Genomic DNA, 288,358 nt, shown 5'->3' on the forward strand with positions numbered 1-288,358 from the left:
TTTTCTACTCTGAATAGCACTGCCATGAATATTCCTGTATGTGTCTTCTGGAGCACATGTGCAAGAAATCCTCTAGGAAATTCCCAGAATTCAGGAGTAAATTACGTGACTGCAATATTGTTACAAATTGTTCTCCAAAGTGGTTGTTTACTATTTTACCAGGTTTGTCTAAGATATATCCCTTCCAGTACTTGGTTTTTAAGACTTCTTAATTTTTACAATCCAATGAGTAGAAAATGGTGTCTCATTGGCCTTGATTTGCATTTTCCTGATTACTGCTGGGACTGAGCTTCTTTTCTTATGTTTATTGATCATTCATGTTTCCTCTTCTGTGAAATTCCTATTTTGTTTTTATTGCCTAGTGTTCAGTTAAGTTACCTTTTCCCCCCTTATTGATTTGTAGGAGTTCTTGCATTATTCCAAATAATTATAAATGCTGCAATAGGTTCTCTCAGTTTATGGCTTATCTCCTCACTTTCCATATGATGTCTTTTATTGAACATTCTTAATTTTAACGCAGCCAAATTTATCAATCTTTTATGATTACTGCTGTGTGTATCCTGTTGAAGAGATTCTTCCCTCCTAAGTTCACAAAGGTCCTATATTCTCTTCAAAACTTTATAATTTATAATTTTACCTCTAAAGTTTATCTTTATATGGCATAAGGTAGGGATCCAATATAGATGACCAATTGTCCCAGCACTGTTTCCCCAGTGATCTGCAATACACATTTTGTCATAAACCAAGGGTTCAAACATGCAAAGACTGTTTCCAGGGTCTCTATTTTGTCAATTTTCTATCTCTGTATTAACACCAACTTGTCTCCATTACTATAAATTCACAGTAAGTCTTGATATCTGATACAGCAAATTGCCTTCTTCCTCCTCCCCCCCCTCTTCCTTCTTCTTTTTCTTCTCCAGGAGATTCTCAGCTATTCCTGGATCTGTATTCTTCACATAAATATTTAACTCAGTTTGTTAGGCACTATTAAAAGGGAAAGTTATTTTTCATGGAATACTTTTTAAATTTTGCCTGGAACTCATGTATTAGAAATAAAAAATAACTCAAAAAAATCTTATGCCTGCCTAGTGTGTCAAGTTCAAACTGTACTTCATGCCCTTCATTCAAGGCCCACTATAATCTAATCAGTTTTTTCCATCCTATTTTCCTATTACCCATTACTTCCAAATATGAAACTACATCTTAAGTAGGCAGTTTTCCTATAGGTTCCTCATATATACCATATTCGGCCTACTTATACCCCCTCATTTCTTTGCTCATATTATTCCCTTATAGTCATCCACCTATTCTTCAAACCTGTTTCCATATCTTTTTTCTACTTCCCTAAAATTACTAATGTACTTAAAGTCAGAGTTTGGCTCTTATTAGTTTTAAATTTTACTTTGTGATAGTCTAGCATCCACAATTAAAGGATGATCTCCCTAGGGGCAAGTATGGGCTGGAAAAGAGTTGAATAAATATTTTTGATTGATTGGCTCTTCTCAATGTTAAGTGGATTTTAGACTACTCACTGTTGCCGACCTTTGGGTCCAATCACAATAAGGCCTTTTAGTTTGGATATGTTGGCTTTCTTTTGCACTTGCTCTAAGTGAGTAATTACGATTAGTGAACTATAGGAGAAAGCCAGTGCTTAATGGAATTTATTTGCAAGGGACTTTTACAACATAACTTGAAAATACCTTCAAAAGCAGAGACAGTCTAATAACATGTTCTTGTGGTGGTTTACAATGTATCTGTGTAGTTTCCATCTGAAGAGACGATAAAGAAACGAATGTGTGAGCCATAATTAAATCCATTAGGCACAGTGTGAGAAATAATGTTTAAACAACAGTTTAGCAGCTGCAACACCCATACTCTTCAAAATGTTTTTTCAATGCTTGAAATAGATATAGTTGATAATTTATTGTTCCTGTCTTACTTCTCAATTAAAATAATAAAATATAAAAATCATTATTGCTTGATACATTCAATTTATAAAAGACAACTGATGTTAGTGTAAAGGCCCAAACTAACCTGCAGTGTGAAAATTACCAAAGGCATATGGTATAAATGAGCTGAAACAAAACTAACAACCATGGCACTTTAAAATATCTAAAAAAGACTAAAAAGAAGAAGAGCAGGAAATCGTTCAGAAAACATGTTCAATACACGGTCACTTTTTGTCTTCTTTTTTTATTAAAGGATATTCTTTTGTATTAAACTTTACGTATTAACCAAGTTATTTGTTGTTATGAACCTTACACTCCTGAGGATAAGAGTCAGCCACTTTTCAATTAATAAGTTGAAAGTATGGCACATCAGGATTTACATAGGTCATCCAATTTCAGAATTTAACAAGGTTTTCAAAGGATTGTTATGCTTTACACTAAAGATTCGGTTTAAATGTTATTTAAATAAGAGTTTCTGATTAGGAAAATGGTCTATGACCAAGTTCTATTGTCACTATATTCTAAGGGAAATTTAAGTCAAATTATTTAAAAATAGTTTTAAATGTGAAAACAATTTGCCGTTTTAGGTCATACAATAAGATGTGGCAGAAGTAAGAAAAGAAAGCAAATAATTGAATTGATTATCCTTCAAGTTCCAAGCTGAACTCCAAATGTCAGTAGTCACTCAAACTACCCAGCCAGCCAGAGAATGCTGATCTAGCTTTTCAACAAGGTATTTTTAGTTAAAAAAAAACTAAATGAGACTTTGAAAAAGGGATCTGAAAACAGCCATATGCAACCAAATTGCAACATGTCAGGCATTTTAAAAGGGTTATCTTCTTATAAAAATACTGTTCTGAAGAGTATAATCCAATATTAGAAAGCAAACCATTAATGCATCATTCTTTTTCATAACTTTATTGAAGTACAACTGATGCACAATAAACCACACATATTTAAAGTGTACAAATTGATGAGTTTGGGCCTATGTATATTCCAGTGAAGCCTTCACCACAACCAAGTTGTTGAACATTTCTATCACTTTCCCAAGTTTCCTCATGTCCTTTTTAATCCAGCTGTCTCTCCATACCCTTTCTCCCCCAGCACCCATCTCCAGGCAACCACTGATCCACCTTCTCAAGTAGTTAAGTATGCATTTTCCAGAATTTATATAAATGGAATTATACAGGTTGTACCCTTTTTTGTCTGCTTCTTTCATTCAGCATTATTAAGATTTATTCATACTATTATATCAATAATTCATTCCATTTTATTGCTAAGAAGTATTCTATTGTATAGATATAGCAAATTTGGTTTATCCACTCACGTTTTGGTGGACATTTGAGTTGTTTCTAGCTTTGGGATATTATAAACAAAGCTGCTAGGAATATCTGTATATAAGTCTTCATGTGGATATATGCTCTATTTGTGTCGGGTAAGTATCTGGAGCAGAAGAGTTAGATTGTCCAGTAAATGAATCTTTAACTGGAATGTGCTAGAACTTTTTCCAAATGTAAACTTACTATTTTACATTCCCACCAACAGTATGTGAGAGTTCCAGTGGATCCCCGTCGTCACTAACACTTGGTGTGGTCAATCTTTTTCATTGTGGCTGTTTTTGTGGCTGTGTAGCGGTATATTGTTGTGGGGTTTTTTTTTGGCATTTCCCTAATGACTAAAGATGTTGAAGATTTTCATGTTATTTTTCAATGGTACCTCTTCTTTGGTGAAGTTTTTAGTCAAATCCTTTGCCCATTTTAAAACTGAGTTCTTTGTTTTCTTATTAACGGGTTGTAAGTGTTCTTTACATAGTTTAGATACAAATTCTTATCAGACATGTTCTCTCCCAGTCTGTAAATTGCCTTTTCATTTTCTTAACTGTGTTTTGCAAACAGCTGTTTTAATTTTGATGAAGTACAATTTATCGACTTTTTCTTTTATAGTTTTATAGTGATTTTCTGTGTCCTATTTAAGAAATCTTTGCCCAACTCAAGATCACAAAGATTTTCTCCAATGTTTTCTTTCCACAAGTTTCACAGTTTTAAATTTTGCATTTAGGTATAAGATCCATTTTGATTTAATTTTTGTAGATGCGTAAGGTATAAAGTGATGTTCATTTCTTTGCAAAACGATTGCTAATCATTAGAGCACAACTGCTGTAAAGATGATCTATTTCTCATTGAATTGCCTTGGCACCTTTTTTGAAAATCAAATGATCATATCTATCTATGCCTATTTCTGAACTTTCTGTTTTGTTCAATGGATCTATACATCTATCTTTACACCAGTACCACACTGTCTTGATCACTGTAGCTTTCTAATAAGTCTTGAAATCAGGTAGTGTAAGTTTAATCTTTTTCAAAACTGTTTTGGCTATTCTAGACACTCTATTTCCATATACATTTTAGAATCAAGTTGTCAGTTTCAACAAGAGTCTCCTGGGATTTTGATTGGGATTGCATTGGATATAGATCAATCTGGGGAGAATAGATATTTTAACAATATTGAGTCTTCCAAACCACGAACATAGTATCTCTCACCATTTATGTTTTCCTTTCATTAGTTTTTTGTATTTGCCTGCATAAGAGATCTTGCATATATTTTATTAGATTTATATTTAAATATTCATGTTTTTTGTGCTATTATAACTTGTACTTTTTCAATTTCCAGTCATTAGTTGCTAATATACAGAAATAAAATTCATTTCTGTATATTGACCTTGCACACTGCAACTCTGCTAAATTCACACATTAGTTCTAGTTACTTTTTTGTATATTTTGGGGGATTTTCTCCATAGATAATCATGCTGTCTGTGATTGGAGACAGTTTTATAATTCCTTTCCAATCTGTATACTTTTGTTTCTTTTTCAGTTGCACTGATAAGACCTCCAGTATGATATGAATAAAAGCAGTGAGTTTGGACAACATAGCCTTGTTCCCATGAGGAAAGCAGTGTCTTTTACCACTAGTTATGATGTTAGCTGTAGAGTTTTTGTAGATGCCTTTTATCAGATTGAAAAAGTTGTTTTTTATTCCTAATTTGATGAGAATTTTTACCATAAATGCTGATTTTGTCATGTTTTTTCTGCATCTATTGAGATAAACGTATGGTTTTTCTTCTTTAGTCTGTTTCTTCTCTAATTCACTGTTTACGTTGATTTTTAAATGTTGAACCAACTGTGCATTCCCAGGATAATGACCTCTTGGTCATAATGTATTATCCTTTTATATAATCCTGGATTCAATTAAATATTTTGCTGAGGATTTTTGTATCTATGTTCATGAGGAATATTTGTGTGCAGTTTCCGTGTGCTGTCTTTGTCTGGTTTGGATATCAGGATAATGCTAGCTTCAAATAATGAGTTGGAAAGTACTCCCTCCTCTTTTATTTTCTGGAAGAGTCTGTGTAGAACTGGAATTATTCCTTCCTTAAATGTTGGGTAGATTGTGCCAGTGATGGCGTCTGGGGCTGGAGTTTACTTCGCTGATTCTTAACTACACATTATATGTCTTTAAGTGATTCACAACTATTCAGGTTATCCATTTCTTCTTAAGTGAGCTTCAGCAGTTACTGTTTTTCAAAGAATTTGTCTGTCATCTAAGTTGTCAATTTCATGGGCTAAAGTTGTTGTAATAGTTCCCATTGTACTTTTAATGTCTGTAGGATCTTAGTGATATCCTCTCTTTCGTTCCTGATACTGGTAATGTATGTCTTCTTTCTCTCTCTCTCTCTCTTCTTAATGTGTCTGGCTAGAGGTTTGTCAATTTTGTTCACTTTTTCAAAACACCAGCTTTTGGTTTCACTGATTTTCTCTATTGCTTTTCTTCTCAATTTCATTCATTTCTTCTTTCTTTTGTTTGCTTTGGGTTTAATCTGCTCTTCTATCTCTATCTCTAGATTCTTTTTTTTTTTAAGATTTTATTTTTCCTACTTCTCCCAAATCCCCCCAGTACATAGTTGTGTATTTTTAGTTGTGGGTTCTTCTAGTTGTGGCATGTGGGATGCCATCTCAGCATGGCTTGAGGAGCAGCGCCATGTCCGTGTCCAGGATTCGAACTGGCAAAACCCTGGGCCTCCGAAGCAGAGCACACGAACTTAACCACTCGGCCATGGGACTGGCCCCTATCTCTAGATTCTTAATGAGGAAGATTATTTCATTCTTCTTTTCTAATATAAGCATTTATTGCTATAAATTTGCCTTTAAGTGTTATGTTAGGTGCATCCCACACATTTCTATATGTTTTGTTTTCACTTCCATTAAGTCAAAATATTTTATAATTTCTTTTGTTCCTTCCTCTTTGACTCACGGGTAAATTAGAATTGTTTTGTTTTATTTCCAAATATTTGGGAGTTTCCACATATCTTTTTGTTATTGAGTTCCATTTAATTCTGTTATGGTAAGAGAACATATTTTATATAATTTCAGTTATTTTAAATGTGTTGATATAGGTTTTATGGCCCAGAATATGGTCTATCTTGGTAATTGGGCTTTCTCAGTGATCCCACCCATCTTCTAGTGACAGGATATCTTTATGGCCTAGGGCCAGGATGGCTTCCTGTCCTCACCCAGGAATAGAGAGTTTTTCCATTTCCTCTCCTGCAGTCATAATGAACCTTCATCTGAGGACAACAAGGTTTGCTACTCTCTCTCAATGGCTTATGGTGCTTGTTCCGCAGGGAAGGAGGGTCAGGCAGGGCTTTGTGTTTTTCTCAAAGCAGCAGCTGCTCTCCTTCTCCAGGCCTGTGCCACTAAGGAAGGCTTTCTTTCTCCAGTCCCCTGCCCCATGCTCAATTCTTCTCTTAGGTACCCAGTGAGATCCACAGAGAAAAGCCTGTGAGTGCAAACTCCCCTTCTTTTAGCAGCTTCAAGTGGTTCTAGATTCTCCTGTTATCCCACACTCAACTTTCAGCAATTTATTAAAAATTTTCACTGGATTTTTCTTACCTGTTTGTAGGGAGCTTAACATCTCCTTCTTCCGTGTTCTGCCAAAGGTAAGGAAATGCTTGCATCCCATCTCTCCTTGGAGGGGTCTATCTTTCCTTACATTTCAGCCTACTTGGTTGCACTGTAACTTAGGTTCTCTCATGGGTTTAAGAAAAGCTATGATATTTTAGATCATACATTTTTTTCTTGTAAGAGTGGGTATGATGCTCTTTCTAGTCTTCTCCATCTGAGTAAAACTGAAACTCTCCAGTAGTTTGTGGTTGTTTTGAACTTCATAAGCTGGCCCTAAAATTTATATGGAAATGCAAAAAAATCAAGAATAGCCAAAACATTCTCGAAGAACAACAAAGTGATGATAAACAAGATAGGGAGTTATTGGCGCAAAGACCAACATATAAACCAATGGAATAGAATAGAAAGTCCAGAAACAGACCCATAGAAACAGACCCATTTAATTTACAACAAAGGTGGTACTGCAGAATAGTGGAGGAAGACAGTCTCAGTGGTACTGTGACAATTAGACACCCACAAGGGGAAAAAAATGAAACAAAGCCTGCCTCACCTACTAACCAAAAAACAATTCCAGGTGGATTGTAGAACTAAATGAAAAAGGCAAAACAATTCAATAACTTCTACAAGTTAATGCAGGATAGTATCTTCATGACCTTAGGGTACTGCACAAAAATCAATAATCGTAAAGGAAAAGAATGATAAATTTGAATACATTAAAATTAAAATCATTTGTTTATCAAGACTCCCTTAAGAGAGTGAAAGAGAAGTCAGAGTGGGAAAGATATCCGTAACATCTAGAACTGACAAGGGTTCATATCAAGAATTTATAAAGCACTCCGACAACACAATAGAAAAATGGGCAAGAGATCTGACTGGGCACTACACAAAAAAGGAAATATAACTAACCAATAAATGTATGTCAAGGTGCTCAGCTTCAATTGTAATCAGGGAAATGCAAGTTAAAGCCACAATGAGATACCACTAAACAACTACCAGTAATCCCACTCCCAGAAATAACCCAGAAATTCAAGCACATGAACACCAAGAAAATATGTACAAGAATGTTCAGAGCAGCATTAATTGTAATAGTAAAACACTGAGCCAATCCAGAAATCCATCTACAATGCAATGGGTAAGTTGTGTATATTCAAACAATGGAATATTCTACAGCAAAGAACATGAACAAATCACAGCTACATTCAACAATAGACACAGGTCTCAGAAACATAATATGGAGCAAAAGCAGCCAATATAGAGCAAAATAAATGTAACTGATATAGAGTCAAATACTGTATAATTATATTTAATATAAATTTCAAAAAATAAGCAAAACCATAATGTTTATGGGTACAGGCTTAGATGTTAAAACATCACTATGTGGTTAACTTTGTAAGAGAAGGAGAGATTAGTGATTGCGAAGGAAAATACAGGGGCTTCTGGGACGCTGGCAGTGTTCTACTTCCTAACCTGGTTGGCAGTTAGACGGGGGTTCACTTTGTACATATTTGACTGTTTACTTATGTCTTCTGTGCTTTACTGTATATGTAGTATACTTCATAATAATTTTCCCCCACAACCCCCACCAAAAAAGCTTCTGGCCATTGGTGAACATACTTTTTACTCAAGGTGCTTCAAATGGAGTGGTGGAACTACCTGAACTCTAATAAACTCTTCAGTTCCAACTTTCTAGGATTCTAGAAAGACATTTTGTGTTTTCCTGGAGTGTGGTGGGGGGATTCTTTCCCTCTTTGGAACTGAGAGACACAGAACTCAGATATGGTAAAAGAAAAAAAAATTAGCTTTATTACCGACAAAAAGCTAGATTAGAGGATATGTGACCACAATGGGCTACCAAGTACCCTATTGCTAAATTAGGTGGACTTGCCCACTCAGATTCGAGGCAGAGATGGACAACTTAGGTAGGCAGACCATTCTAGCCTGCCTCAGAAAGCTCTGGAACTGGCTGAAATCAAGAAACATGGATGGGAAGAGATTTACCCACAAGATGAGTCACTCCTCCTTCCCTGGAATGGAGTGAGGGAGGGAGCTTGCCTTTCCCTCCTGGAGAGTGGAATGGAAATTCTCTGCACTCTATGACAATGTAAAGAATACAGAACAAATATTACCCCTAACAACCAGCAGATGAGCTGTGCTTGATGGTCTATCTTTGAAGTCAGCTCTTTGAAGCTTAGCAAAGGCTACCATAGGCAAAATTTTAGAATAAGCTTCATTCTTGCTCTTACAGCTACTTTCCCTTCCTCCACTTCTGAACCTGCGTATTTACTCCAAACACCTTTTCAGTGGCTTTTCTGGAAGCATGTGCAGAGACTAGTAGGTGAGGAAAAGGAGAAGGGAGCAGGTGATTACATATGTGGGTCTTCTCCAAGTCATGCATTTATGAGTAAAGAGTATCTTGCCCATTTCTCCATGAGATGTACTAAATTATGGCATGCAACTTTGCCTCTGGAGCTTATTTAAATCATTCTTTTTCCAGGTGAAGTTAAACTTGGTTCAAGCACTTGCTTTTTGGTATTTAGAAGTACTCAATGATTATACATATTGGCCTCCTCCCCAAAAGACAATAAAAACACAAATATGTATCTATAACTTAAAGTCACCACTTCCTTCTCAGAGTGATGAAGGATGATTACCGTGTGTCCACAAATACTTTTCTTCATGATTTTAATTAGTATGGATAATTTGGTCCACGAAATTTCAGTTCAGACACAGCAGCAAATGTCTGTTTTACTGAATTAAGCTTTTATTTTTATTTTGAGGTACTTGTAGATTCACATGCAGTTGTAAGAAGCAATACAGAGATTCCATTGTGCCCTTTATTCAATTTTCTCCAACAGTAACATCTTGCAAAACTATAACACAATATCGCAACCAAGATACTGACATCAATACACTCATGAAATAGAACATTTCCACCATACCAAGGATCCCTTATGTTCTCCTTTTATAGCCACACACAATTCCCTTCCCCAGAATCCCTGGAAATTACTAATCTGTTCTCCATTTCTATAGTTTTGTCATTTTAAGAATGTTATATAAATGGAATCATACGGCACATAACCTTTTGGAATTGGCCTTCTCATTCAGAATAATTCTCCAGAATTCACCCAGGTTCTTGCATGTATCTATAGCTCATTCTTTTTTATTGCTAAGTAGTATTCCATGGTATGGATATACCAGTTTGTTTAACCATTCACCCATTCAAAAACTCTGGGTTGTTTCTGGCTGTTACAAATAAAGCTGCTACACACATTCATGGACAGTTTTTTATGTGCACACAAGTGTGTGAAAACACATTTATGACGACATGTAACTCTTTGCCTGATTTTCTGCCTGCTTAACTACAGAGCAAAGGACATCAAAGCATTTGCCAAAGGTCATAGACCACTTCCTTATAACTAAGGATTAACTAATGACTCTTAGTAATTGCAGCTTTACAACTATCTTGCTACCTGACCTTGGGAAGCCCTTGAATCTCTCTGAGCCTCAACTAGACAAGATATGTGTTTTCAAAGTGTATTATTTGAAACATGAACTTCATAAAATGCTCCTAAAACAGGTGGGGGGGGGGGGAACAGGGAGGAAGGAGTTCTTGGTCAAACAAGTTTGAGGAAATGCTGAATATCATATTCTTCTTTTGAAACAAACAAATGTGCTTTGGTGTACAAAAGGAGGGATCCAGTATCCAACTGCCCAAGTTCAAATTCCAGCTCCACCACTGCTAGAATAGTAACCCTCAGCAAGACACTTAACATTCCTATACCTCAGTTTCCTCGTCTATAAAACTGAGGTAACAATGGTACCTCACTCATATGAATGGAAGATTAACTATAGGGACACAAGAAAACACTTGATAAATATTAGCTATTATTATTATGCCATCAGAATCAGAATCATCAAAATCATTATGATCTTGTTAAAAATACACATGTCCAAGCCCCACCCTTGGAGATTCAGATTCATTAAGTCCAGGATAGAATCTGGTCCAGATGAAGTAAAGGTTTATCAATATTAAGAATGTATCTGGGTCAGCATGGCCACCAGGACCAGCAAGAGACAGGAGACCTGAGAGATTTGGCTGTGACCTGCACTGGACAGCTTACTGATAGTAGAATTAATCCCTAAAGAGATTGAAGCAGGTTTCAGGATGGCAGAAGAGGAGTCCCTGAGAATCTCAAAGGACTTGTAGGAGCTGCAGGGTAAGCTGTTTTTGCTGATAGAATCCATCCAGAATAACTCGGAGGTCAGTTTCCAATCAGTACATACAATGGAAAAATCCCAAAATAACACTAGCTTAAACACCTCAGAAAGTTATTTCTCTTTCAAGCAGAAGAAATGTGGAAGTAGGTCAGGAATCTTTCTAGCTTACTACCCTGTCATATCTAAGTTGTGATCTTCAAACTCATTGTCCAAGACGGCTGCTAGAGTACCTGCCATTGTATCCACATTCCAGGCAACAGAATAGAGGAGAGAGGGAAGAAAGACTTGCAAGCCACCTCCAACTTAAGGAGACTTCCTGGAGGTCACACACACAACACTTCCAGTTGCATGACCAGCCCTAGCGGCAAATGCAATTCTTTAGCTCGATATAAAGAGCAGACTCTCAGTCTGTGCCACATATATCTTCCTTTTTTAGTTTTGTTGTTAATTTTGGCTTATTCGTTACCCTGAAAATGAGGGGCCAAAGCCTATTTTAAGATTTGAATCCAATGTTCCTCCAGAAAGGTAGTGTCCAATAGAAATATGATGTAAGCCACATAGGTAATTTAAAATTTTCTAGTAGCCACATTTAAAAAGTAAAAAGCAGGGACCAGCCCCAGGGCCAAGTGGTTAAAGTTCTGTGTACTCTACTTCAGCAGCGCCGGTTCATGGGTTCAGATCCCAGGTGCAGACCTATTCCGCTCGTCAGCCATGCTGTGGAGGTATCCCACATACAAAAAACAGAGGAAGATTGGCATAGGTGTCAGCTCAGGGCTAATCTTCCTCAAGTGAAAAAAGAGGAGGATTGGCAATGGATGTTAGCTCAGGGCAAATCTTCCTCATAAAAAAAAATAAAAAGTAAAAGGCAGGTGAAATTAATTTTAATAATGTATTTAACTTAATAATCTAAAATATTATTTCAATATGTAATCATTATAAAAAATCATTAATGAAAAAAGTTACTGAGATGTTTTACATTCTTTTTTGTACCAAGTCTTTGAAAATCCTGTGTGTATTCTACGCTTACAGTACTCTTCAATGCCACCCAGCCACTTCTCAGGTCTTCAGCAGCCACTCAATGGTGAAGGGACTTGAACTAGTATATTCCGCTTTAACTTGCATATTTCTCTTTATTGCTTTCTTCTCCACGCCTTTCAGCATTTTGTCAGAGAAAAAATAACAGCTGTCAGAGATACTATTATTAACATTTCATTGACTGTCCTTCTACACTTTTTGCCTATGCAATATATCCCTAAAAATACATATTATAGATAACAAAAACAAAAAAAAAGAGAAAAACAAATGTGTCCAAGGTAGCAAGAGAGGTGGGATTTAACCCCAGACCAAACCGCCTGAGGGAGAGACGTCACACTTACATCCACACACAAATTTAGTAAATCCTTTAAAAGACCAACTCTGTAGTCCTGCAAAAAGAGCACGGTTCTCTCCTGAATTACAGCTGGGCTGGTAAGAGAAACTCGAGCTTCCTCAAGGGGCACTTCAATAAAATAAAATGCAGTTCTGTGGAGCTGGTACACATCAACTTTCAAAAAAGCTCCTAAATGTAGTAGTTAGCATTGATATATAAAAATTTTATTTGTGAGCTGTTGCTCAGCAAATCAAATGTGAAAAGGACATTATTTCCTCAGAAACACAAGAAGACAACCATGATTGCTCTCTGCTCTGTAGGCTTCACACCACACCGCTGTCTCCAAAGGTCTCCTCCTGTCAAGCCTCAGGCAGACTGCAGGACGCTGGGGGATGGTCTGGAGGTGAGGGCAATCTTTTCACCACTTCTGCAGCAATCCTCAGATAAGCTTTGGCCTAGAAAAGAAAAGACTCGTTCGCTCTGTATTTCTCCCCAGGAGACATCACAGGACTCGTGTGCTGCTTGCCATAGCTGTGCGCTGAATCTAACAGTGGAGGCTCAGTGAGATGATGCAGTTCAGCAGTGAGAAGACTGCTGTGCACATTGCAGGTGAGGCAGGGCAGAGAAGATGTGAGATTTGGAAGGTGACTTTCTGAAAAAATATTTAGTACCAGCAACTAGTTTTTCAAACTCTAATTCCTATGTCAGCAAACTAGCGCCCAATCTAGCTGTAGAAAAACTACACCTTCTTCTGACAAATTGATATCCTGAGTTCGATACTGCCAAAACGTCTTTACCATAAGAGCTGCTAGTCATTTTAAAGAGGACTATTTATTAACACCCTATGGTTTCTCTTTCAAAAGCATTTTCTTCCTTCTCAGAATGGCATCCAGCACTAGCACCGAACACCTACAGCTTCCTTCACCTGGTGGAGTCTGGGGACCACGCAAGTTTCTGGGATCAGTCGTTGACTCTTCATCTCTGGGACCCCCAGTGCAGCAGACACCAAGAGCAGCTCCCAAGCCTCCGAGTGGGCCACAGCTAACCCAACGTCTGCACGGGCCAGGCAGAACAACGGTCATGACATTTGCATTTTAAGAGTTTTAAACAACTGTAATGCAAATATTACTTATTTCCCCTATCTCATCTATAAAAAGTAATTGTAAGACACAATAGTAAGATTTTCTAAAACCACTACTGTATACATTTATACACTTAGAGTTGTGCATATACTACTACTACTACTACTACTGATAACAGCTAAAATTTACTTGAGTTCTAAAGGTTTGCCAAGTATTACTTCACTTCTTCTCACAGCTACCCTAAGGGGTAAAGTCTGTCAGTATGCCCTCTTTACAGACGAACAAACCAAGCCCCAGAAAGGCGAAGAGTGTTGTCTGAAGCCCTACAGCTAGTAGGAGACGGAGGGGCGTTGAGCCTGGCTGCCCAGTCCCGACTGTGCAGGGGAAAAGGACTGTTTGAGGTCTGCCTACCCTGCCATGACCAAGTGCTTGAAGCGTGTTTCCCACATCTTCATTTTGAAAAACTATGTTTGGGCCTTAACAGCTGAACTATTACCAGCTTTCTTTTACCAGAAAAGTGTTAAAATTTCACTTGAGTCCATTTTCTTAAAAAGAACAGCTCTTAAATCATTTATAGGCCCCTCTTTCTTTATTGAGCACCTACGACACCAAGCACTTTAAGTAATGCCACTTCTGTAAAACAAGCATCATCAATGCAACGTGGACAAAGAAACTGGGAGTCACTCGCTCAAGGTCACAGAGTCCGCAGGCTGGAAGACACTCAAACTGCGTCCCCCTGACCCCAAAGCCCAGCTCCTTCTACTATATCACATATTAAACAGTAAATCCAAAATACAAGTCATTCTAATCGTAACGCTTTGTCTCAAAATGGTTTCACTCTCTTCTACAGTCCTTCACAGAAACAGTAGTTTTTCTTTAAAAATGGAAATAGCATGTACTTTATGAAGAAATATTTCTCTTAAATCTAATGTGCTGATTTTCACCCACCATCTTTGTAAATACCTTTTATCTCCTAGTAGCTTATCTAGGTATTTAAGCCTAATATTTTGGGGTGAAAAGTTAAAGTTCACTAAGGAAAGCTGAGACAAGGTCATCATTCTATAATCTTTTAGTTCTTGTGTTAAATTAGAGACATACAGCTATCAGACTACACAAAAATACTAAATGACTGCAGAATAATCAAATTTGCTGCATTTAACTTTTGCTTTTTAATGGACTATTTCCAAGCTTAAACTTTCAGTCTATCACACTCAAAGCAATGGTTAGATTGTCATTTGCTGAGAAACCACTAAAAGTGCTTAGTTTAACAGTTTCAATTCCTACAAAATTGTTGAGATTGAATTTTTTCAGCCAATGAAGTATCATTTCAACAAATATGTTTTCGTTCTTCTTGTGTGCAAGGCATTGTTTTGGGAAATCTGTGGGATGTAATGATATAAAACGGAAGGAAAATAGCCCACTGGTGAAGAGTGGGGCCCTGAAGTCAGACAGGCATGGTTTAAAATCTTAGCTCTATTACTTATCAGCTGTGAGGCCTTTGGCAAGTTACTTAACACTTCTGGGCCCAGTTTCCATAACTGCAAAATGGTTATACTAATAGTACCTACCTCAAAAGGTTTGGGGGAGTGTTAAGTAAGAATAAAGTATGTGAAGTGCTGGCACAAAAGAAGTAAATAATAAATATTAGTGGCTGCTATTATTATTATTGTGTCCTCAAGTAATGTGCAATTTCAGTGAAAAGGTCATACAAATTAACTTTTGGGCACTTCTCCCACCTGAGGGATAAGTAAATTAAATGTCTCCCTTTTGTTTAGCCCATAACTAGCAAAAAGGCAACACACACACATCACATGTAAAAATTATGATTCGGATTTCTCAAACTATGAATACTCTCCTCTTTCATCAGCTCAACTCTACACAGACTAACCCTCTCTCCTATTCAAGATCGTTTCCTGGGCCATCTAGAGGCACAGATAATACAGCTGGAGCCTACTTGTCTGCTTTGTCATTAACAAGGAAAAGGAAATGGACGGCAATGAAAGTGCAAGAAGTTTTATGGAGAGATTTTTTCCTTTGTTTTTAAAGATTTGAAGTTCGAATTTATCATACACAGTCATTTCATATTAAGGCTATGAGGTAATAATTTAGAAATTAAAAGATAATAAAGTTTCCACTTATATTTGAAAGTCTTTACCAGGAATATCTTATAGCACACTTTTCTGTATGCCAATATTAAGATTTTTGATAAAAAGGATGAAACCACAAAATTATCAGTCAATCATGGGTCCATTATTTGTGTCCTGGACTCAATCAAAAGCAAAAGGTAGACAGAGTTGAATTAACAATTATAATCACACAAACATGAGGAAAAGCTACTGAATTTAAGAGTTCTAAGTCCTGAGCGTCTGCTTTCTTGCCTTTCCTCCGGTGGATTCTCCGGCTATTTTGCCCTATTTCTATTTGGGGTTTCCATTCCTCCCCTTTGCTAAGGGTGCACATGTGCAAAAGGTTTGGCCCAGTGGCCACGCAGGCAGCAGCTTGCTGGCGCGTTTTAACTGGGACTGTGATCCGTCCCAACTTTCCCTACGACGCCTCACATTCGGCACAATTCATACCTTTAAACAATCACTGTCTCTTCAGTATTTGCCTCTTCTGAAAGTTAAACGTGACTGGGAGCATTAAATCCCTAATGCCTAATTTTAAAAGATTTTATGGGTAGAGAATGACAGTCCTGGAAACTGGTGTTGGGAGGAGGGAGTGATGGAAGATGGAGAAGAGAAGGTGGAGTGAGAAAAAGCTAAAAACTGGAAAAAACAAAAAACTAAAGATGCAACTTGAACTGATTAATGATTCTGCCTGTAGGTCGACCCCTAAAAGCAAACAACAAAAAGTGTCAATCTAAGGAGTTAATGACTAACAAAAAATTTTATAGGTTCTGTCCCACTAACTTTTGCAGAAGTTTATCATGTTGGCAAGTAAACACCCCCTTCATTCTCTAGACGAAGACATGCATGCAGAAGGGGCATTAAGCTCCCATGAATACAAGAGAAGCTGTCGACAGGGCTGGGACCAGCTCCTGAGGCCACAGCTCCACTTGAGCTCACAGGGAAAGGCAAGGGGGTCATCAGGAGGGGAGGCTCATCACAAGCACAGCCAGGAAGATCCCGATTCCACGACTCAAGAACAACTTCCTCACATGCAGGACTTAACACCTTTAATGTTGAAGCTGAGAGCTCTGCTCTCACCTCATGATCCAAATTCTGCTACTCTGATTTTTAAATGCCATCAAAGAGTGACATTTACTTGATGCTATGTAAGGAGAAGGGCACAAAGAGACTCAACCTTTTGATAAAGGGAAGAGGAAAGACATTTAGTGCCACTACATCTCATATAGGAAATTTCAGAAGGTAATAAATACTCACAGTTGTATTCTACTTGGCATTTTTCAAAGTATTTTCACATCGTCATCTCATTTAATCCTGCTCATTATGACATCAATTTACAGATGGAGAGAAAGGTTCAGAGACATCAGGGAATTTGCCTAAGGTCACTATTAGAAAGTGGCAGTCTTGGTAATGAAACCCCAAGCTGATACAGATTTATGCTTTTCCTTCCACAAAGAGACCCCTTTGAAAACCTGATAAAGCTGTTGTCCAATTCCCCAGAAAAAGACACATTCATACATCTGGATATAACTTCAGGGGATTCTCAGGTTAAGATCCCCTATGTTAGGCCCTGCTGTTGTGCATGCCAATGGGACCTGAGGGGCAGAGTTTGCTCACTCTCTTCTCTAGATGTCTGTGACAGGAAAAGCAGGTGAACTGAAAGCTAGCCTCAATATACACAACAGACAGACGCTCAACTAATCGTGTAGTTAATTTTGAAGGCAAGCAGGTACTGTGTTGGCAAGAGATTGTATGGACTATGGTGTCAGAGCAGGTGTGGACATGGCCTCTAGTATTATCTTGGACAAGTTCCTTACTGTAAATAAGGAACAGACTTGTCTTTTAATGACATCTTATCATTTATTAGTTGTGTAACCCTAGGAAAATTATTTAATTTCTTGAACCTCAGTTTCTTCATGTGCAAAACGGGAACTATTTACATCTTGCATTAAGTTGTTGGGAGCATAGAAATTATGTAAACAAAATGCCTAACAGCGTCTCGCTTACTTTAATTGCTATTATGCTTAGGAAGATGATTAATAATGATGAACGTCTGCAATCTAAGAGTAGGAAATAATAACATCTATGAAAACAAAATAAATATAAAGCACCATTTTTTTTCCTTTTCATGACCATGTCTAAATCTTAAAACTGTTCAGAAGTCTTCATATTTAAGGTTGACGATGTGGTATGTGAGATTCTCACCATTTTTGCAGAGACCGCACCAAATCAATCCGAGCGCAAACCACAAAAGGTTAAGTTGTTCACATTCTCATACATGTCACTTAGCAACAGTAAAATAGGTCTAATGTTTATACAAATGTAAATGAGATTAAAAGAATATCACTCCCAAAACTCCACGAGCACTGCTGTTTAGAGTTTAAAATTATATTATCTTTTGACGGTTGCTATATGTTCTCCTTTATATGACATTCCTTTAACTTCCTTGAAATGTTCCTTGCTTCTGGAGAATCTCAAAGAAAAAAAGCAATAATGGACAGGTGGGAAAAAAATATTAAAAAATCTAAAATCATAATTGAAATAAACTAGTAAGTAATTATTCTTACTCATAAGGAATCAGCATAGAGTGTCTTTATTCTTGGGAGGAATTTAACAGTGTGTAATTAAGAAAAAACAATTTTCATACAACTTTTCATTCACTGCATAAAGTCAAGTCCAGCTATGGTGGTTAGGATTGCCAGACTTTAATCATGAGTAATAAAGGATTATGTTTTTTGCTTATCTGAAGAATTTCTAAGACAAGACTGAAAAGGAATTTTGACATTTAATACCTAAAAGGTAGAGAAAAGTAAAACAATGATAAATGCTACACTATATTTACTCAGAGATCATACTCCCAGCAACTCAAGCACCTATGCCATAGGTGCAGACTCTTAAGAACGCGAAAGAACCTCTGGGCCCCTGGAAGAGAGAGCTCAAAATGAACCTGCTCTACTCCTCCAAGATTCCTAACTGTCGACGTACTCTGACTTTACTCACAGCTCTAACCGAGCTTGGCTCTTTTATTGTCCAGTCCACGCAAGATTAGAGGAAGCAAACTAGAATGAAAGGGGTAGTGGTTACAAATGGACTAAATAACAGTACTGTAAAGTTACACCCATTAACTAAGGGGGAAAAAAAGGAAAACTATTAGAAGATTGATTGGGGCTGTTCAGCAAAGGAGCACAAAAACTACACCAAAACTGACGTCTCAGATGATGGCTTAGTTTCTAACTCTAACAGCAAGTGCTACGTAGGAAAGAAGAGACATATATGATTAATTTTATTTCTATTTAAAAAGAGCAAAATAAAAGACTTTATGCTTAAAGTCGTAAAGCTTTAGCAACCTTGAAAGTCTATCAACTGTATTCCCAAAGATGTCGGCTAATAACACACTACTAGTTTTGCCACCTTACCTCCCCAGTCATATTTATTAAAATAAATGCAATGAAAATCCCACCTCTAATGGATTATACAATTTGCCTACATCCAATTCAATACTTTCTTAGATTGGTTCCCTTCTCCCAACAATCAGCTGAACTTCTAATACTGAAATATAATAACCTTGGGCAGTTAGATATTGCTACCCAGCAAGATAAGAACTTTACAAACTCTCATTGTTTGTGTTCTTCATGAGAAAACTGGCTGGGTAATGATTCTTTGTAGGTGAACTTGTTCAGTTGATAAATCAGAGCCAGCACTGGTATATCTACCATATAAAATAGTTACTTAAAGATGCTTTGGATAAGTTAACTAATCTTTGTTTAATATACACATTGCAAACAGATAAACTTGATCTTCTCAACTTTCTTTCTATATACCAAAAAGTATATATTCTGTAAAAAGAAATAAAAATACACATTTACAAATATAACTTACCTCATCACTTTCAGGCTGTGAAAACACAATCGGCTGGCCTGTATCTGAAGCTTCCCTTATATTCAGATGCAAAGGAACATCTCCTAAAAGAGCCCACCAGATAGCCATTAGCACTACAAAAGTTTATACAGGCATTTGGAATTTCGGTATTTGAACTTCAGAAAGAAACAATATCTAATAAACTAAACTGATTCAAATCAACTTGAGTTATGACTATCCTCAAATTGCTAAATCTCTAAAAAAGGAATTTCAAATGAAAATTAGGAGCACAATATTCCATTTGAGGGTAGCACAGCGATTGCATATGCATAGATGAAAGCTATGTGGCAGTCAATGAAGGGATAAGGCCTCTGATTTATTCTTTGCTGGAGGTCTTCCAGCAAGAAATGGCTTGGAAGACATTTGTAAATTATTTCTCCCTATAATATCTGATATAGACACATCATATCACACAATAAGAGGAAATTGAAGAGGAAAGGATGAGGAGGCAAAGTAGTAAAAAAAAAAAAGTACAACAAAATAATCTTCCCAATGTTGGCAGATGAGTGAGCTAAGAGAACCGTTAAAAAGTAGGCCAGACCTATTATCTCAACTACCTGCCTCTTTATCAGATAGAATTATTTTTTTATTATATATTAATCTATATAGCATTATATATAATTTGTGAGCTTGATGAAATCTCAGGAAATATACAAGAACCTCCAAGAAACAGACCTGAGGTCAGAGAGGCTGTGTGCCTTTCCTGAGAATATATTACTATCAGGTGGTAGAATGTAGGGGGGAAATGCTATGATCCATCATCCAATTGACTCCACCATCACAAAGGAAGCCTTTCATAAGGCTGAGATTTAAAATGCAGTAAATGGAGTCTTAAGTAGAAGAGTTGATTTGTCATGGTACTCAGCATTCTTAGAACCACTCCAAATCCATGCAAAGGTAATTGAAACATGTGCATGTGTGTGTTATATAAATAAGTCATTTAGCAACATGAGAGGCAATGTAAATAATGCAGAGGTATATGTTACAAAACTACAAACCTACTACAATTTATAGTATGAAGCACATGGAGGAACAGATATATTTCATGCTTCCCTTGTCAGCACATTTTGAGATCTTAACCAACTCTTTAAGTCTTTCCTAAATGTTCAATAACTAAACAACAAAATACATGAATTTCAGTAGCCATTTAAAGATTAGCTTTTCAGTACATTTGATGTCTGTTCTATAGATAAGCATAAGACTGCAGAAACTGTCACGGGGCAGGCAGGGGGAAAAATGTTATAGAAAACTCTTAGAAATCATAAAGTTTTTTCTCTTATGAACTGCCATAATAGTAAGGAATCCTGAATGCTTTCATTTCTATCGCAATAATGGAAGAAAAAAAAGTAAATCCTTCTCCTTTATATAGCCACCCACCGACATCGCTTCTGCCCTCCAAAGACTCACAATCCTACACAGAAGAGTAGAAGAAGAAAGAGGAAAACCTTGGTAGAAAATAGGTGGCCTAGTGAGAGTGGTAATGAGCTAACAGTTGTACACAGAGAAGGATAAAAAGGAATAAAAGTATGGAGAGCGAGTGAGGTGCAGCCCGGCCTTGGAAAGTATCTTGGAGGGGCTAGGTCTGAAGGCAGCGAGAACATGTTTCAGAGACAAAAGTTAAAGGGGTTTCTGTGAGATGATCTGAGGCCTTAACTACTATGCATAAACTGTCCGTGTAGGTAAATATGGATAAAGTTCTGAAGAGCCATTTTACCAAAAAATCATTCAAAAGAGCCCAATGGGTGAAAATAACTTAAGAGGCAGCCAGGGAGTCAGTAAAGGAGAATAAGGGTTCCTGGGAGGTTCAACCAGTCAGGAGGCCACAGCTGGGAGAGCTGCTTCCCTGATCTCAGTTCCTCATTCCCAGTAACAACCCCTTTTTGTTATTGGGGCCCCTCTCCCATTCATGGGAGATCCCCCTCGGCCCCCTGACTGCACTAAAAGGAGGAGATGTACCCCGAGTTCCCATAACACTGTTAGCTATAGCAGTCTACAGCACTATTCTGTTTTTGTGATCAGTAATCACTGTTTCTGATACATTTTTAGGGTAACTATACATTTGTGAGCTGTTGGTTAAAATGTAACTTCCATATGTGAGAATGTTTCTCTAGGAGCTATGTTTCAAATTCTAAATAACTGACTTACAAAATTGTACCACCCATTTAGAAATTAGGGAATTATAATATTGTCAGCATAATTCAATAATGCCATTATAATTACACATTTACTTTATTATATAAGTGAATGTCAATCTGTGATGTTACTATGCAGATTTGGTAAATTGAACTTTCTAGGTTAGTTAAATGAAAAACAGTTGCAGAATATAATTAGTGGCTCTAATTATAGCAATGTATCAAAATATATCATTAGTATTCACCTAGTATTCTGTTGGCTGCTATACTACAAATGCATAACAATAATATTTTTAACATTAACTTTTAGAAACTTAATTATAATAAAGAATGTTTTGAAATTCCTTGATCTCTAAGGGATCTTAATTGTTAACTACCTAAAACTAATAATTCACTCTATGCCTCCCTTATTCAGCATCTAACATCTGCCTTTGCCCAGAACAGAAACTCATTCATAAGTAAAACATTAAAACATGTTTCCTAAAAAGTCCATTAAGTTGCTTGTGGGTTTTTAAAAAAATCATGTTTTATCCAAAATCTGTGTTTTGCTCACTTAACATATGATGTTACTTCTTCTCAAAACATTAATTAATCCTTCAATTCAGTAACGTGAACAGTATATACAACATAAATTTCAGATAAGCACGACAAACATATAGATGAAGATTACAGAAATATTGTCTTTCTAGAGCAGAAGGACTGATAAATTCAGAACTGATCAGGAAGGCATTTTTCCATATGTAACGAGAAATGACACTTCCAAAGGTTGCCACAACATACTGAACGGGTATTTTCATGTATCTGTTTATACTGAGAGATGTGTTCCCACTTTAGCAAACAAACTGATGACTACTATTTAAAACAGAAGCTTCAAATCTCAGTACTCACCACAAAACTCTCTTCTCAAATTCAAGTTATAAGAAGTTTTTATCTATGACAGAGGTTGTCATAATTGGCAGAACAAAACTCCTATTCAAAAAGTCTTCCACTAATGAAGCATTACAAAAAGCCAAAGAAAGGACAGCACACACAACTGCGCTATACTACCTTAATTTAGAACATAAGGCAGAAACAATTCATCATTTTCTGAAACACTCTTCATCACCATGCCTTATCCCCACTTTCCCTTCTGCCATTTCCTCTGCCAAAGAATATCCTACGGTCTTACCGAGAACATCAAGATCAAGGGTCCGTGCCAGTCTCCTTGCACCATCAGCACCAAAAATATGAGTTTTGTGTCTACATTTTGGACACTGGAAAACACTCATATTTTGGACAAGGCCCAGAACCTAGAATAAAAAAAACACATTGAAATCAAAACAAAATTAAACCAAATCTCAATCCATTATTTCAACAAGTTTTCACCGAGTGCCTATTAGGTTCTAGTGATACAATGATGAACAAGTTATGGTCTCTGCTCTCAAGGAACTCACAAGGTGGTAGGAGAGCAAGACCCATGTAATTAACTTTAATAATGCGATCAATGCTAAAGAAATATAAATGACAGGGATCAAAAATTCTGTCTGGGAAGAATAAGAGGAATCTCTGAGTGGCTCATAGAGAACTGTTTCTTCAGGCTGAGGATAAGACGGGTGAGGCCTACAGCAGGAATTCTAGGCAAAAGGAAGGGCACAAGCCAAGACAGAGAAATATAAGTGTGCAGCCTATTGGGGCTGCAACCTAGTGGGGGGTCAAGGGAAAAGCTGATTTGGTAAGGAAGGTCAGGGTCAGACGGTAAGATGCTAAATGCCATCCATGTGTTTGAGATAATAGAAAACCCCAAAAGGTGTTAAAGTCGAGAAGATGGTATCAAAGAGGTGGTGTTACACACTCATATCTATGTTTTAAAAATTTAACTCTGATGGCAATATGGGAAGAATAAGCGGGGGAAAAAACCAGAAAAATAAGTAGTTAAGAGGCTAACTGTGAGAAGGCCTCATAGTAAATAACAGCTAACATATAGTGAATGTGTGCTATATGCCAGGCACTGGGGTAAGTGCTTTAAGTGCATGGACTTATTTACTCCCCACAAGAACTTTATGAGATGGGTATTTTATCATCCCCATTCTATAGGTGAGAAAACTGACACAGCTATAGCAAAAGACTGAGACTCAGCTCTTAGCAGAATGTTGTCATTTGAAACAAAAATTTAGAGTCTTATAGAAAGTGTCCATCTCTTTCTGAGTTTCCCCAACTTCTGGCACAAAATAGATACTTCATAAACATTTTTTGAATAAATAGACAGACTTGGCAAATATACAGTCATGTACCACGTAACAATGTTTCAGTCAACATTGTATCACATACACGATGGTGGGCCCATGAGATTAGTATCATATAACCTAGGTGTGCAGTAGGCTATGCCATCTAGGTTCGTGTAACTCTACTCCGACAGCCACACAATGACGAAATCACCTAACGACGCACTTCTCAGAATTATTCCCACCATTAAGTGATGCACAACTATAATCCTTATTCATGCTCCTTTCAATCCTACCTTCTTACTGACGGGAAGCAGTGGTTCTCTTCTAGAATAAAAATGGGGAACACAACTATCAGAGGCTTAGAGATAACAATGTCTGTATCATCCTATCCATTTCACCAATAAGATTATTATTATAGGAGTTAATTCTATTAGAATATTTTGCATTTTAAATGAAGAATAGCACTGACAGCCCACACGGAAACATACAGACAAGAAGGTGATCAAATTTGTTATTCTTTCTGAAAAGAGAAACGGAAAAGACCGAAGTTTTCCACAACACACATAAATGAAGACAAACAGTGAGGGACATAAATTTGTAGCTAAGCATTTTCCAAGCATCTAATATACGCCCTTTTGCTGATGCGAAGTATCACAAAAAATAAATCACACTGTGTTTTGGTAATTCAGTGCCGTCTCCAGAAAGCTATAAGAAAACACAGCTGAATATTACACAGCTTATTTGTTTATTCATCATCTCTATATAACACACTTATTGCTTGGTCAGTTTTACTGCCATTTATGTTAAATGTGATATATTCTTTGACTGTAGGGCTTTCAACTTAAACATAAAAATATCACTCGAGAAACAGGAAAAAGAAAAACACTTAAATAATGTTAAAATCTAGATGAGGGTTATCCCAATCCAGAGAGAATGGGAAAAGCATTCCTACTTGGAATCTCAGACTCCCTAAGACACAGAGAGGCATGAAGCAAGAGTGTACGTTCAGTTTGTGTGATTAACTTTTTATCATCAAATTGTTTTCTATGGACTGTATAAATGTCTCAGGCACGTTCTCTAGATAGACTACAAAATGTCACAGACATAAAACCACAACCAAACTCAATATTTAATGAGCTCCTATTATATGCAGTCACTGGGCTACACAAGGAGCAGCTCACAGTGGTGAGCAAAACAGACTCGATCCTGCCCCCTTGGAGCCTGTGCGCTAACTGAAGAAATAGACTGAACAAATAATAGTGCAAAAATCTCCTTAAACACTGGACCAGCTTCTCTGAAAGCAAAGTACAGAGCACTATGAGAGTGGAGAACAGACAAGACTCTAACTACCCTGGGCGTCACAGAGGATTTCCTTGAGGAAATATTTACCTAAAAGTTAAAGAATAAGCAGGTAAAAACAAGGAGAAAGGGAGGAAAAACACTCAAGACAGAAGCAGGGAGCACATGTCTCCTTCAAGGAATGGCAAGGCCAGCGTGGTGCAGGTGCGGTGTGAATGGCACGAGGTGAGGCTGGAAAGGTAGCTTGTGGCCACGTTAGGTGTCTGGGTTATGTAATGAGGGCAAAGAGAAGCCATTAAAAGGTTTTCAGCAAGAGAGATCACTATGCCTTTACTTGTACTAACCTCATATCTTAGGACTGTAGGGTTTTAAAAAGAAAATGGAATAGAAAAAACTAAAAGGACTTGTCTTTATGTGTTTATTTTCTTAGACAAACACAAATCCATGGCTGTGTTCTCTGAAATCAGTAATTTCAGCAGTGACAGTTTTTAGTGCTGTCTGAAATATTTCCAGTTCTCCTTCTGGGCACAAGATTAGGATTTTTCTTCTCTGCAATTAGGTGAGGACATGTAACTTTTTTTGGACAATGAAATGTGAGCAGAAGTGACAGGTGTCACACCTAGGCAGAAGATTTAAGGGCTAATTCCCCATTATCTTTTCCTCTGTCCCTGTGACCAGCAAGCTTCCAGAAAGTGGCTGCTCCATCAGTCTGGGTGCCAGAGTAAGAACAATGCAGATGAGCACTGAAGCCAAACCATAATGGACATGTAGCATGCGAGAAACAAACTGATGCTGTTTTCAGCCACTGAAATTTGAGGGCTGTTAACACACATAACCCAGCCCATCCTGGCTGATATAGGGGTATAGGAAGAAAATATTAGAATTGCTATTTCTGTTTTATTATTTCCTTTTTAATTCCAATTTTGTTTTATAATGAAAATAACATATTAAAGCAGTAGTGCATATATAGTATACATATACTATATATATATACACACACACATATATACATATATAGGCTCAAACCTCATTTACTGATAAGGATGTACACTCAAAAAAAAAGATAAATGCCCTAATACTGCTTCCTAGATTATCTTGAATAAACTAATTCCACTTAACTCTAGAATTCTTATCTTAAGAACTTCCCACATATAAACCACTTCGCTTTAAAAAAAGTTGTAATGGAAAGAGCTCAGAACAGAATTATATATGAAAGTCACTGATTTACAATGGAGACGGCACAGCATTGCATGTTAATTGGCTATCTATATGGAAAATAAGGAAGCTTAACCCCCTATCTCACACAATTAATTAATTCTGGATGGATTACAGAGCTAAATGTGAAAGTTAAAACAAAAATACTTTTAGAGAGAAAACAGGAGAATATACTTATAACCTTAGAGGCGGGCAAAGATTTTTCTAGCAGGACACAAAGAAGCACTAAACATAAAATTTTTTTTGTTAAATTGGACTACACTAAAATTAATAACTTAATCAGAAGACATAATTAAGAGAGTGGAATGGCAAGCTAGAGAGAAGAGATAGTATCCATAATACACATACATGACAGGAACTTTTATCCGGAATACAAAGGCAAGAAACTTAACAGGCACTCCATAGGATATCCAAAGACCAGCAAAAATGAGAAAAAGTGTTCAACTTCATTTGTCATCAAAGAAATGCAAATTAGAACCATAATGAGATACCACACATCTGTGCTTAAGACCTGATTAGAACAGATAAATGTCCATATGACTACAACAACAACAACCATGACAAAACCAAAAAATACCAAGTGGTGAGCACATGGAGTAACTAAAACTCACAGCTTCAGTTGAGTGTAAACTGGCACAACCATTTTAGAAAACTGCTTGGTAGTTATCTACTTAAACTGATAAATGCTTATTCTACAGCACAGCAATTAAACTCAGTTAACAGAAATGTGAACATAGCATTCACTAAAAGATATGCACAAAAATGTTCACACGTAGCACTAATTATCCAAAAATGGAAAACTACCTAAATGCCCAACAACAATAAAATGGACAGATGAATTGTGGTATATTCACATGATGGAACGCTATAGAGCAATGAGAATAAAAGAACCATAGCTACATTCAATAGTATGAGTGACTCTCTCAAACATAATTTTAAGCAAAACAAGCCACACGAAAGTATATACTTATTATTTCATTTATATAAAGTTCAAAAACAGGCAAAACTAATCTATAGTGTTATAATTTGGGTTCTGCTCTGGGGGTAGCAACCGGGAGACGGCACAAAGCAGGAGCTTCTGGGATACTGGTAACGTTCTGCTTCGTGAATACAAATAATGGGGGTGTTTACTTTGTAAAAGTTCATCGAGCTATACACTTAGAATTTGTGCCCTTTTGTGTAGGCATATCATACTTCAATAAAATGTTTGCTTTAAAAAATGGTGGTCATGTAAAGAACGGCTAATAAAGCAATAAGAAAAAATAACAAAAACGGTGGTTGTTGGGCATCTTGTCAACCTGCACACAAAAACCACCATCTGCTTTAAATAGAAAATATTCTATAAAAACAGAGAAGTAGCAAAACAATTACGATGAGGCCCTTGGGAGGAACAATCCCATATTATTTCCACCTCATACCCCAAGGAAAGCTCTGAAATAAAAGTCTAAATCTAGAGAAGGTCTGAAATAGTGGGGTTCTAGACCTGCATGGTCTAATTAGGTAGCCACTAGTCACATGTGGCTACGAGCATTTGAAATGCGGCTAATCTGAACTGAGATGTGCTGTAAGTGTAAAATACAAACTGGATATCAAAGATTTAGTATGAGTAAAAGAATGTAAAATACGTCTAAAATTCTTTTAGGCTTACAGGCTATTCTTTAAGCCTTTTAAGATTTTTTATTGAAGTGTATCATGAAAACACACAAAAAGTACCCAGATCATAAGTGTATCACCAAATGGACTTATCATAAAGTATGCCCATGTTACCATGACCTTGTTAAGAACTAAAACATTGCCAGCACTAGAAGTCTCCTTGTACACCCTCCAAAAAATGCTCCCAAAGGTATAAACTAACCTGATTTCTAATACCATAAATTAATTTTGTCTAGTTTTGAACCTGATACAAACGGAATCATGCAATACATTCTTTTGTGTCTGTGTGATTCACCAGCTAAACCATGCACGTATGTAGTTTGTGTCCATTGAGTCCTAAGATTCCATGACAATATCAAAATGACTCATTCTCATTTGTGTGTTTCCAGATTTGGGCTATTATAAATAATGCTTCTATGAATGTTTTTATACTGTCCTTTTTTTTGGCTAGATATTAGAATATACATATTTAACTTTAGCAAAAAATGCCCAGGTTTTCCAATGAAGTTCTACCAATTTACACTCACACTAGCAATGTATGAGAATTCCAGCTGTGCCACAGCTTCAGCAACATTGGGTATCATTGGTTTTTTTTCATCTTAGCAAGTGTGGTGAGTGTGTAGTCGTCTCACTGTGCCAGACTGTTCAATTGTCAATCTGTTTAGACTGGGAACTATATTTCCTAGAATCCTCTTCCCTGTACGGCTCCTCATTAACGTTCACCAAAAGTAAAGTGGTGCAAGACGTGGGAGATGGAAGAGAAGCTCTAGGCATCACACTCTACAGGTTTCCTTTGGTTAGAGGTGGTGAAAGCAAGACGAGAGGTGCAGGTGCATTCCAGTCTGTCCTCATTCTTCCTGACTCTGCCCCACTCTCCTTTGCACTGTGGTTTTAATTTGCATGGCCATAATTATCAATGAAGTTGAGCATATTTTTACCTGTTTATTGGTCATTTTATACTTTCTGCAGTGTCTGTTGGGGTCTCTTGTCTACTTTTTCCATGGATTATATGTTTTTTCTTATTGAACTGCAAAAGGTCCTAGTATTTTTTCATACAATTCCTTTGTTGGTTGATTCTCAATTTTTATATTGATTTTATGTTGAAATGATAATATACTGAGCTAAGTATATTATTAAAATTAACTTCATCCCTTTTTTTTTCCTACTCTTAAAAAATGGCTACTTTTTAAAATATGGCTACTAAAAACTTTAAAATTACATATGTGGCTTGCATTATATCTCTATTGGACAGTGCTAATGTAGACAATTAATGTAGACTACAGAACTTATTTTGGTAGCTCCCCTACTTAATGTTTTTTAAGGTCATAATGATGCACAAAGACATTTATCAGGGTCTGTATTTTATGAATATTTTAAAAAATTGAACAGAAATGAAACATTTACTTTCAAGACTATGCAGGAAAGATAAACAAGTAAGTTTCTTTGCTTTTAGTTTAAATGACATCCATTGAGTGTGAAAACACTCATGTGGTTATCTCATCCTGTTCGGAAGCTCATACGAGTTATATATATATATATATATATATGCACACACATATATATTTAATTTAATAAGAGAAAATTCCTCATTAAGATATGCAGACTATGTGGCAGATAACTTTTTCAAAACGTGGATTAGTTGGAAGAAAATTTATAAGAGAGCCTTGAGTATTAAAAAGATGAGAAAACACTGCCATAGTTCATTTAAGAGAAGTCCTCTATTATCAATGAGTTTTGAACAGGGGCAACTAATATAATAAGGAAGAACATTAGACTATCCATATTATAATTTTCATAAAAAATTCTTCTTTTAAATAGGAAAGAATTCACGTCCATATGACCATCCTCTACCCCCACACTCCCAAAAGGTCTTATATGATGTGAACACTTCATATGTGTTAAGCTGTTTGTGTTTATTGTAGAGCTATTTTGTATATCCTTTGATAGCAGAAGCATTAGAAAACAGACGCTTTGCCATAGCTTAATTTACATAATGCCACTGAGATGCAGCTGTAAGCATGCTCCATCATTTTTTAATGTCTCGTCAAAGTATAAGATCCTTTTTTCTTTTTACTTCAGCTAGTTTTACTGGAAGAAAGCAAATGCTACATGCTGGCCTAACATCAGCCACCACAAACCTTTCAGATGTTATTCTTACGTTATTCCAATCCATCACTGGCTCAGAAGGGTACTTCTTTTATTAACTTTTAAAAAATTGACTCTCTTGAAATATCAACATTGTTCTGAAATATTGGATTTTTGTGTCTAAATGTATTGAATTAAGCAGGCTCAAAAGGCCCCAATTTTAATTTCTTCTTGGCATTTTAAACCCAGATTCAGGTAAGTAACAAGCAAGATTTTCAGGCTACTATATAATCCAATTTCTCAAGGTTAAAATCAGGTTAAGTTCTTGCTGGTTGGAGCCTATCACAAGGATTAAAAGCTATGATTTAAGAAAAAGTGAGGAGGAAAAACTCACTGTTAAATAGAGAATGAATAATAATAACTGAAATAGATTAGATTCATAAGTGCTTTTCAGTTCTCCAATAGCCCTGAACCAGTTTTTGGTATAATCCTTGAAGCATGTATACAGATATTATAATTTTAAAAAATGGGATGGGTGTTCTTATGTAAATTATTTAATCTTCTGTACCACAATTTTCTCATCTGCAAAATGGAGAAAATAATGTTATCTAGATCCTCACAGGGTTGTGGTGAGGGTTAGATAAGTTCAATTCATGTGAATCATATAGAACAGCACTCTAGTATAAAGCTTACCTGGACTTCTGAGAGATTCTGGGAAAACATACAAACAAGCATATATCTTCGGTCTCTGAGATGTAATCAAGATCAAGATGCAGAATGCTACCCAGCCTTATAAAGGTTATCACCGAAGAAAAGTCATTTTTCTAAAAATGGAAAAATTACCCAACTGTGAAGAAGGAAGCCACATGTGCTATGTCATGTGCAAACCTGTTAATATGTGTTCCAAGAAAGAATTCAAACAGGACTTTGCAAGGTCTCCAAAGCCAATAATGAAAGATTCTTTAAATACCTCAAAGGTATTAAACTTTCCTGAGAATCACGTGAGACTACTTGATGATCACAGAGGAAAAACTATGCTCAAGGATGAAAAGGAGATAATAAATGTGTCCTTTGCCTCTATTTTCACAGAAGAGTACCTATTTCTAAATTGTTTTTAAGGTAGGTAGGCTCAAGGTGTTACATAAAATAGGACTTTTGGGGTCCAATAGAACCTAGCTGCTGAAAAAGCTCCAAGACACGTATCATAAACATACGAGTTTTGAAGGTATTCAAGGGTGAAGGTGTGGAACTCCTGTTCCAAATGAATAACACACTACCATAAATGGTTACTCTGCCAGAAAAATAATAAACCACAATCCTGATCCTCATCACTAAGAACAACTGGGAGGGTGTTTGGTAATGAAAATGGAAAACAACGGAAAATGAAAGGAAAACACTGATAAGAATCATCTAGTTTAGGTTCTAAGATCATCTAATTCTCTTTTAGAAGACAATACAATCGTTAACTCTTACAAATAAATATTTTAAAGTTTCAGGCCACAATAGGATTTTTTTCCTTTGTTTTTTGTTTTTAAACAGTAGGAAAAGCAAACCAGAGGAAAAGCAAGATTTCTATCCCTCTTTTATAAAATAAACAACTATTTGCAAGGCTGAAATAGAGAATTTTCAGAATTATTTATGGGGGGAAAAACATAAGTTCAGTCACCAGCATTAGGCTTTAATCTATATTTGTTGCCAGTGAACTGTAGCATAGACAGCAAGCTATTCACCAAAATCCATGGTGTCATCTTCCCTGGCATACAGCTAACTTCCATTTCTTGACTCCCTGAGAAACATGACATGTGATCATGTGACTGAGTTCTTCTAGTGGAATGTGAGTAGAAGTATGTGTGCCTGGTCCATGAAAATCTCCATGTACATGCCTCTGTGCTGTCTTTCCCTTCTGGTTGGCTCAAATGAGGATGGCCCCAACGGTGGCCTTAGAAGTCACATTTGAAAATGGCAGAGGCTCCAACAGTCTAAATGACTTCATGGAAGAAGGTCGTCCTGCTTACTGTTCATCTGCTAGTACTGTTACATGAGCAAGAAACAAACTTCTATTGTATTTGCATCATTATGAATTCTGAGGTCTATTCGTGATAGTAATTAGTCTATATTAACGCAAATTTTAAATAATGCAGAATTTTAGACTCTAAATAACTTTAGCAACTTAATAAATCTATATGATGAGAACAGTTTAGGCTCAACTAAAATACTCAAAGAATAAGGAAATCTTAAAGACATTATTCATCTAAATTTTCAAAAATTTCTTGTTATAATTCTTTGTGAGCAAATAAAGGGACTAGTCAAAATACCTAGGCCAAATACCTATGAATTAAAAATTTATCTGTTTCACGATAACATTCTAAAAGTAATTATAATAAGCAACATTAATTATATGACATTATAATGACACCAATCGGGTGTTTAGATTGTGCCAGTGTCTAGACTACGCCAGGGCTGTCCCAAGCCCTTTACGTGCATTATCTCACTTATTTCTCACCTCAACTCTCTGAGGGAAGTACTATAATTCCCATATTATGAATGAGAAAATGGAGGCACAGATTAAGTAACTCGCTCAGGTCATACAGCTACAAAGTGACAGCCATGGGACTTGAACTCTAGCAATCAGAGTCTTGAGCTCACTCTCTTCACAAATATGAAAAAATGCCTCTGTAGCAGTACCTTATTGCATAAAAAAATATAATTTCTAAAGTAAGTTAATTTGTAACCATAAAAGAGGTTATATACTTAAAGAATATAGCTCTCTCAGTGCCAAAAAAAACATTTGTGTATAGGAGGCTACAAACACACAGATAAACAATAAATCTGGCTCTGTGAGGAGAAAGGATGGTCACATACATCATGTGATGTGAATTGTGCTAAAAAGGTCAACATCAAATAATTTTCTCCACCAGTCTCTTCCTTGCCAACAGGTTTAAATCACAACCCTCACAGAGAACAAGGGCAGGGATTCGCGACTGAGAATCTAACCTCTTATTTCTAGTTCTCTGTCACCTGAGCAAAAAGCAGCTCCTGGCAGATTTATTAATGGCAGCACAACTCTCAAAATCCCTTTGATTTCCTCCTCCTTTTTTTCTAAGCCCACACCCTATGTAATCAATTGCCACGCCTGTCAATTCCTCCCTCAAAATGTCAGTTCCATTTACCCCCCTTTCCATTTTCACTGGCATTATTCTAGATCAGACCCTTACTCTCAATCACCTACACCAGGGTTTTCCCAACTTATTAAAACTGCCTTTTATGATAAGTGAAATATTTTTCATCTTGATCCAATACAAGTGCACACGTGTTACGCGTTATAACTAAGACCAAATGTTTATGAAATAAGACTTCCTCTTCCTAAGAGCAATTTACTCTGATACTGTTTAAAACCTTTGGTTACGTCGCTCGCTGTACTGACTTCCTGACTCACCGGTGGGTCACAGCCTGCAGTGGGGATAAATTTGACCACTGCAAATGCTTCCTTTCTGCCTCCACTCTCCTGGCTCCTGTCCTTTCCATTTATTTTCACCAGATTAAATACTTTCAAAGCTCCATTCTAATTATGTCTATTTCCTATCCAGCATTCTTTATGGACAACTTTAAAAGTCTGAAGAACAGGGGCCGGCCCGGTGGTGCAGCGGTTAAGTTCACACATTCCACTTCAGCAGCCCAGGGTTCATCAGTTTGGATCCCAGGTGTGGACATATGCACCACTTGTCAAGCCATGCTGCAGCAGGCATCCCACATATAAAGTAGAGGAAGATGGGCACGGATGTTAGCTCAGGGCCAGACTTCCTCAGCAAAAAGAAGAGGATTAGCAGCAGATCTTAGCTCAGGGCTAATCCTCCTCAAAAAAAAAGAAAAAAATCTCAAGAACAAACTTCTTAGCCCAGTGTTTAAAGCCCTACCAAACCTGGGCCTAGCATAGACATACCCAAACATATTACTTCAACTATAGACAAACTGAACAACCCTGAACACAACTTGTGATTTCCTGATTCTTTTCAGATTAAATTCTGCCCCTCCCCACTCCCTTGATACGCCTATGAATTTCAGACTCCGCTCATTCATTCAGTTTACGTTTAGTGAGCAGCTATATGTTCTAGGTACAGAGGGAGGTAAGTGGTTCCTGCACCCAGAGCTTACAATATGGCCCTAATACATGTGAAAGTACTGACAAATGCGGAAACAGTTACAAAAGGAGAAACAGAGTGTTACTGCATCACACAAGAAAGAGTTCACCTAGTTAAGAGAGTCAGGGCAAGTCTCCCAGAGAGCGAGCCATTTAATCTAAGTACTGAAAAACAAAAAGGAGCTACCAGGTGAAAAATGAGGGTAAAGGGTTCTCAGGGCTGGGGGCGGGGCAGTAACAGCACGCTGAGGACCATGAAGACAGAAACTGTGGAAATCGCAAAGAAGTGCAAGACAACCAGTTTGACCGTGGCAGAGAATGCAAGGCAGAGTGGCCTGTGAGCTGGGGACAAGGGGAAGAGCAGATTGTGGGTGGCATTATATCCCAGGTCAAATGTCAGGATAAGGCGTGCTTATCATTTGCCTGCTATCCGCCAGGTAACTGAGCATTTAAGGATCTTTGAGGCATGTCTTCTTGCCCCCCAGGAACTCACGTTCTTCTGTGGAGACTGATAGGTAAACCTGCAGGAGGATAAGAGCCAAGCCAGATATGTTCAAATAGCTCAGAAAAAGAATTATTAACCTTTTCTGGCAGTTTGGGAAAAGCTTCCTAGAGGAAGTAATGCTTGAGCAGGGATTTGAAAAATAAATATGAGTTCCCAGGCTGACAACGGCTTATCAGGCAAGGGACCAGCAGGTGCAAAATTACAGGGACATGAAAAAAATCATGGCTTTTCTAAGAAAGTCCTGCTTGATAGCCCAGAGAAGAAAGTGTTCTTATGTTCCTCAGAATTTAGGGCCCCTGCACTACAATGGAGTCAGTCTACAGGATGAGAAGAGACTTGAAGAAAAAGACTTCATCCTCCTTTTTCTTTCTTTAAATCACCAATGGAGCTTACTTTAAATCACCAATGGAGCTTACTTTAAATCACCAATGGAGCTTACTTATCACGGTATTTTGCTTATAGAAGGCACTCAACATCAGTATATATGTATTTGTAGAATAAATAAACTAGTAACTGTTTATTGGATTAAAATTAACTAAGTGATCTCTTATGTACAAAGCAATAAGAGAGGAAATAAACTTTAGTATACTTTCGGGAGCTGGGAAGGGGACTACCTAAGAAGGAAGGGCTGGACAGTGGAATCCCCGTGACTGCAGAAGTTCCCCTGGAAGGGGAAGGGCTCCAAACTGAGGTGCCCGGGCCTCCTTTGTAGAAAAAGCCCACCAAAAATGGGTGAGAATGACACAACACATAAAATACTCACCACTAATAATACATAAGATTGAAAATCTTAAATTACTTTTTTAAAAATAGTCTATCTACAAATACTGAGATAATCAAGGATTTGGCAGAGCTGACATCATTTCAGGCAGAGAACAGAGAATTTAACAGTTCACCTCTTCTTCTCCTTCCCGGATCTGAGCCCTGAGTTTAAGCAATCATTTAAATTAACTTCAAAATGTTCTTGTAGACATTACTAAACTCTGTCCATACCAATGAATTCCAATGACGTCATTGTTTCCATGGTAACTAATGCATTTCAAAAGGGGAAAAAAACAGAGAGCAAGACTAAAAACCAGGAGAAAAATGAAATAAAGTGGCATAAACAAAGCATAAAATTTCTCCTTTGCATTTATGGAACACTTTCTGACTTCAAATGCTTTACCATTACTTAGATTTCAAGGCTCGTAAGTGCTAGAAGGATCTCAGAGGTCATCAAACCCACATCCCACTCATAGCCAGGATTCCCTTTACAATGCACCGTGCTTGTCCAACTGCTTACAGAGCTCATTGCTGGAAAGTTCTCACTCATTTACGTGCAAAGATTACTAAGCATCTATCTTATTCTATACGTTTAAGAGATGATTAAGATATTTTACCTCCTTTCAAAGTTTTTGCTGTTTACAGGGCAAATAATGAAAAGTTAGTGGTGAAAAAAAGAGGGCTCTAATAAAGACACAGGATGATGTCAAAAAAGCGAACATGGAGGGATTATGTATTTCCAATGACATTCATTTCCACTCCGTTTCAGCCCCACACACCCAGGACCAACCACGTCCTGGACCCTGTCATGACCCAGAACTGCTCCAACTCTGCAAACAAACTCCAGCATTAATTTTCTGATCACAAACAGCTCTTTCCCTCCCTAACTAATCCTGCACTAATCCTATGAGCCTTATGAAGCCCAAGATCCTCCACTTGGAATACTGCCTCACAATACTTCCTTGCTGATATCCTCAACTTTTATCCTTCAGTGGTATCCACCTAGCAATAGCCTAACCTGGACTTAGTGACCATCCCTCTTCCCCACTGTTACGTTCCACAACGCTTCTCTGTCCCACCTTCTCTGTCCCAGAGTTGGAGAAAAATCCGTGAGAGCAGTTATGAGATTGTTTGCCTCTTGACTTAGAGGGCAGTAAGGCTCAAGTGCTGCCCTATAAGTCATAATATTTAAAAAAGCCCCTTAAAAGCCCTATAACGGAAGTGACAATAACATAAGGAATGAAAGGTACAGATGCTGCATTTGGCAACTATGGTCATTAGACCCCCAACTAGCAAAGTGCACGCAGGGCCTTCCCCACAGCCACAGCTACCCCAAGTGACAGCATCAGTTGAAATGGTCCCTTGGTGGACAAAATGATAATTTACAGGGAGAAAATGTTCTGGCTTCTGCTCTTTTTAAAACTTTTCCCTCGAAGTTTTCATGATATTTTTGATGAGCTGGACATGTGCCTCCACCCTCATCTTATGGGATGAGAAGTTAAGCATTCGCTTACATGCTGATGGAATGGCTATCGTCCCGACCTTCAAGGGGCAGTAACAGATCATTAGCCCTGGTATCTAATTTCTGCCAGAAAGAAGGATTATGGATTACATGTTCCCATAATCTTTGGTAGATAGCCCTGTCTCTAACTTTTTCCTGATTTATATTTTAAAATCCATATAAGTAGCTTTATTTTGTTGTCTGGGTAGGCACATCTAGTTGCATCTAGTTTATCTCGGAGGGCACAACAGGAAGTCACACTGATCAAACTAAGTGCTTTATGGGGAGAGTTACCTGTCTGAGGCGGGCATTTGGTTACCATGGCTTTAAAAGTTTTCCAAGCTAAAATTCACAACATGGAACACCACGGGGATTTTGTCACTCTTAATCTACATGTGAAAGCTGGCCCTAGAACACCTTCTGATCACGATTTTACCCCCGCTCATGAGAATACCCTCAGATCAGCCGGAGGGTAAGCACACAGGCCTCATCCTCACCAGGCTCCTCAATTCTCATAGAAGCAGGCTGCTCCGATCCACAGCTCCCGGCTTGCTAGTGCACACACCTCTGCACTAACAGGCAAGGGAGAAGAGGTGCTTGTCCAAGAGGATCGTCTCAACTCCACTACTCCACTATCGTGTACTTTCCAGGAGCTCCTGGGAGAAAACCCCTGGTGAAAGCTCCCCTGAGAGTGCATTCATTCTAACACATCATTGGACCTTATACTATGTCACAGTCTCACTGAAGAATTGAACAAGAGCTATGAATTCTCTCCACATCAAAGCAAACGCAAAGTGAACATACACAATCTGGGAGGGGGGGAGCACAGGTGGCAGAGAATCAGGGAGAGAGAATCATGAGATTCCCCTCCAGCTAATCCATGAGCTGACGTCTAAAAAGCTCTGCTGTATGAACTCTAAAATCTGTCCCCAAATTAAGCCAGGGCCCTGGAGAGCCATGTAGATGGAAGCACCATGTTGGCTTTGCGCTGAAACACTTGTTCCAAACCGTACTCTGGTACAAGTCCCCTTGCTTTTGCTGAGGCACACTAGGAAAAAGGACCCTCTATTTATGGTAAAGAAGGTGATGAGAGTGTGTGCATTATATACAGAGTTTCTTTCTTCTGAGAACTGAAGGGGGACTTATGCCTCCCTAGTCTCAGTTCTGCTCTCTTGAGCAACAAGCTCAAGGGGCTCAAGCATTCACTGTAAATGCTTACAGGCACGTGGACTTTTCGAAACATCTCAGCACCCTTGTGTGCATCCATCAGTGCAATGTCCTGGGGCGTGGAGACAATCACAGCACCTAATGAAAGAACACAAAACAAAAGGACAGCAAAATGAGGGCATCATTTCATTCTTTATGGACAAATTACTTCCAAAATTATGTTGCTTATGTGCTAAAAGGGTCTACTACGTTAACTATTTAGGTAATTGGTATAAATTTTACATACATGAATGGGAAAGATGAGGAAATGCCTACTTTGCTCTTGCCTATTTTTGGCTCCTCACTGCTAAAATTACAGCTGACTGACCAGTGATTCAAGATCACAGCCCTATCATCAGAACCTGCTTTCCCATTCAGACAACATGCTAGTGAGAAGATGCACAAGGCAGACCTTACTTTTAAGAAGCTAACAGTCTACTTGGGGAGACCAAAAAATTAAAGACTACAACATGAAGTGCTAAGAATTATAATAGAGGTATGCATTGGGTGTTACTTATAAAGGAGGAATGAAGGAAAGAGAACTAATTCAACCTAGGGGAGAGGATGGCGAAGGTGATAATGGGGATGGGATGAGAAAGCAGGAGATAAGGAGAAGCAATAGGGGAAAATTTCCAGACAGAGGTGATTCCTAAGCTGAGTCCTGAAAGTTTGTATTATAGAAAAGTCACTAGTGTGGAACACACTGTGGAGAAAAGTTTGGTGGAGGTAAAACTATGGGCTGTGTCAAAAATTCAGATGCAAAACAGTGGTGGCCTGAACTAAGGCAGCACGGAAAGTAGGTGGCGAGGGAAGCCTTCCTGGCTGTCCACTGTTACCCTGCAGAAACCAGATGGTTCTATGATGTAGTGTTTTGAGAGAAAGTGCAGGGCAATTTTTTCTTTAAGTGGAAACACGAGAGGCCTGGTTATGATTTGCAGAGTCTGTGAATTTCTTAAATTTTGTGGTTTCTTCTAGATAATAACCTGAAAAATAATTGACATAAACATATTCTATATCACCTGGATGGCTATCATCTTATAACTAAATACACACTGCCAAGACATTGCAGAGCCCCAAACCATCAAACTGACACCAAGTGGCAGTGCTTCATCACAGCTAATGAAAACAGAGGTGGGATTAACAACAAACAACCGATTGCACCAAGTGAAGGTCAAATGATACTACAAAGTATGGTCTGAAGGGATATTTTAAAGGAATCAGAACAGAGAAAATTGGCAGCAGAACCAAGTTATCACAAAGCACATGGCCATACGGGCTGCTAACCTGAAAAGAACTGCGCCACAGGAGTTAGCTACAAATTGATCTTGCAATCAGTATTTTCACTTGAGCAAAAATTTCATCCCTCACATTAAATTTATATTATTAATTTGAATTTTACTGATTATGTAAGTTTTGCTTCTTTTAATTCATAAGTTTTGTTTTTTAAAGATTGGCACCTGAGCTATCAATTGCTGCAATTTTTTTTTTTTTTTTTTGCTTTTTCTCCCCAAATCCCCCCCAGTTCATAGTTGTATATTTTTAGTTGTGGGTCCTTCTAGTTGTGGCATGTGGGACGCCACCTCAGCGTAGACTGACAAGCAGTGTCATGTCCACACCCAGGATCCTAACCAGTGAAACCCTGGGCCGCTGAAGCGGAGCACGCAAACTTAACCACTCGGCCACAGGGCCGGCCCTAATTCATAATTTTTTAAAGTTCTTTTTGAATTATGTAAGAGCTATGAGCTTAAGGGATTTATGTTTACACCTAGTTAAGTTGTCTTATAATAAAAATAAGTCAACATAGGGTATGGGATAGATTATTTTTCCTATAGAAGGAAGGTCCATTCATGACTCAAGTTTGAGAAACACTAGCTTTGGAATTCAAACAGAATCAGAAATTAAATTTTTACTCCATAGCCAACTACCTGTGTGACTAGAGTAATAACTTAATCTCTCTGAGATTCAGTTTCTTCATCTACAAAATGGTATAGTAATACGTAGGTCACAGTGAGAAATAATTAGATCAACTCATGTCCATAAGACACTTGACATGAAGCCTGGACACAATGTAAACATTCAATAAATGGTAGCTGCTGTTGTTGTTAATATCATCATCATCTTTATTATTGTTATTAATGAAATGTCTTAGAAGTTGCTGGGAAGGTCATTTTCATATTTGCCACCAGGCAGTTCATGCTACTTTTCAAACTGTTCCCTGCATCACTATATCCTTCTATTTTGATGTACTCTGCCCAAGAAACCAAAAACAGTTCTCTTTCCTCTCTTTTAAAGATTGATGGAAATCACATCTCTGCAAAAATTATACTCAACTCTACTCCATACATCCAATATATTTCCACAATTTGCCACCTTCTAGATTCTATTATCAATCTATTTCACTGTTTTTTCATCTCCAAGCATTTGGAAGGGATCTAATTCCAGTTTTGCCCCCATCTAGCTATGTGACTAATCTTGGGGACACAACTCAGAATCACTCTAGGTCTCAGTTTCCTTAGCTGTAAAATTAACGCATGGACTACATAGCCTCCAAGGTCTCAGCTAAATCTCTGATTATATGATTTAGCATTCCCTCTTAACTGCAACTTCCAAACCACCCCTGTTCAACCTGACTGCCTCAGTAAACTCATTTAAATGAATGGGAAGTGCTACCTCCTGCAAGAACTATGGCCTCAGTCTCAGAGCCATTCTCTTTGCATGTCAACAAAACTCCCTTGGCTATTCCTCCAAATTCTCTCCTTAACTATATACTAGTATACAGCGGGTTTTCTATTGCATTAGCCCTAAAAAGTATCTTTAGCTTTCATATGATATAAACATTTTATTGTTTTAAATACTCTTTGTCTACTATTTGCATTACCACTACACAATATAGCTTCATGGACAGTTATGATTTTTCTCATTTTTTAATCAAAATTAATGACACAAGGCCTTGCACAAAATAGGCACTTAACAAAGGATTGGTGCTTTAAACAATTTTCCTGTATTTTCAAATCATCCATCCTAGACTACTGCTGCATGAACTCTTAGTTGGCAACTCCTTGAACTAGGAGTCAAGAGCTCTGGATTCTGGTTTTGTTCACTATGGTAATATGCTATACAACCTTGAATAGCTCACTAAATCTCAACACATCTCAATTAACGTCTCTATAAAATAAACCTGTTTCCATTGGTCCTATTTAATTTAAAGAGCTGTTCCATTAAAAAAAAAGGATGTAAAAGTGTTATAAAAATTTTCAGCTACAAAATTATGTTTATAGCTATAAGATCCTAAAGACAGCGATTAAATGACTTGGGGTTCTCTGTATTTAACCCTAACACAGTATCACAAATAAGCATCCATGCCATCTGAGTTTCTTGGTAGAATAATCTAAATAGCACAATTCTCAAATCAATTAAAAACAACTTTTTCACAAGGACAACAACCATCTTCCATGTCCTATCAAATGCTCACAAAACATGGAAACATTCCCTTGGAACCACCAGTTTCATTTATAAGATTTTTTGGCACAAGGTATTTTTTGCTGAAATATATGTTCTTAACTAATGAATAAGTCCTTAATCACAATGCAATCAGTCTCTAGGACACTGCTCTGAGAAAAAAATTTCTAGCTGTTCATAAAGAATACAAAAACATAACTGGCCCACACATAAATCACTACCTCTTTTCCTGTACCAAATTTTAGCATAACTTTTAAGTAACCATTTCAGACAGCCCTACAATCATCTTTAGAATTTGTGATAAGGAAATAAAGCAAAGAAAAAACAAACAAAACCTCCAGTAAAATTAAATTTAACCATTAATCAATCTGTGCATCACAACCCAGATTTTTGAATTTTAAAGGAATTATGTCCATTTTTTCTTGTTAATATATCTCAACTTAAAATATGGTCTCCAAACCTGATATTACATTTTATCTTTTGGTTCTTGGCTTTCTCCTTAATATATTTTAATTTTTCTCAGGGATCATGGAACATGAACCAATAAAACTAGCCTAGATTTTTTCCCCTTTATACCATCACTGATGATGTCACTTCAATTTTGTGATGGAAGGTTTGTTAGAAAACTTGTGCTCCCTCTACTGACCATAAGGAATGTCAGTAGCAACAAAGAGAATGTTTATTTTGCAATAAACAGAATTATCTTCCGGAGGTATAAACACAGTATCATAAAACACCTATCTCAAGAACCCTTTGGAGAATTTTCTACTCATTTTCTAGGGTAAATATCTAAGTCCAAACAAATAATATTGTTCAAATGCTATTTCCCAAGTTGCAATCTTTTTAAAAGGCTTTTTATCAGCTGAGATTCTCTATAAAAGGTTAACTGTCTGGCAGATTCTGGAAAATACGTAAACATCCTAAAAAATAATTATTTAGAGTATTGTCTTAATTGCTAATTCTCTTGAGTATTAAGAGGAAAATCTATTTATAACTGCATATCTGAATTTGGATCAGAGTTCAGAGTAGTTAAACATTTCAAACTGATTGTTCCAGATGTTAGGCTGATCATAATTACACCAGTGTGGAACTACTCAACTATGTCATTCTAGGTCTCCAGGGCATAAATTGTATCTAGTTCCCAAGCTTGATTGAGAACTTCAGTGTTGGAACCTAATAAATATGTGCAACAAAATCTGTTTAATCAGACTAGGAAGAGTAATTCTATACCTTACAACTCTTGAGCACATCAATGTAAACTCAACTAAGACTTAAAAGAACAAATTAACTGCTATTCTTAATGTTCACAGCGCTTTCATATTTAGTTCTGCTGATTCTCCCTGATTTATTTAAAGATACTTGCAGCAAAAGGATACAATCATTCAACTTCTGCTAGCTTAACATAAATAACATCAAACATACAATTGTTTATTAACCATAAAGTAGACTGGCTTCAGTATTCTTTTGGTTCTCCCATCTTTCTCTTCTACAACCCCCGAACTTCCTGAATTACAAACACCACTTGCTGTAAAATCAAGGAATGCCCACCAATATTAGTATCAGATTAAGTACAACATGATTAAAAAGGTAAATTCACCTCAAATGAAGTCACAGACTGTGTTTGAATAGGAAATATAAATAATTATTTCCTGAATCACTGTTTTGGACTCTATGCTCCATTCCAACAGAATAGAGAATTGACTATAGTCAGAAAGTGGATGTATTTTATTAATTTAAAGATCAATCATTATTTTGCCCACTTTAGAAATGACTTTTGTTACAGGAAATTAAGTCAACTGCTGCCAAAAAGAATTATAAAACAAAATAATTAGTGGAAATCACAGTATTTCAAAGTCACTGGTAAGAGACAGCATGTGCACTATGAAAGTTTAATTAAGAATTCAAGTTCATCAAAGGAATCTGGATGCATATCTGCTGTTTAGGGACAAAGATCAGCTCTTCAATAACAGAGTCAACAGGTAATGGGCTTCCAATCACCTCACCTCAATGATGTTAACAAAACATTCACCAGGGCTATCTGCACTGCGTTCACCGAGGAATCACTGGGCACAAGTGAGGCTTTCAGAGATTTTTAAGAGTCGAGGCTGGAACCAAACAGCTCTCTCATGCTCACACTGGCTCTCTTTTGTGCTCTCTCTCTCTCTCTCTCTCATTCTCATCCTCCCCCAACTGCTGATGTCTCCAGTAAAGTTAAGATATAATTCTCTCTTCTTTTCAGTCTTGAATCCATCTTTTTTTTTTTTTTTTTGAGGAAGTATTAGCCCTGAGGTAACATCTGTGGCCAATCCTCCTCTTTTTGCTGAGGGAGACTGGCCCTGAGCTAACATCTGTGCCCATCTTCCTCTACTTTATATGTGGGACGCCTGCCACAGCATGGCTTGCCAAGTGGTGCCATGTCTGCACCCAGGATCTGAACCGGTGAACCCCGGGCCATCGACACAGTACGTGTGAACTTAACCGCTGCGCCACCGGGCCAGCCCCTTGAATCCATCTTTATGCTGATCAGCAAACACCTCGGGGAACCTACCTGTTGTATAGATAACGTTTCTACAACTCAGAAAGCGCTTTTGCTCTTCTGTGAGCGTCTGTTCATGTTGGACTCTTAGATTTGGTATTTTGCATTTCAAATTCTGTTAGATGTGCATATAGCTCAGCCTGCCCATGTTTGCAATGAGCCACCACCAAAGGCTATTTGTTTAATAATGGAACACATTGCTTTTTATACACGGTCTTTCTCTAATATAAACTCCAGAGAGGAGACTTGCTACTCCTCGACTGCCCTAACTTTATTTAACCAGGTATATTTCAGGAAATAGAGACTGAAACTTTAAATGGAAAAGCTCTGCTCCATTCCCAAATACTGTCATACTTAAGATATGAAGAAATTCTTCAGAGTTATACTTCAGATTCTGATCAAATTTCTGATATCTATGAGCAAGTGCAAAAATTTTTAAATGATAGGTTGTGAGACTTGTACTTTTTCTACATACAAATGTTTAATGTATTTAAAAGTAGTTTTTAATAGGAATATGACTACCCCTTGACCATTATACTATTCACTGAATTTTAAGACATTAAGGATTTCAGCTGTCAGGCATATCACAAAGGAAGTACTCAGAAATGAACCATCTCAGAAGCTTTACCTCCAAACACAGGCTAGATGATGAAGGAATTCAAACATTAGATAAGTTGGTTTAGACAGAGTGATTCTGAAAGCTGACTATATAAGAATCACTTGGGAAAGCTTTTAAAATCCTAGGTCTTCCCACGTGATAGTTCAGAAGGTGTTAATTCTCAGGCTATTTCTTTGAAATGTTAACTTATACACCGTAACTTCTACCTATAATATATGTTGACCCAAATAAATGCAAGAGCCCTAAAAAATTTATTTCTTCTTAAATTTAGATTGGAAACACTGTTGTTCATTAACTAATAGTACCATATTTAGTTTTATTATTTGATTCCCAATCTAACAAGGACTGAAGTTTCAGACTGAACACCAGATATGCCCTAAAACATAAAACCCTGGAATACAGTTTTTAGACTTTAACACTTGGCTACAATTTGTATAACAATAAAACAAATTTATTTTGGAAAGAATTTTTATAACTTGATGAATAAAACAATAATTCTCTTCTACATCATGTAATTCTTGCCAAATATCCATTAATTATAACTCTGCCAACACTAGAATGGAAAGACCGCACCTGGAAGAAGTTCAAAACTGACTGTCTCCTTTAAAGTTCCATTCTGCAAATCGAAAACATAAATGAAGACTTAAGATCTCTGAATACCAGGAAAAGCTATGACCAAAAGTCTTCCACCTTAAGGTACAAGCATATTTCTAGCTTTATAGTTTGAGGTCCTTAGAAATTGCAAAATTGTAGGGGAAACACAGCCATAAAATCCATAGTCACCAAATATTTTTCTTTGAGTTTTCAACGGTTTTCCAAAGGATCAGTATTGGATGCCTTTAAAGAATTACTCCTAAATTTGAAAACAATTAGGAAGGGAAAAATATAGTACTTGAAAAAATAAAAGATTTTATTTAGTTTACCTAAGTGAAACCACTATGTTCCTTCTGCTTTGAAAGAGTAAATACATTAAGGAAACAATTTCAAGTGATGGCCTATGGTCGTTCACTTCTTTAACAACGGCAACAATAAGCTTCTGATCCTCCAAACCCCAAGAGGTGTTCATATATAAAAACTACTGTCTAAATTGGCAGTGAAAGAGTGTTTTTGTAAAAGAGATCATTGATTACACCAAGCAAACTACTAGTGGAGGGGAAAACACTAGTGTGGACTTGTACAGCTTTTTCTCAAGAATCTTTGATGAGTGAATAGGAGTTCAGCTACTGCAGCAAGAGACCCAATGCCCTTTACAAGCAATAAATGCCATTCACTTTAAACAATGATTGAAATATTAAAATGGCTTAATTTAAAATTCCAACCTCATCTCAATTAAATGAATGAGAGGCAGAAAGGCCTCTGGCTTTCCTTCTACCTATAGGGTCCAGACAGGAAGGGTCCTAAACAGGAAGAAAGGGTACCACCTCGCTTTCATAATGTAATAATATCAGTCTGCTAGTGCAGCTTCTCTGGACCCCATGGATATTCAGCATATTATCTAGCTGACTACTCTGCCATATACAGTGGCTCCTCCCCCTCTAGGAGAAAGAAATCAAAACGGCCCACACTAGGACTATCTGGCTGTTTTCTGTGCCACTTCTGCCCTTCCCTGGAAGAAAAAGAGAGAGAATAAAGAAGGGACCATGATGGCTCCCCTCTCAACTGCTCAGTCTTTGTCCCTTCTATTATAAGAATAATTTCCAAAAGTTTCATTCCTGTATCAATCTTTACTTAATAAAGTAAAAGGAAACCTTTTTTCATAACTCTATCCTATCAAAATAAACTCTTCTATCTGCTACTCCCCACTACATAAAATATACTTATATCACTGATAATCTGCAATATAAACATTTTGTTCATAAATTTGATGACAGTACAATTTTGCCTTGTGATAGGGCGTGTTTTCTCTGATTTGACTGTACTACTGGTATCTGTATTAGCTCGCAAACTTTCAGAGGGCAGAAATCTTTGCTTTGTATTTCATCTATTGCAGCCCACTAATTCATGAGTATAACAACCATGAGGAAGAGAAGCTGTTCTGGTTATTTTCCCTTTGCTGCATTCCACTCTCTGCCCCCCTCAAGCTCTGCTTCATTCTCCGCCCCTCTCTGTCCTAATCAGTGCCCAAGCAGCTGACCTCTGTGGACCTGAGTTTCCTTACCAAAAGGGATTCCAATAAGGATCTGCCACTAGGAGGTACCAACAGGATGTGAGACTGCGGGAGGAGAAAGAGGTTGGAGCATTATCACCTACCTCATACACTGCTCCCTCCCTGCCTAGCAGGAGTTCTGGCCTTGGCTGTGTTCCTCTGTGGCCTCAGCTCCAACATGCAGCCCCTCTTCCATGGCTCTAGCAGTTGCCAGGTTCCACTGACACAGTTCACTCCCTTGCCCCTTCAGGCAGAGGGACAGTAACAACTTCCTACTGTCACTAGTCTCTGGGTACTTCACCATCTCTTGTTGATTTCCTCAATACTGTCCACACCTCTGAACTAGCCCCTTCATTAAACCCTGTTCTGTTAATTCCTTTTAAGGTATGTCATCTGTTTCCTGCCAGGACTCTGACTAATATAGCATCTTAGTATAAATAATAAAACTCTCCAGCCTCTTCAAAAAGAAAATATGCTTCACATATTTCATGTGAAGCATAAACCCTTCACCTAACTTAAAGAGTTAAAATCAAATTAAGATAGTCCTCAGATAGTCATTATAAAGAACCTCAGTTGAAGCAAAGGAAGAAAGAAAAATATTTTAGGTAACATCTATTAGAATTCAAATACTAGCACAGTGTATATATTTTCAAAATTTTCAAGGAATTTATAATGTTCCTCAAAGAAATACTAATCCTCTTCTATTATGGAAGAGCAGTTAAGTGTTCAATAATACCCAAGAGTTCATCACTATGCATTAAAAAACAACCCAGAAGTCAACCCTGGAATTTATCCAATTCAGTATATGGCAACAACTAATTTACAAGCTAACGAAACAACAAGCAAAAGCCCAGCAAACTGTATCACACACAAAAAAGGGAGTAAGAAAAATAATAAAACCAATACTGACAACTTTGCCTTTTCCCCTTGGCAAGTTCAACAAGACCAGAGCAAATCCAAAGACTATAATTGGTTATTTTCCATCTTTATCCTGTCTCCTTTCCCTCGAGCAATTGCTACAACTATAGGTATTTGCAGTATGTAATGATTCAGTAGTCCATGTAAGCTCAAATTTAAATCATTAGCCACTAACACTGCTGTCAATACATTTATCACTGTTATTGCTACACAATGCTTTTAACACAGAGGATGACTATCTTTTTCTTTAAAGTTTCTTCTTATAATGAGCTTGTCATCCATCCTATGGAACAAAATGGAACACACAAAAAGAGGTGCTAATTAGCATTCAGAAAGAGGATCTTTTTGCTTGTACAGGTCTGCCTCCATGAATTTTCCAAAAGGATATCTCTTTCTAAGTATAAAATTTAATTTCATTCTCAATATGGCTTGGAGAAATGCAAAGTTGATACAAAGGCTCTTTCTAATTCACAACAATTCACCACCACCACCACCCAAAAAAAACTCTTTTAAAGTGTTCAAGTAGTTTCTAAAAATACCATACATTTAGAAGGAACTCTCACATTCATTAACTCATTTGATCCTTATAAGTCTGTGGAGTAGGCAGGTGTTCCACAGGTAAGGGAAAAGAGTCACAGAGGGAGTTAGTACCTTGCTAAACAAGCATGAAAGTAAGTAAGAGAATTGATTATTATCTTACAGTGAAGCAATGCTAGTGATTCTCACTAGTACTTTAATACAGAGCCTGCAAGTAACCCAACAGCAAGCGCCCACATGCACACTACTATCCCAGACACCAACACAAAGTTAATACTATAAGGTATATTATAGAGGACAGAAAAAAGGAGAGCACAAATAAATCCCTAAAATGAAAGGATTTTCCTCTCAAAAAAGAGAGCGAAATAAAATGTATGTTTTTAATAAATGCTTTCTTTAACTTATACATAGAAAAACACCCAGGTGAAAGCAGTCGGAGTGGGAAAAGTCACAGGAATAAGTTAGCAGGATGGTAAGAAAGATAAGGAGGCACAAATCTGTTCACATAAACAGTGACAACTAGTCAACTAGCTTTGTCATTTATTCAATCAATATTAATTGCATAAGTCATTGCCCAAGGTACTCGAAGAAACACTATGATGAATAGGAAAAATTCTTGCATTCAAGCAGCTTACAGGCCAGTTGGGAAGATAATACAGACAGACAGATAAAACATTCATTGATTCAAGATTTCCTGAGTGGTTACAGGAAGGTACTAAGTTTGGCACTGTGAGAAATACAAAGATGAATGAAACAGAGTCTTAGCCCTCCAGGGAGTAAGAGTCTGGTAGCAAAGATGACACAGTTATGCGGGTTTTGACTGGAGAACATAAGAAGTGCTACAGGAGTGGTCCAAATAAAAGGCTATATGAATTCCAAAGGGGGAGAAGTGATTCCCAACTGCGGGTTTGGTGAAAATGGCAAGCAGACATTTGAAATAAAGGAGATGCAGGTTTTGAGTACTCACTGATTGGGGAGGACAGACATTCTAAGTGAGGGTCAAATGTACGTAAAGACAGGGACTCTGGAAAGTAAAGGGAGGAAAGAGGGGACACTGAGTACATGAGGTTTTTTAGGAGGGATCCCAAGTTATGTGAAGGAGTTTAACGGGAAGGAGAGGGAAGTCAAAGCACAGGCGGACTCAGATGGGAGCCTAAAGGGTTTATGTGCTTTCTGGGATATGAGCCATAACAAAAGATAGAACATAGAGTATCTTAGAAGAGTTCTCAAGTCAATGATAAGAGGAAAGGAAAATTAGGTTCATAGAGAACAGTAATTCAGTTAGGCTTAAAAAGGCAGACATGATTCTCACAGGCTGGTCCAGGGTATATAAATTGATGAAAGTCATGATTCAAGCCAGGCCAGCAACTCTTTGGTTGGTCCTCTTCCCTCTAAATCCTGGGAGATGCCTCACTTTTCCTATTTTCTGAGATACGCTAGGTGTGAAACGACACTGGCCTGAATAAAATCAAACCTCAGGAACTAAGCCTTTAATAAACACACAGACACACACAGACACAATATATGTACCGCTTCCCCCAAATCCTCCTCGCATCCTGACAGCTGCAATTCTGTACTGAGAACCAGTGTGCCTAGAAACTAGCCAGATAGCCAAGACTAGTAATGATCAGCCCAAAGATAATATTGGTCTTTCCAAGAATCATTTAGGGTTCTACCCCTAAAGGCCAAAGGAGACTGCTTCTAGACTGCCTCCAGACATTCCCCAGAATGCATGAGTTAAATAGGCCCAAAGCAATCTCTGAGTCAAAAAAATATATATTGAATATAGTACACATCAATATAGACCATTGAATGGATACTCATCAAATAGGGGTGCACAGATTTAGGCATATTCATAGACAAATTTATTTTTATCATAGATCACCTAGATTAGAATAATTTCAACCTAAATGAGTTTGAATGGATTAGAACTAAACTTAGAAAGTCAATGAGTCAAACACTGTTGGGTTTTGTATTAAGGCAGCTTGGTGTAGAGGTTAAGAGCATGAGCCTTAAACTCAATCGGAACTGACATGACCCTCAGTTACGACCCACTGTAACTATGTGACCTTGGGAAAGTTACTTAACCTTTCAAAGATTGCAGAAAATAGGGATAACACCTGTGATAATTAATATAAAATTAATATATGGAAGACTATCACTAAATGGCAGTTTATTAAAAACAGGCAATCATCATGGTACCAATTTATATAGAAGTGTACTGTCCCTAAAGAATCAGTGCTTTCTATTTACTTTTTTAAATTATAAAAATATACATGTTCATTATAGAAAATTTAGAAAATACTGATAAGCAATCATTTTACTTTCATAGTCCAGAAGTAAATAAGTTTGTGTATTTTCAAAAGCATCTTTAGTACCTGGCCCTATGTTCTTTCAATGGATCAGACTTGAAAAGTGAAATATATAAGTGTCTATAAGAGGATTATAGAACACTAGAAGTTTCATTTTCAGATTTCTTGCCCTTAGGCCAAGAAAAAGCAAAGCAAACAAGGTGTGGTGCTCTCTTGAACGCTCTACATCGTGTCATATTTATCCTTTAAGGCTCGGCTCCAGGAAGTGTTTTACCATTCCCCTCAAACCCGTGATCTCTTCTTCCTTTGATCCCCACATCATGGGTTCAGATCTCTCATCCAGCACTTCTCACACTCCGCATTCTTCTCACCCAGGCTTTTTTCGGACCAGCCACTCCCTGCCTTTCCCTGCTCTACCTTCTGGAGCTGGGCTTTTAACCTGAGGACTATGAACCTCCTAAATTATACATAAAAATAGTGTTTCTGCAGGCATAAATACATTTCGTGGAGAGAATCCACATATTCATCAAATCCTCAGAAAAGGTCTGAGACTCAAAAAAGGTACAGAACTGTAGTCTGGCGAAAAGATCTGTGCATTTACTATCCTCGGATTCTCTACAGTGCTTCTGCCTTAGCATCCACCTTAAATGGATAAACACCTGTTCATTTAAAATTTTATTAATAAATCACAAAATCAAAGTTAGGTTCTGGTTCAATAAATCTTTTAAAATATATTTTCCTCATCCTCCATTCCCTCATCTTAATATAAAAAGCACTATTTCTGAAAGGAGAATGGTGGTTACCAGGGGCCAGGGGAGGAGGGAATTGAGAGTTATTATTTAATGGGTACAGAGTTTCAGTTTGGGAAGGTGAGAAAGTTCTGGAGATGGATGGTGAGGATGGCTGCACAACAATGTGAATGTACTTAATGCTGCTGAACTGTTATGTATATTTTACCACAATAAAAAAAATATTACTTTTTATTCTCATATAATATTAATTACCTATTACATGGCAGACTCTTCATAAGAGGAAAGGAATAAAGAAATAGACCAGTTAAATTTTAGGATATAAGAAAGAAATCCTCCAAGGAGAAGAAAATCTTAACTCCAATCTACACATTGTTGGGTTGAGTACAAGCACAAATCAAAAGAGGGCGATATAACCACAAACCCTATCCAAACAGAGGGGCTGCTATCTGAGTAAACAAAGGTAAGTTGCTTGGGGACATCAGTTTATTTGTGTGAAGTAAATTAAACTTTTTCAAGGTGCCAAGTCACAACTCAAGGAATAAATGGTAATTTAGCCCAACTTTATCAATGCATTATCCACATGAATAATGTAAGCATCTTGGAAGCCTGCAATAGGCATTTCAAGGTGTGAGGAGCACATTTTATTCAATAACATTTAGTGAGTATTGCTAACATTTAGAAACGTAAAAGTCCCAAAACTACTTAAAAAAAGAAAAAGCAGGCTATATAGTACACTGATTACAAAAAGGAAGAATTATTTTCCTATGTTACTTCCCTTTTTTTTCCCTTACCAAAAAGTTTCAGACTCTTTGAAGGTTACAAATATATTTAAACATCAAAAACACTCATATGAGGGGCCAACTTGGTGGCACAGCAGTTAAGTTTGCACGTTCGACTTTGGCAGCCCAGGGTTCGCCGGTTCGGATCCCAGGTGCGGACCTACGCACCACCTGTCAAGCCATGCTGTGGCAGGCGTCCCACATATAAAGTAGAGGAAGATGGGCACAGATGTTAGCTCAGGGTCAGTCTTCCTCAGCAAAAAAGGGGAAGACTGGTGGCAGATGTTAGCTCAGGGCTACTCTTCCTCAAAAAAAACAAATTCATATTAATGATGCTATATCAATATTTCAAAACAAGGTATATATCTTATCAAAAAGGTAGATTCTAAACCTTGTGATGATTAAATGTCAGTGATATCTCTTAGTTACTTACTACCAATGAATAACTGATTTGCAAAACATTACAAAATTCCATTATTTTCCCCAAATTCCTTATATTTAAGAGAGATTTACAAATATTTCTCCAGTGGAACCTAGGAAAAATCCTTATAAACAGATTCAACATAAAAGCTAACTAATAATATTTGAGTTCCAAATCATAAAAAAAGATATCCACTACCATATTGAAGTATTGTATATTTGATGTAAGCTAATATGCTTATTGATCTCTTGACTTTAATGTAAAACAATTAGCAGAATATAAAATTTTCCCATAGTAGTATTTACCAAAAAGCCAAATTTTCCTAACATTTACTCTTATTTAGTATTTACTCAATAAACATTTACTGAGTGCCTGCCATATATCAGGCACTAGGCTGTAACTGCTGGACAGCTGTGACCCAAACAGTCATGTTCTATCTAGATAATTCTTAAATGCTACTGCTTTTCTAGAACTCAGATTTACATCACCATCTTTTCAAACTGTCTTTAGTTTTTGTAAACATACTAGTTCTGGTAACATTTTGAAAAATTCAACTTATGAATCTGATCTCTAAAGGGAAATTTATAAATGATTGTTTTCTCAGACATAAAAATGTTTGCCTCTCGTGGAGTCTGTTTTTCTGTATGGCGATAGCAAAACATCAAAGACAGCACAAATTACCTTAAACTTTAAGATTTACCTGAAATGGGAATATTCTGTGAGACTGATAACTGCACATCTCCAGTTCCTGGTGGCATGTCAACAACTAAATAGTCCAGTTGACCCCAATCTACCTGAAAACCAAGATGACACAAACATCATTGTGTAACAACTGCAGTGAACAGTGACGTAAACAAAAATAAATTATGAAGAACAAATCCAACAGGTCACACTTGAGCCATGACTAAGTGCCAGGGCTGTGCTGAGGGCTAAGGATAAAGGGAGGAATAAGAGACAGTCCCAGCCTCTAGCAGACCTTCTCTGAACGATGAGGCTAAATTTCCAAATGCACCAGCCACCCACCCGCACACACACTCACAGTGAACCCATTTCACAATGGGCTTCCATTCAGGACTAATCATTATTTTCACCGGGAATAGCCCATATTTTACCTAAAAAGGCCTCAGCTTTTTGTCCTTTGGGTTTTTTGGTACAGCATTTCCCACAGGAGATCCTAATATAATTTTTCAGTTTATTATTTTTCCTTCAGGAAACACACTAATAATGAAAACCAATACTTAATAATAAGAAAATGTTAGAACTATAACTAGAGTTTCAATACAATTAACATTTTGATATTTCTTTTCAGGCATTTTTCTAAGTATCCATACCTAGAAAATTCAGCTATCTAACCAACTCCTTAATGCTCAGCCTCGATTTAGATGGGTCTCAAGGGTACCTCAGACGGTTCCTCCCTCTGAGCCCCCAGTCTCCAGGAAAGGCTCCAGAACCCTCTCAGCTGCCTAAGGCAGAAACTTGAAATGAAACTTAACTCTTTCCCTTCCCTCACTATCCCAGTCACTTATTCTGCCTTCTAAAAATCTCCCGAAAGTATCCACTTGTCTCTTTCCCCACTGCCGAGAACCCAACAAAGGCCACAACTATCTATCACCAAAGCCTCCTAACCAATCTCTCTGCTCCGGTGTTGCCCATCCAGTCCAATTCTAACACCGCTGAAAAATGGTCCATCTAAAATGCAAGTCTCATAATGCCACTTTTTTGTTTAAAACTCTTTTATTGCTTTTTATAAAGTCTGAGCTTAAGCTCCAGAACATTCTGCCTGGTCTTCTTCACTTGCTAACTTCTCCTCATTCTTCAGATCCCAGCTTGAAATGTACTTCCCCTAACTTCCAGTAGATTAGATATTGTGTTCCTACTATGCACTACTATCTCTTAAGCATTCATTCATTCATTCACCCAACAAATGTTTATTGAGACCTATTATATATTAGGCATTGAGCTAGGTTTTGATAATTAAATGGTATCATGGTCCCCCAGCCTCACAGAACTTATAATATAGAGGGAGACAGGTATTAAGCACATAATGAAATAACCTGTGCAAAGGAAGGAAATTATTAAGAGTGAGAAACTGAAAGAAGATCAACATAGCCAGAGGGGGGGGGGGGGGGGGGGGGGGGGGTGGCCCTCATTTACTGCTGTTTCATGATCTGTCTTCTCATGAAACTGTATCTGAGTTAGAACACCTAGCACAGAATGGACACACAGGAGATGCTTAATAAGTTGTCTTTCAAGAAATGAATGAATAAATGAACACATGCAAAGATTCAAGGTGTTTTTTTAACCTAAGTGGAAATCAACCGTGTATATAATTCCATATCCTGCTTCTTAAAACTTAATAATGTGAAATAACCCTTTTCCATACAATCATATATTTTTTAAAATTAAAGTTTAGATGATGCTGGGTCAAATGGATTCATTCATGTATATACAAATTTATTCAACAGGTATTTATTGAGAATTGATTAGGTGTGAGGTACTGTTCCAAGTGACGGAGATGGAACAGTGAACAAAACAAAGTCCCAGCCCCCACAGAGCTAACATTTTAGTGAGGGAGACAGGCAGAAAAACAGATAGAAAGACAAATCAGAGAGCAAAAAGTGCGATGAAGAAAACAAGTATCAGAGTCAGCCCAGTGGCATAGTGGTTGAGTGTACATGCTCCCCTTCAGCAGCCCAGGGTTCTTGAGTTCGGATCCCAGGTGTGGACCTACACACCACTCATCAAGCCATGCTGTGATGGTGTCCCACACACAAAAAAAGAAGGAAGACTGGCCTGGATGTTAGCCCAGCAACAATCTTCCTCAAGCAAAAAACAAGAGGAAGATTGGCAACAGATGTTAGCTCAGGGCCAATCTTCCTCACCAAAAAAAAAAGGGAAAACAAGTATCCCCACCATACAAAATTATTTGGTTCCTGATTTGGATATTCAGATCAAAGAGCAAGCGATATTTTTAAAATCTCTTCAATTCCTGAATTTCAGAGAGCAAGTAGCGAGAGTCCAGACAACAAAAGGTTTATCAAAGAATTGCTTTGAATCTCTTGGTTCCCAAGGTCAGATGGTGAGAATACTTGAAGAACAGGGAAAAAGAATAGACTAGTGGGAGGTGCTACTTCAGACAGGGTGGTCAAGCCCTGAGGGAAGTGAGAAGAGAAGTGAGCAGTTGTCTAAGGAGAGCATTCCAGGCACAAGAGGCAGCAAATGCTAAGGCCCTATGATAGGACATGCTTGGCACACTCAAGGACTAGTTGGGGAGGCAGCACAGACTTTCTAAAATAGCACCCCCAACCATCAATCTCTCTCCTCTCACTGTTTTTCTTCAAAACATTTACCAGTATCTGACACTACATATTGACTTGTCTTTTAGGAATTCTATATTTCTCAAACACAAGTCCTTGATACTGATTTAATGACACATTTTAAGAGAACAATGAAATGAACATAAAGTAGTTCATTTTCAATATAGGGTTCCTTGGTTTGGAAAATACTTACTCCAAAGTTACCCAGGTCCACTATCTACATGAAATATCTACAGAAAAGATAAAGGATACTTTCCATTTTATTCCCTCTGCACTGAGACTCCTAGCACTGGCAGAGTGACAAGTTTCTTTGTTTCAGAGAACATCAAATGACTGGTGCCAACAATTTATCATTATTGTTCCTTGGCATTTAATCATATTTATCATGTTGGCTCCAATTTCTCATTTCTTTAAGGAGAACTGCTATTAAGGTTCCAAGGAACTAAAAATACTTCACTGTTAAGGCAATTAATTTCAAATTATCTTAAATTGAATTTAAACTATCTGAAAAAAAGAACCTGGCCCAGCACCTCCCTCACTCACAGCAGGCACCCACAAAGGCTTGCTGACTTGAACTGAGCTGGACTGAAATCAGTATCTGAGTTTCGGTTTTGTAGCATTCACCAATACTAACATTGAAATATAGTGGCTGCCAGGAAGTTCTAGTTCTTTTGTAAAAGAGTCGTTAAAGCATTGATTTTAGAATGATTTGGGGATTCTCTAGATTATACTTAGTGTTTGTTTACTTGTATAAATTAAGTGTAACTACATGTAGGGAAATAAGTAGTATCAAAACACCCAGGTATCTCATTTAGTAAAATCCAGGGGCAGATCCAGATTTTGTGTGGTCTGAAGCATATCCAATTTGAGTGGTCCTAAGAATATAAAATCTTGAGAAAGAAGAACAAAGCTGTAGGCATCACGCGCCCTGATTTTAAGCTCTATTTCAAAGCTACAGTAATTAAAACAGGATGGTATTGGCCTAAAAACAGAAACATAAATCAATGGAACAGAACAGAGAGCCCAGAAACAAACTCATGCATATATGGTCAATTACTTTATGACAAAGGACCCAAGAATATACAATGGGAAAAGGACAGTCTCTTCAATAAATGGTGTTGGAAAAACTGAACAGCCATATGCAAAAAGATGAAACTCGATTACTACCCTACACTATACACAAAAATTAACTCAAAATGGATTAAAGACTTGAACATAAGACCAGAAACCATAAAACTCCTAGAAGAAAACATAGGCAGTAAGCTCTTTAACATAGATCTTAGCAATGGTTTTTCAAATCTGACACCAAAAACAAAAGTAACAAAAGCAAAAATAAATAAGTGGGACTACACCATACTAAAAAGCTTCTGCACAGCAAAGGAAACCAACAACAAAATAAAAAGGCAACCTACTGAATGGGAGAAAATATTTGCAAATCATGTATCTGATAAGAGACTAATATCCAACATATATAAAGAACTTATATAACTCAATAGCAAAAAAACAAATAATCCCATTAAAAAATGGGCAGAAGATCTGAATACACCTTTTTTTAGAGAAGACCCAGGCAAACAGGTACATGAAAAGATGCTCAACATCATTAATCATCAGGGAAACGCAAATAAAAACTACAATGAGATATCATGTCAGAATGGCTATTATGAAAAAGACAACAAACAACAAATGTTGGCAAGGATGTGGAGAAAAGAGAACCCTTGTACACTGTTAGTGGGAATGTAATTTGGTGTAGCCACTACGAAAACAGTACAGAAATTTCTCAAAAAACTAAAAATACAACTACCATATGATCCAGCAATTCTACTTTCGGGTATCTATACAAAGAAAATGAAAACACTGACCCAAAAATACACAGGCACCCCCATGTTCATTGTAGCATATTTACAATAGCCAAATATGGAAACAACTGAAGTGTACATCAATGGATGAATGGATAAACAAATTGTGGTAAATACATACAATGGAATATTATCCAGTCATAAAAAAGAATGAAATCTTGCCATTTGAGACATTATGGATGAACCTCGAGAGCATTATGCTAAGTGAAATAAGTCAGACAGAGAAAGACAAACATTATATGAGCTCTCTTATGTGTGGAAACATAAAATTAAAAAAAAAAAGCAAGGTCATAAATACAGAGAACAGATTGGTGGTTGCCAGAGGCAGAGGGTAGGGGGTAAGAGAAACGGGTGACGGGGGTATAAATTTATTAAAAAGCAAAAAATTTGAAAAAAATCTAACTGTGTTACAGATGGATGGCATAACTTCACTGAAGGGAATGGGGAAAAAAATTTACCTAAGTAACTTAGGAAATGAGTAGAGACATGAGACTGAGGACTAAAGAACTATACATAAGCAATGTACTGTAGTTAATAAAGTTGTTCACCATGAGAGTACAGGTTAACAATTCTGATACCACTATACACATATACTGGGATTAAGGGGAAAAAGAAGGAAGCTGATCAAAGCAGCAGCAATCAGGCCTCACTCCAGAGGATACTGGGAGCACAAGTGCAAATAGGCTGAGTTGTTGAAAAGAAAGGGCCCATAGATGCATCCCATTTTTGGCTTCTCAGCTGGCTCAAGCAGTTTACCACAGTCAGCCTCCAAGGATAGTAGTTTCCATCATCAGCACTACACACGCCACATTTAAGTATCACAGGGTCAACAGATGCTTCTCCAAGCAAAGGTAGAGCGTTCCAGCCATCACAGGTCTGCTAGCAAGGCCAAAGTGAACCAGGTGAAAATGACATGAGCAGGGGTGGACCCTGGGCCCTGTGAAGTCAGGGAGGAAAATCACCACCAACAAAGAGGCAGAGCTGTAGTCTGCTGGAGCCAAAGTAGTAGCCAAAAAGAACTAAACTGCTATAGACAAGAAAATTGCAACTAAAGAACAAATAGAGAAATCATGAAGTAGGAGAAATGGGACAAAATCTAGATTAATTTAAAAGTGGCTGTGTCCAGACAGCCCATTCAGATGGTGCTTGGAACATTCCATAAGTGATAGGGCAAATTCTTAAACTAAGTTGGGCTGGGCCAGACATTGCCTCTTTCCTTCCTATCTGCTCTTAATTACTGACTGAATAGTTGGCTTTGATTCTTATGCCTACGTGACTCAAAAATTAGTAGATCTCAAGGCAGTGTCCTTGTGTCTGACTCTGGCCATACATCTGTTGCTATTTCTATCCTATACTTAACTTCTGCCATGTCCCTGATTTCCTGGTTCTCCAACCCCAGTTAGGCATAGCCATAACCTAATAGCAGCAGAACAGTACTTCTGCTTTGCTCAGAATCCCTCACATGAAACTATGCCACTATTGGCATAGAAGATGCAGCTAACCTTGTCTCAGACCCGTGGACAAATCTGTCAGGCAAATTACTCCTAGGATTTTTGATTCAACTAACTTCCAGGATTTGAATGGGTCTTCAAGCTCTAAGAATTCTAGGGTAATTATTTTTATACATAACTATCTCCCCAACTTCAATGTAAGCTCCCTCTCAGAAGAGACCACTCTTTATGTATCTCTGGACTCCCTCTCCACATCCAATCCCCTCCACAATGCCTAACCACCGTTCAATCAATACCCACTGAGTGATTCTAGGAGTCAAGTTGCCCCTTACGATTTTATTATACTACTAAAATTAAACATTTTGCCATGTGAGGCACCTTTTGTATACAATATAAATCTAAAAACAACAGAAAGTGGGGGCTGGCCCCGTGGCCGAGTGGTTAAGTTCGCGCGCTCCGCTGCAGGTTCGAATCCTGGGCGCGGACATGGCACTGCTCATCAGGCCACGCTGAGGCAGCATCCCACATGCCACAACTAGAAGAACCCACAACGAAGAATACACAACTATGCACCGGGGGGCTTTGGGGAGAAAAAGGAAAAAATAAAATCTTTAAAAAAAAAAAAAAATACCATTTTAAAAAAAAAAAAAAAAAAAACAACAGAAAGTGTTTTTCTTCAAGTCTGACCCATAGTTTTTGCTCTGTCCAGTGCCCTATTATAAAACCATGTCACATTTTATTTTGGTTTCAAGAACAAAATTGTTACAAAGGTGAAATTATTTAAATATAAATACCACAATAAAAATCTGAATAACAAAAAGATTTCTAGTTGAGTTGACAGCCTACTGACTTGTGGAAATAAATGATACAACAAAATATAATAAACTTATCCTTGGGATTGTTTCGATAAGAGCTGACCCGGTTATAAAATGAGAACACATTATTCAAGTTACAACAATGATATGTGTCCTTCCCTACTATTTTCATTTTTTCAGATGATAAAAGTTCTCCAATCCATTTTCAAATGCCTTCCTTTCTATAGAAAAAGTAGGGGGAGGGAGGGAACTACTTGAATAAATCCCTCCAAAGGCACTACCAGCCCAAGTGACAGTAGAAACGTCTGAGAGAGAAAAGAAGAGAAACTTTACTCTTTATGTTTCCCTTTATCATCATTTCCCATTTCCTTGTTGTTCTAGCAGAGGTATATAGAGCAGACTGGCACTGACAACCTGGAGACAGCATCAATTCACAGAGGACTTCTTATCCAATGTTGACACATGGGTCAATCTTTGGTAACTCGGTACCTAGTTTCTGAAATGATATTTAAAAGATTATCCAATTTCCAGGCTAGCCCACAGATGCCCGTGTAAATCCACAGTACAGCTGAAACTAAAACCTCACAATACAAAAATAATGATGCTACCACAAAGGTAAGAGTATTTCAGTTAATTATGGGAACATCTTTCTAAGGTCTCTAGAGTCCTGCGTTAGGCCAACTGCTTACACGTACAGCTGTTCACAACCTAGGAAGTAGATGTTAGTGAAGGACACGATTGCTACCAAAAAGACCTAAAATAAAAAATAAAAACTCTCCCTATATTACTACAGCCTGAGGCTTCAGATTTTTTTTTTCAGTAGGAGTAACAAATCACTTTATTAACCAAATCTGGAACAGTTTATAAAATCTATTTAGATGTGTAGTACTCTCTTTAATAAGGAAAACTCTAATAATCTTTTTAAAAAATCCTTAGAAAAAATATTGTATTTGGGAGGATTCAAGGTCCTGAAGGGACAGGATCATAGGTGCCATAGAAGCCTCATGGAGCCCAGTGAGAGAATTCACAGCCACTGTCCAGTGGTTTTGGTGGTTCTTAAGGACATTATAGAACTTGAAGGACACTATTGCTCCAGGAGGCCAGTCTACCCAATGTACTACGTGCTAGGGACAATCTGCAGAACTGGCCTCGTGGAGTTTATTTCTTTAGTTCTAGTTACCTGCCATCTGGGGTCCTGCTTTTGAGCCTTAGGGTCCATCAGGTAGAACTGGGCTAGTGAATAGAAGAGGTGGGGGCCGGTCTGTGGGTAACAGGTAGAGGAGAGCAGAAGAAAATGAATAGTTATTGAGAGCCTATTGTAAGGTAGGCACTAAATACTTTTTACATACATGATTATGTAACACTGTAAAACAGACATTACAATTTCTCTTTTACAGATAAGAATATTGAGGATTAAAGAAATTAAGAAAGTTGCCCAAAGTCAGGCTGCTGGTGAGTGATGGAGCTGGGATGTGAATCCCGGTCTGCGCGACTCAGGCCATGTTACCAGTCTCCCACAGAATGGAGTATGGCACCCCTCTTCTCCAAGCCTGAGAGTTCTGCTCGCACAACCTCTTACCCCAAGAACGTATGAGCTTTACTGTATTACTTTTTCAGTGTATGATAAAATAGATACATGAAAGAGAGTCTGTAGCCTACAGAAAATTATTTACTTAGATAATAGAAGAATTATTATAGTTTCCTTTATTTCTTTTTCCTTTTGTGGTTAATTATAATGAGTTTCTTTTATTTCTGAGTACTTTTTTATGTGACGTCATAGTATTCTCTCCTTACATGATCCTTGAAGAGTCTTTTATATAATAAAGCAAGGGTCCTAGTAACCATGGAAATATTGAATGTAAATTTCCTGACTTTGTGCTGTTAAAGAATATTCTAGCTTTCAACAGTCAACCATTAAATTCTGGTTTTGTTTTAAATCAATAAGCATCCTTCTACCAACCATCTACACAAGAAAATTACATGGAGTAATTGTTTAATCAAAGCAAATAACCTATAAAGACTAAGAACAGGAAATAAATACAGATTTTTTTAAATACCTACAGCTTTTGAACATGATAATTTTGAAACCAGCTCAGTAGACTTTAGTTTAAAAATTTAAAGATCTAAATCATATCAAATAGGAAACCAACTGTGAGAATTTGCAGCTCCATATGCAGTTATATTTTAAGTATGAGCTATTATAATGCAGCTTTTGGATTTTAAATTCTGATTCAGACATTAATTACTATGGTTTTTTTTTTAAAAAGCACCGGAAAGGGAGAGTTCAGCAAAACTCAAGACTATAAATCTAGCTGGGTATACACAAGAATCCAGATATCTATTCAACAAATAGAGTTTTAGTCTGGGAAACTGGCATATCTAAATTCTAATCATTTTTGTCACTAATTAGTTATATGACCATGGGTCAGTCAATAAACCTCTCTGGACCTCAGTCTTCTCATCTGTAGAAAAAGTGTTGTGGGGGCAGGCCCAGTGGCGCAGTGGTTAAGTTTGCGTGTTCCGCTTCATCGGCCTGGGGTTCGCTGGTTTGGATCCCAGGTGTGGACCTACACACCACTCAGCAGGTCATGCTGTGATGGCATCCCACATACAAAATAGAGGAGGACTCGCACAGACGTTAGCTCAGGCACAACCTTCCTCACTAAAAAACATAAATAAACTGCTTTAGATTAGATGATCACTAAGGTCCCTTCCAACTACTTAAAAGAAGAAAGTGTGACTATGATCTGTTTGTGTAAATTGAAAAATATTTGTGAGAGATTTGCTTAGAGGAAAATGTGACTAAAAGGTATTTTTGTCTGAAAGCACCAAAATGACAAAACAAGTTGGTTTCTTTGTTTTTTTTTTTTAAAGGGAACACATTATTTAAGTACAAGAAAGCTAAAAGGTACTTGGTGCGTTTAAGAAATTTATTTTATAGAATGATCATATTTCCTTTGGAAAATTTAGCTGAATTTTGCAAAGAACTCAGATTTAAATTTGTACTGAACTGCAATCTACTCTGGCTGCCATCCTAAAATACCTCAGTCTGGCTCATATAGGGATTAATGTGTTATACTGATATAAAATGTCATAATTCACCAAATAGATGCGTTCCTGAAAAGTCACTGAGGCATTGCCACTGAGGTGAGGAGTGTGGAGAGGATGCAGTCACAAACCCTGAAAGGTTGCGAGGCCTCAGCCAACTTCCCAATTAATACAAAACTCCTTTCTGTGAACATTCACAACAGAGGCTCACTCAGCCAACAGAAAGCTCACACCATTCCAACGCTTACTACACAAACACAAATTTTGGATCAATAAAAGGATGGAAGAAAATCGTCACTTAACAATCATTCCCATTTTTTCTTTTCTCACTTGTGAGCTTGGTTTACTTCTGACTATTACTCAGACTACATAACTTCAGATATGCTCTGTTTGTCTTTAGTTGCTAGGAGAACTGCTATTTATAACACCGCCCCCTTTTTTTAATATGAATAAGCATCTACTAAACTACAAGACTTTAACTTGAGACTGTAGAAATATATTTGAGTTTTTAAAAAGATAAAAAGGGTTATATCTGTAGCATAATTTTTCTACACTGCTGTATTTTCAATAAGGAAAGCAATCTTCAAAGTTTCAATAACAGACATAAGGGTTGTGTGGAAGTGTCAATGAACAGGTTAACCAGAAAGTCAGATATTGAGATTTTATTATGAATTCATTGTTTGAACCCAGCTAAGCACTTAACTTTTCTGTGCTTGTTTCCTCATCTTACAATGGTATAAACAGAGAATTTCAGATCTAGAAAAGACCCTAGAGATTTGCCCAATGTCCTTATTTTACAGTTATAGAAACTGAAACTCAGAAATCAAATTATTTGCCCAAAACTTACTCTGCAAAATAGGAACAATAAAAACAACCTTTGTTTGCTTTATACAGTTTTTTCTCTCAAGAGGAAATGAGATCATGGATTTTAATAATTAAGTAGTAGCATTACACTGAAAAAAGCTACTCTAAAGAGAAGCTTATCACATCATGCAAGTCAAAACTAAAATTTCTCTCAACAAGCATCCTATGTTTATTCTTCCAACCAAATGCTAAGAAAATATTTGTCCATGTCTGAGGTCACCACATTCCAAAATGATCTGAACAAGTAATTTTAAAATATCTTTACCATATGCCTAGATGATATAAGCAGAGTTAAGTTGCTATTTTTGCAAATTAAAAGGAAATTTCTCATAAGTAAAACTAAGCATGAAAACATTTGGTCAAAATACAATTTTAAAATATGTAAATGACTAGAAATAAGGTCTAAGAAAAGAAGATAAGAAGTCATATCTGTTGTTTGAAATATATTAATTAAATTTCTACATTTGAGTGACCCTGTTGCCCCTGTTAAGCAGAGCTGCCACGTACAAAGCTGAAGAGAAAACAACAAATTTACTGTCATAAGTGACTTCCTCATGAGAATGAAATAATGCAGCAGCTTTCGGCTATAACTACTTTTAACACAAAGGATTTTGAGAAAGATTAAAGAATACACACATGAGCACAGAGATGGAGATGATACAGATATAGGTAGGAAACAGGTTTGAGGATTGGGGAAAAATAAACACATAAAACAACCGAATTCCCATCTCATCAACTTCAGCATTTTCCAACTTCTTAAACTACATAATTACTTCAGAAGCACCCAAAAGACATTTAAGAAACCTGAGATCACTAAATTGCAAAGAAATAGGAAAATGGACTGAATTTTACGCATCTCATTAAAAGACCATTAAACGAGCAGATGTTCCTTTGTTCTCACTTAAGCACATTGGTCATTATATCCAGGCTTGTTCACAATAATCTTGTACCCTGATGAGCAAGTGAATATGGCAATGTATCTAGAAGTTGTTCTTGCCTAAATAGGTTTCCGGTATCTTCATATTTACCTTAATATTATGGATCACATATTAATAGGCATGCTTAAAGCCAGTGGATAAATAAGTGGATACAGAGGATAATCATTATGGAATTTAACCCTAACTCAGAAATTAATACCAACATTTACATGTGCCAAGCACTGTCCTAGACACTAGGGATACAGCAATGAACAAGATACTTGAAGTCCCTGCCCTCATGAAGCACAGACAGGAAGACCATAAGCAAAACAATTAGTACAGCACTTGTGATCTTGATGAAAGTCATCTTTATAGAGCTCAGTTTTCTATCTATAAAACTGGAAAACTAATATTACTTAGGTAAATATCATCATATCCTTCTCAAACAAAAACTATGCCAAAAACCATAAATCAATAAGACTAGTACTCCAATTTTCCCTGATCTATCCCTGCCTCCAGTGGCACATCCACAACAGAACATAGGCCAGAGCAGGGGGTGTAAGCCAGGCTATGAAATAGAAGAAAGATAACTAGATCATGGTGAGACTCAACACAAACCTGCGTTCTATATAGAAACTAACTCTAGTTAGTAAGCTATGGTTTCTCAAATAAGATGATGATAAATATACGCTATGTGGAACATATTTTCTCTGCCTTTGTTTCAAGACCAATGTCCAGATAAGCCATTTTTATATCAAATATCATGGCTGTCAGTTTAAAAATCTTTGTTATCAATTAGTCTAATGTTAACCAGATTATGAATTTCTTTCTTTCTTTCTCTTTTTTTTGGTAAGGAAGATCAGCCCTGAGCTAACATCTGTTGCCAATCTTCCTCTTTTTGCTTGAGGAAGATGGTCTCTGAGCTAACATCTGTGCCAATCTTCCTTTACTTTGTATACAGGACGCCACCACAGCATGGCTTGATGAGCAGTGCCCAGGTCTGCGCCCAGGACCCAAACCCGCGAACCCCGGGCTGCCAAAGCAAAGCGCGTAAACTTAACCACTACACCACCAGCCAGCCCCCAGATTATGAATTTCAAGTCACATTTTAACATGAGAATTCTTTATTCTCTTCCAGTTGAAGAAATGATTTTATTTGATATGATGAATGTATACTTTTGCAAAATTGCATCAAAATAGGCATATGGTCTGTAGTTTCATTACTGTATTTAAAACAGCAAACTAGCTATGAATGAAGAAATAAAGTTAAAGGTTGAAGTTCTGACCAAGCTACTTGGTCACTAGAAAGCAAGACTATCTGGATGTAAGGTATTAACTCCTTGACTCAAGTATACTCTTAGTAATTCTGAAATATTAATCTACAGGACAATAAATCAGAGTAAAGAAATACATTCAGATTCCCGACATAAAATTTAAGTTAGCTAATGGCCTGAATCAATCAATATGCCCCCCTCCCAATTCTCCAATCAATGACACACAAAAAAATAGAAACGGGGGGAAAAAAAGACCTACATTGAGAAAACTAAGGCTAAAACTGGGGCACAAACCAAAAATTGGAATAAACGTGTGCTAACAATAGAGCCACATTGCCGTCTTCCTATTACAGAGTGAATCTCTCTTGTAAGGACAGAGGTCGAGTCTTACTCATTCTTTTATCTTCAGGCCAAGCAGTACCAGGTACATATGGACCCAATAAATGTCTTATTTTGTTGAAAACACAGAAATAATCAAAAGAGCCCTTCCACATCCTCCCACCACCAAAGCTACTAACGTTCTGGCACCACAGCCCACATTCTTTCCATATAATGTACTGCCTTTCAATAACAGTTACCTCCATCCCCACTGTCCCATTCCACTTCCATCATCTTCCAAAAAAGAAGTAGAAGCATAGTCATTTCTTACACAGACTCTTGATGAAAGCTCAGAGTATAACATTTTCGTGCTTTTGTGAAGAGGAGCTACACAAGCGATCTTAGAAGAAAACTCAGGAATGACTGGTTAACGTTCCTCAGTTAGGCTCTTTCAATCAGCAGTCATCTTAAGCTTGTGATAGATATTTGGCCAAACATTAAAACCTAAGCTCAGCAGCAATGTCTGTGAATCAGTCATGTGCTCTAAAATCAGATGTTCAAATGCAAAACGGTTTGTTGTAAAGATAAAAGCCTGACTGCTATTCTTGACTTCATGGAGGGCTACTCCACACCCATTAGCAGCGTGAGCCACAGAAGTCCCTATACGTAGGATAAATACGTCTCCCCAAAACTGGATCTGGATGCATTTAAACTGCCAAATAATTGTGACAGCAAAGTTCTGCACATGAAACTTTCATCAATACTCCTAAATTTGTCTTCTGCTTTTCATAACAATTGAGATCACAGAAATATGAAGCACCTAAAATCAATACTGACAGTTACTGGGTATTGCAGGCCCTGGGTTCTACACTAGGAGGTACTATAGGCATGATCACCATAGGGGAACCAGACTTGCCTACTGATGGCCGTCAAACTGAAGGAAAAACCAAATACCCATGAAGCTACAAGTAAAGCATCTGGCTCTCTCAAGAACTACTCATTTTAGGGTTTTTTAATACTCAATTTCATAAGTCTGCCACATCTTAAAACCATTGAGAGCTCAGAAGTAAGAAATCAACTTGCTGAGATGATTCAGCAGTATTATCCTTGCCCAAAGGTCAATGCATAACACATATGCTCCAATACAGCTAAAAAGATTTTTTAAAGATACCCTCACTCTGGATTTTGAAAACACAGGGCCTCTGTCCTCTTCCCAAAAAACTATCTGTCGCAACAATTCAATTTCATTATGGGTAATTATAGCATGTCTAAACTTTCTGATATATTTCTGTTAAAAAAAAACTTAGGAAACTGGTTCCCCAAGAATATACTATGGGGAAAGGATAGTCTCTTCAGCAAAAGGTATTGGGAAAGCTGGACAGCCACACGCAAAAAAAATGAACTTGGACCCATATCTTATACCATACACAAAAATAAACTCAAAATGGATTAAAGAATTGAAAGTAGACCTGAAATTGTAAAACTCCTAGAAGAAAACAGAGGGTAAGCTCCTTAACACTGGTCTTGGCAATGATATTCTGAATTTAACACTAAAAGCAAAGGAAACCAAAGCAAAAACAAACAAGTGGGACTACATCAAATTAAAAAAGCTTCTGCTCAGCAAAGGAAACCATTAACAAAATGAAAAGGCAACCGACTGAGTGGGGGAAAAAAAATCTGCAAATCATATATCTGATAAGGGGTTAAAATCCAAAATATACAAAGAACTCACATAACTGAATAGCAAAAAACAAAAAAATCTGATTTAAAAAGGGACAGAGGAGCCAAAAAGACATTTTTCCAAAGAAGACATAAATGACCAACAGGTACAAGAAAAAGTGCTCAGTATCACTCACTAATCATCAGGGAAATGCAAATCAAAACCACAGCGAGACACCATCTCACACCTGTAACAATGTCTATCATCAAAAAGACAACAATAACAAGTGTTGGCGAGGATGTGGAGAAGGGAAACCCTTGTGCACTGGTGGTGGGAATGTACATCTGTGCAGCCACTCCAGAAAACCGTATGGAGGTTCCTTAAGAAATTAAAAATAGAACTACTGTATGATCCAGCAACCCTACTTCTGGGTATACATCCAAAGAAAATGAAAACAGGGTATTGAAGAGATATCTGCACTCCCATGTTTATTGTGGCATTATTCACAATAGCCAAAATATGAAAACAACCTAAGTGTCTGTTAGCAGATGAACGGATAAAGAAGATGTGCTATATATACACATATACATACACACACACACAAACACACACACTGCAATGTTGCTGAGCCATGAGAAAGAAAGAAATGCTGCCATTTGCAACAAGAAGGATGGACCTTGAGGGTATTACGCTAAGTAAATAACCCATATAGACAAAGACAAATACTGCATGGTATTATTTTTTTGTGGAATTTTTTTAAAAAGTCAAACTCACATAAAAACAGAGTAGAAAACTGGTTGTCAGGGGCTGGGAAGAGGGAGAAATAAGGAGAGGTTGTTAAAAGAGTACAAACTTTCAGCTGTATGATGAATAGGTCTAAGGATCTATTGTAAAACGTGGTAATCATAATTGATAACACTGTACTGTATAATTGAAATTTGCTAAGAGAGTAGAGAAGGAAGGAAGGAGGGAAGGGAGGGAGGGAGGGAAGAAAGAAGGAAGGAAAGGAGAAAGGGAAGAAGGAAGGGAGTGGGGAGGGAGGAGGGAAGGAAGGAAGGAAAGAAAAAAACTGGTTCTCAAGAAACGTAGTATAATGTAAAAGCACCTAGGAAAACATCAAATTCACAAACACAAAATTTGGTTCACTTAGCCCACAGACATATATACATGCACACTCATAATCCATGCTTTATTAAATTCTTTAATAAACACAGAAATTGTGTATCCAAAAACAGTGCTATCTCATATACAAAGAAGCTCAGTGCAACATTTTTTAAGTAAAGAAAACGTGACTCAAACTTGAATGTCCTTTAATGGGAGAATAACTAAATAAATTATCATCAGTCAACAAACTGGAGGAATTGCTGTGAACTCAAAGGTGGAACTGGGGCCCAGCATCCTCTCCTCACCAGGCCAGGCCCATACCCACCCTATTCCTCTTGGTTGAGACGGGCTCAGCCAAGAGCATCCCAGTCACTCCACTGCGACCCCCACTGCACAACAAGCAGCTGGCTCGAGTGGCAGATCCCCAGTCACTTGGTGTAGGCACTCTGCACACTCCCACTCAGGTGTAAACCACGCAGCCCAACCAACCTGCAGAGGAGCAGCTGGAAGGTCCTAACGAGGGCCAGGACTCAGATCTCCTCTCCTACCCTTGGCATTGCACGGATACCTATGAAGACGAGCAGCAGAGACCCCTCAAACCCCTCAGGAAACAGCTGAGTGAAGTATTTGAGACTGAAACCCCCAAATCAAATCTGTTCTGCCTGGAGAGGTACCTTCATCTGAATTGGACTTGCCTCTGGCACCCAGTTATTCTTTGAGGACCAGATGCCACCTTGGAGCTAGACTGAGCTACCCTCCAAGCAAGTGTTTTCCAAGGAGGAAACAGGACCGCTCACAGAAACCCCTATAACCAGCCAGGGCTCAGACAAGCCCTTGAGAGACCCTGAGACTCCCTGATCTTCGAGTTCTAAGCAAAGTAGATGAAAACCAAATGTATAAAGTAAAAGCACCTAGGAAACCAAATGGCAAGGTACTAGGGAGATCTCCCCTCACCATCTTGCAGGATGACAGCTCCCTCGGGACCCTGACACCACAATAGGGTAAGTGGCCTTCTCCCCTGAGTGAAAATGTTAGGGAACTAAAGGAAGGGGGCATTCTGGGAACTGGACAACTTCTAAAAACTGGAAGACAAGCACAGAAGCAAGCCCAGGACCACGACAAGGAAAACTAGCACTTTCCCTGGGTAGAGAACTAGGCCATGCTGGCCCCAGCAGTGGGTTCACCTGGGGCCTAGCACTTTTGTGTCCTCTCATCCCTTCTTCCCCTGGGAGACTGAGGAAAGGTTGTTTTCTCTGACTCCCCCTAAACTAAAATAGACTATAAATGTGTGGACATATATGTAACTTAAAACCTCATCCTAAAGGCAATACCAAAAGAGAAGTTTCAAAAGTGAAACTACCAAAGTCCACATTCCTGGAATAAAGAAGTATACTATGCTATGTTCATCTCTATATTATTCGCTACAGTCTCGAAGCTAGTGTTTTCCACAGGATGAGCCAAAATAAACCTCTACTGAATAGAGAAATAAATGAAGAAATGAGCAAAAGAACAAACAAGCAAATCCAGTTAGAATAAAATATGTCTTGGCAAAGAGCCAAATCTGAAGAAGTTTCTAGATCTGTAGCATTTAATAGGAGAGAGTGGAGAAGAGAAGCCGCTAGTGGCATGTTTCTGGTGGAAAGGCCATGATCTAAGACTCCCAGATACCATACATGGAGGACAATGAAGGGAACCACCTCGGCCATGGCAACATGAGCCCAACTCTGCAGCCCATATTGCATCGTGAAGGGAAAGCTGCTCAAGGACACAAGGAGGAGGGAATCCACCAGCCTTTGCATCATATATGTATCTCTAATAACAAATATGAGGATGAAAGTTATTTCATCAGTGAAACACATCATTTTATTTAATAACTATGGTGAACAAATTCCCTAAGCAGTTATTTTGAATGACAACACTTACTTAGAGATATATATTGTTTGTTTGTTTATAAAAAGTATATTGTTTTCTATAGTTTTTTTAAAGAGGTCTCATAATTTTACAATCTCATCTCGTCTATGCATTTATCTATAAAGTATTTCCCAGTTCCTTCCTGATGAAAATATAATTATAAGGGTTTCATTATTATTCATGTGAGCCAAGAAACATTTGCCAAATTTTCATATCACACATAAACACATATCACAACACTTAACCTCTACTTATCTAGATATAAAAAATAGCTTTTAGATAAGATGTGACATTAATTACCCAAAATACAAATATTTTTAAATAAATACTAAGAGAAAATATGACATTTTGTGAATTTTTAAAAATCTTTCTGAAGCTTTGCTCAGAGCTAATTCTCCTACACATGAGCCTTTGAAAACATTAATAACGAAAATGCCAGTGGAATTTTAAGTACTTTCACTAGGCAACAATTGTATATACTGTTGATATTCCAAATGTAAAAGATTAACAATATTGATAGAATTCAACAGCTTCACAAACATTTAATTGATTCACTCTACAAACATTTATTGAGGACCAACCATATTTGCCAGGTATTTGTCTGAAGTGCTGGGAATTTAAAAGGGAACATGATAGGCAAGATCTTACCACCATCCACATGGAGCGTACATTCTAAAGGGCAGAAACCGTCAATAAACAAATAAATATAAAAGAAAAGTCAAATCATGATAAGTGTTCTGAGGAAAATAAAACAAGATGAGATGATTGTCACAGCCATTCCTCTGGGGTGACATTAAAATGAGACCTGAAAAAAAAATAAAAATAAAATAAGACCTGAATGTCAAGAGGGGAGAGACACTAAAGATCTGGGGAAAGAGGGTTCCAGAGAGAGAACAACAAGTTCAAGGACCCTAAGTTGGGAATGAAGTTGGAGCATCTGAGGAAAAGGAAGAAATACATGTACTCTGAGCAAGGGTGAGCATGGCAGAGATGAGGTAAGCAGAGGTCAAATTAGGTAGAACATGCTAAAATAAAGAGTTTGGATTATCATCTAAGCTTTTTGTTTTAAATGTAATTACAGGAAATTTAAACATATATGGGAAAAAAGAAAAGAGCAAATTGGATACCTATATGTGAATCATCTAGTTTCAACAATTATCAATTCATGGCCAGTCTTGCTTAATCTGTACTTTTACTCATTCCCATCTACCCCTCAGACATCATATCATTTCATCTATACACATTTAGTACATTATCTCTAAGAGATAAGAACACTTCTTGAATATAACAACTATCAATATTACCATCATTATACCATTATTTTCAGTAATAATTTATTATAATCATCAACTATCTAGCCTATGTTCAAATTTCTCTGTGTGTAATTTTTTTAAAAGCTTATTGGTTCAAATCAGAATCCAAATAAGGTCCAGATATTGGATTAATAAGATTCTTGGTCATTTTAATCTATAGATTATCGTTCCTTCATTTTTTTTCTTGCAATTTATTTGTTGAAAAGACTAGGTTATTTGTCCTACAGGATTTTCCACATTCTGGATTTCCGACGCATCCTTATAGTGGCATTTAACAAGCAGCTCTGTTTCCTGTATTTCATATAAATTGGTAGTTAGAGCTAGAGGTTTAATCAGAATCAGGTTCAAATTTCTAGCAAGACTACTCCATAATTTATCTTACGTACTCTAATCAGGAGGTAGATAACGTATGGAATTCTCTCTATATACATATATATTAGCAGTCAGTGATAATTACTGCCTTAGATCTATTATAATATTTCACTAGGGGTCACAAAATGCTGATACTATAATTCTATTATTCCTTCTTTATTTATCAGCTGAAATACTTCTGTAAAGAAAAAATTTCCTTCATCAACTATGTGGTTAACAGTATGGAAAAATAGAATAAATACTTGATTCTACTTATTTTCAAGTTTTCCAAACAATAAATTGGTTGCCTAGCACACTGGAAGGTTTTCAGCATGAAAGTTTTTAAAGAACATCCTGAATATCATTTGAAGAATAGAATGATACATAAAAAAGCATGAATAAAAGCAGAGATAACACTTAGGAAGCTCTTGCAGTATTCTAAATAAATGATGATGGGTTGTACTAGGATGGTAGAGAAGATGAAGAGAAGTAGACAGATTTAAGATATATTTGGGGGGCCAGCCCTGTGGCTGAGGGGTTAGTTCACGTGCTCCGCTTTGGCAGCCCAGGGTTTCGTTAGTTCGGATCCTGGGCATGGACCTAGCACCACTCACCAAGCCATGCTGAGGTGGTATCCCACACAGCACAACCAGAAGGACCTACAACTAGAATATACAACTATGTACTGGGGGCTTTGGGGAGAAAAAGGAGAAGAACAGAAGATTGGCAACAGGTGTTAACTCAGGCGCCAATCTTTAAAAAAGAAAACAAAAAGACATATTTGGAATGTAAAGTCTAGAGGACTTGCTGATAGACTACATATATCGGGTAAGAGAAAGAAAGAAATCAAGAATGAGTCCTAGATTTTTGGCCTGAACAACTTGGTTTATGGGAAACACTAAAAGAGAAGCAGATTCAGGAAACAAAATCATCTAGGTAATGATATGGATGAAATTAAATCAGTACTTGCCAAATCTCTATTACTGGTTTTCTTTTTCTTTATTCTGATTGAAAATAATTAAAAATTTCAGCAAGTACAAATAAAATAGTTTTACAATATTTTTCTATAAACAATGCTTTTTGATGAAATAACAACACCGAATAAGATAATCTTTTTTTCCTCAGATAATTTTCTCATCTTTCCTCCCATATATATTAACAAAGGATATGCTGGGTTAAAAATTTTAAAGGATTGTAATAAATATTATTTTAACCAAGATTGATTATCAATCTGCCATATCAGCTAATAGATCACCACAAATACAAGGGATTTACAAACAGCTAAGATAGAAAAAAAGGAGAAACAGAGCTCAAAAACTTTAACCAGTTAATTAGTATTAGCCAATTAATCTCGGGGGAAGATAGGAACTCCAATTCATTGTTTAGAAGCTAATTTTCCATTCTCCCATTTCTAAATGAGTACTAATAATTCACATTGTTCTGTTGAGTTTCCCTTGTCTCTCCCTACAAAGTAAGAGGGAAAATAGGGGCAATTTAAGAGAGAAGGGAAAGAAGAGAGTCTAACCACAACATATCATCAACAGCAACAAAAATAATTAACACTACTTTCTAAATGACGAGATTTCTAAAGATATATTACCTAAATTTTCATACAGGAAAGGAATATCAGATTTGTCACAAATAATTTCTGCATATAAAAAAAATTTTAGAATGCTACCCTATTTTGATAATATACATTTACAGAATACCTGAACTTTTGAGATAAAAATGACAAGTGAATCAATTCTGTGTAAGGAATCATTCATATATGTATGATACTTACGGATAACAGTTGAACAAGTGCTACTGATCTCCATTAGTCTTATAACAATACTTACGTGTAAATATAGCTCATTTAATAGCAACTGGGTTCCGGGTATCCTTTTTTCATTACGCAAACAGCCCCTGTTAATTACACTCTACTGAACTACTCAGAAGAAGTAAAAGAAACAGTTCTGCCAGCTAAAAAATAAACTACAAAGTTAGAAAATATGATAAGCACAAAGATAATTCCAAAAATTACAAATGCAGATCAAATATCTCAATAATTAGAAAGAGAGGTATCCTAGACCTACAGGGAACTGTTGAAAGAAAGGAGTCTGAGCTCATTCACAAAGCTTAAAAACTAGTATTCCTGAAGAATACAAAAGAAAAGACTCCATAATATCTTCAACATAACATGTACATTAAAATATATAAAATAATTTTATCCCACGTATTGTTATAAAATATCTTGAATTCTGAGATATAATTCTTTAAGTACTACATTTTATCCTACTTTTAAATGCTTTTCTTAATTATTTTTCAAGAAACATAATTAAATTCTTTGTGCTTCTGCGTATTTTTCTTACTCAGAATCACCGTGAATGTTTTAATACAAATCAATTCCATCAAACATTTAATAGATAACAAAATGTATTCTGAATATCAATTATTCAAAAATGCATAGTCAGAAGATTTTTAAAGTGCTTGTTTAAACACAGAATGTACAGCTCTCAGACAATTTATCTAGTCACATTATCTGTCATACAAAATAGGTCCTTTATATTCACGTATATGACACAAGGCTGCCAGACTCTTACTTAGCCTTAAATTCCTTCGCTGATCAACCTTCTCCACCTAAAAGATCACATTTTTTTCCTCATTTCCACTTCATTCCCACTGCCTCTCTCTTCATAAAATTTTCCCTGTTTCTTCTTTTTCATTCTCCCTATCTAGATGCTAGCCTTCCCCAAAACAAGTAAGTTTGTTTCTTCATCAGTCTTTTAATACATTAGCCTTAACCTGGCCAAGGTGAGAAACACAGAGCTGTGGCCTAGCCTGACAAGAACAAGGAACGTGTTTTCATTCCTTTAACCTCTCTGATTGCTAACTCTTTGACTTCCTCTCAAAAATATTCTGCTTATCCTACACTCAACCATAAGAATTAACGTAATACAGTTTCTAAGGGGTTGGTTAGAATGTCACCCTAATTACTTTAAATGAGTAGAGAAATGCAGACTCAGAATTTCAAAGGCTTATCTGATGCTGGGAAAACTGTTCTGGCCGCTTTAGGTTGATTCGTACCGGGACAAGAATGTATGACCACAAGATACATGCTTTCTAAGCAAACCAGACATTTCATCAACAAATCAGGATAGTCACTCACTAGAAGTATTTAAGAATATTGAATCGTATAGTGAATTCGAAATTGAAACAAAGGAGCTGACTGATAGAGAATATCACCAGAACCGTAGTAAGGAATATGTAGACTAACCTGCTTCCAAGAGCCATATAAAACATCCATCAACTAATTACTTAGGCCACAGGCCACTCTAGAGAATCACCAAAAATGTCACTCTCCAAATCTCCTTTTAGAAGGCATTAATACCTTCTGTTTTTACTTTATTCAATATATTTTCACAATAGCTTATAATTTCCAAACACAGACATTAAATTGTATCAATTATACTTCAAAGTATCAATTTCTTGATGACACTTAGAGAGATATTACTGTAATCAGTAAAATATGTGCAAATTAGATTTTAGGATGGGAAGGCATACAATTCTCACTTAAAGAATGCAGTCTTATTAAATTTAAGACAATGATTTTTCTTCCTTTTCTTTCTTCTACCTTTTTCCCCTTCTTAATGTCAAAGCAATGAAGGGAGGTTATCAACCATTGGAAGATCCTGGAGCAATCAGAAAGAAATGGAATTATGAAAATAAACAAAAATAGAGCTTTGAATAGGAAAAGGAACAAGGAATTGAGAACTGGTGCAGATTCGTACGAAAGTGTTGAAGGGGGTGGGGGAAACTAAGAATTTCCTGCCATGCTAACTCTTGCCGCTTTGGGCATTGTAAGGAACAGTATCACAGAGGCACTTGAGGAGTCTGGGTTCTTTCATTTGTTAACTGCTGTGACACACTAGATAACAGTTTCTATTCTCAGGAAAACTTCACCCTTATTTCTATATGGATTCTCACGCAAAAATTCTCTCCCAGTTCCTCAAAGGTGTTCTCTCTCTAAACTTTGCAGACCCAGGCAAAAGAATGCCTTCCTCATCTAGGAAATCTTTGGGTCAAAAACAGCAGCAATAAGAGCCCAGATGAAAACAGTTACCATAAATTCAAAATGGCACCAATCTGGACAACATGTAATTTCCTCCAGGTATATTCAGCACAGCCAGCCCTAACGGTCTAGTGGTTAAGATTCAGTGCTCTCACTGCCACGGTCCAGTTCATTTCCCAATCAAGGAACCACACCACCCATCTGCTGACTGTTATACTACGGCGACTTATGGTTGCCTTAATGCTGAAAGCTATACCACTGGTATTTCAAATATCAGCAGGGTCACCCATGGTGGACAGGTTTCAGTGGAGCTTCCAGACTAAGCAGACTGGGAAGAAGGACCTGGTCACCCACTAATGAAAAACTGGCTGTAAAAACCCTATGAATAGCAGTGGAGCACTGTCTGGTAGAGTGCCAGAAGGTGAGAGGATGGCGCAAGAAGCCCACTCAGGGTTCCACCCTGCTGTACACAGGATCACTAGGAGTCAGAATTGACTCAATGGCACTAACAACAAATATTCAGCAATCCAATCATGGAAACGGAGAAGGTAAACTGCAATTCTGATACAGGGATGGGCATCTGGAAGATGAGGACAATGGTGAGAAGGTCGTATAAAGGGTGATAATGAACTTCAGGTTCAGCAAAGAAGGACATACTATAAGTAGGGGACTGATGGACTGAGAGAAAGTAAAAATGTCAGGATCTAGAGGTCTCAATGAGGTTAAACAGAGCAAGGTCCGTTAAGTGAGACAGTGAGAAAGCTAGATGGTTAAAGTCAAAGTAGGACCCTGAAACGTAAGATTTAGAGGTAGGAAAGTTCTAATGATAACAAAATCTAGGGTGAGATTATGGGAACGGACTGCTGGAAGTGGACAGAATCAAAATAAAATTTACAGAAGTTGAGATGGAAGAATTAAAAGAGATGACCCAGGATGACAGCACAAGTTTGGAAAGACTGTAAGCCAAAGCTCTTGATAAGTATCAAGGACTGGTCTAAATCCTTGGTGGTACTTACTATGTGGTTCAATAGCATCCCCGGGGAGCTTGTTAAGAATGCAGACTCTAGGGCCCCACCACAGGTCTACTGAATCAGAATTTGCATTTTAACAACAACTCCAGGTGAGCCAAGTTTGAGAGCTTAATAGATATAGGTATATAGCTAATAGATAAAAGAAAAGACAAAGGTGGGATGTGGATGGTCCCATGGCACGAGCTTTGAAAGAGAAGTGGATTTTTTTTTATTCAACGGTTAAAGAACATTGGTTTCATAGTGCCAGTGGAGAATTAGGCAAATTCTAACAGTGCCTCTGGAGAAGTTAGAATAAATAAGGACCACAACTATTCTTTTAATATTTTTATATGGTTTTCCTATCAACTTTCTTTACATTTCTTCAGGCTTATCTTCTGTCTTAGGATTGCTTTTGTTTATTTGTTTTTTGTGTGTGTTTTGAGTTTTTTTCTTTTTGGTTTTTATGTTTTTATTTTAGGTTGCCTCCTATTTCTCCTATAAAGATAGGGGATATTTTAAAAATCAATTCAAACAATATTCATATATATATACACACACATATACTCATGCTCATGTACATCCCATTCTCTAACCTAATTTTCTGACCAACAGATTATTTTCAAAAACTCTACATATGTCTATCCAATCCTGTCAACATATCAGCCCCATGTATAATAGAAATCCTCTTTACCTAGCCTCCAAAATCTTGAGACTGAATATAAATGATCACATATTATATAAGACTTTTCCCCCATTTTCTCCCTGAAACCCTACTTTATGGGACAGGGAATGAATACATCTATTTAACAAAACACAATTTTGAAGAATATCTATTCAGAAATCACTACTAGAAAGACTCCAATGAAACAGAAAAATTGGAAAGGTTAGTTCATTTTAGAGACATTTCTTCACACTCAACTAAGAAATGCCTTCATTGCTACCAGAGATGTTGGAATCTGAAGCTGATTCCTCTCCTCAGACATGAGGTGACACATTCTTGCCTGGGACTCTCTGGACTATCACTGTCTTTTGGGGAGGACAACAATGTATGGAGAGAGAATATTTAAATCTATTCCTCAAAGTACCCGGGAGCCTACGAAATAACAAAGCATAAAATAAAGACAGGAGTGGGAAGAGGAACTGTTGAGGGCCCCGACTCCAATCACCGGAATCCGAGATGCAGGCTCACAAAGTTTAGCCTGTAACAAAGCAAAGCTCACATGACAAAAGCACTGATCGCGGCTCTGTAAAGTTGTAGCCTCTGCTGAAGAAATTCCCAGTGATTCTCTTACCTCAGACCTCTAAATAACTTGACTTTCAAATTATTTTCTTTCCTCAGTAATTGACAGAGCTCCCACTGCATTTGTGATATAGCCTGAAGGTAAAACAAGTCAAAGTAATTTAGGTGAAACTAAACATATTAAACATCTTGTTCAGAATATGTGAGTTATAACATAAGTAGTGACAGCTATTTTTAAAGTTGGTTATTGAAAACTTAAAAGCACCCAAATTCTCAAGTGTTATATTTGAATATAATGGTAGTCATGCAGAATTTGTAGAAAGCAAGCACTGAACCAATACTTTTATTTCTTAAGTAAAAAGTGAGATTGCAAATGAAAAATGAAGAGCATTTTCAAAGAAAGAATAAATAAATCAAACAAAAAAAGTCAGAGATGGAAGGCTTATGGATTCAAATTGCCTACACTCTTCTGTAGAAGGGAAGAAGTGATTCAACTATAAGTTCAACTAGCATGAAGAGAATAATTTAATCATCATTGCAGTGAGTGCTGAGTATATCCTAATGAAAAGGTGTCTAAGTGGGAGGCTTATAGAGACTACTGTCAAAGACTAGAGTAGTGATCATACATATGGTGACTTGATTTACAATCAAGGAGCCATTGTAATTAAGTGTTGGAACAACTGGATATCCATATGGAAAATATAATTAGCTTTTATCCTTATTTCACACTATTTACAAAATTTTTTGAGAGGAATCATAGACCTGAATGTGAAAGGTGAAATAATCAAGCTTCTAGAAGAAAATATATGGAATATTTTTGTGCATAGGGTAGGGAAAGACTTCTTAAATAATACACATAAATTTAAAAGAAAAAAATTTGATAAACTGAACTTAGTTAAAACAAAGAACATTTTATATAAAAAAGACACCATTAAGGGAGTAAAAATACAAGCCACAGATTAAGAGAAGATATTCACAACACTCTGGCAAAGGGCTCATATGTAAAACATACAATGAATTCCTACAAATCAATAAGAAAAAGACAGTGCAATTTAAAAATGAACAAAAACATAACAGGCACTTCACAAGGAAGGACATCCAAACAGCCAATAAGCATTACTCAACAGGGAAATGCATACTAAAACCACAACGAGATACCACAACATACCCAACAGAATCTCAAAGAGAGAGACCATACCAAGTGTTGACAAGGATGTGGAACAACTAGAGCTCCCCTATAGTAACTGTTGAAGATGAAATTGGAACAACCACTCTATAAAACTTCTGGGCAGAAAAAAATAAAACTAAATACGCACTTACTCCAAAACCCAGCAATCCCACTTCTAGGTATATACCAAAAAGAAATGAATGCATCTGTATACCATAAAGCATGTACATAAATGTTTATAGTAGAGTTACTCATAATAGCCCCAAACTAGAAACAACCAAACATCAACAGGACAAAGGATACAGTGTAGTATATAATGTAACAGAACACTATACAGCAACAAAAAAGAACAAACCAAGGAGGGACCAAGATGGTAACACAGGAGACCCCTGAATTTCCCTCCTCCCGTGGACAGACTGAAGGTACGGCCACATGAAAAAACAATTTCCTCTAACTGAAATCCAGAAACTAGCTGGATGACTCCTACACATTAGGTGAATGAGAAAATACCCATATTGAAATGGGTAGGAAAGGCTGAGACACACTCTCAGAATAAACTCTACCCCCAGCACAGTGCCATATGATTGGGAAAGAATTGCCAACTCCCAGCTTCTCTCTGAGGAGCAAAGTGAACTGCACATCTAGTGCCCTACCTTTTGCAACTGCTACACAAAGGACGGACCCCCAGATCATCTGATTCTGATAACCATTGGGCTTGCATTCACACATCACAGAGGATGTGTGATCCTCATGCTCATCCTCACCCATCACAAACATAGCAAAGAATTAGTTCTCATAGGTATGCATCTGAGCACTTGCAACAGCTATCCCCCCAGGCCACAGTGTAGAGGGAACAGGCAAAAACACCCAACTCCCAGTCTTTCATTGGAAGGGGTTTGACTGCATACTTTACAAGTTGCTGCCTGAGGGTTCAGCCTCTAATTAGCACAGATCTAGAGGCTAGCTGAGGTCTTCCTCGGAACCTGGGAAAGCCAGTGGGCACTTCCCCTAACTTCTCCCTCCACCTCAACTGAACAGTAAAACCAGGTCACCTACATCTCTCTGGAAGGAGCCTGTACATATGTCTAGTGTCCCAGCTCTTACAGCTGCCACCTGGAGGACAAGCCCGCAAAACAGCCAACAGGGCTTGCAACCATAATCCCATAGGGGGGCTCTTTATAGAGAACAAATAAGTAGGGTTTTTTGCGTTGTTTTTGGTTCTTGTTTTTTTGTTTGTTTTGGTGAGGAAGATTCACCCTGAGCTAACATCCATGCCTATCTTCCTCTATTTTGTATGTGGGATGCCTCCACAGCATGACTGATGAGTGGATTAGGTCTGCACCCAGGATCCCAATCTGTGAACCTGGGCTACTGAAGAAGAGCATGCAGAACTTTAACCACTTGGCCACAGGGCCAGCCCCTAAATAGGTAGTTTTTAAACAGGTTCAGAAACACCTCTCCATCCTTACCCCACTCCCCACCCCCCACAGCTATACATCCAGGCTCAGCAAAGAGAAAGCAGGCAGAAATGCCCATCTCCCAGTTTCTCCCTGGAAGAGGCTTAAGTACATACTTTCCCAGCTGATGCCTGAGGGGCCAGCTTCTAATGAGCCTCCAGCTAGGTGCCGACTGTGATCCTCCCCTTTGGGACACTCATGGATGTTGGCACATCCTCAACTACTAGAAGCCACTAAAAACAAAGAAAATCAGTTTGGAAAATCACAAAAGTTTGAGAAACACCCAGGAGTTTGGGCTGGGCTGATTGATGAGGTTCATCCCCTACACAAGACCAATTTGTCGAGACTGGAAGATGTGGCTGTTTTATCTAATGCACAGAAACCAACACAAAAAGGTAAGGAAAATGAAAAACTAGGAAATGTGTTCCAAAGAAAAGAAGAAGATAAATCTTCAGAAAATGATCTTAAAGAAACTGAGAAAAGTGATTCACTCAATAGAAAGTTCAAAATAATGGTCATAAACATGCTAACTAGGGTCAATGCATGATCAAAGTAAGAATTTAAAAAAGAGATAGAAAATATTAACAAGTGCCAAACAGATCACAGACCTGAAGAATACAATAACTAACTGAAAAATTAAATACAGGGGTTCAACAACAGACCAGATCAAGTGAAACAAAGGATCAACAAACTCGAAGACAGGGCAGTGGAATTCATCCAATCAGAGTAGCAAAAACGAAAAAAGAATGGGGGCCATCCCAGTATGCAGCGGTTAAGTTCACACGTTCTGCTTCAGCAGTCTTGGTTTGTCAGTTTGAATCCCGGTGCAAACCTACACACTGCTTGTCAAGCCACGCCGTGGCAGGCGTCCCACATATAAAGTGGAGGAAGACGAACATGGATGTTAGCTCAGGGTCAGTCTTCCTCAGAAAAAAGAGGAGGACCGGTGGCAGATGTTAGCTCAGGGCTAATCCTCCTCAAAAAAAAAAAAAGAAAGAAAGAAAAAGTGAAGATAGCTTAAGCAACTTATAGGAAACCATAAAATGACCAACATATGCATTATAAGATCCCAGAAAGAGAAGAGAAAGAGAAAGGAGCAGAAAGCTATGCAAAGAAATAATGGCTGAAAACCTCTCTAACCTGGGGAAAGAAACAGATGTCCAAATCCAGGAATCCCAAAGAGTACCAAAGTGACCCACACAAAGATGCATTACAATTACATTGTCAAAAGTTACAGACAGAGAATCATGAAGGCATCAAGAGAAAAGCAACTTGTTAGGTACAAGGGAACCCCCATGAGACTAAGAATGGATTTTTCAGAAGAAACTTTAAGGGCCAGAAGGGAGTGGGATGATATATTCAAAGTAGCGAAGAAAAAAACTGCTGACCAAGACTACTCTACCCAGCAAAGTTGTCCTTAAGAATGGAAATAGAGATAAAGAGTCTTCCAGGCAAACAAAAGCTGAAGGAGCTCATCACTACTAGACCAGTCTTACAAGAAATGTTTAAGGGAGTTCTTCAAGCTGAAATGAAAGGACAATAATTAGTAACATGAAAATCTATGAAAGTAGAAATCTCACTGGTAAAGGTAAATATACAGTTAAATTCAGAATACTCTAATATTGTAATAATGGTGGATAAATCACTTACAACTCTAGTATAAAGATTAAAAGACAAAAGTATTAAAAATTAACTATTACTACAGTAATTTGTTAATGGATATACAATATAAAGAGATGTAAATTGTGACATCAAAACCATAAAATGTGAGGGAGTGTAAAAATATAGAGTTTTTGCATGCATTTTGAAGTTAAGTAATCAGCTTACAATAGACTTATCAATATGTTTTATGAAAGCCTCATGGTAATCACAAAGCAAAAACCTAAAGTAAGTACACAAAAGAAAAAGAGAAAGGAATGTAAGCATACCACTACAGAAAATCATCAAATCACAAAGGAAGAGAAGAAAGAAACAAAGGAATTACAAAACAGCCAGAAAATAACTTACAAAACAGAAATAAGTGCATATCTATCAATAATTACTTTGCCTATAAATGGACTAAATTCTCCAATCAAAAGACATAGAGTGGCTGAGTGCATAAAAAAACAAGATCCAGCTATATGCTGGGTACAAGAGGCTCACTTTGGCTTTAAGGACACACAAAGACTGAGAGTGAAGGGATGGGAAGAGACACTCAATAAAAATGAAGACCAAAAGAAAGCAGGGGCAGCTATACTTATATCAGACAAATAGACTTGAAGCCAAAAACTGTAACAAGAGAAAAAGAAGATCAGTATATAATGATAAAGGGGTCAATTCATCAAGAGGTTATAACAACTATAAATATTCATGCACACTACATTGAAGCACCTAAATACATAAAGCAAATATTAACAAATCTGAAGGGATAAATAGAGAGGAATAAAATAATAGTAGGGGACTTCAGTATCTCTCTTTCAACAATGGATAGATCATCTAGACAGAAAATCAGTAAGAAAACATTGCGCTTAAACTACACGTTAGACCAGATGGACCTGACATATACAAAACATTCCATCTAACAGGAGCAGAACACAGATTCTTCTCTAGCATACATATAACATTCTCCAGGATAGATCATATGTTAGGCCACCAAACAAGTCTTAATAAATTTAAGAAGAATGAACGGGTCGGCCCTACAGCCAAGTGGTTAAGTTTGCATGCTCTGCTTCAGTGGCCCAGGGTTTTGCCAGTTCGAATCCTGGGCACAGACATGGATGGCACTGCTCATCAAACCATGGTGAGGCGGCATCCCACATGCCACAACTAGAAGGACCCACAACTAAAAATACACAACTATGTATCAGGGGGCTTTGGGAGAAAAAGGAAAAATAAAATCTTTAAAAAAAAAAAGAAGAAGAAGACTGAAATCATGTCAAGTATCTTTTCCAAACACTAGGGTATAAAACTACAAATCAATTATAAGAGGAAAACTAGAAAATTCACAAATATGAGATTAAACAATATACTTCTGAACAACCAATGGGTCTAAGACAAAATCAAAAGGGAAAGCAAAAAATATTTTGAAACAAATGAAAATGGAAACAAACATATCAAAACATAGGGTTCAGAAAAAGCAGTTCTAAGAGGGAAGTTTACAATAATAAATAACTACAGTAAGCAAAAGAAAGGTGTCAAATAAACAATCTAACTTTATACCTCAAGAAACTGGGGGAAAAAAAGAACAAACTAAGTCCAAAGATAGCAGAAGGAAGGAAATAACAAAGACCAGAGTAGAAATAAATGAAATAGAGACTAGAAAGACAACACAAAAGATCAATGAAACTAACAGATAGTTTTTTGAAAAGATAGAAGTGGCTAAGCAAAAAAGAGAGAACACTCAAATAAATAAAATCGGAAATGAAGAGAAGATATTACAACTGATAACAGAAAAAATAAGGATCATAAGAAATAACTATGAACAATTATATGCCAACATTAGACAAACTAGAACAAATGGATAAATTCCTAGAAATATACAACCTACCAAGACTGAATCTTGAAGAAAAAGAAAATCCAATCAGACCAATTACTAGTAAGAAGATTGAAACAGTAATCTAAATCTCCCAACAAAAAAAATTCCAGGACCAGATGGCTTCACTGGTGAATTCTACCAAACATTTAAAGAAGAATTATTACCAACACTTCTCAAACTCTTTTAAAAAATAAAAGAAGAGGGAACACTTCCAAACTCATTTCACAAGGTCAGCATTACCCTGACACCAAAACCAGACGAGGACACTACACACAAAAAATTTACAAGGACAATATCCCTGATGAACATAGATGCAAAAGTCAACAAAATATTAGCAAACCAAATTCAACAGTACATTAAAAGGATCATACACCATGATCAAGTCAAATTTATTCCTAGACGTAAGGATGGTTAAACATATGCAAATAAATCAATGTGATACACCACATTCTTTACTTGTCTTTAGCAGGAGTGTTGGTCCAAATTTCCTAGACTGCCATTATACAAAGAGAGTCTTGTTTGTTCTAAATCATTAAATCTCTGCAAACTGGGAATAGAAGTAAATGTCCTTAACTTGCTAAAAGGATCTACTAGAAACGTAAAGCAAACACCACACTTAATAGTGAAAGAGGAGAAACATCACTATCAATATCATAAAAGAGACATGGATGCCTACTATCACTGTTACTATTTAAAGTTCAACTGGAGATGCTAGACAATGCAATAAGAAAAGTAAAACAATTAAGAAATGCAAACACTACAAAAGAAAGGACCACCTACCTAGAAATTGTAATGAAAAGCTATTAGAATAAATAACATTGTTAAGATGGCCAAGTACAAGAAAAATATACAAAAATCAAGTTCCTAAACAATAGCAATTACTAATTAAAATATATATATAAGCAAAAAGATTCCATTAATGTGGAAATAGAGTTTAGGTGCAACCTATGTAACATGATGTTTTAATCTTTACATTCCAATAAACATAAAACATCTGCACATTTAAATATAGGTTTTTGTGTTATGGATCATTTATATAAGGGTAAGCCTTCGAAATATTATTAAACTTGACCAAAATAAATCAGTGCTATTTTACTTTTGTTTGTTTTTTTGGTGAGGAAGACTGGCCCTGAGCTAAGATCTATTGCCAATCTTCCTCTTTTTTTCCTTGAGGAAGACAGTCACTGAGCTAACATCTGTACCAATCTCTCTATCTCCCTCTATTTTGTATGTGGGATGCCACCACAGCATGGGTTGATGAGCAGTGTTTAGGTCCACTCCTGGAATCCAAACCAGCAAACTCTGGGCCACTGAAGCAGAGCACACAAACTTAACCACTAGGCCACTGGGCCAGCCCCAGTGCTATTTTACTTTTTTTTTTACTTGCATATTATCTAAATCCCTTACTAGATTATACAAGAGGTTTGGAACTGTGCCTATCTCATTCATCATTATATATTCTGCATATAGGTCCTGGTACATAGGAGGTAGGATATACATATTTGTTGAATAATTATAGGTGAATGAGCTCATTCGACTTCTGATCCTTAAATTCCTTAATGCTTTTAATTTTGTATAAAGTTCTACATGAATGTTCACCTTACATATAGGTAATTCATTTCATAAGAGGACACCAAAATCTTAGGTTCAGAATCAGATAATAAATAATAACTTAGGCTTTCAAGTGGTTTTAAAAGCAATTTGAAAGAATGATATCATAGAAGCATCTACTGAAAGCAACAATAACATCTCACAAAAAAGAGGGAGGGACAGGGGGCCAGCCTGGTGGCACAGTGGTTAAGTTCGCATGTTCCGCTTCTCAGTAGCCCAGGGTTCGCTGGTTCAGATCCCGGGTGCAGACATGGCACCGCTTGGTACACCATGCTGTGGTAGGCGTCCCACAAATAAAGTAGAGGAAGATGGGCATGATGTTAGCTCAGGACCAGGCTTCCTCAGCAAAAATAGGAGGACTGGCAGTAGTTAGCTCAGGGCTAATCTTCCTTAAAAAAAAAAAAAAAGGAGGGAGGGACAGAAATCAACCAGGTTAGTGATTGCAAAGTAATACCATTCAAGGAGGGAGAAGCAGAGTAAGAACTCCAGCTCTTGATCACTAAACAGTTATTCACCTTCTCACCCATTTAACTATCTCTAGAATCTTATTATAGCTGATTCTTTTCAAGTTTCTCTGTTCATAGTGGATCTGATTTCCTGTGGGCTTTATAAAGACACTTTCATGTTCTAAGGTGGTTCTAACAAAATACTTAATGCATCTACTTGGTAAATACTTTTCAAAGAAAACTATCAAAAATTTTACAGCACAACACAGGAAAGAAACAAACCCATTTAAGTGGCTGTCACTTTCCATTTCCTCACTTGGGTTTATGGGAAATAAATAAATATCAAGTAAAAGGCACCTGAATACACTAAAAATATGAGTGTTTTAAATGCTGTGACACAAAGTAGTCAAAAAGACTCGCTTCAATTTTTCCCTCTATAATATCACAAAATTTGGATTTCAGCTGACAACTTCTATACTAGCTTTCAGCCCAAAGCAATTTAGAAACAGACAAGTCAGAAACTCCTTAAAAATAAAGGAGGGTTTATAATGGAAATGCTGACAGATGCTTCTTTATAATAATGCCTGGTGAGACTACTATATTTTAGAAATGACTACATCATAATATGTATACAAGTGTTGTATATTAAAATGCAACAATGTCTAAGCTTATAATTAAATCAGGACCATGAATAGTTGAGTAAAATAGGTTATAAAGAAAGAGTGATGCGACAAAAAAATATACTAAGTTAAAATACAATGCACGCAAGGATTTAATAGAACTTGCCATTTAGAAGATTTAAACAAGAGTAAATATCAACATAAATACTAGGGAGAGAAGTCAAGACGTACAAACTCAGTAAAGTCTAAAAATAATTGACTTTCAAAGTGACTGGTATATACCCACAATTACTTATGAAACTATATCCATCATGAGACGATCATACCCCTAGACAAAAACCAAAATATAAATTTAAAAATATATATATATATAACTTAACAAAAAAAAAGAAAAACACCTTAGTATTCCTGCTTCTAGAATCTTTGATCAGATGCAGCTTCTGCTGCTGCTACCTTTGCTGCTGTTACACCCCATGCTATCTTTGTCTTTGATGGTTACAAGCCATCATTTCCATCAACCCCTGCCTTTGAACTCTCCACACTTGTACTGTAACATATAATGGTTGTCAAAGCAATTTACGGCTAAAAACCCAGCATAAACAATTCTACCACCATCAAAGAAATATGGTAAGCCTTCCTTTACTGAAGAGCTAAAACTAAAGAATCAACTTCGTGTTTCAAAGGAAAGTAGAAACCCAGGAACATTACATAGACAACTTCTTCATTACAAAAGTATACACAGGCATCAACATACATCTCATACCACTGCATAATTCATCTTGAAACAAATAATTTACAATGAGCTTTCTTAAATGACATCATTTTCTCTAGTTACATCTAATGAAAATACTGGATTTATCCACTTGCATAGGTGTGTCCTAGTGGGTTATTCACTAACTCAGTGGTTCTCAACAAGGGACAATTTGCTCCCCAAGGGACATTTGGCAATATCCAGAGACATTTTTCATTGTCACGAATGAGAGGAGAGGGGCTACTGGCATCTGATGAGTATTTAGCAGCCAGAGATGCTGGTAAAAATCCTACAATGTACAAGACAGCCCCTCCCAAAACAATCAACTAACCCAAAATATTGATGGCACAGCTGTTGAGAAATCCTCCACTAACTCCTTTGTTTTCTTACCAAGCAGCAATTCCCCATAGTTTACCTTATCTTTAACCCAAATAAACACTCAAATCATCAACCAAAATCAGAAGTGAACCTAAGGCAAAGAGGAGGAGTGAAGTATGCAGATGACCTCCAAGAACAACTGACATTCATTCACTCAACAAATGTAACAGGCACAGTCCTAGGCAGTGAGGATACCATGGCACTCAAGAAACACGAGATCTCTGCTTTCACATGGCTGGCATTCTAGCAATTCTCTAGTTGAAGAAATCTTCAAACTAAATTAAAAAACCTTCGATACTGACACATCCTGGAAAACTGATGTAGCTATGCACAAACAGTTCCCACTGATAGAGCATTCATTCTATTTCTGGAAATGTCTTTACTTTAATGAGCCAAAATAACCTTCCCTGTAGTTTTCACCCTCTGATCACAGTTCTGCTCTCCTGAGTCACAAAGCACAAATCCCTGTTCCACAGGACAGCTCCGCACACATTTGAAGACAGCTGTCCTGCATCTCTGAATTTTGCCTCCTAAAGACTAAAACGATTCCACCAGTGCCTGACAGCTCTTCATGAGACACAGTACTTCAGACTGGAAGGAAATGAGTAAAAATACTAAGGTTTTGTAAGAATTTAGGCTATTAATTAGTAATTGCTAACTTTTCTTGAACAATTCTTCTCGGACCTACAATATTCATTCAAATAAGAAAGAATAAAACATTTACTAACTCCTGTGTACAAAGCAATATAGTTGACACTTTAGATGCATTATCACACTTAATCATCACAACAGTCCAATGAAGTAGATAATATTATCTTGACTAGACATGAAGAAATCAGGTTCAGAAAGGTTAAAGGAATTTTTCCAAGATCATATTCTTTTCCTAAGCCCATTCTCCTTTAACTATACCATGTTATCTGAAAATGGTGCCAGTTTTCACATTTTAATTCAATCACTGAGCTTCCATTATTTCCATGAACCAGTTTTACAACAAAGCTGAATCTTGGAGTGGTTAACACTTGCATAAAGAAGAAATTTGCTCTAATGAAAAAGCATTCTAACATGAAGTGCCTTTTAGTAATAATATACATATTCTTGTCCTAGCTACACGACTCTCCATATAGATACACTGAATTCTGTTTGATTAACAAATTCTATTTAATACATGCTCTCACAAGTTGCTATCTATTAAGAAAACAATCTGATTAAGAAAGACAACATACATTTGAAATTTATATAGTATTAGCTATATTGGAATAACACACAATGCCAAAAATTCTTAAAACTCATTCATGGGAGACAGGCAATATAATAAAATGGCAGGGATTAATATTACAGACTAGATTTCTAGCACTGAACAGCCTCTTAACCTCTCTGGGCCTCTGTGTTCAAACCTAAAATCGGAGAAAATAATAGAACCTGTCTCACAGGGTTGTTGGAAAACTGTAAAAGGCTCTTAATTGATCTCCCTCCTTCCATTCTTCTCACCCCTTCCTTCTCACTCCACCTACTTCTATTCTCTACACAAGTCGCCGAATTGATTCTTTTAAGACAAAAATCAGATCATGCCACTCTACTGCTCAAAAACCTCCAATGGCCTTCATCATATATGAGGTGAAATCCAAAATCCAAACCCTTACCAGAGCCTCTAACATCGTAGCTGATCTAGTCCCAGGCTTCCTTGCTCACTTTGCACTTGTTCCCTCCACTCTGAATCTTCTTCCTTCAAATACCTGGATGGTTCACTCTCTCTCCTTCCATTCAAGTCTGCTTTAAATGTCACCTCCTCAGATAAGCCTTCCCTGATCATTCTCTATCTTTTTCCATAGAATTGATCACTAACGAATATTACATTACGCTTTTATTTATTTTTTTATTTCTATCTCTCCCACAAAAAAGTATGACCCATGAGAGCATGGTCTCTGTTTCACCACTGTATTTCCAGCTCCAAGCATGGTGTCTAGCACATTGTAGGTGCTCCACAGTCAATCAATGAATAAAGTGAAACAATGCAAGTAAAGAGCTTATTAGTACAATGCTTGGCAAAGAGAAAACAATCAATGTTAGCTATTATTACTACCAATATCTGTATTTCTATTATTTTTCATACATTCATGAAACAAACCACCACTGAACACTAACTTTGTGCCATGCATTGTACTGTTTGATTTTTTTAAATGTTGACATTGGGCTTTGGGAAGTTTTTGCAAACTAGCTAGAGAGCCAGTGGCATAAGATGGTAATTGCAATTCATAAAGTAATTAAGAGCCTCCAAAAGGCTTCTGGAATTCTACTCCTTACAGAATTTATGATTTTTCTTTTAACTTGATCTTTTTAGATCCCATTAGCCCAGGCAGAGTACCAGGTCATAGCAGTCAATCACAAAACGTTCACAGTGGGGCATTATAATTTCCTTTTTAAATATTTTTTTCAGGCTGTTGGTTTTTCTTAAAACCAAAAACCAAGACATACTCTGGCCATTAACAATTACAAAATAAATGAATTGCCAAGGCTACCCAGAGCTATTGAGTGTATTAACAATTCAAATGAAGTTACATGAGCGGCAGCTGAGGTGTAATAGAAAGAGTCCCTTCCCAGCTAAGTGTGACCTTATGCAAGCAACTTAGCTTCTCAGTGCTTCTGCTTCCTTATCTGCAAAGCAGAAAAAAAAATTTCTCTACCCTATAAAAATATTATGAAAAAGGAACAAAATATAGGAGGTGAGAATTCCAGGCACAAACAAAGCCACCCTAAATGTGTGCTCTCTCAGGTCATGGAATATAAACTCAGGCCATAGTGCAGTATCTACTCGAAATGCTTTATACTTTTGTGTAATGTCCACAATATCTGGCAAGCTTCAGTGAATGCTGGCCTTATGCTCAATTATATAGCGGATACATACCTAATTCCCTAACATTTAGATAAAAAAAGAATCAGAGAAACTGAGCGATTTGTCTAAGGCTTTGTGAGTCACTGATGAAGTGAAACTGATAACCATGCACTTTACAAAAGGGAATCAGCATTTCTCTAGACTTGAAAGACCCCTAACATTTTCATTATTCATATGACTTCCAAAAACTCGTCATTTTTCACTCGTTTGTTCATTCAGTCAACACATCTTGAAATTCAACTACATGCCACACACCATTCCAGGTGCTAGAGATGAAAAGAACAAGGCTTGGTCCCTGACTTACCCATAAAGGAATTCAAGAGCTTTTTAAAATAGCTAATCTTAAGGGTTATGGAAGCTCTGAGGAGGAAATCAATTATTTTAGGAAAGGCTTTATAGCCGTGCTGTCCAATAAAATTTTCTGCAATGATGAAAATGTTCTTTAACATGTGCTGTCCAATACAATAGCCACTAACCATATGTGGCTATTGAGCACTTAAAATATGGCTAATATGACTGAGAAACTGAATTTTAAATTTTAATTAATTTTAATAGCCACATGTAACTAGTGGTTACTGTATTAGCAGAGCTTTGCAGGATAGGTAATATTTGAACTGAAGTCCTGAAAGAAGGGAGTAAGGGATTACTGGGGGTGGGGGATAGCACATTCTAGGCAATGGAAAGGGCACCAACTATGTGAAGGGCTGCGAGAACACCTGAATGTGTTCCAGGAAGGCTATCTGGGAAATGAGGAATGTGGAAAGGAGAAGAGAGAAATGAGGTTAAAAGGGTTCGATAGGGCCAAAATACGAATGCCCTCGAATGCCAGGCTAAGGAATTAAACTTTATGCAGCAGACAATGGGAAAACATCAAAGACTTTAAAGCCAGGGAATATATGACCACATCCATGCTCTAGAAAGACAATGTTGACCATAAGATGAGTAATCTATGGAAGGAAGAGACCAGAGGTAGGAAGATGAGCTAGGTATGAGACCACTGCAGTACTCTAAGTTAGATGAGGAGGACTCCGACCACTGCCATCACAGTGAAAACAGAGATGAAAGAATGAATTCAAGAGACCTTTTGGAGATAAAATTAGTGGGATTTAGAGACCTATGAGATGTGGTAGACAAGAATAAATCAAAATAAAAACTAGTGAGGTACCAGCCTGGAAAACCAGATAATTAAGGCACTTCCCATATTGACTAAAGGGATCAAGAAAGTGTAAAGGCTCCTGCTCAAAGTTGTTTGTAAGAAAACAATCTAAATATCCATTAATAGCTTAAAAGTTACATAAATTATGAAATCATTTAAGACAGTATATATTTATTAAAATCATTTTTAAAGACTACATAATACCAAGGTAAAATGTTCATGATATGGTAAATGAAATAAGTAGGCTAAGCAACACACATAGCATTACCCCAATTTTGTTGTATATATTAGTAGAAATTTTTTTAATTGAAGGAATATGCCAAAAAGTCAACAGTGGCTTACTTAGATAGTGGGGTAATGGGCCATTATAATTTCTTTCTTGAACATTTTTTTTCTGATTGTCTAATTATACTAAAATAACTATAGAATATTCTTTATTTAAAAATAGACTTTCAGGGCCAGCCCAGTGGCATAGTGGTTAAGTTCACATGCTCCACTTCGGTGGCCCAGGGTTCAAGGATTCGGATCCCAGGCATGGACCTACACACGGCTCACCAAGCCATGCTGTGATGGCGTTCCACATCCAAAACAGAGGAAGATTGGCACAGATGTTAGCTCAGGGCTCATATTCCTCAAGCTAAAAAAAAAAGGAAGACTGGCAACAGATGTTAGCTCAGGGCCAATCTTCCTCACCAAAAAGTAAAAAGTAAACTTTGGCTCTGTACCTTGAAGCACTGGGGCCTGTGGTAAATCTACTGAAGCCTGCGGCTGTGTCACAAACAGGGGGAGTCTGACATGACCAGACCCTAAGTCTACTGCAGGTTCATTACGGGAGACTAAATTCATAGCAAGTTGAAGATGGCAGTTTTTTTCCTTTGAAAAATTTACCACAATTACAAAGTACAAAATGGATTATTTCCCATTTATCTATAATGTCTTCTCATGTATGATTTATATCTATAAAGATGCAACTACAAGTGGGAGTTTGATATAAACCTATATTTTATTCTGTGTAGTCATGCAAAAAGACATTTATTCTACTCATACTCAATTTCAATTACTCAGGTTCACTTGATATAGAGCAGACACGATATGCTGAAGAAGCAGCTCAGCAAATACTAATCTTTTTTTTATATGGACGTGCCAGTCCCTTTTTTGTGCTTAACAAAACCTGGCTTTCCAAGTTCTAAATTTAGATTTACAAGGAAATCCTGACCTGGTATAGATAAGCCTACTATAGAGGCATTTGGCTACGGCAAATCCTCCTACATCCTCGATGTGACTAAGATACAAATTAGATAAGCAATGGAATAACTTCCTTGACTAAAGAGAAAATGAACAGAACTTTTCAACTATAATTTTAATCACTTTATTTTACCATAAGATAGGTTGTATTTGTCTTAGAAAACCACATGTACATTAAAAAGAGAATGTTAACCTAAAATTCCTAGCCAAATGACAAACCTAATTCTGATCATTTTACAGAAGGAGAAAATAAAAGGCTGGAATTGAAAGCATTTTTCCATCTTAGATGTTTAGAAACCTGGCTTGATTTCCTTAACCAAAATTAGTTGTATATCTTATTTCTATGTTTTCTATTAAAACACACTGGTAGAAAAGCAGTCTTTTCTCTGGAACGCTTGTAAATAAGCCCCAGGGCTAAGTAGTAGCAACCGGCTCATTCAAGAAATATAACGAAATTGACCGAGGTCAAACAGTGAGACAGCAGCAGATCTGGGACCAGGGCCAGACCTCTGGGTTGAAATCTAATGCTCCTCTCTGACAAGATTACAGTTCTTAAATTAAAATATATTTTCCCTGAGAGTTGAAACAGGGAATACATTTCAGGATACTAGCTAGTGACACTTGAGAAACATCAGCTGGCTCTCAAACCCAGAAACGGCCTTAGACATTTTGCCTAACTACAACATACTAACAGTGGCAGGAGTCACTAAAATAATCATTCCACAAGCAAAGAGAATTCAGAAACCTGCAACAGCAATTAGCCACCAGTATCTTACTATGTTTCTGTGATCTAATGTCCATTTCCATGGAAACAGAAAAAGAAGTGAGAAGCAGCCAAGAGAAGAGATGTCAGAACTTGTCAGGTTCAGTGGCTGGAGCTGAAAGCTGCAAATGCTATTTTTTTTTTTTTTTTTTCACAAACAGCATCAGCTGACTTCTGGCACATAATCAATTCTCAACTTAGGCAACGTCAGCTTGCTTAAAGGAGCATAAATCTACAGAACCAGGTTAGGTTTTTGTTTTGTTTTTGAAGGCTTGGATTAAGGGGGAAAGAGATACAAATTAAAAGCAAATTGTTCAAAATTCTAAATTTCTAAAACATAGGAATACAACAGAATTGTTTCAAATTCCACAAAGTAAACAGAAGGATTTCTTAGCTGTGATGATGGAAAATGTAGGACCACCACAGAGCATTATGTAGAATGAATAGCAATAGGGTGGAGGCAGGGAAGAGACAGAAAGCAGAAGCAGCAGCATGTACAAAGGTCCTGAGACAAGAGAGTGTGGCCCTTTCAAGGCACTGCAAGCACACAAGAACTCTTAGTGTGGGGCAAGGGGTTATTACAAAAGGCTTTCCCAAAGGAGATGACATCTAAGCTAAGACCTGAAGGATGATATGGAGTTATAGAAGAGAGTATTCCAGGAAGAAGGAAGAGCATGAGGGAAGTCCTAGAGGCAAGAGAGAGCAAAATGAATCTATGAATAGCAAATAGTTTAGGACAGCTGGAGCAGAGAGTGGGAGTGGGGAGTGAGCTGTGACCAGATCAAGAAGGACCTTATTTCCCAAGTTACAGTTTGAACTTTTGCCAGAAAACTACAAGTTGTCACTAAAGAGTCTAAATCAGGAAGGTAGCATTATAAAATCCAGATTTAAGAAAGATTAGTTAGACTATCTCAGATTACACAGGATATAGATGTGGCGTCTGTAACAACTTTCCTAGGGGAAAGATAAGGGTGGACTGCACTGGGGGAGGGGTAGCAGCAGAGATAGGAGAATAGGACACAATCAATATGAGCAATTGGAGAAGAAGGATGAGTCAAGGATGACACCCAAGATTTTGGCCTGAACAGCTACATGGATGATAGTGCCAATCATTGAGTCTCTGTCAAAGCAAAGAAGGAGGGGTTTTAGGTGTGTGTGGGACAGTGATGAGTTCTAATCTGGACTTCATGACTTTTAGGTATCCAAGGGATAGTCAAGCAGAGCTATCCAATAGGAAGTTGCACATGTGATGGGTGTATCTACCACTCAGGAGAGATATCTGGGATGAACATACGTGTCTGGGCTTCAGGACAGGATGACATGGCCAAGAGAAAGCACGAGATCAGAGGCGATTCCAAGAGAGGAAGCGTAAAGGCTTTAGACTGTTCAAATGTTGGCTGCACCATTTACTAATTACATGACCTAGGATTATTTAGTCTCTAAGGCTATAAAATTGGGAGGATTATACCTGTGTTGAGGACTAATATTTTTAAAAAATGAGTGGAGGAAAAGGAAACTATAAAGTAGAATGAGAAAGAGAAGATAAAAAGTAGATACCACAGGATAATGTAGCATTATGGAAACTAATGGAAAAGAGAATTTCAAAATTAAGGTCAATATATCAATAATAATAATAATACCTGTGTTAGGAAAGAAATGAAAGGTATGAAAAGGCAGAAAGAGTGAGATAGTCAAGGAACCCGAGGTGCAGTGGCCACAGTAAGAAGGCTGAAAGGATGAAAATCTGTGGTAAGACAGTAAAATGACTACTCCCAGGGGACAAGATTGAGGGCGTACCATGAGGATGGATGGCTAAAATAGAATGAAGGTTGAGGGCACTCATGTTAAGAAGATGAAGAAATTAAAAGGCTAGGATGTTAACTGGATTGTCTACATGGACTCTGAAGTCCTCCAAGATGGTGGCTAGAAGTGAAGTGAAAACGAAATGTCAATGTCTTTAACAAACGAAAAAAAGGTGACCAAAGAAGAGAGGGAGAAGATGATCATACTTTTAATAACCATGACATCAAAAAGAGTATAAGTACGGAGTACTGAAGCAGATGCAGAACCAGTCCCAGCAGCCTCTCTGGCTGGAAAACTCTACAACACAGACCAATTATACTTTCAAGGAATTTCCATTCTGAATTACAATGCCTAAAAATTCTCAATAACAGTATTTCCAACATATTAAGGTTAATAACCAAATTTAGCTTTGGACATACATTCATTCTGGAATCAGTATTATTCACATTATATCTGTAGAGTAAAGAATTTAACCGTGTTCAAAAAGGCCCCAGAAAACCGGCCCTTGACTTCGGCCGCTGGGAAGTAATCTCTAAGGTCTTTCCCTGGGGCCATGGGCTGGCCAGATAGTAACAACATGATATAGGCTGGGGGCTTTGGGTCATGCTCAGAGGGGCTGGAGACTAGACACTGAGATCAGTCACATGGACAATCAATCACGACCATGTCACAAAATCCCAATAAAAACTCTGAATACCAAGGCTCAGGTGAGCTTCCTTATGTGGCAAGACTCCATCCATAGTGTCAAACATCAATGCCAGGAAAGTAATGTCTCCTGATTCCATGGGGAGAAGCAATGGAAGCTCCACGTTTGGTAATTCCCCAGACACTGCCCTATGTGGTTCTCCCCTTGGCTGATTTTAATCTGTTTCTTTTCCCTATAATAAACCATACCCATGAGTATATTAGCTTTCAGTGAGTTTTCTGAGTCCTTCTAGCAAATTATTGAATCTCTGGGTGGTCTTGGGAACCCTTGAATTTGCAACTGGTATCGGAAGTGAGGGTAATCTTGTGGGGACTATGCCCTCTTAAATTCACATTTGATCTAAACTCTTCACAATATCTGTTCTCCCTAAATCAATTTGTTCACAAGGAAAAAAAAATGATTTGAGGGGCTGGTCTGGTGACACAGTGGTTAAGTTCACACGTTCCGCTTCTCAGTGGCCTGGGCTTCACCAGTGCAGACATGGCACCACTTGGCAAAAGCCATGCTGTGGTAGGCATCTCACGTATAAAGTAGAGGAAGATGGGCATGGATGTTAGCTCAGGGCCAGTCTTCCTCAGCAAAAAGAGGAGGATTGGCAGTAGTTAGCTCAGGGCTAATCTTCCTCAAAAAAAAAAAATTTGAAAAGAACTCAATACCTGAGGTTAGTTGAAATTGTCACTGAACAGTAACTAGTCTACTGAACCACTAATGGGCTATTACCCATGACTAATGGTCATCTACTCCCAGAAATTCCTCTGAGCAGTGAAGATATCCCAACAGCTAACCACGAAGAAAAGTACTATTGAGTTTTAATCTGGATATCATAGACCCTCACTATATTACTGAGACAGAAAGCCATTTCCCTTTACTGAATTACAGCTTGTTCTAGGTAACTGGGAAATGCCACCATACCTCAGTGAAGTGTGATCAAGTCCAAATAATGCATACCTGTAACAATTTAAATTCAATTTTTTAATTTGCAAAAAAAAGCATTTTATTGCTACCACAGTTTATAAATGAATTATATTACTGCAGGTACTGCCATCATAATATAGAAGGGTTTGTCAAACTTCTCATTGCCAAATACTGCTAAAAAGACTTGATAACTTGCCCCTACATAAAAACTGTACCAAAATAACACATTATCTATATTAACAAAAAATGCACTTGAGGTGAAATGAAAAAGGGGCATTTAAATAATGAATGTCAAAGTAAAGGGATTTACAAAGAAATCCTCTCAGATATGCCTTATAATGTACCAAGTATGAAATACAAAATCTGCAGCCAAATGACAAAGCAAAAGTCTTAATATACTAATATCAATTAGCATTTCAGAAATGATATTAAAGAGTATGCTCCCACTCTTTTAAATGGAAACTTAAACCTTTTAAAACTTCAGGTGTACAGTTTAGTTAAAAGCTCAGCCTAGGGAATAAGAGAGTTTACTTGTGGGACCCTGCCCAACTCATTTAATTCTTTATGCCTGTTTTCCTCAGTTACAAAATAAGAATAATAACAGTACCTATTATAAAGAATTGCATGGGACAGGTGAGAGGGGGCAGGACCAAGATGGCGGAGTGAGTGGTCTTCTTTGTCTCTCCCCCGTCAAATCTACAACTAATTGGACATTCACCGATTAACAAAGGATATCCAGATAGCATCTCAAGATGACTAAAAGTCTCGTGCTACTACACATCGGAAGGCAGACAGACGTCCCCCCAAGAGGAGGTGGAAATAGGTGAAAACTCTCTGACCCCAGACCCCCGGACAGCCTAGTTCCTGCAGGAGGCTCTCTTCCAGCAGACTCCCCCATAGCATCGTCACACACCAATGGCAGGAGTATGCACTCACCAGCGGAACAACAGTGGAAACAGGTGACAACAGCCCTACCCAAGCCCCCCGCGATCACACCCTAAGCCAAGGGGGAATTCCCCAGGGTCCCGCACCCACCGGCAGGGAAGGCCTCCACTCGCCATTAGCAGGGAGGCCCTGCCCAGAAGCCAGAACAAAGAGAAGCTCCTGGCGGGCCCGGCATGGCACCAGACCGCAAGCTGATGCTGGACTCATGGTCTCCGGTGCATGGCTCGGTGCAGGGGTGCCCGGACTTCCCATAGACATGCTTGGGGACACGGTGGGAGCCCCAGTGCCTGGCTCTGCAGCGCAGGGGAAGGCTCCGGGGTCCCACATCTCCCCGGCAGGGAAAGCCTCTGCTCGCCATTAGCAGGGAGGACACACCCAGAATCCAGGACAAAGGGAAGCTCCCGGTGGGCAGATTGCCCAGGGCAGCTCCAGACCGCAAGCTGCCGCTGGGCTCACAGTCTCTGGCGCATGGGTCGATGCAGGGGGTGCCCAGACTTCCTGTGGATGCACTTGGGGACTGGGTGGAGCTCCAACAGCCGGCTCTGTGGCCCGGGGGGTTGGTCCAGAGTCCCGCACCCCCCCAGCAGGGAGGGCCTCTGCTCGCCATTGGCAGGGAGGCCCCGCCCAGCATTCGGAACACCAGGAAGCTCCCTAGAGCAGAATTCCCCACAAGGCAGCAGCTTACAAGCCACCACCAGGCCCACGGACTCTGGCCATGTCCCAGATGAGGCGAGGGGCTCCCAGAGATCCCGTGAGAGTGGAGTGGGGCAGAGTAGAGCTCTGGTGAAACGGCTACGTAGCCCGGGGGGAACTCCAGGTTCTTACAGCAGCCTCAGCGAAAGCCTCTGCACAGCACTAGTGGAGAGGTCCTGACTGGCAATCGCAAGGCGGAAAGGCCCTGGGGCAAAAGTAGCACAGCTAGGTGAGCTAACGACAGACTGCAGAAGATACCCATAGCTCTGCTGGGACCTATAGTGGACAAGTGTGATCTGGTGGGCTCTGTTAGGGACAAATCAGCGATTATAGGTGATCCTGCTCCTGGCTGATGGGAAAGCCCACAACACTGCTGCAGACCACAAGGAGGGAGCGCGTCTAAGTGGGCTGCAGCAGTAGGCACCAGCAGCCTGAGGCCCCCTTGCAATTGCCCCCACAACTGACAAGGGACCCCACAGGACCACTGTGACTACGAGGAGGGGTCCAGGCCCAGTCAGTAACAGCTGACAGGGTTCCTGGTTGGGACAGTCTAAACAGCTGCCCCCCCCACACACACACCAGTCGCAACAAGTGGAAGCAGCGACTAAACTCTATCTCTATGTGGAGGCACAAATCCACGACATCACGCAGTAGGAAAAAATATATCAAATCTCCAGAACAGAAGGAAAATGATAAGCACCCAGAAAACAATCCCAAAGACAATGAAATCTATAACCCAAATGACAATGATTTCAAAACTGCCATTATGAAAAAACTCAAAGAGCTAAAAGAGAATTCAGATAGACAAGTCAATGAGTTCAGGAGCTATGTCACAAAAGAGCTTGACACTATAAAGAAGAACCAATTAGAAATACTGGAGATGAAGAACACAATGGAGGAGATTAAGAAAAATCTGGACTCTCTGAACAGTAGGGTCGATAATATGGAGGACAGAATTAGCAATTTGGAGGATAGGAACATAGAAATGCTGCAGACAGAGGAGGAGAGAGAACTAAGACTAAAAAGAAATGAAGAAACTCTCCGAGAATTATCTGACTCAATTAGGAGATGCAACATAAGGATTATAGGTATGCCAGAGGGAGAAGAGAGGGAGAAGGGGGCAGAAGGCCTGTTCAAAGAAATAATAGCTGAGAACTTTCCAAACTTGGGAAGAGAGATGGAACTTCATGTGACAGAAGCCAATAGATCTCCAAACTTTATTAACACAAGAAGACCAACCCCAAGGCATATAGTAGTGAAACTAGCAAAAGTCAACAACAAAGAGAAAATACTAAGGGCAGCCAGGCAGAAGAAAATAACTTACAAAGGAAACCCCATAAGGCTATCAGCAGATTTCTCAAGAGAGACCTTACAGGCTAGAAGAGATTGGAATGAAATATTCAAAACTCTGAAGGACAAAAACCTGCAGCCAAGAATACTCTACCCAGCGAAAATATCCTTCAAATACGATGGAGAAATAAAAACGTTCCCAGATAAACAAAAGTTAAAGGAGTTCATCACCACAAAACCTCCTCTTCAAGAATTGCTCAGGAAGAAACTCATTCCTGAAAAATCAAAAAAAGGAAAGGGGTTACAAAATCCAGAACAAAGGAGATAAGCAGAAGGACAATAACACAAAATAACAGCTCTCCATCAGGACAAAATGCAAAAGAACCAGAAAACAAGTGATAAAATTGCAACAGTAGGCACCCACGTTTCAATAATGACACTAAACGTGAATGGATTGAACTCTCCAATCAAAAGGCACAGAGTGGCAGGACGGATCAAAGAACAAGATCCAACAATATGCTGCCTCCAGGAAACAAACCTCAGCCCCAAAGACAACCACACACTCAGAGTAAAGGGATGGAAGACAATACTCCAAGCCAATAATGAACAAAAGAAAGCAGGTGTTGCCATACTTATATCAGACAAAGTAGACTTCAAAGCAAAACAGATAAAGAAAGACAAAGAGGGGCAGTATATAATGATAAAAGGGACGCTCCAACAAGATGACATAACAGTTATAAATACATACGCACCTAACACAGGAGCACCAAAATTCGTAAAGAAACTATTAACAAAACTAAAAGAGAGACATCAACAGCAATACAATAATGGTAGGGGACCTCAACACCCCATTAACACCAATGGACAGATCATCCAGACAGAAAATCAACAAGGAAATTATAGAATTACATGAAAAATTAGAGCAGATGAACCTAATAGATATATATAGGACACTTCATCCAAAAACAGCAGGTTACACATTCTTCTCAAGCGCGCATGGAACATTCTCAAGGATAGACCATATCTTGGGAAACAAAGCAAGCATCAATAAGTTCAAGAGGGCTGAAATAATATCAAGCATCTTTTCTGATCACAATGCTATGAAACTAGAAATCAACTACAAGAATAAAGCTGGGAAAGGGCCAAAAATGTGGAGACTAAACATGCTAAACAACATGCTACTGAACAAACAATGGATTATTGAAGAAATTAAAGAAGAAATCAAATATTATCTGGAGACAAATGAAAATGAAAACACACCGTACCAAATTATTTGGGACGCAGCAAAGGCAGTCCTAAGAGGGGAATTCATTGCAATACAGGCTCACCTCAATAAGCAAGAAAAATCTTACATAAACAACCTCAAACGACACCTAACGGAATTAGAAAAAGAAGAACAAACAAAGCCCAAAGACAGTACAAGGAGGGAAATAATAAAAATTAGAGCAGAAATAAATGATATTGAAACAAAAAAGACAGCAGAAAGAATCAATGAAACAAAGAGTTGGTTCTTCAAAAAAATTAACAAAATCGACAAACCCTTAGCCAGACTCACTAGAAAAAAAAGAGAGAAGTCTCAAATAAATAAAATTAGAAACGAGAGAGGAGAAATCACAACAGATACCGAAGAAATACAAAGGATCATAAGAGAATACTATGAAAAACTATATGCCAACAAATTGAACAACCTAGAAGAAATGGATAAATTCCTAGAATCATACAACCTACCCAAACTGAATCAGGAAGAAATAGAGAGTCTGAATAGACCAATCACAAGTAAAGAAATAGAAACAGTAATCAAAAACCTCCCCAAAAATAAGAGTCCAGGACCAGACGGCTTCTCTGGAGAATTCTACCAAACATTCAAAGAAGATTTAATATCTATCCTTCTCAAACTGTTCCAGAAAATAGAGGAAGATGGAGCACTCCCTAATACATTCTATGAAGCCAACATCACCCTGATCCCCAAACCTGACAAGGATAACACAAAGAAGGAAAACTACAGGCCAATATCACTGATGAACATAGATGCAAAAATCCTCAACAAAATTTTGGCAAACCGAATACAACAATATATCAAAAAGATTATACACTATGATCAAGTGGGATTTATACCAGGGACACAGGGATGGTTCAACATCTGCAAGTCAATCAACATGATTCACTACATTAACAAAATGAGAAAGAAAAACTACATGATTATCTCAATAGATGCCGAGAAAGCATTCGACAAGATCCGACATCCATTTATGATAAAAACCCTCAATAAAATAGGTATAGAAGGAAAGTACCTCAACATAATAAAGGCCATATATGACAAACCCACAGCCAACATCATACTCAACGGACAAAAACTGAAACCCATCCCTCTCAGAACAGGAACAAGACAAGGGTGCCCACTTTTACCACTCTTATTCAACAAAGTACTGGAGGTGTTGGCCAGAGCTATTCGGCAGGAAAAAGAAATAAAAGGAATCCAAATAGGCAACGAAGAAGTAAAACTCTCGCTGTTTGCAGATGACATGATCTTATATATAGAAAAACCCCAAAGAATCCATAGGAAAACTATTGAAACAATCAACAACTACAGCAAAGTTGCAGGGTATAAAATCAACATACATAAATCAGTAGCATTTCTATATGCTAACAATGAACTAACAGAAAAAGATCTCAAGAACTCAATCCCATTCATGATCGCAACAAAAAGAATAAAATACCTTGGGATAAAGGTATTTAACTAAGGAAGTGAAAGATCTATACAACGAAAACTACAAGACCTTCTTGAAAGAAATCGACGATGACATAAAGAGATGGAAAGACATTCCATGCACATGGATTGGAAGAATAAACATAGTTAAAATGTCCATACTACCTAAAGCAATCTACAGATTCAACACTATCCCAATCAGAATTCCAATGTCATTCTTTACAGAAATTGAACAAAGAATCCAAAAATTCATATGGGGCAACAAAAGACCCCAAATTGCTAAAGCAATCCTGAGAAAGAAGAACAAAGCTGGAGGCATCACAATCCCTGACTTCAAAACATACTACAAAGCCACAGTAATCAAATCAGCATGGTACTGGTACAAAAACAGATGCACAGATCAATGGAACAGAATTGAAAGCCCAGAGATAAAACCACACATCTATGGACAGCTAATCTTTGACAAAGGAGCTGAGGGCCTACAATGGAGGAAACAAAGTCTCTTCAACAAATGGTGCTGGGAAAACTGGACAGCCACATGTAAAAGAACGAAAATCAACCATTCTTTTTCACCATTTACTAAAATAAACTCAAAATGGATCAAAGACCTAAAGATTAGGCCTGAAACAATAAGTCTTCTAGAAGAGAATATCGGCAGCACACTCTTTGACATCAGCTTCAAAAGAATCTTTTCGGACACCATAACCCCTCACATGAGGGAAACAATAGAAAGAATAAACAAATGGGACTTCATCAGGCTAAAGAGCTTCTTCAAGGCAAGGGAAAACAGTATTAAAACAAAAAAAATAGCCCAGTAATTGGGAAAAAATATTCAAAAGTTATTTATCTGACAAAGGGTTAATCTCCATAATATACAAAGAACCCACACAATTCAACAATAAAAAATCAAATAACCCAATTACAAAGTGGGCAGGGGACATGAACAGACATTTCTCCAAAGAAGATATACAGATGGCCAATAGACACATGAAAAGATGCTCATCATCACTAATCATCAGGGAAATGCAAATCAAAACTACACTAAGATATCACCTTACACCTGATAGAATGGCAAAAACATCCAAAACCAAGAGTGGTAAATGTTGGAGAGGCTGTGGAGAAAAGGGAACCCTCATACACTGTTGGTGGGAATGCAAACTGGTGCAGCCACTATGGAAAACAGTATGGAGATTCCTCAAAAAGTTAAGAATAGTAATACATTATGACCCAGCCATCCCACTATTGGGTATCTATCCTAAGAACCTGAAATCAGCAATTCCAGAAGTTCCATGCACCCCTATCTTCTTTGCAGCATTATTCACAATAGCCAAGTCATGGAACCAACCTAAGTGCCCAGCAACTGATGATTGGATAAAGAAGTTGTGGTATATATATACAATGGAATACTACTCAGCCATAAAAAAGGACAAAGTCGTCCCATTCACAACTACAGGGACAGACCTTGAGAGTATTATGTTGAGTGAAATAAGCCAGACAGAGAAAGACGAACTCTGTATGACTCCACTCATAGGTGGTAGTTAACATATGGACAAAGAGAAGTGATCGGTGGTTGCCAGGGGAAAGGCGGGTGGGGGGAGGGCACTAGGGGTGAAGTGGTGTACCTACAACATGACTAATAACGATGTATAACTGCAATTTCACAAGGATGTTAACTTTTACAACCTTAATAAAAAAAAAAAAGAATTGCATGGATTAAATGAGATAATACAGGTAAACAGTATAAGGCTTAATAGAGTAAATACTCAATAATAGGTAGCTGTTTTAGTAGTATAGAATTGTCTAAGGATAACATATTAATTCAACCTATTTAATCTGATGTCTTCTACATTCAGGTAACTAATACACCAGACTTAGACTCTACTAAAATAAACTAATTATAAAGGTCTAACATATTTGTTTTTATGGACATATGTACAGGCTTGGAATAAATACAAAAAAGAAACACAAGAAAAAAAAGGACGTTTTAATTCACCATGAATCATTTCTTTTGGTGGACTTTTTATTAACATAAAATTAACTAATATTACATAAAACAAGTATTAAACACACACAAACACCTACGAATGTAAATTAGTATAGCATTATTTTCCAACTATAAACGATCACATAGCATTAACAATTTTTTTAAAAATCAATAAGTAAAAGTGCACAGGAAATAAAAGAATCTACAGGAGTAGGTTTCATGCTTTCTTTCTCTAAACTCTAACCATTGAAAGAATGAATAAAGTCAGAGTGTAGGTTGCTTTAAAAAGCAATAGGGAGACACTGATAGTCTCCGAAATGACAGACGTCACAGGAGTTACATGTTGGGAAGAATAATCTAGCAGTCTCTGTGTGAGTAACAAGGGGGAAAATTAAGTTAGTGACAGGGGTATGAAAGAGGATGAACAGGTTGCCAAAACTGCCACTAGCAGTTTAAAACCATCTTTTAACAATAAAATACCTGACCAAAATGAATAACATGGAATCACTCTGCAGTGATTGTGAAAAAAGTGAAAATACAATTCAGTTAAAGTAATCACAATAAAAATAATTACTGTATCTCATCAAATAGAAAACACCATAGGTTATAAGATACATCATTATTTTATACACCACCAAAGAGAAAAAAATTTTAATAATTAAATAGACATGATGCCAAGATGTTATTAATCGTAAAATATACTCCAATTCCAGAGATAGGAAAATTTGAAATATATGGATCTTAAAATTAACTAAATATAGTATCTGCCTAAATAATAAAAAGGGATCAGGGATCACAATCCTATGAAATCCCCAGTAATAGCCATAATTCTTCCCCATTGCCTGCTTGGGATCTGTTCAAATCTTGGAACTTGAACAGCTCCAGCAGCTTCTCACATCTGCTCTGACCCATGATTCCCCATCCGCACCCGAGGAGATAGGGTAAGCCCTCACCCATCTGACTGGGGCCAGCTCTGAGAAGCTCTCGCAAGGGCCCAGTAAGTAATCTTATGTGACCTTTATTAAGACTCCTTAATTATGACCACAGAAGACAAGGCCCTACCTTTTATAATTACTCTCATCCTAGACTCTGTTCAAAACATTGTAAGTTATTCTTTAAAGTCCATAAAGTGAACAACACAAAGGAGTGAAAAGTTAGGAATTCTTCTGAAGTATTCAAGGTAGAAATGGAATATTACAAGGGCTTGGTAATGAGCCTCCTTTTAATTTATTCATTTAGTAAGGCAAATTATTTCAGCCTGACTAGTTTTTGCTGCTAATGAATTGTGTCTGACATCATTCTATCCCCTTTGACCAATATATTTCTCTGGCTTGGCACATTTTTCTATTAGTGCTTCCTTTTGCACTAATTTTGATTGCTGACTTCAAGTGAATGAAACAGTGCATTTTATCAATTCTCTTTATAATCAAGGCAGCATTCTGCATGCTTCCCACTTTTGTCAGAGGTACAGTTAGAGCCCGTCCTTACAGGAACTGACTGTCCCAGGACCTCTACTGCCTCCCCCTCGTAGAAACTTCTCCCTGGTAGACACACAAAGAAGGAAATGGGAAGAGTTTCCCTGCGTCATCAGACACAAAAGAATACTTAAGCATCTTTGTTTTATCAGTGAGACACTGGCCAAGTTAAATTACAACAATGACTTCAATTTCCTCCTACCTGTCTCTCCTTTCTCTTTCTTGCTACTTCCTTTCTTGCTCTCTTTCCAGATTCAGGCCTGGAGTTAAACCAGATGCTCTGTTTTTCTCTAATTGTCCTTACTTCTTTATTTGGATACCAGAAAAATCGTAAATGAAATCTGTTGTTTCACTCCATTTGGATCGAACAGCCAAACTGTGCCCTCCCCCGATTCTGTGTTCTGAAAGTAAGAATTCTGATTCTCAATGTTCACTGCTGAGAATGAAAATTAATGTGAAGGGACAAAAACAGGACAAGGTCCCACCCCTCTCCTTAGGAAGCACTTGAGCCAATGACAGGGAAGTAAAACTGGCAACCTGAGCCCACAGCGTCAATCATTCCTAGAGCGTGGGTTAGCCTACAAATGGGCTGTAACATGTTTTTCACTCAGATGAAAAGATCCATCCAAAGTAAACAAAGGCTTTGAACTGGGAAGAAAGGCGAAGGTCAGAGATGAGAAACCTAATACTGTACTGAAAAGTTCTAGGGAAGAAGGACATGTAACTAGATAGGTGAAGAAGCCTAATCTTGCCAAAGGGGAGATCCAGGGTGAAGAAATAGCTAATGATACACCAAACGGGAGAAGGGGAGGTGACATGCTAGTTCCTGCATCTAGGACGGAGCAAGAAGTGACTGAAAGGCCTAAAACCTAAGGAAGGAATTCATGGCCAAGAATAGTAAAATACCTTCATCTTACAAAGGTACCAGACTAGGGCTGATCCAAGAAGGCCTATCACCGATGTAGAGCAGAAGAGAATCTGGCCCAGCTATACACAATCAGAGGGCTGCAGCAGGAGCTCTTCCCTGGGTGTCAGGTTAGAAACGAAGCTCTGAGAATCAGGGCCCTCCCAGCCTTACCAATTGTTCCATCCTCAAACTACACAGAACAGGAAGTGAGAAATTCAGTGGTTGACACTGGGGAACAATAACTCTCCTTTTTTTATACTGTTGTTGCTTTGCTTTATTTCTATTGTTTTCTTGACAAAATTACCAATTTAAACCTTCAGGTCACTAAGCAGTTTTATCAGGTGAAAAGTATCTTTACACTTGTATTAATAGGCACCAGAACACAAGAGTAAATTGGTAAGGTAATGACACTGACCAAATCTACTCTAACACTTGAGAAATTTGGCATAAATAACAAATTTATGGGGGTGAGAGACCGGGACAGTTGGTGGCAGTCTAAAAATCTGTAATAGCTTTCTGTCTTAGATATCTACAATAGCAACATGTAAAAAAAGAACATTACAATATTCAAAGCTGCATTTATAAGCACTCAGTCACAGTGAGTTGAACGTACTCATGTAAGTCATCTCTGATAATTAGCAGAAAAAGAAGGGCATTTTTGTAGGAGGAAATAACAAGCAATTAATATTAACAAGCTGTTTCTAACTCCCTCTGAGAACTTGTTCTCTTTCAATGCTGACCACAGGGCTCCTTCCAAGACATGGAACCTCAATGAATCTGTGAAATCTAATATCCTATAACAATACCACCAACTTGAACAGTCAACACTACATATACTCAGCCTTGTTCTCTAAGTTCCAACTTTGACTGCCTTAAATAAAACACTGTAAAACTGTGTTATTTTATAATTTTGAACTACACCTTACACATCCTTTTGTCCTCAGCATCTAACCAATGCCCCAAACATAGTAAGTAGCCACTAAATGTCTGCAGCTGAAGATGACAAAAAGTCCAATGACATTTTAAAAGTACAGCAATAATTATCTGATGCCAGCTCAATAAATAATTGTTAAATGAATGAATACATTTATAGCAATCAAAAGAAACCCCTGCTAGACGAATGGATAAAGAAGATGTGGTACATATATACAATGGAATACTACTCAGCTGCAAAACAGAACAAAATCATTCCATTTGCAATAACATGGATGGACCTTGAGAGAATTATGTTAAGTGAAATAAGCCAGCAAGAGAAAGATAATCTGTGTATGACTCCACTCATATGAGGAATTTAAAACTATGGATCAAGAACAGTTTAGTGGATACCAGGGGAAAGGTGGGGTGGGGGGTGGGCACAAAGGGTGAAGTGGTGCACCTACAACATGACTGACAAACATTAATGTACAATTGAAATTTCACAAGATTGTAACCTATCAATAACTCAATAAAAAAATAAAAACTGGAAAAAAAAAAAAAAGAAACCCCTGCTAGATTAATCAAACTGAACTATTTTACTAGATAATACTGCCTCAGAAAAATATTTCAAAGAACTGGCTTTAGTTATATTTTCTCTTTATTTCCTTGTTCACTAATCTATTGTTTTAAAAGAGAAAGGAGAATTCAAAACTAGGCTTAACATACTTGACTCATTAGCCTCAGATTAAGGTTCCAAAGAAATCTAAGAGTAATAACTGAATTATAGTATATAGAAACTTTGCTTCATTTTTAAAGGGTTTTTAAGAAAAAAATTATGTCTTAGGTGCCTGAAAGACTACTGTCCTGTCCAACTGAATTAATTAGTGTGCTTCGTTTCTTAATACTTCACGGAGGCCTAATAAAGTATTTTTAAACATGAGAACTGCTAAGTACCTGATGATGCAAAAATCATGAGAGGCATGAATAAGAAGGTCAGATGCCCACAACTGACCATGAAGACATTCAATAACTTCATCTATGGTTAACGCATAGTCTGTGAACCTTCTCCACGCAAGGCAATAAATTTCTTTGGTATATTTAGATATGGCTAACTTAATTATCTTAAGAACATCATTTAATATTTTATCTCTTTGCCTAAGTGTCTGGGCACCTCTGGAACTTAATATATCATACTATAAATCTGGATAAGGAAGGTAATTTATATTAGTTATATAATGTCAAAGGAAGAAAAATGGATAATTTCCTTAGAAACTGTTTAAAGTATGAATGACTAAAAGAAGGTCGTTTGAAGTAATTTTCTCATGCGTCCATGTATCTTAAGAGTCAGAAAACCTCTGGATCTAGTACCAATGCCAAAGAAGAAGGACTTAGATGTGACTCAGCTAAGTACAGATGCTTTACAACTACTAATATTCAGAGTTAAACATTAAATTGTTCAACAGTCTAAAGTGAATTATAGTGATAATTGGTATAACAATATTTTTTTTGTAGAGCATACTGTTTGAAATTAAGTAGGTTATAGATTTTAAAATACATTTTCTTATATTGACTTTATACTGAAATGGTACTGGTTATAAAACTTCTCATATATTTTTTATGCAACACATTGTCCAAAACTTAATAGATCTCTGTTCCCTCAAACATTAAATACAGAAAAGAATTTCGTTGCTAATTATCCTGTTAAATACTGGGAAAAAGACAGCTATTATAGCTTTTTGTATAATCACATGCCATTTGAGAAATGATGTATCAAACTCCTTTGGCTCTTCCCATGAGAGGTGCTTAGCGGACTCAAAAATTTTTCTTCATTTTCATTACAGGATTAAGGAGAGTTTAGCCCACACTCAAAAGCAAAATTCTTTAGGAAACCAAAGGCTGAGAACATTCCTTATTCAGAAGTGAAATTCCATTGTCAGGGAAATCACTAATACCAACTATCAAGGGAAAATGTCTCATTCCTATTGCAGGATCAGCTAAAGTGAAACTGCTTCTTTAGTTGCTAGGAAACAACCAACTCATTATATGCCATTATGAGAACCCTAGAGAAGAAAACTGGCATCTGCTTCACATTTGGGGATACTGGAGATTGAACTAAAAGCACTGAAACTGCTGCCAAAACCCCTGGTCTCCAGGGTTTACATCGGGACCACAGCAGGTGCTGACACGAGACTAGCCTTTGAAGTTTTCCTTTCTGTAGCTCTTTTTCTAATAACTAGAATTTTTTCTTAATATTCCACATTTTCAAACTCAAAGATTCTAAGACAAGACTTCCTCATTTGAGTTACACTAATTACATCTATGTTGAGCACAACTTAGAAGAAAAAAAATACTACTCAGGAATCCTAATAACAGAAAAATTTAAAACTAATATTAGTTATTCATTGAGTGAAATGTACTAGATGCTTATGTCTTTAATTATTTAAAGTCAAAATGGAAAATAAAACTGTTTCAAAAATCAGGAGAATAAAAAAGAAGACATACTGATAAATCCAGTACTCAAAATGACATTCTAGCATTTATCTGTCTAGTTTTCCTAATTGATCATAAAGTTTAACTTCTCTTTTTACAGCCTGGCATGCTTTTTCACAATGCATCACAAAATGCATTCATGAACATATACTATAGTTACTCACCAGTCTCTTCCCTTTCTTTTAGCAGAGGAGGTTGGAAGGAGGTGGGGTGAAACTACGCAGATAAATTACTAGACATTGACAAGCTGAAACCATGAGACTCCCTAGAGTACTGCTTCTGTATCCAGAAAAATAAGTTATCCTTCAGAAGAAGCTGCAGAGGTTGGCAGAAGAAGTTGACAGACCATCTTCCTTCACCAAATTACCAAGAATGATCCTGGTAGGGCTCCCTCACCCTAATACAATCTTTGCCCCACCTCCCACTCTAATGCACGCCTCATTTCAATTACACCTGCCACTCTCGGCTAACTAATGTTCCCTCGATATTACTTCATACTTTTATTCTCAAACAACTCAGCTCCACTCCACCACCATACCTACCTTCTCCCGACCTGACTCTTACCCACCTTCCTCTGTGTCTTATGAAACATCACTTCCACTTAGGGTTGCCAGATTTAGCAAATAAACGTAAAGGACCCTCACTCAGTTAGTTTGAATATCAGATACACGACGAATAAATTTTTAGTGTGAGTATGTCCCAAGCAATACTTGGGACATACCTGTACTGAAAAATTATTCACTGTGTATCTGATATTCCAACTTAACTAAGTACATCCTGCACTTTATCTGGCAACTCTATTACCTCCCCTCTGTGAGAAACCTTGGTCCTGGACAATTTTCTCACTTTAGTAGAAACCTGCCTTTCCTCAATAATATCTCATTTCCAAATTCCATCTATTAAAAAGAAAGAAAGAAAGAAAGAAAAGCCTAACTTTTCTACTGTCCCTCCTTCTCTGAACAAAATCAATTTATCTGTCACTTTTTACCCCTGTTCTTCCCACAGCTACTGAATCGCCTCTTCCCCATCACAGGTGATTTTCAATTATTTGATGCCTCCAATTTTTCCCAGCTTCCTGGTCCCTCCTGACAACCTGTCTTCCTGGAAATCAAGCCTTGACTTCAAGTTTTTCCTCATTAATGGAAGTTTTTCCCCTTTGGACTTTCTGCCGTGCTAATCCTGTATCCAACGATGGGTTTGCCCATGTCGGCTTTCATGCTTCAGAGAGTTGCGAAAGACAGACAAAAAAACTTGGCAAAACTAAAAAACTACGATATTTAGCATCCAGTGGGGCTTTCCTGCTACACAGCAATCCTTCATTTCAATCTTCATCTCTTTTTTATTTTTATTTTTTTTTAGGAAGATTAGCCCTGAGCTAACATCTGACGCCAATCCTCCTCTTTTTGCCAAGGAAGATTGTCCCTGAGCTAACTAACATCTGTGCCAACCTTCCTCTATTTTATACATGGGATGCCTGCCACAGCATGGCTTGATAAGCGGTGCATAGGTCCATGCCTAGGATCCAAACTGGCGAACCCCAGGCCACTGAAGCAGAGTGCCCAAACTTAACCACTACACCACCAGGCTGGCCCCTCGAATCTTCATCTCTTTTTTTTAATTCCTCTGACAGCAACTAAAAAGCACTGCCTCTGGATCATCGTTTGCCTGAACCTGATTTCAGAACCACCAGAATTAGTGAGAGTCACTTACCTGGGATAATCTGTGAAAACTGCAAACTCCTTGGCCCTCCCCTCAGACCTACTGAACGAAAATCTTCAAGTGGTGAATGGAACAGGTAGGCTATAAATCTGAATTTTCAACTAGCTCCTCAGATAATTTTTATGAATACTGAAATGTGTGAATCAAATTGGCTCTATCGAGTAAACTCACTATCTTTCTCCTTCCACTGAGAAAAGCAAAGAAATAATAACTTTTTTCAACCTCTTTTTAGTGCCAGGTTCAATGGGGTTCCCTCATCTGATCTTCTTTCCATTCTACTCACCAAATTTGGAACCACAGATTTATTTTCCAAAAATAACTCATTTATATAATCTTTTAATCCAATTCCCTTTGCCTCTTTCATATTTCTCTTTAAATAATCTTCTCATTTTCTAGAATCTTCAGTCTCTCTTCATTGTATTCTATACCCCGAAAAAGATATGGCTGTCCCTTTTGGAAAACAAATGAAAGGGCTTTCAGCAGCCAGCCCCGTGGCCTAGTGGTTAAGTTCAGCATGCTCCACTTCAGTGGCCCAGGTTCAGTTCCTGGGCACAGACCTACACCACTCGGTGGCAGCCCTGTTGTGGTGGCTACCCTCATACAAAATAGAGGAAGACTTATTGGCACAGATGTTAGCTCAGGGTGAATCTTCCTCAGCAAAAAAAATTAAAAAGAAAAGAAAAGGGCTTTCATTTGATCCATCCTAGTTTCCTTTCCTTTTCCCCACCTCCCAACCCCCAGCCCCCTGCATGGCCTATTTTATCTAATAAGCAGAATACACCTTTACCCTCATGGCCTCACCATAAATCCATTTTTAAATCCCTATAATCTGACTTTTTTCATTCACGTTCTAAAGGATCACAAATGGCCACTGAACATCTTTTATCTCCTTGCCCTTTTTTAATCTTCATTCTCACTGATCTTCATTCTTAACACTCTGCAAACCAGTGGTTCCCAAACTTGTCTACACCGTGGAATCAGCGGGACTGCTCCAAAAAGGCTGGTGCCTGGGTCACACACCAAGAGTTTGTGATATAATCGGTCTAGAGAAGGAGCCAAAATTTGAAATTTTTAAAAGATCCCCAGATGATTATAATATGTTGGATAACATTGCTCCAAACACCTGATCTTCATGACATTAGTATCCTTAGTTCTTTTCCTATTTCTTGAACTATTTCTTTTCCTCTTTACTAACTCCTTTTCCTCCCACAAAATCACCCATCCCAAAGTAGGAATGCTAACCAAAGAGAAGTCCCCAACCCATTACTCTTCTCTTATAATTAATATAATTCAAGCCTGAAAATATAAAAGATGTCTTGGGAGGATAGCGGTGATGACGATAATAATGATGATACCTAATATCAACAAATCTAATATTCCACTGATCATAAGATGTATCATTATTTTATGAAGCACTAACACAGAAAAAACATGTAAGATGAGGAAGAATCTAATAGGAGAACCCTTCATAAAGCTGAGACCCCAAAGGACTATGCTCTCTTAACCTGAAAGTAAATGAATTACAAATCCACAATTTAGAAATAAATTTCAAAGAAATGTGCATCTCTCTACTTGGGCCCTGGTAGAAAGCAGAAAAATATCTTCTTAAAAAGATGAATCACAAGTTGGTACCCATGCAGATTTCCAATCTGAATACATACCATCAGAGTGGTCCCAAACTCCAACAGAGAAGTCAATTTAAAGTTGCCTTAGGTTGAAAGTGATTGGAGAAACAACACAAAACCTCTCTGAAAGAAGCTGCCTTTAAGCCAGGGATAAGGGAATTCTAAAAAGCCGTCACTTGTAAGATGTATCCTGATTAGAGAAATGTTAAAATAAATATTTTTAAAAACCAGCTAATTTGTATTCAGATTGACCATCCAATAATAACAGGGCACACTTACATGACACATACCATAGTTTCTAAACATATTGCACATATTAACTTGTTTAATCTTCACAAGGAGGTAGCCACCATTGGCCCTATTCTATGGGTGAGGAAACTAAAGTCCACAGAGGTTTCGCCCCAGGACATACAGCTATTAGATGTGCAGTAGAGACTGGACTTAGGCAAATGTAGCTCCAGCGTCCATGGCCATAGCTACCAAGCTATGGACATAGTTCTGGAGAATATCAATAGTTAAGGGGTAGACAGAGAAAAAGAACCCAAAGATCTAAAGGAAATTATGCAAGCTGCCAGAGAAAATAGACACATCACTCACAGAGGAATAATTACAGAAATTATGGCAGATTTTTCATTGGAAATATTGAAAGGCAGGAGACAATGGAACAGCATCTTTAAAGTGCTTAAGAAAAAAATGACAACACAGGATTCTATACTCAATGAAAGTAAAAAGGAAAAATAAAGACATTTCCAATAAATGAAAGTTGAGAAAATTCTTCACCAGTAGACCCACATCACAAAAAAGACTAAAGAAAGTTCTTCAAGATAAAGAAAAATAACAGATGAAACTCAAATCTAAAGAAATGAAAAGCACAGAAATAGCAAATTTGTGGGTAAATACAAAAGCTTGTTTTTCTTAATTTCTTCAAAAAATAACTGTTTAAATAAATTCATAACATTATATTGTGAGAATTATAATGTATATATATTTAAAATATATCACAATACACAAAGGACGGAAGGTAGTAAACAGAATTATACTGTAATAAGGTAATTGATTTTATATAAAGCAGCACAATATAAACCTTAAGAAGACTGTGAAAAGTCAAGAAATCATATTGTAATCCCTAAAGTAGCTACAGAATAATAACATGAAGAGGTATGGCTAAAAAGCCAATCGAAGGGTTTAAATGGAGTGCAAGAAATATTTCATTTATCCAAAATAATACAGGAAAAGAAAAACAAAGGAAGAAAGAAACAGACGGAACAAATGGGAAAAAACTCAAAATGGTAGACTTAAACCCAACCAACCATACCAATGTTACAGTAAATGTAAATGGACTAAGCACTCTAATTAAAAGGCAAAGATTATCACACTGGGTAAAAGAGCACAATACACATAAATATTGTATATGAGAGATCCACTTTAAATATAACAAAATAGAAGGTTAAAAGTAAAAGGATAAAAAAGATATTTCATGGAAACAGTATGTACAAGAAACTAATGTGGCTATATTAATAACAGATAAAGTAAACTTCAAAATTTTTTTAACAAGAGAGTTTACCCGAGATAAAGAGGCACATTTACAACAATAAAAAGGTCAATTCACCAGGAAGACATAACCATTCTAATTGTGTATCAAGAGCTTCAAAATGTATGAAGCAAAAACCAAAATAAAGGGAGAAATGAACAGTCCCACAACCAGAGTTGAAGATTTTAACACTCCTCTCTCAGTAATTGATAGAATAATAGACAAAAAAATCAATAAAGATATAAAAGCTTTGAAAAACACTGTCAACCTGACTTAAATGATATTTATAGAAGATTAACCACAACAACTACAAAATACACATTCTTCCTAAAAGCACATGGAACAACTGCAAAGATGGACCATATGGTCCATAAAGTAAGTCTCAAAAGAATTTTTTCCAGTAGTTTTATTGAGATCATAGTGATTTATAACATCATGTAATTTCGTGTTTACATTATTATTTATCAATATCTGAATAGACTTCACTGTGCTCACCAGCAGTAGTCTAATTTTTGTCTGTCACAGTACATATGTGCTCATTTACTCCTTTCGCCCCCCCCCCAACACCCTTCCCCTCTGGTAATCACTAATCTGTTCTCTTTCCAAAAAAAATTTTTTAAGGATTGGTACCTGAGCTAACATCTGTTGCCAATCTGTTTTTCTTCTTCTTCTTCTTCTTCTTTTCACCAAAGCCTCCCAGTACATAGTTGTATATTCTACGTGTGAGTGCTTCTGGTTGTGATATTTGGGACACCGCCTCAGCACATCCTGATGAGTGGTGCTAGGTTCGTGCCCAGGATCCGAACTGGTGAAACTCCAGGCCACCAAAGCAGAGCGTGTGAACTTAACCACTTGGCCACGGGGCCAGACCCTCAAAAACTTTTAAAGATTGACATTTTATGGGGTAAATTCTCTAACCAAAACAAAACTACACTAAAATAAATGCCATTAAGTTATTAAAAAGATTCTTGAATGTTTGTAAAATAAAAAACATACTATAAATATCCATAGGTAAAATAAAAAGAAATTATAAATTATTCCAAGTTGAATGATAATGAAAACACAACAAACCACAATTGGCAGGATTCTAGGCAATGACTAGGGATAAATTATAGCCTTAACTATTTATAATAAAAAATAAGAAATGTTTGAAATTAATTATCTAAGTTACTACCTTAAGAAGCTAGAAAAAGAAGAGCAAATTAAGCCTGAAGTAAATAAAAAAGTAAAAAGAAACAAAAGAAAGAAAAAATAAAAGAAAATAATGATACAGCAGAAAACAATGAAATAAGAAATAAATATAAAATAGAGAATTTAAAACACCAAAAGTTGATCTTTTGAAAAAATTAATAAAATTGATAAGTCCTTAGTGAGAAAAACCAAGAATAAAAGAGAGAAAAAACATATTACCAATAGTAGGAATAAAGAGGGAATATTGCTAGATTTTATATCCTATTTAACAAGGTAATAAGGCAATATTATGAACAAACTTCACGTATAAATTCTGCAACTCAGGTGAAATGAACAAGTTCCTCTACAACACAACAAAAGTAAAACAAGATGAAATTACAGATCTGAGTAGAATTAGCCCTCAGAAATGTTCTCTCTACCCAGGAGAGAAAATAAAAAGACACTCCAGCCCCAGATTTCCTTGGTAAATTCCATCAAATACAAACTTTAAACCAAAGCTAATAATTTTACTCCAACTCTTTCACAAAACAGAAGAGGAGGGAAGTACTTCTGAACTCATTTTTTGAGGCCAAGATAGCTGTCATACAACACCTGAAAAAGACATTACAGGAATAATAAATTACAAACCAGTATGCCTCATAAATATTGGTGTAGAACTCCTTCATAAAATATTACCAAACTGAATCCAGCAATATATTAAAAATAATTACAATATTATTTATTGTAATTAAAGTGTCATGACCAGGAAGAATTTATCTCAGGAATGCAAGGTTGGTCTAACACCAGAAAATCAATCAATGTAAAGCACCACATTAATAGAATAAAGGAGAAAAACCACATGATCACTTCAATAAATGGACAAAAAAAGCAACTGAAAAAATTCAATGCCCATTCACAATAAAATTGTTGCTGACAGCAGCAAACAAAGAAACAGGAAGGAACTTCCAAAACCTGAGAGAGGGCATCAGTGAAAACCTACTGCTATCATCATTCTCAATGATGAAATATTTAATGTTACCTACCCCCTAAATCCAGATGAAGACAAGGATGTCTGCTCTCATCTTTCTTGTTCAACATTATACTGGCAGTACTAGCCAATGCAATAATAAGACAAGAAAATGGAATAAAAGGCATATAATGGAAATGAAGCAATGAAACTGTTTTACTTGAAGACAACATCATGTGCGTAGAAGGCACCAAGAAAGCTACTAAACCACTACTTAAAAACAGAAATTTAGCAAAGTCACAAAATACAAGGTTAATAAACAAAACTAAATAGTATAAATTTTATGTGCTAACAGCAAACAATCTGAAATTAAAGATAAAAAATATTCTATTCGCAGTATCATCAAAAACCACAAAATACTTAGAATAAATCTAACAAAAGACATACAAGACCCATACAATGAAAATTACATATTACTCCAAGAAATTAAAGAAAATCTAAATAAATGTAGAAACATACCAAGCTCATGAATTAGAACACTCAATGTTCTCAGTATCTCAATGCACCTAAAACCGCTCTATATGTTGAATACCATCCTAATGAAAATGCCAACATGCTTTTCTGCACAAAATAAGTTGAATCCAAAATTTATATGGAAATGTAACAGAACCTAGAGTAGCCAAAACAATCTTGAAAAAGAAAAAAGTTGGAGGACTCACACTTTCTGATTTTAAACATTCTATACAGCTATAATCATCAAGACAGTATAGTTTTACTCTAAGGATCAAACTAGATCATGGAACACAATAGGGAGAATAGAGACAGAGCCATACACCTATGCTCAACTGATTTTCATCTAACATATCTAGTCAATTCAACAGGGCAAGCGAAGTCTTTAAACAAATAATGCTGGAACAAACAGATAAACTATTACAATGTGTGTTTTCCAACAACCAAGCAATCAACTCAATTCAGACCTTACCAAGAGACAGCATCAGATCCCACAGGTTAAGGAGTTAGTCCAACAAGACTGCTCCCACTTCAGAGACCAACTGCAAGTCTAGATTGTTACCTGTGCTTCTACACTGACTGGCTATAAATCTGAGGTTTTCATCACCTGCTTCTCAGGTTCAATTAATTTGCTACAGCACCTCACAGAACTCATAGAAACATTTACTTATATTTACCAGTTTATTATAAAGGATATTATAAAGGATACACAATTGTCCCATTTGCAACAACATGGATGGACCTTGAGGGTATTATGTTAAGTGAAATAATCCAGAGAAAGACAATCCCCATATGATTTCACTCACATGTGGAAGATAAACAAACACATGGATAAACAGCCAGATGAAGGGGTACACAGGCAAGGTCCAGAAAGACCCTGAGCACAGGAATTTCGGTACACATGGAACTAGGGTGTAAAACCCACCCAGCATGTGGATGTGTTCACCAACCCAGCAGCTCATCAAATAATGTTCAAGAGGTGTTTGGGGGGTTTTTTTCTCTTAGATTTTTTTTTCAATTATATTATTGAGGTCATATTGGTTTATAACATTGTGTAATTTCAGGTGTACATTATTATATATCAGTTTCTGTATAGACTGCATTGTGCTCACCACCAATAGTCTAGTTTTTATCCATCACCATACATATTTGCCCCTTTACCCCTTTTGCTCACCGCCCCTAACCCCTTCCCCTTCTCGTAACTACTAATCTGTTCTCTTTATCCATGTGTTTGTTTATCTTCCACATATGAGTGAAATCATATGGGGATTGTCTTTCTCTGGATTATTTCATTTAACATAATACCCTCAAGGTCCATCCATGTTGTTGCAAATGGGACAATTGTGTATTTTTTATGGCTAAGCAGTATTTCATTGTATATATACAGCACATCTTCTTTATCCATTCTTCTTTAGAAGGGCACTTGGGTTGCTTCCACATCTTGGCTATTGTGAATAATACTGCAATGAACACAGGGGTGTATAAATCTCTTTGAATTGTTGATTTGATGTTCTTGGATAAATACCCAGTAGTAGGACAGCTGGATAGAATGGTATTTCTAATTTTTTGAGAAATTTCCATAGTGTTTTCCATAGTGGCTGTACCAGTTTGCATTCCCATCAGCATTCTCCATACCCTCTCCAACATTTGCTATTTTTCGTCTTGGTAATGATTACAGCCATTCTGATAGGTGTAAGGTGATATCTCATTGTAGTTTTGATTTGCATTTCCCTAATAATTAGTGACGTAATTAGTGACATTGAACTTCTTTTCAAGTGCCTGTTGGCCATCAGTATATCTACTTTGGAAAAATGTATGTTCATATCCTACACCCATTTTTGGTTCAGGTTGTTTTTTTGTTATTCAGTTGTATGAGTTCTTTATATATTTTGGAAAATGTCTGTTCGTATCCTCCACCTATTTTCAGATCAGGCTGTTTGTTGTTGTTGAGCTGGATGAGTTCTTTACATATTATGGAAATTAACCCCTTGTTGGATATATGATTTGAATATATTTTCACCCAGTTGGTGGGTTGTCTTTTCATTTTGTTCACGATTTCCTGTGCCTTGCAGAAGCTCTTTAGTCTAAGGTAGTCCCATTTGCTTATTTTTTCTTTTGTTTCCCTTGCCTGAGTAGACACAGTATTTGAAAAGATATACCTAAGACCAATGTCAAAGACTGTACTATCTATATTTTCTTCTAAGAGTTTTATGGTCTCAGGTCTTACATTCAAGTCTTTTATCCATTTTGAGTTAATTTTTGTGTATCACACAAGATAATGGTCTATTTTCATTCTTTCGCATGTGGCTGTCCAGTTCTCCCAACACCATTTGTTGAAGAGACTTTCCTTTCTCCATTGTATGTTCTTGGCTCCTTTCTTGAAGATTAGAGGCCTATAGATATGTGGTTTTATTTCTGGGCTTTCGATTCTGTTCCATTGATCTATGTGTCTGTTTTTGTACCAGTATCATGCTGTTTTGATTACTATAGCTTTGTAGTATAGTGTGAAGTCAGGGATTGTGATGCCTCCAGCTTTCTTATTTTTTCTCAGAATTGCCTGGGCTATTCGGAGTCTTTTGTTGTTCCATATAAATTTTAGGATTCTTTGTTCTATTTCCATGAAAAATGTCATCGGGATTCTGATTGGGATTGCATTGAATCTGTAGAATGCTTTCAGTCATATGGACATTTTAATTATGTTTATTCTTCTAATCCATGTGCATGGAATATCTTTCCATTTCTCTATGTCTTCTTCAATTTTTTCAATAAGATCTTAGAGTTTTCAGTGTATAGGTTTTTCACCTCCTAGGTTAAACTTATTCCTATATATTTTATTTTGTTGTTCTTGTTGTGATTGTAAATGGGATTGTATTCTTGGCTTCTCTTTCCACTAGGTCATTATAGTGTATAGAAATGCAACTGATTTTTGCAAGTTGATTTTGTGTCCTGAAACTTTGCTGTAGTTGTTGATGTTTCCTGACAATTCTTTAGGGTTTTCTATACATAAAGTCATGACATCTGCAAACAGCGAGAGTTTCACTTCTTCCTTGCCAATTTGGATATCTTTTGTTTCTTTTTCTTGTCTAATTGCTCTGGCCAAAATTTTCAGTACTATGTTGAATAGGAGCGGCAAGAATAGGCACTCTTGTCTTGTTCTTGTTCTCAGAGGGATAGCTTTGAGGTTTTCACTGTTACGTATGACGTTGGCTGTGGGTTTGTCATATATGGCCTTTATTATATTGAGGTGCTTTCCTTTTTTTTTTTCTTTTTAAAGATTGGCACCTGGGCTAACAACTGTTGCCAATCTTTTTTTTTTTTTTTTCCTGCTTTATCTCCCCAAACGCCCCCTGTACATAGTTGTATATCTTAGTTGCAGGTTCTTCTAGTTGTGGGATGTGGGACGCCGCCTCAACGTGGCCTGACGAGCGGTGCCATGTCCGCGCCCAGGATTTGAACCCTGGGCCACCGCAGCGCAGCGCGCGAACTTAACCACTTGCCCACAGAGCCGGCCCCAGTGCTTTCCTTCTATACCCATTTTATTCAGAGTTTTTTTTTAATCATAAATAGATGTTGAAGCTTGTCAAATGCTTTCTCTGCATCTATTGAGATGATCAGGCGACTTTTATTCCTCATTTTGCTAATGTGATGTATCATATTGATTTATTTGAGGATGCTGAACCATCCCCATATCCCTGATATAAACCCCACTTGATGATGGTGTATGATCCTTTTAATGTATTGCTGTATTCAGTTTGCCAATATTTTGTTGAGGATTTTTGCATCTATGTTCTTCAGCAATACTGACCTGTAATTTTCCTTCTTTGTGTTGTCCTTGTCTGGTTTTGGTATCAGGGTAATGGCACCCTCATAGAATGAGTTAGGAAGTATTCCATCTTCTTCAATTTTTTGGATGAGTTTGAGAAGGACAAGTATTAAATCTTCTCTGAATGGTTGGCAGAATTCTCCAGAGAAGCCATCTGGTCATGGACTTTTGTTTTTTGGAAGATTTTTGATTACTGTTTCAATTTCTTTACTGGTGATTAGTCTATTCAGATTCTCTATGTCTTCTCAATTCAGTTTTGTGAGGCTGTATGAGTCTAAGAATTTATCCATTTCTTTTGGGTTATCCAATTCATTGGCATATAGTTTCTCACGGTATTCTCCTATAATCCTTTGCATTTCTGTGGTATCTGGTGTAATTTCTGCTCTTTTATTTTTAATTTCATTTATTTGAGACTTCTCTTTTTTTCTTAGTGAGTCTGGCTAAGGGTTGTCACTTTTGTTTATCTTCTCAAAGAATCAGCTCTTAGTTTCACTGATCCTTATTTCTGTTTTTTTTAGTCTCTATTTCATTTATTTCTGCTCTAATTTTTATTATTTTCCTCCTTCGGTTGACTTTGGGTTTTGTTCTTCTTTTTCCTAGTTCTATTAGGTGTAGTTTAAGGTTACTTATTTGAGATTTCTCTTGTTGAGGTGGGCCTGTATCACTATAAGTTTCCCTCTTAGAACCACTTTTGTTGCATCCCATAAGAGTTGGTATGTTGTATTTTCATTTATATTTGTCTCAAGGTATTTTTTATTTCTCCTTTGATTTCTTCATTGGTGAAATGACTGTTCAGTAGAATGTTGTTTAGTCTCTACATATTTGTGGCTTACTCAGCTTTTTTCTTATAGTTGATTTCTAGTTTCATAGCATTATGATCGGAAAAGATGCTTGATATGATTTTTATCTTCTTAAATTTATTGAGGCTTACCTTCTTTCCCAACATATGGTCTACCTTGGAGAATGTTACATGTGCACTTGAGAATAATAAATATTCTGCTGTTCGGGGATAGAATTTCTATATATATCTATTAAGTCCATCTGATCTAATGTTACATTTAAGGCCACTGTTTCCTTGTTGACTTTCTGTCTGGATGATCTATCCATTGATGTAAGTGGGGTGTTGAGGTTCCCTAATATTATTTTACTGTTGTCAATTTCTCCCTTTAGGTCCGTTACTAGCTGCTTTATATACTTTGGTGTTCCTGTGTTATGTGCATATATATTCAGAAGTGTTATTTCCTCTTGGTGGAATGTCCATTTTATCATTATATACTGCCCCTCTTTGTCTCTCATTGTCTTTTATATCTTGAAGTCTATTTTGTCTGTTATAAGTGTGGCAACACCTGCTTTATTTTGTTTGCCATTTGCTTGGAGTATTGTCTTTCATCCCTTCACTCTGAGCCTATGTTTGTCGTTAGAGCTGAGACACGTTTCCTGGAGGCAGCATATTGTTGGGTCTTGTTTTTCAATCCATCTAGCCACTCTGTGTCTTTTGATTGGAGAATTCAATCTATTTACATTTAGAGAGATTATTGATATATGAGGGCTCAATACTACCATTTTATCTCTTGTTTTCCAGGTGTTCTATATTTCCATTGTTTCTCTTCCCTTGTATTTCTGACTGCCATTTAAGTTTGGTGGTTTTCTGTGATCGTTTTCTCCTTATTTATGATTTCTGGCTCTATTCTGATTCTTTGTTTAGAGGTTACCATGATGTTTGTATAAAATATCTCATAGATGAGATAGCCCATTTTCTGATAGCCTCTTATCTCCATTAGCCTAAGGAGGTTCCATCCTTTTCCTCTTCCCCTTCAGAGTTATTGTTGTTACAAATTCTTCTTTGTTCTGTTGTGGGTTTGTGACTAAACTGAAGTGTTTATAGTTATTTTTGATGTTTTACTTCCCTTTATCTTTTATGTTATAATTAAGTGTTTGCCAGCCTGTTCTGATAGAGAGCTGAATTTTTCTGATTTTTTTCTATTTATCTCCTTGCTCCAAGCTTTGTAAACCTTTGCCTTTTTGCTTCAGGTATGAGGGCTTCCTTCATTATTTCTTGTAAGGGAGGTCTAGTGGCAATGAACTCTCTCAGCTTTTGTTTATCTGGGAAAGCTTTTATTTTCCCATCAAACCTGAAGATAGTTTTGTTGGAGAATGTATTCTTGGCTGAAAGACTTTGTCTTGCAGTATTTTGAGTATATCATCCCATTCTCTCCGAGCCTATGAGGTTTCTGCCAAGAAATCCACTGAAAGCCTGATAGACGTTCCTTTGTTGGTTATTTTCTTCTTCTTTGCTGCCCTTAATATTTTTTCTTTGTCATTGACTTTTGCCATTTGTAATATTATAGGCCATGGAGAAGGTCTTTTTGCATTGATGAAATTAAGAGTTCCATTGGTTTCATTTACTTGTAAGTCCAGTTCCTTCCCAAGGTTTGGGAAGTTCTCAGCTATTATTCCTTTGAATAAGCACTCTGCTCCTTTCTCCATCTCTTCTCCCTCTCTAATACCTATAATCCTTATATTGCTTTTCCTAATTGAGGCAGATATTTCTTGAAGAATTTCTTCACTTTTTAAAAATCTTAGTTCTCTTTCCTCTTCTACCTGAAGCACTTCTATATTTCTGTCCTCTAATTTACTAATTCTGTCCTCCATAACATAAGGTTTACTTTTTATGGATTCTACATTATTTTCTAATCTCATTGTGTTCTTTATATCTAGAATTTGTTTGGCTTTTCTTTACAGTTTCAATCTCTTTGGTGATTTCAATCCTTCTGCTCATTAATTTTATTCCTGAGTTCACTGAACTGTGTTTCTGAATTTTACTGTAACTCCTTGAATTTCTTTATGATAACTATTTTGAATTCTCTTTCACTTAGATTGCAAATTTCTGTGACCTCAGGATTGGTTTCTGGAGACTTGTCATTTTCTTTCTGCTCTGAAGCGTTACTGTAGTTCTTCATGTTATTTGATGACTTGATCCTTTGCTGGCACATCTGTGGTAGTATCAGGTCACTGAATCCACCTGCCACCAATGCAGGAGAGCAGAAGCTGTGTTTTCTGATCCTGCCCAGTCTGCTGGAAGTTTTGCAGGTAGGGCTACTCTGCATTTCCCTGGACTAGCCCCAGCCACTCTGCAGGTTGTGTTTATGTGGGCAGGGCCTCTGCACCAGGGAGGTTAGTCAGCACCATAGAAAGGGCTTCTGTGCTCCACAGGGGACTGGCTCAGCTGCTGTGCACTAAGTGGAAGGGAAACCTATGCAGGGGCTGAGCCACCACTTGGTGGGCCTCGTGGGCTGCTGTGCTTTGCAAACAGAGCACCTTCTGAGCAGAGAGAATGCCTTCTCACTTGCACTGTGCTCAGTGGGTGGGTGCCTTTGTAGGGGCTGAGCCACTGCCACTTGGTGTAGAGAGTTCCCATCAGCAGGGCCACCACAGCACAGTGCGTGTTCCCACGGGCTGGGCTACCCCTCCAAAAGCATTCATGTGCAGGCCAAGCTGTCACCACATCCTCTTTCAGTCACATCAGATGCTGTGTGAGGATCCACAACCTGGCTCACTGGTGTCAGGCAGGAGGGTGGTACTTACCTAGTTCCACTGTCTCCTGGGAATCCAGTCCACCCACCTTCAGATGCACAGCTGGGTGGATCTGTCAGGTGTCCTGTTGTGCCTGTGGGAATTCTCTGCTGTTTAATAAATGTCCATTTAGTTGCAACTTAGAGGGGAGAGACAAAAGGAACAACTCACTGTGCCATGATGTTGATGGCACCCTTGTTAAGAGTTTTTATAGAGCTTAATCTGCAGCCCACTCCCCTTCCCCTTCCCAGAGGTCAATGGGTGGGGCTGAAAATTTCAACCCTCCAAACACTTGGTCTTTATGGTGACCAGCCTCATGCTGAGGCTATCTAGGGGCCCCACCCTAAGTACCTCACTAGCATAAACTCATATGTGCTCAAAAAGGGGCTCAATATGAATGTAAAAGACATTCCTGTCACTCAGGAAATGCCAAGGGTTTTAGGAGCTTTGTGCCAGGACCTGGGGACAAAGAACAAATATATTGCCTATTATACCACAACCATGAAAAAATAAAAATCTTGACCCTTATCTCACTTCACACACAAAAATTAATTCAAGATGTATAAGTCAGAACTATAAAACTTTGAGATAAAAATACATAAGGATAGCTTTACAACCTTGGGGTAGATGGACAAAGACTGAGAGAGGGCACAAAAAGCACTAAGCATTAAAAAATTTTTCTTGATAAGTCGGATTCTATGAAAATTTAAAACACCAGCTCACCAAAAGGCAAGCCAAAGACTGGGGGTAATAGTCCCAAGACATATATCTGACAATGGACTTACATCCAGAATATATTAAAACTCTTGCAACTCAGTTACAAGAAGAAAAATTAACCCCCCTCCCAAAAAATGAGTAAACAATTTAAACAGACTTCACAAAAGAAGATACAACAATATCTAATATGCAAATGAAAAGGGACTCAACATCGATTCCCAGGGAAGCACAAATTAAAACCATAAGAAGATACCATTTTACACCCACTAGTTAAGAGACTGACAACACCAAATGTTGACAAAGATGTGAAGCAAATGGAACTCTCATGAACATCTGTACAGGTATCTATAGTAGCATTATTCATAACAGCCAAAAACTGTAGACTACCCAAATGTCCATCAATAGAGAAATAAACAAACAATACTTTGTCATATTCATGCAGTGGAATACTACTCAGCAATAAAAAGGACTCAACTGCTTATATGCAACGAGGATGACTTTCAAAAGCATTAGGCTAAGAGAAAGAAATCAGATACAAAAGGCTACATCCTGTAGGGTTCCATTTACATGAAGTATAAGAACATGCAAAACTCATTTATGGTGATAGAAATGACAACAGTGATGGCCTACAGTGGGGGACTGAACAGAAGGTAGCCAAGGAAACTTTCTAGGGGGATGAAAATGTTCTCTATCTTCACGAGCGTATGGTTACATAGGTATATATACATTACATTAATGAAAAATCATTGACCTATACATATAAGATCTGTGCATCCCACTGTATGTATAAGTTTAACTCAACAAAGTATTGTAAGGAAGAGGGAAAAAAACTTTAAACCAAACTTCCAGTTCAAGATGGCAGACTGGTAAGTATTCATCTTCTCTTCCAAAATAGTAACTGGAAAGGGACATAAGAAGAACTGCTAGAATACTGGTATTCTATATATCTTATCCCAAATGATGATTATATAGGTGTTTCATTTTGAGATAATCCATCTATCTGTACACTTACAATTTGTTACACTCTTCAGTATTTAAGTTACACTCCCTTGTTTTTAAATCTGCCAATGAATCAGGTACCCTCCACAATCCACTGCTGTAGAGAGCATCTATCCAGCTACTAAATTTTCACAAAGGATGTTAAATGCTCATCTGCTTTCTAAAGCAAAACAGAAAATAAAAACAAACCACTCCTTAATTAGCAGCTTAGGTGGTCGCCATGGGTCACAGTGTAGTCCAAAAATATCTGCTTTTCAGTTACCATTAAAATGTGCAAATAATAGAAGTGACTTTACAAAAAGACTCTAAGGTAAATATGCAGTCTCATATCCTAGAGGATATTCTAGGTATCCTCTAAGTATCCCAATAAAATAAGTTACGGATCCATTTTCTCACCTCATCTTTCACCCTGATATTTTGTCGTATGTTTGCTGAAAATATATCTTCAGCATTTATTAGAGTAAACTGACTTTTATATAATTTATGTGTCAGAGAGCCAAATCTCCAAATCTCCACTAGGTCCTCTGCCAGACTACCAAATTCTCCAAATATCTTTTAAGCTGAGCATTTGATAAACATTGAGAAAAAAAATGAATAACATTAGATGCCTGAAGTGTTCAGAGCATGGCTGAATTTGGAAATCAAAAATGTATAATGCTGGCAATTAACAAACTTATTCTATATCCTCCAACAACGTTCAGCAGTAGGTAAAAGAGGTTGGGTTATGGCAGGACATCTGAGAATGTGGAATGGGGAGTCTATCGCTCCTCTCTTCCCAATGCCCCACAAAATAAAAAAATAATATATTCTAGCTCCTTTAGACTTTTGATCTTTTCATCTCTGGTTTCAAAAAGTTTTCTTCATTTATAAAAGCACGTACTAAATCTAAGAGTGAGCTTCTGGTGCAATCTTTTCGCAGACTGATTACTTCCCAGTTGGTTTAATCTCCCTTATTTTGTGGAAGACTTGCTCTGTGCCTCTCCTGAGGGCATGTGCACACTCGCTCTCTCTCTTCCACCCTCAGGGGCTCAAATGCAGGGCTGCTTTCCTCATCTGTTGGAATTTGAGATTTAAAAGAGTCCCTGAGATTCAAAAAGGACACTTAGGAACAGGAAGGAGAATGGGCACACACCTTGCTGGGGATGGGCTATGGGATCCTGCATCCCTGAGCTGGGAGCACGGATGCTCACCCAGGACCTCTGGATCTCCTATCACCGACTTGGATCTCTAAGTCTCGGATCACGTGGAAGGAGGAAGTATTTCCACCTTCTTGTGGGCACTTATAAAGGCTCAGGAAGAATCTGAATCATTTCCTCTTCAGAATCATAACACTAACATAGGAGCGGGAAAACAAATATTTAAAATATTCTCGCAAGATCAGAACTTTCCTTTTGGTGTTTCCAAATTTCTACCAACTAACTTTAATTATAAACTGAACAAAGATAGTTTAGAATTTCCTAAAAAAAAAAAAAAAGTTAACAAAAAGAGGCTGTGTTAATCCACACAAACAAAGGTCAAGGTCACAAAGGAATTGGTAGGGAAGGGGTATTGTTGGGAGTATAACTGAAATAACCCACTATGGGATCTGAGTGTAAAAGAGTAGAAAATGCAACCAAGAGACTTAAATGCACTAGGAAAATAGAAAGATTCTGGGACCAGAGATCAAAGAGCACATTTATCAGAACTGAAGCAGCAGAAGAAACATAAGATGTTACAATGAAAAAAGAAGAGTTTCAGAGTTCAAGACATTTCATCTATGCATTTTCTCTGGAAATGAATATTGAAATATCTATGAGTAAAACTGTCAACCTCTAACATGGTGCCTGACCCAAAGTAAAATCTGAATAAATAAGGGGTAATCACTCTAAGTTGGTAGAGAATATCCAAATTACTTATAATATTTACCTAGAACATAATTAATGCTAAATTCACAGCTACTAAGCAAAAACTAAAATTTACTCCTATAAATAACATATACCCCACCTGATATTTTTAGATTATCCAATCAACTGTTCTCTTCCTTAAGGATAAATTAAAGTTGATTGGACATATATATATAAACATATACCCATATGTACTCAGAGTAAACCAAAGTTTCATTTTGTTCTGAAGCGATTTTAAATCACAAGCAACATGGTTTATATAAGTTTTTTCTACATCAGAGGAATTTCTACACTGCCCTTATGACTCAGTATTGGCCACAATGATATTAACCATAAATCTAAAGAAAGCAGATTACTTATAAAATAGATTTCCTTGTCTTGCTGCAGACTCCACAGAGCAACAGAACAATATAAAATAAGACATTAGGATTTTTAGTAATCATAAGCAATGGGAAAGACTAAATCATGTAAGAGTGAAATTTGGTCTTGGCTCCACATAACTCATTATATGTTCAGTCTATCAACTGGATTCTTTTGTAAAATATCTCAAATCTGAATGCAAATTTTAACAACTCTCCAATCAGCAAATGCATTTACCACAGTGTGCCCATAAAAAAAGGATATTTAATGCAATTTTCTTACCTGCCTCAATAGTTTCTCAATGGCTGACATTACCATAAGGCCTCTCCAAACAACTGGTGCAGTCTCTTCAACCAGGAAGCCCATAGACATACTGTAACAGTAAACCAAAAATACAACTAATTTACATAAGTTAGTCAATATTATTCTGAAAAGTAACATAAGTAAAAAAGATATGCTCACCAAGCAACACCATAATTCAAAAGGGGCCTCATTAGGTTGCCTGAAATAAGAAAAAAAATCTTTCTTTTAGAAGAGTAACTCATCATATATAACATACTGACTTGTTTTCTTATCACAGAGTGTCAAATTAAAAATATAAATAGGTTACTGCTACTCTTTAACTTCCAAATGCTTCACCTCAATTTGCAACAGTTTAAACACTATACAAGCATACAACTAATACTGCCAATAGATGCAACATCTAAAAATAGTTGGAATATAGTTTTGTTAAGAAACAATTCATCTGTAATTTTCAAATATGTTTCTAAAATAGCCTCAATAAGTAATTTTCTCTACCAATTTTATTCATATATATAGATATATAAACGACATACATGTGCTTATCTTGCATGTGTATACATGTATATTTGCACGCGCACACACACATCTAATAAGTTTTTTTTTACAGATTGGCACCTGAGCTAACATCTGTTGCCAATCTTTTCTCTTCCCCTTCCCCTTCCCCTTCTTCTTCCCCTCCCCAAAGTTCCCCAGTGTATACTTGTATATTGTAGTTGTAGGTCCTTCTAGTTCTGCCACATGAGATGCCATATCAGCAAAGCTTGATGAGCAGTGCCATGTCCACACCCAGGATCTGAACCCACAAAACCCCGGGCAGCCAAAGCAGAGTGTGCGAACTTAACCATGCAGCCACGGAGTGGGCCCCCAAGTTCTATTTTTTTTTTTTTTACTTTACTTGAAGAATTTGAAAAGTACAAAGATCCAAAGAAGTAGGAAAACTCTATTTTGTACCTCAACATAGTAAAAGCCATATGTGAAAAACCCAGAGCAAGCATCATACTCATTGGTAAAAGATTAAAGGTTTTTCCTCTAAGATCAGGAACAAGAAAGGATGCCCATTTTTTTCCCCTTCTATGCAGCATAATACTGAAAGTTACACCAAGAACAATTAGGCAAGGAAAAGAAATAAATGGCATCCAAATTGACAAGGAAGAAGTAAAATTTTCTCTACTAGCAGAAGTTATGACCTTATCTATAGAAAATCCTGAAGATTCCACAAAAAAATTGTTAGGGCTAATAAATGAATTCATAGCAAGAATACAGGATTCAAAGTCAACACATAAAAATCAGTTGCATGTCTACACACTAACAATGAACAGTATGAAAAGGAAATTATGAAAGCAATTCCATTTATAACAGCATAAAAAAGAATCAAATACTTAGGAATTAATTTAACCAAGGAGGTTGAAAGACTTGTACAATGAAAACTACAAAACATGCCTGAAAGAAATTAGAGAACACATAAAAAAAAGGAAACACATCTCATGTTCATTGACTGGAACACCCAATATTGTTAAGATGTCAATATTATCCAAAGCAATCTAGAGATTCAATGTAATCCCTATCAAAGTCCCAATTACATTTTTTGCAGAAATAGAAAAATCTACCCTAAAATTCAAATGGAATCTCTAGGAACCCGAAAAGACAAATCAATCTTGAAAAAGAAGAAAGCTGGGGGGGCTCACACTTCCTGATTTCAAAACTTACTACAAAGCTATGGTAATCAAAACTGTGATATTCGCATAAAGGCAGATATAGATAAATGGAATAAAACAGAGAGCCCAGAAATAAACCCTCACATATATAGTCAAATGATTTTTGACACGGGGGTGCCTAGACCATTTCATGGGGAAAGGACAATCTTTTCAACAAATGATACTGGGAGAACGGGATATACACATGCAAAAGAATAAAGTTGGACCCTTACCTAACACAATATACAAAAATAAACTGAAAATAGATCAAAGACCTAAATGTAAGAGCTAAAATTATAAAACTCTTAGAAGAAAACATAGGGCAAAAGCTCCATGTCACTAGATTTGGCAAGGTTTTCTTGGATATGATACCAAAAGCACACACAACAAAAGAAACATTAGATAAATCGGATTTCACAAAAATTTTTAAAATGTAGTGCATTGTGATTTATAAGAAATATATATATTTGGTCATTCAGATGACTGAAATAGAATGTTGCTCAGATGTATTTATTCTTCATCCACAGTTCCTGGCTCACAGTTCCCAAAACTCTTGGAATGTCCTGAGTGATAAGAGCAATAGGAGACTCCATCCTGGGATAGGGACTGGTTGTCAGGAGAACCAGGCATGTGATCAAGGGACTGGAACTTTCAGTTCCACTCTCTGATTCCTGGGGAGGGGAGGGGTGCTTGAGGCTGAGTCAATTGCCAATGGCCAATGACTTAGTCAATCGCTACACAATTAAGCCTCCATAAAAACCCAAAAGGACAGCTTATTAGCTTGTTTTTGGAGAGCTTCTGGGTTGGTGAACACATGCAGCTGCTGAGAGAGTGGTCTGCCCGGAGAAGGCATGAAAACTCAGCATCCCTTCCCTCATACCTTGCCCTACACATCTCTTCTATCTGGATGTTCATCTGTATCCTTTATCGTAACCTTTAATAAACTGGTAAACAAAAGTAAGTGTTTCCATGAGTTCAGAGAGCCATTCTAGCAAATTAGTCAAATCCAAAGAGCGGGTCAGGGGAACCTCTGATTTATAACCAGTTGGTCAGAAGTACGGGTCACAACCTGAGACTTGCAACTAGTGTCTGAAGTTGGGGGTAGTCTTGTGGGACACAGCCCTTTACCTGTGGAATCTGATTCTATCTCTGGGTAGATAGTGTCAGAATTGAGTTGAACTCTTGGACAACCTGCTGTCATCCAAAAACTGTTTGTTAATGTGGGGAAGCCTCGACACACACACATTGGAATTAGGTCCAGGAACCCTTTTGTAATGTCAAAAGACAATATCAACAAAGTAAAAAGGAAAGCCACAGAATAGGAGAAAATATTTTCAAATCATATCATAGAAGGGATTAAAATCCAAGATATACACAACACTTCAAAAGCTCGGCAACAAAGAAAACAAAACCCAATTCAAAAATGGGCAAAGGAAGTGAATAAACTTTTAGAAGGAAGATATACAAATAGACAATAAACACATGAAAAAATGTTTAACATCACTGATCATTAGGTAAATTAAAATCAAAATTATAATGAAACGAGAGAGGTGAAGATGGCAGTGTAGGCAGACTCTGAACTCACCTCCTCCCACGGACACAACAAATTTACAACTACTCTGGGAACAATTACCCCTGGGAGAGAACTGAAAACTGGATAAAAAGTACCCTTGCAACAAGGAACAGTCCTGACTGAGGTGGAAGAGGCAGAAATTCATTTCTGGAGAGAAAAAAAACCACCTTCCCAAGCTGCAGCAAGTAACGGCAAGCTGGGAGCAATCCTAAAGTACTCAGCCTTCCCTGGGGGAGTGGGGGACCTGAGTGGAGGAGTGTTACCACTATAAGCATCCTTTGGACTCAGCACAACTGAGACAAGTGTCATACTATCTGGCTTTACTGGCTATTAACCACCATGGGGAACACCCCCAGAAAAGCTTTTTTGGAAAGAAGGGGAAGAAAGCCAGCCCTTAAAGGACCCATGCACGAATTTACCTGTTTTGGAAAGCAACTTAAAATCACTACAAAGAAAGGCACACAGTCCTTTGGTGAAAAGGGACTCACCTGATAGGCTCTGGGTGCATCTCAGGGAGATGTGAGACCTCTCTAGAGCCTGAGACATTGGCAGCAGCCATTATCATGGCCTAGTACAGGCATGCTGACACAGATGCTAGTAGATGCAATTGGAGTTCTGAGAAAGCACAGAGAAAGAAGCAAAGTGAGGAGGCAAAGGAATACTTTCCAAGTCAGGGAAAAGAACAAAACCTCAGAAAAAGAACTAAATGAAACAGAAATAAACAATCTACCTGACAAAGAGTTCAAACAAAAAGTCATAAAGATGCTCACTGATCATGGGAGAAGAATGGATGAACTCAATAAGAACGTCAACAAAGAATTGGAAAATATAAAAAAGAACCAATCGGAAATGAAGAATACAATACTGGAAGTGAAAAATTCACTAGAGGGACTCAATAGCAGAGTAGATGATACAGAAGAATAGATCAGCAAGCTGGAAAAGACTACAGGAAATCAACCAAGCCAAAAAGAAAAAAAGAATTGAAAAGAATGACAACAGTCTAAGGGACCTCTGGGACAACAGCAAGCACACTAACATTCATATTATAGGTGTCCCAGGAGAAGATAGACATAAAGGGACAGAGAATCTATTTGAAAAAATAATAGCTGAAAACTTTCCTAACGTAAGGAAAGAAATAGACATCCAGGTACAGGAAGCACAGAGAACACCAAACAAGATAAACCCAAAGAGGCCCATACCAAGACACATTATAATTAAAATGTCAAGAATTAAAGATAAAGAGAGAATCCTAAAGGCCACAAGAGAAAGGTAACAAATTACATACAAAGGAAACTTCATAAGGCTATCAGGTGACTTATCAGCAGAAACCTTACAGGCTAGAAAGGAGTGGCACAATGTATTTAAAGTGGTGAAAGGAAATAACCTACAACCAAGAATACGCTACCCAGCAGTTATCATTCAGAATGGAAGAAGAGATAAAGAGTTTCCCGGACAAGCAAAAATTAAAGGAGTTTATCACCAAGAAATCAGTTTTAAAGGAATGCTAAAGGAACTTATTTGAGTTGGAAAGAGAAGACCACAAAGAGGAATACAAAAAGTATTAAAAAAAAAAAAAAAAAAAAAGAGCTGACCCCATGGTCAAGTAGTTAAGTTCACACACTCTGCTTCAGCAGACCAGGGTTCCCTGATCTCGATCATGGGCGCAGACCTAGGCACTGCTCATCAGGCCATGCTGTGGCATCATCCCACAGAGAAGAACGAGAATGACCTTCAACTAGGATACACAACTATGTACAAGGGCTTTGGGGAGAAAAAAAAGGAGAGAGACAGGAAGACTGACAACAGATGTTAGCTCAGGGCCAATCTTCTTCATCAAAAAAGCACAACTTTTAAAACAAGGCAATAAAATCACTGGTAAAGTCAAAAATACAGTAAAGGTAGCAGATCAACCACCCATGAAGATAATATGAAGGTCAAAAGACAAAGGTACTAAAATTACCTATTTCCATGATAAGAAGTTAACAGATAGATGCACACAAAGAGAGAAGTTAGATATGATATCAAAAACACAAAATGTGGGAGGAGGGGAGTAAAAGAGTAGAGCTTTCAGAAAGAGGTCAAACTAAAGAGACCATCAACTTAATACAGACTGCTATATACATAGGTTATTATAGATGAACCTCATGGTAATCACAAATCAGAAACCTAAAATAAATACACAAAAAATTAAGAGAAAGGAAGCCAAACAATACTAAAGAAAGCCATCAAACCACAAGAGAGCAAGAGAAGAAGAAAGGAACAGAAAAGAACTACTGAAACACTCAGAAGAAAAGTAACAAAATGGCAATAAGTACATACTTAGCAATAGCTACTTTAAATGTGAATGGACCAAATGCTCCAGTCAAAAGGCATAGGGTGGCTGATTGGATAAAAACGTAAGACTCACGTATATGCTGCATACAAGAGACACAGTGCAGACCTAAAGATACTCACAAACTGAAAGTGAGTAGATGGAAAAAGATACTCCATGCAAATGGCAATGAAAAGAAAACTGGGGTAGCAATACTTGTATCAGACAAAATAGACTTTAAAACAAAAACTGTAACAAGAGAGGAAGAAAAGCACTACATAATGATAAAGGGAAAAATCCAACAAGAGGATATAACACTTGTAAATATCTATGCACCCAATATAGGAAGCACCTAAATATATAAAGCAATTATTAACAGACATAAAAGGAGAAATAGACAGTAACACAATAATAGTAGGGGACTTTAACACTCCATTTACACTAAGATCGATCATGCAAAGAGAAGATCAAGAAGGAAACATTGGCCTTAAATGACACAATAGACCAGATGGACTTAGTAGATATATACAGAATATTCCATCCAAAAACTGCAGAACACATGTTCTTTCAAATGTACATAGAACATTCTCCAGGACTGATCACATAGTAGGCTACAAAACAAGTCTGAATAAATTTAAGAAGATTGAAATAATTTCAAGCATCTTTTCTGACCACCACGGTATGAAACTAGAAATCAACTATAAGAAGAAAATGAGAAAATCCATAATAGGTGGAAATTAAACAAAATGCTACTGAACAAGGGTTGGGTCAATGAAGAAATCAAAAGGGAAATCAAAAAATACTTGGAGACAAATGAAAATGAAAATACAACGTGCCAAAACCTATAGGGTACAGTAAAAAGTGGTTTTAAGAAGGAAGGTGATAGCAATACAGGCCTACCTCAACAAACAAGAAAAATCTCAAATAAACAATCTAGCAATGCACCTAAAGGAACTAGAAAAAGAAGAATAAACAAAGCCCAAAATGAGCAGCAGGAAGGAAATAATAAAAATCAGAGCAGGAATAAATGAAATAGAGTCTAAAAAAAAAATAAAAAATCAATGAAATGCAAGAGCTGGTTCTTTGAAAAGATAAAAAAAATTGACAAACCTTTAGCTAGGCTCATAAAAAAAGAGAGAAGCTCAAATAAATAAAATCAGAAATGAAAGAGGAGAAATTACAATGGACACTTCAGAAATACAAAACATTACAAGAAAATACTATGAAAAGCTATTGCCAACAAATTGGATAATCTAGAAGAAATGGATAAATTCCTAGAATCATACAACCTTCCAAAACTGAATCAAGAAGAAATAGAGAGGAGCCGGCCCCGTGGCCGAGTGGTTAAGTTCGTGCGCTCCACTTCAGCGGCCCAGGGTTCAGATCCTGGGCATGGACATGGCACTGCTCGTTAGGCCATGTTGAGGCGGCGTCCCACATGCCACAACTAGAAGGACCCACAACTAAAATATACAACTATGTACTGGGGGGATTTGGGGAGGAAAAAAAGCAGGGAAAAAAAAGAAGATTGGCAACAGTTGTTAGCTCAAGTGTTAATCTTTAAAAAAAAGAAAAAAGAAAGAAATAGAGAGGAGCCAGCCCTGTTGCCAAGTGGTTAAGTTCACGCACTCCACTTTGGCGGCCTAGGGTTTCGCTGGTTCAGATCCTGAATGCGGACATGGCACCGCTTATTAGGCCATGTTGAGGCAGTGACCCACATAGCACAACCAGAAGGACCTACGACTAGAATATACAACTATGTACTAGGGAGCTTTGGGGAGAAGAAGGAAAATTTAAAAAGAAAAAAGAAGATTGGCAACAGATGTTAGCTCAGGTGCCAATCTTTAAAAAAAAAAAAAGAATTTGAAGAGACCAATCACCAGTAAGGAGATAGAAACAGTAATCAAAGACCTCCCAGAAAATAAAAGTCCAGGATCAGACATGTTCCCTGGTGAATTTTACCAAACAGTCAAAGAAGACTTAATACCTATCCTTCTCAAACTCCTCCAAAAAATTGAAGAGGACAGGAAGCTTCTTAACTCACTCCATGAAGCCAACATTACCCTGATAGTGAAACCAGACAAGGACACCACAAAAAAAGAAAATTACAGGCCAATATCACTGATGAACATTGATGGAAAAATCCTCAACAAAATACTAGCAAATCGATACAACACACTAAAAAGATCATAAACCATGATCAAGTGGGATTTCTTCCAGGGATGCAGGGATGGTTCAACAGCCACAAATCAATCAACATGATACACCACTTTAACAAAATGAAGGAAAAAAATCACATGATCATCTCAATAGATGCAGAGAAACCATTTGACAAGAAACAACATCCATTTATAATAAAAACTCTGAATAAAATGGGTATAGAAGGAAAGTATCTCAACATAATAAAGGCCATATATGACAAACTCACAGGTAATATTATTCTCAGTGGAGAAAAACAGAAAGCTATCCCTCTAAGAACAGGAACCAGACAAGGATGCCCACTTTCACCACTGTGATTTAACATAGTATTGGAAGTCCTAGCCAGAACAATTAGGCAAGAAAAACAAATAACAGGGATCTAAATTGGAAAGGAAGAAATGAAACTGTCAGTATTTGCAGATGAAATGATTTTATACATAGAAAGCCTCAAAAAATTCACCAAAAGACTTTTAGAAATAAAAAATGAATATGGGGGGCCGGCCCCATGGTCAAGTAGTTAAGTTCACATGCTCCGCTTTGGTGGCCCAGGGTTTCACCAGTTCAGATCCCAGGCACGGACATGGCACCGCTCATCAAGCCATGCTGAGGTGACATCCCACATAGCACAGTCAGAGGCACTCATAACTAGAATATAGAATTATGTACTCGGGGGCCTTGGGGAGAAGAAGAAAGACAGAAAAAGAAGATTGGCAACAGATGTTCGCTCAGGAGCCCATCTTTTAAGAAAAGAAATGAATAAGGTAAAGTTGCAGCTACAAAATCAACATAGAAAAATTAGTTACATTTCTATACACTAACCACAAAGTAGCAGAAAGAGAGATTAAGACTATAATCCCATTTACAATTGCAACAAAAAGAATAAAATACCTAGGAATAAATTTAACCAAAGAGGTGAAAGATCTGTACACTGAAAACTGTAAAACATTGTTGAAAGAAATTGAAGAAGACAAAAAGAAAAGTAAAGATATTCCATGCTCTTAGACTGGAGGAATTAACATATTTAAAATGTTCATACTTCCGAAAGCAATCTACAGATTCAACACAATCCCTATCAAAGTTCAAACAACATTTTTCACAGAAATAGAACAAAGAATCCTAAAATTTATATGGAACAACATAATAGCCAAATAGCCAAAGGATGCCTGAGAAAAAAGAACAAAGCTGGAGGTATCACACTCCCTGACTTCAAAATATACTATAAAGATATAGTAACCAAAACAGCATGGTACTGGCACTAAAACAGACATACAGAATCGAGAGCCCAGAAATAAACTCACACATGGACAGCTAATTTTTCACAAGGTTGCCAAAAACATACAAAGGAGCAAGGAAAGTCTCTTCAATAAATGGTGCTAGGAAAACTGGACAGCCCATGCAAAAGAATGAAAGCAGACCAGTGTCTTACACAAAACACAAAAATTAACTCAAAATGGATTAAAGACTTGAATGTAAGATCTGAAACCACTAAACTTCTAGAAGAAAACCTAGACAGTACGCTCTTCGACATTGGTCTTAGCAGGATATTTTCAAGTACCATGTCTGACTGGGCAAGGGAAACAATAGAAAAAATAAAACAAATAGGACCACATCAAACTAAAAATCTTCTGCACAGCAAAGGAAACCATCAAAAAATGAAAAAACAACCTAACAATTGAGAGAAGGTATTTTCAAACTATATACCTGATAAAGGGTTAATATCCAAAATATATAAAGAACTCATATATGTCAACAACAAAAAAACTAACAACCCAATTAAAAAATGGGCAGAAGATCTGAACAGATATTTCTCCAAAGAAGATATACACATGGGCAACAGGTACGTGAAACGATGTTCAACATCACTATCAGGGAAATGCAAATCAAATCTAAAAGGAGATATCACCTCACTCTCATCAGAATGGCTATATTAACAAAACAGGAAACAAGTGTTGGAGAGGATGTGGAGAGACGGGAATTCTCATATACTGCTGGTGGGAGTGCAAACTGGTGCAGCCACTATGGAAAACAGTATAGACATTCCTCCAAAAATTAAGAATAGAACTACCATACAATCCAGCTATTCCACTGCTGGGTATTTATCCAAAGAACATGATAACACAAATGCATAAAGATACATGCATCTTTATGTTCATTGCAGCATCATTCACAATAGCCAAGACTTGGAAGCAACCTAGGTGTTCATCTAGGGACAAATGGCTAAAGAAGATGTGCTATGTATACATGGAATACTACTATACTAATATACAATGGAATACTACTCAGTCATAAGAAATGATGAAATCCAGCCATTTGTGACAACATGGATGGACCTTGAGGATATTATGCTAAGGGAAATAAGTCAGAGGGAGAAAGTCAAATATCCTATGATCTCACTCATAAGTGGAAGATAAAAACAATGACAAACAATCACATAGAGTCAGAGATTGGATTGGTGGTTACCAGAGGGGAAGTGGGAAGGGAGAAGGGCAAAAGATGTGATTAGGCACAAATGTGTGGTGATGGACTATAATCAGTCTTTGGGTGGTGAACATGACGTAATTTACACAGGAATTGAAATACAATGATGTACACCTGAAATTTATATGTTATAAACCAATGTTACCACAAAAAAAAAAAAATTACACTGAGATATTACATCACACCTATTAGGATGACCGCCATTAAAAAAAAAACAGAAAATAACAAGTGTTGGTGAGAATATGGAAAAATTGGACCCTTGTGCACTTTTGGTGGGAATGTAAAATGGTACAGATGCTATGGAAAACAATATGGCAGTTCCTTAAAAAAATTAAAAATAGAATTACCATATGATCCAGTAATTCCACTTCTCGGTACATACCCAAAAATGATTGAAAACAAGGTCTCAGGGTCTTGAAGAGATATTTGTACACTCATGTTCATAACAGCATTATTCACAACAGCTAAAACATGAAAGGAACCCACATGTCCATTGAAAGATGAGTGGATAAGGCAAATGTGGTGTATATATATATATATATATATATATATATATATATACACACATATATACATAAAATGAAATATTATACAGCCTTAGAATGGAAGGAAATTCTGACATGCTACAACATGGATGAACCATTAGGACATTATGCTAAGTGAAATAAGCCAGTCACAAAAAGAGAAATACTGTTTGATTCCCCTAAATGAGATACTTAGAGGAGTCAAAATCATACAGACGGAAAGTGGAATGCTGGTTGCCAGGGGCAGGGAGAGGTGGTAATTGGGAGTTATTGTTTAATGGGTATAAAGTTTCAATTTTACAAGAAGAAAAGAGCTATGCGGATGGTTGGTGGTAACATATCACCAATGGTTGGTTGCACAACCTTATGAATGCATTTAATACCATGGTAATACCATGGTACTATATACTTAACAATGGTTAAGATGGTAAATTTTATGTTACGTATATTTTATCACAATAAAAAGAGGAAAAAAAACTCTACTTTGTAACCTGAGACAAGAAATTGCATTAATCTCAAGAGAAAAACAACCTACTGCTTATGCTCAAGTACAAAAAAGAGAATATACACTTTACGGGCCAGCTGTTGGCATACTGGTTAAGTTCATGTGCTCTGCTTTGGTGGCCCGGGGTTTGCAGGTTTGGACCCCAGGTGCAGACCTATGCACCGCTCATCATGCCATGCTGTTGTGGCATCCAAAATACAAAATAGAAGAAGACTGGCACACATGTTAGCTCAGAGACAATCTTCTTCTTCAAGAAAAAAGAGGAAAATTGGCAACAGATGTTAGCTCAGGGACAATCTTCCTCACCAAAAAGAAAGAACGAAAGAAAATACACTTTACACAGTCAATAAAAGGTTACTATAAAATATAGTTTCTTTTGTCAAACTGTCTGTGCAGTTACATCCTCACTTGTTCTTGCTACCATATCTTACTTCTCCACCATAACAAAGTACAGTAGAAGCCCTCTTAACTCATGCAATATGGACTAGTATTGAGCTAAAAGTTTAGGACAAACTCACAAAAACCTAACAGAATTATGTATTCAGATTTCATTATATGTTCTTTAGGTGCTTTCTCCTCTCTAAAGAGACTGAAATTGAAAATTGCAAATAAAACATATAGTCATGATGTATACAAGAAGTCCATTGCTGGACTGTATTCATTGGATCTCTATTCAAAGAAAAAGCCATGATCCTTCATTAAAAGATTAGTGAATAAGTGTACATTTTCATGTTTTAAGCTAAAATAAAATATAAGAGTACATATATAGTTTTTATGGTTTCCCTCTTTAATGTCAACAAGCTCAATCTCCCCTATACCTAATTTGATAGCAATATTTTTTCCACATAAATTTGTCAATTCTTTCCAAAGCTTCCAACTTAAATTTTCAGAGTAGTAACTTCTCTCTATTGTGCTCTGCACTAGTTTCTACTCTTTTCTTCAATTACATATGCACACAGATTAGAGTCTAATCTAGAGTCTAAGTTGTACTAAAAAATTGTTACTGAAAGTCAGTAATCCCCCAACTCTCCCATTTCTCACTCCCCAAAGCCAGCAACTCTCAACTCAACTGATTTTTTAACTTCTTTCAAATTAATCTGAAACTTAGAGAAAGTTGCAGAAATAGTACTGAGCCCTCATATGCCCTTCATCCAGCTTTCCCTAATGTTAACATCTTACATGACTCATAGCACAATTATCATAACCAAGAAATTAACATTGATACAATATGATTAACTAATCTATTAACCTTATTCAAAGTTTGACGGTTTTTAGTTATCTCATAAAATGTTAGAGGATTTAGCTCTTTTTCACAAAAACAGGCACGCTTTTCATGCACTCATCCAATGTAATTATATCAATTTTTATTAGGTAATATGTAAATGTTATTAATAGCTGACCAACACAGCATACGATATGATTATTTTTCTTTTGTCTCCCTGAATTGGTGGTAGGAAGATCTTTGTGGAGCGTGTGTGTGTTTCCTTCATTTTCTATGTATTTATTAGCAGTTTCTTGCTAAACTATCTTTCAGTTGTGTAAATATCAAATACATTAATCAAATGCACTAGGCATTTAAGTTCATCATCTTTTTTTTTTTTTTTTTTTTGAGGAAGATTAGCCCTGAGCTAACATCTGCCGCCAATCCTCCTCTTTTTGCTGAGGAAGACTGGCCCTGAGCTAACATCCGGGCCCATCTTCCTCAGCTTTATATGTGGGACACCTACCACAGCATGGTTTGCCGAGCAGTGCCATTTCCGCACCTGGGATCTGAACCAGCGAACCCCAGGCCGCCGAAGCGGAATGTGCGCACTTAACCACTGCGCCACCGGGCCAGCCCGTAAGTTCATCATCTTGAACAAGCCTTTGCAAGACCCTCTACAGTATCTTTTAAATAACAGAAGTTCTTACTTTCTATGTAACTACATTAACCAATTTTTTCCTTTATGGTTTGTCCTTTAAGAAACACTTCACTAATTTATTTTCATTGAGATATTCTCTTATATTGTCTTCTAATCCCTTAATAGTTTTGCATTTTTCACATTTAAGTCCTTACATCATCTGGAATTAATTTCTGCATATGGTGTAAGGATCCATTTTCTTTTTATTTTCATGTGGATAATAAAGTGTCCCACCATCAATAATCTGCACTGCCAGCTCTGAAATGAATCAGATTTCCATATATGTGTAAGTATGTTTCTGGGCTCTCTATTCGGTTGCACTAGTTTATTTGTCTATCCTTGAGCCAATACCAAACAGGGTATATATGCTAGCTTTACAATAAGTCCTTCCATCTGACAGAGCAAGTCCCCTACCTGGTTCTCTCTCTTCAGGAGTGTCTTACCTATTCATGGCCCTTTGCTCATCTTCATAAATTGTACATTCAACTTGGTCACTTTCCACAGATAGGATTTTGATTGAATTTGTGAGACTGTTAGGAAGAACTAGGATTTTATAAAGACATCTTTATAAATTTTAGTCTTTCTATCCATGAATATCATTTGTTTCTCCATTTACTGACATCTTTAAAATCTTTCAATAAAATTTTAGAATTTTTTTCTGCATAAGATTTCTATGTGTTTTGTTGGATTTGTTCCCAACTTCCCTGTAATTTTTGTGTGTGTGTGTGAGGAAGACTGGCCCTGAGCTAACATCTATGCCAATCTTCCTCTATTTTATGTGGGATGCCACCACAGCGTGGCTTGACAAGAGGTGCTAGGTCCACGCCTGGGTCCAAACCTGCAAATCGTGGGCCACAGAAGAGGAGCGCATGAATTTAACCATTACACCACCAGGCCAGCCCTGTGCCCTGTATTTCTGAAGCTATTCGTATCTTTTTTGAAATTGCATTTTCTAACTCTTTAATACTGGTACAAAGAATTTAATTTTCTCATATATTAATCTTATATCTAGCAACCCTGCTAAAATCCCTTATTCATTTTAATAATTTACCTAAAGGTTTTAGTTAAATTTTCTATGTAAATAATGATATTTTCTGCAAAAAATGGCAGCTTATCCTTCTATTCAATTCCATATTCATGAGTGTTAGCATGCAGATTTATTTTGCAGGCGTCTGCAGGTGTCTGCAGGATGTTAAATAAAAGCTGTGATATCAGACCTCCTTCTCTTATTCCTAATTTTAAGTGGAAGACTTTTAACAGTTCACCAATGACTATGAGTCTTGCTATATATTTTTTAGAGATACATGATATCAGGTTAAATAAAATTCTCTTTTACTCCTAATTCAAGAAGAGTTTTGATCGTAAATGGTTGTTGGGTTTTATAAAATGCTTTTCAGTATCTTTCTGAATTATCATATACTTTTTCTCCTTTTATCTGCTAAAATGGTGAGTTACATTAACAAATTTTTTCTAATGTTGAAACCAAACTTGCTTCCCTGGATTAAAACCAATTTATTTACAATATAGTTGTTTTATACAATGCTGAATTTGGTTTGCTAATATTTGCTTAAGAGTTTTTACATACATTAACTGGGAGTTTGGCCTATAATTTTCTCTTTTCATTCTATCCTTCTAAGGTTTTACTAACCTGATAAACTAAATTGGGAAGTATTAAATATTTTTCTATTCCATGAATGAATTCGCATTATTAGATTAGAATTATTAGTTTCTTGAGTGTTGGCTTGCTACTTTTGTGGCAAGAACATTTTTAACTGCTGATTCCATTTCTTTAATAGGTATGGAATAATCTACATTTTTTATCTCTTCCTGAATCTATTTTGGTGATATACATTTTTCTAGGAATTGCCTATTTCAAATGTATTCGCATAAAGTTGTACAAACATTTTCTTCTATTTGAAACCCACACTTGTATCTGTGAAGTCTCTTTTTTATGTCCAACATATTTACAGGTCTTCTGGTTTTGGGCGGGGGGTTTTCACTCTACCTTGCCAGGCACTTGTCTAATTTTTTAGTCTTTTCAAAAAACCAATTTTTAGTTCTGTTGGTCATCTCTACTGTATCATTGTTTTCAAGTTCATTAATTTCTGCTCATAATCACTTCCTTCTTGCAACTTTCTTTGAGTTTATTGCAATGTCCTAACTTCTTAAGTTAAATAGCTCATTTTTTTAATCTTTCTTCTTTTTTAAATATAAATACTTAAGAATATTCATTTTTCTCTAAACATTACTTTAGCTTTATCCCCAAAATTTTTATTTTCATTATTATTTCTTCTTTCAACTATGGGTTATTTAGAAATTGTTTTTAATTTCCAAATGTGTAGACGTTTTTAGTTATCATTCTGTTACAAACTTCTAAATTATTTTGTATTAGTTAGAAGAATGTGATCTGAATGATACTAATCTTTGAAATTTGCTTCATGGCCTAGTACATGGTCAATTTTTGTAAACATTGAAAGTGTGCTTGAAAAGAATATTCCATATATCACAATTGATCAAGCTTGTTTATAGGTAGTAATTCTTTAACTTCAGTAATACTGTTGTTTTAAAGTCTTTAATGTCTATTTTGTCTGATATTAACATAATTATACTCACTTTCATTTTCCTTGATTTATTTTTCCAATCCTTTAACTTTTAACCTATGTACATTTTTATGTTTTAGGTATATCTCTTGTAAATAGCTTTAACCTGTCTGGATTTGGTTTTGGTTTTTGTATTCTCCTGTCTTAGAATACTATTCTTTTAACTGGAGAGATATATTGTATTTATATTTACAGTGGTGATATATTTGGATTCATATCTACTATTCTATTTAGTACTTTCTCTTTGCTTCACTTTTTTTTGTAGCCTCTTTTTTTTATTGAGATTCTTCCTCTCATTACATTTTTCCATCTTTTAGAACAGAAACCATAAAGTGCATTTCTATTCTTATAATGATTACCCAGTAATTTAAAAAACATATTCTTAGTGTAAAGTTAATCAATACCTCCACCTTCTTCCCCTTTGAATGCTTCAAATCCAATCACTCTTCCTCCCAGGCCAATACATATGCTATTTTTGTCCTGAATTTTGGTTCTATTTTGGAAAACTCTCAGCCATTGTCTCTTTAAGTATTGCCTTTGTCGAATTTTCTCCATTATCTCCTTCTAGAACTCTAATTAGACCCATGTTGGACCTTCTCATGCTATCCTCCATGTCCCTCAAACTTTCATTTTTCCCAAGTCATCTTCTTTATGTACATTCTGTGTATTTTCTTTTCATCTACAGCCCAGTTAATTAATTTCCTCTTTAGTTGTGTCTAATCTTTTGTTTTATCTGTCCATTTTTTTCCACTCTAAGCAGAGCAAGGACAAGTCCAGCACATGTCCCCATAATTACCAATGTAGGGAAGATTTACTCACTGGGCACTTAAGAATGTCATCCTTTGGGTGTCCCTGCTTTTATATGGTGATTCTCCATTGAACCTTCCTTCCTCCTTAAGCATCAGACTTTGTCTCCATTCCTTCATACACAGACCTATAAAATATAGACCCTAAGCCACCAAGGATCGGTAGGTAATACCTGAGTAAATATCAATTCCAGTGCACACCTACACCAATTAGCTCACATTTTCTTGTTATTTCTAAGTTCTGAGAAATTCCCTTCCTTTCCTACTACCTCAGGCATGTATTGAAAAGTAATTTTTGTTAATATTCCATGTAATACTTTAAGATACACTGTTACAGGAAGAGTTTTTCTGAAAACTTTGCCAGAATTAGAAGTGGAAAGCTACTAATTTTTACACAGTGATCTTATATCCCCCAAGATACCCCAGAACTCTCGCTATTTTTCTAACAGTTTTGGGGGGGGGGGCAGCCCAGTTTATTCATTTTTAAATCACAAAAGCAAAATTAGAAACATTGCAAACATTCAAGAAGAAAAAAATCAGATTACCTGTATAAATATTAAATATAACTGGAAGAATCATGACAATGAATACATCTTTAAGAATATTATGAACATGTATTCAAAAAATTAATTTATATAAATTTAAAGCATTAACTTGACCTTTCTTGTTCAATTAACTTACTAAGCGTATTGCATTTTCATTAGTCTCATTCTCACATAGAACAGGAGGCAAGGGGAAAGGTAGTAACTTATCTACATAACACATATTTAAAAGTTTTACCTAACAAGGAAACAGTCATCAAATAGGAAAAGAATGACTAAGAGGCCAGAGTTTACGTTAAACACTGATATGCTTAGAATTACATACCTTAAAAAAAAAAAAAACTGCTATTTTCTTGACTATACAAAAATACTCTAGCATAATTTGAAGCAAAACCTGTCATGCTTATTTTATCATGTTTATTCAATCACGTTTATTTTATCATAGGCTCCATCTCCTCTGTTTTTCATTCCACCTATGTTCTTCAAAGAGGAGAAAATGACTATGTTATTTGTAATACAAAGCAGAACAGAAAATCCAAGAGCACTAAAAAAAATTCTTACATATTTCCATAGTCAGAACAATGGTACTACTATACTGTGATGCAAAATGTCATTTATAAATGTCAAATTTATTTTTAGTTCATTTTTTCCATTATACTGGAAATTCATGTTTTTCTTTGTCTTAAATCCAATACATAGCTTCTTGGATTTACTTTCTTGAATAAATTTGCTCATAAGCTATAATGCACCCAAAAGCATTTAATTACTTCACATCTTACTATTTTCATGGCTTATAATATATGAAATTTCATCCTGCAACTATCTGTTCAATAACATTGAATTTATTTGTGCTATAAAGTATAAACATCAGAGTATCCTTTTTTTTTTCAATTGAGGTAATGATAGTTTACAACCTTCTGAAATTTCAGTTGTACATTATTATTTGTCAATCATATTATAGGTGCATATCTCAACCTTTGTGCCCACCCCCCATCCTATCCCCCTGGTAACCACTAATCTGTTCTCTTTGTTCATGTGTTTGTTTATTTCCCACATATGAGTGGAATCATACAGAGTTTGCCTTTCTCTATCTGGCTTATTTCGCTTAACATAATACCCTCAAGGTCCATCCATGTTGTTGTGAATGGGACAATTTTATCCTTTTTTATTGCTGAGTAGTATTCCAGTGTACTCAGTGATAAACATATCTTCTTTACCTAGTCATCAGTTGATGGGCACTTGGGTTGCTTCCACATCTGGGCTATTGTGAATAATGCTGCAGTGATCCTAGGGGTGCATGAGTCTCTTTCAATTACTGATTTCAACTTCTTTGGATAGATACCCAATAGTGGGATGGCTGGGTCATATGGTAGTTCTATTTTTAATTTTCTGAGAAATCTCCATACTGTTTTCCATAGTGGCTACACCAGTTTGCATTTCCACCAGCAGTGTATGAGGGTTCATTTTCCTCTACAACCTCTCCAACATTTGTTATTTTTTGTCTTGGTTATTTTAGCCATTCTAACGGGTGGAAGGTGATATCTTAGGGTAGTTTTGATTTGCATTTCTCTGATGATCAGGGATGATGAGCATCTTTTCATGTACCTATCGGCCATCCATATTTCTTCTTTGGAGAAATGTCTGTTTGTGTCCCCTGCCCATTTTTTGATTGGGTTATTTGATTTTTCATTGTTGAGTTGTGTGAGTTTTTTAAATATTATGGAGGTTAAGCCTTTGTCAGAGATATGATTTGCAAATATTTTTTCCCAGTTGGTGGGTTGTGTTTTTGTTTCAATCCTGTTTTCCCTTGCCTTGTAGAAGCTCTTTACTCTGATGAAGTCCCATTCGTTTATTCTTTCTATTGTTTCCCTTGTCTGAGAAGACATGGTGTCAGAAAAGATCCTTTTAAGACTGATGTCAAAGAGTGTACTGCCTATATTTTCTTCTAGAAGTCTTATGATTTCAGGTCTTACCTTTAAGTCTTTGATCCATTTTGAGTTTATTTTTGTGAATGGCGTAAAAGAATGGTCTTTTTCATTCTTTTATTATGTGGCTGTCCAGTTTTCCCAACACCATTTGTTGAAGAGACTTTCCTTTCTCCATTTTATGTTCTCAGCTCCTCTGTCAAAGATTAGCTGTCCACAGATGTGTAGTTTTATTTCTGGGCTTTCAATTTTGTTCCATTGATCTGTGTGCCTATTTTTGTACTAGTATCATGCTGTTTTGCTTATGATAGCTTTGTAGCATATTTGAAGTCAGGGATTGTGATGCCTCCAGCTTTGTTCTTTTTTCTCAGGATTGCTTTAGCAATTCGGAGTCTTTTGCTGCCCCATATGAATTTTAGGATTCTTTGTTCTATTTCTGTGAAGGATGTCACTGGGATTCTGATTGGGATTACATTGAATTTGTAGATTGATTTAGGCAGTAGGGACATTTTAACTATGCTTGTTCTTGCAATCCATGTGCACAGAATGTCTTTCCACCTCTTTATGTCATCATCGATTTCTTTCAGGAAAGTCTTGTAGTTTTCATTGCATAGGTCTTTCACTTCCTTAGTTAAATTTATTACAAGATATTTTATTCTTTTTGTTGCTATTGTGAATGGGATTGTGTTCTTGAGTTCTCTTTCTGTTAGTTCATTGTTAAGAGTATAGAAATGCCTGTGATTTATGTAAGTTGATTTTGTACCCTGCAACCTTGCTGTAGTTGATGACTTCTAGTAGCTTTCTGAGAGATTTTTAAGGGTTTTCTAGATATAAGAGCATGTCATCTGCAAACTTCTTCACTGCCTAGTTGGATTCCTGTTATTTCTTTTTCTTACCTAACTGCTCTGGTCAAACCCTCCAGTACTACAGTGAATAAGAGTGGTGAGAGTGGGGACCTTTGTCTTGTTCCTGTTCTCAGAGGGATGGCTTTCAGTTTTTCCCCATTGAGTATGATGTTGGCTATGGGTTGGTCATATATGGCCTTTATTATGTTGAGGTACTTTCCTTCTATACCCATTTTATTGAGAGTTTTTATCATAAATGGATATTGGATCTTGTCAAATGCTTTCTCTGCGTCTATTGAGATGATCATGTGATTTTTGTTCCTCATTTTGTTAATGTGGTCTATCACATTGATTGACTTTAGGATGTTGAACCATCCCTGTGTCCCTGGTATAAATCCCACTTGATCATGGTGTATGATCTTTTTAATCTATTGCTGTTATTCGGTTTGCCAATATTTTGTTGAGGATTTTTGCATCTATGTTCATCAGTGATATCGGCCTAAGTTTTCCTTTTTGTGTCGTACTTGTCTGGTTTGGGGATCAGGGTGATGTTGGCATCATAGAATGCATTAGGAAGTACTCCATCTTCCCTAATTTTCTAGAATGGTTTGAGAAGGATAGGTATTAAACCTTCTTTGAATGTTTGGTAGAACACTCCAGAGAAGCTGTCTGGTCCTGGACTGTTATTTTGGGGGAGTTTTTTATTACTGTTTCAATCTCTTTACTTGTGATTGGTCTATTCAAATTCTCTACTTCTTCTTGATGCAGTTTGGGGAGGTTGTAAGAGTCTAAGAATTTATCCATTTCTTCTAGGTTGTCCAATTTGTTGGCACATAGTTTTTCATAGTATTCTCTTATAATCTTTTGTATTTCTGTGGTCTCCATTGTGATTTCTCCTCTTTAATTTCTGATTTCATTTGAGTCTTCTCTCTTTTTTTCTTAGTGAGCCTAGCTAAGGGTTTGTCACTTCTATTTTCTTGAAGAACCAGCTCTTTGTTTCATTGATCCTTTCTACTGTCTTTTTTGTTTTGATTTCATTTATTTCTGCTCTAATTTTTATTATTTCCCTCCTTCTACTGACTTTGGGCTTTGTTTTTTATTCTTTTTCTAATTCTTTTAGGTGTAGTTTGAGATTGCTTATTTCAGATTTTTCTTGTTTACTGAGGTGAGCCTGTATTGCAATGAATTTCCCTCTTAGGACCACTTTTGCTGCATCTCAAATGAGTTGGTATGGTGTTTTCATTTTCATTTGTCTCCAGATAATATCTGATTTCTCCTTTGATTTCTTCAGTGATCCATTGGTCATTCAGTACCATGTTGTTTAATCTCCACATCTTTGCCCCTTTCAGAGGATCCTATTTTTTAATCCAATCTACTGACACATTATTTATGTTCACTATATTAAGTGCATGTTCAATTTCTAAAAATACGACCAAAGAGAGACAAAAAAAAGACATATTACATACAAGGGAAAAAACATCAAAATCACCCTTGACTTACCTCTGGTATCATTTTCCTTAAGGTTGAAGACTTTTCTTTAACAATTCTGGCCTGTTTTTTGTTTTTTTAATAATTTTCTTATTCCTATTTGTGGTCTTCGCTTTCCTGCTTAAGTCAGTCCCTTCAGCATTTCTTGTAGAACTTGTTTCTTGGTGACAAACTCCTTTAATTCTTGCCTGTCTGGGAAACTCTTTATCTCTCCTTTCCATTCTGAAGGATAACCTTGCCGGGTAGAGTAGTCTTGGCTATATGTTTTTCCTTTCAGCACTTTTAAGTATGTCATGCCACCTTCTCCTAGCCTGTAGAGTTTTGGCTGAGAAGTCTGTTGACAGCCTTAGAGGGTTTCCTTTGTATGTCCTTGTTGCTTTTCTCTTGCAGTTTTTAGGATTCTCTATGTTTAATTTTGGACATTTTAATTATTTTTTGATTATTTCTTTTGAATTTTCTAGGTAGACAAACATATTACTTGGAATTAACAACATTTTTGTCTTTTTCTTTCCACTATTAATAGCCCTTACTTCTTTTTCTTGTTTTCGTGCTTTGGCTAAAACCTGCAGTAGCAATGGCAGCCTCATCTTATTTTTAATGTAACATGGAAAAGATTCCACCAAAATAAAATAGAAGGGGCCAGCCCAGTGGCACAGTGGTTAAGTTCCCACATTCCACTTCGGTGGCCCAGGGTTTGCTGGTTTGGATCCCAGGTGCAGACCTCTGCACCGCTTGTCAAGCCATGCTGTGGCAGGCATCCCACATATAAAGTAGAGGAAGATGGGCACAGATGTTAGCTTGGAGCCAGTCTTCCTCAGCAAAAAGAGGAGGATTGGCAGCAGATGTTAGCTCAGGGCTAATCTTCCTCAAAAAAATAAAATAGGAAAATACAGATATCATGTATTCACTTACTTTTCCACTGGAAGTAGATGATCTAAGTAGTTAGATTCTGTTCAAAACATGGCTTGAGGGTCAAAATGGAATTGGAGATTGAAACTAGGTGTTATAGACTAAATGTTGTCCCCAAAATTCATATGTTGAAATCCTAGCCCGCAATTTGACGATATTAGGAGGTGGGGCCTATGGGAGGTGATTAGGTCATGAGAGTGGAGCTCTCATGAATGAGATTAGTGCCCTTATGAAAGAGATCCCAGGGGGGCCAGCCCAGTGGCATAGTAGCTGGGCTCACACACTCCCCTTCACTGGCCCAGAGTTCATGGGTTTGGATCCCGGGTGCGGACCTACACACCGCTCATCAAGCCATGGTGAGGCAGCATCCCACATACAAAAAATAGAGGAAGACTGGTACAGATGTTAGCTCAGGGACAATCTTCCTCAGGCAAAAAGAGGAATATTGATGACAGATGTTGGCTCAGGGCCAATCTTCCTCACCAAAAAAAAAAAAGAGAGAATCCAGAGAGCTCTTTTTCCCTTTCTGCCATGAGAGGACACAGTGAGAAGATGGCCACCTATAAACTAGGAAGTAGGTCCTCACCAGACATCGAATCTGCTGGCATCTTGTTGATCTTGGACTTCCCAACCTCCAGAACTGTGAGAAGTATATGTTTGTGATTTAAGCCACCCAGTCTATATTATTTTTGTTACAGCAGCCTGAATGGACTAAGATGCTGGGATAGTCAAAAGTCTTTTCACAAAATTGAAAACCAAAATCTAACACTGTAAAGAAACAATCTTTAATCTACTTTATCAGTATGTTAAATTCCAATCCAGAGAAAATGTGTCCTTTAAATATTTCTTGTAGCTTAGTGAATAATAAATTGTAAACTGAAAGCTCAGCAGTGTGAGCAGATTCATCACTATGTTAAATACATTTCTTCAGGATTTATCAGGGAAAAGTGTACACTGAAATTCCTAAACACGTACAGCATATATATTAAAAAGAATGTTAAAGGCACATTCTCCATTACCTTCTATGAATCGGTAAACAAAATTAATACTGCCTAAAAAAGATTTTACCTTTTTTTTTTTTTTTTTGAGGAAGATTAGCCTTGAGCTAACTACTGCCAATCCTCCTCTTTTTGCTGAGGAAGACTGACCCTGAGCTAACATCCATGCCCATCTTCCTCTACTTTATACATGAGACACCTACCACAGCATGGCTTTTGCCAAGCGGTGCCAGGTCTGCACCCGGGATCCGAACTGGCAAACCCCGGGCCACCGAGAAGCGGAACGTGCGAACTTAACCACTGCACCACCAGGCAGGCCCCAGGATTTTACTTTAATTAATAAAATTATCAGAACTGAAAGTTGGCACAGGCTGAAGCCATACTTTTAAATTAATAGGGAAACACCTTGAATGACAACTCATGATTACAGGTACAAATTAGTTTCTCTGCCCTATAATTTTATTAAAAGAAAATGTGTACAGCAATTCCTCCATATAAACTTAATAGAAAAACTAACAAAGTACTACTGGTTGAAAGTTTACAAAGAAACTTTGGAATCCACTGCCCGATTAGTAGTAGCTTTTTTTGAAGAGACCATCATCAGCCGAAGTTATCATGACACAGATTATTATTTCCTACCTCCTCGTATCTTCATGACAGCTCATGCATTGAAGCACAGAAGATTCTTACTATAAGTCACACCATTTCAACTTGCCACAATGCCACTCACAGGATGAATGACACTGTGACGCATCCTCCTCACTCTATTCCAACAAAGATCTATCATTTCTAACAGTTGTGAATTTAATTAATGGATTGTATGTCACCACTGGATTTCAAACAGATTCAGATACTACTTTTATATTATAAATTAATTATCAAGCTAGAATGGACACTGTAACCATGTCAAAATGAAGAGCTAGGTACAAAGGAAACAGGCATAAGAAAGGCTGCTTTGAATCTTTCTATTAAAATTGACATCATTAAATGTTCCGAGGATCACTCTGATCTAGAATGAGATCTTCTTTTTGTAGTGATCCCATTGTTCATGAATCAGCTAAGCAGCAGATATTCCCATTTACTTGTTATTAGCAATGAGCCTGAAAACTCCCTGTACCTTCTACTCTGTTCCCTGGCTCCAAAAATAAAGGAAGAGTTTTAAATATAGTTGAACACCAAGTTTCAGGAATATATGTCTAAAAGAAATTATAACTAGACATCATATAACTAGAGACATTAAATCCATTGTTTAAAATTAGGACAGAGAATGCAGCCAAGAACATACATATGTCATTTCATGAATTTTAAAGACTATTTAAACATAGTAAAGTAAATAAACAAAATAGTTTTACAAAACCAAGCTTTTATCCACATATTAATGAGAAGACACTCAAAGGTACAAGAACTTTCAGAAAGTAGGAAAGGATATCCAGTATAAATTTTACAATTTTCCTTTCTCACCATCGACTTTCCTATTCCTTCTTTTCTTTCTGAAACCAAGATCCTTTCTTATGAGAAATCAGATACAAAAAAGGAATTACATCCACTACTGCTCTTTCAGGAGAACTTCAAATGGCTGGGTGAGACAATGTAGTTCCACCAATAAACAGTACCAAGGAAAGGTTTAAAATACCTACTTGTTTACCTAGAAGAAAAGTAGAAGGATTTAGAGAGAAGGTAAGTAAAGATGAGAGAATGGAATGGATCAAAACTCAAGTGTCAACCTGGACAGTCAATAGGCAATATAGTAATACTGTATCTAGAAACAGAAAGGAGTAGGATCTAGACTATTAGAGAAGGGAGCAGAAAGTAAGACTACGAAGATAATTCTTCAGTGTTGCTACAGTTTTACTCCTATTATTCTTTTTTTCTTTTTTTGGGGGGGGAAGGAAGATTAGTTCTGAGCTAACATCTGCCACCAATCCTCCTCTTTTTGCTGAGGAAGACTAGCCTTGAGCTAACCTCCGTGCCCATCTTCCTCTATTTTACATGTGGGACACCTGCCACAGCATGGCTTGATAAGCAGTGCGTAGGTCGGCACCCAGGATCTGAACCAGTGAACCCCAGCCACCAAAGTGGAGTGCGCGAACTTAACTGCTACGTGCCACCAGGCCGCCCCACCCACCATTACTCTTAATATTAAAATTTCATTTATCTTCAGCACACTTTCCCTTTTTGTGTTACCTTGGAACCCTACTATCCCAGCCCAGGCACCCGCCCGTCTCAAAGCTGAAAGTCATTCAGGCTTTAAATCCAATCTCTTTCCCAATAAAAAACTGCCTCTTTCTTTTCCAACCTATCCATTCCCCAGTCAGAATTCATTTTCTCATGTGGGTGGTTTCCATTAGGAAAAGAACCTGATACAAGTAAACCACATTGAGAACTTAAGCTTTGTAGAGGATGTAAGTATTTCTGAAATGGAAACTGCTAACTAGAATATAAATGGGAGAAGGCGTAAGGGATATTTTGGGGCAGGGGTGATATCTCAGATTCTTGTCTACTCTGGGGCTAAGATTTTCTGCATTTAATTAGTTAGCAAATATATACTGAGCAACTAGAAGTATAAAGATAAACTTGGCATCCTACTTCTGAAACCTTGCCAATTTGCATTGTAGAGTTTAACAGGAAGAAGTGAAAGGAAGGCTAGGAAAAAAATAGGTGATAATAGGACTTTGGGTAAGGATGATAAACACTTGGTTTACATACGATTACTCCAACAACCCATACTCTACCATTCCTGGCCTCCAGCCCACTTTATACGTGCCTGACATCACCAGTCAATAGCCAACTGATCACATTCTTTCTGCATGAACTCATAATTTTTAACATTATGTTCCAGGTAACTAGCTAGTATTTAAGACGAAAACTATGTGTTATCTCTGAGTTAAAGGATTAGTCAGGCATCTGGGAAAGAAAAATTTTAAAGATGACAGAAGGAACCACTTACATTCAGTCTAGAAGAGTAACAAAAATAGCAGTTACATTATGTGTCTTGCAGCACTGAATACTTTACAGATATTGTATTTCATTAATCCTTACAACAATCCTATGAGACAAGTACTGTCTCCATTTGACAGCTGAGGAAAGTGGAAGGCTATCCCCAGTCTCCTCTCTGCCCATCTAAATGCCCTTCTTCCATGGCAGCCTCCAAACCAGCTTTCCAGAATCATTCCCTCTTCCAATCTCCTCCAGCATCTGACACTTAACAAATGTTATTCTATATGATTATTTATCTTTTTTATGCCTCTATTCTGCCACCTCAACTAAATACCATATTCCCATTGTGTAGTATAACTGGTGCTCAAAAACATATGTTTACATAATGGCCAAAACAATGTTGTAAATAGCTAAACAGTCAAAACTAAATAGCTATTTTTAAAAACTTGCACACCCTATATTTGGTCATCCAGGCATTTTTAGTGTAGTAAAATATTATTTGTTGTAAGAAATTAACCACTTACTAGCTGTTGCCTTGGACAAGTTGTTTTCATATGGCATTTGAAGTCCTCATATGCCATACTTCATATCAAATAGTTGAAGATTAGAAAACTAAACTAATCTGCCCAAAGTTAGCCAGCTAGCAACAAAAGCAGTAAGGATCTGAGTCTAGGACTATTTCAGCCCAAGTCCCATTCTCTTTCCACACATATATCCAAAGAAGCAGGAGGTTTAAGGTCACGCCAACATATATGAGATCAGAAGATAACACACTGTTGGAAGGTTAGCTACCATAGGAGATTTTCCTTCTATTGCTTGATGATACCCAGAAAACTTCCCTGAAACGATATAACGGTGCTCTGATACACCAAGATATTCTGAAATTAATGTGAATCATCTTTTAAGTCAATGAAAAAGTCTTAGCTAGGGTTACCAGTTGTAAAATTGTAGTTGACTATTTTGGGTTATTTTAATATATTTTTTAACCAAATTTCTGTAATCTCCAATCTGTTTGCTTAAATGGTGACATTTCCAGCCTTCTTATCAAATTTATATGACATATAAGACTGGTTTTCTTCTATTAGCCACCTGGCTTCTAAAATCTCCAATTCATTTTTAAGCAGCAACAGTGAGTTGCATGTACAAGGGATTCAGGAGCTTGGATTTGAAACATAGTAGCAATACATGTTCACAAGACAGTGACAAAAGAAGAGCGTTTAGCAGCAAGTTAGAAAAACAGGAGCGACATACTGGGAAAGAAAAAGATATCTTAGCCATATGACAAAGGCTTACCTTAAAACTGCACTTCTTATAGTAACTAAAATGCCGGTTGATGTGTATGTTATGTTGTGAAGCAACAAAAAAACTAAACATAAAAAACTATTAAGACAAAATTGTGACTGCCAGCATAAAAAGACCCAATTAAGCACATAGACAGAATATAATAGAACAAATAAACAGATACACAGCCAAAGACAAAATATTGGCTTCAGTGTGGTCTTTATACTAGTGCTCTTAAAAGAATTACATAAACTCAATTTGTTTTAAGAGAAAAGGAAAGATATAAAGCATAAAAATGAAAAACTATTTTAAGATGACTATTGAAAAAATTGATCTAACATAACAAAAAAATGCTATAATAAAAAGATATGGCTGTGGAATGTAAATAAATATAAATTACAATAAAAACTATAAAATAAAAGATAATACATTTACAAATACTCAGGGGTCAACTTCTTTCCATAAACATTTTGTATATACAATAGAAGCCTTTATTACACCCATTTAGTTATACCAAAGGTTTGGGGCTTATATGAATGGCCCATATATCAGAATATACAGCTAAGAAATCAGAGGAAAGAAGAAATAGGAAGCAGAGCACTGATGTCTGTGACCCCACAGCAAATTGGAAACTGTCCAGAAGGGTAATGAAACTTCACAATGTTGGATGGTTTCGTGATTTTGGTTACAAGGCTACCATTAAAGCATTTCTAGAATAGTAACTGCTTTAAAAATTCCATTCTGTGCCATGTAAGATTATAGGCAATTAACTTATATAATAATTGTAAGAAAGACTAAATATAAATTACATTTCTGTAAAAATAAATTTTATTTTAAAGGCTCAATGAACACTCACCACTTAAGGGAATTATTTCCATTCACTCACTCAGTCATCGTATTCACTGAGCACCTTCTATCTCCCAAGCACAAGGTTTGGAACTAAGGACACAGTGGCGAAGAAAAAGAGACACATTATCCTCCCTCATGAGACAGAAAGTCTGTAGGAGAGACAGACACTAATCACACAATCACTAGACAAATATAAACCCGCAACCAAAATAAGCCCTACAAAGGAGAGCACAGAATTTGGCCCAGTCACAGGGGTCTTTGATACAAAGGAAAACTTCCTCTATTCAAAGAAGCACCTCCACAAACTTGACAGTTTTATAAAGTTTGGTTTTTACACACTGGTGTCTCTAAAATCAGGACAGAGATACTGAAAACATTATTACTGAAGAGGAAAAAATGCCATCATTTATCTAAAGAGAAAAGAAACTTTAAATGTGTATTAGTCAATATCTGAGATAGCCCCTTCCTCGAAAATGCTAAAAAAGCTATGTCAAAATTTGAGAAATAATTTACCTTTTTAAACAAATATCCAAAGATCTGGAATAGTATCAAATTTCAAAAGTTTTAAACATAGGCATTTTTATGATATCTAGCCTTCAAAGAAGTAGCCAATGGACATTAAGCATGAAAATAGCATTTCACAATGAAAGCAAGTCTCATAAAAAGCTTAGTTAGGTTTTATCTTTACACATATTTGCAATTACTTGAACATACACCAATGTCAACTAGTTCACATCTTAAAGACTTCGTCTGCAGACAAGGCTAACTTTTGACGACACCATCTCTACTGAAAAAGTGAATCTTTAATTTGAATCTCCTAACAGCAAAGACCTAAACTCATCAAAGTCTATTGAAAGATATTCTGCAAATATTAGAGAGATTATTTGCTCCTCTTTGAACATAAAACGTACACTTAAAAGTTAAAAAAGGGGGCGCCCTGTGGCCTAGTGGTTAAGCTCGCACGCTCTGCTTCGGCGGCCCAGGGTTTCACTGGTTTGGATCCTGGGCGCAGACGTGGCACTGCTCATCATGTCATGTTGAGGTGGTGTCCCATATAGCACAACCAGAGGCACTCACAACTAGAACATACAACTATGTACTGGGGTGCTTTGGGGAGAAGAAGGAAAAAAAAAAAAGATTGGCAACAGATGTTAGCACAGGTGCCAATCTTTAAAAAAAAAGTTAAAAAAATAACCTCAGTAGTCTCAACTCCATGTGCACAGTATCTTACCTCCTCCTGTGTTTACCTTCTGGAATGTCAACTTATAGGAGACTTTATTACGCAAAAATGATTACCTGCAGTTACTTGTATTTAATATTTAATTAAAGTTATGTTTTTAAACTTTTTTATAAGCCTTGAAGATCATCTTACAAATCTTAGTTTGTACATAATTTACAATTGTAGCATAAAAATTAAAATGATTACTTCCTTTTATTCATGTTCAATTAACTCATTACAGATTAAATTCCTCTAAATAATTATAAAGCTACTTGAACTAAGTTGCCTAAATCACTTTAAACTACATTTATAAATCAAATAAATTCGATTCTCTCAAATCTTCCATTTATGTGTGACAGAGTAGCCTCACAAACTACCAAAATCGTTATAAATACCTAAGCAACTCTTGTAAATTTAATGAAACAAACTAACAAATGGAATAAATCCAATTATCTCAAATGCTCTAACACTGTTAGAAACTTAACCAAACTATTTTATATCTTTCAAATTAGAATCCCCCTGGGTGTGCTGGAACAGCGAACCAGGAAAAACCTTGGTTGTTGAGGACTCTGTGGAATAGAACTGTCATATCAGCCCAGAATAGATTGCTTCCAAACTCTTATGTGAAAGAGAAATAAAGTATCTTGTTTAAGCTACCACCGTGTTAGATGTTCTTTCATTCAAAAACATAACACAGCGTTATGTTATCTAGTTAATATATAATATAAGTTTAAGCATTTCAAATTAAAATCACAAAGCTAAGACATCAGATTCTCTAATATGTTTGATTCCCTTAAACATTTCAAACACCTTTAAAAACAAGTACATACATATGTATTTATCACAATGATTATAAAACTTTTTCCTAAACTTAATCAAAAATGTTAATATTGATAGATTTGATTTGTTTCATAACTGAAGGTAGCATGTTTAGCACGATATGGTTAGGCATACAGAGTATCAGTCAGAGTCAAGGCATGGTCACAGGACCTAGGGGCCTCTTCCAGGAGAGGTCTACCTGGGTAACATGCTAAATTTCTTTTTATAGTATGAGGACTTTTTTTTTTTAAAATTGGCACCTGAGCTAACAAATGTTGTCAATCTTCTTTTTTTTCCTGCTTTTTCTCCCCAAGTCCTCCCTGTACATAGTTGTCTATTTTAGTTGTGGGTCCTTCTAGTTGTGGCACGTGGAATGCCGCCTCAGCGTGGCCTGATGAGCAAGCGGTGCCATGTCCACACCCAGGATTTGAACCAGTGAAACCCCAGGCCGCCGCCGCGAAGCACGCAAATTTAACCACTTGGCCATGGGGCTGGCCACAGTACGAGGACTTTTAAAGCCCACGACATTTCTTGCATCCTAATATATCATACATTCCTTCAATTTTTTTAAGCAACCTCCTAACAAAACATTTAATTGCCTGCTTTGAATTGATGATATTTTGTACACTATACTCAGATTCAACTAATGTCTTCACTGACATTGGATTCTGCTTTCTTATCTTTCTCATCTGGCTCAATATCACAATGCTACATTCATTTTATTGACAGTGAAGATGCAACAGAGAAATTCGCTTGTAGTTTACTGCTGTTGCTTTTACAAAACGGTACCCAACAATTAGGTATGATATAAATCATGGCTAAAAAACAGAACTCTACATGTCCACCATTATTTATTACTTGACTTTGATAGCTGGCTGCTTATACAGCCTTATTAACCATAAAAGGTTAAAGGTAATCTTTTCAAAGGGTGATCAGAGATCTTAGTAAGGCCAAGAAACAGTCCACATTTTCAACCTTATTTAAGTGGGATATTGACAAAGTGATCCATGCCCAGGACGAGCAGAATGGTACGTATACTCAAAACTGCATTAAATGAGAAAAAACTGAAGGCCAGAAGTTGTTTAGCTGAGAAAAAAAACTTAAGGCTGTGATTATGATATACAAATATTTCACAGATCATGAAAGGAAAAAAGAATTAGAGTAGGTGGTTCCCATGAGGGCAGAACTAGTAAAAAGCATGCGAAAGTTATAAGCAGACAGATTTTTGTTCAAAATAATAACAATAAATAGAGATGTCATGGAACAGCAAAATCTCCCTCACTGGAGGTGTTTAAGCAGAAGCCAGATGATGACTTATCACACATTTGTGAATTTCATAATTTTATAATTCCACAAACTGAGAGTTTCATACACAGCCAAAGATGCAGAGCAGTAGCCACTTTTCCTGATATTCCAAATTCATCGATAATTTCCAGATTTCCGTTAACTGTTTTCAGTCTCTGTTTATAACAAGGAATGCCTCACTTTCATGAAGGTTCTTCTTAATGACTTACAGAAAGACTGGATCAAACCTAAAATTACCCATCCATGTCTATTAATAAGTTAAAAATAACGGAGGCATATAACATGCAGCTTACATATAAATATGGCTTACAGATAAATAATTGCCACTATTATGCTTCAGAGTTGAATAAACCACTTTGATATACACCAATATTTTCTTCTCTTTTCCTTTGGATAATTTTCTTATGCACAAATACATTGCGGGTTATGGAGTATCTAGATTCTGTCCCATTACGTTGGGCAAACTTTATTAATTTTTTATATTACCATCCTTATCTGTAAAATAACAGAGACCTGCTGAAGAATTTTGTTGAATCTAGATAACCTAACATTATTTCTCCCTCCCTGATATCATCAACATTTCAGTGTATAAATAGAAGGCTGCTTGGGAGTAACTGTATACATGCAGAAAAGCAAGAAGATAACTGTCTATAAGCTGGATTTCCTCTCATTTCAAATCCTAGGTTTGTGTCTGGAAACACCTCTGTTTCTGAAGGAAAGGGGCCAGGCAGCTACCATAACCCAGCGCCCTGTCTTTGCTCACTATCTGTCATTCACCCCTCCAGTTCACCCTGTCCTCTGACCCAAGTTCCTGTATGAACTGCATCAAAAGCAGATCAGAAAGAGGAAGGAGAAGGGGTTGGGGTATTTAATTTCCCGGCTTTCTCTCTGTGGGGTGGTTTTGGGCTGGCTGGACCCCTCCACGGCTACTCCCAAGGCAGACGCTATCTCCTCCCAGGTTGGGTCTGCTCCCTCCTCTCACCTTTTCAGGCCTAGAGGTAGTAACTGCCCCACTGTTACTCAACAGTCGTTTCCCTGCACTCGTGGTTTCCCTACACTTCTTCCACATCTTTGTAATTGGTGCCTCTCAGATAATTTTGAACGTGTCATGCATTTTTGTTGGAAAGTGACCTCAGGAAACAGATCCTCAAAATGAGACTGAGACTACTATAGAAACTCAGGGATAATCTCCACAGTGGGAGGAAGTGGGACCACAGGTAATGCATTTAGCGTTATCAAGATTCATGATTACACAAATTAGACGAAGGGCAAGTCTGGGAGAACCAGTGGGATGAGGGTTAATTGTATGTCAACTTCACTGGGCCATGGGGTACCCAGATATCTGCTTTAATACTATTCTGGGTGTGCCTGTGAGGGTGTTTCTGGATGAGATTAACATTTAATCAATAGACTAAGTAAAGCAGATTGTCCTCCCCATTGTGGCTGGGGCTCATCCAATCTATTGATTGGGACCCGAATAAAAGGAAAAGGTAGAATAAGAGAGAATTTGTTCTCTCTGTCAGTCTTCAAGCTGGGATATCAGTTTTCTCCTGCCTTCAGACTCAAACCAGAATTTATACCATTGGTTCTTCTGGTTCTCAGGCCTTTGGACTCAGACAGAACTATACCATCAGCTCTCCTGGGTCTCTACCTTGCTAACTGCAGATCTTGGGATTTCTTAGCCTCCTTGACCATGTAAATTAATTCCTTATAATCTATCTATCTATATCTCCTATTGATTCTGTTTCCCTGAAGAACTCAGACTAGTACAAGTAGCTATGGCACTTAACCGCTATGAAAATAAAGGTGATTGTAAAGATGGTGGACCCATCTTGACTTCTTGCTGCCCTAGAGAGTATATACGAAAAATAAAAGCTATGGCATAACTTTGCTTCTGGCCACAAAAGAGTAAAAGGAACAGGATTTACCTCCTAACCATGACCCCCCCCCCAATACACACACACTTTTTAAAAATCTAGAAAATTGGACAAAATATATAAAACTACATTTTCAGGCATGGAACCACAGACAGGAGGACCATGATCCCTGTAAGAAGGGAAACAAGGAGATGAGCCCTATGACTGTCCATGTACTGCCCTAGAGGCAGTTTCCAGGCTGCAGCACAGGGAGGGGGAATCCAAACAAAGCCCATGAACTTCGCTGAGTTGAGAAAACAGAATCAGAGTCAGGGGAAGGTAAGGCAGCAAGAACTTATGGGGTGGAATCTTAGAGAGCAAGGAGCAACACAGAGAGAGAATTGCAGAGCACTGCCGAGGGGACTGTGGAGTCTTGGGCTGGTACTCACCTGCACAGGAGTGAGAGGAAATGCCCTGGGACTGGGGAAATAATCTACGGAGAGATGTAAACTGTACAGTTCCTGAAGATTGCACACGGCTGGAAACAGTTTTTATGTTCCCACCAGCCAGAGAGGAAAGATCTCACAATACCTGGTAGAGTCCTGAAAACGATATCTCCATAGTACTGGGGTAAATTAGCCCTGACTAAAGGCCGCTCTGGACCCCCCAAAGTTTAAAAGGAAGCCTCAAAAGAATCAAACTGATTCCGAGCAACTTAACTGCATACGACAGGAATTGGCAAACTTTCTGTAAAGGACCGGATAGTAAATATTTTAGGCTTTTGCATATACATGGACCTCTTCTTATACTGGGCAGTGTGTCAAGATATTCATGAAGAAACAAATACTTGGGGGGACCTTGCTATCATCCTAATGCAATTCCCATTTATTACATAAATAAACTAAGGCTCAGAGAGTTTAGGTCAATTTGCCCAAAGTAAACAAAGGTGACAATATAGGTTACAGTCAGGATTTGACTGCAAGTCTCTCAGATGCTGGAACCCATGGCAACCACTCCACTTTATTGCCTCCCTTGTAATAGGTCTTTTGCTCTCCCAGTCTAAGAGAGAAATTTCATCACAGCATGCCATTGTCTTAGTTAATTCATTCTCTGTTGCTATTGACTACTTTTAATAATGGGGAAACACAGTTAACATTTACTGAAAACCTTTACATTTATTATTTCACTCATTTTTCATACTGCCTTCAAAGCTGTGGAACTTGCCCACGAGTACCCAACAGTAAATGGCACCATCGGAACTGGGGGTCGGGTCAGTCTGACTCCAAAGCCCACGATCTTTCCACCACACCACGCTGTCTTAATAGCAGCACAAATCACAGGCCTCAGAGTGATCCAACAAAAAGAAGTACAAGAAAAACCATGTCCCAAACCACAGAAAGGGAAGAGGGAATGTAAGAAGGAAACTGGGAATGGCTATTTGTTTGGGAAGGGAAAAGCTTAAATGAGAAGTATGACACATTCTCTTTGCACCTTGGTACATATCATTTCTCCATTTCCATTAAGGTCCAATTTAATTCTGCGATCTTCATGGAGCCATTCTCTACCTCCCCAGCCCTCAATCTTGCCCTCTCTGGTCTCCTATATTAGATATCATTCAAACCAATTATGTGATGGCATAAAATACATTATACTGCTATTTCTGAGTGGTTACTAATAATATTACAAGCAGTTTGAGGACAACTTTTGTATCTTATAGTCTACATTCCAAGATGACTGCAGTGTTGATGATGCTCATATTCAAGTATTATATTTTTTAAAAGTTATTTATAAGTTTTTCAAAAATAAGTTATCACCTCCAAGCACCTTAATGCCAGGAAAGTAAATAAAATAAATGGAGAAAAGACCTGGTTCAAATCTCTACAGGACTTGTTTACAAAGTACCACATCTAAAATAATATTTCCAGACCTTAGACACAAACTACTTCATATATAAAGCACTTACTTTCACATCACTTTAAAAAAGGAAGAAAAAAACATGAGGTCAATAATTTCCTGAAATCCATAACAACCATTACTAAACTAGAAACCAAAACCTCCAACTCCTGGTTGAAGAAGCTTCCGTTAAACTAGCAGTTCTCCAAGCACAGTCTCTGGTCCTCTGGAGAGTCCCGAGAACCTTTCAGATGATCCAAAAGGCTAAAACTATTTTCATAAAAATACTAAGATATTATTTGGCTTTTCACTGGGTTAACTTTTGCACTGATGGTCCAAAAGCAAAGGTAACTAAAACTGCCGGCGCCACAGCACAAACCAAGGCAGTGGCACCAAACCGTCCTAGTAGTCATCCTATTCTTCCCACCACGCCGACAGTAAAAATAAATGCCAGTTTCACTGAAGAATGTCCTGAACGAAGTAAAAATTATTTCATTTATTAAACCTTGAGCCTTGAGTACACATCTTTTTAACATTTTGTGTGACAAAACGGGAAGCACACACAGAGCACTCTGCTGCCCACTGAATCACAGCGGCTGTCTCAAGGACGAGCACTTGTGCCATCACTTGAGCTGTAAGCTAACCTAGATGTATCTTTCACGGGACACCATTTTTATTTGAAAGACAAACTGACAGACAAACAATGGCTGTTCAAACTTGGGTATGTGGCATACAAAATGAAATCAGCCTGTCAATTCAAATAACACAAACTGACAATATTTGTTGCCTATGACAATACTAAAGCTTTCAAGTAAAATTCGAATTTTGGAAAACCTGTATCTGGCCACCACGAGTTTGGCAGCTCCCCAATACTTCACCCTCAACTCTCCACAGCCCTCAGTTACAACTACCATTTCCAGTCTCCGCCTGGGATTACAAAGAAATCAAAGTGGGTAGAGAGGAAGGAGGAAGGTTACAGAGCTGAGACAAGCCTCAGGCACGTTCTAAAGGTAAAGGGCTATTTGGAGGTGGAGGTAGTACAAGATGGTAGATTATATTGTGATTTATAAAGAAAACATCCCACCTACATATTTCACTCATGACAGACAGAATATATCACCCACAGTTTCAACACCCATTTTTTAACATCAAAATAAAAAAGACAAAATCTTTTCATTAAATTTTTTTAACATGCTCAAGTCTCTTGCTCTTTTTTGTGCCCTCTCACTGGAAGACTTATCAGGGTCCGGGACGGCTGGACCACATCACAGAAAGATTAGAAGTTCCTCTCTGTCTCCATGGTCCTCTGTGCACGCCTTCCTATAGTACTTAGTGTGCTGACGTTTTCCATTTCTCCCACTGGACTGTGAGCTCCTCAAGAATAGAATTTACTTCCTACTCATCTTTTTTCCCTGGAGCATAGCACAGTACCATTATACACATGCTCAATAAATGATTCCCAAATGATTGATTTCCCAAAGGTCAGATATACTTTGAAGAATATGTTTCTTCAAAAAGCACAACACAAGTTGTACACAGATGTCTTCAAAATAGTAGGTTCATAAATTGAAAATCTGGCAAATATAATTTTCAGTTCTTATTTAGCCACTCTGAAAATGTTGACCACATCCTCCTAAAACTCCCTCTTGGCTTCCAGGGTGTAGTTTTTTTCCTCGTCTTCTTTCTACTTCTCACTCTTTCTCTGATCACCTTAGGTTATTTCCCCAAATTCTATCCTGAGTACTATACTTGACCTCCCCTAAAACTCTCTTGAGTTACCTTATCTAAATCAGGATTTCTCAACCCCAGTAGAACTGACATTGTGGACCAGATAATAACTTGTTGTGGGGGGATGTCGGGCACTGCAGGAGGTTTAGCAGCCTCCTTGGTGTCTACCCACTAGATCCCCAAGTTGTGACAATCAAAAATATCTCTAGTCATTGCCAAATGTGTCCTGGGGGGTAAAATGACTCCTGGTTGAGAATTACTGATCTTTACTAACAACTTCAACTATCACCTGCTAACTCCCAGATCTGTATCTTAGCCAAATCTCTCTCCTGAACTCTCAACACATTCCAATCACTTGTTGACTAACTCTCTTTGGACATCAAATTCAACATAAACCTTAACTCATCACAATATCCTTAAGTTTATTCCTTTTTACTATCTGCTCCATCTTGATGAATGAGACAACTATCTGCACAGTCACTCAACTCAGAAATCCAGAAGCCATCCTAGAGACTTATTTCTCATTCATATTCAATGAATTATCAAACCCTATTCATTCAATCTGCTTAATATCTCTCAATTAGGTCCCTTCCTCTCCATTTCTACCGCCACAGGCTTATATCAGGCCTTATCGCATCTCACCTGGACCACTGTAATGGCACCCTAACTGGCCCTTCCTCCCATCTCGTCCTATTACCTTTGTTCCACGATGCTGCTAAAGTGATCCTCCTAGAATGAAAAACTGATACTATCACTCCCCTCCCTAAAATCCCTGACAGCTTCACACAGCTTTTGAACTACACTTCAGCTCCTCAAACAAGCACAAGAAGGCATTTATGATTGGACCCTCACCTACCTTTCTGGCCCTAATCTGACTCTTGTAACTCATCCACAGAGACTCTTCACTTCTGCCATGCCAAACAGCTTGCATTCTGAAGGCTTTTAACACATGATATTCCCTCTGCCTCCACTGTCCTCCTCACTTTCAATCCCCAACCCTTTTTACAGCAAATTCCTCACCCATTTTTCGAAACTTAGCTCAAAAATCACCTCCTCCAAGAAGCTTCATCTAAGCTCCCAGTTTGATTTAGAGTCACCATCTCTGGGTTCATAAAGAACCATGCTGATATTTCTATCACAGCATTTACTCGTGCTTATGATGCTTATGATCACTGGCTAGTGTGTCTTACTATAAGCTCCTGAGAGCCAGGATCAAACCTTATTTGATCTAATAGCCAAAGAACCAAATATTTCTCTTGTATACTAACTACATAGAAGATACTCAATAAATGTTTACTAAATAAACAGAAATAATATCTCCTTCAGTATTTCACTTTTGCTACAACTGCAAATTTTAAAACTAGGTTTAAAATAAGCATAGTTTAAGAGCAACCATTTTTATTTTAAGCCAGTGCTAGTTAAGTTGCAAGTAACAAAATTTTAAATCTTTTAATAAAGGTGCTTTATTTAAATATATGTGTCTATATGTAGGTGTGTACATATATGTGTGTATATGCGTGAGTGTGTACTTGTGCATGTACATCCTTTTTCAGCCAAAGAATCTGTGATAAACATTTATTAGAAAAAAGCTCCAAATGTTCCTCCAATGACTATGATGTCTACTAATATATCCAAACAGAGCCATCTGAACTCAGGTCCTCCTGATTACTAAGACTGGTATCTCAATTTTTAGTTACTATTCTTGCCCAAATCTGACAGTAAGAACATTCTTGTTTATCGTGAGGCTTCTGGGTCAAGTGCACAGCATGCGGTATCAAATTGTGCAATCATTTGTTTGAAATAAGAAAGTGGCTTATTTTCTTATTTCTGTCTCTATCTCACATAACCATCTGTTAAAACTTAGCCCTTATATTTGAGTCCCAATCCCCACAATACTACTGAACTTAAAAGTGATCAGCATTACATGTCCCCCATAAACTCCAATCATAAATAAGCCACATTTTCAGATCTAGACTTTCGTACTCAGCTTCCCGCCTCCATCCCCACGTATCAGAAGCCCCACATGCATCACCCCAGCCTCACTCGTCTCTCATTCCAGCCACCACTGTGGCAAGCAGCTCTGCATGGGCTCTGACAGATGCCACAGAGGAACTTACCTGACAACATCTCACTTCGGGCCTATACATTGTGTGCCTCTCACCTCCCACCCAAAAACTTCCATTTTGATGCCAAAGTATGGGACACTGCCAGACACCATAAGACTCTGCCAGGACTCTCTCATACAGAACTCAGAAATGCAAGTGAGTTAATATCTCCTAAGGTGAGCCTTTGGTCAACGGAAGATGGACACCATTAGATAAATTCTTCCCCTTTTCTCCCAGACATACAATCCAGAGATGGAGTTTATATAGTCCCATGCAGCTGAGCAAGCTGGCACATTTAGCAGCAGCCAGATTAATAGCACATTTTCATACAGGCTCTCCCTCCTTTACTCCTTCCTCAGTCTGTTTTTGCACTCCCTAGTAAATTAATAATGCACAGGGCTCTGCTTTCTGGGGAGCCTCGTTTAAGACATTCTACCACTTCAAAAATGTTTGCGGTTTGTATACTTCAAGGGAGATCCCAAAGCCCATTAAACTGGAAGCTGCCATTTCTGCTTTCTTTTCCTCAACTGAAAGCCCTCAGGGATAGCAGAATAAAACCAAAACCTTACTGTCACTGCTTCCTGTCTCACAGCCTCTCCTAACCTCTTACAAACACCAATCTCTAGAAAAAACGGTCTCAAATAAGATCTTTGTATTAGTGTCCACTATGCACTATCTTAGCTTGGCAATGTGGATGGTCTGAGGAAGAAGGACAGTGGATGCTGAGCTACTAGCTCCTTCTCTTTCTCCAGGTTGTTCATAGTCCCTTCCATCATGGCTCAAATTCAGTTCCCACAAGACTCGATCCCTTGCAAGTAAGGAGAGCAGTGCTCAACATTTCAAAGCTAAGATATGAAGCAAGATTGAAACTGTCCTATCACATTGTAAACAATGTGAGCAATCATTTCACTCCATATAACATAATTCTCAAAAGTCAAATTACTAATCATATAGGTTCTTTCTTTCTTCCTAAAAATGGAAAAAAGTAGGACTGGCCAGGTGGCACAGCGGTTAAGGTCACACGTTCCACTTTGGTGGTCCAGGTTTCGCCAGTTCAGATCTTGGGCGCAGACCTACACACGACTTAACAAGCCATGCTGTGGCAGGTGACTCAGATATAAACTAGAGGAAGGCTGGCACAGATATTAGCTCAGGGCCAATCTTCCTCAGCAAAAAAAGAGGAGGATTGGTGGCAGATGTTAGCTCAGGGCTAATCTTCCTCAAAAAAAAGGAAAAAAGCAGTATAAAACAGCCACTCAGATATAGCACAAAGATTAACTGCCACTATAATATCTTAAAACTCTCTTTCTTATTCATAGAAAAATATATATATTACATTTGCAAATTAAGTTACTCATATACTCAAAGCAAAAAATAAAGCATGCAGCTAATGTACAAGAAATTTAGCAGGAAATTTATTCATTTACTCAACTAAGTTTTACTGCACATCTACTATGTACCAAGCATCAGAGAAATAAACCATGCAAGAAAGCCTCTGCTCTGTGGACGTTGTACCATCTAGTAGGGGAGATAAAAAAATTTAAGTAGATTACTCAAAAACTCTATCCTTGCAATTGCAATAAGGAGACTAAGGAGTCAGAGAAGGCATTACAGAAGAAGAAACATCAAAAGTGAGACCTGGGGGCCAGCCCTATGGCCGAGTGGTTAAGTTCACATGCTCTGCTCCAGCGGCCAGGGCCTTCACCGGTTCTGACCCTGGGCACAGACAGGGCACCTGTCATCAGGGCATGCTGCAGTAGCATCCCACATAGCACAACCAAAGGCACTCACAACTAATATACGTACTGGGGGCTTTGGGGAGAAGAAGGAAAAAAAAAAAGATTGGCAACAAATGTTAGCTCAGGTGCCAATCTTTAGAAGAAAAGCGAGACCTGATGAGTAGAAACTAGTTGTGGGAAAGGAGTGGAAGACAGTAGAGGTAGAAGGCATTTCAAGAAAAGAGAATAAAATATGTCAGGGTCCTGAGACAAGACAGAGCTTGGCATTTTTGAGAACCACAGGCCACTGCAACTGGTGTTCACTGAGTAACAAGGCAAGCTTGTTGGAATCGAGGCTGTAGACGTAGATAGAAATGGGGACCAGATCATATCGGGCTTTATAACACTGGTAATGTTACAAATGGTAATATTGATAAAGATAACATTAAAGATTTTAAATACAATAAGTTCTATCCCTTTTCATGAAATGAAAATATAATTTTAGGCTACAATTCATAACAATTTGTAGGCTAGTGAAGTTTCCAAAGTGAAAATTAGAGAAGGCTTATAGCTAAGCTTACTAAGCCTCCCAATGAAAAGTCACTATCTTCTCTCCACTCTGTAATAACTGCACTTTTAAAGAACAGATTGATTCACTGGGCTGATACCATAGATAGTACTGAAAGAAGCCTATTTGTTATGTATCCAGTATCCAATTCTTTTTTCAATTTTTTTTCATTGGGTAAAATATACATAAAATTTACCATTTAATCATTATTTAAGTGTACAGCTCAGTGGTATTAAATACATTCATAATGTTGTCCAACCATCACCACCACCCATCTCCATAAGTCTTTTCATCTAGTAAAACTGAAACTCTATATACCTGTCAAACAATCAGTCCCCATTCCCTTCCCCCAGCTCTTAGCAACCATGTCTCTATGCGGCTGACTACTCTAAGTACCTCATATAAGGAGAATCTTACAATAATTGTCGTTTTGTGACCAGCTTAATTGCACTTAGCATAATGTCCTCATGGTTCATCCAGGATATGCAAGAATTTCTTTTTTAAGGCTGAATAATATTACATTGTAGGTATATACCACATTTTGCTTATCCATTCATCCACTGACAGACACTTGGGTAGCTCGCACTTTTTAGCTCTTTGTAATAATGCCGCTATGAATGTGAGTGCATAAAATCTATGCAATCTTGATGAACAAGACGTCATTTCAGCCCATTACCCTGTATGAATGCATACCACACACACAAAATCTGGAGCGGAAGTCCAGAAGGAGAGTGAAAAAGATGCTTTATTTCACCGCTTTTTTTTTCTTGGTAGCATGTCTTTAAAACTCATTTTACATCCCGCTTTCACCAAACTACTTTCCTTTTTATATGCTTTACTTTTCATTAACCTAAAAAAAAGTGTGTGTTTTGTTAAAGCAAAGTACCCAGTGAATTATTAAAGTAACTATGAATCAGCAATAATGGTGTCTACTTTAAAAAGCAAAAATTTCACAGGGCACATAAATAGAAATAGGATATTACAAAGAAAATTGCAAGCTAATCCACCCACTACCTAACAATAGTAAGTTCTTTTAATTTTTCTCATCTGAAAGAAGATACTGAAAATGAGCTGATAATTTTGACAAACACTGAAAATTATCAAAAGGTTAGGAAATAAGAAAAAAAAATCACAAGAAAGAAAAGAAAAAAGTCTTAAGGATAGCCATCTGATATAACTCAAAAAGTGAAAGAGGCTCGGGAGAACACCAGTATTTTCTTGTGGCAGGAGCTCATCAAAATACAAAGATGTATGGCCTGATTGACATACACACAGATACATCTGGTCAATACTGTTGGCTGCCATCCTGTGAAAGAAAACCAAAATTAACAAGCAGGAGCTACTAAAATTCATTTAGTTGTTCTGTGGTTAAACAGGCATTCTTCAATGACTTCACTTGCTGCAGCCCCAGGCTAAGATGGTATTTTCAGCAGAGCAAGTAAAACCCCAAAAAGAGGCTGGCTATTTCTCAGTTCAGAATTGTCAAAAGAAAAAGGAAAATGGTTCTACCATACTAAGCAGGTATTTACTTCAGGCCTATTGAATAACCGATGCAAGAAACAATGAGCCAAGAGGAAAAATAGATGGACTCTTGTTTTGATAAACTAGGACGATGGGATTATTCAAAGAGCATAAATTTTATCTCTGAGATATTTCAGAGATAAAAGCACCTAAAGCCAGAGAAAACCAAAACAACTTTTTAAGATTCCTTCAACCCCTGATCATGTCAGGAATATCACCTTGCCAGAATATTTTAGGTATAAAAGAAGTTATAAACATAATCCAGGAAAACAGCACAGAAAAAGTCATTTCTTTAACACTGTGATCATAGAATACCTCCCAGAACATTTCCCAAAGATAATCAGAGGACCTCTAGCATCAGATGAAACCCAAGGATCCACAGGACAATCACCAGAAGAAGCAAATTCTACATGAGAAGCTCTGGGAGCTCCATCCACTGGATCAGAATTTACTCATCCATGCTAACTACTTTGGTAACACCCCCGACTCTCCTTCCTGGAAGGAAACAATGGGGTGACTTCAGGACTAAGTAGAGTTCACTCTCATTCTTTATGCACTTAAATTAATCTTAGTTGCTTCCTTGTAGTTCTTACCAGAGATGAGTGCTAATATAAAAGGTCATTTGCCCAAGCTGATTTTCCACAATTTTCTACAATTTCATAAGCCTACACACATTCATTCCTGAACTTGAAAAATGCTTAACACCTTAGGACAGGGCAGAATTCTGTGAAAAGCAAAAAATTTCTCTTCCACAACAATAGAAAAGACAAGTGGATCATACTCAAAAAAAAGTTTCATATTCAATCTTTAATAAGCACTATGTCATCCTTAACAAAATTACTTGACATTTCAATTTTAGTAACCTCTCTCCACAGGCCTTAAAATTTTCCTACTTTATTAGCTAAGTATATTAAAAGACATTCTTTAGTAAAGCTAAGTAGCAATAAATTCACAAGTATTCTGAAGGTGATTTATCATCACAAAACTGAAAGAAAGCAGATATTTCTACAACGAGTCATTTGAGAAAGCTTCGTGAAAATCTTCAACATGGTCACAAAAAAGAATATTACATGAGTGAAATGTAGCAACACATTTCTATGTGCAACTATCACTGAATATTCACTTGCAATTTCAGTTGAAAACCTTTCTATGAAATAATTTCTAGGACTATAATTTGGCTTTACAGTAATATGAAATTTGCATATTATGTTATTTGGAAAGTTAAAAAAGAGAAAAATAACCGGCATTGGTTCTTTAAAAAAAAAAAAAAGGTGTATTCATGCTTAGATGATAGTTTCCCCAACTACACATGGATTTTATTCTAAATTCCATTAGGTTCCCAAAGCAACTGGTCATTTGCAGTCATTACAATGTCAACCTGTTGAGGGTTTTGTATAATACTCTTTCTACAAACCGGCTAGACTTCCTATGACCACAGTTTTGCATAATAACATAGACAAATCACTCAAGGCATTTTAAGCTGATAGAAACATACTCAGCCTAAGAAACTCAAAACTATTACAAACAAATTTTCCTTTAACTACTGCCTTTAGTTCTCTAGAGTCAAATACAAAATTTCTCTTGGTAATCAAGGCTAAAATGTGATACAACTGCAAAAAGTGTGGCTTTTCTACAATCTCCCCAAAAAGAAAAAAGACATAAGAGAAGGTGAATAAATGTATAACCTTGCAAACCCTAACACAGAATTTTAAAATGATCAAATTGACTAAAACTACATTACCATACGTCGGATTAAATAACGAAGAGAAAGGGGCGATCCTGAAGTCCCACTGCCCCTAAGGTTGTCTAAGTGCAAGAACAGAGGAACATTTATAAAGCTGAGGTTCTGCTCACTGGTCTATCCTGCAAAATCTGAACTGCTAAAAACACATCTTTCAGTTTTTCTTTATTGTTAATTAGATAATTTCACATTGCTCTGTGTTTTCTGTAATAGAGAGTAGAAAAGGATAAATTAACATAATAAAATGTAGAAATGTCAAAATGATCCCAATTAGTATAATGGTGGCAGGTTTATCTAAGATTCAAAAAATAATTTCTAAGTTGGGCTATTAAGAATACACATTCTTTTAAGTGAATGCCTTAATCAATCAGTTTATTTCTTGGGGGACTTCAGATCAGCTTGTCAACACAAAAAAGTATTCTTTTCAGGCTTTCCAAGACTTCCAGTAGCTCATCTTTACCAGAAAGTCTATTTAATGGCAGCCAATTTGCAAACATCAAATTTAAGATTACAGCTTCAGTAAAACAAGAAGAAAGAAATTAAAGTTCACTTCAAGTATTTATGTTGGCATAGACCGAACAGACTACTTAAGAAAAGAGTGACAACAAGGGCTCCATTTTGCCATCACTCATGTGCTGCACGCACCAGTTTTCACATTACTTTAATCAAGAGACAGACATAATGAGTCTATCATTTAAAGTATGCAAATTCATTACTCCTTCTTTGTGAAAGTTTGACATTTTGGCTCATGTCACATATTTGCAAACTAAGTATGCATTCCACTAAAAGGACAAAGAACAAAGAAACTAGAGTAACCTAGCTATTTAAGTTTATATTCTCATAAAAGAAGAAAACAACTAAGTCAGTGCTTGAAATATAAGACTGCTGAGGTCACTCTTATCTTCACTAAATCTTCAAGTTTCCTACAAAATGTTAGGGAGCATCCTTATTGTCTTATAAACAATTACTCAGAACTTAACTTTCTAATTGACTCCACAAACAAAAGCAGTTTAAATAGCAAACAATGTCTAATTAACTAACTTTTAAATTTTATTTTATTTATTTATTTGAGGAAGATTAGCCCTGAGCTAACATCTGCTGCCAATCCTCCTCCTTTTGCTAAGGAAGACTGGCCCTGACCTAACATCTGTGCCCATCTTCCTCTACCTTATACGTGGGACATATATGTGTCCACAGCAAGGCTTGCCAAGCGGTGCCATGTCCGCACCCAGGATCTGAACCGGCGAACCCCAGGCCACCAAAGCAGAACATGCGAACTTAACCGCTGCACCACCGGGCTGGCCCCTAATTACCTAACTTTTAATCACAACAAAAAAAATACTTCTATCATGTACACAGATAATCCAATAGATACCCTTCAGTAAATATAGTCATTTTGTCCTAGATGCATGGAAAATAAAAAGTCCCATAAGAAACAAAAATAAATTATTCAATTTTACACTTTTATCATAATTAGAATAAATTTTAATAAACTAATTTTACATAAGCCATTTTTCAAAAAAAGTTACCAGTTCCAAGTTTTCATTTTTTGATCACAGCATTTCCTTGTTCTTAAAGCTTTATATTTGATAGCTTTGTAAGAAAATGTAATGAGTAGTAAATATTAAAAATTTACTCAAAAAATTATCAGTGAAGGCTGAGGAGAGAAACTAATGTTTAGGGGTTTTCTAAAAACATACTAACACAAATATGACAAAAACCTTACTAGAGAAAATAATTTTCATCTTTTCTAACACATACATTACACACTTTCTATTCAAAAACTCTCATACGTCCACACATCTAACATAAAGAGACAGGGGTGACAAGCTAACTTTCGCTCACCTGGCATGTGCCAGGCACTGTGCTAAATGCATGACGCTCACGGCAATCTTGGCATTGAGGGATTACTCACAGCATCCTGTCCAGTGAGGACAGTTGTTAACCCTCTAGTACATATGGCAGGGGGTGGGAGAGTTTGAGGCGCAAAGGGGATAAACAATTCACCCAAATTCACACAGTCAGTGACAGAGCTGTAATTCAAACCCAAACAGTCTGGCTCTGTATCTTACCTCAGAATGACTATATTACACTGTGTATAAAGTACACGTGGTACACGGCACAAGGCCTGACACCCAGTAGGTACTAAATAAAAGTATAAGTAGTATCACACTATTTGTCTCTTCTTTACTTACTCTCTGATAATTCTGGATTTCCTTTCAGATTCATCATCTTTGGAACTGAAGGGCCATACACATCCACATCTAACAAACCAACGGCCTTTGACTGTAAGAAAACAGAATTTACCATAAGATTATTCCCACTCTTCATCAATGATAAAGCACACAGCAACAGTAAATCTGACTATAGAAAACACAACTTGCAAAATATTCCAAAATCATAACCTAACTTTCAAAGTAACAGTAAAGTAAAAGAGCATAAGTTGCTTAGGTAAGTATTTCTGGTTGGTTTATTAATTTCTTCCAGATAACTAACTAGACAAATCCCCTGCATACGCTTTACACACTCTGGTTCCATCACCCATATGTATAGTCTCAAACAGACTAAGACTTTTTGATCTGAGAACTAACAAATTACACAAACTAACAAATTAACAAATTACACAAATTATGTGCACAATGTTAAAATAATGATTTATGGGGCCAGCCCGGTGGCGCAGCGGTTAAGTGCACACGTTCCACTTCTGTGGCCCAGCGTTCGCCAGTTCAGATCCCGGGTGCAGACACAGCACTGCGTGTGTGGCAAGCCATGCTGTGGTAGGCGTCCCACATATAAAGTAGAAGAAGATGGGCACGGATGTTCACTCAGGGCCAGTCTGCCTCAGGAAAAAAAAAAAAGGAGGCTTGGCAGCAGTTAGCTCACAGCTAATCTTCTGTGCAAAAAATTAAAATAAAATAAAACAATGATTTACAATGGCAAACAAAACCCCAAGAAGACAGAGCATTAACTTTTGGAAAGGACATCTAACACACCAAACAATGCAAAATGAAAAAACAAATTACAGAAAGGAAACCATAATTAAAACAAGTGAGAAATTCTGATGCAGATCTGGTACGGAAACGCTAACGAGGACAGTGGCAGACATAATACACAGGCAATCTCTTACGTGCAAGGTGCAGTTAAACACCCAAGGTCTTCTAAAGAACTTACAAACAACTAAAACTGTTTTCTTTGATGACCCATCCAGCTGCCCAAGGGCAGAATATCCTGACTGGTCTCTTCACTAGCTGCCAGTTAATCAGCAGCTTAGCCACAGAAAGGAAAACAAAATTCATTATTCCCAAATAAGTCTTTTTTTTCCTTCTCCCCCCTCCTCTTTCTCCTTTGATAGATTAAATCAATCTGTTACTGGGTTTTCTCATACACAAGCAAAGAGAATGCTAATAGTAACTGTATGCCTTTGAGTTATGTTTCACCAAGACTTACAACTCTCCTCCCTCTCTCCCTGTACCTGGCAAGATAAAACACTAAATTTCCCAAAAAATTCTTTAAAAAACTAAACAATCCCTCATGTTCCATGTTATCTACCTATTTCCGGACACAAAGTCACTTTTTAAACCTCGCTGTCTGGTTCCTATAAATACACATAATAAGGTACATTCAACATTTATGTCCCTAACTTTCTACCGACTCGAATTGCAGTTCTAAGAGAATCATTTAATGTCCTTGTGTGACTCACAGAGACTTAAGGGACTAGGGATTAATATCTGCCTCCACCAAAATGTCAGCTTACTGTAAAATAAATGAGAAAACAGGAAGGACATTTTACCTTTAATAGAAGGGTTAGTATATAAAGTTTAGGTTTAATGCATGTAAGTATTAGCTTTAAAAAGGCAGGAACATTCAGGGCCAGCCGAGTGGTTAAGTTCGCTCGCTCCACTGCAGCGGCCCAGGGTTCCGCTGGTTCGGATCCTAGGTGCAGACATGGCACCGCTTGTTAGGCCATGCTGAGGTGGCGTCCCACGTGCTAGAACTAGAAGGACCCACAAGTAAAAGTATACAACTATGTATTGGGGGGATTTGGGCAGAAAAGGCAGGGAAAAAAAAAAAAAAGATTGGCAACAGTTGTTAGCTCAGGTGCCAATCTTTAAAAAAAAAAAGGCAGGAACATTCAATGAGAAATTCCGACCCATTTTAACTCTTTTTTAAACCACAAACAATAGAATTTAGCTGAATTAAAATAGAATTAAATTTACTATGGATAAAAAGATTTTCAAATGAGGGAGCCTAAAACCATAAGAAACACGGATAATTGTTAATATTATCATGTAAGGGTCTGCTACTGCTGTAACCATCATCCTAGAATTTCATCTTTTCCATATTTTTTTCTCATGACACATACAAAACTAAAAACTACCGCAAAATAATAATAAATGCCAATAAAAACAAAAAATATGCCAAGATTCTTTTTCCTTGCTTTCATGTATATTTATGTTGGTTTTACAATAACTTACAAGTGTTAGGTCCCAGGTTTCATACTGATCTTCTAAAACTACGTGTCAAGTAAAATAACTTAGTTTTTCAATTTTATGTTTTGACAAAACGAGAAAACAAGTAAGTGGGTGCTTGAAATATACAGTTGGCCCTCCGAATCCATAGGTTCCGCATCTGCAGATTCAACCAACAACAGATGCAAAGACCTACAAGGGTTGCATCTATAGTGAACATGTAGTATGGACTTTTTTATTCTTGTCATTATTCCCTAAACAATACAGTATAACAACTATTTACATAGCATTTACACTCTATTAGGTATTATAAGTAATCTAGAGATGATTTAAAGTATATGGGAGGATGTGCATAGGTTATATGCAAATACTATGCCATTTTATATAAGGGACTTGAGCATCCTTGGATTTTGGTATCCATGGGGGTGGGGGTGGGTAAGTTCTGGACCCAATCCCCCTCGGACACCAAAGGACGACTGTAAGACTGCTAGGGTCAATTTTATTATCACTAGATCCTCAGGTTTCCTTCAAAATGTTATGGAGAATCTATCATCTATCTGTCCTGTCTTCTAGAAGAAAATCATGCCTGTCTAAAAGCAAAGACTTGGCATTATGGCTTATGACAAAACTGAAGATTTGCCCTAAAATTTGCTGTGGTGGGAGTGGATTTTACAGATACCTAGATGCTGCTAATAGACATTATCACGTAAGAATAAACAAGGTGGAGAGATTACAAAATTTTAGAGTTCCTCTGCTTCCTAGAGAATGGAACTAAGAATAATGGAGAATGGTCTATGTTTTAGGCTCTCTGCATACTCTCTCTAGTAGTAGTCACCAAGTCACCTAAACTTAGTACCAACACTTCCATATATCAAAAAGGAAACAGAGGAGAGGAAGGTACGAAGATCGGGAAGAAGGGAGAAAGAAGGGAGAGAGGGACAAAGGCAGGGAAAGGGGGAGGAAGAAAAGGATGGAGGGAAGTTAATCAGCAATGTTATACTAAAAACTTGGAGAAACTAGGCCTCTACAGCCAGCTTGTGGACAAACCATAATCTCTAAAAACATGCCATCCTAAATCACCCAAATAAATACCTAGATTTCCCCTGGTTATACCTCCCCATTGCTTAAATTCCTTCTGGGTACCAGGCACTCTGCTAAGCATTTTACTTATATTTTTCATTGACTCCTCATAGCAACACTGCAAGGTGGTATTATACCTACTTATGGATGAGAAAACTGAAAACTAACACTCAAAGTGACTGTTGATTTTTTTTTTTTTAGTATTCTTTCTTAGAATGAAGCAGAACAGGAAATTAAACACAAAAATACTGACCTCATAAATCTCCACCAGAACTTTAACATGATCTGACTACAAAAGACTTAGATATAGAGCAGGAGTCAGCACACTTTTCCCTAAAGGGCCAATCAATAGTAAATATTTTAGGCCTTGTGTATCATTTGATCAGAGACTACTCAACACTACCATTATAGCACCAAAGCAGCCATGGACAACATGTAAATGAAGGAGCATGACTGTGTTCCAATAAAACTTTATTTACAAAAACAGGCAGTATTTGGTCCACAGGTCATAGTTTGCCAACACTGATTTAGAGAATAAACTTTCTCATGACCAAGTTATTCAATCACCCAACAATGTAATTTTGGTAGAGCCAAGAGCAGACAGGACATAGTCACCTCTTTTAGTGTCAGAGGTGCCATCTCAGTAAAGATTTACTTCCACATCCTTAATTGGCTAGTTTTTAAAAATAACAAGGAGCACACTTTTCAGACTGTTTCACTGGGACTAAGTTAGCATGTCTTGCTTAGATTTTATATATCATGAATAAAGTCAGTGTCCAATAAATAGAAACACAAAAGCCTATATTAATTAACACACATTGCACTTGGAATTGGCATAGCTACCGAACTGGTAAAATTACCATAGCTACAAAAATTAGCTTAAACGTATTTTCAAGTCTAAAATCCAATAATGCTCAAAAGATGCCAAATAAACTTCATTTGTTTTTCATAACTTACTCCATTACTTTTAAATAGGCTCCCATTTTAAATGTATAAATAGCCTTTGAATTTAAATTTTCAAACAGAAAGTTTTACACTGTAGGAAAATAAATGAGCAAGGTGGAGGCTATAAATAAACATATGCAGCTAGGTGTCTATGTTTTATGAATCCTTTCTGCCTCACTCCTCCTAAAATAATTATATTTAGTCACAAAAGCTCCAATTAGGATTTCCTCATCTTTAATTTCAGCCAGGCTCAGAAGAATAATCACTACAAAAGCCTCACCAAACATACAACAGATAAAAAAAAGGATTATTAGCAAAAATGACTATAAACCTACTATTGTAAAGTGTGATTGCCATCTTTAATGTCAGCATAAACTTAACCTAATATGTAGGTACCTAATATTACACTCTTTTTTCTGACTCTCCTACATTACTCAAAGTCTAGCAGATGACATAAAACAAGACTGATCACACCCCAAGATACTATTTAGATTGTTGGATTTGTTTCTTTACAATTCATAATACCTTGTGAAAGCTGTAAAAGGTGGCAGAATTATTCAGAGTGATTATACTGTTTCATTACTACTGCATGAAAGCTGCAATTTGAGAGCCTACAAGTTCTATTTTTTTTGTGTTGGATTTCAAAGGCACCAACAACAGTTTTGATCCTGCTTTGTTCTTCCAACAGAAATTATGCTAAAGAAGATTGTAAAGCTTCGTGACATGTTCCTTTTATCCATGTCATCTGCTAATAGAACCCATCAAAACAATATCTTAGAGTGGTCCCACACCCCATTATTTGTAAGTAAACATTCATGTAAGACTAAGACGTACCTAAAGGTTGTCCTTGCCATAGGAGAATCCAGTTAAGAATCCCATGATTCCCTGCACATTATATTCCATTTAATCGTTAACCGGGGTTCACCTGGGACTTAGTCAATTTAAAGTTGAATCAAGCCGCCTCTTCTTTCTGCCTAGCTTTAAGTCAAGCTGCTATTCATAAGAGTTTTAATCTCTTAGAAGAGAAAAAATATGTTTCTTAATTCTATTAGCTAAGATTAAATAAGAATCTGATTGTCAGAACAAGATGGACAAGGTGATAAGAGAATAATTTCCTACTGTTTATCAAAGGACTGTCTAAAGCTTCAAGTTCAGTCAAGAAAGAAAGATGAACAACGGCAACATAAAGGAAAAAATTCACCTGGCTGGATAGAGCACAAACAGAGAAGAGCTCGTGGAAAGTACAGAGGAATCCCAAATGATAAACTAAGCACTTGCAAAAGAGCTGAAAAAGTAGAAATGGAAGAGAAATCACAGATTTCAAATTAATGACTATTTTAGAGCAAAAAGAAACCTAAGAGATCATCTTAGTCTTCTGTCCACTTTTTAGCGATGAATCAACAGGCCCACAGATAATGCCACAGCTGGGCCTAGGATCCAAATCTCTCTGCAACATACCATAATGCCTAACTGCTAACAATCACTAGCCACTCTCCTTTATCTCTCTCATCTCATCCCCTCCCATTTTCCCCCTTTTCACTCCACTCCAGACACACGACCCCCTGCAGTGTCTTTAACACACCAGGCATGCACCTGCCTTAGGACTTTGGGAGTTATTGTTCCTTCAGCCAAGAATCCTGTTCCCTCAGGTATCCTTCTGGTTCTCTGCATCACTTCCTTCAAGTCTTGATTCAAACAGCACCATGTAGTCAGGCCTTCACTGGCCACTCTACCTAAAACGGCAACTTCCTCATCATTACACTGGACATTTGCTATTCCCCCCACTTCTTTTTCTTTCTTCTTAGCAACTATATCAATGTTAAATACTATATATTTACTTATTTATCTTGTTTATTGTGTCTCCCCCACTAGAATGTTAATCCCATTAGGGTAAGGACTTTTGTATGTTTTGTTGACTACTGTACCCACAAGCTAGAACAGTAGGTAGTCATGGAGAAACCTTGTTTCGTTCCAAGAAATTCTGATTCAAGAGGTCTCAATTGGGGTCCAACAAACTGCACTGGTAACACTCTAGGGTATAAGATGACCACACTGTAAAAAGAACAATATAGATAATAGTGGAAAGACAGAAAGAAAAATTTGCTATAAGGAGCCCAAGCCTTGAGACCAGCAGGATCATGGTAACAGAAATCTACAGTAATCAACAGAAACATTCAAGAGTTTGGGGGTTTTTTAAATGATAAAAATGTGGTTAACATTCTGCCATATGGGTGAATAGTCAGCCACATATTGCTTGGGACATATGTATACAAAAATTTATTCGTTGTTTATCTGAAATTCAAATTTAATTGAGTGGATGTCCTACATTTTTATTTGTTAAATGTAGAAATCTACCCCAGCATTTCTTCTCAACAGTACAGTGGGAATGATTCAGTTGAAACATAAGTCAGATCATGTCTGCTCAAAACTCTTCATTGCCACCCCCTCCCCTACTTCACTCACATAAAAGCCAAAGTCCTTACAACAATTCACCAGACCCCACATAATTTATCCAGTTCCCCACACCCCTGCCTCCCAACACTGTTAATTTTTGTTGCCTGTTACTCCAGTCCGCTTCTTACTCCAGAAGCAACAGTGGCCTTTACCATCCCTTGACTAGTAAGCTAAACACTCTCCCACGTGTTAGCCTTTGAACTGGCTTCCCTTTTGCCTGACACAATCTTCCCTCAGATAGCCACAAAGACTACCCTCTCATCTCCTTCAAGTCTCTGCTCAAATGTCGCCTTTTCAATGGGGTCTACTCTATTTTAAATTGCAAACCGACCCTCACCCTCAAGCACTTCCCCTACCCCTTATGCCAGACTACTTTGATCACTTTCTAACATACTATTTAACTTATTTAATTATGATGTTTATTATCTATTTATTGTAAACTCTATAAGGGTAGGGATTTCCCTAAGCACTTAAAACAGTAAGCATTAAATAAATATTTGTTAAATGAATGAATGAATGGATGAATAAACGAATGAATGAACAAACCTCCATTTGTTCCTCTTTAGAGTATCAGATTGGTTACTATATGATCCCAAAAGTCTCTCTTAAGCTTTAACATTCTAGGATTTCATGAAATTCCCTTTCCTAATACTTCTACACTAACATTTTAAGTTATAGGATCCAAAACTAGATAATGTACGCAAGGTTAAAAATATTCTAGTGTTAAAGAAAGGGTCATAAATTTCCTTACAGTCTACTCCTAACCACCACTTTTCCCCAAGAAAATCCAATGTCATCTTCATTTTTCTATTGATCTTAACTCCAGAAAACTGGGGTTTCATGGAAGAAGATCTAGTGCAAAGAATGGCTATGGTGTGCTGCTGTAAGAAAATACGAGAGTACATGACCTAAATCTTTGAAAATTAACGCCACAACATGGCATTAAAGGGCTCACTAAAAAGAGGGCAATTTTTAAACTTGCTCCCTAGCAAGATTAGGTTCAACAGGATTTCAAATATAAAAAAGCTTTGTTGCATTTTTTTCCTTTCCAGAGCAGGATAAGCAACATCTTCTTTAAGAAGAAGCACTTTCCTCAAGTTCCAGATTTTCATCTATAAGAACAGGGAAAATAAATCAGGGATAAAACAACTAAGATTAAGAAAAGAAACACCTTAAATCTTTGGGCTGTATAATTAAAGAAAACAGAAGTATCTATGCCCTTAGCAATAAAGTCTTCAAAATCAGAGAAAAATTAGAAAGCTTTCTATTGCCATGATATGCATAAAATGCAGAAAAAGATACTTCTAGACACCTCTAAAAATAACAGTCATCTTATTTGTGACATCAACCAGCCACTTTTTCACCAGAATCCAGGCCTATGGACCTAGAAACCCCACCAAACAAGAATCTTTCCCAAACCAGATAAAGCACTGCAGCAAAAGCACTGAAAAGCACCTCGACTCCAGAATGCCCTGCACTAACTGCAGCGCAGGGAAGAGCACTGACAGATCTAACAGCAGCTCTTCCAGAGAAAAGCAACGCAGCAATCACAGGAATCGGACGAGAACAGAGCACTCGATCCACCCTCCAGCCTCAAAATCACAGGGGCCAAGCAGCTGGCTTTAATATGCCCTCTGCTCTATTCCCTCAGTGACCCTTCCAACACTGCCTGGCTGAGGATTAAGGGCCCTCCTTATTCCTCAAGGACATGTGATGGGGGAAATAACTTACTGAAAAAAAAAATGAGAGAGTAAAAATGAATTGGTGAAAGCCAAGTTAGGGAGGAGGAGGGAAAATAAGAAAAAAAGATAGATTGCTCTGTGTGAAAAATGTGGATAACTTCTTACTGGACAGAATCAGATCATGAAAATCAAAGGATGTGCAATAGTTTTGCCATCAATATGTTATAAAAGAAATGAAAGTAAGGAAGAATAAACTAAATGTAAAATTAGGGTAACTGTTCTCTCACTCATAATCGACTCTGGCAATTTCCATGAACAAAGTGAGAGAATGAATTCCTGGCAGCAAGCTGCACTTTACCAAAAGAAATGTAAAAGGTAGGTCAAAGGGTCCTGAGGAGGAAACAACTGGCCAACAGCTTCTTTAGAGCTGTGTGAAACAAAATTGCTACTGCTTCTAATTGGAAATCTCAAAGCATGTGGTGCATAATGCTTTCTACTTAAAACCATACAGAAAATAGAGGGGAAAATAGAGGGGGAAAGCAGCTTATGGCTTTTTACCTATCTGAAGATTATCTTATAAAAGAGTATTTTTATTTTATCATGTTGAGTGATTGTGGTGCGTATGTCTATGTGCTTATGGAGGAGGAGGAAGAGCAAGTAAGAAAAAACTAATAGAAGATTGGCTTTAGGATCTAGTTTAATGCACTGCCACTCCTCTGCTACACAATTCATTAAAAAAAAAAACTGCCTTATCTTTCATTTTAATATTTAACATTAAGTTCCTTATTCAGTGCACTGAATTAGTCTTTTTTTTTTTTTTTTGAGGAAGATTAGTCCTAAGCTAACATCTGCTGCCAATCCTCCCCAAAAAGCTGAGGAAGACTGGCCCTGAGCTAACACCTGTGCCCATCTTCCTCTACTTTATATGTGGGACTCCTGCCACAGCATGGCTTGACAAGCAGTGCCTAGGTCCAGACCCAGGATCCGAACCTGCGAACCCCAGGCCGCCAAAGCGGAACATGCGAACTTAACTGCTGTGCCAGCGGGCCGGCCCCTAAAAATGTTTTTTGATAAATGAAAATCAATGTTACTTAATACCATATGAATCACATAAGATATAACTATTTTAGGATTATTTTAAATAACTAACATATTAAAGGCAGAGTAGAATGCATGAAGAAGCTATCTAGGATTTGCATCACTAAACAGATGGATGATTGTGGATAAGTTACTAACCTCACCAAACTTGTTTTCTTACCTATAAAATAAAGATTAAGAAAATACTTACCTTACAGGACTTTTATGAGATTATAGAGCAGTTTGAACTTGTGAAACTTAAAGAATAGCTAAAGTTATACTATAGTACTATATGCCGGGCATTTCCTAAACACTTTACGTATGTTAGCTTATTTAATCCTCACAACAACCTTATGAGGTAGGTATACAGTAGCAGTCAAGGAAGAAACCAAGGCACAGATTGGTTAGTAATTTCCCTAAAGTCAGGCAGCTGCAAGTGCAGGAACTGGGGTAGGAACCCAGGCAGGAGGCCTTCAGAGTCCACAGGCAACCACACAATGTGCGGCCTCTCTCCAAAGAGACAAAGTACAAATTCCTAGCGCAAAGTAAATACTCAATGTTAGTGTCTTTTCTCCCTTTCACCAAGACCTCTTCATACACTGAAACAGGAAAAATAATCATTCAATCTCAGCAAGTAGTTATTTACCACACTAGACAACCACGCAAAATAACATCCTAATTATTAACCCAAGCAACTACATAACATAAGCTTTCAGAATAACAAAATGATCCAATCATGTCTAGTTTAAGACTTTATATGAGATTAATGTGAAAAATAGCCTCTACTAAATATTAAGTAACACATTTCACAGAAATTGGTTTTAGGGTTTTTGGTATATTAGCCTATTTTTAAGTTATATACTTACATAGATTACACAGAACAGACACAGCCAAAAATACAGTTAAGAAAATAAAGGCTCATATGTTCAAACCTAGAAGATATTTTCTGGGCTAAAAGGAAATCATCAATTGATTACAATGGACTAGGCATGGGGCCAGCCCGGTGGCACAGCAGTTAAGTGCACACGTTCCACTTCGGCGGCCCAGGGTTCGCCAGTTCAGATCCTGGATGCGAACATGGCACCGCTTGGCACGCCATGCTGTGGTAGGTGTCCCACATATAAAGTAGAGGAAGATGGGTATGGATGTTAGCTCAGGGCCAGTCTTCCTCAACAAAAAGAGGAGGATTGGCAGCAGTTAGCTCAGGGCTAATCTTCCTTAAAAAAAAAATGGACTAGGCAACATGAGAAAAAAATTCATTATATTCTACTTAGTTTCTTTTTCTTGTAGCTGTATTTAAATGTGTTTCTTTGCCAAATTAAATGCATGGTATTTAACTACAGGCAAACATACATCAAAAGAGCCAGGTACTGGGGCTGGCCCCATGGCCGAGTGGTTAAGTTCACCCGCTCCGCTGCAGGCGGCCCAGTATTTCGTTGGTTCGAATCCTGGAAGCGGACATGGCACTGCTCATCAAACCACGCAGAGGCAGCATCCCACATGCCACAACTAGAAGGACCCACAACGAAGAATATACAACTATGTACCGGGGGGCTTTGGGGAGAAAAAGGAAAAAAATAAAATCATTAAAAAAAAAAAGAGCCAGGTACTGAATCCTTACTATGAGCCCGTCATTATGCTAGACATACATGTTACATATCTATCTCTATATTTCACAAAGCACAGTAAAAGCTATTATTATTATTATTATTATTACACATTTCACAGCTGAGGGACTGGAGCTCTGAGAGGTCCAGTGCCTTGCCCACGTTCACACAGTTAATAAGAGTTGGGATTCAAATTCAGGTTTGCCTGCAACAAACGTCCACGCTTTTCCTAACAAATATAGCCAGCCTAGCTGTGTATCAGAATTACCTGAATCTGAATCACCTGGGGAGCTTGCTAACAAAATTGATGGTCAAGTCCCAGATCTAAAAAGAATAAATTCCCAGAGATCCTGATTTATTTAACAAGGTCCCCAGGTGATTCTTATGCGGCAAGCTGACACTGGTCCTAGCAGCAGGGCCTAAATACCACCACCATACTTCCTCCAACTGCCTCCTCCATGTCCGATTAGGTTTACTGATGAGAAGGTGAGATTACAGGTCCTAGGCATTGAGTTTTAGATTCAATAAGTGTTATTAATAGATTCAGAACCCAATTCAATTTTACAATGCGGAATACACTTTGGTAAATGACATCACCATCTTTTCAAATTCACCACCAAAACCTGGAGTCATCTTTAACTTCTCTTCCCCTTCTAATCTTTCTCTTAAATCTGTCGCTTCTTTTGTCTTTTTACTACTAACTAGAGGATATTAGCATCTGCAGACAGTACTGGTTGCTGCCCCCTGGGAACTCCTACCTCCACCCCTTCTTTTCACAGGCAGAGCTCACCTCCCACTATAGAGGAGGAAAATGTCAGATTTCCCACTTTCCCAGCCTCCTTTGCAGCCAAGTCACAGTCATGAGATCTAGCCGTGGTCAGTGAAGCTAGGGAGTGCCTGGTGAAAGTTTTCTTCCCTAATAAAAAATAAGAAGCACTCCCTTTTTCTTCCTCTTTGTGATTGTGACCATAAGGATTAAGCCAAGAGAAATGCAGAAATGCCACCCTAGAGCCTGATATAGTTGGGCTGCTTTTTAACCAACTCTTTAACTTCTGGATTTCTTGTTACGTGAAATAATAAACTCTTATTTTGAAGCCAATTTTAGTTAATAAGTCAGCTCTCTGTCTGGCTATCGCAACAGCCTCCCTCACTCACCCCCAATCTGTCTCTAATTTGGTTCTTCAAAACCTCTATAAATTTTACCTTTGAAAAGCACAGATTTTATCATGAACTGTACACCAGGAGAAAACCTTCTAATGTATCCCACCGATTACAGGACAAAATCCAAACTCCTTTACATGTCATACGCATCCAGTCTCTCTTCAGCTGAATTCGCCACAAACCCTTGTCCCAGTACACCATACACTATAGCCGTACAGGCTTCTTCTCATTCCAAACACCTTATAATTTCCTGCTCACATAGTTCCTTCCACCTAGAACTCTCTTCTTTTCTGCTACCTGCCAAAATTCCACCTAGCCTTCAAATTACTGCTTCTGCTTAAAAGTGGAATTAATTTCTCTCCACTCTGGTATTAACATACTGTTTACACCCACCAACTGCTGCACTTGCCACATTCTTTCTTATATGTAAATAAATATGTGCATCTCTCTCCCACAAGGCTGGAGGCTTTGTGAAGGTAGCACTGGTGAGCAAACACAGCATCTGGTACAAGATGGTCCTTGGATTGTTCAACTGAATTTGTCCATAAACACTTAGACATTCTAAACTATGTTGAGACATTATCAACTATGTTGTTTAGAAGCCAAAAGGGACAAAGATTATATATTAAAGGGAAAGAAAAACTATGACAAAAATATTTGGGTTCTTTGTGAAAATCATTTTTGTGGAACCTCAAAACCTTTTTGAACTTCAGGTGCAAAATAAAATGTTTTAACTGTTAATTGCTAAATGAGAACCAGAAAGACAATGTAATGCCTTAGAAAATGCTCAAAATACTTACCTATATATGCCAACTCATCTCTACTTTATTATGATTAAAACGACTTCTTAAATTCTATGCCAGCCAGTAAACTGCCCAGCTTCAATCTCATTATCATTTTAGTCCAACAGAAATACTGTTGGGAAACGCAATTCAAAACCACAATGAGAAACCACTTTACACCCATGAGGATGACTATAATCAAAAAGGCAGAAAATAAGTATTGGCAAGGATGAGAAAAAACTGGAATCTTCATATATTGCTGGTAGGAACGTAAAACGGTACAGCCGCTTTGGAAAACAGTTTGGTAGTTCCTCAAATGGTTAAACTGAGAGTTCTCCCATGACCCAGCAATTCTACTGCCAGGTATAGCCTCAAAAGAACTGAAAACATATGTCCACATAAAAACTTCCACACGAATATTCATAGCAGCATTATTCATAATAGCCAAAGCGTGAAAACAATTCAAATGTCCATCAACTGATGAAATGAATAAAATGTGGTCTATCCATATAATGGAACATTACTCAGCAATAAAGAGAAATGAAGAACTGAAACATGCTACAACATAGATGAACCTTGAAAATATTATGGTAAGTTAAAGAAGCCAGTCACAAAAGACCATACATTGTATGATTCCATTTATATGAAATGTCCAAAATAGGCACATCGATAGAGACAGAAAGTAAATTAGTGGTTGCCTAGGGCTGGGGTACACGGGGAGATTGAGAGATGATAGCTAAGGGAGGCAGAGTTTCTTCCTGAGGTCATGAAAAGGCTCTAACATTGATGGTGCTAGATCCAGATCCACAATTCTGTGAATACATTAAGAGCCACTGAATTGTACACTTCAAATAAATGAATTGTATAGTGTGTGAATTATATCTCAATAAAACCATTTTAAAAACTGCTGGGAATCCAGTCAATTATAACAATTAGCAAGCCTTAAGCAAAGACATAGATTACTTATTAGCAGGTAAAACAGTATAGACTAAAAAGTATTGTGCTTTTCTATCTTGACCAAAAGTGACTGGAAAAGCTCAACAGATTTGCTGAATTTTCACAATCAGGGCAATTCTACTGTATTCCAAACTTGAAAATATGTATATTATTTTTAAAATGCATTGGGAAACTGTATCCGACATTAACTCAGATGTATAATCAAGAAACCTGGAATGGAGGTCATCCCTGACTCCTTCCTCTCCTCCCTCATATCCAATCCATCATCAAGACCTACCAGTTTTACCTCCTCCTCCATTTCCACTGCCAACACCCCAGCCCAAGACATCACCATGTGCTCCCGCTTAGGTCACTGTAATAGCCTACACTGGTCTCCGGCACCCACTCTAACATCCCCTCCATTCTCCATGCAACAGAGAAGTAATTTTTAAGCAGATGTGATCATGTCTATCCCCTGCTTAAAACTGCTTCCCATTACCCTTAGGATAAATTCTAAAATTCTTAACATGGTCTCCAAGGCTGCTACCCTCCCTCTCACACTGACTGCCACCTCATTGGCCTTCTTTCCAGTCCTCCACCTCCCCATGCTCCTTTCCATTCAGGGTTTTCTGGCACAAAGGTCTTTGTTCTCCAGGAGTTTTCATTCTAATGGGGGTCGGGTGAGACATGGAGTGAGAAGATTAAATAAATAAATAAGAACTCAGATGATAATTATTACCAAGAAAAAAATAAAACAGAGTAATGTAATGTGACAGAGGGTACTGGTGGTATAGAAAGGCAGATGTGACCAATACTACTCGCTTGGGGAAGTGTTGCCTCAACCCTCAGGTTAGGATCAGTATCCTGTTACATGTTCTCCTGACAAAAGGATTTCTCCTTTGTGGCACTTATCACAGATGTAAATAAACAACTTGGACTGTCTTATTCTCCACTCTATCCAAAATTCCTACCACAGTGTCTGATTTATAGCAGATAGTTAATAAACACACTTTAAAGGAATGCCTTGGGTTCTCCAGTTTCACAAACTGAATCATAAAACCACGGGCCATGTGATCAGCTAACCTATGTCAGAGCCAAAACCAAGAGTCACCATGAGAAACAGGAGAGCTTGTCTGTCCCACCCCTGCTCCATGAGCCTCAGCACTTCCCACTCTGCCACCTTGGATTTACTACTGCCTGTCATATTCCCTGCAATGTTTCAGAAGACACACACTTAAACAACAGCTGGCTTCCATCTTCTCTATCTAATCATGTATAAAAATAAAGCATCATTTATATTATCACAATCATTTCCATGGCAAATACGAAAATGTCAGAGTTCTAACTCAAGGACTACAAGGAGAAGCAGCAGATCTGCAGGGCATTTCGTCAAGGCAGATGTGAGCTCCTCAAGTTCCATTTATAGGACTCATTTCCAAGCAAGTCTATTCTTTCCTGACTTTAATTTCCTCCTTTACAAACGACATTTGGTAGACTCTCTAGATTTGCAAATTTCCCTTTTTCTTTTGATTACTTATAATGTCCTTAAGTAACATGAATTCAAATCCCCTTTTTCTCCATTATAAAAACAATTTCTACTACCCAGACTAGTTCTGCAAAGATTTGATGCTCAAAACATGTATTACTGGGGCCGGCCCCGTGGCCCAGTGGTTAAGTTCGTGCGCTCCATTTTGGCAGCCTGGGGTTTCGCCAGTTCGAATCCTGGGCACAGACATGACACTGTTCATCGAGCCATGCTGAGGCGGCGTCCCACATGCCACAGCTAGAAGGACCCACAACTAAAAATACACAACTATGTACTGGGGGGCTTTAGGGAGAAAAAGGAAAAATAAAAGAATCTTAAAATGAAAAGAAAAACCATGTATTACTTACAATGGGGAAAATTCCTTTAAAAGAATTGATATTACAAATGTGACCACTGGAAAGACAAACTTGGGAACTAACTAGCTGAGCAATTCTCATTAAATGGAGACAAACACGTAATATTAAGATTTGGCTTTTCAGTATTTGGTCATATGCCTTTGAACCTCAACGTCTAGGGAAAGTTCTATCCCAGTATTGTTGCAAACATCCCTCTTATTCCAAAAATGTCCTCCACGCCCGCCTCACCCCACCAGAGCAGTCTGATCCTTCTTTTGAAACTTAATCCTTTGGAAAAGACAACAGACCAGTAGACTCACTGAAAAGCCTCTCTGCTGTTAAAAAAAAAACGAGTACACAAATTTTCCCCAAAACGTCCTTCCCCTGGATGAGTGCCACCCTCAGTCATGCACAGCTGGTGTTTGCTCACGAAAATACTCTGTTCATAAACAAGCCCCCACTAGCCTATTATCACTGGCGTCTATTAATTTTCGAATTGTCCCTACCATGATAAAATTTTTGTGCTATGTAGCTTTTGGAAATAACCGTTCTAGTCAGTATCCAATTCATCCTGACACAAATTTTCTTTTAATTCCTCAGAGAACTCCTAAAAGAACAAAGCTTACCACTATTTTAAGCCAAAGAAAGTAAGGGAATTGGCTAAAAAAAGTAACAAGCAGACAACTGCTGAAAACCAATGTGCTATACTAATTAGAACATTTAAAGCCAATGTCAATCTTTTAAACTCTCTATAGGTTTAGCAACTTAGATAAGTCTTAGAATATGTGTATTCCTTTATCACACACTTAGAATGTACTGCTACTTAAAAGACCATTTTCTCAAAACTACTCTTACTTCCCAGCTGACCCAATTTAGTTCCATAGCCTTAAACACCACCTATACTCTGATGACACCCAAATTTAAATCTTCAGCCCCAACTCCTCCTCTGAGCTCCGGATTTAATATCTCCATTCAGGTGTCTATTAAGCATTTTAAACTTAACATGTGATCTTAATCTCCCAACCTCTCCTTCAGAAGTCTTCTCCATCTCAGGAAATATCATTACCATTCACACAGTTGCTTAAACCAAAACCAAGGAACCTAAAAAGAAATGAAATTCTGATACGTTACAACATGGATGAATCTTGAAAACATTATGCTAAGTGAAATAAGCCAGACACAAAAGGACAAATATTGTATGATTCCACTTACATGAGGGACCTAGAAGAGCCAAATTCACAGAGAGTGAAAGTAGAATGGTGGTTGTCACGGGCTGGGGACGGGGGGAATGGGGAGTTACTGCTTAATGGATACAGAGTTTTGGTTTGGGATAGAAAGTAGTGATGGTTATACAACAGTGTGAATGTACTCAATGCCACTGAACCATACACTTAAAAATGGTCAAAATAGTAAATGGTATGTTATCTAAAATTATTTTATATACAAAAAAAAAAGGACCCATCTTTCCTTCACCATCCATATCCAACTCATCAACAAGTCCTCCTGGCTCTATCTTCAAAATACTTTGGGAACCTAAGTACTTATCACTACCTCTACCACCAAGATAGGTGACAGTCCAAGCTATCATCTTTAGCCTAAACTCCTGCGTTAGGTAGCTATTCCCGTACAGTCTCTGCTCTACAACGCACCCGCATCCTTCTAAGGAATAAATTAGATCATGTCACTGGCCTGGTCAAAAATCCACATCACACTCAGAAAAAAGTCCAAATTTCCAGCATGGCTTATAAGGCTTTGCACAATATGTCCCTGCCCACCTCTCCCCTGGTCCACTCTGGTCACAGTGATCTTCCTGCTCTCTTTAAACGATCCAACTTAGTCCACCTTAGGGCTTTTGCTCTTCTTGTGGCCCAGTTTCTTAATTCATTTAGATCTCTGCTCCGATGTCTTCAGAGAGCCCCTTCTTGACAGCCCAATCTACAATAGCACCTCCTGTCACTTTCAATTCCCTTACACTGCTTTATCTTTCATAACTCTTATTACTACCTAAAAGTACATGTTTACTTATTATATCTCATCCACTAGACTGTAAACTCCTTTAGAACAGGAACTTGGACTTTTTTTACCACTGTATCTCCAGGACCCAGAAACGTGCCTACCTAGCACATCATAAGTACCCAGTAAATACTTGAACAAACGAATGAAAGTATCTCTATTTGTAGAAGCACTGAGTATTATACCCTCATTTTCATTTTATTCAAATAGACTTTATTGGACATTAAAGGAAATCATGTTCTGTGAAATAACCAAGAGGAAGCCTCAATCATCCAAGATCCCATTTTACCTTTTCAATCAGAGTCAGACCTTGAAAATGGAAGAATGCAATCACTGTGGCTCACAAAACTCTTCTATCAATGTGAATTTCACTTCAATTTTTAAAATTAACTAATTAACAAAAAAAGACTCTTCCATCAGCACCAGGTAAGTCTCCAGATAGTTTCTGCTCAAATCTTCCTCCTCTGTTCACCAGCTCCCCACTAAGGAAACAGGAGACTGTCAACATTCAGCCTTCTGAAGATTACTATAAATATAAAGACCTCCTTAATTTTAGCTACAGACTGGTCATTTCAGAAGATGTACTATTAGATGTCTATAATATCTGAATACTTAATTACCTTAATTGCTCACAGATGCTTTTAACTTTTACGTCTCTGACACCCTAACTTAAATCACGTTTCACATGGCAATGTTATGATGAAATAATACCTGTGCCTTAATTTCTATGACAACTCCCTCTCCATCAATCACTAACTGGTAAATGGAAATCTAGCATTTGTTATTCAGTTGCATATATAAGCACAGAGGCCAACAGACAAAATCACAAACCAATGGAATTATGCCCATCCAAAATGAGAACTTTCATTAATGTTTCTTGGCCAGAATACTCTTCAGCTGCACAGAATGTTTTAAATAGCCTAATAGAAATATGATACAGATACCCTCTTCTCCCTTAAATAAGCTGTATTTTTAATCATTTTTAAATAAAATACACATGTGGAGAATAGGATTAGGTATGTTGGTCATCTTTTATTTAAGCCACTCCAAATAGCCCAAAGAATAGGACTAGATAGAGCCTTGGTCAGTTTCCATGATGACTGGCAAAGAGCCCCATCAACACTCCAGATAACATTCCACCACAAATTTGAGAGCAAAGGCTATTCCAGGGTTTGGAGAAAGCTTAACGGTCTTGTTCTATTTAGGAAAAATCTAAACAGAGAGCAATCCTATCTCCATGCAGACTGCCTTCAAATACTACCTGAGTACTTTCCTACCTTAATTTAAGAATATTACATTGTTTAAGAGCCACAGGCAGCAAACCAACTTGTCATTTATTGCTGTTAGAAAACCCTAGCTTGTTATCTGTCCTGACAGTAATAAAATCATCTTTTAAAGCAACAGTAGGATAGATTCTTCCTTCCAGCTCAGCTGGAAAATAGGTGGTTGTACTGTATCACTCACTGAAGAAGAACATGCAGCCTGCTCTAAGTGGCCATTTAAGATTTTTACAGAAGTACAAAGGAGACTTATGTCCTTTTGGGAGACAAGAGAAGAGAGAGACCTTCTGAAGAAGCTTCTGAAGAATAATAACTAAAGGACTATTTAAACAGCAATCCATTTTTTGAAAAATTGGTTGATGTGGTTAATTTGGCAAAGCATTTGAGAGATGAAGGATGAAGAAAGAACATGGCGAGAGGTTCAAGCTTATAATTATTTTGTCTTATTACACCAACAATAAATAAAGACTTTTTAAAAGTTTTCTCCTTTCATCTGAACGCTCACTGACCCATTTCTGCGCAGCAGTGCTGACCCCAGCCCTTTCACACAGCACAACTGCCAAACGTGAACTATCACATGCTCCTGACCAAAAGGAAACAGGCTGGAAAGAAATCTGTAATGTGAAAAATTCAAGGCCAAAATTAAAGCTTTAAAATGCCACAACCGAAAATAATACTGTTCTGATTTCAACTTCAGTCTCGTAGTCTTTAATCTTATCAAAGCTTGTGTTAAATCTGATACTGGCCCACTTCCCTAAATTTTCTGGCACACAAGAATAATGTTTCAAATATAAGTTTTTGGGTTTTGTTGTATACGTTTTAACTGAAATAAAAATGTTGAAACACAGAATGTAAACTCTCTTATTTAAAGGCTTCTCTATATAATTCTCCCAAGGCAAAAATGACTCCTTGGTAATTTTATAGACATTTTAGAAAGCCCAGTAAGTCATTCGAACCTTTGGAGAATTCCACCAAAGCATTTACAAGCAAGAATTTACTGAGTACATAATAATGGGCCAGGCAATAGTGGCAGATGATTTAAAACTCAGTCCCTGACCTCATGGAAGCTATGCTCATTCTAATGGCAGGAGACAAACATATGAACCAAGAGAGGAAGAAGTGACATTATTTGAAGTCACTAAGAAGCCTTTGTAGAGGGAGTGACGGCCAACAAGAGACCTGAAAGATGAAAGGAGCTGGGCAAAAAAGGCAAGGAAGACAGTCAATGCAAAGGAGTAGCTGAAGCAAAGTCAAGTGCAGAGTGGAAATTTAGGTAGAGCCAACCTTTAAGAACTAAGCTAAGCAATTTGGACAGACCTGTACGCAGTAAGAACTATCCTACAAGCAATATGAGGAATCATTATTTAATTCAAGATGGAAGAGAATTAGATAGACGAATTAAGAAGTTACAGAAAACTCAAGTGAAAGGTGATAAAATTCTTACCTAGATTCATGATAATGGGGAAAAGGAGATATTTCTCAAATAAAAACAGCCAGCACTTAGTGACTGATATATAAAAGTAGAGCGGGATTGGAGGAATGAAAGACAAGGATGAGATCAAAGTTTCTAAGCAGGACACCAGCACATCCGGTGTGGTGGTTTTAAAACGTGGCCACATATTTTTCAATACACCTCCCACCATGAAGTGAGGTCAGTGTCTCCTCCCCTCGAATCTGGGAAGGCACATGAGTACTTCAATCTAGAATCTAGTCTGACTACCAAGGCTAGCTCACAAAAGGCCATAGAACGTCCTCCTTATTCCTGGGACACTAACTTTTGAAGCCCTGAGCCACCATGTAAGAAGTCCACTACAGTGAGGCTGCCATGCCGTGAGGAAGCCCATGTGACATGGAGAGGCCATGTAAAGGCACGCAAATCAACAATAGCAGCTGAGCTAAGCCGTCAAATCATCCTGGTCCAAGACTAAGCATGTGAGTGAAGAGTCTCCGGACAATTCCAGTCCTTAGCCATTTGAGTCTTCTCTAGTGAAGCCTCAAACACCATAGAACAAAGATAAGGAATCCCTGCTGTGCTCTGTTCAAATTCCTGTCCCACAGAATCTGTGAGCATAATAAAATGGTTGTTGCTTTATATCACTAAGTGTAAGGTAGTTTGTTACACATCTATAGATAACCGAAATGGGTAATGGTAACATATAAGTGAATTATTAAGGAATACAGAAACAGGAGGTTTTGGAGAGGAAGGAAATTATGGTGGGTCCACTTCGATCATTTAACTGTGACATATCTGTACAACACCAAATGGAGATGTTGAGTAAACTACTGAAAATAAGGGTCTGGATTTAAAAAAGAGACACTGAAGAAGCAGCATATGAAGACAAAGGGAGGATATGTAAGTCTGAGGCAGCAGAATCAGACGGTATAGGAATAGAGTAATATGAAAAGTTAGAGAGGAAACTCAAAGGGTTAGAGAAAGAAGAATCAAGACAGAATGATGTTGTGAAAGCCAAAGATTCTCTGAGGCATCAGAACCTGTGGTCAGCAGTACCAAAAGCAGCAGGAAATCAAGTAGAATCAACAGAGAAAGGGAACAAATATATTTGGCAGACAGTCCGTAACTAGGAGAGGAGATTCAATAGCATGGTGACAAGAGGTCAAACTACAGAAGTTGAGAAATAAACGAGAACTGGGTAAACTGACACAGCCAGTATAGACTACTCTCTCAAGTATGTCTGTGATGGGAAAGTAACGGAGGGCAGAAGCTTGAGGAGAGCCAGGGGTTAAAGAAGATCTGCTGATTCATTCACTCACCCAACAAATACACATTTATATTGTTCAGTGTGTATGAGTAAGAAGAGTAGATCTATAGAGCAAAGGGAAGGAGTTAGTAAAGATAAAATAAAGATAACCAAAAGGAATTTACAAGTCAAAGTCCTAGAAAAGGCAGGAAATGAAGGATCAAGAGTCCAGGTAGAGGTATCAGATCTGATATCTCTTTTCCTGAGGCAGGAGGGGAAGGAGGGCATGATGACTAGAAAGATACACTTGATAGAGAGAGAGAATAGTAAGGAAGTTACCAATGAAAAGTCCATTTTTCACGTGGAATAAGAGGCAAGACCATGTGCTAGGAGTGAAGAAACCGGAATAGGATAGAAGGCTTAAGAGTGGGAAAGATTTGGAAGAGTGTCTACGGTTAAGTAAGAAGAGGAAGAGAATGGAGACAAGTCAACAATCATCAAGCTACACAGAGATCTTGGCTCCAACTGGAACAAATGGAAATGCCAATCTCCCAAACAGTCACTCAGGCTGTAAGTTAACTGAGACAAGGACAGGGGCAGGGCTTTTTCAACTCGGTATTCCCATGCCAGGCACAGCACCTAGGAGACGACCAGCCCTTAATAAATGTTTGATGAATGAAGGAATGAACAAACCGATATATGAAGGGATAAGAAAAAAGTAATTCATCAGAAATCTGTTCATTCTTTTTACTGATTATAAACTAATAATCCCCTATGTAAGTATGTATGTATGAATATGTGTAGATATCAAATATTAGCAAAGAAAATTCAGCAACTATTATGAATATTTCCATTTCTTATCCTAAAAGGAATTCTTAGTTTTAGTAGACTTTTGCTCTAATTAAAAATATATTTCCTGAGTGTCTCTCTCCTCAATAAATGTTAAAATTTGAGAATTTGAATGCACTTATAAAACACACTTCTTACCAAGAATTACCTTTGAATTAAAGAACAAAAAGAAGCAAAAAATAACGATTTGGCAATCGTTCCTTCTGGATTTCTTGCCCCAGTTTCCCCTCTAGTTTTAAAATAACTATACTTTAAACACTAATAGTGTACCCTTCCTCCAAAATGGTTAACCATAATATTGAAACAAAGTATTTTTTCATAAGAAACGTATCTGTTCTGTATACTACCAAGCTATGATAAAAACATTAAGAACAGGTTAATTTAATACAGTGTAATCCCTTTGCAACACTAACATTAAAGAAAAGATGAGCCTCAAACTTAATGAACTTAAACTAAGTAGTATGCATCAGGATTTCCCACACGTAATTGTGAGAAACACAGTTTCATCCATATTTAATCCAAATTCACATCATATTTAATATTCCAGATTATAATACTATGTCTGGGCTGGCATTTGGAGTACTATAACAGCTAATAAGAATAGCTTTTATTAGCATTTACTCTGTGCCAGACACTCTGTTAAGTGCTTTATATGCATTATCTCCTTTAATATTCACAACCTTAAGAGGCAGGCACAGGCAAAAGTTATAGTTTGCAAGAGGCAGAGCCAGAATGAAGCCCAGGTCTGTCTGACACCAAAAAGCTAGACTGCTATACACATAACTATTAATGAAGAAAATCACGGTATTTTAAGTGGTAGGATATAATATGTTCTGTTACAAGATCGTTGAACTTTTCAAAAACAAAACTTAAATCTTGAACTAAAACTCCCTAATTGTTCCTAACATGATCACAAAACTTCAAAGGCTTAAGACAATCTTAATTATGTTTAAAGAACCGCTCATAATAATTGGTGAAAAAGAGCAGTATGTCTGAAAATAAGCATAAAGACATAATGTGATCATGGGAAAAAATAAATATTTTGAGATAAATATCAATGGAGAAAAAAATAACCAAAGAAACACAAACTCTTTGAAGATAATACTGCTTCCTTTTCCATCTTTAAGTCCAATTAAAATTCTAGTTAACGATTCATTCTAGCAATGGAAAATAAATAAAAACTTAAAATAAGTTTTGCTAAAATAGTCATGTAGGTAAAATGCATATCAACTTTTATTTTGAAATTATTACTTACAAAGAGCTTTTATTTAGCTACCAATACTAAAAAGTGATTTAGAATTTACTATGCATCGGCTATTGTGCTAAGCACTTCACATACATTATCCCATTTAGATTTTAATTATTACATTTGCCCAGGAAAAAAGGCATAATTTAGCACTGAACAAACTATAGACAACTTATCCAACACTTAGAATTTGCCATATATATGAAATATACATATATATTCACAACCACTTTTCACTTAACATGTTCCACTGTCATTAGCAGAGCCTACTATGTTCCATCACTGGACTAGGCACTGAGGATAAAAGAAAGAGGAATAAGACCAAAATCACTGCCCCCAAAAGATTCACAGACTAGCATAGGAGATAAATAAGTAAACAAACCCTTTTAAAATAATATGGGAAGTGTGTTAGCCCTTTCCTCAAAGCATCATATCAGAGAAAATAGACAGCAGGAATCACCTCACAGATGATTCATAATAAGGGTCTGAATAAGGCAGCAGCATTAAGGAATGAAATAGGAAGAAATATTCTAGAAAGCTAGAACAGGGGACTGATTCGGAGCCCGGAGGGAATCACATGACCCCCATAGGACAAAGACAGTTATAGGGAAGAAGAGTTTGGTTTTACACATGCTTGTGAAGCATTCAAGTGGACATCTATAGTAGACAACTAGAGAGACAAGTCTCACACCCAGGAGGGACATCCAGGCTGGTGATGAATGTGAAATCAAGGGCACACGGGTAGTAACTGGGGCAGTGGGAAAAGATGAGATTATTGGATAAAGAGCATAAAATGAGAAGAGGGCCAAGTAGTCTGGAGCACACCATCTTTTAAGCCGCAGGAAAAGAAGAGTGTGTAGGCCACTAAGCCACAACAAGCCTTCTCATCCCACACCACTCACTCCTCAAAAAACAAAGCAAAACAAAACAAAACTTTGTATTTACATACTGTGAAACCTATGTACGAACTTAATTCATCCATGTAGCAAACATTTATTGTGCATTTCCTGAGTCATAAAGTATCGTGCTAGCTGCTAAGGATACAGACAACACAGTTCTTAATCTTAAGAATCTAGCTAAGACAGGAGCAGTATAGCAAGTAGGTTAAGAGCACAGCATCTAGGTTGGCATTCAAATCTCGCCTCTGCCATTTACTTCCTGGGTGACCTTGGGCAAAATACTTAGCCTCTTGGTGCTTCTGTTTCCTTATCTACAACAAGGATTATAATAGTATCTATTCCTATATGGCTGCTATGAAGAGGAAATGAGTTAAGAACCACTTCATGAGGAACAGTGCTTGACATATAATAAATGCTCAATTAATGTTAGTTAAATTGTTTGTTATTACAAAAATACCAGAATGGCTACATGAGTGCAATAACAATACAAATAACAGTGCTACCAGATTTCCTAAGATGGAAAAGGACTCACGTGGGGGAATTCAGGAAGCACTTCACTAAGCTGCCCCTCAGGGCCAGGACAGCTCAGACAGTGCCTCTGTGTGAGTGAGAATGCAGCCTGCAGATACACATGAAGAGGAGGGTAGCCTGGATTTCTATCATCACTCAAACCCCTCGACAAGCACTCTTGTGCAGGATATAACCAGCACAGCCATTCGTGGCAGCCTGGAAGATAGGACATATAAGCTGAAGAAAGGTGAAGAGAATATGCTGGTAGAAATTTAGAAGAAAGGCTGTAAGCTATCAAGAACATAGCATATCCAAGCCCAAACTGGCAACAGTAAGTAACCCAGATTGGCTAGAGCACGGGGACGATTTAGAAGAAGAGCTGAAGATAAACCCAGAAAGGTCGATGGGAGCCAAATCATAGAGGATCTTGAATACCAGCAAAGGCCTTCAGCAGTGACTCTGAGGAGGAGAGCAATGTGATTCCAATAGTGCTCGAGTAAGAGTAATCTGTCTTTATGTACTGAATGGATTTGAGCTTGGACAGGTAAGAGGTCACTGCAGTGGTCTGCTAGACGGTGAGTTCCTCAAAGGCAGAGACTGAGTGTCTCATTCATTTCTGTATCCTCCAAACTAACAAAGTGCTTGCAGTGGAGCAGGCACTCAATAACTGTTTGAGGTATAAATGAACGAATGAGCCAAAAAGAATGTGAGCCTTAATTAGAGTGAGAATAGTGGAAATAGCAAGATACACACTGGAAAAATACTGCAGAGACAGAAACAAGGATATTTGCTGGCTGATGAAATGTGGCAAGGATAGGGCAGAATCAATAAAGACTGTAAAACTGATAAATACTACGTGCACTGCATTACAGGTTTCTGTGAAAAGCAAATATAATTATGTTCATGAAAATGCTCTATGAAAAGAAGACTGCTTTTCTCTGGAATAAAAGCTAGTCATCTGGGACAGATACGCTACCATATTTGATCTTGAATATATCTCATCATTTTAAGACATTTATCTTCCTTTTGTCTTCACTAGATTATAAAACCGTTAAGAGCACACAATGTGTCCACTCTGTTATGAAGCACAATAAAACCTTATTAAGTGTTGTTTTAATTAACACTTTCTCACTCACAGAAGAAACTATTGTTGAACCTAATTCAGCTATATACCACCAAAATACACACACACACACACACACACAGAGATATACACACTTATATAGATATATATATACACACAAAACACTGTTTTGTGAATGTAACCTTAGCAGGCTGTGAACTCCCACAATGCATGTTTATTTTTCTTCATATTCCCAGGGTGTCTGGCAATGAGTGTTATAGGTGCTCAATAAATGTTTGTTGAACTGAAATGAATTGACTCAGCAATCTCACAGGGCTTATCAACGGTTCCTGGCGGCCTTTAGGTTTCCCTCTCCCATTCTCAATGCTCTCCTCACTGTTCATTAAATTTATACTGTAGAAGAATGAGATCCATAATAAGGGTGGTTAAGAAGACAGAAAAAAGAAAAATCAAGAAATATGACTGTCAATATGTATGCTCAGTGGTATGCCAGTAAATGTTTAACAATTGGCTCAGGGTGGGGTAGGGAGTCTGACTTTCAGTATTTGCCAATTTCCATGGTTTAAATACTCCCACAGTGGACTATTTCAAGCTAACAACATGATATCAACTGGTTTGAAAAATTCCTGAAAAATTTAACAATCGGGTCTCACAAACAAGCATGAGCCAGCTCCAACACACACTGCATGCAATATTTAGATGCAGGGCACACATGACATTATCCCAAATTCTGTTCTGCAATATCACCTTCTACACCACCAAAGGAAAGCACAAACAGCAAGGAAAAGGCAGGGAAAATCCACACCCAATTCCTGCAAAGCCTTGACCTCAATCTACAAAGTAGTCTTCTTTTCAACTGGGCATATGATCCAGCCCAGAAATCCTTCTGTCTAGGCCAGTGACATCCAGACTTTTCTGATCATGCACCCAATCAGCAAAAAATGTTTAAGCATACATCATCCATATATGTTAATATATTTGTTTATAAATTATATTAGAGCTACTATACTAATATAGTATTATAAAGCATACATAAAAAACACAGATTTTAAAAGATAAGATAAAAATTAATACAAGTGAATGGGGCTGGCCCCGTGGCCGAGTGGTTAAGTTCGCGTGCTCTGCTGCAGGCAGCCCAGAGTTTCGTCAGTTCAAATCCAGGGCGTGGACATGGCACCGCTCATCGAGCCACGCTGAGGCGGCATCCCACATGCCACAACTAGAAGGACCCACAACTAAGAATATACAACTATGTACCGGGGGACTTTGGAGAGGAAAAGGAAAAAAATAAAATCTTTAAAAAAAAATAAAAGAAAAAGAAAACAAAATAAATTAATACAAGTGAAAAAGAAAAATTTCCCTCCCACATCCCCAGTGGACTATCTTATATACCCCCCCGGGGGTTTACACAATCCAGTTTAGAGATTACTAAAGCCAACATTAAAAGTAAAATGAATAACTTCCTGGACCTGTTTCCCTAGGCCTACAACTTAATCTTATCAGAACTGCCCACTCCAATGCTGAAAAGGGGCAAGCACCAACCCACAGAAAAGATAGGAGAAAAGAGTTAGCAAGGTCTTGAGGAAAGCTGGCCTAAGGAGAAGCAAGCCAAAGGCCCCTCTTAGAATACAAACTCCGTGGAATTAAGACTCCATGGCAATGAGTCACTAGAGAGGCTCCAAAGACATCATCCCACCTGGAGTTCTTAACTCCATAAAGCAACATATCCTAGCACCACGTCCCAACAACGACCTAAGCCATCTGTATCAGCTCAGGCAAATCGAAGGGCTGGGAGGAACCTTGAGTTCCCCCTAAAGACCAAATATGTTCTCTAAATAAGTGTAATATTAATAAAATCTTAAGTTGGGAAATACAGAGTATAAGACTAGGCCAGATACATATACATCATATAGAACAGACATAGCTCTTCTTTTCTATACGCAGGCAGTCCTCTAGCAGCTCACAGTGCAAGACAAACATGCTGCTCTCTAATCAAAAACACTGTTAAAGTATACAAGCTATATGAAATTGATCTTTTTTTTTAAGATTGGCACCTGAGCTAAAAACTGTTGCCAATCTTTTTTTTTTGCTTTTTCTCCCCACATCCCCCCAGTACCTAGTTGTATCTTTTTTAGTTGTGGGTCATCCTAGATGTGGCATGTAGGACACCGCCTCAGCATGGCCTGATGAGCAGTGCCACGTCCACGCCCAGGATCCGATCCGGCGAAACCCTGGGCCGCCGCAGCAGAGCGCATAAACTTAACCACTCCGCCACGGGGCCGGTCCCATGAAATTGATCTTTAAGTATACATAAATTAACTAAAGAGGACAAGACAGTAGCCAAACATAAAATACTGTATTATGTCAGATTATCTTTGAGAATCACAATGTGCTGCTCAAATTTCCTGGCTTTCTTCTTAATTTCAATACTAACTTCGCTACAAAAAATGTCAAGAAAGAACAAAACAAACACCTTCATCAGGTTCACAGAATACTGAGGACCTTCCCAAGGAAGATTTTACAAACACGTTCAAAAACACTTAAGGAAACTAAATGCTTTCTGAAGAAGTGGCCCAGGGAAAGTTTGATTGCTTTTCCTTTCTTGTTGCCAATTTCCCTGTCATATATATAAAGCGTTAAAGATGAAGCTGCCCTCATCCTTGCTCCCTGAAAGAAAAAAACAAAAAAACAGAAACAGAAAAAAATTTCGAAGCTACCATCTCATCAAAACTAGCAACATTTAACACGAAGGAATCAACCCCTTTTCAACCATTGTTTTCATCCTTTGATCCCTCATTACATAGTTGCTTCACATGACCTTAAGACTCAAAGCTTTGAATGAAATGACAACCAAACTAAAAGATCCCCACACCTAACAATTTATATACCTTCCCACCCGTTGAGTCTTCCGTTTCTTCCCTTCTTTAAGGAAGATGAGGTCCCTTCTCCAGGGTAACTAAGTACCCCAATGAAAATTATTTTAAAAAATATATCACTGCCTCTTACTTCAATCAGGTTGTCTAAACGTAAGTGATCATCTCTCTTCTCTTCCAAATTCCCAATGAGACAAGAGAAAAAAATAGTTTAAAACTAAATAAAAAACATAACCACACTAGAAAACAAACAAGGGTGCCATTAGCAGATTAGAGTTTTAAAAAACTCTAGATCCAAGGTTCTCAAACTGTAGCATGCAGCAAAATGCCCTAGAGGGCTGCTAAAAACACAGACTGTGGGGCGCCACCCTCAGGGCTTCCGATTCAGGAGGTCTGCGGTGGGGCTCAAGACTTTGTATGTCTAACAAGTTCCCAGATGATGGTGATTCTGCTAGTCTGAGAATCACACCACGCTAAGTAAACACAGATCATTAAAAAGAAGATTTTTGATTAATTCTAATTAGCATCCTCAGAGAGCATCAAACAAATGGCAGAAAGTTTTCTTTTTAAGTGGATGAGAACAGCGAGTGGAAAATAAGAAACAGTTCTGGAAAACTGGAGAAAAACATAATTTTGGGGTTTCAAAAAAAATCAGAAGGGCTAAATAACAACTAAAACTCAATATAGCAGTGTGAAAAATAGTCTAAGACATCTTCTAAAGCACAGAGCAAAAGACAAAGAGAGAGAATATGAGAGAAAAACTAACAAGCATAAAGGGTCAATATCTACCTAATAGGTTTCTGAAGGGAGAAAAACACATCGCAAGAAGTAATCAATGAAGAAATTTTCCCTAAGCTGAAAAAGACTCAAGCCTTGATACTGCCTGGCCAATTTCCAAGCAGAAAAAAAATTTTAAAGGCAACAGCTAGTCACATATTTGTGACATTTCTAAACTTACAAGACATCAAGAAAACTCTAAAAGCTTTGAGGGGAAAAACACAGGTTATTACAAAGCAATATGAACAGCCTAGCATTGGACATCTCATTAGCACGCTAGAAGAGAATACTGTTTTCAAGGTTCAGAGAGGAAATTATTTTGAACTTGGTATTCTACAGCCAAACTATCAAATATAAAACCAAAATAAGACATCTTTGGAAATTCTAGAACTAAAAAATTGACTTCCTTTATGTATCAGTTTCCTACTTCTACTATAAGAAATTATCAAAAAAATCCAAATTGGGTTTCAACGAGCTAAAATCAAGGTGTTGGCAGGATTACCTACCTTATGGAGGCCCTCAGGAAAAATCCATTTCCTTGCCTTTTCTAGCTTCTAGGGGCTGCCTGAATTTCGTGTTTGTGTTTTTGCTTTTGTTTTTGCTGAGGAAGATTCTCCCTGGCTAACATCTGTGCCAATCTTCCTCTATTTTGTATGGAGGTCACCGCCACAACATGGCCACCAATGAGTGAAGTAGGGCCACACCAGGGAACTGAAGCCAGGCCACCGAAGCAGAGTGCGCCAAACTTAACAACTAGGCCATGGGGCGGGCCCCTGCCTCAATTTCTTGACCAACAGTTCCTTTCTATTTTCATCATTATTAAACGTAACCAGTACTTACAGCAGATTTTTGAGTTTCTTAAAGACATGCAAATGACTAGAGCCATGGTATATAGTTTCCAACAGTAAGTGAAAAACATCAATTTTTTCTTTGTCATTGTCTTAAAAAACATTTTAATAAATTAATATTTCCATTAATAAACACCTACCGAATCATTTGCTCCTAGTGCAAGTGCAAGGTTCACTGTAAGAAACAAAAACAGAAATTAAATTTAGTAACTTTCCTTTTACCAAAATTCATTTTGCCTTTTAATATTTTCAATGTAATAACCAAAGCACAGAAGTTTTTAATATATCTCCCTTGAAAAAAAAAAACCAAGGACATGGAGAGAATACAAAAAGCAAAAAAGACAAAAAAAGAAAGTAATATTCCAGCATAAGCAACAGACACCTGCCCCAAAATTAACATTGTAAATAATCCATTTATAATGTTACAACTTTGTTTAAATAATTCACTTAGTTTATAAAAAACAATGTTAATGGTATTTATAGTTTAATTATTTTCCGTTTTTTTTTTTTTTTTTAGGAAGACTAGCCCTGAGCTAACTACTGCCGATCCTCCTCTTTTTGCTGAGGAAGACTTTATATGTGGGATGCCTACCACAGCATGGCTTTTGCCAAGCAGTGCCATGTCTGCACCCAGGATCTGAACCAGCGAACCCCAGGCCGCCGAGAAGCAGAACATGCACACTTAACTGCTGTGCCACTGGGCCAGCCCCTTTTTTTTTTTAATTTGTTTTTTTTTTTTTTCCCAAGGAAGATTAGCCCTGAGCTAACTGCTGCCAATCTCCTCTTTTTGCTGAGGAAGACTGGCCCTGAGCTAACATCCGTGCCCATCTTCCTCTGCTTTATATGTGGGACACCTACCACAGCATAGCGTGCCAAGCAGTACCATGTCTGCACCAGGGATCTGAACCGCCGAACCCCAGGCCACCAAAGCAGAACATACACACTTAACCGCTGCACCACCAGGCCAGCCCCTATAGTTCAATTATTTTCAAAAACATATTTTGCAGAAAATTATCTACCTTTTAATAAATAAAAATGGATACGATCCTATTGCCTTTTGCAGGAATTCCAAATATCTAACTCACAAACACCCACGTATATGAAAGGCTGGACCACTGTGCAGGGGGAAGGGAAGAAGGTAAGAGGTAAGGCAGTAAAACATTCCCAAAACTGCCTATGCCACTGAGTCACAAAGACATAAAGGAGGAAGTAGTAATCCCAAAAGCACCCTTAGCCCAGCGATAGGGATACGCTACATCTGAGATGAAGGCGAGGTCTGAAAGTAACACATTTCCAAGACTGATAAATAAATAGATCCTCATACTGTGGATCATGTTTTCTTACAGAACTATTTTATAAATGATGCCAAGGTTGTTTCCTTTAAAGTCTTTAAGAGCCTAAGTCTTCAAGACAGACCTGCTTCAAATCCCAGTTCCGCCACCTTCTACTGTATAACTTTGAGTAGGATATTTTACTCCCAACTCTGTGTCCTCCTCTATAAAATGAGGATAACTCCTATGTCATAACTGTTGTGAGAATTAAATGAAATACTGTATGTAAAGTACTTAGCCTGGGGCATGGCATTTGATAAATGAATTTTTTTTTTCCTGAGGAAGATTAGCCCTGAGCTAACATCTGTTGCCAATCTTCTTTTTTTGCTTGAGGAAGATTAGCCCTGAGCTAACAACTATGCCAATCCTCTTCCACTTTATATGTGGGTAGCCACCACAGCATGGCTGATGAGTGGTGTAGGTCCACACTCGGGATCCGAACCCGCAAACCCAGGCTACCAAAGTGGTGCATGCCAAACTTAACCACTGCGCCATGGGACCAGCACTGATAAATTAATTGTTATAAATTACAAAATAATTCTGAATTTCAGATACATCATAGGTGAAATATAATCCAACTTCTAAGCAGAAACTTAGAGAGCAATTCATTTTAACGGTAGGGTCTTCCTGCGTTTATACAGTAGAATCACACAGAGCATGCTTGTATTAATCAAATGTCACCATTCTAATACAAAATATCTCTAGCATACATATTCAAATAGGAAATATTCTGAGACAGTTTGGGACAGAAATAAGTAACATAAGAGAAAGAAATATAATACCAGAGTTACACAGAAATAATCTGTTTCTAAGGCTTATGTATGCAGATAGAGCTGTTACAAAAAAGTATAGGCCAAGTTGTTTTGGACAGATGGTATAATATTAACAAAGAAAAAAGCAAGGAAGGGACATTTACTGAAACACCTACTATGTGTCAAACACTATACATTTTCTCATATATTTTCCTATTTAAATGCTGTCACATTCCATGGCAATAGATGATCTTCTAACCAAAAACAATAAACAATCTGTTTAAGGAAAGTGCTAGCCTACAGATCCCACAAATTACATTGCACAAAACTCAAAGAACTTACAGCAATCATCCTGAAAATAAATTTTAAAATTTCCATCTTTAACCAGTCTAAATAACCATGGAGCATGCAAAAGGACTCATACCACTGAAAACAGGTAACTTTACTCCACATTTTAAAACAAGAACAGGTGGATTCTAGAACCAAAGACTAAGAGCTTCTAAATTTTAAAAGCAAAACATCAAATAGATGGATCATAGGCTCTTAGGAAAAAAGCAAAAATGTATAGGTTATAGCATTAATTCCTTAAGAACAATCACTAATCATTTTTTAATAATAATATAGTACCTATCAAATAGTAATGTATTAAGGGTCTATCATAGCTACAATAGTTGGTAAAACTTCATTTCTTCAAAACATCTGAAAAACTCTTCCACAGTTACCTTCAGGTCAAAATGGGAAAAAAACTGAGCTAATAAGACTCTACAGTGGGATTTATAGCTGGTTGTACAACTATTAAACTGCTTTTCCCAGGAAGTACCGAATACGGCTTTAAATCAAGACATAAGACCTCTAGTGATAGTCACAGTACTCTGTACCTGGCCCTTCTTATTTTAAAATGTCTTTGATTTCAATGGAACTAAAGAATTTTAAGGTAAATATATGCCCAACTTTAGGTTAATAGAAAAAAATCAAAATTTAAAAGGTTTTGTCAGTCTAGAATTATGCCAAAATTAACAAAATGAAATATAAAAAGAATGGTCATTTTCTAAAAATCAACTGCAAAAAAGATAGATTGGATAGGACCTGAATGAGCAACCATTCCTATTGAAATGAGTGAAAATTGAATATGAGCCAACAATAAGACATAAGTGCTTTACAACTCCAAATTAATAATACAAACGACCTCTGTTGAGCAGGATTGGGAGGAGAGAAGTTACCTTCCACATTATTACACTGGAATAATTTTTTTGGAAATAAAAAGTTTCTTTTGAACACTTTTGGGAATATCTGGTTATTAGTCTTGGATGGTAACTCTTCTATTTCTGGTGGCACTTCTTTTATGGGTTCTGAAAGCAGCATTTCAATCACACTGAAATTTATAGTCAATTTAAAAAGAGGCACCAAAAATAATTTTCTGTACATGAATACAAAAGATATAAAGATTAGATGATATTTTAAATAATTAAAACAATGTTAAACCTTTCAAGCATTTTCAAACACCAGATCTATGCTGACTTTATAAATGTTGAAAATTATATTATAGTTAAATGAAAAAAGGTCACGATAATGTCAACAATCTCATTCCAACTACATAGCTATATGTACACTGATAAAGACTGGAAAAGAACATCAAAGAACAGAAATAATTTAGCCTTAAAGTTACTAGATGTTTTAAAAATGACAATAACAGCAACCAAACATTGAGCACTTGCTATGTAGGAGACACTGGGCTAAGGAGTTAGCTTGTTTAATTCGCATAGCCATCCTATGAAAAAAATTATCATTACCATTTTACAGTTAAGTAAACTGAAGATCTGATGGGCAACCTGACCACCTTCTCCTCAGTTAAGGAGTCAGAGACCCAGCTATGTACCTAGTTTTTTTGTTTTTTTGTTTTTTTTAAGATTGGCACCTGGGCTAACAACTGTTGCCAATCTTTTTTATTTTATTTTATTTTATTTATTTATTTATTTTAAGGATTGGCACCTGGGCTAACAACTGTTGCCAATCTTTTTTTTTCGTTCCTGCTTTATCTCCCCAAACCCCCCTGTACGCAGTTGTATATCTTAGTTTCAGGTCCTTCTAGTTGTGGGATGTGAGACGCTGCCTCAACGTAGCCTGACGAGCGGTGCCATGTCCGCGCCCAGGATCCGAACCCCTGGCCGCTGCAGCGGAGCGCGCAAACTTAACCACTCGGCCACGGAGCCGGCCCCTGTACCTAGTTTTGTCTAACTCCATTTCTAAGCCTCTAATCACCACCAACTCCTGAGACTAAGGAATCAGCTATTAAGAATTCCACAAATACTAGCTTTTTCAAAAACAAAGCTATAATTTTAAAACTGTGCAGTTGTCAATTGGCATAAGTTCCTAATCAAGATTAGAATTAATATCCTATAATACCTGCTGTGGTAGACTTTCCAACTCCACCCTTTCCAGAAGCCACAACTATAACTTGTTTGACACCTTCTATTGGTTTCTGCTTTGGAAGTCCTCGGGACATGATTTGTGTTCTTCTTTGTTTTAGGGTCTCACTCTCAGCGCCAGATAACTTGGGAAGAAAAAAAAAAAGCCATCTCCATTATCGTGCTGTAAAAGTAAAAACAGTTTGGAGTTCGTGATCAAGAGGTCTTTCTTTTCTAGTCTAATTCTGCTCATCTCCACTAGCCTTTAGTGCTATTTACCTACTGCTACTGATCACCATGGTAGAGACAGATTGTTTAAGTTGAAATTTATCTGCCAGGATACAATGACGTTAAAAACGGAAAACTCTGCGTGTTTTCCTTCTCCCTATTTTCTAAATAAACCAACACTAAGAAAGCAATGTGCAAGTCACACATCCATATTCTAACCATCTATTTCGTGTCCCTACACGCCTCGGCCTGGTCCTACCGGGGGCCTGCCTGGAAAGTGGGGACGTGCAGCCAACCTGGGTCCCGGTGGGCCGCCAATTGGGCGGGGTCCCACGAGGGACTGAGGGCCCTCATGTCAGGGCACCTGCGACCCTGCCGCCCCAGCATCCGACCCGCCCGCCTCCCCTGGCCTGCAGCACCACGGACCTGGCGCCAACAAACCAACATCTGGCGTCCGCAAAGCGGGGCACAGGCCCTGGCACCACCCCAAAGCGACACCCCATGAAAAAGAAGCAAACGCTGCCAAGACCCCATGGCGCGGAGCGCTGCCCTGAACCCAGCCCGGAAGCCGTCGCGGCGGGCGCGGGCTGATGACGTCACGTGGCAACGTTCGGCTTCCTCAACCTAGCAACTAGCCGCCTGAGTTTCTGCAGCCCAGGGGCCCAGCTTGTCGCGGTCTCGTGTCTAGCCAGGTACAAACATTTTACAGCGTTTTACCAAACGGTTGTGAAGCGTTTTCGCAAACCTCATCTCATTTTGTCTTCACAGAAGTCCTGGAGTAGGTAGGTAGGAGACTCTTACTCTATAGAGTCCGCTTTTTATTAGTAAGAAAACAGAAAGTTTAGAGCCTTGACCCGACTAAAAAGTAGGAAATGCTCGAACTTGAAAATGACTCCAGGTTTTCTCCCTGCGCAGAATAGAGACGCTTAAACACTGCCACTGTTAATGATTTTCCCTTTTTTTTTCGTCCCTGAATCTTTATTGTATTCCCTGATCTACAACAATACTCTGCTTTGTGTTGATATTTACTGCTGTGTTGTTCCCTGAAAGAGAAGTCGGGGTGCTTAGCTAGTCTCGAAAAAGTTTAGGTAAATCAGAAAGCAGGTCTAATGAAGCAAGTTTCGTTCAAGAAGGAACTTCAGTGAGACAAAGCTTGAGGAAGGACGTGGAATTTATCATGGTGGAAGGAAGTATCTCTACATCCAAAACTATGAGAGAGTGAAGGAAATGGCTGTAGGAGAGAAAGCTGGAAAGCTGATACAAGAAGCCAGACGCAGCAAAAGGATCACTTAGGGTGTAGAATGGTTTACCCTCACATTCTCCATAATATTGTCTAAGGTTGGTTTTAACTTCTTTTATTTGGTTCTTATCTATACAGAGTTTGTTATATAATCATTGTTTATTCTCCTCTAATATGATCTTTAATTTCCTTGTCTTTAATACAGGTACAACATATCAACTTCAAAGAATTATTGTAAGGATTCAATGAGATATTACCAGCAAGGTACATTTAATTTGATAAGCCCTGAAAAAAAATCAGTTCCTCGCTTTTTCTCCCCCATCTCACAACCTTATTGTTTCATCAGCTTTGTTTATTCTTACCCTAGGTTTGACTCTTTTAGCTTATTGTTTTATATCACTTTATTATTTTATGATATTCTTCTCAATTATATTAATTTTTAAACATTTATCAGCTCAATTTTAATCAATTGTAAGCCAAAAGAAGCAGAAAACTCTACCATTGTCTTAAACAAGTAGGAATATATTAGCCTTGTAGGAAAAGTCAGGGGTAGACCCTACAGGTCTGATGCAGTGGAACCACTGTGTTATTATGTCCCATATTCATTCTTTTTGTCCCATGATATTGGTGTCCTTATTTTTGTCCCCTCACAGTCATAAGATGGTGGCTGTCCTTCAGGCATCAAGGCTATGTTCTACATAGAAAGAGAGGGGAATGAGAAAGATAAAGAGCTTTCCCTAGTGAGTCTTTGCCTATTTTATTTGGGAAAGGAAACCACATACACATCAGATTGGCTACAACCAGGTCACACAACCACCCTTAGAAGCAAGAGAAGATGAGAAATCAAGCATTTCAATATCTCTTACCTAAAGAGTAGAGAAAAGCAATGGAGAAGGTGATTGGAAATGGATATTGAGTAAGCCAACTCAGTATCTGTCCTAGAGAAGCTATACAAAATTTTCTGGGATTATGGGGAGTGAAGATAGTTAGAGGAAAAGTGAGAACTTAGCTATTCATGTGTTCTTATACCAGATATTGGTAGTTGGAAACCCAATAACATTCTCAACCCCCAGTTTCCTTGCAACCTTCAACTGTAGAGGCTAGAAATCCATATACTCACTTTCCTAGTTTCACTTGCTAACTCTGGACATTGTTCTGCGCATTTACAACATACTTCTGGACAATGTAGTATAATGAAAATTTTCAGGTGGTGCTTCTGAGAAAGCTTTAGTTTTTCTGATAGAGTGGAATATGTTCCACTCTGGTAGTTGGTGCTACTCCTTTTTACCATCTTGACCATGAATGTGACACCTGTAGGTGTGGCAGTCATCTTGTGAACATGACAAGCACAATGGTGACAAACACAATGACAAAAGCCAACAGCTAAGGGTAACGAAGAGGAGGTACGGCAGTTAGACGAATTCTTGGTTGTATAGTTAAGCTGCTATGCGAGTCCTGGCCTGCATCTCCAGGCCTCCTGTTGTATGAGATAATTAATAGTTTAAACCACTGTTGGTGAGGATTTCTGTTATCTAAAGCTAAAATAATCTGTGCATATTACTGTTCCTAAGAAGGAGCCCCATGCATTGTGACTACCCCTCTACTATTCACCCAAGATTGAGCCCCAGTGAGGAGGGAGAACGACAGAGCCTCAGTTTGAGGGATGTGAGAGCAACAGAATCAATGCCACACTCCCAGATAGAATGCAGTGTAGTGGCAGGACCACAGAACAAAAACGGTTGAGTGACGAGTTTAGGCAAACAACCTGAGGCAGCCACATAGGGCTTGCCCCTTGAGAGGAGATAGGAGAGCTGAGAGAAAGCTGATCCTTAAGAGACCTTAAGGTCAAGAATGAGAGAAGATTGACAACAATCTGCGTGGTTAAATACTTGGCATCTCAATGGATGCCAGCATGGATAAATAAAGACCTTGAGGATTAAATTCACATCGCCATGTGGACATCTGGACAGTACAGAGGCACATCCCTGGTCAAATCTGTATTTAACAAGTTTTTACCACCCTGAGGGAAATTTATAAATAACTACTGAGCAAAACAAAGAGGATTCTTTTGAATGTCTCCTAACTATGTATAAAATAATACTTTGTATCATTTTCTAGAAAGGAAGTATTTGTATGTACTGGATTATCCCCACTCCCATCAGAAAAAACAAAATGATCCTCCTTAGGTGACCAAGAACTCGCTGAAAGTTCAGATTCCCACACAGACAAGGAGCCTGCCTCGTTCCCTGTCCATAAGCCTCACTGACTGCCTCAGTGTCGGCTGAGAACAAGCTTCAGTCCTTTGCTCAGCTCACTAAGGAAGAGCAGGGTGGCGTGGACAGTTTCCTGCCTCTGTTGAGTATACTAAATAAAACTCAGAAACTAGTGCCATTTCCTTCAATTTAAGATTATTGTCCCCACCTGAACCTCTCATCCTGTCCAAAGAGCTCACTCAGATGAAAACCTTACCCCATCCATGGCCTTGTCTAAATGACAAACTCGTTCATTGACCCTACTTTGCCCCGCAGTGTAATTTGTTCCCAAATCTCTCTGCTCATGACTAAGCATGAAACTCTCTTATCTACATCTAATACATTTTCACATTAAAATATAGAGTAGTTCTGCCTAGGCGAACAGCTTCCCACTGAGCCAGCCTCTGTAGGAAACTTGGTCTAGGAAGTTTGTGGATTTTCCCCTATCAAAGACTTTGCTGGCCTTTCAGTCCCTTAGCTCACATAAACTAGTGCTGTCGAAGAAGCTCCCCATTCCTATAAAAAAAATTCCATAAAGCAATTGTATATATATTCTTAGACTAGATAAGCTTCTGAGAATATATCTCCAAATGACTAAAAATCTCCCTCTAGGGTGAGACAGGATAGGTCCCTAAATGCCAATATCCAAAGCTGGATAAATCAAGGGTGATTTGACATTTGAATTTCTGATTTATAAGATTGAACTGAATCCTTAGCCAAAGGTCATCGGGCTTGTGTCATAGCTGAGTATTTAATTTTTAAAGCTTCAAAGAAGATCCCATCCTGAAATAGAATCCACACAATCAGAATTTAGAAAAAGTATTTGTCACCCAAGGCAAATACTTTCTACACACGGGACCTTAGCATTCCCATGCTTTTGCTTTTTTATTTCATTTAAGTAAATGAATTAAATACCAAACCTGTCTGCTTTCAGCCAAATCTTTGCTACCCTGCAATTCTATCCTAGAGATTAAAAGACATAAGTTTCTACAAGGCTTTGCTAAAACCTTGCCTCATTCTGTATTCAGAAGAGAATTTTCCTGTGCACTTTAGGGAACATTCCAAGGACAATGACAAAGCAGAGCCCCATCAAGATACCAAACTTTCACTTCAGCTAATGTGAAGTTCTATTTTCTTCAGGGAAAAGGAAATAATGTAGATTTCTGTCTGTTTTATCAAAATGTGAGGATGTCCTTTATAATCACATGATTTACATAGTGTCTTAGTCTACTTCGTGTTCTGGTACCAAATCTTGTCGATTCATTTATTAACCTTTTCTATGTAGAATTTATTAACCTTACATATAAATATTATACATGATATGTCATAAATATTGCAGGCGCAAAATCTGTTCAGTCCATTTATATTTGTGAAGAACTCCTACCAGATCCCTGTAATCTCTCGAAAAACATCTATATTCTGACTTATAGCGATACAGTGCAAATGCCAACATTAAGGGTTATTATAATATGAATTTGCTCTAGGGTAGACCAGCAAATTGAAAAGTAGAAAGTTTATCTCTGTCTTCAGCCTTCCACGTGGCTCTTAAGCTACTTGGAGAGCTCCAATCCATACCAACCAACCTTACAGGTAGTATTTGGGTCCATTTTCCACGGCATCATATTCTGCAGCTTAAAAATAAAAATAAAATAAGATTTTCCTGACCACTTATGACTCAGGCTAATGAACTTACTCTCATTCCTATTAGAGGCCATCCACTAACCATAACTCAATAATCCAAAAGCTATTGAAGTGATAGTTACTAATCTCTTGCATCTTAGGCTTTCCTAGTCTTTGTTAGTCTTCAAAAGAGATAAAAATGTTTTTGCATAGGAAATGTTCATTTTAGGCATAATTGTTCTGAGTAGTTTAATAGCTGGTGTTTTGACTTGGTTAGGAATGCAGAGAGCTTCTTTAATTACCTGATGAAGTTTTGTATATTGCTCAAAGTCAACGACCTTGTTAGATTAATGCCACACAATCTCTTTTGCAAATTTCTCATCATGTGCAAAAATTACTATTTTTTTTAACCAAGGCTATTTTTGTGGGGGAACCTGCTGGCAATGTGCTGTTGAGAATGCCATTTTTAATAGATATCAGTTACCAGAACAACAAAATCAACACCCTAGGCTGATGAAATGCACCATTTGCTTGTGAAATGTGTATATATATGTGAGATTGTATTTTTCTCTAACACTTTTCTGAAGTGCAACTCTTTACCACTTTTCCAGGGTCTGATATAAGGCCATTTCATTCCATAGCGGACAGTACTGGAGAAAGAGCAGAATAGTGGAAGAAGAAAGTAATGTGCTTAGTAGTTTACACTTAGTAGTTTGTGATACTATATAGCTAACTGGAAATTTTATTAAGCCATTCCCACCAATTCCTTCTGGACTATAGAATTAATTGAACATGATTTCTTAGTGGGTATCTCTCTCTTTGTAGCATATGTCATATGTCAAATTAATCGTTCTTTTCCAACAGACTCTAAGATGACCCAAAATGATCCTTGTCTCTTGATATTCCCACCCTTGTGTAATCCCCCCCTCCTTGAGTGTGAGCAGGACCTGTAACTTGCTTCTAACCAATAGCATGCAACAAAGGTGATAGCAGGTCACTTCTGTGGTTACATTGCATACAATTATAACTTCTGGCTTTGTAGGAGGCCTCCTGGCTTGCTTTGATGAAGCCCTGCCATGTTGTGAACTGCCTATGGAACAGGCCACGTGGCAAGGAGCAGCTGACAGCCAACAAAGAACCAAGGCCCTCAGTCCAACAGCCTGCAAGGAGCTAAATTCCACCACCAACCACATGAGATCAGAAGTGGATCCTTCCCAGCTGAGCTTTCAAATGAGACCCCAGCCCTGGCTGACCCCTTGCTGCAGCCTCATGAGAGACCATAACGCAAAGGACTCAGTTAAATTGCACCGAGATTCCTGACCCACAGAAATTGTGAGATAATAAATGTGTGTTGTTTTAAGCCATCAAGTTTGTGGTAATTGGTTATGGAGCACTAGATATCTAATAGTAACCCAGATTTTAATAAGAATATTGTCAAAGTGTCAAGGTATTGTTTCTTGTAGGCAACTCCTTTTTTTTAATTGAGATATAATTGACATATAACAGCAATTCTTTTTCTGCCATATGAAAAAATATGCATATTTTGTTAAGAAATTAAATCCTTTGTGTATTTAAACCTTTGTTGAGAGTTATTAAATGTTATTATTTGAGTACTAATAATACATTACTTGTATAATATTAATTATCGAACCCCGTAAAATAACATTATAATATTAGGTGCTAGAGAATAGGAATGTGGAGGCGGTGGATTGAAGATTCTCTTTGCTTCACAAACCAAATTCTGTTTTTCTTGCTAACAGTTGAACCCACCCTTAGTAACTGAACCCATTTCTTAGTGGAGAAAAATTAGACAGTATTACAGTCCTACTATTCTGCTCTTCTCTCAATGATCAAATAGTTTTCTCTTCAGTTATGTAAGAAACTAGAGTTGCAGCTCCATTCTCTGTCTGCATTAGCAGGTCATCATCATTCTTCAATAATGTAATTAATCTGGATACAAATATGAGGAATGCAATTTTTTTGTACTTAATGTATAAATACAAAGTAATGCAAACAAGAATTTTCCAGTGACACTCTAAATAACAGCTAACTGCATAGTTGTAAATCAGCCTGGTTAATTCAGTCCATATGAAGCATCCAGTTAATCATACTGCACACATACCCCACAGTTATCCACACCCCAGGGAAAATATAATGATGCCTATTAGAGTCTTTGGAGACAACCCAAGTGAATGCTGCAGAGAATTCTGCAGAATTTATTCCTAAAAACACCTTCATAGAATCTCCATTGAGCCATAATCTGTACAATTCTTATTATTTACTGAATCTTATATCTGAAAGATTTTTAAAGCATTTTCACATTCATTATCCTGTTCAGCTTTCAAAACTGCCATGAGGTTGGCAGGGAAGTTATTATCAGTTCCATTTTTTGATAGGGAAATGAGGAGTCAGAGAAGTTAGTTTATTTGCTTTAGGGCAAATTGTTGAAAGCAAAATGGAAATACAGATCTCTCATTACATTTACAGAAATATTGTTGAAAAAACAAAATTACATTTGGACCAGCTGTCATAGGAGAGGCACCTGGGCAAAATAGCACCACCTCTGCAGGAAGAAATCTAGATTCCTACTCGACTACTTAATTCAGTAGGCATTTCCATCTCTAAGCTTCTCATGTAAACTTAGGCTTCATCTGCTTTAGTTAAAGGTAATTTATTTCGGAGACCTATAAACATGCTTAATTGCCTTCTCTTGAACTACATTGAAATCACATTTTAATTTATAAGATATTCAGATTTTAATTAAAATATTGTTTGTGTTCCAATTATAATAGTTTATAATCCCTTTGCTCTTTGCAATCCCATCATTCCTTAAAATTCTGTCTCAAAGTCTACTCCTTCCATAAAGCCTTCCATAAAGCCTTCTCTAATGATTCAGGTATTGATCTTCACCTTCCTTAACAGTTTATTTAAACAGCACGAATTTAAGGTGCAATTTGATTGGTTTCATTTTGTACATTTAAGTTAGCAAAGCTAGCCTGTTTCAGGTCTCTCTGATATAGCCTGCTTTCAGTGTCAGTTCAATATTGCCCTAACACAGCCAGGTTTATTTAAATGAGGCACAATATTACTTCTACCTGCATGCATAGCACTTAATCCTAAATTCTCTTCAATTTGGAACATTATTACATATTGCCTTTTGCTGTTTTCTATTTGTGTCTTCCCTTACACAGGACTCTGTAGTATTTGAGGACCAGAGCTACATCGTAATGATAATTTATATCACCTGTACATAGCCGAGTGCCAGGCACACAGCAGGGGTTCGAGAGTCACTGACTGGTTACCTATTATGACAGCAATGCATAGTGGGAATGTCAGTGGAGTGAAGAGCTTGGAAAGCCAGGAATCTTGCCAGAACTCTGCTACTAACTAGCTATATGATCTTAGACAAGTAATTAAACTCTATTTCTCCAAATACAACATGAAGAAATTAACCTACATAATCCACAGATTCATCTTCCAAGCTCATATTGAATTAAAATAAGAACTGAAGAGAACAAAGTTGTGTGGCTTCACTTTTCCTAAAATAATTTTGAAAAAATCAACGTAAAATAGTTTAGAGATGCTGCAGAGCAGCAAAAGCACAAGGTTTATTGCCTTCCTTAAATAGGACATAAATCAAAGAATTACATAGGAATTTTTCACATTTAACATTGTCAGTTCATCTTGGAAATGGTTTCTATTCTGTCTTTTGGAGCCTAGTTTCTTGACTTTTCATCCTCCAGAGAGTCTGCAACTCTAACCTCAGGTTCTGCCAAATAAGTTATTGTCCAAAGTCCCTTCTGAGTAAACAATACAAAATGAAAGAAACACAATACAAAACGAGAGAAACATAGGCTCTCTTCTGGCCTAGATCATAGAAAACTGATCAGACTCTGCTTTCCTTCTTGAGGAAGTATTAAAATTTATCAGCCTAGGGGCCAGCCTGATGGTGCAGCAGTTAAGTTCACACATTCCACTTCGGCGGCCCGGGGTTCACTGGTTCAGATCCCAGGTGCAGACATGGCACCACTTGACAAGCCATGCTGTGGCAGGCGTCCCACATATAAAGTAGAGGAAGATGAACACGGATGTTAGCTCAGGGCCAGTCTTCCTCAGCAAAAAGAGGAGGATTAGCAGTAGATGTTAGCTCAGGGCTAATCTGCCTAAAAAAAAAAAAAAAAAAAAATCAGCCTATATAGACATCCATTCATAAAAATCTCAAATTAAAAATATCAAACATTTTGAGGCCAGCCTGGTGGCGTTGTGGTTAAGTTCGCACACTCCACTTCAGCAGCCCAGGATTCACAGGTTCAGATTCCTGGGACGGACCTAGCACCACTCATCAAGCCATGCTGTGGCAGCATCCCACATAAAACAGAGGAAGTCTGGCACAGATGTTAGCTCAGGACAATCTTCCTCAAGCAAAAACAGGAAGATTGGCAACAGATGTCAGCTCAGGGCCAATCTTCCTCACACACACAAAAAAAATCAAACATTTCTTTCATCATATCTAAGACCTGTAGATTTAACAAAATTCCAGTCATAATGATGAGGATTTTTAGGCTGCTTAATTTTAAAACAGTTTATGATGAGGATTTTTAGGCTGGTTACTTTTAAAACTACAGATAAGAAGCAGGCTCCGAGGAGTGGAATTTGTTTGCTCTTTGATCAGAGACAATTGCATTTGTGAAGGAAATCTCCATGCCTCCCTCTCTGCGCCAGGAGGAAGGGGGGATGGCTTTATCTCTGGAAACTCTTAATGGGGAAGGCAAGAACTTAAGTTGTTTACTGTCTGGCAACCTCATGTAACTGACCCCCCACCCCAAAATCCTCCTTTGTCTTTAGCTGAAGATAATATTTGAGCGGTGACTTCTGCCATTTACTCAATCCGGTTTGATTCTTATCTAAAAGTTGTGGGACCGCCCCATGGCCGGACCCTACCAGCACTGGTACCATTTTAACTTTTTTTTCCTTTGTCTTGTAAAGAGATGACTCACATACCTATGCCTTAAATTTAGCCCTAACCCTCAACTCGGGGCAGCAGCAGGAGCTCTGACTGTCCGTGGGTCCTGTCCCCACGCACCAGCTCTGCCTGCCCATGGGTCCTGTCCCCATGCCAGCGGGGGCAGCAGCAGCGGCTCTGCCTGCCCATGGGCTCTGTCCCCATGCCAGCGGGGGCAGCAGAAGCGGCAGCAGCAGAAGCTCTGACTGCCCATGGGTCCTGTCCCCATGCTATTCCACACTATTCTCTAAATAAAAGAGCACTACTGCCAGATCTTGAGAGTCTAAGAAATCTTTCTTTCGACTCCTCGGCTCACCGACCCCGCATCATTTCAAGTAATCAAAAGTTTCTTAGATGGGTCTTAGAACACAATAACCATTAAAGAGAAAAATCGAGAAATTAATCAAAATTTAAAACTTCCGTTCATCAAAAGATACCATTATGAAAATGAATAGGCAAACCACAGACTGGGAGAAAGTGTTCACAAAACATGTATCTGATAAGGACTGGTTTCTGGAACTGCACTGTCCAATATGGTAGCCATTAGTCAAAGTAGCTGTTTCAATTTAAATTAACTAAAATTAAATACAATTAAAAATACACTTCCTCATTTGCACTAGCCATGTTTCACAATAAACATATTGGACTATGCAGAAAATTCCATCGGACATCACTGATCTAGACTGTAAAGACACACCACAACTCACAATGAAAAGACAATCCAATTAAAAAATACACAAAAGATTTGAAAAGATGTTTCATAAAAATGAAGATGCATGAATGGCCAATAAGTACGGGGAAAAAAAATGCTCAATGTCATTAGTCAACAGGGAAATGCAAATGAAAATTGCAATGATGTATCAGTCACTACATACCCACTAGAATGGCTAAAATTTAGAGGAATGACAAAACCAAACACTGGCAAATTTGTAGGGAGACTGGAACTTTCTTACATTCTTGGTGGAAATTTAAAATGGTATAACCATTTTGGGAAATAGTTTGGCATTATAAGACTTACATACACACCTACCCTACAATCCAGCAATTCCACTTCTAGGCATTTAACCAAGAGAAATGAAAATATATGTCCCATAAAAACTTGAATGCAAGTGTATTCAAGTAACAGCTTTATTCACAATAGTCCCAAATTGGAAATAACCCAGATATACATCAATAAAATAGATTTTTAAATTGTATATTTCTGAAGGAACAAACATGTAACCACATAAATAAGCATCAAAAAAAAAAGCACAATATGCTTCAGAAGGAACCCTAATGCATGATAGTACATACTGTATGATTCCATTGATGTGAAATTCTAGAACAGGCGAAAACTAATCCATGGTAGAGAAAAAATTAGAACAGTGATTGCCTGTGGAAGAGATGAAGGCACGGATTATCTGGAAAGTGGCATGAGGGAACTTTCTGGAATGATGGTAATGTTCCATATTGTCGTAGTGTTTTGGGTTACCTGTGGGTATATGTCAAAAATCAGCAAATACACCCTTAAGACTTGCACATTTCATCATATGTAAATTTTACATTTTAAAAACTGTATTCAACTCTAGCTATTGATACACATGCTGAAGTATTTAGGGAGAAGTATACTGATGTCTGAAATTTACTTTTGTAGAGGAGGGGAAAATTCCCTCCCTTCTCCCCTGGGTCTTATGGCTGGTCAAATAATTAAAATGACATAAGATAGGTTAACAGGAGAAAATCAAACAAAATTTAATACATGCACACAAAGGATTCATATAAGCATGAAAAATTCCAAAGACAGTCAGGCAAAATGAGGTATATGTGTCTTTCTAGGCCAAGGAGAATGGAGCTAGAAGTCTGGGCCTTCAAAGGGAAAGAAGGCAATTTACAGGAAGATGAAGAGAGTTAATGTTGGGCAAACAAATGTTTAGTGGGCCATTTGGAGACAATGGGACCCAAAGAGGCTTTCATCAAACGGCCATGCTAGTTTCCTCTTTGTCTTCCCCACCTAGTTCAGGTTATACTAGAGCCATCTATAGTGATAATTCCTTCCTGAGACAAGTCCTTCTATCTTAAATTCTTTTAGGCATTTTGGGAGAAGGTCAAAGGTTCTTCCTGAGCCTTCTGAGCTTACATATTTTCAGCTTGAAATAATCCACGTTATCAGAGTGGCACATTAGGGAGCTGCCTGCCCTCAACCCCATCACCTTAAAATGCATCAAGAAATAAGATGGATTACTAGATGGATAGTGGGATGAATAGTTGGATAGAGATGTGATACCGCGAGTGACAAATAAAAATGGCAAGTAATAGGATATATTGGAATATATGAGGAAGCCATTTGGTGTAAACCTAATTCGGCCTGACCTTGTCTTTCCAAAAGGGCCTGACCGAGGCCATTGAGCATGCATTGTATATCTGCTTTAGAGATTCCCTATGGCAAGAGCAAAAGGCCCTTGAGATAAAGGTGCAACTTCCCTCCCCCGCCCAACGTTGGCATCTCCTTAAGGATGAAGTATCTTTCCTTAGGCTAGAAACTGATTGCTGCGCTCACCTGTGACCGCCCAGCTCGAGACAATAGACTTGCCTCCTGCTACGCCCACCAAGCAGACCCACTACCTGCTGTGTCCATCAAGTGCTGTGCCGACAGGGCAATCTTGTGACTGTTGTGGGAGGGACATTTCAATCATATGTGAAACACCCTCTTTGAGGGTATATAACCACCCTGTGTACCCCCACTTCTTTGGAGTGCTCTGTTCCTTTGTGGAAAGACTCTCCCGGGTTATAATCCTAAGATTTAAGCTCAGAATAAACTCACCCAAATTTTCATTTATAGATTGGTTATGGATTATTTTCGTCGACAACTATATATACTTTTGCTTAATCCTTCTCAGTGAGGTGCTAGCAACTAGCTCTCTGAGAGAAAAAAAGCCCTGATTTGCAGAACTAACTAACTAAGAGCTAACTAAGCTACTAACATGGTATGCAAAATTGGGAAGATATGTACCATAGTTCACCATTATATAGTATTCCTACCAGACAGATACAAATAGATGTAAATAACCTTAAGAGCATAAATAATAGTTAAATGTAGTAAAAAATAATTAGGAAGTTATGTCTGTTTTTGATGCAATTACTTAGTTGTGAGCTTATATAATTGAATTAATTTTTTTTTTGGTGAGGAATATTGGCCCTGAGCTAACATCTGCGCCAATCCTCCTCTATTTTGTATGTGGGATGCTGCCTCAGTATGGCCGCTGATGAGTGGTGTGTAAGTGTGAGCCCAGGATCCGGGCCCTTGAACCCCAGGCCACTGAAGTGGAACATGCGAACTTAACCACTACACTACTGGGCTGGCCCCTGAGTGTTTCCTTTTTGATAACACTCAGAATCTCTCAAGGGATGGAATTATCTAATACAAGTTAGAGAAGCACAGCTCAGAGAGCTGTAGGACAAAGCTATGGAAAAGAGCAAGAGAAAAGATGATTTTTGATGCAGGGTTGGTGAGCCGAGAAGTCGAAAGAAAGATTTCTTAGACTCTCAAGATCTGGCAGTAGTGCTCTTTTATTTAGAGAGTAGAATAGCATGGGGACAGGACCCATGGGCAGTCAGAGTTTCTGCTGCTGCTGCTTCTGCTGCCCCTGCTGGAAGGGGGACAGGGCCCATGGGCAGGCAGGGCCGCTGCTGCTGCCCTCGCTGGCATGGGGACAGGACCATGGGCAGGCAGAGCTGGTGCGTGGGGACAGGACCCACGGGCAGTCAGAGCTCCTGCTGCCGCTGCTTCTGCTGCCCCCGCTGGCATGGGGACAGGGCCCATGGGCAGGCAGGGCTGCTGCTGCTGCTGCCCCGAGTTGAGGGTTAGGACTAAATTTAAGGCATAGGTATGTGAGTCATCTCTTTACAAGACAAAGGAAAGAACATGAAAAAAAAGTTAAAATGGTATCAGTGCAGGTGGGGTCTGGTCATTGGGTGATCCCATGACTTTTAGACAAGAATCAAATCGGATTAAGTAAAGGTTAGAAAGGTTAGACGCCACCACCCTAAACCAGTTACATGAGACTGCCAGACAGCAACCAACTTAAGTTCTTGCCTTCCCCATTAAGAGCTTCTAGGGACAAGGTCATCTCTCCTCTTCTTCCTGGTACAGAGAGGGAGACACCTTTTACAGATAGAGATTTACCTTACAAATGTAAATGTGTCCCAACAAGGGCAAGTTCCATTCCCCAGAGCCTCCTTCCCTGTCCCAGTTTATCAAAAGCAATCAGCCCAAAACAATCCTGATGCCAAAGAGACATATCCTGGGGTGGCCAATTTCAGGTCCCTACAAGGTCATCCCCCCTTCCTTCACAAATGCAAATGTCTCAAAAGGGCAAGCAAAATTCCAGTCCTCGGAGCCTGTTTCTCATCTGTAGTTTTAAAAGTAACCAGCCTAGAATCCTCATCATAAACCATTTTAAAATTAAGCAGCCTAAAAATCCTCATCAATTTTGACTTCATGATTTTGTCTCAACTTTTATTTCGGAAATTTAACACTGGAATTCTGTCCCTGGAAGGCCTGCAATATCATTTATTTTCTCACTAACATTTCATTATGAAAAATTCAAACATGTAGTAAAGTTGAAAGAATTTTAGAATAAAATAATTTTACATTGACAACTATTCATACCACCTAGATTTTACTATTAACTTTTTACTTTACTCGTGTCGATGAAAATAATCCATAACCAATCTATAAATGAAAATTTGGGTGAGTTTATTCTGAGCTTAAATCTTAGGATTATAACCCGGGAGAGTCTTTCCACAAAGGAACAGAGCACTCCAAAGAAGTGGGGGTACACAGGGTGGTTATATACCCTCAAAGAGGGTGTTTCACATATGATTGAAATGTCCCTCCCACAACAGTCACAAGATTGCCCTGTCGGCACAGCACTTGATGGACACAGCAGGTAGTGGGTCTGCTTGGTGGGCGTAGCAGGAGGCAAGTCTATTGTCTCGAGCTGGGCGGTCACAGGTGAGCGCAGCAATCAGTTTCTAGCCTAAGGAAAGATACTTCATCCTTAAGGAGACGCCAACGTTGGGCGGGGGAGGGAAGTTGCACCTTTATCTCAAGGGCCTTTTGCTCTTGCCATAGGGAATCTCTAAAGCAGATATACAATGCATGCTCAATGGCCTCGGTCAGGCCCTTTTGGAAAGACAAGGTCAGGCCGAATTAGGTTTACACCAAATGGCTTCCTCATATATTCCAATATATCCTATCACTTGCCATTTTTATTTGTCATAGTGAATTGTGGGGCCCATGATCATTTTTTCCACCCCTCTCCCCTGCTCCTGGAATGCTTGCTGGTGTCTATATGTCCCTTTGTGGATACTTCTCTGGAGAAGTTAAAACTGTAAAAGAAAGTATCTATACATACTGCTATTTTGGGGTCTCTTAACCAAAAAAAGCTTGCTTGCTGCCCACTCACCCAATGTACATGGAAGTCCGCCCACACACATAAAGCTTCCAGTTATCTTTTCTGTACCTTTTGGGGAAAAAATGACAATTTGGCATCAGCCAACAATTAAGGAACGCTCCAACCTAGAAGACAGCAAACAGAAAACGGTAACTCCCAAGAAATAGAGACAATGCACACAGCAAAAGAAAACTTCTCAAAACGGTCATTAACAGCCTCAGACTTAGAAGAGAATGTTACAGCCATGAAAACAAGACAAGATATATTTCTTAAGGACTAACAGAGAAGGAGAGGTCTTGGAAATTAAAAATCCAATAGCTAAAATGAACAATTCAGTAGAATGGTTGAAAGCTAAAATTGAGGAAATTTCCCAGAAAACTAGAACAGGAAGAAAAGGATGAGGAAAAAAGAGGGGGAAAAGAGGTACGAGAATTAACCCAGAAGCTCCCACTAATAGGAGTTCCAAAAAGGGAATAGAGAAAACAAAGGGGGAAAATTTACCAATTAGAAGTCATTGGCTGCAGCTGACAAAATACTCAAGCAAAAAGTGGCTAAAGTAATAGTGTTTGATTATCTCATATAATTAATAATGAAGTCTAGAGGTAGGCTGTTCCAAGTTTGGTGCTTTGATTCAATCAACTGCCATTTCTCAGGATTTTGGCATTTTGTCCTTAGGTTAGTCCCCTCTTGATAGCAAGATGGCATCACAATTTTTAAGTGACAACATGACATTTCACAATCAGTTTGAAAGCAGGAAAAAAAGAGACAAAACAATGAGCTCTTCTCATGCATCTGACTCATCCCAGAAAATAAAACCATCTCCTGAAGCTCCACTTCCCCAAAGCAGACTTCTTTTGTTTTATTGACCAGAAAAACATTACATGGGCACCATTAGTTACAAGCTAAACTGGAAAAACAAGTATGATATCTGACAAATGGGAATGAGATTACTATGACTGGCTTTAAGAATCATGATGTATGTGTCATCTGGGACTGGGCACACTGCTGTCTGAATAAAATCAGAATTTTGTTAGCAAGGAGTATGGGGTGAATGTCTGTTGACCAGGCAGCTAAGAGTGTCTTCTATAATAATGCAAGGAAAATGACAAGAACACAAATCTCGAGAGTGAAAGGGTACATCAAAGGCCAACCACGGTGAAAACATCAAAAGATCAACACAAAGACACATCTTCTAAACATTTCTTAAAGGTATATTCAAAAGTTAGAAAATCAGAACAACGCTACACTTCTCAAAAGAAACGTAAGAAATTAGAAGATAATGAAGTAATGCATTCAAAATTCTGAGAGAAAAGCCACTTTCAACCTAGTATTCTGTACCCACCCAAATTATCAAAGACTTTTTTAGAGACTGAGGCCTCAAAAAGTTCACTTCCCATGTATCATTTCTTAGGAAGTTACTGAAGTATGCACTTCAGCAAAGCAAAGGAGTAAACCAAGAAAGAGATAGTCATAGGACTCCAAAGATATTGATAGCAGGCCTAGACAATTCCTAAACATGACTGAACAGAAAAAGGATAGGGCCCAGGAGGGGGGTTTCCAGGATGAAATAAAATTTATGATGTGTCTCATGCATTCAACTGTCTTCCGGGGAAGAATTAGTAAAATTACGTAGAAAACTAAGAAATGAGGAAATGAGATAATAACCAACTTGTGGGAAAATAAAAGCTGTGCGAGAAAGAAAATATACTTAGTGAACACTGTGATAATGGTAATATCATATTTTTATAAACAAATTTTGAATTAACAAAAAAACTTAATATAACTAAATTGGGAGGATAGAAGGAGAGCATACCCGTCAGTCAGATCCCAAGAGGAAGCAGGTGATACACTCAAATTAGGATAAACCAGAAGGGTGTCTTTACGAAAGGATCATTTACAAAGATGTGGACAGCACGTAAGAGAATCACAAGATTGGACCCCCAGGCCCAAAGGACAAAGGGAGGGAGCAGTTACGATACCCAAAGAAGAAGGTTGTGAGGAGGCCATGTTGAAAGGAACAATGACCTTTGAGGGACACTGGGAGAGAGCTGGGGTAATAAATCACCTAACCTCTCTCACTTCCCTCCCTCAGACCTCCAATCTGCTCCCCACTGACCAAGCCCAATGAGAAGCCGGAGAGCATGGGAGCCATAGATGTAGTCCATACAAATGAGACTCCTGGGACAAAAAGCAGGTGGATGGTGGACCTGGAGGGACAAACAGGATAATCTGGCACAGAGGTGAAGTGTGAGAACGTAAATCCTCATCTGCCACCACAAGTCAGTTTTTAAAACTGATGAATCAAAAGATTGTAGTATATGGAAATTATTTAGCTGTAAAAAAGCAAATACCACAAGAAACAGCTGGTAATGAATGAAGAAGGTAACTGCGTGAGAAAAGTACAGAGGTAGAGAACTTCAAGGAGTTTTCAAAGAACGAGTCACCCAGTTTGTTTGCACCATAAGGAGTCTGTAAAGGAAAAACGGGAGATAAAACCAAAGTGACAGATTGGGGTTATATTGTGGCAGTTCCAAATGCCAGGCAGAGGAGTCTGTATTTAAACTGTGCTGAGCCTCAAGTAAGGGAGTGACAAAATGAGAGCTGAGCTCCCAGTAAGATGGATCTGGCAGTGATATGTAGCATTAATTAAAGTAACAAAAACCTAGAGAACATGGCACTTACTAGATTCTATTTCATAGTCCTAGTTTGAGTTGTCAAGTGTCCAACTTATAATGGTGGCGGTGAGAATGGAAAGGACGACAATAACCTAAAAGATCCTTGGAAACCACATTGAGAGGATTTGTTTACTAAATGGATACAGAAAGAGGATAGGGAAGAGCCAAAAGTGACTACAAGGATTTGAGTCTGGATAAACTAGAAAATCATAGTGCTATAAACACCAGTAAGGGCATTAGACCAGGACAGAAGCTAGTTTGGGGTAAAGATTCATTCAAGAAATATCCATTGAATATTCGCCACACGCCAGGCACTCTTGCAGGCAATGGGGATATAGCAGTAAACAAAACATGCAAAAGTTCCTGCCCTCACGGAGCTTGTATTCTGGTGGAGGAAGATAGACGGTGGATAAAACGAGTAAGTGCTATGAAGGTTAGAGGTCCCATGAAGAAATCCAAAGAAGCAATGTGAACCGGGAGTTTGAGATGATTATTTGCATTTAGAAATGAGTTGGGATGAACCTGGGATATCCAGATAGAGATGCCCAGAAGACTGGCACTCAGGAGAAGTTACAGCCGGAGATATGAAACACAGGTTTTGGAGTTAGAAACAGGAGAGCCAGACATGTTGTCCAAGGGATCAGCTCACTGTCCACAGGGTGATATCTCTTTGATGTAGCCGCTACATTTCCCAGTATGATCTCTAGTTTTGTAGGTCAAAGGAAATTCTAGTTTTTTAGGTCAAAGGAAATTCTACTTTGTCAATGTATTCAGAGATGACTGGGTTTAGGACAACTAATTCATGTGGAAAAAACAGACTGATGTAAAGTCAGAATTTTAATTCCAAAGTGAGAGACATAATCCTCAATTCAACTGTAGGGCTCACATGTTTACCTGTAGCAAAGTGTATGTAGGTCGCTAGAATATCTGATTCCTTGCTTATCACAGAATCAGAGCTAGGAGGATTAGCTGAACAAGGTTGATGGCTGTGATAGCCTCATGCCCTCGTAAATCCCACAGAGAGACATTTGCCAAGGAGCAGCAATGTTTCTGCTGTCTGGTGATCTGTCTACCATTTTCCCAGACAGAGGTAGAAACATGATGTCAAAGTCTTCCCCTTTGACTCCCTTTCTTTCAGGTTCCTTACAGAATCTTTCCTGCATTCTTTTTCACTTAGAATAATATATAGTTCTTTTGGAACTGGGATATAGTTAGATAGTATTGTTATGATTTACAAAATATTACGGTTTGATGTAAATTAGAATAGCAATAGCTTCACCTCTAAAGTATCTAGAACTGTCCAAGAACTTTTCCGGGGCTCGTGGGTGGATGCCATGTCATAATATTCGAGAGAATTCACGAAAACATTCAGGACAAGCATCTTCACCTACAGTCGTGTTCTTCCCATCCTCCTCTTCTCATTTTGGCGCACGGTGTAAAAGAGGCTGAGAAGCAACTGAAAATATGTTGATGTTGAAGATGTGTTTCTCTTTATTGTTTAGCACCTACTATGTGCCAGGCACTTTGCTAAGCACTAGGAGTGCAATAGAGAGTTCCTCATGGGTTTTGCAGTTTATTGAGGCAGGCAATATAAACCTTTATCAAAGTTAATCCCTGGGAATCTGTCTTAGCTGTCACATCACACCCCTGGTCCCTATAGTGCCAGGACTCATCATGAAGGCAATGAAGTTTTCTAAGATTCTACAAGCCAGGTCCATCTCTCTTCTTACCCCAACAAGGCCATGGATACTGAGGTGGAAAGGGTATCCTGGTCACGATAACAGCTACTGACAACACGGCATATATGCAGACAGGAATCAGGTGAGATCATGAGCATGTATAGGCAAGACGAGAGAGCCAAGAACAAAACCATGAAAAACATCTACACATAGGGGACAAACAAAGAAATGGAGTCAGTAAAGGAAACAGGAATAGTTTGATGAGATAATAGGAAAAGCAGTCTGGTACTATGCCACAGAAAGCAAGGAAGAAAGGAGCAAAGGATCAGCAGTAGACACTGCTGAGCCACTGCATTTAGAGACGAAGAAGTCATCGGTCATCTCTAAGAGGGTAATTTCAATGAGGCAGTGGAGTTTGAAGCCAGAGGACAAGATGATAATGGGTGAGTGTGTGGCACAGAACTAGCAGCAAGGGGTGTCTCCTAGAAGGGCAAGAACCTAGCACCATGTCTGTCTCTCCTCAAATAACCTTGACAAAGGAGGGGAAAAGGCCCTCCTCCAACCAGGGAGGCATCTCTTCCATATTATAGGGTAACCAACTCTCCCAGTGTGCTCAGGATTCTCTCATGGTTAGCACCAAAAGTCCCACCTGTTGGGGAGCCTCTTGGTCCTGGATAAACTGGTACTGTTGGCACCTGACGTTCTCATGGGTGTGACATCTTATTTTGGTGACGTTTTAGATATCTTCTGGTAATGACTGTTTTTCGTTTTCGTTATTTTGTTATTTGGAGCCTAACGTCTGTTGCCAGTCTCCCTCCTTTTTGCCCCCCCAAAGCCCCAGACGTGGCTCTCTATAGTTGTAAATCCTTCTGGTTCTTCTATGTGAGCTGCCACCACAGCTTGGCTAATGACAGATGAGTGGTGTGGTTTAAATTGTTTTAAATAATTTTATTGTGGTATAATTTACATAACACAAAATTCACCAGGCCTGGTGATTATTTGAAGCAAGTCTCAATTCAGGCTGTACATTAAAATCACTAGAGAGCTTTTAAAGAATGCCAATAACAGACCCCCCACTCCAAGGGAAACCTGGGGCCCAGATGTTGTTATTTTTTAAAAGTAACCCCGTTGATTCGAATGTGCATCCAGGATTAAGATCCACCGGTTTAAAGTAAAAAAACAACACACAATATCAATGTTTTGTTTTCAAGAGGGAGAAATGAAGTAAGCATTCAAGTGGATATGGAAATGGAGTCTTCTTAAAATGAGTAAATATTTGAAAAAGTAGAAAAAAAGCAGCATTTCAAGTATTTTTTGTTTTGAATTCTGGTGCCAAATTCAAGAACTTAGATGGATTTTTCCTTTAATTAAAATGCAGTGTAGTAATTATCTTGCTAGGAAAATCATAATATGTGTCCACATTTTGCATGAAATCCTGCTTCTGATTACACAACAGTCCTACAAAATAAGAAAGTATAATTTTTATAAAGATGAATAAATGTTTCCTTTGAATGTGTAAAAGGGAATGTTTCAAGACTCAAACCTTAAGTAAGCATTCCAACAGCCTTTACATGCTAAAATGTCATTGATTTCTGTGTAAAATGAGATTGTATTTTCCATAAATGTATTGTTCTCTGACTACAAGTCAATTAAAAATACTCTGCAATATCCACAAGAGACTCCCTAACAAGTCAATGCTAATTTCGAAAAATGTTTTAGCATTCTAAAATTTTATTCAGTGAAACACTGGATTGATTCATATTGAACAGAACAGGCATCCAAAGAGTACCTTACTTGAAATTATTTCAGTGAGCAAGAAATAGAACCTACTTTATTCTCCTACAACTTAACTCAGTCTCTATTTCAAACCTTAATTCTGCCTATATGAAGCCTGGCATAGTCAGGCTCTGTTCTTGGGTGCTTCAAATAGTCATGGGTTTTACCCTCTCCTCGAGGCTTTGTCCAAAGACAGAGCACAAGATCTTCAACGCAAGACCCACCAACATCTATTTTCCCATTGCTTCCTTGCTGTCTCTCTTCTTCCAAGGCACCCCTGATAAAGGGTATCTGTGAAAAACCCACAGCTAACATCATCCTTAACAGTGAAAGACAGAATGCTTTTTCCCTAAGATCAGGAGCAAGACAAAGATGTCCACTCTTGCCACTTCTATTCAACATTGTCCTGAGGGTTCTAGCCAGGGCAAGCAGCCAAGAAAATGCAATAAAAATCATCTAGATTGGAAAGGAAAAAGTAAAACTATCTTTGTTTGCAGATAATATGATCTCATATATAGAAAATCCTAGTGAATCTACTGAAAACTATTAGAGCTAATAAAACAATTCATAAGATTGCCAGATACAAAAATCAATTGTATTTCTCCACATTAGCAATAAACAACTCAAAAATAAAACTAAGAAAACAATTGCATTTTCAATAGCAAGAAAAAGAATAAAATATTTAGGAATAAATGTAATTAAAGAAGTATAAGACATACTCTGAAAACTACAAAATGTTGAATGAAATTAAAGATCTAAATAAATGGAAAGACATTTCATGTCCACACATCAGAAGATTTATTATTAAGATGGCAATACTCCCCAAATTGATCTACAGAGTCAATGCAATTCTTGCCAAAATCCTAGCTGATTCTTTGCAGAAATTACAAAATGATTCTAAAATTCATATGGAAATACAACAGACTCAGAGTAGCCAAAACAACCTTGCAAAAGACGAACAAAATTGGAGGATTCACACTTCAATTTCAAAATTTCCTTCACAGCTACAGTAATCAAGACAGTGTGGTACTGGCATGAGAAGCAAATACAAATCAATGAAACAGAATTGAAAGTCCAAAAATAAGCCCTCACAGTTATGGTGAACTGATTTCAACAAGATTGTCAAGGTAATTCAATGGCAGATAAAAAAGCCTCTTCAACAAATGATGCTGGGCAACATGATATCCCCATGCAAAAGAATAAAGTTAGACCCTTAACTCACGCCATATACAAAAATTAATTTAAAATGGATCAAAGACAAATGTGAGAGCTAAAACTATAAAACTCTTAGAACAGAAAAAAAGGAGTAAATCGTGACCTTTGGTTAGGCAAAGGCTTTTTAGTAATGACACTAAGAGAACAAGCAACAAAAGAAAAAAGATAAATTGGACTTTAAAGTTACAAACTTTTATGCTTCAAAGGACACCACTGAGAAAACAAAAAGACAAACCACAGACTAAGAAGACATTTTGCAAATCATAAACCTGATGAGGAGCTGTATCTAGAATATATAAAAAACTGTTACAATCCAATAACAAAAAACAAATAACCCAGAGAGATGGCTGCATCATGGCGGAGTGAGCTGTTCTCTTAGACTCTCTCTGCTAAGATACAATGAAAAGGACACTCATAAACCAACAGAGGACATTCACACAACAAAAAACATGTCTGAGAGACCCACGCAGCCCTATGTCTGAGGGTGGAGGTGGCAGACCCCCCAGAAGGCAGTAGAAGGAGGTAAGGGGATCTCTTCTTCCTCCCCCAAGCACAGTGACCTAGGGTACAGGACTGGATGCTGCTCTGAGAGGAGGAGGCATGAGGCTGCCCTCCCTGGGAACACCTTCACCCTCGGAGTTGCCTCCCAGCCCGTGGGAAAGCTCCACACCGAAGAGGCTAAGCAATTGCAGGGACATCTTCACCAAGCCGAGCACCCCAGGAGGACAGAGAGCTAGTGCAGAGTGGGAGCGCCCCCTGGGATCATGTATGCGAAATAAACCACCCTGCCCCCTGTCTGGTGCACCAGCTAGGCTTGCGGGACAGAGGAAGAGACCCCTGCCAGAGTGCCTGTGCATACGTTTGTAAAGCGACAGGGGTGAGAATGCAAACACATGCAGACCCCATCCTAGTAGCTTCCAAAGGACAGGCACAGCTGCCAGGGATCACGGTGGGCCCAGAATACATAGCTCCTGCCCACCCCCAGAGTGGTGGCAGATGGAATCCCATCACTGGGTGGCACAAATCCACCCCATCAAATAGTATGAAGAGGTATAATAACACTCCAGACCAGAAGGAAAATGACAAGCACCCAGAAATCAATCCTGAAGGCCAGAGCAATTAGACAAGAAAAAGAAGTAAAAGGTATCCAAATTGGCAAGGAAGAAGTGAAACTCTCACTCTTTGCAGAGGACATGATCTTATATATAGAAAACCCTAAAGAATTCATTGGAAAACTGTTAGAAACAATCAACTACAGCAAAATTGCAGGGTAGAAAATCAACTTAGAAAAATCAGTTGCATTTCTTTAACAGTGAACTAACAGAAAGAGAACTCAAGAATACTATCCCATTTACAATTGCAACAAAAAGGATAAAATATCTAGGAATAAATTTAACCAAGGAGGTGAAAGACCATATGTCCATATTACTGAAAGCAACCTACAGATTCAATTCAATCCCTATCAGAATCCAATGACATTCTTCACGGAAATAAAACAAAGAATCCTAAAATTCGTGTGGAGCAACCACAGACCCCAAACAGCTAAAGTAATCCTGAAAAAAAGAACAAAGCTGGAGGCATCACAATCCCTGACTTCAAGATATACCACAAAGCTATAGTAATCAAAACAGCATGGTACTGGCACAAAAACAGACACACAGATCCATGAAACAGAATTGAAAGCCCAGAAATAAAACCACACATCTATGGACAGCTAATCTTCGACAAAGGAGCTAAGAACACACAATGGAGGGAGGAAAGTCTCTGCAATAAACGGTGTTGGGAAAACTGGACAGCCACGTGCAAAAGAATAAAAGCAGACCATTATCTTACACCATACACAAAAATTAACTCAAAATGGATTAAAGACTTAAAGGTAAGACATGAAACCACAAAACTCCTAGAAGAAAATGGTGGTACACTCTTTGATGTCAGTCTTAGAAGGACCTTTTTGAATACCATGCTTACTCGGGTAAGGGAGACAAAAGAAAAAATAAGTAAATGGGACCTCATCAGACTAAAGAGCTTCTGCAAGGCAAAGGAAGTCAGGAACAAAATGAAAAGACAACCCACCAACTGGGAAAAAATATTTACAAATTATATAACGGACAAGAGGTTAATCTCCAAAATATATAAAGAACTCATACAATGCAACAATAAAAAAAAAACAACCTGATCAAAAAATGGGCAGAAGATATGAACATTTTTCCAAAGAAGATATACTGATGGCCAACAGGCACATGAAAAGATGTTCAACATCACTAATCATCAGGGGAATGTAAATCAAAACTATAATGAGATATCACCTTCCAACTGTTAGAATGGCTGTAATTACCAAGACAAAACACAACAAATGTTGGAGAGTTTGTGGAGAAAAGGGAACTCTCATACACTGCTGGTGAGAGTGCAAACTGGTGCAGCCACTATGGAAAACAGTGTGGAGATTTCTCAAAATTTAAAAATAGACCTACCATACAACCCAGCTATGCCACTACTGGGTATCTATCCAAAGAACTTGAAATCAACAATTCACGGAGATTTATGCACTCCTATGTTCATTGCAGCATTATTCACTATAGCCAGGACATGGAAGCAACCTAAGTGCCCATCAACTGATGAATGGATAAAGAAGATGTGGTATACATATATGTACACATATGTATATATATGTATATGTACATATATGTATGTAATTGAATACAACTCAGCCATAAAAAAGACAAAATCATCCCATTTGCAACAACGTGGATGGACCTTTAGGGTATTATGCTAAGCGAAATAGGCCAAACAGAGAAAGACAAACACCGTAAGATTTCACTCATATGTGGAGGATAAGCAAACACATGGGCCAAGAGAATAGATTAGTGGTTACGAGAGGGGAAGGGAGTTGGGGGGTGGGCATAAGGGGTAAAGGGGCACATATATACAGTGACTGACAAATGACAATGTACAACTGAAATTTCACAATTTGTAAACTATTATGACCTCAATAAAATAAAAATAAACAACTCAATTTAAAAATGGGCAAAGGGAGAAACAGGAATTCTCATTTGTTGCTAATGGGAGTGCAAAATGGTACAGTCACTTTGGAAGACAGCTTGGCAGTTTCTTACAAAACTAAACATACTCTTACCATAATCCGTTAATCGCACTCCTTGGTATTTATCCTAGTGAGTTGAAATATATGTCCACGCAAAACCTGCACATGAATGTTGATAGCCACTTTATTCATAATTGCCAAATCTTAAAAGAACCAAGATGTTCTTGAATAGATGAATGGATAAACTGTGGAACATTCATACAGCGGAAGAATATTCAGTGATAAAAAGAAGTGAGTTATTAAGCCATGAAACGACACTGAGGAATTTTAAATGCATGTTACTAAATGAAAGAAGTCTATTTGTAAAGGCTACATACAGTATGATTCCAACCATATGAAATTTTGGAAAAGGCAAAACTATGAAGACAGTAAAAAGATCAATGGTTGTCATAGGGTTGGGGCAGGGGAGACAGGAAGGATGAATGGTGGAGCACAGGGGATTTTGAAGGTAGTGAAACTATTCTGTATGATACTGTAATGGTGAATACATGACATTATAAATTTGTCACAACTCCTAGAATGTACAACACAAAGAATGAAACCTAATGTAAACTATGGACTTTAGTTAATAAGAATGTATCAATATTGGTTCATCAACTGTAACAAATGTACCACACTAACTCAAGAGGTTAATAAGTGGGGAAACTGTGAAGGCGGAGGGTGCAGGTAAGGGGATAAACCCTGTAATTTTTTCTATAAGTCTCAATAAACTGCTCTTAAAGTTTATTACTTTAAAAAACATGGGGAAAGGATCTGAATAGACAGTTTTTCAAAGAAGATCTACAAATAGCCAGTAAGCAAGCACTTGAAGGGTGTTCAATATCATTAGCCATCAGGGAAATGTAAATTAAAACCACTTTGAGATACCGCTTCACATTCACTAGGATGACTACAATCACAAAGACAGATAATAAGGGCTGGCGATGATATGGAGAAACCGGTACCCTCATACAGTGCTGACAGGAATGTGAAATGGTGCAGTCACTTTGGAAAACAGTCTGGCAGATACTCAAAAGGTTAACGTAGAGTTACTGCATGACCCAGCAATTTTACTCACAGGTATATATCTAAGAGAACTGAAAATATATGTCCACACAAAAACTTGTACACAAATGTTCATAGCAACATTATTCATAATAGCCAAAAGGTGGAAACAACCCAAATGTCCATCAATTGATGAAATTGATAAAATAAAATGTGGTCTATCCACACAATGTAATGTTATTCGGCAATGAAAAGAAATGATGTACTGATACACGCTACAGCATGAATGAAAACATTATGCCAAGTGAAAGAAGCTAGTCATGAAAGATCACATATGATTCCATTTATATGAAATATCCAGAATAGTTAAATCCATGGAGACAGAAAGTAAATTAGTGGTTGCCTGAGGTTGGGGGGTTTGGGTAGAAATGGGGAATGACTGCTAATGGTTATGAAGTTTCCTTTTGGGGTGATGAAAAGTTCTGAAATGATTATGGTGATGGATGCATTACTCTGTGAATATACTAAAAACCATTGAATTCTATAGTTTAAATTGGTGAATTGTGTATTATGCGAATTATTTCTCAATAAAGCTATTATTTAAAAAAATAAAGGATTGCTTGGAAGATATTTCTGAAGGTAAGAATCAAAAGCGATAGATTTAAAGTAAGCAACACTATAATTCTTTTAATTCTAAAAATTTTCAACATATTTGAATGCACTGGACCAAAAGACTAAAAATCTACAATGTAATAACCAGATAACCACAAACTTCACACAAGACATAGAGAAAGTCATTTCATCTCTAGGCTTAAGTTTCTGCCACAGATTGAATTTCATTGATTCCAAGGAGAAAATTTGTTTGCATTTCGATAGCTAGCTTATCAGATGGCAGCCACAATACCAAACATTCCATCCTGACATGTCAATGTGCAGCAGAAAAAGAGGGTGCTTTGTCCTGTGTGTCCCTTTTTAAGAATAAGGAAATCTTTTCCGGAAGTCCCCTTGCAGATTTCCCCTCATTTCTTATTGGCCAGAATTGTGTCTCGTGCTCCTTCCTAAATCAGACTTTGTGTGGGTATTGGGATGGGTGGGAGGGGTTTACCATAACCGACGGAAGCTAATTGGGATTTACCTGTGTCAAGAAATGAGGAGTGGATACCAGAACAAAATCTGGACTGTGCTGGCAAGGAAGAAGGGAGAAAGGATGCGGGGTGGGGACCAGCAGACCCTACTTTATACCAAAAAGAGAAATATGAAATAAAACTTCACTGTACCTTCTTCAGCTCAGAACAAGGCATGGGCCCCTCATTCTGTGCCAGGTTAAAAATAAAATAAGTTTTACAGCCTTCTGGAGCTATTTTATTTCTCCAGGGATTTTTTTTCCCCTCAAAAATCAACCATTACTTACTGGAAAGTGTTCACCGCAGCACACATTCTAGGAGGTGATCAGAAACTTACTTCCAGGTCTTTGCTAACGCATTATTAGCATAAGCCACTGGTCCCTACCAGTGGTCCTTTACCATAGAATTTTGGTTGTACGCAATATCACCAGCTTCTTACTACTCTGGATCAATGTCATTCATTCACTTAACAAATATTTATTAAGCACCGTTAACCTTGTGTTATGTTAATGATGGTTAACCCCTACTGAATGCCTATTACATACCAGGGACTATTTTAAGTGCTTTACATATACTCGTTTATTTAATCCTCATGGGAATTTTATAAAGTAGATATGACTACAATTTCTATTCCACAGATGAGTGAGTTATCAAGTGATTAGGCATCCTTCCAGGGAACCGAAAAATAAGCAAGTCATGAACCCCTATTTTATAGGCAACAAAGGAAACTACGACTTGCAATAAGCTATTTGCCCAAGAATAAGCAACAGAGGATAGGACTTGGCAGAACCTGGACTCAAACCAGGACATTCTGACTCCAAACTTGGTGCTAACAAACTACTGCACTGTATATTCCTGGAGGATATTTTGTCTTAAAAGGCTGTAAGTAAGTGTAGTTCATACAAGGCCATCTTGCCCAGTCAGACAATGGCTTTCCAAATAAGATATTCAAAAATTCATATTGATTCTTGTAAAATGACTTTAAGAGAATGTCTTGATTATTCCAGACGCCACTTAAGTCTCAAACTTCCATCTCAGATCTCTGCTGCAAAGTATACTGTTCTGAGCCATTTATTTGTAATACGCAGTTTACCAGTTTTGTTTCTAACAACGGGTACACATCTGCGCACCAGTTAGGCTTATTTTAAAGATGAAAATTCTACTGTTCTGTCACCATTGTCTTCAACTCCCTCAAGCAAGTGGTCAAGTTAAAAAGATGATGGAGTCTGTTAAGAAAAATCAGAATCAGGGGACGGCCCCGTGGCCAAGTGGTTAAGTTCTCGCGCTCCACTTCGGCAGCCCAGGGTTTCGCTGGTTCAGATCCTGGGCACAGACATGGCACCGCTCGTTAGGCCACGTTGAGGAAGCGTCCCACAAGCCACAAATAGAAGAACCCACAGCTAAAATATGTAACTGTATACTGGGGGGATTTGGGGAGAAAAAGCAGAAAAAAAAAAATCAGATTGCTAAAATACCGTGTGTCAGAAAATATTGACCAATTTAGCTAACCAGATTTCTCATCCCTCACCAAGCCACTCCATACTCAACAACGGGTGATTGTCCTGTCTAATTATCAGAGGTACTCTGACTTCCATTTCACCTGCTGACATCCTGGCAGAGCCTCCTTCCTCCAGGATGCCTTCCCAGATCCCTCTCATCAGAGTTGACTGGTATTAAAACTATTTGTTATTGTTTTCCTCCTATTGTGGGCTGAATTATGTCTCCCCCAAAATTCACATATTGAAGCCTTAAACCCCAGTACCTTAGAATGTGACTGTATTTGGAGTTAGGACCTTGAAAGAGGTGATTAAGTTAAAATGAAGCTGTCAGGGTGGGCCCTAACCCAATGTAATTGATGTCCTTACAAGAGGAGGAAATTTGGATGCGCAGAGACACAAGGGATGTACACACAGAAGAAAGACCATGTGAGAACATAGGGAGAAGGCTGCTATCTACAGGGCAAGGACGGAGGTCTCAGAAGAAACCAAACCTGCCAACACTTTGATCTTAGACTTCTGGCCTACAGAAGGTGAGAAAATAAAATTTCTGCTGTTTAAGCCACCCAGTCTGTGGTATTTTGTGAGGGCAGCCCCAGCACGCTAATATATTTCCCTAGCTTACGAGTCTTTCCAAAGGGGAGTCCACGTCATATTCCACTTCGTGTCCTTCACAAAGCCTTGAACATGAAAGGCACATTTTAAACATTTATCTTGTTGTTATTATTATTGTTCCAAGATTTGCTTCAAATATCTTTATCCAGATGTAGGTGATGAGGCCCTACAAAACCAAAAAACCAACAGCAACATATTCAGTTTACCAAAAAAATGTACGTAATATTCTGCTATGTGCTAGATGTCTGATATACAAAGAGGAATAAGGTCATCCCCACCCTCAAGAAATCTATTTCTAGTAATCTAGAAAGACATGTGGACCAATAATTGTAACATTGCTTGCTTAATTCCAGTGATGGGGTTGGAGAGTGGGGAAATCACACCTCAGTAGATATTTAAAGACTGCTTTGCTCATAAAACTGTTTTCACTCAGTTGTTTCATGAGGTAAGTGTACTTCTTACCACCTCTAAGTGTATAGATGGGGCAGTGGGAGCACACCAGTTGTTCTGCTGTAGATCCTGCCATTCCAGGTTGACTTGACAGCAATGGTCCCACTAGAGCAGTCCCTCCAAAACCACCTGGTAACAAGTGTTTGGGCCATATTTCATGAGATAAGAATAATCTTTTCGGGCTACCGCAACTGCTCAAGTGGTGTCACCTAGTGTCTCTAAATCCACCATTATAACATGGAGGCAGGTTCAGTTGAAAAAGACAACTGCCTTGCTGGCTTAAGAGCTTATTAGCTCCATCAGAAGGGATGCCCGAGAGCCTTCAGGCTTGGTGGTGCTACTTTTGTTCTTTCCGTGTGTCTGCGGGTGTGTGTCGCAGTGATTCAGTGAAGGAGTGGTTAGCCCAGAGCAGTCGTCATCCCGAGAGAGAACCATCCTTGAAGACTTTTTACCTAAAGAGCACATTTTAGTCATCTATAAAATGAGAAGATTGAACAAGATCATCTCAAAGTCCCTTTCTATTTTAAAATTCTGTGATTCTGTAATCAATAGCTTGACTTTTTAAAATGTGTAAAAAGCCTCGAGAAACCTTTAAGATAAGCTTCTAGCTTGCTCATGAACACTCACAATTTAGTCACTCAGGATTATATTACATAACAGTAGTAGTTTTACATGATCGTAAAAACTAATTCATTATTGAAATTCACTTTATTTCTGTGGACCTTTGACTATTTTTGATGTTCTATTTTAAAGTTCTTCAAAGGATAATCCAGTATTATACACTACATTAATCTCAATATCTAAATATATCTTTGAGAAAAAATTTTATTTGTATTGATTCCAAGAATGATACTCCTATATAAAAATACTGGATTTTAAGAGGGAAATTTCCATGTGGCAAAAAAGAGTTTTAGTCTCTACTATAAAATAATAGAAAAATAATAACTGAAGTATTTGTAAGACAATAAATGCTTCCGTTCTTTAATGAGAATTATTATTGTCTTCATTTCATTTATAATAAAAGATCAGCTGAATTTCTAAGTGCCAAATGAGCTTCTCCGAATGCTTTTGATCCTCACTGAAACTCATTCAGGCCCTTATGTCTGAGTGGAAATCTCACTAATTTAAGAGAAAATTAATATATAATTCAAATGAACTGTATTGGTTTCAAATGGGAACCAAGGTATATGGTTTACATTTGCACATCTCCACTATGAAGTCTGACGTTAATGTACCCCTTCGTTCCTTCCTTCCTCTAGCCCTCATTGTCTTCTCTCTCTCGAGTTCTCTTTTTCCTTCTCCTTCCTTTCACAGATCCTTTCTAAATAAATACAAAACTTATATAGCCGTGAGTCACGTAGTTCTATCCTAGAATGGTGTCATCAAGAGGACACAATCTAAGAACAAAAAGAAGCTCGAAACAAGGCAAGTCCTTTACTTGTGTTGTTCAAATACCAAAAAGAGAATGCAATTTATTTCAACACTTCTTAAAATTCCCTGTATTTGCTCCCATCCGCTGTCCTCACACATTCCACGTAGTCCCTTGCTTCTTTTTGTACAAGCCCCCAGAAAACTCTTCGCCCAATACTAGCTCTCTTGTTCTTTCCTATCCCTTTTGGTCCCAATTCTAAAATAAACTTTGCACAGAAAATGCTATGGAAACTTGACAGAGCTTCTTTAAAAATGGCTCACAGTCCAGTACTCTTAGTTAATGATATTAGCTTTTTCCTTGTTACAGGAACTCCAATCTTAAGTTGAAAATAATTCATCATTTTGTTTTGTCTCTCTGCCTAACTAGCCCCCAAAGTTTTGCAGCCTCATTTCTATTTCTAATGATATTCTCCCAATAGGTGGTAGGCTGGGGTGAAGATGGTGAGACAGAGTGGTAAAAAAAAAAAAAAACCCTGGCCCTTATCTCCCAAAGGAAAGAAATTTTGAAACTGTTATAAACGTGATAGAGTTGTCAGAGCTGCATGGATTCAGCCTTTGACCTATGAAACGTATGGTCAGTTTTTTTATTGTGTTACATAGCAGCATGATAATAACAAAAATTCCACAAAGATTAAAAAACAAAAACCCACCACTACGACCAAGTAATCTGTGTCTTCCTGAATACTTTTACTCACATTCTTCCAATGCCCTTATCATCATATCTGACTCCGGCAACATCATCCTAAGTGGGCTCTGCTCCAGTTTCTCCCAATTCTAAACCATCTAATCTACTTCTAGATTAATTATCCTAAATACCACTTCATCATGTCACTCCATTTAAAAAATTGCAGTAACTCCCCAATATCTATACCATAAAGCTCAAACTCTTTAACTTCACATAAAGATTCTCAAAAATTTGGCCCCAAACTATCATCTTTGCAAACTTATTTCTTTTTACCCCTAACTCAACCACATGCTCCAGTCAACTCAAATGTTCAGCCTCTCCCAAAAACACCTGCAGATTTATCTGCCTAGCAACTCTTTTTCTGAGAACTGCTCCTCCTCTCTTCCAACAACATGGTTAGAGTTACCTTGTAAGGACAAGATAACCCTGATAGCCATTGGTGAATGATCCCAGGGTGACACGTGACCCAAGCTGGTTGAATGAGTTCTTTCCCTGAGTAATTTAGGACAGAAGCTGAGATAGTCCAGGCTCAGTCTGGCTGTGATTTTCTTCTGTGTAGACCAGAAAAAAGAAAGAGCTGATCCACAGTAAGAAATGAAGTAGATATGTAGAGAGGAGCAAAGACAACAGAGAGGAAGAAAGGACTGTAGTCTTGGTCCATTCTGTTCATCTGAGCCAGCTGCATCCTGCCTTTGAGGCCCAAGAGTCACTGCTGCAGTCGTAATAATAAATTATCTCCTTTGCTCAGGTCATCTTAAGTGGATTCTCTTACTTGCATTCCAAAAGAGTTGTCATTAATCTAATCACATTTGCACTTTAGAGAGCTCACTTTGTGCACAATGTGCAAGAAGGACGGACTAATAAGGGAGGAGAATAGAGGCAATGAGACCAGTCAGAAGGCCATTGGGCAGGTCCAGAAATAGGACTGAGTGATGATTGGATGTGCAAAGTGAGGAAGGGTGTTGAGGACTGAGGATGACCTGAAGGTTGGATGACTGGGTGGAGAGAGGGAAAGAGAATACTAAAGAATTGGGTGGACAATAATGAGCTCAGCTATGCAGCAGATAACCTATGTGGAAGCTCCTAGCACAATTCCTAGGCCATGGTAGGTGCTCCATACACGTCAGTGTCCCAGCTTCCCCCCCCCCCCCCAACCCTATGTTTTGTCTCCCATTAGGCTGTAAGCTCCTATAGAGCAGGGATTATGCACCATACTTCTCCATCGCTCTCACAGTGACTACTCAGGTCCTGGTACAGGGTAGACACCAAGTAAAAATTTGTTGATTTCATTTGATCCTATGCAAAACAGTTTTGTTTCAATTGCTTATAATAATTTATCTTGTCAAAGTGAATTCTGAGAATAGTATTGTATAGACTTGCTTTTTCAGACAAAGAATTGAAAAAAATGCTTTCTTTACCACAATCTTGTTTGACTTTGGAGTAGTCTTGAAAAAGTGTGAATTCTAATAAAGGATCATTTTCTTTTTGATGGGTAAGAAATAAGTAAAATCCAGACACAAAAAGAATAAATAAATAAGCTTTTCAGTTATAAATATGTATAAATCTGAACGTGCTCAGTAAACATCAATGCACAATACTTAAAAATAAATCTGAAAGCTGAATACTGAGCCTGATTCCTAATATAAACTCAAAGTAATCAAAGCCAAGGATTTAGAATTTGAAACAGATCCTGTTGTTGAATTTCAATATCTATCTCAGATATAACTATAAAGCTTTTTGGGAATTAATTTCTTCTTAATTCTCCATGCAAAAGATTACTCTTTTTATCCAATATACATTACCTCTAAATATCTTATTATCTGTATATATCTGATATATTAATTATATGTAATATATAATTATTATGTAATATTATATAATATATTTACACATAAAATCTAATATATATTATCGAGAGAGAGAGAGAAAGCATGCAAATGTGGCAAAAATACTTAAGTTAAATATTCAAAAACTCATCTTAACTAATTCCACTGCCATGGAGATACACAATCAATACAAGAGAGTCACAACTGGGCAGCTTTTATTAAGCTTAACTGAAGAGGAGAGGTGAGCCATGGTCCGTGCCTAGCTGCTGTGTGTGGCCAATATACCTGTGCAGACTCCTGGACGTTGATGGAGGAGGGTACAAGTGAGACAGAACTCTAATGTGGGGAATACAGGCCACCCTGCATAAACTGTGATCTGAGAGGCAGCGAAATGCCCACCTACCACGGTGCCCAAAATTCCACCAGTGGGGGCATTGTTTTGAGTTAAGGAAGTTATTTCTAGGAGACTGCAGTTAAAATGCATGCATTCAGTAAAAGTGACAAAGCGTTGACCTGCTGATACCTATAAACACATTGTCATGATTGGTTTGTTTCAACAGCTCCCTATCACCTGACAGAGAACCATGGCCCTTGGCCCTACCCACCCTCTCAACCTCACTTCTTGCCATTCTCCTCTTCCCAGCAGACTCTCCCCTCTACATCTATGGCTGGTGCCTCCTCAATGCTTCAGGTTTCAAATTAAATGAGATCTCTCAGAAAAGCTTTCCCCGGCCACCCTAACCAAAGTAGGGCTGTACTCGATCAGAGTTCCCTTCAGAGGGCTACTAACAGTATGTTATTCTTTTATCTTTTTTCATGTACTTTTTCTATCTGTCTCCCCCTAGCAGCTTGAGGGCAAAGACCTAGAGCACTTTATTCCCATTATAATCGTAGCCCCTACACAGTATCAAGTAAAGGCTCGATAAATATTTGTTAAGTGAGTGAATAAATGATAAAGTAATATAATATTTCTGGAAGTTGGTTTGGCTATAAGTATCAAAAGACCTTAGAATGTTGACACGGAGTAATCTAATTCTTCTGGGAATTTATCTTAAGGAAATAATTGGAAATGTACAGATTTATAGAAAAAATTTTCATCACAGACTTGTTTATAAAAGGAAAAACTGGATCTGAATGCCCAGAAATAAGAAAAGTATTAAATCGGTGACATTTTAAAAGAACACTTAATGCCATGATATAATGTAAAATGGAAAAAGGAGGATAAAAGAGTTTATACAGTATGATCTCAACTTTGCTAAAAGGAAAAGAGTATATATGCATAGAAAAGAATTGTTATATGTATCAACATACCAAAATATTTATGGTGCTTATAGGTGCTATAGGTGATGGATAAGTGATTTTTATTTTAAAGATTTTTTTTCCTTTTTCTCCCAAAGCCCCCCAGTACATAGTTGTGTATTTTTAGTTGTGGGTCCTTCTAGTTGTGGCATGTGGGATGCCGCCTCAGCATGGCTTGATGAGCAGTGCCATGTGACACCCAGGATTCGAACTGGCGAAACCCTGGGCCCCGGAAGTGGAGCACGAGAACTTAACCACTCAGCCACAGGGCTGTCCCCATGGTTTTTATTATTAATGGTAGTCTGTGTTTAAAAAAATTCTGTACAATGAGTATGTATTACTTTTATATAGGATAAAAGTAATACTTTTTAAAATCTAAATAAACAAGTAATGTGTGAAAAGCACTCGGCTAATTACTGAAGGATTCAACACTTTTGAATGGATGATCAACACTTTTCCCACTCTCCAGCGGTTTGTAATTTCCGACATAAGGAAACATTTCCAAACCCAGGTGGGAGCTGGCAATAGCAGCCAACAGTGAGTCAGGAGGAAGAGGGAATGACGACGCAAAAATGGTGAGATGGGGTGAGGCAGGGTGGGACACCACAAAGGAGAAGAATGTAAACAAGTAGGGAGATGAGGGGACCCCAAAGATAAACTTCAACTGCTCTCATCCTTTCAACAAATACTTTCTACATGCCCACTGGGCCAGGTATTTTGCTAGGCTAGACGGTTTCAAAGATGAATAAAACATAGTTGCAGCATGCCCTGAAATTACAGTGGGGCAGGCAAGTAAGAAAATCAATTACATTAAAGCTTAATTGTATGATGATACACAAAGGTGTTCTGGGAGTACAGACAGGGGCCATCTAACTCATGTTGGAATGGGAGCGGTCAGACAACACTTCCAAGAGAACATAACTCACGGTAACTCCCAAAGGACAAAGTACAGAATTCCAGGAAGATAAGAAAAAACATCAGAAAGGTATAGAAGCATGAAATCTCATGACTATCAGGATGCTTTAAGCTACGTGTAGCCCTAACTAGGACCCCAGGTATCTGTTGGAAGTTAAATGTCATTTGCTCTAGGCTCTGTATAGAATACAGTTGCCTAAATGGCAAGTTTGTAACCTTCCCTGAACAAGCCTTTATTGTGTTAATTCAGATGTAATTAATATTTATGGACAGACCAGTATGTCTCAGGTATTTTTACCTGTTATTTCTTTTATACTCTAAGAGATTTTTTTAAAAAGCTCTTTCTCAGCACAAATAGCACTCCATCAGCATCCATGACTGCAGGTGGCAGCTGGTGTGGAGCAGCCAAATACAGCAGCAGATCTGGAGGGCAGAGAAAAGACTTTCTTTCGTTTCTATCACCAGCCCTTTTTCTGGAAGAAAGAGGGGAATTAAGCTGATTTAATATATTGGATACATGGTACCCAATCAATACAATATTGATGCAATGCAGTACAATGAATCCATACATCACTTGTTTTTATGTTTCAATTTTCCCTCTTTTGAAGAGCATTTAAATTCACTTTGTTGGGGTTATGTGGGCAAAGCTGTGCACAGTGATGTCTGAGCGCCTCTCCACTGTGCCTCACGCAATCCCTTGGCCTACCTTTATATCGAAACCTGGAAGTAAAGAATTAGAGAAACTGCAGCCACTGCTTCTGCTCTCCAAAGTCATAAGAGCCCAAGTGGACCGCAACAATACATGAAATGATTGCCATAGACATCAGCTGAGTGAATATTTAGTAAATTTAAAAAGTAATCAAATATTCATAGTTTACCAAAAGATCCTCTAGGCTACTTAAAAAAATTCTTTTTTGCTTTGCTCTTAGGCCTTAATCTAAAGCTTAAATCCTGAGTCTGCTTTTAAATCTCATTTTGAATAATTCAGAGTTTTGGGGAACAATCCATAATGCCAATATGATAGTGTAACAGCTAAAGAAGCAGTTTCACAACATAACATATTAAAATCAATTCAGTTAGCTTCCAGAAGGGGAAATCTACTATCTTTTTAACCTCTCCCTACTAAATATATTACATGACTCGAGTACACCTGTTGATGAAATTTATGCCTAGCTCCATTGCCACTGTTCTCACTATATTGAGGACTTTAGAATATGTCTACATGGACATCATAAAGAATATATATTCGAGGCTGGCCCTGTTGCCGAGTGGTTAAGTCCGCATGCTCTGCTTCAGAGGCTCAGGGTTTAGCCAGTGAGGACCTAGCACCACTCATCAAGCCATGCTGAGGCAGTGTCCCACATGGTACAACTAGAAGGACCCACAACTAAAATACACAACTACGTATTAAGGGACTTTGAGGAGAAGAAGGGAAAAAAATTTTTTTTTCATTAAAAAAATATGTATTTCTATCATTTGAGGAACACATTTCCAGATACAGAATATTAGATTACAAGCACAAAATTGGCATCACATTCAAATTAAAGAGAATATTCAACTGATCTGTCAACTATAAACTTATTCCTGTTGTTTGTCAATGAATAATCAATGTCTTAAAAGAGGGAATTTTCAAAAAAGGAAATAAACTTCATCAACAGACAAAATCTTCAACTTCAAAGAAAGGTAAAATAAGAATAATAATAAAGAATGTAAAGAATGTTTTATTAGTAAAACATAGTTATTGATGACGAGTTGTTTTAGCCTTTCTTCAATGTTGTGGTGTCAACTCGCAACTTTTTCTTTGAGGAATTGCCCCTTCCATATTCCAGTAATCTTGGCAGGATTGATAGTCACAGTTCTCTTGTCTCCCTCCCTCCTTGAATGAGCACATGACACACACCTGATCAATCAGAGTTCTTCCCCAGGACTGATGTTTGAACAAAAGTAGGAAGTTTTCGCTTTCCACACTTTTCACTGACATTGGACCAACATGAGCCTGGAGTTGCTTGTTGGCTGACTTCTCGAGTTGCATGGAAGAAGTCCATTGTCAGTAGGATAAAAGAAGTCAACTAGTAGAGGAAAACATAGGGGAGATAGTGTAAGAAAGAGAGGAAAGGCGAAGGGAGAAAGAGAGCTGACCTAACAGTATCACTGATTGCGCTTAGTAAAGCCTAAAGCTAGTTCACCTCTGTATTTCCCCTGGTACATGAACCAGTAAATTTCCTTTTTTGCTTAAACTAGTTTAAGTTAGGTTTTGTTATTTCCAATCAAGAGTACCAATATAGTGTGTGTCCCCCCCACCAATTTTAGTGAAAATACCCATTATTGTGGAGAAATAATTATGCACATATATTACTATTAGATTTCCTTTTGGTTTCACATAACAGAAACATGACTACAGTTTCTTAACTGAATACGGATTAATTTACTCACGTAACAGGAATTCCAGAGGAAGGAGTCTGGAGCTGGTGCAGATGTTCAAGAAAGTCACCAGCTCCTTCTAGCTTCCTGTTCTACTGTTTTAACTTGCAGCTTTTATCCTCAAAATTGCAAGAAGCCCACTCTACTTTCAATCAGGAAGAAGAAAAGAAGGGAAAAGGGGGAAAGTGTGTGCCAGCTCTTTCCTTTTAACTAGCAAAACAAAAATATTTCTAGAAGCTCAACCCAGCAATCTTCATAGATCAGAACATAGTCAAAAGGACATACCTAGCTGCAAGGGAGTCTGAGAAAGGGAGGTTTTTATAACAAGTCACATTCCTACCAAAGAAAGTCTTTTATGAGTGAAGATGAGAATGAATATTGAGTAGGCAAATGCAGGGTTTTATTTCAGTGGCGCTATAAGTTAGGAAAGTTCCATTTGTGGAAAGCAATTTAGACTAACTATAAAAATATTCATACCTGGTGATCTAATAAGTAGTACCACTTCTGGGAATTTATTCTGAAATAATTCAAAATATGAAAAAGCCATAATTACAAGTATACTTATATTGATGATCTTAAAAATAGAGAAAAACCTCTATAAAAACCTCAATATCCAAAAATAAGGAAACGATTATGAAAATTACAATAAGTTTGTAGTTTGTATATTGTACAGGCATTAAAAATTGTAGTTTTTGTGACTATGAAACAATATGGGGAAATGTTTATGACATAATGTTAAGTTAAAAAAGTAGACTATAGGGGGCCAGCCCTGTGGCATATTCATTAGGTTTGGCACTCTCCACTTTAGCAGCCTGGGTCATGGGTTTTGATCTTGGGTGTGGACGTACACCACTCATCAGCCACGCTGTGGCAGCAGCCAACATGTGAAGTGGAGGAAGATTGGCACAGATGTTAGCTCAAGGCTAATCTTCCTCAAGCAAAAAAAGAAAAGAAAAAAAAGAGGGAGATTGGCAAAATATGTTAGTTCAGGGCTAATCTTCCTCAGGAAAAAAAAACTACACGATTTCATTTGTACTAAAATTTTATGTACATTATAAGTTGCAAAGGAAAAAATTACTGAAAGAAAATACATCAAAATGCCAACAGTGGTTGTATTAGACTATTGGGGTTATAATTTATTTTTCTTATTTACTCCAGGTTATAATTTTAATTGTTTCCTTTACTTTAATAATAAATTAATAAAGTAGAACATTTATTTTTAAACCAATTAGTTTTATGAGCATATATGTCTATTATTCTCTGAAGTAGCTCTCAGGTATATCAGAATTCTCTAAGTTGGTGCTATTTCTCCCATTGTTCAACATAACACTGGGATCAAAATGGTACCAAATAGATATTTTTTGCTAGATTATTTAATGCTTATTTTTAAGCAATGTTAACAGTGTATTAGTTAGAGTTCTCCAGAGAAATAGAACCAATAGGGTATATTTATAGAGAGAGAAAGAGATTTATTACAAGGAATTGATTCATGCAATTATGGAGGCTGGTACATCCAAAATCTGCAGAGTTGATTAGATTAGATTTCCATCTAATCTAATTTCCATCTAAAGGCCATCAGACAGGAGAATTCTCTCTTACCCAGGGGAGGGTAAGCCTTTTGTTCCAGTAAGACCTTCAACTGATTGGATGAGGCCCAACCACATTATGGAGAGAAATCTGCTTTACTCAGTCTACTGATTTAATTGTTAAATCAGTTAAATCTCACCCAGCATCTCACAGAAACACCCAAAATAATGTTTGACCAAATATCTGGGCACCCCTATGGCCCAGTCAAGTTGACACATAAAACTAACCATCACAAACAGTTAAAGGCTAAACTACATATATTTCACGTGTTGGACTGGATTTATGTCTTTTAAATCATCTATCCTTTTCTCTGTTTTATGTTTGTGTGTTTATACATTTTGCATTTGCCTAGCAGAACTTTACCTCCATGCCTTTGCTCATTCTGTTCCCTGCACCTAGAATGCTTTTCCTATTATTACCACATTTCTAAATCCTAGATATCTTTTGGCCCTGCTCAAATGCCGCATCTTTACTGAAGCCTTCCCTGATTCCTCCCGTTTTCACACCCCCTACCCCAGACCACCCCCCACAGACACATCAAACCAGAAGTAACTTTTCCTCCTCAACACCCATAGGGCCCTGACTCTGCTTCTCTAATGGGGTGTCCCACATCTGCCTTGTTTTACAGATTTTTGTGACTAGCTTTTTAAGACTATAAATTTCTTGAGAAAAGAATCCGTGTCCAATTCAGTCTTGAATTTCCTGAGTATCTTCCATTGAGCAGATGTTCAAAATTTATTTGTTGAATTAATATATTTTATATTTTTTCCTTACAACTAAAGGAGTCAGTAATCTCTTGGATAACAAGTAACTCAAAGATATTTTCTAACAAAATAATACAGTTCAAGAAATTGTCTCTTGATAAATCCAAGTATTGAGTTGTTTAAAATAAACACACCTTTAGGTGGTTAGAGTTTTCAGTTACATCATAACAAGTATGTTCTATATATTTAACCATAATTTTCTGTCTTAATTGTCAAATTCACTTAACGCAAAGTATAGGGAAATTGCTTTGATTATGATGGTATTTTTCCTTTGCTGCACTTTTCCCACCTTCGAAGGCTGCAGCAGTTAATCCTCTCATCATTCATCCTTATTAGATATGTTCACTTATTGTCCTTGGTCTTTGGGCCAAGGCACAAGTTAAACGAAACTGTGATTTAGCTGGTCAGCCATAGAACCTGTTCTCCTCACGCTTTAGATGAGGTGCACCCTCTTCCTGTTACATTATTTCTACAGGATCCCACAGAATCGACATATCTCCAACGACCAAACAGTATCTGTCAGCGCCTTCCTTGAATCCACATTTCACTACAATTAGTACATTTTGCTACTGGCATTTAACTAATCTCTCTGACGTGTCAAAACTTTCAAAGCTTTTCTTGTTTCTCCCTCTAGTGGCCAATAACATTCATTGAAATGGAAACCCAGACAAGGGTGATCTGAAATGTGGGTGAAAGGTGCGGATGCACATTCAATTTTGGTGTAAATAAATATGAAATGTATGCAAATCTCTGTCTCAAAATCTGAGAAGAGGTTAATTTGGGATACAATTTCTTTAGATATCACACACAAATAAGCTCTATATTTATTCTCTGAATAATATATATTTCTACTTTATACTAATAATTTCTTAGACATTCTGTATAATTAATTTCCTATTCAGAAAAATGTGGCTTTCATATCCAATTACCTGATACATTTGAGTAATAAGTACATCACTAGAGAATTTCAATTTTTTAAATGTTTGCTTAATAGGATAATCCTTCTCCCTCCACCTCCGCTTAATTTGCATTGGCTTTTTGCTATTACGTAATGTTCCCCCTTTCAACTTCTAATTTCTTGCTTATAAAATGTTATGAAAAACTTGTTTAATTAGAAATAAAATTTTAAATTCCATGATACTTTTGTGAAATAACGAGATGGTCAAATGTGAATGAGATAAAGCAGGAATATATGTGTGTAATAAATTCTGATTTTAGAGGTGAAACTTTGGTCAAATACTTCTCAATAGAAACACTTTTAATTTTTTTAATTTTATTTATTAAAAATAGTAAATAGTGAATCATCTTAAAAGGAACACTGTCAAACATTATAATATAAAGATTGGTCTGCTTTGCCAAGATTCACAAAATAGCACTCTTGTTTAAGAATTAGAGAGACCATTTTATTAAAGACAGAGTGACTACATAATTTGTCATCCAGATCAGGACACTTTCGAGAATGAAGAGGACACTATTAATAATGTGGATAACGGACATAAACTGGGATTGTCGCAGACAAACTGGAACATTTGGTCACTCTAATGATCTCCAATTAATTAAAAACATAAATTATTTGGTTTATTGAAAACATAAAGCAATTGTAGCAGTCCTTTTACTAGAAAGGTTATGGTAGGTGAGGCATGCAGTTTTATTTGCTTTAGGCTAAAGTTATTTCCTCTAAGACTGCTCAAGGACCAAAGACCCCAGGTCCAGTAGAATCTTTCTATAGGGTAACCAACTCACCCTAGTTTCTTCAGGACTTTTCTGGTTTTAAAATCGAAATCTGTTATCCCAGGAACCCCTCAGGCCCAAGTAAGCCAGGCAGGTTAGTCACCCTAATTCCTTAGAGCTACCTTATAGCAAGGTGGCATCTCCTCCTTGGCCCTTGAGGTAAGGTGGGGCAGGGCACTCCATGAAAACCTCTGTCTTTTACCAGGATTGACCCCACTCTTTCCCTGAACTCTCGCCTAGCTCTGGCCTGCCTTCAACTGCCCCAGGACTCAGTCTTCGTTCCAAGGATACCTTTGACTGTGACCCTGGTGCCATAGCACATTGCTGCCTCCTGACACAGCCTTTCTGCTCCCCATCTACCATTAACACCCTCGCTCCCACTGAGGCGCCAGCATGGCTGCACATAACTGTACTGCTGGGACTTCGTGCTGCTAAAAAATGCTCTCTGCTCTACCATCTACGTCGGGGTTTGACAGACTTCATTTTTAGCGAAAGACTTCATCCTTTACTACGCTGTGGCATGCAGGAAGGAAATGAAAAGAGTTGTTTTATCCTCAGGAAGAGTGTAATAATATTAGGCCATTTCTTTAGACACATCAAGCCACAAGTCGAGCTGACTATGGAAAATTGTTAAAGAAATATTTTGCCATGACACCTATAAGAAGCTATTGAACCCTAGTTTAGCAAACGTTGAGAATGAATTTCTAAGGATGGCAAGACCGCATTTTTTAAAAGGGCTACACATTTCTTTTCATAGAAAGTAAAATACAGGGGCCAGGTGACAGCAACTTTGTCTGTTAGAGGGGTTGGTCTATATGATAATCCATCTGTTATGGAAGCTGATTTCTTCTCCAGGAAACCATCTACTCGTCATCTCCACTTAATGTCTGACAGGCACCTAAAATTCAACATGAGCAGAACTGAACCCATCATCTTCCCCACAAGCCATTGTTCTCTTTCTGCATTGTTCGTTCTTTACATAAACTGCATCACTAGCCAGATGCAGAAGTCAGAAATTTAAGAGTCATGTTTGGTTCCTCCCCCTCGCTCCCCACAGATTCCAGCAGTCCTCCATCGAAATGCTTCTCAAACCCATCGCCTTTCCTCCAGCTTCCCAACCATAGCCTGGGGAGGTCACTTTCATTTTTCACAATAGTCCCCTATGGGTCTCCATTGTTGTCCCTCTCCAATCCATTCTCAACACTACAGCCACATAAATGGTATTATGGGCTGAATTATATTCCCCCCAAAATTCATGTGTTGAAACCCTAACTGCCAGTACCTTAGGATGCGACTGCATTTGAGATAGGGCCTTTAAAGAGGTAATTAGAGGATGTTAACTAGACTTACTGTGGTAATCATTTTGCAATATATACAAATATGGAATCACTATGTTGTACACCTAAAATTAATATTATATGTCAATTATACGTAAATTTTTAAAAATTCCTAAATGCCAAAAGAAGAGGTAATTAAGTTAAAATGAGACCATTATGGTGGGCCCTAGTCCAATCTGACTGATATCCTTATAAGAAGAGGAAATCTGGACACACAAAGAGATCATGGGGGCATACTGCACAGAGAAAGGACCCTATGAAGAGGCAGCAAGAGAAGGGTCACCTGAAAGCTGAGGAAAGAGGCCTCAGAGGAAACCAACTCTGCCAGCACCTTGATCTTGGACTTCCAGCCTCTAGAACTGCAAGAAAATAAATTTCAGTTGTTTAAACTACCCAATCTGTGGTGTTTTATTAGGGCTGCCCTAGCAAACTAGTATATATGGTGTCTCGCCCGTTCCCATCACCATAAAATAAAATGCAGTGTAATTAACACGGCGGAAGAAGCCCTAGATGATTTGGCCCTAGGCGCATCTCCTGCCTCATCCCTCTTCCTGGCTCTCTGCCCTCCAGCCCTACTGAACTTCTCTCAGTTCTCAGTCATCCCTGGGGTCTTCTTGCAAGGTGTCTCCTTTGCTGGAAGTGCCAGTCCCTCCCTCACTCTCATTACCCACCAAACTTTGTCTCAGCTCAAATGTCACTTCCTCAAGGAAATCTCGCTGATGCCTGGTCTAGGTCAATTTTCCCTTTCTATCACTAAACATTGTTGTCATTATTTGCCTCATAGCTCTTGTTTTTTCCACTAATTCAGAAGCTCCACAATAGCTGAACCACTCCTGTCTTGTTTACTTCTGTATCTACAATGCCAGCATAGTACTTGAAACATAGCAGGCCTCCAATAAATATTAGTTGACAATATGACCAATGCTCTCTTTCAATACTTACAGCACCCTCTGTTGAGGAATTGACACATCAATTGGCTTAGTTGGGGAAGCCACTGGGACAACACCATGAGATGCCAAATATGCAGCCCTCCTTCACAGCGGGCTCTGTTTTCACCGGCACCCACAGCTCAGAGCATCCTTCCCAAGCAGTGTAGTACAAAGAGGGGAGGCTAACAACAGACCTCAAAGTTCCTCTCTTAGACTCTGCCCCATGGACTTAGGAGACATCATGCAAGCTCAGCCCCTGGGATCTCTCTTTATCCCAGACCATCTGAGAGAGCTTCTGTATAATGGTATTCAGAGGGCGACTATCAACGAGCCTAGCAAACGCTACATGCAGTGTTTTGAATTGCAGCCAAGATCATTTACAAAAATAATTCTTGGAATGTCAAAGAAGGTATTTTAAAACAAGAAATGTAGTAGGAGGAACACATATTTTCAAATAGGAATCTGGAGTGTCCCTCGTGTTCTGATAATCTCGCTGAGGTAGGAGGTCATTAGCTGAGTTTTGTTCCATAAGGAAGAGAACAAACACTTCCAGGGTGCTAGAATGAAGAACTTCACAGAGATGGAAATTAACTTTCTGCTGTGAGAGGCCATCCTTTAAAAGTTTTTCTTTCCTCTGGAGGTCTCCTGGCCTTCCAGGTCCTGAACCAGTATAGTATACATTTTCTTTCTTTAAAGAGGCTCAATATTCTATTATCTACCAACAGAGAAAGTCACTGTGACCTCTGTCTTCCATGCAAGTTCCTGAGCCACCTTCATTCTGGTGCCTACAGTGATGTTTGAGGCACCAGGTTCCTGGGCCTGACGTGGGAGGCAATTCTGTGTGGAGGTCTTGCTTGAAGGCAGCAGGAGACTGCCTGCATGATGGTGGCTCGCGAGCAAAGACATGCGGGAAAAGGTCAACCAGCAGGCTGATTACGTGAAATCTGAATTTCACTACCATTTATATTCTACACTTGTTTTAAAATGACTATATGTCTGTTATGTTCACATTTTATCTCATATAATCCTCAAAATAACCTGCAAGGGAATATTAAATAGCCATTAAAATGATATTCATAAATGTATATTTACATTTATAATATTTATAAATATATAAATATTTTATATATAAATTATATACATAAATTTATTTTTATATAAATTTATAATATATTATATAATATAATATTTATTTAATGATAAACATAAATGTATATTTATTAACATATTAGTTAATTAATGCTTTCTCACATGGAGGAAGCCACGGTAGACTTAGTTTTCGTACTGTCCATATGCACAAATTGGGAGAAAAACATAAATGAACCACGTTTGACTACGGTTTTATGAGAATATTTTAAAGGATGCGGTTTTATAAGTATACTAAAGTATTTAATTCCATTCCTCTGAGTATCTCTAGACCTTTGATAGTTAGATCATCATCTCAGTCAAGGACCATTTTGCATTGCCCTAAGTTATTTCACGTAACTGGCAATAGAAATTTCTCATTTCCATCATGAAGAAGGAGAAAGAAAAGGAACACAATTCATAAGACAAAGAACTCTGAATTCCAATCTTATATTACCTTCCGCTAATTGTGTTTTCGAAATAAAGAAAGGGACTGCATTGGGATACTGCCTAAGAGACACAAAAGTAAAATGAACCACAAAAAGGCTGATTTTGATATCAAAATCTTAAAGAGGACTTCCTGCCCAGGTGGCAAACAATAAGAAATATTTATCTTCAGGAAGCTACCCTTTCTAGTTATTTAAAGGTCAAAAAAGTTTGTTAAGAAAGTTGTCTAGTTCTCATAAGTAGGAACCTAAACTAAGTTTAAAAATTATCTCCCACTTGATTTAGAAATATCAAAATAATATATGTGGAGGAAAGTCAGAAACCATATTAATATTGCCTGTCCCATTTTAGTTTTAACATTCAGTAATTAAATGCAAAATATTTTCCTTCTACTAGGTAGTGGCTATTTATAACACACTGTAAAAGAACACATTTCTTAAACACACCATACCCTAGACTTGTACTGTCCGGTATGGCAACTATTGAGGCCTTAAAGCATGGCCAGTTCAAACTGAGATGTGTTTAAGTGAAAAATACACATCAGATTTTAGAGACATAGCACCAAAAAAGGATGTAAATTACTTCATCAATAATTTTGCATTGATTATATGTTGAAATAATAATAATTGAAAACATTTGGTTAAATGAAATATATTATTAAAATGAATTCTACCTATTTCTTTTTACTCTTTAAATGTGGCTTCTAGAAAAATTTTAAAGTGGCTTGCATAATATTTCTGTTGGACAGCACTGCCCTTCCGCCTTTAAATAACTACTATCCTGAGTCAGGAGTAAGAGTCTCAGACTTTATTCCTGTCTTCTTGGGATATCTTGGGCTTATAATTTACTGTAAAAGAGGATCAAAAATGTCAAACTTTTACAAATATGGTTAACAAAATGGAGAACACGAAACTAATGTGCACAGAAGTAGTATGTACTCACCTCTTAAATCCTTTCACTTTTTCCATCTTTGTCACCACTACTCTAGTCCAAGCCACCTTTATCTCTTGCCTGAACTAATAAAATAGCCTTTGAAATCAATGTAGCAGATCCTCTTTGATGCCCACCCATTACTCATTGTCTTTACCATGTCAGTCCTTGTTAGCTAAACTTCCTTCCACTGGAATCTACTTGTCTTTTATTCCCCCAAAAGTTTTTTCTGGCCACAGGATCCCACGCTGCTTCTATGTGTAGCAAGGAAGTACCATGAAGTGAACACCCCCTGGGAGCATCCGTCAACCAGTAATTGACAGGAGTTACTGTATAAATACCCAAGCTCAGGGGCCGACCCGTGGCGGAGTGGTTAAGTTCATGCGCTCCACTGCGGCGGCCCAGGGTTTCGCTGGTTCGGATCCTGGGCGCGGCATGGCACCACTCGTCAGGCCACGTTGAGGCGACACCCCACATGCCACAACTAGAAGGACCTGCAACTAAGATATACAACTATGTACCAGGGGGGATTTGGGGAGATAAAGCATAAAAAAAAAAAAAAAAAAAAAAGATTGGCAACAGTTGTTATCTCAGGTGCCAATCTTTCAAAAAAAAAAAATACCCAAGCTCATTATCCCTCAGGTGGAGTTACTCAGGGGTACATGTTCTACACCATTTCCCAGAGTTCCTCAGTGGGATTAATCGATAATTACCCACAGCTGTATCTTGTTTAATATTTCAGCCTTTATTTGCTCCTGCCCCCTCCCTATTTTTCATTCCCGCCCCTTACCCTTCCTGGGATCATTTCTCAAATAAACTACTTGCCCCAGAATCCTTGTCTCAGGATCTGCTTCTAGGGGAACCCAAACTAAGATGACTGGTCTTCCCACTTCCGCTTTTACCTTTCACCAATCCATTCTCCACCTCCAAAGCCAGGCCATCTTCTTAAACTACCACTGTGACCAAGTCACTTCCTACCTAAAACCTTTCCATGATTTCCGCTGCTCTTAGGATAAAGACCATCCAATACCTTAGCTTCAAGCTTCTGGACGTCAATTCCAATGACTGCTTTACTACCTGAATTCCTTTGCCACACTCAAGACCTTACCATCACACAGAACTGCCACACCTCAAGACTGAAAATTCCAGTATCTCGCACTCTGACCACAGTCTTCTACACTCATACAAACACTACTACTCTGCCTGCACCAGACCTCCAGGCCCTCAATCCCTCCTTTTCTCCCCATTTGTCAGACTCATGGATTTGCACGCTCCCTATTCTACATAAACCCCCAGCAACATCACTTCTACTGTTCTCTATCAGTACTCTCAGCTCTGCTAGCCTCCTCTCCTGGTAGTATTAGCTTGGAAACTGTCAGCCACGAATATTTTGACAATCTGCTTCTGCTTCTACACCCAGGCTGGAAGTAAATGTAATAGAGTAAGCTGCTCAGAATTTAAAATTTGCACACTGAGGTATTTTCCCCCTTCCCAGAAGGGTAGACCCACAAATAAGTGGTCCCTAATATCAAAGAGACCCTTGACACCACTCGATAATTTTTTATATGTCTCGTTGCTTTCACAGGAAATTCTAAACCTTCACCACTTTCCAACATCCTTCCTCTGTTCACTTTCAGCAGATTACCTTGAGTCTGAATTTGCAGAGAAACAAATCCATCACCTTAACTCTTTCACTCCTGTAGAAAGCCTATCTCTCCACCTGTGCTCCAGAGCCCAAACCTCTCTCCCCTGAATCAGAACGTGAATCAAAGTCCTTTCATAATGAAGATCTGGACAAACTTCCCAGCCTCACCTCCACATACATCCTACTTGCAGTTCCAGGAATGCTGTCTAGACACGGAGGGGATCTCGAGCCTGAGGTATCCATAAGGCTGAAGCAGAACCCAGGAGAGAGTCTCCTAAATAAAGCCAAGTTCCTTTTTCCAGGAATGCTATCATAACAAGGACCCTGCCAAGGAGAAGAAAGGAAGTTGTAAACCATGGAATGAAGTTGAAAAGTCATGAGCCAAAGATTCCAATACATGCAGAGACCTAATTAGGAGAGCAAGAGCAGATGGGGGGTAGAAAGGGGCCAACACAGAGGAAACTGACATGGAGCAAGATGTGAGTTAGGTCCAGGGTAATGTACTTCCTCTTAGTCACCACACAGTTGGCTCCTTCATGTCATTCCAGTCCATTAAATGTCACCTACCAAAAGGCCATTCCCACCTGCCCCATCCAGAACAGCCACTTAGTTACTCATCACATTTCTTTGTTTTAATACTCTGCATAGTGCTATAGTACTTGTTGATACTTCTTTATTTACTGGTTCATTGCCTACATCCCCCCCTAGAATGTAAGCTCCGTGAGAACAAAGCTCTTCTCATTTACTTTGTATCCCCAGTGGCAAGAACAGTGCTTCAAATACAGCAAATACTTGGTAAATATTAGATACATGAATTAAATCTCAGGAATATTTTGCATGTTTTTTAAAAGACCTCCAAGTGATTCTGACTTCAGTAAGAACGGAAACCACTGGGCTAACACCTGTATGTATGCCCGGATGGGGAGGGTGGCAAGAAGTGATCTTGAAAAGTGCAGAAGCAGGCCAGACAAATGAAGCATTACTCTCTCTCGCTAGGCTCTCCTAGCAAAACATGCTAGAATATGCTTTCCTCAACATTTCTGAGCTACTCAGTTCAGGTATCTTCTTCTTTAATAACTATAAACACTAAAGACAGTTATTTGGAATTATTTACTTTTCTTTCCCCAGTCTCAAACACCCTCTGGCATGCATTAGATACTCGATAAATATTTCATGAGTTGTACTGCTTAGAGATTAGCTGCAGCCCACTGGGCTTACTGATGTTCTCTGCTACAACTTACATATTAATACAAGCTGTCACTTATTTAATGCTTACCGCATGCCATCTTACCTATAGTATCTCATTTAATCCTCAAAAGAATACCTCAGGAGAGGGGTTTTCTTTTTTTTCTTTTTTACGTTTACAAATGAGAAAACTGAGACTCAGAGAGTTTACATATATGGTACATAACAGAGTTGAGATTTACATCTCGGATCTTGCTTTCTATCCTATACTGTCTTGTACAATCAATACAATACCTACAAGCAGTGCATCAGTATTTTTAGTGTACATTCTTTCTGCCCCAACTCTTCTATTAACTAATAATGGAATCTAGGACAATTTCTCAAATATCTCTGTGAGTCTTAGTCTCCTGACCTGTACAATCAGGAATTAGATGATATTAACTCCTTGGTCTCCTCCAGCTCTAAAAATTATACGCATCTCTGAGTTCCTAGACTTTCAAGCCTTTGATTCTGCAACACCATCTGCTTCTCTGTATATTTCACACTGTGATTACATCAAAACAACATAAAACAGTTTCCATTTCCATGAATTATTTTCTTGAAACCACTTGACTTAATTTGAAATATGAAAATTGAAATGAAGCCACATCACCAAAACCACAGAAGAGGGGTTACTTCCTCAAACACTGTCTACGTATATCATTGGCTTAATTACCTCTTAGAAGAAGATACTCATGAGAGTATTTCTGAGGACAATTATGGAAGAAGTAAATTTTAGGCTATCCAACGGTGGTACTAGCCCTTGTGCACATTTGGGGAGAAAATTAAACACTAGTCTCTAAGGTATTTGTTATTTATGAATTTTACTAATTATAGAATTTGGAAATACAATGTAGAGGGGAGAGGAATCTGGTTCAAGTTCCTTTTTCTATTACTGAAGCAGCACAGGGCAGTGCAAGGAGCCCTTGGTTCTTCTCTTGGTGAAAACCTATCGTGAATCACTTAACCTCTCTGCATCTCAGTTTAGTAATCTTCAAAATTAGTGGATTTGAACCAAACAATACTTCAGGTTGCTTCCACATCTGTGAATTAACCCAAAGGGTATGAAAACCTGGCAAGGAATCGCTTTGACAATGCAGTAGCAAGTTTGAAAACTTATCTTTATCCTGAAACAAAGAAGATGAGTTCTTAGGTTGAAGGCCACAGCCCCAAATGAATTAAGAACTAAAACGTAAGCCTATTTTTTAATAAGGCTACTGTAGCAAGGAAAGCTTTAAAATTCTAAGTCTAACACAGACTGAGAAACTGATTCCCGAGCTCCACCACTGAAGCCACACAGCCGTTTTGATGTATTTTCTCCGCTGGCAGGGCAGAGATGAAGAGGAAAGCAAGCAGAAAAGAAATCAGGACACTGAGGTCAGCACAGAGGCTGATCCTAAAAAATTTCAGAGCTAGATTAGAGAGAGGAAAATAGAAAAAATGTAGGACTCAGTCAGTTCATAAATGTATTGCCTGTGCTGTAGGATTTTCTTATAATGAGGTCATCTTGTAGGATATGGCAACCACCTCTGTGTTCTTTCCAACCATCCTCAACAATTGTTCAACGTTCAAATGCAGATCATTCTGGCTGTCAGTCTTCATCTTTCCAAACTAAACAATCAACTTTTGGCCTGTCATCATACATTCCTTTTTACTGTGAAACTCAGTGTTTTTTTTTCCCTTTCTGACCATTTTTCTCTCCAGCAAGATTAGGTAGCCCATTTCCACAGTCTGTTTTTTCCATGCTTGATTTTTGTCTCCTCCCTATGTACCCAACACCATGCATCCATGTGCTAATGAACTTGTTAAAACTGAGGCAGAGTCGGTGCCTGGTGGGATGACCGAATATGAGGAGGTAATTTTTAATCAAGGTTTTAACACCTGAAACGAGCTTATTAACCTTACATAGAATAACTTTGTTTATGGAATTTTTAAAATCCCCCTTAAAAATGGAGAAATGATTTGAAGAAGTAGTGGTCTCTCCACCTCTACCTCCACAGCATACATTCCACAGAAAAAGGAACCAAGAAAGAGCAGGAAGACCTCACTGAATAAATAGCAGGCTCAAGGTGGAAAAGTAACAATCAGCCAGAAGAAAGGCAAGTGAAATGAAGGCAGAGGGTCACTGATTTTTGCCTGTGTCCCTAAAGACAAGATTGCTGATGTAGAGTCGCTCTGGCCTGCCCAAGACCATCTGGCGCGAAGACATAACTGCAAGGTAAGATGCCCTGGGCCAGCAGGTTTATCCTAGTGCTGTCATCTGAATCGACCCTCTAGGCTGACTCCAGATCACCTTTCCAAGGTTCTTGTGGTCCCCTCCCCTATGGTAGCTCCATATCCCCAAGCAGAGGTGGGGTCTTTCTGAAAGCCACTTATGCCAAAGGTACCACCCTAGCAAGGCCTCAAAATAACTCTAAATCTGAGAGCTTCTGCCCCGATAGATGAACGTTTAAATTTTTTCAGAAATCCCTCATGGCACTCTAGAATTCAGTGGGGAGGCTTTGAGGAGGAAAGAAATGTGGCCCGCAGCATTAAAAGGGCAAAATGAGGCACTTGCTAGTCTTAGCATAACAAGTTGAGCAAAATCGTAGTTAAAAAGTTATTGAGCACTTAATATGTGCCATGAAGGGGGCAAAGTGATTTATATACATTGTCTCATTGAGTCCTCATAAAAACCCACTGGGGCTTAGAAGGTGAAAGAGACTCAGAGTTAAGAGTCCAAGGTCAGGGAGCTGGTAAGTGTCAGAGGCAGGAGTGAACCCCAGTTCTGTGGGATGCCAGAGCCCAAGCTCTGCCGTACTAATTTATACTCAAGGATTTCAACACCATTTTAAAAGATGTCTAAGGATGAAGAAATCTCTTGGCTGTGCGTAATAAATCAAAGTTCCTAGGAAACTTTATATGCTATTCAGAACCACTACCAATGTTGATTTTGCTCAAGTCCTACATTACTTTCAGATGCCCTTCTACAGCTCAGCCACACAATTTTTTAAAAAATCTTCCCATAATTCAGGTACCCAGTTTCTCATATGCATAGGAGACCACAAAGAGAGCATACACATACACACGTACACCACACACACACCCAGATATGCAAATACCACACAAACACACACTATACAGATAAATACACCCAGACCGCAGATGCCACACACCATAGACACAGAGACCACACACAGATACCACAGATATACAGATCACGAACATGCACACACAAAACTCCACACACATCCCATGGATACAAACACACACCACAGAGAAATACACAGAGACCACATACATATAAACAAATACCCCACAGATGTACAGACAGACCACAGACACGCTTACAGACACGCACACACAGATAGACACACACAGACCATAAACACACAGTATCAGAAATTCTTTATAGGATTTTGTTTCTCCTTGTCTGCTCATGCCCGGATATCTAGCCAGTTTCAACCATATTCATCATCTCATTCGCATCTCACTTCCTGCTGCTGGTCTCCACTGCAGTCCATCCCACTCCATCCCAAATAGGGAACACAAGCCCTTTGCCTTCAATTTCCCAGGGCAACCACCAACACATGACAGTTGTAGTTAATAAGAAGGGACACTACACCATGTCAAAGCGTAGCAAATGGATTAAAATTGAAGATGTAGACATCTCTCATTTTAAATCCTGTGTCATTTCTGCGTATTGGAATATCTCATTGACTTTTCTCCTCTTCAAGCCTCCTAGCCTCCTCCCATGTTTTTCCTGTTCCTGCCTCTCTGAAGACCATCCTCACTCCTCCTCCCTCTTCTTGGCGTCTCAGGACCTTCACACAGCCTCTTTCTCAGGTTCCCACTCCTTCACCCACCATTGCCTATTCATTCCACGTCCTTAGACTTCACTTTTTATTCCCAAAGCAGACTACTAAAGTATCTTCCTGAAGAGAATCACTTTTCTACTTGGGAGACAAATTTTGCAACTCCTTTAGAAGACAGAATTAACTGAAATTATAGCAGTTACTAATTATTTTATTTTAATAGCAATTATTTTATTTCTTCTCTCTATATAGTATTAGAATGTTTTTGCTTAGTGACGAAAAAATATCATTAGTAATTCCCACTGCTTTATTCAATTTATCCAAAAAACAGCTTGTTGACATGACTGTTCTAATAGCTATTTTCCAAAACATTCTCAGGTTTATATTTTCAATACTATAGGAACCATTATCCAAGAAATGTGGTAATTTGGATAATCAAATCTGTGATTCATAGAGCATTATCAAAACACTGCACATGGATTACCAATTTTAAAAGAAGCAAAATAAAACACTGGTAGTGTTCACCACCTGCCACGACAGAGGCATGGTGGAAGATGCTGACGGATAAGAAATTTAACCCTGGGGGCCAGGCCCGTGGCCGAGTGGTTAAGTTCGAACGCTCTGCATTGGCAGCCCAGGGTTTCGCCGGTTCGAATCCTGGGCAAGAACATGGTACCGCTCATTAAGCCATGCTGAGGCGGCATCCCACATGCCACAACTAGAGGGACCCACAACTAAAATTACACAACAATGTACCAGGGGGCTTTGGGGAGAAAAAGGAAAAATAAAATCTTAAAAAAAAAAAAGAAAGAAATTTAACCCTTGTCAGCCTCACGTTCTCCTCTGTTTAAATATTTGCCTTTGTGAGGAAAAAATGAAATGATTTTTATATAAAGCTGCTGACAGATAACAAGCATTGGATAATAGCAATTTCTTGACTTTTCTACCTTTTTCCCCTCCCCAAGTGAGAAAGAACTACTACTATATTCTACAGTACACTTTCCTCTTTCATTGATGATTTTGAAGGCAATTCACAATCTTACAGTGTCCTAGGGCTCCCATATGAACATCGGTTCTTACTGTTACGTGCTGAGTGCTAGAATCCTAGATAATAGCTTTACTATGTATATAAATAGCTCATGAGAGAAATCTAACTATAGTTCCCCATGATTACTAATTTGTAGCCATTGTTGGTTTTTCTGTCTGTTTTTTGGTGAGGAAGTTGGCCCTGAGCTAACATCCATTGCCAATCCTGCTCTTTTTGCTTGAGGAAGATTGTCCCTGAGCTAACATCTGTGCCCGTCTTCCTTTATTTTGTGTGTGGGACAGCACCACAGCATGGCTTGACGAGTGGTGTCCACATCTGGGATCTGAACTCGTGAACCTCGGGGCCCCGAAGCAGAGCACACAAACTTAACCACTATGCCACCAGGCTGCCTCTGTTGTTGTTATTTTTGTTATTCAATTTCTGACCAAGTCTTAGTCAAGTAAAACTGATCCTACATTACCTTATTCAAGAAGTTGTACTCATCACGCAGGGTTAGACTTATGGCTGATGTCTAAATAGAAGATTTGTAACTACCCAAATTAACTACTTAACAAAGTCAAAATATCCCAAACTTTATTTCTCTTTCATGTTAATTTCATTTCATCTGTAGTATTCCCATTTTTGGTGTTCAAATTAATCTGACTTAATTCCTCATACAAAATAAAAGTATGGACCTTAGGAAGAATATCTGATTTGTATTACTGTGGAAATATTATGCATTCCATTTATAAAATATCGTCATTTTGACTGTTATTTTGCAAAAATTTCTTATAACCTTTTCTTTTGCTTCTTTTTTGTTGTTATTTTCAGTTTCTCACTCCACAGGTAATTATGGATCTGATCAACTCTACTGATTACCTGATCAATGTCTCTACTTCAGTAAGAAATAGCACTCATTTTCTAGCTCCTGCCTCAAAAATGATTGTTGCCCTTCTTTTGTTTGTGTCATTTATAATTGGTACCATCACCAATGGTCTCTACCTATGGGTGCTAAAATTCAAGATGAAAAAGACTGTCAATACTCTCTTATTTTTTCATCTTATTCTCTCCTATTTTATTTCAATACTGATTCTGCCATTTTTAGCCACCTCCTACCTTCAAGACAATCACTGGATCTTTGGATCTGCCATGTGCAAGGCCTTCACTGGCATTTTGTACACAGGAATCTACGCCTCTGTTTTCTTCCTCTCGGCCATCAGCGTTGATCGGTATCTTCTCACTCTTCACCCAGTGTGGTCACAGTTGCACCGAACCCCACGCTGGGCCTCCAGCATCATCCTAGGAGTCTGGATCTCTGCCTCTGCCCTCAGCATGCCCTATGTGGTTTTCAAGGAAACACATGATGACCATAAAGGAACGGTGATCTGCCAAAATAACTACACTGTGTCTACTAACTGGGAAAGCAAAAAGATACAAACGTTAAGGAAATGGATTCCTGTAGCCTGCTTTATCAGCCGCTTCTTGCTGAGCTTCCTTCTGCCTTTCTTCATCATCACCTTTTGTTACCAAAGAGTAGCCAACAAGATGAAAGAGAGAAGCCTGTTTAAATCCAGTAAGCCCTTCAAAGTCATGATGACTGCCATTATCTCTTTCTTTGTGTGTTGGATGCCCTATCATGTATACCAGGGCTTAATTCTCACCCAAACCCAATCACTGCTTTTACAGTTCACTCTGATACTTACAGTCATAACCACTTCCTTCAATACTCTCTTTTCTCCCACACTCTACCTATTTGTTGGGGAGAACTTCAAAAATGTTTTCAAGAAGTCCATTCTTGCTCTGTTTGAGTCAACATTCAGTGAGGATTCTTCAACAGAGAGGACACAAAACCTAAATTCAGAAGCCTACATTTAAATTCTGGATCACAGAGCAAACAACGGACTTGTAGTCAATTACCAGATATATACCTTCAGCTTTGGCATAATAATATCCCTATATTAGAGGGACATCTAGGCTGTACTACAGTTAGATCCATGAATATTAAAAGGGCTGTAAGAAAGCAAGTAATGGGTGATGTTGCAATCATGATTTTTTTTTACTCTTTTTTTGTTGTGGTAAAATATATACAATAAAATTTGCTATTTTCACCATGCTTTATTATTTATTTTTTATTATATTGAGGTTATAATAGTTTATAATATTGTAAAATTTCAGTTGTATATAATTATTTGTCAGTCACCATCTAAATGTGCCCTTTCACCCTTTGTGCCCACCCCCCCACTCACTTACCCCATAACCACCAAACTGTTCTCTTTTTCCGTGTGTTGTTTATCTTCCACATATGAGTATTTTCACCATTTTTTTTAAAGATTTTATTTTTCCCTTTTTCTCCCCAAAGCCCCCCAGTACATAGTTGTATATTCTTCGTTGTGGGTCCTTCTAGTTGTGGCATGTGGGACACTGCCTCAGCGTGGTTTGATGAGCAGTGCCATGTCCGCGCCCAGGATTCAAACCAACGAAACACTGGGCCGCCTGCAGCGGAGCACGTGAACTTAATCACTCGGCCACGGGGCCAGCCCCTATTTTCACCATTTTTAAGTGTAGATTTTAGTGACATTAGGTACATTCACAGTGCTTTGCAATCATCACCATTTCAAAAATTTTTATCATCTCAAAGAGAAACTCTGTACCAGTTAAGCAATAAACCCCCTTTCCCCCTCCCCTAAAAACCTCAAAACTTCCAATCTACTTTCTGTCTATATGAATTTGCTATTCGAGATAGTCCATGTAAGTGGAATCATATAATATTTCTCCTTTCATGTCTCGCTTGTTTTACTTAGCATGTGTTCAAGGTCCATCCATCTTGTTACATGCATCTTCATTCTTTTTATGGCTAAATAATATTCTGTTGTATGTATATATCACATTTTGTTTATCCGTTCTTCTGCTGAGGGTCATTTGAGTGGTTGCCGCCTTTTGGCGATTGTGAATAATGCTACTATGAACATGTATACAATTATCTGTTTGAGTCCTTGTTTTCAACTATTTTGAATTGATAAATGATATGGTAATTCTATGTTTAACTTTTTGAGGAAATGCCAAACTTTTCCACAGTTGCTGCATCATATTACATTCCCACCAGCAAGGTACAAAAGTTCCAATTTCTCAACACCCTCACCAACACTTATTATTTTCCTTTTTTTTCCAATTATTGCCATCCTAGTCGGTGTCAAGTGGTGCAAATGTGATTCTTAACCTTTGATTTTTGAAGCTATAGGAATATCAATTTCTAGATACCAGTAGAATCCATTGATCTGAATTTTCTGCCACAGAATCTTCTAGAAAATAGACACTTGGACAGAGATCCCTCTTTATTTAGATAGCACCTAAATTATTTAATTGATATGGACAAAATTTAAGATGGAGATGACAAGGCAGTCATCTTGTCACATCCATGTTAAAGTATAAAGAATTTATATTTCAGTGTTTTAAGTGTAAAGGTATCTTAAAAGTCTCCTTTCAATACCTACAGATTGTCTCAGAAATATAAGACTAAGACAATTATAAATTTAAGAATCTGCCTGGATAATGTCATAGTATATTTAATATTAGAATAGCAATAACAATATTAATTTGTCTTCCCTGGTCTTCGAGTTTTTGCAATATATCACAGCACCTAAGTTATGTAGGACCACATGGTATCACTGACCTCTTTTATTTAGTCAGTTAGGTAGTTCTATCATCAAGGGATATCAGTGAATACACAGTTCTATCTATCTAGTTCAATTGATATAGAATGGAGATATTTAGGTCACCACACAGACTCAGTCCCTAACTATTCCAGCCAGCTTTGCACAAACCATTCCAAGCCACAGGCATATATTCCTCTCAGAAATCTCCAAAATGGATGATATTAATTATAAGGGGTTACAGAAAGGAAGGGAAATTAACCTTCATACTAACTTTGTACAGAGGGAAATAGTAGTGGTTTGCTGCCCTAGAAATCCTGCTAATTGACTTGGCATCAGTGCCTCCCTGGGCAGCTGGGAACTTGATCTCTCTCACTTTGAACGTGAGGGACAAAAGCTTTGGGTAGATGAAAACTTTTATCATTGGCCCCTATTTCAAGCTTTTGGAGCCTGAACACTTTTCCCAGAGAGAGAGGAGTAGGAGTGATGACCATGCTGTGGCTCTGGGTGTTGCTGCAACAAGAAGGAGCTGGTGCTTCTCCCCTCCCCACGCTCTCCCAGGTCCTGACAAGCCCGCTGAAGTCAATGATGCAAACCTTAAGAAAGAAAGTTATTGGATGGGACATATGATCCTTTGAAACAAGAATCGTGTTTTGGAAACCTAGCAGCTACAGAGGGCGCCTTTTGTCCCCTCCTCAGACCTGCTGCAACAGCAAACAAGGAAGGGCTCCTCGTGGGCTCTTTACGAACTTCATTCCATCTCCCGATAGACTGTACCCTCCTCAAGGGCAGAAGGAAGCCTATCCATCACATGATTTCTTTTCTATAATGTTATCCACAGTTGATATCCAGTAAAAGATATTTAATGAAAATTGAATATGGCACTCAAAATATGTGATTTTTAAAAACGACTTTAGTCATAAAATAGGATTGAACCAGATTTTTATTTAATATTTACATCACATTTACCTTGGGTCCAGGCGTGATTCTAAGTGCTTTACAAACAGTAACTCACTTAATCCTAAAGCCATTCTGTGAAGTCTGTTACATTATTATCCCTATTTTACAGACTATGAAACTGAAGCACTTGTCCAAGGCCATACAGTAAGCAATGGGAAGAGCAAGTATTATACACCCGAGCAGTCTGGTGCAAGAACCCATGCTCTAAACCACTATACTCACTGCCTGAGGTCACTGCTGGGAGGCAGAGAGGCTGGGCTTCCAGCCCAGATCTACCCGGTCTGTTTATTGCGTCAGAAGTCACCTTCTTGGCTGCAAAAGTCAACAGAAGTGCATAGAAAATGTCAGGATCCAGCACAAAGTGAAAAAATGTCACTGAACTTGTAATCAGGAGATGCTGGTGGGGGTCGGGCTTTGCCTCTAGCTTGGTGTTTACTTTGGGGCAGGTTATCCAAAGTTTCTAAGCCTCAGTTTCCTCATTTATAAAATGGGAACATCTCCAAATGAGATTAAGGATATTAAATTACTCCTAAAATATAAAACACTATGTAAATATAGGATATCATTAAGAGGTTTTTTAGAAGTCACTTTAAATTTTAAGAAAATAGAGTATAAACTTAAGAAAATTCTCCCAAAATGTATTTTTTACTTCCCATAAAACTAAGGTTAACCTTTAGAACACCTACTCCTTATAGTTGTGTTGGTGTAATCAACCTGCTCACTAGTCTCAGGACCCAAGAGGTTTATAAACAAAGAATTAGTGGCTTTGCTTTGTGGAACTGATGTGTGGAGACTGTTTCAAAGCAATGTGCCTGTTAGCATCCAATTATGTAAACCTGCTTCATTATATCTGTATCAATCTGGCTCTAGAACAGAATACAGGGATGATTAGAGATAAGTTTCAAATATAGCTCAAGTTCTTTCCTTAAGAAATGACTCCTTGTTTTAACGAGATGAATAGGCTGCCCAGCTGTTAACACATGTGAGAGGGTTTGGGGTGGAAGGTAGGATGGTGTGTGCAACGTAAAGCTGATTCCATGTTCCTGAGAAAATAGAAGTAACGATTGTTTCCTAGCGTAGCCTATGTACCTGGCACTGTGGTAGGCTCTGAGAATACAACAGTGACTAGGATGGGATCCCTGTCCTCAAGGATCTCAAAGTCTAGTGTGATGGCTCCGAATTGGGCTCCATGTTACAATCATCTAGGGCACTTTTCAAAAATACCAGTGTCAAGGACTTACCCAAACTAATTAAAACCAAATCTCTAGAGCAGGACCAAGGAATCTGTATTTTTTTTAAAATTCTCACATTGACTCTAAAATACAACCAGAATAGAATACTTCCGTTTGGTAGGGAAGAAAAAGGAGTAAAAAGGTCATTTCTGTAGACAGGAATAAATGCCATGCTTAGAATAACAAGCAAAAGCTCCAACCCAGGTTTTACCACTCAGAGAAGTTCTCCCCAGTGAGTCTTGCAGAACAGTGTTAATATATAAAGACGGGGAAGGACAGTACAGAGGACGAGAACGTGTAAAAGCCTCAGAGGGGAAGAGCAGAGTGCTATAAAGCAGCACTACCCATGTCTGAACATCATACGAATCACCCAATGATCTTGTGAAAATGCTGATTCCGATGCAGTAAGTCTAGAGTAGGGCTGCGTTTCTAACAGGATCCCAGGGGATCCACTGCTGCTGGTCCAGAGCAAGAAAAGAGGCTGATTGGAGGAGTATAGGTGTGAGAAGCAGGTGTGGCCCAGGTGAGCTGGAAAGGTCAACCCGGCCTAATCCCAAAAGCGCCTGCTAAGGAGTTTGGACTTGATCCTAGACTTGATCCTGAGGCATGAGGGAGCCACTGAGAGTCTTACGCCCAAGAGGGATAGAATTAGGTTTGCTGCTATGATGGAGAGGTCAAAACTGAAGGTGAGTCATCAGACTAGACAGTGTTGCAGTAATTCAGGTAACAGATGATGTGGCCCGAACCAGGAAAGCAGAAGTGAAGAGAGAGAAAAGTAGAGAGTTTTGTCCTGTAAATTCTGCTGGTTGAGGGAGAGGGGAAAGTTGAAGATGAGTCCTGTACCAATTAGTGTTCTTGGTTGCAACAGATTTCATTCTGGCTGCTTTAACCAAAAACTGATTTGCTAAAGGATCTCAAGTAGCTCACAGATTATTGAGATGGCTGGGGAAACATTCAAGGTTCAGTCTGGGAACAGTGCCCAAGACATGCCACAAAACTGCCCAGATCAGGAATCTGCCACTGGTCTTCTCTAAATGGTTCCAGTTGCTACTGCTGCTGCCACTGAGCCCAGAGTACCAGCAACTTGGTTTTGCTGCCGCTGCTACTGCCACCATGGCACTCTGTATCACATCTTAAACCCTCTGTGCCTGGACGCTCTGCTGACACAGACATCAGGCAACTGGAAGCCCCAGGCAGAGCCTGCGCATTCACGTTGCTCACTTCCAAAGTGAATCTTGCAGGAGGGTATCTAATTGGCACGACTGCATTCTAGCTGCAAAGGAGGCTGGGGAGCTGAGTTCTGATTTCTACATGGGAGGGAAAGGGGTACTCCCAATGCGAGAATTTCCCCAAATATAAAAGCTTTTCAAAAGATGATGACGTCCATTGAATTTAACCTGAAAAGCTTTTCTGAGTGATTAGCTTCAGGAAGAGAAGCAAAATCGCCTTGTGCTCAAGAGGGACTGGGAGGTGAGGCTCCAGGGCCCTGGGAGCAGCGACTCTTTTAAATTTAGAGAATGAGAAGTAATTCCCCCTACTTCTTCTTCCCACAAAAAGTAACTCTCACACATTCTGCCAATGAGAGATTAATTTGCGTTAAGGGACTGCTATTAAAATGCAAATATACCTTTTAAGAAGGTTAAGTTTCATTCACAAGTTAATGAGAATTGTTTTAATCAGCTTCACACCCAGCAGAGTGCAGCTCAACACAGTACTTAGAATGTTAGACTTTTGATTGTGGCCTAGAGGAGAGGAAGGAAACCATCGGGGGTGGAGGTCAAGCCTGGAACAAATTTTGGAGACCCTGAAGGCAGGACAATGGGTGTATAGGGAAGTGCTGTGAAAGAGAGAGAAGACAGAGAGGTATTCTGAAGACAAAGTCAGTTGGTGACTAAGAAAAAATTTGCTTAGGTGTGATGTGGCTCTGAAAATCCAGTTTATGCCAGATTATTTGAGCCTCAGACCTTATCTTCCCTCCAATTAAAGCCAGTCGCCCTAATTTAGTTTAGTTCAGGCTTTCCAGGAAGCGGCTCCCCTTCCAGATCCTGTCCTTCCTCTATTAGGAGGGAACAACACAATGGGGAAAGGAGAAACAGTTTTTCTAATTCTCATCGTTTTCCTTGTCTCTTCACTAAATTATGAGCTCCTTGAGAGTAAAAATAGCATCTTACTCTTCCTACATTTCCAACACCTGATAAATAAATGTTTCCTTCTTTCTTTCTTTCTTTCTTTCTGGAAGATTAGCCCTGAGCTAACATCTGCTGCCACTCCTCCTCTTTTTTTTTTTGTTAAGGAAGGCTGGCCCTGAGCTAACATCCATGCCCATCTTCCTCTACTTTACATGTGGGGCACTGCCACAGCATGGCATGACAAGTGGTATGTGGGTCCACACCCAGGGTCCGAACTGGCGAACCCCCGGCTGCTGAAGCAGAACATGTGAACTTAACCACTGTGCCACTGGGCCAGCCCCAAATAAATGCTTACAAACAACTGGATAAATACAGGAATGCAGTTAGTAATTAATTCAGGAATTTGAATTTTCTCTATTTGTGAGATCTTTAGAATGTCCCTCCTCAAGCATGCTGAGGATCTACAGTATTTCTTTCACTTCACTTGCTAGAAGAAGCAAACAATCAGGGGCTGCCATCTGCTAACACTCCTCCCCCTTTTCCATCTCAAACAAGTGCAATTGAAGATTTAGGAGTATACAAACAATTCATTATTGAAATCTCTGTTGTCTATCTACTTCCTGCTGGAGTCAACATGAAACTTACTTAGTTGCAACACTCAAAGACAATAAAAGTGGTTCATTACTTTTCCTGTATCAAATTAAATGTAATTCCAAGTTCCTTACCCCACAGTCCAAAGGACCTCAGGAGAGCTCTAAGGACTTAGGTCCTTAGTGGCCCCCTCCAACACACCTCTTGTTCCAGTCTGCAAGACTCCTTGAAGGCAGCGGCTCCATCCCATGCAAGTTGGGCTGCATGGCGGCATTTTCACTAAGGCTAGGATCCCAGCAACCATGCTCCTCTGATGTCTTGCCGTATCCCCAATGGCTGAAAAAAAAGGGGGTTGGGGGTCAAGGACCTTGACTCATCTTACACCAATAACTCACTAAGTCAAATTTCACCTCCCTAAACTCTTCTGGAAATTAGGGATTTCCATTAGAAATGTTAACTGCAGCTATCTCTTTCTTTGTCTTCCCAGCTGTCATCTTCCAACACAACGATGACAAATGAGTCCCCGTTGTGGCCTTTAAGACATCTTCAGTCAGTGTGCCAGATATATTTTCCTTGCCTTCCAGATCCACACTCAAGCCTTCTCCACCCTGCTTTCTGCCCTGGAGGCTGGGACGTCAACAGGTCCCCATGCTTCCTGACTTCTGGTTGGTTTTTGCCAATAGGAAGCTCTGGCAGGAAATGGAAGGAAGATGGAGAATGGGGTCCGGTCTTTATTTCCCTAGCTCCCTCCCTAAAGGGTCACCTGGAGTTGGCTGTGCTTCTTGGCAGAAGGTCAACTCCTTCTCTTAATGGTCTATACAAACCTGTTCCCTTGGATTCCAGACTCCCTCCCTTTCTCCCTTCAGGCAAAGGTGGTAACCTCTCAGCTGCTTCTACACCCTCGGTTACCACGTGACTCCCTGTGGTTCCCCTTCACCCACATCTTTGTAAACAGTCCCTTTGTAAAGAAAACTTTCTCAGGTCATCCTATTTATAGCTTGTTATTTGATTGTCGATGGGACCCTGACTGATACAGTTAGTGTGACAAAATAATTTATATTTTTCTTTTACTATAAATAATATTCAATATCTTCTTTTCAAAATAATGTATTTGTTTATGACATTTACTCGTGTATTTCAAAGAACTATATACAAAGTAATTCCCACAACATTTCTTGGTAGAAAGATATGAGAGGATAATTTTTAAAAGAGAATAAAATCACAACTCTCATACAAATATAAAATCAACATGTGTCAAAGATTTTTATTTCATTCATATTTGACTGAATAAGAAAGGAACCAGCAATATATTACAACTAGCTCTAAAGACAACTCAAATATCCTGTATGAAGAATTCCAAATAATTTATGCAGCTCCTCCCCACTCAACAAGGTGGCTCCTAACTCCATACTCCTTGAGTATGGGCTGTGTTTTTTTGATTTTGTGTGTGTGTGTGTGAGGAAGAGTGGCCCTGAGCTAACATCTGTCCCAATCTTCCTCTCTTTTATGTGGGATGCTGCCACAGCATGGCCTGACGAGTGGTGCTAGGTCTGCGCCCAGGATCCAAACCTACAAACTCCAGGCCACCAAAGCAGAGTGCGGGAACTTAACCACTACACCACTAGGCTGGCCCTGGGCTGTGCTTAGTTAGTAATTCGTTTCCAAAGAATAAAGTATGGAAAAGGAGGGGGATGTAACTTGACAGTGGAGGAACTTGGCAAACACTACCTTAGCTAGGTGGTCAAGGTTAACAGCATCAGTAGTAAGACATGTTGACAGCATGCCCCCTTCATATGATGTGATAAGAATGGTACTGCACCTCTGTGATCTTCCTCCAAAAACCCACAACCCAGTCTAATCATGAGAAAAACATCAAATTCCAAAAGAGGGTCCTCCTACAATATACCTGACCAGGACTCCTCAAATGATGTCAAGGTCATCAAAAACAAGGACAGTCTGAGAAACTGTCACAGCCTAAGGAAACATGATGACAAAATGTAGTGTGGCATCCTGGATGGAATCCAGAAAAAGGATTTAGAGAAAAACTAATGAAATCTGAATCAAGTCTGGAGTTTAATTAATGAACCAGTGCTGGTTCCTTAACTGTGACAAACGTACTGTAGTGATTTGAGATCTTAGGAATAGGGGAAATTGGGTGAGGGATATATGGGAACTTCAGTACTTCTTTTGCAACTTTTCTGTAAAATTTTATTCTAAAATTTGTTTATTTAAAAAAAAGAGAACTCAAGGTGCTATACATTTATAGTCGAGGAAGGAATGCTGAAATGAGTGTACAAATGGTTGCAAAACTGGCAGAACCGGTCAATAGCCACAGAATAATAATCAAGTTTTACATCTTTAGGGACAGGAACAATTTGCTTACTATCAGTGTTCAGAAGTTAACGTCTATCTCTGCAGAGTTGTAAAACAGCCTAGTCAAAGACAAACCCTATATAACCCTACAGGAACAGGTAATCTCCAGAGGCTCCAGCATTCCATTAAAAGAATATCTCGAAATCTCTTTTGCCCATTTCAAAATCTTGAACAGTTTTTTTCAACAAAAGATGCAGGTGTCATAATTATACAAAGCTCTTACAACAGGCTGGCCTAAATTGACAAAACGGCTGACAGAAGTATACAAATATTCGAAAGGTTATGCAATGCTTTGCTAAGTTATCACAACACTATGAACTGAAAAATAACCCAAAGCTCAAGATAATTTATCAGCCTACCCTGGGGAAACTCGACACACTGCCAAAGACATACATCACTGCCTTCGAGTTAAAAGCACTTGCTATATTGTGTTACCTAGGCAACACACCAGCAAATGGTGCAGTAATAAAATAAGAATTAAAAAAAGCAAATTGAACCGAAAGAACAATCAATATTAAGTTCCAAACTAAATTCCATCCCCTGCCTGGTTGTACAAACTATACACGTTAAAGATAGACTCAGCTTTTAGGTGGGAACTATCGTTTTCCCAGGCCTCCTATTTCCACATGGAAGGTTTTCCACTGGATTAATGCTCATAGCCTCAGTTTCTGCCTGTGTAAGAAGAGGCTCTGTGACAAGATATATGGTTGTGGTTTGGAGCATGTGCCCCTGGACTTTTTATTTCAGGCTCTTTTTCACATCTGTTTGTTTTCTCTTTCCTCACAATCTTAATGTATGTGGCAAGCGTCTTGAAGCCAGAACTCACATGGGTCTTTCAAATCTCAGTTTCAGACGCCCTGATGGAAGAGCAACTATCTCTCATAGGAAATTGATAGAGAAACTTCTGAATATGATCTAGTGTCCCCTGCTTGACCACAGGGGATAATGTGCTGATCACACCCAAGGTGAGAATTTCCACTCCATGTCACAGCAATATTTCTTATTATAAATGAATAAATTAGTATTCTGGTTCTAACCCAGTCTCATGTACATTTGAGTTAGTGTGAACCAACTTCTCAGAATCCGATCACCTCCCTAAGCACTGAGAAAATACAAATCTCTGAGCTCTGAAGTGGGGGGCTAGATTTCTTCCAGCCTTCACTAAGATGAACTGTTTACCTCTTCCAGTTGCACTTCTACTGATTAACATACCCCCACGTAAAGCCTCAGGTAAGAGGTTCATTTTAGAGCTGAAGTTTAGGAAAAGCTCTGTTTATTTTGAGAACTGTGAAATAGATTATAGTTCCTTTCTCTCTCTTTCCTTTTTACAGTCGGGAAGCATAACAACAACTATAAAGGAGCTTTTAGAAGTGGTTCTCAAATTTTTCATGATTGTGGAATACTTTGAAATGTCAAAATTTGGGGCAGACAACTTGAATGAATTGAACAATTTAAAACAACTCTAAACCAACTATTGTACCATCCCAGAGAGCCTAGAATGCATTCACAATTAACCCAGTACTTATACGGTCCCCTTGAACATTGTAGCTCTTTGAGAACTATTCCTGCCCGGACAGTGACTTCTTAGACACTCACAAGGCAAAGCTTTCCTATTTTCCTGAGAACCACCATCCCCCTCTGGAGCTAACCTAAAGCTGTGTTTTGCCTTTTCCCTCTAACTTGAAGCAAATTGTACAACATACTCCACCTCAGCATTACCTACAATGGAAATAATTGTTTTATAATAAAAATTAAAGTTATATATCTGTGGAAACTTTGCGACATACTGTATCATCTTAGCACTCCAGTAGGAACAAGTGTCTTCTCTGTTTTCAGTTTCCCCCACTGAGACTTACTCACATATTTCTATTTTCTTTACTCCTAATGCTTTACTTTTGTTCACATTTTACTACTGTATTGTATATATGTCTTGCCTTCTTAAATTCTTTGCGGAATGAGAATAGATGTTCAAAAAATAAAATACAGGAAGGAAATACCTTCTCTTTGGTGCCTACTCTCTACTGCCCTCTGCAGGTAGAAGGAAAGAATAAGCAAGCCACAACCTATTACTACCTACATAATGTCCAGGAGATCCTCACCCAACAGGAAGGTTTAAAGGTTGGTGATTTTTGAGAGGCTGACGATTACCAACCAGACTCCATCTATTCACAGGAAGAGTTTCCCAATTTGCTAAGGTCCCTTCACCGTGGAAAGCTCTCTGGGAACCATATACCCTATTCTCAAGAGACCTCCCTATCTGCTGCACCCATACACAAATGGACATCGAAGTCCTATCTCATTCCTGGCCAAGGCTGAGAGGCTCTGTGTCAAAGTTCCTTCCAGTCTTGCAAAACTTGAGTCTGAGAGTGAAAAGGAAAGGACTCAATAGTTATAATGTCTGCATAAAGGTACAGACATTAAGCAATGCAACTTGTCTGTGCCTTGCAGACAAACTTCAACAAATGTATAAATCCCTGCAATGCAGCAATCACAGATCATGCGAGATTTTTCTTTTCTTTTTTCTTTTTTTTTTGGTGAGGAAGAGTCACCCTGAGCTAACATCTGTTGCCAAGCTTCCTCTTTTTTTTTTTTTTTTTTTTTGCTTGAGGAAGATCAGCCTTGAGCTAACATCTGTGCCAATTTTCCTCTATTTTGTATGTGGGATGCCTCCACCACATGGTGGATGAGTAGAGTAGGTGTGCCTGGGGATCCGAACCTGCAAACCTGAGCCATAGAAACAGAGGGGGCAGAACTTCAATCACTCAGCCATGGGGCTGGCCCCTGCTTTTCATTTTTACAAAGAGTATAAGGCAGCCTGCGAGATAACCACCAAACAGCCGGCTTCAATTTCGTATAGAAAGGACCATTGCTTATGCATAGATTATTTTCTTCAGTCACACTACTTTGCATGGATAGCAACACTGTCAGTGATGTCATCTTCTAAAACAACAGACTCGAATGTATAGGCATATTGTGCCAACTGAGCCCAAATCAATGACCTGGGTAATGCAATCAGGGTAACACTATTGTTCGTGGTCTAAATCCTCCAAACCCATAGAAAAAGAATGCTAATCTGATGCCTGTTCAAGGAATATGTTATGTGGGAAAGAAAATCAACCCCTTGTTTAATTTTATTTACATTTGAATATGTACTTACAGGAAACACATCACAGAATTTAATACCATTACATGCATTAGAATATGTCATTTTATTTTTGTATTAGTAGGAGGTTAAGAAATTTATTAACAAACACATTTTCTTTTTTTGGCGAGGATATTTCTAAAGAATTGATCTGCAAAAGTGTATTCATGTCGCATACCAACACTTTTCCAGCAACTGCGAGATCAGAATGATTTATAGCATTTCTGCTAGAAGAGGCAGCCTTGTTTTATTGATTGGGGTAAGCAAATTTTTGAAAGATTTATAGCTTTTAGTTCCATCTCTGCTTGCTTTGTGATTCAATAGACTCATTCTATTTACCTATCTTCATAATGGGCATAATATGGACTTCAGCAGGTTTAAATTTTTTCAATGTCTGAAAACCTGTTTTCCGAGCTGAAAAATGTTTTTTCAAAAGTTTCGTAAGGTAGAGATCCAATGAGTCTTTTCACTCGTTTAGAGGTATACACCGAGCGCCTTCTACAGTCAGGCGGGTTCCGTAGAGGGGTTAGTACTCCGTCTTTGAGGACCACACATCCGGGAAATCCGAGAGCTAGACGGAGGCCCCGCCCCTATGGGCGGGACCACGGAGGTCAGCGTGTCCCTCCTCCCTGCGCGCAGGGGGCGGAGCCTGCGCGGCGCGCAGCCTGAACCCGCCGGACCGGCGCGCCGGCTTCCGCCATGGCCGAGAGCGGCCGGACACCTCAGGCCCGGGCGCTCCTGCAGCAGTGCCTGCACGCCCGCCTGCAAGTACGCCCCGCCGAGGGGGACGCCGCGGCCCAGTGGGTGGAGGTAACGTCGGCCCCGCAGCTCCAGTCAGCCTCCGGCGCGCAGGGGCGGTTCTTGCCGCCTTGTCGTGGTGACTCGTCCCCCCGCGTCTCCCTGCGAACCTGCCGCGTGGCGCGCGGCACGTGCTGTGGGCGGCCCCGGGACTTCCGGCCGCCCTCCCGACGCTACCCACAGGGCCCGGCCTCGCTGCGCCGTGTCCTCAGTCCTGCCCTGCCGACCCCGCGCCTTCTCCCTCTTCTTACCCTGGAGAGAGGGCGTGTCCCCTGCCTGGGACCGCGGGAAGTGAACCTCCTCTCGCCGTTCTGCCACCTGAGCTCGGTGACCTGGAGGCCTGATTATCTCACACTTTTTGCTCCTAAAGAGCAAAGGCCTTGCCGCGCCCTTCGCCTTGCTCGGGCTGCGGGTGGCCGTGGCTGCTCTCGTTCGAGCTTGTAGATTAGATTTGTTGCAAACGTTCACGATGTGTTTTGCCTTGTGCTCCAGATCCCGTCGAATTCCCTCCTATGTTGACTGCAGCTAGGTTTTAGCATAGAAATGAGATTTCCCACGAAACAGGTCTGTTTTTCAAGGAACTTCTAAGACTTTGATTTATTTCCAACTAGAAACGCTACTTTTGTAAAAATGTTGCATTGTTATCTAACACATTTCCTGCAAAGAATTAAAAACGTTTACACCAATATGATTTCCTTCCACTTGCCCAACAGCCTTTTTAAGACAGCCTGCTGCCACTCCGTGCAAAAAAAAATTAAAATGTTCTTTACGGCCCCTGACTTATTTTTGGTTGAAATGAAGAAAAATATTAGTTCATAATTAAGACTTTGGGAGCATCTCCTTCAGTCGTTTGCCGAATTCGGTCCCAGATCTAGAATTCCTTAACGCAATCCTAGTCATTATTTTACATAGTACCCATAAACTATGATGTGTGGGTAATTATTCTTAAATCAGAGTGTTACCCTTTGCTAATTTGGAAATATTTATAGACATAAACATTCCTATACTTTCCCCTCCCTTTTTCCTTCTCAAAAATTCATGTTTCTTATTTTGTTATTGCCTTATTTTGAGGTCGTGATTCCTCTAACATTATTTGGTATTATATTCTTTTTATATTTGCCATCCTATCCAAAGAATTGCCTATTGTAGTCGCCTCATGGGACTATAAATCTCAAACTATTAATCATTTCGATTTCTTCCTTGCTTGTCTTTTTATATTCTTCATGCCACATCTCCTTAAGCAAAATCACAGATATTTTATTGCTGTCTTTCACAGTATCAGTTTGTGTTTATAAACTTTAAAAGCTGTTTTAAAGCTTTCCCTTCCACTCCCACACATGGCTCAATTAGTGTAAAGAGCTGACAAGTAATTAGATAGTGAGAAAGTAAATTCTTTCCTCTTTCTCAAGCATCCTCTTCCCTATTCTATTATTAAAAAGTTCTAATTTTTTAAAAACATTGTTAAAAGATTTGAAGGTTGCTTTGTGTGTTCTTAGTTTCATTCGTTTAACCCTTTGCTGTCACAGGCTAACGTTTCTCTTCCTGGGAGATGAACTTTTTTAAGCTACAGTGAGATTGATCTCTACTTTCCTATATGTTTGAAATGGTTTTTACCAAAAGAAGTTACAAGAAAAGTGATTCTGACCTGAAGAGGGGAATTTGTAGGTCACAACTTAAGATCTATTATTGGAATACACTAAAGGAAAATACCAAAATACTGTACTGAGGAGGTAGTGTGGCGAGTGAGAAGAACAGGTGTCTGTTTCTGCAGATAATTAGATAATTCTGACATTGCAAGTGTCCAGCTATGAATGTGCTTGAGATTTTGGCTCCTGCTGAAACAATGCCGATGGAGAGGCCTGGGACAGTGGTACTCGTGTCGTTCAACCTGGCAGCTCCTGGTTATGGGTGTGCATTAGAGGCCTTTGCTTGTTCCAAAAGCACAGTTACACTTTTTAAAATTGCTTCTTTTCCAGGTAAATCAGATAGATGTGCGTGCAGAGCTGCATTTATATTTACATGGAAGACTATTTAGATAACACATACAGCCTGTAAGATACCATTGAACTTACATGCGCTCAACAGATAAATTTAGTCCCTGTCATGTACAAAGCAGCCTGTAAAGTGCTTTGGGAGTTAAAATGTAAAATAAATTGTATTTCAGCCCTCAAATTTATTTTAACATACTCACTTAATGAGCACTTATATACCTCTTACTATGAACCAGGCACTGTTTTAAGCACTTTACAAATATTAACTCATTCCATCTTCATAATAGGTCTCGGACTCAGCAAGGTTAATCTACAAAATAAAAAATGTAATGATTCATTCAGCAGTAAAATCAAAATCATTTATCAAGTGTCTCTTTTCCATATAGTCTCTGTCATACAAGAGCTAATAAAGAAATATCCAAGTCATTAGATGAAATAAATAAGCTTACATTCCTAACAGACAGCCTCGTCGTGTAAAGCTTAACATCATAAATGCAGTTTCCGAGGGTAATCACTATGTTTGTTTAAAGCACTGACAACAATAACAAAAAATAATTGGACAGTTTCTTGGAATTTATTGAAGTAGAATCAGATCCTTATTTTCACTATTGGCAAATAAATGGATTAAGAAGAATAAAGAGTGATAATGTTAAAAGATAGCAGTCACACTATTGCTTACCCATGAGCCACATCTGATACGATGTGAATTCATTTGGCGTTGAGTAACTGGGCCCCTGCACTGTGAATGTTTCTATCAGACTGACTGAGGGGGTAGGAGGCTGGTTCATAGTCCTAAAGTTTTTGACTAGAAGTAAATGTTTGAAGGTCTAACTTGTGGTCTTCACTGCTGTTGGCTGCATTTTAATTTTTGAAAGAAATGATAACTGAGGTGATTCAATATTGAAAAAGATTGTTTCCTCACATATTTAAGAAATGAAATCTCTTGTAAAAACTTATCTTCCTTTGCGTTTAACCTCTAACAGCTGTGAAGTTTTATTCATTTACTTCTGTGTCTCTTTATAGAGGTTTCTTTCTAATCTGAGTTGTGGTAATTTCTCATAGGTTCAGAGAGCATTAGTGATCTACGTGTGCTTTTTCAAGGGAGCTGATAAAGAACTTCTTCCCAAGATGGGTATGTGTTTGATGTTTCTTTTTTAAGAATGAGAATGAATAGTGATAGATAAATGAACCAGAGGGGCAAAAAGCACAATCTTGAATTGTCCTGGTATGTAAATTATAAATGACTTAACTCGGTGTATTGTTGTTGGCTTTGGCTATTTGCCTCTTCCAAAGTTTAAAGTAAGCAAGTGTGGTGGAATTCTTTTAAAACATCTGCAGCATTTCACCTGGCTTCTAGATTGGTTTCAAAGGGCGTATACACACACAAAGACAGACAATGCACTGAGATTCAGCCAAGGGTACAGAAATTTTTGGAAGCAGGGTGGCCACATAGGGAGAAACAGATGCTGTATTTCTTAATATAGTTTCCTTACCTCCCAGAGTCCCTGACAGGGGCCTGTAGGGTGACACTGTATGTATAAGATGTGGATCCCTTCAAATCCAGACAGCTCAGGCTTACATCATTATTATGGAAGAATTTACATTAACCATTTATATGGCACTTCTTTGTTGGAAATGTGTATAAATATAAGGTTCTCCTGATTCTCGAACCAACCTCAGTGTCATCACAGGCACACC

General features: G+C 38.0%; 3 protein-coding genes across 6 annotated transcripts in view; 2 read left to right on the plus strand and 1 right to left on the minus strand.

The window, feature by feature from the left end:
• Window positions 1-12,696: 12,696 nt before the first annotated feature.
• Window positions 12,697-214,579, minus strand: NUBPL (NUBP iron-sulfur cluster assembly factor, mitochondrial). 2 transcript variants are annotated; one of them, XM_046655350.1, is made up of 12 exons: window positions 214,441-214,579; window positions 213,785-213,932; window positions 209,439-209,473; window positions 178,342-178,432; window positions 131,468-131,507; window positions 131,288-131,378; window positions 61,419-61,499; window positions 53,500-53,593; window positions 38,334-38,419; window positions 22,921-23,041; window positions 19,582-19,664; window positions 12,697-12,949 (listed from the first exon to the last, which is right to left on the minus strand). In XM_046655350.1, the coding sequence occupies exons 1-12, from the start codon at window positions 214,546-214,548 to the stop codon at window positions 12,854-12,856; spliced, it is 1,074 nt and encodes a 357-aa protein (XP_046511306.1). In that variant the 5' UTR covers window positions 214,549-214,579; the 3' UTR covers window positions 12,697-12,853. The 2 variants fall into 2 exon arrangements, with proteins under 2 accessions (XP_046511306.1, XP_046511307.1); XM_046655351.1 differs by lacking the exon at window positions 61,419-61,499.
• Window positions 214,580-270,684: 56,105 nt separating this feature from the next.
• GPR33 (G protein-coupled receptor 33) lies at window positions 270,685-271,865 on the plus strand. The gene is made up of 2 exons (XM_046654422.1): window positions 270,685-270,694; window positions 270,900-271,865. Exon 2 carries the CDS (start codon window positions 270,944-270,946, stop codon window positions 271,667-271,669), a length of 726 nt encoding a protein of 241 aa, XP_046510378.1. The 5' UTR covers window positions 270,685-270,694; window positions 270,900-270,943; the 3' UTR covers window positions 271,670-271,865.
• A 12,666-nt stretch (window positions 271,866-284,531) lies between these two features.
• The window catches only part of DTD2 (D-aminoacyl-tRNA deacylase 2), a 9,177-nt gene continuing 5,350 nt past the window's right edge, over window positions 284,532-288,358 (plus strand). Inside the window, exons 1-2 of one of the 3 annotated variants that reach the window (XM_046655439.1) lie at window positions 284,532-284,681; window positions 287,723-287,792. In XM_046655439.1, coding sequence (XP_046511395.1) covers window positions 284,571-284,681; window positions 287,723-287,792 — 181 coding nt within the window. In that variant the 5' untranslated portion in view covers window positions 284,532-284,570. The other 2 variants (XM_046655440.1, XM_046655441.1) reach the window with 2 other exon arrangements.

Source organism: Equus quagga, chromosome 2 (assembly GCF_021613505.1).
Source record: "Equus quagga isolate Etosha38 chromosome 2, UCLA_HA_Equagga_1.0, whole genome shotgun sequence".
In the NCBI taxonomy this organism is placed as follows: domain Eukaryota; kingdom Metazoa; phylum Chordata; class Mammalia; order Perissodactyla; family Equidae; genus Equus; species Equus quagga.

Bases quoted from the DNA above. Each gene is read 5' to 3' on its own strand.
- NUBPL (XM_046655350.1), bottom strand. From the start codon at position 214,548: ATGGGGTCTTGGCAGCGTTTGCTTCTTTTTCATGGGGTGTCGCTTTGG. The intron at 209,474-213,784 runs GTATTATAGGAT...TGTTTCTTACAG, and splicing joins TGGAAAGTCTACCACAGCAG to TGAACCTTGCACTTGCACTA. The intron at 23,042-38,333 runs GTAAGCATTTAC...TTTTTATTCTAG, and splicing joins TTCGAAAAGTCCACGTGCCT to GTTCTGGGCCTTGTCCAAAA.
- GPR33 (XM_046654422.1), top strand. From the start codon at position 270,944: ATGTGCAAGGCCTTCACTGGCATTTTGTACACAGGAATCTACGCCTCT.